The following is a 279999-nucleotide window of genomic DNA, read 5'->3' on the forward strand; positions in this document are numbered from 1 at the left end:
AAGCCCACCCGCCAACCCCACCAACGCCGACACCGCCGCCTGCAACCTCAGACGTTGGATCGACAGCTGCGCCAACACTCTCACCCCGATCAAGAAACCCTCCAACAGACCTCCAGGCCTCCAAGCAAGCCTACCGTACACTAGAGTAGAAATGGCAATGCGAACAGACACCTGATAGCTACGCAGCCCACAAGAACGCCATACGCAGACACCATCAGATCCGCCAAGAGGGCCTCCTTCAAGTACCGACTCGACAACAACGCGTTCAACAGCAAAGAGCTTTTCAACATCATGATGGAACCCTCCAACACCAGCTCCAACATCAACGACATCCCACCATCATAGTCGTGTGCGACTCCTTCGCCATCTTCTTCCATCGCAAGATCAAAGACATCCACGACAGCTTCAACAACCTGACCACCCCAACAACCACCAACACCTCAGACCCCACGACCACCACCCACATCGATGCCCTACTCATCTGGACCAACATAAACGATGACAACACCATCAAAATCATGAACACCATACACTCAGGCTCTCCGTCAGACCCATGCCCACACCACATCTTCAACAAAGCTAGTGCCACCATCGCACCCCATCTCCGCAAGGCCATCAATATCTCTTTCGGGACCGTGACCTTCCCAGAGAGCTGGCAGTACGCCGAGATCAACGCCTTTCTGAAGAAACCAAAGGCGGATCCGAGGGACCTCAAGAACTTCCAGCCCATCTCCCTGCTCCCGTTCCCGGTAAAGGTCATCGAGAAGCCCGTCAACAGACAGCTGACCCACTACCTCGAGGAGAACAACATCCTGGACCTGTCTCAGTCCGGGTTCCACAGCAACCACAGTACCGAGACTGTCCTCCTTGCCTCCACCGATGACAACATCAAAACCGCGGCCCTCATCCTCTTGGACCTATCAGCCGCATTCAACGCGGTCTGCCTCCGCACCCTATGGACACACCTCGACAAAGCAGGGATCAGAGACAACGCTCTGGAATAAACCACCTCTTTCCTCTCCAGTGGAACCTAGGGTGTCCGCCTCCCCCTTTCCGTTCCAAAGCATCCGAGATCATATGCGGCGTACCCCAAGGATCATCCCTCAGCCTGACAATGTTCAATGTCTACATGGTACCGCTCACCCACGTCGCCCGACTGCACGACCTCAACATCGTCTCCTACGCCGACGACACCCAGCTGATCCTCTCCCTCACTGCCAAAACCGACCCCCAGGAAGGAATGTAAGCCGTCGCCGAGTGGGTGAAGAACAGCTGTCTGAAGCTGAACTCAGACAAGACAGAGGTCCTCAACCTTGGCTCCACCCCCTCAGCCTGAGACGACTCCTGGTGGCCGTCCACACTGGGAGCAGCACCAACACCCACCGACCACGCAGTCGATATGGGGTTTATCCTCGACTCAACACTCTCCATGACTGTTAGAAATGGGATTTCTGGTTCTAAGGCTGGCGCCAAAACCAGACAGAGACCACCACTCTACTCACATTCACGCTGCACACATCATCGCGCAGCATTTAATCACACGAGTCGGCACATACCAAACTCGAGCCTGCACTCCCCACACATCAGGAACTAACATGGACACATACATTTCCCATGCTTTCCAATGGGAGGGCAGACCATTCTCACACACGCACTCAGAGAGCACACGCACTTTACACTGCGCCACAGTTCTAAAGTGCGCATAGACCAGAAATCACTATACTTATTTCAGAGTTCAAATGCAAAAAGTTAATGGGTGAACCTGCCAGAAGGGCCAAGTACAACAATGACCAAGCAAATCAATGCCGTCTCGTCATCCTGCTTCAACACCCTCCGCAAGATCTACAGGTGGATCCCCACCGAAACAAGAAAAACGTCACCCAGGCCCTCGTCAGCAGCAGATGGACTACGGAAACGCCCTCTACGGTGGAGCCTCGGCCAAACTCCTGAAATGACTGCAACGCATACAGAGCGCATCCGTTCGCCTGATCCTCAACATCACACGCCACAGCCACATCACACCACACCTGAGAGACCTGCACTGGCTTCCCGTCAACAAGAGGATCACCTTCAAGTTCCTCACTCATGCACACAAGGCACTCTAAAACACTGGACCGGCATTCCTCAACAGACGACTCACCTTCTACACCCCCAACTGACAGCTCCGCTCGCCGACCTTGCCCTCGCCACCGTACCCCGCATCCGAAGAGCGACCACCCGCAGCAGATCGTTGTCTCAGCTCGCCACCAAGACCTGGAACACCCTCCCCATCCTCCTACAACAGACGCAGGACCTACTAACCTCCAGGAGGCTTCTGAAGACCTGACTATTCGAGCAGTAGGGGAGCCAGCACAGACTTTGTAAGGCCGGAGAGAGGTGATCTTAATAAACACAACTCTTTGATAAACACAACTCTTTGTTTAGTAAGGAGCCAGCGAAGACTTAACAAAACTCTTTCTTTAGAAGGGAGCCAGTGCAGACTAAACACAACTCTTTGTTTAGAATGGAGCCAGTGCAGTCTAACCACAACTATTTTTTTAGTAGGAGGCCAGTGCAGACTAAACCCAACTCTTTGTTTAGTGAGGAGCCAGCAAAGACTTTGTAAGGCCAGAGAGGGGTGATCGTAATAAACACCACTCTTTGTTTAGTAAGGAGACAGCGCAGACTAAACACAACTCTTTGTTTAGTAAGGAGCCAGCACAGATTTTGTAAGGCCAGAGAGAGGTGATCTTAATAAACACAACTCTTTGTTTAGTAAGGAGCCAGTCCAAATTAAAACACAACTCTTTGTTTAGTAGGGTGTTCCGATGCCGACCAGTCCAACACCGCAGGAGTGAAGAACGTCCCAATCCTCTACCCTCGCCGTGACCCCCAACACCCGCGATCAAAACGGGTGGTAGAGAACACGACACCGGGAGAAGGTGGGTAACAAAACAAGGGAACCCAAGGTCTTGGGGAACACAGCTCGTCTTCTCTGGCTTCTTGGCAGCTGACAACTTGACTCAGACGAGACCGCCCATTAAACAAACGGGAGTGGCCTGAAACGAAACAGGATTTCTTCCACCGCAATCGTATTGGTTGTTTCTTGTGTAACCGCAGACCAACCACGCCCCCTCGGGAAACACCGAGAATGTCAAAGGGGGTGGAATACACAATCATAAGACAAAAAGGGACAGGGGAAAAAAGGCATCAAGGGAATTCGAAAGACACCTAAAAGACCCCTGGAATCTAAAAAGAACACAAAGGTAGCACAAAAAATGGCCGTTATTCAGCTCCTTCATGAAACCACCCAAACAACGTACAACAAGATGGTTTGGATACAAAAAAGGGGTAAATAACGGGACGCTAGAACTCTTAGGAAACGCAATCCCAGAACGTCACCGAAGATCAAAAACAGGTCCCCAATAAGGGTTCAGTAATGCCCAATGGATTAAGAAACAGGGTCATAGGGAAAAAAGGGGATCAACACCCAGCACTTGAAAAGACCGCTGGAACAGAGCTCGAAGGAAAGGGAACAAGGTAGAACAACAGGAACAGGAAACACACGGCAAGGGACCATAGTAGAAACTAAGCACCTTTTTTCTGTTGGCAGCCCCCTTTTAAAGCGAGCCCTAGGGAGCATCCATAAATTCGCATATGCACTTGGCACTTTAAGCTAAAACCAATGAACGGGGAACTAGACAGAAGGCACCAGGCCCCCCTGAACCCCAACAGTACCCCCCCCCCCCCCGAAAGCCTTCCTACTGGCCTAGGTTTCCCAGGGTGCAGGCGATGAAACAGATGAACCAACCGGGCAGCACGCACCCTACTCGCCGGAACCCAAGAACGGTCCTCTGGGGGATAACCCTTCCAATCAATAAGGTAATACAGCCGTCCCTTCATCCGCTTGGAATCCAATACAATTTTAACCTCGTACTCCACGTTATCATCAATCAAAACAGGAGGAGGAGGTGGCAACTCTTGAGAAGTGATGACATACGGTTTCAACAAAGAGGTATGAAAGACAGGATGAATACTATACTCAGCTGGTAAAGTCAACCTAATCGCAACTGGATTCACCACATTCTGGACAGGAAAGGGACCCACAAACCGAGGCTGTAACTTTCTTGGACCCGGCAACTTCAGATTCTTCGTTGCTAGCCAAACCCTATCCCCAACTGCATACAGAGGAGCTGTCCGTCTATGCCTGTCTGCCTGTACCTTCATGGCCTTCTTGGACTCAATTAGTTGCTGTTGGGCTTTCTTCCAGATTTCAATCAAACCCCTACTCAGGGAATCCACAGCTGGCACCCTCTCAGATGGCTGAATAGGAATTGTCTTGGGATGGAACCCCACCGAACAATAAAACGGTGACATGCCTAGAGCTGAGTGCATGCTGTTATTATATGCGAACTCAGCCACAGGAAGGGCTTGTACCCAACTGCCCGTCAGTGACGTTAGCAAACAGTGCAAATACTGCTCCATAGTTTGATTGGTGTGTTCTGTTTGCCCATCGCTTTGTGGATGGTAACCTGTTGACAAACGTACCTCCATCTTTAATGACCGACACAGGGCAGTCCAAAAATGTGAAACAAACTGTGCCCCTCTATCTGAAACGATGGTAGTAGGCACCCCATGCAATCGGATCACTTGGGCCATAAACACATCAGCCAATTCTCTGGACGTAGGTAACCCTGGCAAGGGAACGAAGTGTGCCGTTTTAGTGAATAGATCCACTACAACTAAAATGGCCGTAAACCCTAAATCGAACGGCAAATCGGTCACAAAGTCTATACTGACCGTATGCCAGGGGGAGGGAGGCACTGGCAAAGGGTGCAACAACCCAGAAGGAGACATGTGCGAGGACTTACTAACAGCACACACCGGGCAAGAGGCCAGAAATACCTGTGCATCATGGGCCAGAGACTTCCACCGAAACCAACGCATACACAGCTCTTTGGTCTTATTGACCCCAGGATGCCCAACCAAGGACGATGAATGACAATATATAAGAACCAGTGTACGCAACTCAGGGGGGCACAATCAACTTCTTTGCCTGATACAATAAGCCATCCTTTAACGTAAACCCAGGTTCCGACAGCCACGGAGCCAGATCCAACTGTTTCATTTCATCCTGCACTTTAATCATAAAGTCATCTATGGAGGCACAATCAACGATCTTATCACTGGGGATCATAAAACGAGACTCCTCTGCCCTCCCACCCTGTAAAGGATCCGCATAAATCCGAGATAATGCATCAGATTTCCCCTGTTGAGCAGCTGGCCTATACGTGATGGTAAAATCGTATTCATTAAAAAATAGCACCCATCTCATTTGTCTGGGAGTCAAAGACCTGGCGGACTGGAAGAACTCCAAGTTCTTATGATCCGTATAGATAGTAATGGGGTGACGAGCCCCCCAAAGGTAATGGCGCCATTCCTCAAAAGACAGCTTTATGTCCAATAGCTCCCTCTCGGCTACCGTATAATTCTGCTCAGCCGGCAGTAGTTTCCTTGAAAAGAACGCAATTGGATGCATCAACCCAGATTCACTGTCACGCCCCCAACTGCTAGCTGGGACGCATCCGCCTCTACATAAAACGGAAGGGCAGGATCAGGATGCATTAACACAGGAGCAGATGTAAAAAGCCCGATTAAACTTTCCAAAGCCAACTGTGCTGCAGGCGTCCAATCAAACACCACTCCCTTCTTCAACAATGAAGTCATAGGCGAAACAATATCAGAGAAATGACTGATAAAACGCCTGTAGAAGTTGGCGAAACCAAGTAGCACCTGTATATCCTTAACACATGTGGGTATGGGCCAGTTGACAATAGCTTCAATCTTCCGGGGATCCATCTTAATACCATCCGCAGAAATCAAGAATCCCAAAATCTCAACATGTGTCGCACCAAATGTGCATTTATCCAGCTTGACAAATAAACGGTGTTCCAACAACTTAGACAAAACCTGCAAAACATGAGCATCATGTTCCTCAAAGGACTGGGAAAAAACCAAAATATCATCTATGTAAACAATCACACTGATATCCAAAAACTCACGCAAAACCTCATTTATAAAAAACTGAAAAGCGGCAGGGGGGTTACACAAACCAAAAGGCATAACACAATACTCAAACAAACCAAACTTTGTACGGAACGCCGTTTTCCATTCGTCGCCCTCTCGGACGCGAACGAGATGGTAAGCACCTCTTAAATCAAGCTTTGTGAACACCTTTTTTTTTTTTTTTTGCGTAAGACCTTTATTAACATTAAGCAGAATACACAGCATGAGCCTACAACCCTGAGGCCGGCTCGCCACTTCACCATGTTAGATCAGTACAATCATGGATAAATATGTAGTGCCTCATGTGGACGATAGATAGAACCATCCGGTATTCTCCAGTCAGGGCACGCATTGTACAATCGACATGAGTCTTACATTTTGTAATTTTATCAACCGAACTCTAACTTCCCCAACATAAGACCTCTCATTGCTCTCATTTACATCCTATACAGTGAGCTAAGCAGTTTTCCATAATTCCCTCCAAGTAGTCTGTAGGGGCCATAACCTCACGGCAGTCATTCACCTCACAGCGTCACCCGCACATCACCTAATCCTCCCCATTCTCCTGTAAGGAATTCAGATAGTCCGTCAAAAAGCACCACACATCCTTAGGCCTAGATTTAACAGGCAAGTCCTCCTCATACGTTTGTAGTTTATCCCTACAAGTAGACATGCTATGCATCCACGCCTTTGCAGTCGGTACCTTACGGCTGTGCCAGCATTGTGCCACCTGTCTTTTGGCTAACAGGAGTGCGATAGCACAGAATTTGCGCTTCAGCGCTCTGAATTGGGGCATAATACCGAGCAGGCAAATCTGTGGTGTGCAGTGCACCTCGTCTTCCAACATGACCGATAACGCGGCAGTGACCTCCTCCCAGTAACTCGCTACACGCTCACACTTCCATGCTAAATGTACAAAGTCCGCCCCATCTCTGTTGCAGCGCTTACATTTGTCTTCCTCTTGAAGCCCATATCTGCGCATTTTCACCGGTGTGTAATAGCTTTGGTGGATGAACTTGAAATGGATAATCCTCAGATTCCCGTTTGGTGTCAGTATCTGTGTCAGTGCGCATGAACTGTACCATTCTACCTCTGTCAGTGGAGCATCCAGTAGTGCATCCCATCTTTCCTTGGCTTTAAGTGTATGGCCTGCTATGTCCGATTGTGCAGCAGTGTAAAGTTTGGATACCAGGTGAGACAGATCACTCGTGGTGATCAGCATTTGTAATGGCGCTAGTGTTTCCGGCTCCTCCGGGAATGAAGGGTAATGTCCTTTCAATGCCCTTGTCAATCTGTAATATGTGAAGCGGAACATAAGAGTCTGATTTTGTATATAATCCAAATTATCAAGTTCTATAAAAGTGCCTCCCTGAAATACGTCGCTCATTTTGTCGATCCCAGCTCTGGACAGTAGCGACATCCCCACTTTCTCGCTAGTGACTGATAAAGCCTGATGGTGCTGTAGCGGCATGTTCGGTGCATATAATGGGGTCTTGTGGGCCAATTGTCCTAGTTTATTCCATGCCTTGATCGTGGTGTCTACCGTGTTGATGTCTTTTGAATGGAGCGGGGGTCTAGTGTGTGACAATATCGCCGATAGGGGGACTGGATGGGCATCTCCCTCCTCAATGGCCACGTGTGTAACATAGGGGACCTCATGGTACCAGTACGCTGCGTACTGTGCCTGGGCACAGAGGTAATATAGGAGAAAATCGGGCACCCCGAAACCGCCCTTTGCTACCGGGAGCGTTAGGGTCTGTAGTTCAATGCGAGCCTGTTTACCCGCCCAGATCAAGGTTAGTACTAGTGATTTTATGCGCCTAAAGACCTCCCGTGTTGGTGTGATGGGAATGTTGTTAAAAAGATATAACAACTTAGGCAAGATGTTCATTTTGACGATCGCTATTCGATCAGCTATGGATAATGGCAGGTGTATCCAGCGATGGACTTTATCTTCCAGTTTGGTGACAACCACTCCATAATTCGCACGCATGACTTCGTCTGGGTCCCTATGGAACATGACACCTAGGTAGCGTATAGGGTCCCGCTGCCACTCTAGTGGATAATCTAGTGCAAAGGAATCAGTGGAATCGGTGAGGGGTATTAGTGAGGACTTGGACCAGTTTATCGCCAACCCCGAGTGGCCCCCAAATCGGATGTATTCCCTGAGGAGCGGGTTTAGATGTGTTTCTGGATCGCGAACATAAAGCAACATGTCGTCCGCGTAGAGTGATATGTGCAGTGGTCTGGACACAAATTGCAACGCCGACTCCCTGTAATTTTGACGCACTATGCACGCCAGTGGCTCCAACGCCAGTGCGAAGAGCAGTGGTGACAGGGGGCAACCCTGTCTTGTTCCCCGACCAATGTCAAATGGGGCCGATACGTACCCATTTATCCGGACCCTCGCACACGGTTTGGTGTACAACAAGGAAATCCACTGAACAAATCTTTTAGGAAAACCCATCCTATTAAGGACGGTCAACATGTAACGCCATTCGATTGAATCAAACGCTTTGGCGGCGTCGAGTAGTACAGCCACAGCTTTAACCGAGGGGTTTAGATAGTGCGCTAGAGCAAACAGGGACCTTGTGTTATGTGAGGTGGATCTTGTGGGGACGAACCCCGCTTGGTCCGGGAGCACTAGGCGAGTCATCAGGGGGGACAATCTGACAGCTAGCAACTTTGCAAGTATTTTTGAGTCCACATTTATTAGGGATAGGGGCCTGTAGGAGTCGCAATTGTCCGGGTCTTTGGCCGGTTTGAGGAGTGCAATGATCATAGCTTCCCGCAGAGTGGGGGGGAGCAGCGAACCCTCAAAGGAGGTGCCATACATGTCCACCAAATATGGGGCAATGATATCCACAAATTTCTTGTAAAATTCGGACGTGTATCCATCCGGGCCTGGCGCCTTACCATTTGGGAGCGATGCGATCACTTCAGTGACCTCCTCCACCGTGATCGGCCGAGCCAGATATTCCCGATGGGCATCTGACAGCCAGCCAATCGCCACATCATGGAGGTATTCGTAAGTTTCTTCCGCTGTAGCTGTTGGTTGAGATTGGTATAGTGTGCTGTAAGAGTCTGCAAAACATTTGACTATGTCTGCCGAGTGCGTTTGTACTACACCCGCCCCTGATTTGACCCGAAGGATAGCCGAATGCCCCCGCCCGTCACATATTTTCCACGCCAGTACACGCCCTGGCCTACCCCCTTCTCCAAAAGCCCTGGCTGTGTGTTTGCGATCTAGATATTTGATTTCTGACGCCAGGAAGTCGGCATGTTCTGTGTGTAAGTCTCGCAGTTGGGGTAATAACAGTATGTCCTGTGTGTTTTCATATTGCAGTTCAAGATCCCTCATCTGGCTTTCGCAGCGGCGGATCTGGCTCCTGATGTCTTTGAGTACACCTATGGTAGTGCTAATGCAGACGCCCCTTATCGTGGCCTTAAAGGCTTCCCAGAGTAGACATGGGTCGTCCGTAGTTTGAGAGTTATTAGCGAAGTAGTCCTTGATCGCCTTAGTCAGGGTGTCGACATATATAGGGTCCGTGAGGGCCTGGGAATTAAATCGCCAGTGAAAGGGGGGGGCGTGTAGTGCGGAATGTCCAGCTGTAATAGAACCGGATTGTGGTCCGACAATGTGCGTGGGAGCACCTTTACCGTACGTGCCCATAGTGCAGCATCCCTGGACCCTAGCCAGTAGTCCAGTCTGGACCAACTATTGTGTGATGCTGTGATGTGAGTAGCGCCAGGATCGTCAGTGTGTTGTAGTCTCCAGATATCTGCTAACGCTAGATCGCTCATCATGTGGTCTATCATAAGCCTCGCCTGCTTGTGTTGTTCCACTGATTGGGAAGACCGGTCCAGCCCGTCCCGCAGTGTTACGTTCCAGTCCCCCCCACATAAAATGTGTGTGCCAGTGTGGTTCTGCAAGTGTCCCCAGATTTCCCGATAAAAGTCAGGTGCATCAATGTTCGGGCCATATATGTTGAGGAGTGTTATGTGTTGCCCCCTAAGCTTGCCGGACACTAGCACGTATCTGCCAGCTGGGTCTTGTGTCACATGTCTCTCTTCGAAGTGTACCCCTTTCTTGACCAAGATGAGCACCCCCCGGGAATAGGAAGAATATGAGGCTCTGTAGGACGATCCCGCCCATTTCGACCCCAATGTAGCGTGAGTATGCGGTGCCAGGTGCGATTCCTGCAGGAATGCAATGTCAATATTCCATCTGGTGAGACTGGCAAACACTTGCCTGATTTTCTGTGGGCGTGAGAACCCCCGTATATTCCATGTAAGGACGTTTAGTCCGTTCCTGCTATCAGTTCTAGAGCCTGGCGTACCCATTTGAGACAGTACCATTCATTCCTAAACACGCAAGCAGTCCGCCCCGATCCCGACCCCATCCAGCTCCATGATCACCACCTGCACACACAAGCCCCAGCAGGGCCAACATGTAGAATGTACTGGTTTGCAATACCTTCGGCCTTAGTAAACAGTTAAGCATCCCCCCTCCCCAAGTCCCTCCCACTCCAGCAACCCCAACCTGCCGAAGCCTCATCCTCACAGAGCACAACTCCCTCAACAGTGTAACCAACAACTTAGTGCTCATAGCAAAACTTGTGTAGGGTTGTACCCTCATGGAGGACCGCTAGTGGCACAGCACTTCACCCGATATACAGGTGCAGGCGACATTAACTTGAATCAAACTGAAACGCAAAATATGTGTCCATTAATCCACAAGCCCACATTCCCAGTCCCACCCCCGCGCTGGATGCAGGCAGTGAAGCAGACCCAGAGAAAACATAACCCCATTCCACAATGCACAGAAGCGTAGGGGGGGGGGGCATTCCCATTCAATGCAGTGAATCCCATTCCCCGCACTTAATAATTGTCCGGCCACACCCAATCTGGACCTCAGCAGCCTGTGCGGTCACGACACCTCCATTAGTGCACATCACGTAATGTGGGACGGAGCACGACGTCCACTGCTCCGCGACTCTCTAGGTTGTCCCCCTTCCAGTTCTGAGGGCTTGCGAGCACAGGGTACACAAAAAGACCCGCCCCAGTGCCCTCATGAGCGGCAGGAGCAGTCACAACATGGCCGTTGTCTCTGAAATCCCATGAGGAAGGCCTGGTAGCTTAGTACGGACATGAGTGCTTGCGATAGGTCAGGGCAGGATAGGGCTACAGTCACAGTATTTCAGCCGCTCCCCACCCCTTCACCGCCCAATGCACAAATCAAAGATAAAACGCCAGCAGCTCACCTCAAGTAGTTTCTCATCAACAAACCTTGCATAGCCAGCCGAAAGTGGCAGTGCAGCAGTACCTCGCGGTAATTCGTGCAGAAGTCTCTACCGCTGTGTGAAGTTTGAGTGTTCCAGGCGCCTCAGTCTGAGTCTCTGTTCTGGTCTCGTCTGGCTTCCGACCTCGCCTCTTGCTGTATTTTCTTGACAAGTTCGAGGGCCGCCTTAGGTGTTGGTAGCACTATCGTCTGCTCCTTCCACACCACACGGAGCCGGGCAGGATACAACATGGAATACCCAACGTTTAATTCTCGCAGCTTGGCCTTCACCGCGGTGTATTCTCTACGTGCTTGCTGAACAGCAACCGTGTGATCGGGGTAGAATTCCAGAGTGTTGCCCTGGTGAATGATTTTGCCCTTCTCCCTTGCAAGCCTGAGGATCACGTCTCTGTCCCTGTAATTTAGGATCCTTGCTACTATCGGTCGGGGCGTAGCGCCTGGTGGTGGTTTGGGGCCTAGCGATCTATGGGCCCGTTCCACAATGAAGATCTGCGATAAGGCCTCCGCTCCAAAGATGTCCCTACAGAGCCCTTCGACATACTGTTCCATGCGGCCTGTGTTGGTGGATTCTGGCAGGCCCGCTATTCGCACGTTGTTGCGCCTCGAGCGCGCTTCCAAATCCTCCTCCTTTGCTTTTATTACCTCCAGGATGCGCTCCATTCCCGCGCATTTGGAGGTGGACGTGCGCGCCTCATCTTCGACCGCCGAAATCCTGGTTTCGGCTTCATCCAGTCGTTCGCCGTGCTTTTCTTGTCGGGCAGCCATGCCATCCATCCTGCACGTTAGATTGTCCAACTTCCCGTTTATGTCCTGTAGATTTGACTGAATCGCCAGCAGGATCTTCTCCATGTTGGTAGACGGTGGCGAGGCCGAAGACCCGCCGGCCTCCGTTGCGTCATCCACTGGCTTAGTCCCCTTCCTATTATCAAAGGAGAGTTTTGGCTGCTGTTTGTCTGGCTTGCCCATGGTGGCGGGCGGTGAAGGCACCTTACTCAACTGGGGTCTAGTCGCCCTCGTTACTCTGGTCGACGTCGCCGTGTTTCCGTTTTGGTGGTAGTCAGCAGATGCACTCGATGGCTAGGTCGTTCCCAAGGTGGCTCTCTCTGGTTGCAGTACTCCAGCAGGGCTATGGAAGCGACGTGCACTGGCCAGTGCCGCAGCGGTGAGAGACGAGGGAGATGGTCGCCTACGTGCCTGTGTGGATAGGGCGCCTCGCTGTTAGTCCATCCGGAGCCTCTGCCCCTTTGTTGCGTGGTTCCCTGCCCCCGATGTCTGTTCGCTCCCTAGCCCCCTGCGTCTTGACCTCCGAATCAGCGGACGTCAGAAGGCCTCCAATGCGCTGTGCCCAGATGTTATGCGCGCGGTAGTGTGCCCAGTCCTACTACCCGCCGGTCCGCCGTTAGGGCACCTCGTTATACGAGCAGGAGCCCGCCTGCGTTAGTGCTGCGAAATCGCCGTACCGGGAGGGGGTGCCGCCATCTTGTCAGGCAACCCAGTCGATGTGGAAGCGGACACCGCCGCTAAAGCACAGGCCTGCAGCGGTGTGGACGTGCTCTCTGGCCCTGGCGGTCCGTGAGCAAGGATGGGTGCTGATGTTGGGTTAAGCGGTCTGCCTGCTACCGCTCGTGCGTTGCTCGCGACATACCTCCGGTCGGCCGCCGGCCATCTTGTCAGGCAGTCCGGTGCGGGTTACAGCGACCTCGGTTTTTCTCCGCGATGCAGGGGGAGCGGCCGCCTCCGCAAACATCCAACTGTGCTCCGCATCTTCCTGCACCCGATCGTGGTCGCGCAGGGTGGGTTGGTGGGGCTTTAGTGGCAATGAATCACATCGTGTGATATCGCCCTGCGGAGCTGCAGTTCAGGCAGCCATTCCGCTGTGCGCCCCCTAGCACCTCCAAGCTTTGTGAACACCTTGGCATGTCGCAGCTGATCTAACAACACCGGTATGAGAGGTAATAGGTACTTGTTCTTTATTGTGACTTTATTCAACGCTCTGTAGTCCACGCAAGAGCGAAGATCACCCTCCTTCATCGGTATAAAAAATATGGAGGATGATACAGGCGAAGAAGAAGGTCGGATAAACCCATTCTTTAACATCTCATCCAAATATTGCCGTAGATGTTTCTCCTCCGCCTCCGACAACGCAGAAACCCGACTACAGGGCAATATGGCCCAGGAACCAAATCAATACGGCAATCAAAAGCCCTGTATGGTGGCAAAACACACGCCTGATCCTTATCAAACACCTCCTTGTTGTATGCCACAAACGAAGGAGGCAAACTGTTCTGAACGCAACCACTCGCTGCACAAGACAACGGAGACACCCAATCAGTCGCCTCACAATAACAGTGAAGAAGGCAATACTCCGAATCGAGCGTGACCAACCTCCGCGCCCAATCAATTCTGGGATTATGGGCCTGTAACCAGGGTACCCCGAGTACCACCCCAAAAGCTAGTGCGGCTATCAGATCGAAACAGACTGTCTCAGAATGCCCATTATCGAATGTCATCAACAGAGGTTCGGTTTGTTGAACCATCGACCCAGAGATTTGCTCTGTGCCGTCAATAGCCCTCACAGGTTCAGGTTGTTTTTTCATCACACACGGAACCATCAACTTCTCGGCCAACCCGATATCCATAAAGTTCCCTGTGGCCCCACAATCTAATAACACCGACAAGGAAGCTCTACCAGCAGATGAATAAGCGAAGCAAGCCGACACCGTGAAATGATGCAGGACTTTTTGAACTGCCCCTTGTACATCATATGGATTACAATATTTACTCTCAAGGACAGAAGGCCTCTCACACCCCCTTCCCACGAAAGCCACATCCTTATTCACCGGTATCCGGGATGGTTTCACTGGACACTCTCGAGCGAAGTGTCCACCCCTCCCACAATACAAACACAACTGCAACAACCGCCTCCGCTCCTTCTCCTCCTTGGATAAGGGACCCCGCACCCCACCCAATGGCATAGGTTCGTGATCGGTCTTCACACCCCCATGTTCAGATGTTTCTCTCTTGGTTACAGTTGTCTTTGGGGGTTGAAACCGGATCTTTTCCCCTTTTCTTTCACTCATTCGATGGTTGAGTTTTACAACCAAATCAATTAACTCAACACAATCTTCGGGGGGGTCTACAACCTGTGAGACAATTTCTTTAAAGTCCTCCCACAAGCCCTGATAAAATAAAGAGGTTCTCTTTGCCATGGGCAATTGTGTCTCTGCTACTAAGCGATTAAAGGTAGCCACATAACCCAGAAGATCCTGCTTACCCTGCCGTAGCTTAAACAATTCAACATCGCTTGCCTGCATGAACGCATGCTTAGCAAACAGACTATGCATCTGGAGCTTGAAGGCCGGAAAACTACTTAACACAGCGTCATTGTTTTCGACTAAGGGGACCGCCCAACCAGCAGCAGTACCCGAAAGATATGAAATCACAAACGCTACCTTAGTAGTATCGTCAGGAAAAGCGGTTGGTCGACACATGAAGTGCAAATGGCACTGGTTCATAAAGATAGCATATCTGCTACTGTCCCCGGAAAACCTCTCTGGAGCTGCTAGAGGCACCGGCACAGGAGTGTTCACTGTAACAGACAAAGGAGTAGGAGACCCACTCTGCCCCCCTCTCCTTTCATATTTAAATGTGGCTGGTTGAATCAAGGGGGGCCTAGTCTTTACTGAGTGATCCCTCCCTCTTCTCTTGGTGCTTTCCTCAATCATTCTTCACTCAGGCGGCGTATTAATTCGTGGGCTTGGTTTTCTGTTCCGATGCCGACCAGCCCAACACCGCAGGAGTGAAGAACGTCCCAATCCTCTACCCTCGCCGTGACCCCCAACACCCGCGATCAAAACGGGTGGCGGAGAACACGACACTGGGAGAAGGTGGGTAACAAAACAAGGGAACCCAAGGTCTTGGGGAACACAGCTCGTCTTCTCTGGCTTCTTGGCAGCTGACAACTTGACTCAGACGAGACCGCCCAGTAAACAAACAGGAGTGGCCTGATACGAAACAGGATTTCTTCCACCGCAATCGTATTGGTTGTTTCTTGCGTAACCCCAGACCAACCACGCACCCTCGGGAAACACCAAGAATCTCAAAGGGGGTGGAATACACAATCATAAGACAAAAAGGGACAGGGGAAAAAAGGCACCATGGGAATTCGAAAGACACCTAAAAAAAACCTGGAATCTAAAAAGAACACGAAGGTAGCACAAAAAACGGCCGTTATTCAGCTCCTTCGTGAAACCACCCAAACAACGTACAAGATGGTTTGGATACAAAAAAGGGGTAAATAACACGACGCTAGAACTCTTAGGAAACGCAGCCGCGAATCCCGGAACATCACCGAAGATCAAAAACAGGTCCCCAATAAGGGTTCAGTAATGCCCAATGGATTAAGAAACAGGGTAATAGGGAAAAAAGGGGATCAACACCCAGCACTTGAAAAGACCGCTGGAACAGAGCTCGAAGGAAAGGGAACAAGGTAGAACAACAGGAACAGGAAACACACGGCAAGGGACCATAGTAGAAACCAAGCACCTGTTTCCTGTTGGCAGCCCCCTTTTAAAGCGAGCCCTAGGGAGCATCCATAAATTTGCATATGCACTTGGCACTTTAAGCTAAAACCAATGAATGGGGAACTAGACAGAAGGCACCAGTCCCCCCTGAACCCCAACATAGGGATCCAGCACAGACTTAGTAAGGCCAGATTGAGGTGCTCCTAATAAACAGAACTCATTGTTTAGTAAGGACCCAGTACAGACTTGTTAGGCTGGAGAGAGAAGCTCTTAACAAACAAAACTCTTTCTTTAGTAGGGAGCCAGCAGAGACTTTGTAAGGCCGGAGAGAGGTAATCCTAATAAACAAAACTCTTTATTTCGTAGGGGGCCAGTGCAATGCAAAAGCTAAGTAAATCTAACACAGTCTCTGGAGTCCCTGATGCTGTATCTAGGCAAGGAGACCACCTCCCCAAGTGTAACTGGGCAACAGCCACCGTCGTCCTTGCTGCCAATGGATTGCCTAAGCATGTAATCACTGGTTGATATTGGTACTGCACAGATCTACAGATTCAGCGAAACCTATGTACTGTGCAGGAAGACAGCACAATGTTCAGCAGAAGCAACTACCTGAACCCTCACACAGAAGACAGCATTCACCACTACATTACAGGTGAAGACTAAGACATTCAAAGCACCACTCACCTATAGGAGAGAGAAACTTCACTTGGGAGACAGCCACCCCTGCAAAGGAAGAAAGAGACACAGGCACAGCAAGGGTAAAAAGAGAGATAGAAACAGATGTAAGAGACAGACAAGGAGACAGACAGAGGAGGGAGAGAAATACAGAGAGACAGGGAGGGGATAGCTAGAGAGAGGCCTGCAGGGAGAGAAAGAGAGAGAGGGACAGGGACCGAGAGAGACAGAGGAGCGAGACAGGACAGGGATTGAAAGAGGCCTAAAGGGAAAGACACAGAGAAAGTGAGAGCTGCAGCTTGGTGCATTAATAGTCCACTTTTGCTCTTAGAAACCAACTACCCCTCCAATCACACATTGACTGTGCCTGGGGCCCAGGTTAGAGCGCTGCTCCCTTTCTTCTAGGGTTGTAGTATATTACAGACATACACACATTACAGAGAGAGAGTGAGAGGAAAAGGTATTCCCCCAAAGTTGAAGCAGAGACTGAGCTGGATTAATTAATAGAGTTGGGTGAACCTCTGAACGCTCGAGCCAGGCTCCAGGCTCGAGCCAGATGCCTGGCTCTGGTTCGGCTCGAGGCTCTATTCGAACGTTGACTCCAAACTGAGTCGAGCTTTCAGTGAACACTAGTGGGTTTCGAGGGCTAACGGGTAATGAGTAAAACTCAATAGTTGAAAATTAATTAATATATCATGAATTTATTCACTACTTTTGTATCAATAGGTATTCTTCACAGGCCAACACGTGTTTCACGACAACATGTCGCTTCATCAGGCCCATGTAATATATGTTTAACAATTGCTGTTTAATTACACACTGCAAAAAAACAAAAAAATGCACATTTGCAACAAGACTACATATTCGATATTAATAATGATCATTTCCATGAGGGACACTTTAAAAGGAAAATAGAAATAGAAAAGAAGAAACGGAATGGAAAAAGATAAAAGACAAATATTTAAAATATATACATGTAATGAAGGGGAAATGAAATTAAATAACCAACTCCTACAGAAACAAAAATGATTCAACAAATTTCATAATAATGACTTAAACCAATAAACTTCACAGGAGCTTTGGTGATCGTGAAAAGATTACGTGAAAGAGAGAGCTTTTGGATTTTTAAACTCCAAGCTTACATGTTAGGTTCCAATAAAGAAGAATTACAGGGTATATTATCAACAACTAGCGATATTTATCGCTAAATGAGCTTAGCGAAAAAATTTTTATCGCTGCACATTGCCGGATTTTATCGCAGAAATATGGTCCTATTAGCAACATTTATCTCCAATGCGATAAAATATCCGGCGATAGCAGCAAAATGCGTGAATATTGCCTGAAATACAGTGATATTCACGCATTATCGCTAATAGGGACTTAACCTGAATATCCACCTCCCGTTGGATATACAGGCTAAGAAGTGGTCTGAGCAGGATTTGGTTTTGGCGATATTTAAGCTTAGCGCAAATTTTTTCATCGCTACGCCTGCGTTGATAATAGGCGATAGGGATGTTAGCGACAGCTTTCAGTCGCTAACAGGTTAGGTACGCCTACTTTGCATGTCATTAGCGATAAATATCGCAAACATGCAAACGATTAAATTATCGCCACTTTGCGGCCGAAAACGGCCGCTAAAGCGGGAATAATCTCATTTCGTCCCCCTTGATAATATGCCCCTACGTTATTTAATATGATGCTTTACCATATCATTTTCCCTTCTGTATCCTTGTGATCAGCTACTTTAACAAGTGGAATGATCATTGTATAGTGACTTAATGTACACTCTAACATGTCAAATTGCTAGAATGAGAAACATCTGTTAATATCTATTAATTAGTTTTCGACTATTTAGTTTTAGTCATTAACTATTAGACTTCAAAACCAGTCAGTGTCGGCTTAAAATTCTGACATGACTGGAGGTTGTTGTCCTGTAAATCCTTGTGAGGTCTGTGTCAAACCGTTTAGACAGCTTCTGTTGCCCCACCCTTCGATTTTGGTAGCAAACAAGCTTTCAGTGAGGCGACGTGGCGTAGTGTCTGCAGCTGCCAATGGTGTACCATGGGTGTTTTACTTTTGGCGTGACTCCCAGTCTTGATATAGCACTCTGTGAATTCTGGAAAATCTCTCTGTGTTGAAAAAAAATGAAACATATTCTGTGTCAGTTGTGAAGCACTCGTGTCTTGGGCAAGGTTTGGGCTATGCAAAACTGAGCAAAATAACATATGGATTTCGCCTGTTAACTAGGCTCTAATATCATCATCCATCAATTTATAACAAAGTATTAACTTTTGATGGCAGAAAGAGATACCCAACTAATGGCCAAATTGCACAGTGTGAAATTGGAAAATCTAGGCTCAATTGCGGCTTCCCTTCTTGACCAACTTGTGTGATCCTAGCCACATACTTTATTCCACCAAGCCACCTTTTTGTTCATTATTACATATGAATGAGAGCACCATCAAATATGTGAGTTCAGGATGTATGCTGTATGAAAACTTATTTTGCTTTTAATAGCCTATAATGTTGCTCCAGTGCTAACAAGAATCTAGGCATCATTTAAGGTGTATATAGAGGTCGAAGTGGGCGGTATTGGATGGGCACGGTGTACCCATACTTTTTTGATTTATGAAAAACCGTTCCCCTACTTTTTGTAAAAAGACAACTGACGGTTAATTCGGATAGCCTAAATGCTTCAGCTAAAGTGTCATTCAGTGAGTCTCCTATACTGTGAAACTAAAGCAGGGCAAACAGCTAAACCAGCCTTCCGTCCAAGGTGCCTGATTGCCTGAAAGAAATGCAAATCTGTGCAACAAGTTAATTCTGCAAACGTAAATGCTTATCAGCAAATGAAAAGGATGCTTGGGAGTGGTACTGGCTTCAATTGATCAAATCACTTCAAGCTTTGTGATGACAAAGATTTACTATTTTTGAGTGGTGCAAAGAGTTAACAGCAGAGCTGTGAAGTGTGTGCTTTTAATATAATTGTATCTATATTGGCTTACTACCCCATACATAGGGACAGTTATGAAAAAACACTTGCATTACGTATAGTCTGGGTATTACTAAAATCTATATTTTTGAAGCATCATTTTATCTTTAATCTTTTTGCACATTTTGTAGCAGTCTATCCTATTCTGTGTGCAATGCAAGTTAAAAATAATAACTTATATATTTACAGTGCTTTCTGTCACAGGCTGTGACCTCGTAACACCAAAAATACAGGTCATTATTCTCACTGTACCAGCCAAGATTTAATTCTGTGACTCTTTGGTTACACACCACCGTGCATTGACTAGTAGTAGAGGTTTCATAATGTTCTTTAGTGTATTTCCACAGAGTAACAGCTGTTTTATTTATTTTTCACTTAAGCTGCATCTTATTTTATAGGTAGCTACCTGACCGTGAAAGACCCACAAAAGTACAAAATATTTTGTTATTTTTATCTACACCTTTGACCCTGCCCCACGCTCACTGACCCCTCCCCATTGCATGCAGCATCATAGTACACATACTTTTTTAATGCACTTCGACCGCTGGGTGTACATGAAAACTGACTTGCCTCTTACTTCACCAGTATGCATGGTATGATGGTTTCACAAATCATGTAGAAAAACTCTCACTTTTAATTAATACTTTTCAAATAATCTTTTCTAATCTGAAGAGCTTCTTCATGTTAATGAAATATACTTAAGTACATTTTGAACCCATCCTATTATATTCTAACATGTTTGTTGCTTAATTTAGTTATCCTTGGGGCATATTATCAACGGCCAGCGATAATTATCGCTGGCCATGCTTAGCGATAAATTTGTTATCGCAGGCTATCTCTGGAATTTATAGCTCATTATAAACAACGCGTTTCTCCAGGGCGAAAAAAATTACAGAGATAGTGAGGTTATCGCCGTTTTGCAGGGAACATTGCTGATTTTCCAGCGATGTTCCCTGCATAAAGGCGACAACCTTGCTGATACGACCCTGTGATCGTATCAGCATAATCCAGCCCCAATGTTAAGTATAGGTAAGTAAGGATTTTAGCAGACGTTATTTTCGCCAAAATCTAACCTGTGCTAAAATCTTGTGTGCTGCCTTGTAAATATTGCGATGTAAACATAAGCGATATTTGCAAGGTAGTCCACCCGGGGTACGCCCAGTGACGCCCACTTTGCATTTCATTAGAGATGCAGAGGGAAGCATTGGGAAAAAGGGTGCTAACATGCGATTATGCATGTTAGCACCCTCTTGTAAATAGGGCAATAGTTTTATCTCCGCTTTTATATTACAAAAGATATTTGTAAATATGCCCCCAAATATTTCCAAGGCTCGGCTCGTGTACGGGCTGTTAGAGCCAGTCTTCTCGTGGCTCGGCTCTGGCTGGGCTCCCTGTAATTTGTTTTCTCGTCCACCTCTATTAAAGTTGGTTACATTGTGGTACTAAAAGGAAAGTCCTGTAGATGGCGCCATTGGATAAGGTGGCGAGCGGTAGGCAGTGTTTGTGATCTCTTTTGCTTTCAAACTCTTACCCCGTGCCCCAGCAGTAACACAAACATGGCGTGCGGGCGCTGCTGAGCGGCTGCTAAACACCTGTCCAGACCTCTCTGTGATTACTGCAGGTGGGATGAGCTCAGTGGGAGACTGATGATTGACTGAGAGTAGCTGCAGGGGCTCGGGATGTTACCAGCACTGACCTACAGGAGCCAGCCTCCTCCCAAGGCCTGGCGAGGCGCAAACTGTAGCGCTTTGACGATGGTCACTATTGTGTGAGGCACTCTGCGCACAAAGGGTTGGCTCTGGCTCGGCTCTGGGGCCCGTTGGATGAGCGGCGAGCCACGGATGAGCCAGGCTCTGCCCTTTCTCACCCTCCACATGAAACTTTGATTGAAAAAAAAGACAAAGAAAACAGCATCCTGCGTAGGAGAGCTGATGACGTCACATAGTAGGAGTATGAAGGAAACGTGAAATGTGTTTTTAATTCTTACACAGACCTTGAAGTTTTAATAAAACGCAAACAAGACGTTGCAGTGAAGCTAGGAGACACGGTGGGCCCTTGGATGGCTCGGAGCGTGCTTAGGCTGCTAAGGGGACCCGGGACCCGCGCTCATCCATTCACTGCGGCTCCAGCACCTCGACTGGTGAACGCGAGTCCCCTGCGTGTCACAGGGAGGGGTGCACGAAACAGGGAGAGGAGCAGACCACAGAGTGACTTGTAGGTCAGGAGGCCAGGCAGAAGTCCGAGAGTAGGTGCAGGCCAGAGAGAGGGGTGCAGGCCAGAGAGAGGGGTGCAGACCAGAGAGAGAGGCGCAGGCCAGAGAGAGGGGTGCAGACCAGAGAGAGTGGTGCAGGCCAGAGAGCGGTGCAGGCCAGAGAGAGCGGTGTAGGCCAGAGAGAGCGGTGCAGACCAGAGAGAGGGGTGCAGGCCAGAGAGAGCGGTGTAGGCCAGAGAGAGCGGTGCAGGCCAGAGAGAGCGGTGCAGACCAGAGAGAGGGGTGCAGACCAGAGGGAAAGGTGCAGGCCAGAGAGAGCGGTGCAGACCAGAGAGAGGGGTGCAGACCAGAGGGAAAGGTGCAGGCCAGAGAGAGCGGTGCAGACCAGAGAGAGGGGTGCAGACCAGAGGGAAAGGTGCAGGCCAGAGAGAGCGGTGCAGACCAGAGAGAGGGGTGCAGACCAGAGGGAAAGGTGCAGGCCAGAGAGAGAGGCGCAGACCAGAGAGAGGGGTGCAGACCAGAGAGAGGGGTGCAGACCAGAGGGAAAGGTGCAGGCCAGAGAGAGCGGTGCAGACCAGAGAGAGGGGTGCAGACCAGAGGGAAAGGTGCAGGCCAGAGAGAGAGGCGCAGACCAGAGAGCGGTGCAGGTCTGAGAGCGAGGTTCAGGTTAGAGAGAGAGGCGCAGGTCAGAGAGAGAGGTACAGAGACCGAGGTGCAGGCCTGAGAGCGAGGTGCAGGCCAGAGAGAGCAGTGCAGACCAGAGAGATCAGGTGCAGGCCAGAGAGAGCAGTGCAGACCAGAGAGATCAGGTGCAGGCCAGAGAGAGGGGTGCAGGCCAGAGAGAGAGGTGCAGGCCAGAGAGAGAGGTGCAGGCCAGAGAGAGAGGTGCAGACCAGAGAGAGAGGTGCAGGCCAGAGAGAGAGGCGCAGGCCAGAGAGAGAAGTGCAGGCCAGAGAGAGAGGCACAGGCCAGAGAGAGGGGTGCAGACCAGAGAGAGAGGTGCAGGCCAGAGAGGGAGGTGCAGGTTAGAGAGAGAGGCGAGGGCCAGAGAGAGGGGTGCAGACCAGAGAGAGAGGTGCAGGCCAGAGAGAGAGGTGCAGGCCAGAGAGAGGGAGGTGCAGGTTAGAGAGAGAGGTGCAGGTTAGAGAGAGAGGTGCAGACCAGAGAGAGCAGGTGCAGGCCAGAGAGAGAGGCGCACACCAGAGAGAGAGGTGCAGGTTAGAGAGAGAGGTGCAGACCAGAGAGAGCGGGTGCAGACCAGAGAGCAAGGTGCAGACCAGAGAGAGAGTTGCAGGCCAGAGAGCGAGTTGCAGACCAGAGAGAGCGGTGCAGGCCAGAGAGAGCGGTGCAGACCAGAGAGAGGGGTGCAGACCAGAGGGAAAGGTGCAGGCCAGAGAGAGCGGTGCAGACCAGAGAGAGGGGTGCAGACCAGAGGGAAAGGTGCAGGCCAGAGAGAGAGGCGCAGACCAGAGAGCGGTGCAGGTCTGAGAGCGAGGTTCAGGTTAGAGAGAGAGGCGCAGGTCAGAGAGAGAGGTACAGAGACCGAGGTGCAGGCCTGAGAGCGAGGTGCAGGCCAGAGAGAGCAGTGCAGACCAGAGAGATCAGGTGCAGGCCAGAGAGAGCAGTGCAGACCAGAGAGATCAGGTGCAGGCCAGAGAGAGGGGTGCAGGCCAGAGAGAGAGGTGCAGGCCAGAGAGAGAGGTGCAGGCCAGAGAGAGAGGTGCAGACCAGAGAGAGAGGTGCAGGCCAGAGAGAGAGGCGCAGGCCAGAGAGAGAAGTGCAGGCCAGAGAGAGAGGCACAGGCCAGAGAGAGGGGTGCAGACCAGAGAGAGAGGTGCAGGCCAGAGAGGGAGGTGCAGGTTAGAGAGAGAGGCGAGGGCCAGAGAGAGGGGTGCAGACCAGAGAGAGAGGTGCAGGCCAGAGAGAGAGGTGCAGGCCAGAGAGAGGGAGGTGCAGGTTAGAGAGAGAGGTGCAGGTTAGAGAGAGAGGTGCAGACCAGAGAGAGCAGGTGCAGGCCAGAGAGAGAGGCGCACACCAGAGAGAGAGGTGCAGGTTAGAGAGAGAGGTGCAGACCAGAGAGAGCGGGTGCAGACCAGAGAGCAAGGTGCAGACCAGAGAGAGAGTTGCAGGCCAGAGAGCGAGTTGCAGACCAGAGAGAGCGGTGCAGGCCAGAGAGAGAGGTACAGGCCATAAAGTGAGTTGCAGACCAGAGAGAGCGGTGCAGGCCAGAGTGCGAGGTACCGGTTAGAGAGAGAGGCGCAGGCCAGAGAGAGAGGTACATGCCAGAGAGAGGGGTGCAGGCCAGAGAGAGAGGTGCAGGCCAGAGAGCGAGGTGCAGGTTAGAGAGAGAGGTGCAGGTCAGAGAGCGAGGTGCAGGTCAGAGAGCGAGGTGCAGACCAGAGAGTGAGGTGCAGGCCAGAGAGAGCGGTGCAGGACAGAGAGAGGGGTGCAGGGCAGAGACAGGGGTGCAGACCAGAGAGAGAGTTGCAGGTTAGAGAGAGAGGTGCAGACCAGAGACAGCAGGTGCATGCCAGAGAGAGAGTCGCAGGCCAGAGAGAGGGGTGCAGACCAGAGAGAGCGGTGCAGGCCAGAGAGCGAGGTGCAGACCAGAGAGAGCGGAGGAGTCAAGAGAGCAGGTGCAGGTTAGAGAGAGGGGTGCAGACCAGAGAGCAGGCGCAGTCCAGAGAGCGAGGTGCAGAGAGCGAGGTGCAGGCCAAAGAGAGCGGTGCAGGCCAAAGAGAGCGGTGCAGGCCAGAGAGCGAGGTGCAGGCCAGAGAGAGAGGTGCAGGCCAGAGAGAGAGGCGCAGGCCAGAGAGAGGGGTGCAGACCAGAGAGAGAGGTGCAGGCCAGAGAGCGAGGTGCAGAGAGCGAGGTGCAGGCCAAAGAGAGCGGTGCAGGCCAAAGAGAGCGACGCAGGCCAGAGATCGAGGTGCAGGCCAGAGAGAGAGGTGCAGACCAGAGAGCGAGGTGCAGAACAGAGAGCGAGGTGTAGAACAGAGAGCGAGGTGCAGGCCAGAGACAGAGGTGCAGGCCAGAGAGAGAGGTGCGGGTTAGAGAGAGAGGTGCAGGTTAGAGCGAGAGGTGCAGGCCAGAGAGTGAGGTGCAGGCCAGAGACAGAGGTGCAGGCCAGAGAGAGAGGTGCGGGTTAGAGAGAGAGGTGCAGGTTAGAGAGAGAGGTGCAGGCCAGAGAGTGAGGTGCAGGCCAGGGAGAGAGGTGCAGGCCAGAGAGAGAGCTGCGGGTTAGAGAGAGAGGTGCAGGTTAGAGAGAGAGGCGCAGGCCAGAGAGCGAGGTGCAGACCAGAGAGAGAGGTGTAGGACAGAGAGCGAGGTGCAGGCCAGAGAGAGAGGTGCAGGCCAGAGAGCGAGTTGCAGACCAGAGAGAGCGGTGCAGGCCAGAGAGAGAGGTACAGGCCATAGAGTGAGGTGCAGACCAGAGAGAGCGTTGCAGGCCAGAGTGCGAGGTGCCGGTTAGAGAGAGAGGCGCAGGCCAGAGAGAGAGGTACAGGCCAGAGAGAGCGGTGCAGGCAAGAGAGAACGGTGCAGGCCAGAGAGCGAGGTGCAGACCAGAGAGAGCGGTGCAGGCCAGAGAGAGGTGGTTTCATGAAAACCAGAGGAGGCTGATGAGATGGCATAGTGAAAACCAAAGGAGATTGAGCAGATAGCATACTGAAAACCAAAAGAGACTGATCAGATGGCGTAGTGAAAACCAAAAGCGACTGGTCAGATGGCATAGCGAAAACCAAAGGAGACAGAACAGATGGCATAGTGAAAACCAAAAGAGACTGGTCAGAGGACATATTGTAGGGCCGGGAACACTGAATGCCAAATGCATAGGCCAGGTGGTTCCATGAAAACCAGAGAAGGCTGATGAGATGGCATAGTGAAATTTAAACAGTAAATTCTAAACTAGCGGCTCTAGTAAAGGTTCTTAGTTCCGGCCAGGGTAAGATGGCACAATGGACGTTAGTGCTTACCGTGAAGGCAGGGTGTTTACAGAGGTTAGATGGATGAGGCGGTGATGGTCAGGAGGCTCTAAGACTGACATGTCAGAGTTACAGCATGGAGCTGCACACGAGCACACACAGTGTTTCCCTCACTATTTCACAGCGCTTCTGATGGGTATTTTTCACTCCTTGCCTCTGTGTATATTACTATAACCACATCACACAAGCACCAGGACTCAGATGTGAGGCATTCAGACCTAAACACAGAGCACAGCTCAGCAGCTGAGACGCTCAGGTGTTCCTGGCAGCACGCCCTGGCCTGCCCTCCCTCCCACCTCCCTACGAGCACACCTGGGAGGGAGGCACAGCTCTACGGGGCAGACATCACTTCACCCTGGCAGCCTCGGTGTGAGGGCTGCAGGTCTAATCTCTGGAGAGAAGACCTGCGCCCTAGCAGACTTCATCCCTGGGAGTCTGCGTCGGAGTCTGTCCTCAAGCACCTTCCATTCTTGGTATTCTTCGTTGGGGTCTGTCCTCAAGCACCCTCCATCCTTGGCACTTGTCGTTGGAGTCTGTCCTCAAGCACCCTCCATCCTTGGCACTTGTCGTTGGAGTCTGTCCTCAAGCACCCTTCATCCTTTGTACCTGTCGTTGGAGCCTGTCCTCAAGCACCCTCCATCCTTTGTACCTGTTGTTGGAGCCTGTCCTCAAGCACTCTCCATCCTTGGCACTTGTTGTTGGAGTCTGACCTCAAGCACCCTCCATCCTTGGCACCTGTCGTTGGAGTCTGTCGTCAAGCACCCTCCATCCTTGGCATCTGTCGTTGGAGTCTGTCCTCAAGCACCCTCCATCCTTTGTACCTGTCGTTGGAGCCTGTCCTCAAGCACCCTCCATCCTTTGTACCTGTCGTTGGAGCCTGTCCTCAAGCACCCTCCATCCTTGGCACTTGTTGTTGGAGTCTGTCCTCAAGCACCCTCCATCCTTGGCACTTGTCGTTGGAGCTTGTCCTCAAGCACCCTCCATCCTTGGCACTTGTTGTTGGAGTCTGTCCTCAAGCACCCTTCATCCTTGATACCTGTCGTTGGATTCTTTCCTCAAGCACCCTCCATCCTTGGTACCTGTCGTTGGATTCTTTCCTCAAGCACCCTCCATCCTTTGTACCTGTCGTTGGAGCCTGTCCTCAAGCACCCTCCATCCTTGGCACTTGTTGTTGGAGTCTGTCCTCAAGCACCCTCCATCCTTGGCACTTGTCGTTGGAGCTTGTCCTCAAGCACCCTCCATCCTTGGCACTTGTTGTTGGAGTCTGTCCTCAAGCACCCTCCATCCTTGGTACCTGTCGTTGGAGCCTGTCCTCAAGCACCCTCCATCCTTTGTACCTGTCGTTGGAGCCTGTCCTCAAGCACCCTCCATCCTTGGCACTTGTTGTTGGAGTCTGACCTCAAGCACCCTCCATCCTTGGCACCTGTCGTTGGAGTCTGTCCTCAAGCACCCTCCATCCTTGACATTTGTCGTTGGAGTCTGTCGTCAAGCACCCTCCATCCTTGGCACCTGTCGTTGGAGTCTGTCCTCAAGCACCCTCCATCCTTTGTACCTGTCGTTGGAGCCTGTCCTCAAGCACCCTCCATCCTTTGTACCTGTCGTTGGAGCCTGTCCTCAAGCACCCTCCATCCTTGGCACTTGTTGTTGGAGTCTGTCCTCAAGCACCCTCCATCCTTGGCACTTGTCGTTGGAGCTTGTCCTCAAGCACCCTCCATCCTTGGCACTTGTTGTTGGAGTCTGTCCTCAAGCACCCTCCATCCTTGGTACCTGTCGTTGGAGTCTGTCCTCAAGCACCCTCCAAGTTTGTCTTCCAGGAGGGTGTGCAGGGCAGGGCAGGACCATCCATCACCAAGGGCGTCTGGTGCATCTGTTCTTCAGAGGGATCCAAGATCCAAAGCCATCAGTCCCGGGTGGTTTTTGAAGAGGATCCGCGCTTCCTGATCAACGTGCTGTGTGTCTGGTCTTTTACCAGCTCTTGGCTGCGGTGTCTTCCATCGGTGAAGTCCCGGACATTGTTAAGTCATCAGAAGGGTCAGCACTCCTCCAGTGCTAGCCTTGACGCAAGGGTTTGCAGCACGTCTCCAAAGAGATCCATTCCTGGTCCCTCCTTCAGGATAGTCAAAGAGTGGAGGTCCTCCTCGACATCTGGTCTCCATCGAGGGCTAGTGCTCGGGATGTCTGGAGAGGTTCAGTGCTCCTAGTCTCCTTCGAGGGCTAGTGCTCGGGGTGTCTGGAGAGGTTCGGTGCTCCGAGTCTCCATCGAGGGCCAGTGCACGTCGTGTCTGGAGAGGTTTGGTGCTCCTAGTCTCCATCGAGGGCCAGTCCACGTGGTGTCTGGAGAGGTTTGGTGCTCCTGTTCTTCATTAAGGGCGAGTGCTCCCAGGCTTCTAGACGGGCCAGGGTGCTTCATCTGCAGCGAGGGTGGAGCTCCTGACACTGCTTCCACCACAGGCATGCACATCTACCCCCTGAACCTCACTCTGGTCCTCTTCATGGTCATCGCCTGGACGTGGGTGAGTACTTGAGCGCACTGTGGGATACTTGTAAGGTGGGGTCAATTTCCAAGGCATTCTTTCTATTCACCTGAGAGCACGAGGTGTTCTGGGAGGTAGCTAATGCTGGCCATTCAACCAACCCTAACTCCGCTCTAGAGGAAAGTCTGGACACTGGGTTCTGAGCTTTAGGAAGTTCTTCCTCAGACACCTGAACGCTGGGTTCTGAGCTTTAGGAAGCTATTTATGTCACAACTCAGTGCCAGGTTCTGAGCTTTAGAAAGTTCTTCATCAGACTCCTCAACACTGATGAGTACCAGAATTAGAACGTTTCGAATCAGAACACCAGTGCCTGATATTAGAAAGTTCTTCACGTTACACCTCAGGGCCGGGTTCTCAGCTTTAGAAAGTTTCTCATTTGGCACAAGAACAAAGGGATCGAACATTATAAAATTCAACACAAGGTCTTGGGCCTGAGACACCTACAAGCTGGGTTCTGAGCTTTAGAAAACTCTTCACTACACTTCAGCACAGTCATCTGAGCTTTAGAACATTTGTGCTTTTGTAAAGTGAATGTTTACCAACAACACCACTAAATAACAGGGTCCATTTTATACAAAGTGCCCCAGGGGGCACAACAGGCATTTGCGCCTCCTTTGCTAGCCGCTGGGGTACTTTAGTATTACAGAAGGGGCTGCAAACACTTGTGTAGCCCTTTCTGTTAACTCCGGCACACATATAGCACCTGCGCTTTCATCAGAGGGTGTTCCCTCATTTGTATACGGGCATGGCACTATGCAAATGAAGGAATCGCTTTGCCTCTGCGCCTGCGCTGAATCATAGACAGGGGCGCAAAGTTAAACAAGCTGTCAGGAGACACACCATCAGTGTGCCCCGACCCCCCTGATGGCAGGCCTCTGGAGGGGGGAAGAGGATCCCCTGATCCCCCAGACATCCCCGTCACTGCACCCGGCTGCAAGGGAAGCTCTAATCCCCATAAAAGTGCAGGCGGTCGGGTCGCTACCTGCACTGTGAAAACACAGAGCGACTGCTTCAAAGCCGCTCTGTATTTCACTTGAATGGCTGCCCCCAGGGCAGGGCAGCACAAGTTTGTAGCTGCCCTGGGGGCAGCGCATTCGATTTAATACACTGTCCTTGTTAGCGCCTAGAGCGCCTTATGAAAGGTACACGCTGCGCAACAGGGAAAATGTGCCACATTTTATAATAGGGCCCAGGTGTTGTACAAGGCACCTGAGGTTATTAACAGTGATCCACACTATTGGAGGGGCATAAGGTGTGTCAGCTGATCACTCCATGACAGGTTCTCTAAATTAGCTGTGACGTAGCGTGTTTTCGTCGTTGGATACATCACTGAACCGCACGCTGCACTCTGGCACGTATTTACGTCGTGACCACGCAGCGTGCGTTAGTGGCGGCCAGGCCAACCCAACCCGATGGGGGGGGGGGGGGGGGAAATAGGTGCAGGCGGGGGTGAGGAGGAAAAAAATGAATACATTAAAAAAAACGTACCTTTTCCCTGCAGCCTCCAAAGCCGACCGACGGCTGCCACAGCCTCAGAGCTCTGGTAAGGCAGATGCTTCATAGCCAGTCCTGGTGCTGTTCTCCGGATATGTCTAAGTGGCCTGCTCTGCCCCTCAGACACTGCCTGTGCCATTTCTCCAACCCAGCTATAAGCACAGCCGGGTTGGAGAAACAGAATTGCGCATGGTATGTTAGGCTGGCCTAGGACGGACGGCCAAACATACATGCGCCTGTCATGGCCCGGCCCGGCCTCGCCCTGCAGCCATGTCGGAATCAGTCAAGGAAACATAAAATGATATTGTTTCATTATAATTTTATTTTTCTGTGGCTGACTCTGGCGAGTAGGGTGACACTCCTCCGTCATTACAGAGGAGCTGCCCTGTATCAGAGTTGCTCAGCGTTTGCAGGAGAAAGAGCCTTTTGGGGGTTCATATGTCACCCGTTTTTTGCAGCATCCGTAGTGAAATTAACCCCAGAGAGCTTGCAGTAGTTTGCCTGGGCTAAATTGGCTATAACCCATAAGAATACTAGTGTTGCCTTTTCCGGGCCCTCTGACCTCCACAGCCGGTTTCACTGTGACCTCTGAACCCGCACGGTGCCTTCTAACCTCCACATAGCCTCTGAATAGTTATTGGCCTAGATTGTGCTCTGATCTCTGTGCTCTCTAACTAGCACACGCGCCTCAGAACTCCCACTGTCATTTAGTGTAACCTTTGACCTTTAATGTGATCTCTGACCTATACGTGTCCTCTGAACTCCCACCGGCCATCACCTTAGGGTGACCAACTGACATTGGTGCAAATTCAGGACGGTGAGTGTAAAAATTCAGGACAAAGGGTCAAAATTCAGGACACAAATTCAGGACAGGAGGTCAAAATTCAGGACAAAACTTCAGGACAATTGGATAAGTTTTACAGACACATCAGAGGTCGCGCAATTGTATATAAGTAAGCCCAGCCATATCTAGACATATTCAGCCATTTGCAAACCTATCCATCATGTATCCTTCCATCTTTCATTTCACTCATCCATCCTTTCACTCATCCATCCATTAGCCATCTATCCGCCCTTTCACCCTATCCATCTGTACACTCAGACATTCACTCTTCTACCCATCCATCCATTCACTCATCCATCCAGCGATTTACCCTTTCACCTTTCCAGCCATCCTTTCACCTACTCATCCATCCACCCAGTCACTGATCCTTCCACCCATCAACCCTTTCAGTCATCCATCATCCTCCCTTTCTCTCTCCATCGAATCTTTCACACTTAGCAATCCTTCCTTCCATTCATCCATCCATCCACCCACCCTTCCTTCCTTCCATCCATCCATCCATCCATCCACTCACCCACCCACCCATCCATCTACTCATCCGCTCATGAATCCATCCATTGACCCTATCACTCATTCATCCTTTCTCTCATCCATTTATCCTTTCACTCCTTCACTGGTCTATTCATCATTTTGTCCATCTACCTTCCCTTTCACTCACTCATCCATCCTTACATCCACCCTTTCACTCATCCGTCCATCCATTTGCCCTTGCACTTATCAATTCATCAATCCATCCATCCATCATTTCACTCATCCATCCACCCACTCACTCATCATCCACATTTTCACTCATCCATCCTTTAACTCATCCATCCACCCTTTTACCCATCCAGCTACCCTTCCACCCATACATCCAGCTATTTCCGTTTTCTCTCTTCCATCCTTCCACTCACTCATCAATCAATCCATCCCCTCCCATTATCCATCTATTCAATCTTTCATTCATCCATTCCCCCTTTCACTAATTCATCCAGCCATCCCTTCACTTACTCACTCGCCCACCTTTTCATATTAATTTTGAGCTGAGCCTTTTTGAGAAGAGGCCCATTAAGAACTTCACCCTCGCTGCAGGAGACATTCCAGGACTGGGACAGAAGCCACCCAGGGCAGAGACAGAATCCACTACAGGAGGGGACAGGAGCCATCACAGGCGGAGGGGGGAGGGGGGGGGCAGGAGCCACCACATGGGAGGACAAGAGCCATCACTGGAGGGGGAACAGGATACGCCAGGGTGGACACAGGGGTGGGTATGCAGGATTCTAGTATCATCTTAGTCTCTTCCAGGGTGGGGGAGGGCTCCTTACCCCCTCCTAGATGAGACAACGAGAAGACAGGCTCTGTTTCCAAAATGTTAGTTTTGCCCCCCTCCCCCCACACTGATGTACAGTACTGAAAGGAGATACTCCAAGATAACTGATTTAACTGATTGTCCTCCATACTTTGTTAATCAGTGTGAGTGTGATTGTGCCATTTCTCTATTTTATTACAATATAGACTGCATGTTTGATCGAGGTTTGTTTACAATTTAGAGACAGTAATTAAGCTCTGAAGTGAACCACGTGCTGCCTCGGTGTAATCAGGGCTGGTTCTAGGATATTTGGAACCCTGGGCAGAAAGGGAATGTCTCACACCAATTAAAAATACAAGATGCATTCAGTGCTGTTGCATCTGAATACATGCCCCTGCTCCGAAGCTGCCGCCCCTCCCTCTGTCACCTTCAAGCACCTCTTAACAGCTCATCAAGGGCTGAAGGTGTGAGGGTTGCCATCCCGCTGTGCCTCGCCAATGCTGATGGGTATCTGAGCCTTTGTACTGCCTCGGAGTCTGTTACACCCGACCTCAGCAGCATCGCAGTCAAGAAGGGAGGTGGGGGCCAGCTGTGTCGGTTGTGCGACCAGTTAAAATTACGGACAAATGGCGTCCGTTAAACAATCCTTCACGGACAACGGACAGACGGCCGAAATTACAGACTGTCTGTGAAATTTACGGACGGTTGGTCACCCTACATCACCTCCGTATATTCTCTTGATACATGTAAGCGTTCACTGTGCCCTCTGACCTCGACTGTGCCCTCTGAACACCCACTACCCTCGTACAGTGCCCAGTATTAAACTTCCATATTGTACTTCGGCGAGGCGAGACGCGAGAGCCGTTCTGGTTTCTAAGCTGTTTTGAGAGTGCCTGATAGACACGGGGTGTCCCATCGCTAGGGGTGGGTATGCCGCTCTCTTGTTCATTGGCCGGTTCCTGTGCCAGTGTAACCACTCTTTAGGGCCAGCCGGCCAGCACCAACCTTTGATCCCGGGGTGGGCCGCCAAGCGGGGCATTCTTGCGTTGAAACCGCCACAAGTGTTTCTTCGGCAAACACGCCTGCTGGTTCTACTGTCTCCCTGTAGGAGAACCTTTACCTAGAGGTCAGTAGAAAGAACCATGAGATGGCACCCTGAGGTGTGCCACGAGCGGAAGAGAAGCATGCCGCCCCATCAGCTCCTGCTAGGGTGACCAACTGGCATTGGTGCAAATTCAGGATGGTGAGTGTGAAAATTCAGGACAAAGGGTCGAAATTCAGGGCTCAAATTCAGGACATGAGGTCAAAATTCAGGACAATTGGATACGTTTTACAGACACATCAGAGGTCGCGCAATAGTATAGAAGTAAGCCCAGCCATATCCAAACATATTCAACAATTTGCAAACCTATCCATCATTTATCCTTCCATCTATCATTTCACTCAACCATCCCCTCATCCATCCTTCCACTCATCTATCCATTATCCATCCATCCGCCCTTTCACCCTATCCATCTGTACTCTCATCCATCCACCCACTCATCCACCCTTCCACTCTATCAGTCATCCATCCATCCATCCTCCCTTTCTCTCTCCATCGACCCTTTCACTTAGCAATCCTTCCTTCCATCCATCCACCCACCATCTACTCATCCACTCATGAATCCATCCATTGACCCTATCACTCATCCATCCTTTCTCTCATCCATTTATCCTTTCACCCCTTCACTTATTTATTCATCCTTTTGTCCATCTACCCTCCCTTTCACTCACTCATCCATCCTTGCATCCACCCTTTTACTCATTCGTCCACCCATTCACCCTTGCATTTATCAATTCATCAATCCATCCATCATTTCACTTATCCATCCACCCACTCACTCACCATCCACCTTTTCACTCATCCATCCTTTCACTCATCCATCCACCCTTTTACCCATCCAGCTACCCTTCCACCCATACAACCAGCCATTTACCTTTTCTCTCTTCCATTCTTCCACTCACTCATCAATCCATCCATCCTCTCTCATTATCCATCTATTCAATCTTTCATTCATCCATTCACCCTTTCACTAATTCATCCAGCCATCCACTCATCCCTTCACTTACTCACTCGCCTACCTTTTCATATTAATTGTGAGCTGAGCCTTTTTGACAAGAGGCCCATCAAGAACTACACCCTCACTGCAGGAGCCATTCCAGAACTGGGACAGAAGCCACCCAGGGCAGAGGCAGGATCCACCACAGGGGGGGACAGGAGCCATCACTGGGGGGAGGGTGGGGCAGGAGCCATCACAGGAGGGGGGACAGGATCCACCAGGGTGGGCACAGGGGTGGGCATGCAGTATTCTAGTATAATCATGGTCTCTTCCAGGGTGGGGTAGGGCTCCTCACCCCCTCCTGGACAAAACAACGAGAAGACAGGCTCTTTCCAAAATGTTAGTTTTGCCACCCCCCACTGTGATGTACAGTACTGAAAGGAGATACTCCAAGAGAACTGATTTAACTGATTGTCCTCCATACTTTGTTAATCAGTGTGTGTGCGATTGTGTCATTTCTTAATTTTATTACATTAAGACTGCATGTTTGAAGAATCGAGGTTTGTTTACAATTTAGTGACAGTATTTAAGCTCTGTGAAGAGAACCAGTGCTGCACAGTGTAATCAGGGCCGGTTCCAGGATGTTTGGGGCCCTGGGCAGAAATGTAATGTGTGAAGCCCTCCTAAATTGCAGAGACATGGCGCATTCAGGGCTGTTTGCATCTGAATAGATGCCCCTCCTCTTGAAGCTGCAGCCCCTCCCTCAGTCACCTTCAAGCACCTCTTAACAGCTCATCAAGGGCTGGAGGTGTGAGGGTTGCCATCCCGCTGTGCCTCTCCAATGCTACGGGGTATCTGAGCTTTGCATCAGAGTCAAGAAGGAAGGAGGGTGGAAGCTGTGCCGGCTTTAGGGTAGTGCGACCGGTGCCCGGGGTTAAAATTACGGACAAGTGGCGTCCGTTAAAGAATCCTTCACGGACAACGGACAGACGGCCGAAATTACGGACTGTCCGTGAAATTTACGGACGGTTGGTCACCCTAGCTCCTGTACCCTCTCTCCTGGCTGAAGCCACAAGTAAAGGCATTTCGTGGTGGCTCTTCAGAGACCCCCTCTGGGTTCGTGAGAGGAGGGAGTAGGGGTAAGGGAGGGGGCAGGAGCACTCGGTGCATTGCATACTCCTGCCTCTGACGGCAAGCAGTCAGATCTGAAAGGCATGGCGTGGACTCTGTGCCAACATCCGAGACTTGTGGACCCACCACATCTCTATGATCCAGTGAGGGGCCGTGACCTACTCAGAGCTCCCCTCCCCCCGCGTTTTCCTTCAGCTGTAAGGCACGAGCGAAGAACCTACTAAACAGTGGCTTGTACTCACAATGGGCGTGTTCATCATTGCCTACTAGGTAGGGTTACCTCCAGGAAGCTGTGCGTGCAGTCACCAGTGTCCGAAGTCACAAGGTGCTGCAGAGTTTGTGGATTATATCGGATGGGGGTAAGTACTCCACCTAGTGGACACTCGACTGCCTCTGGGTTCCATAAGCCACTGCCAGCCTGGCACTAATCCTGGGCGGTGAGCTCTGCTATGTTCGCGGAGTTTGTGGAGTTTTCTGCACTGCGCGTTATGTATAGCTCACGGAGTTCCGAAAAAACCAGCGGAGCAGAGTTTTTTTCCTCGCTCACGCTTGTTAACATCCAGTTGGCGAGCACAAGCGAGGAATATACACCTTACGGCAAGATTTTTCCTTGCTCCGCTCGTCAATGTCAAGGTGTCGAGTGAGAGCGAGGAAAATCAACCTCCCAGTGAGATTTATCAATGCAGGCAGTCGATTTCTCAATGCAAGTGGTTGTGTGTGCTTGCGACCACTCACGTTGAGAAACCTTCCGCTTGCATTGAGAAAGCTGCCGCACGGGTAGAAAATCTACCCAAGCAGCAGAACGGAAGCAGCGCCTTCTTGTGCTGCTAATGATGCCGTTAGCTATGATTTTCCAGCGTGGGACAAACACCCGGCATTGAAAATCACTGTGAACTGCATGACCCTAATGCACTCCGCCGCTTGCCGAACTCCACGTAGCACGGCATACTTTTTTTGTCCCTTCGCGGAGTTCCGCTATCCAGAACTCTGCGACCTCCACCCAAGCTTACCAGCCCAGGAAATGCACCCACTCCAGGCACATGAGGTGCTGGGTGGGTGAGATGACTGAAGGCCGACCACCCGAACCACAGGACCAGACCAGACCAGAACTAAGAAAGGGAAATTTTTCCCAAGTACTGGGCACGTGGGTCTGAGTTTAAGAAGTATTTTAGGGCATTCATTTTAGGAAGAACTGTTTGTAATGGCAGTGGCACAAAGTATTAAACAAAGAGTATGCAGTTCCTAATATTGACTAAAGGTAAAACACCACTAGTGTACGCTCTTGCAAGTGAGGTTGGTGAAATATTTAAATTTAGGAGCAAGCACCCTCAACTAACGAACTCCGTGGCATGCTTCATCATCAGGCAGCTTCTCATTGGAGGCCCTTAGATCAGGGGAGGCTCCTCCACTAGGGCGGTGGAGCGTCGTCCCACTGCTTCCTCGCAGTGTGAGAAGCAGAAACATAAAAGGGTAATCACTTTTAGTTATTACTCTTTTATGTTTGGTTGCAGGCTCGTGGGTGAGCAGGGCTGCTCTGTGAGCAGGGCAGGGGAGGAGTGGTGTGCTCACTCCTGAGTGTGCAAAGCCTGTTTGGTTGGCCTTCTGGGGCCGCCAAACCTGTCATGCGCACTCTGCCCTTCTCCATGCAGGCTGCAATGCAGCCTGCGTGGAGAACAAGGCCTCCACATAAGCCCCTGGCTGGGTGGTGTCCTGACCAATAACAACGCAGCTTGCAGTGTTGTGATTAGCTTTGGGGAGGGAGCCTGACTGCCTGCTTCATGTTCCTTTATTAAACTAAACCCCCTGCATGCCACCTGCCCACCAGCTAGCCATGCCGGCCACGACTGCCTTAGGTCCTTTTAATATTATACCCACTTTCACTCCAGTCTACGCCATACTTACACCTTCATCACAGGCTTCAAATGTTAAACCTATCAAAAGAACTCTGGCAAAGAGCCCCCTTGGGGGCCCTTTGGGCAATCGAGCGCTGGCCCACTGAGGAGCTTCCCGATGATGAAGCATGCCACAGAGCTCGTTGGGTGAGGGCTCTTGGTCCCAAATTTAAATATTCCTCCGACTTCACTTCCATGAGGGTGCACTAGAAGTGTTTTTTCCTTAGTTCATATTAGAAACTACAAACCCTTTGTTTAATTGTCATATACATAGGAGCATGTGTGCTGGACTTGAACTGCTCTCCGTCACTCTCCTGCTAATGGTGCAAAGTATCCATTACCTACCACATAAGGTATACACAACAAATTTGCGTCCTTTTCTTCCAACATCATGAGGATTCGAAAGGTACCCAGGGTTTGTGGATTCCCCTGAAGGGGACTCAGAAATTAGCCAAAATAGAGCAAAGTTTTGTTTTGTTTTGGAAAAATGGGAAAAATGGCTACAGATGAAAGCGTCTGCTTTTTTCCTGCAAATGGTATAAAAAAAGGGGTTGTGGTGCTGAAATCGCCATCGTCCCATCTTTCAGGGACAAGCCGACTTTTGTCAGAAAACCACATTTTTTACACAGTTTTGGCATTTTTCTGGGACATAGCCTATTTTTGCTATTTTTTGTGAATATAGGAAAAATTGAAAATTAGTTGAAAAAAGCATCCATGTGTGCCAACGTTCTCACCTGCAACTTCTTCAAATTATGAGAGCTGTTTCAAAGCAATATACTGTTACTTCCGCTGGACTTTCTGGTTGTGGAGATATATAGGACTTGTAGGTACACCAAAAACCCGACTAACCCTGAGGCAATAACTGAGCAGCGTCTTGCAATGTTTTTTTATTATGTACCGGGTATAGACCAATTCATTTGGTAAAATATATACATGGAAAAATCGGTATGAAAGACACCCATGTATTTCTGAAATAGGAACAAAATATAGAGCTTAGAAACAGTAGATATTTGCACATTTTCAAAATTGTGAGTACCCATATTAGCATGAGAATTATAGGTCATTTTTCAAAAGGACTTCTTTTTTACACATGGTCTTTCATTTAGAAGGCAGAAATCCATCGAAAGTCAAAAGGTAATAACAGTTGCTCTACAATTCTGTATTACCCTAGGTCTCCTGATAAAAAGGGTACCTCACTGTGTGGGTAGGCCTAGTGCCCGTGACAGAAACGGCTCAAAACGCAACGTGGACACACTTTTATTTTTACTGTGAAAACGGACACTTTTTTTGCAAAGTGCCTAGCTGTAGATTTTGAACCCTAGCTCTGCCAGCACCTAGGGACACCTAGCAAACCTATACATTTTTGAAAACTAGACACCCAGGGAAATCCAGGATGGGGTGACTTGACTGGCTCTCACCAGGTTCTGTTACCCTGAATCCCTTGCAAACCTAAAAATGTATACAAACAAACACATTTTCCTCACATTTCTGTGACGGAAAGATCTGCAATCTACGTGGATCCACACATTTTCACACACCCACGTCCCCCAAAGTCTTCCGAGAAAAATGGTACCTCACTTGTGTGGGTAGGCCTAGTGCCCGCGACAGGAAACGGCCCAAAACGCAACATGGACACACCACATTTTTAGAGTGAAAACTGACCCTTTTTTTCCAAAGTGCCTAGCTGTAGATTTTGAACCCTAGCTCTGCCGGCACCTGGGGAAACCTAGCAAACCTATACATTTTTGAAAACTAGACACCCAGAGAAATCCAGGATGGGGTGACTTGACTGGTTCTCACCAGGTTCTGTTACCCAGAATCCCTTGCAAACCTAAAAATGTGTCCAAAAAAACACATTTTCCTCACATTTCTGTGGTGGAATGTTCGGGAATCTGCGTGGATACACAAATTTCCACCCACCCCGCGTTCCCCAAAGTCTTCAGAGAAAAATGGTACCTCACTGTGTGGGTAGGCCTAGTGCCTGCGACAGTAAACGACCCAAAACGCAACGTGGACACACCACATTTTGAAAGTGAAAATTGACCCTTTTTTTCCAAAGTGCCTAGCTGTAGATTTTAAACCCTATCTCTGCCAGCACCTAGGGAAATGTTGGACAGGCCACGTGAAGGGCTTGCCTCCTCCCCACATGACAGGACCCGGGCCCCGGTCCTCCAGATGTTACCCACAAAAGCAACCCGCACCCCGTCCCATGCGGGACTCCTGCCGCGGACCTCCCTGTATCATGGGGCCGAATTCCTTCCCGCTCCCTCGGCCGGCCCGGCCGCCATCTTGGACCCTGCACCACGAGGCCGCGTGGCCTCAGATCGACCCTAACCCTGGGCCTGGCCAGGCCCCGACATCCCGGCACCACCATCCACCCAGGAGGTGAACGGCCCACTTGGCAGGTTAATGGGAGAAAGAAGTATCGATGGCTCTCCCCCGCCAGGTGCCGATCGCGCCCAGCTCCCCCGGGCGCTGGCTCCACCCCCCTGCTGGGTGTCTGGACTCCCTCATCCCGGACCTCCCGACCACCAAGTGCGAGGGTCCGGACATCAAAGGGCACCAGACCTATAACTGGGGCAGCTCCAGAGCAGGAAGGCAGTTGTATCCTGGAGTCGAGAGACGCAGTGAAGAACTCATCCTTGACGGACTACTGGCGCTGCCGTAGTCCTGCCTTGCGAACTATCGTCCTGCTTGCTGGCGCTGCCGCAACCTTTCTGCAACCTTCCTCGTCGTCGGGACCTGCTGGCGTGGCCGCGGACCGTTTGTAACCACCACCTTCATCGGGACCTGCTGGCTCCGCCGCGGACCGTCGCTACCTTCCACCATCCCGGGACCTGCTGGCTCCGCCGCGGCCCGATCATCTAGAACGCCGAGCTCGAGGATTGTGAGCTATTCCATCTACTAGATTGGTAACAAGACTGTCCCGCTACCCTTTTCCCAATCAAGAGACTAGAACCGAGGGGACCCCTGAGTCCAGACCTCCTTGTACCATTCCACCGTACTTAAAGAATTGCTTATAAAGAACGTTGAACCTTATCCTTGTGTGGTGTACATCTGTGGGGGGGAAGTTACTCGTCTGTACGATCGTTGGAGACGGCTCTCCCCGGAGACCTCTCCCCTTATTCTCGGCCGACCCTCCCGGTCCGTCTAACAGGAAACCTAGCAAACCTATACATTTTTTAGAACTAGCCACCCAGGGAAATCCAGGATGGGGTGACTTGACTGGCTCTCACCAGGTTCTGTTACCCAGATTCCCTTGCAAACCTAAAAATGTGTCCAAAAAAAAAAAAAAAAATTTCCTCACATTTCTGTGGTGGAAAGTTCTGGAATCTGCGTGGATCCACAAATTTCCGCCCACCACGCATTCCCCAAAGTCTTCTGAGAAAAATAGTACCTCACTTGTGTGAGTAGGCCTAGTGCCCGCGACAGGAAATGGCCCAAAACGAATCGTGGACACACCACATTTTCAGGGTGAAAACAAACCCTTTTTTTGCAAAGTGCCTAGCTGTAGATTTTGAACCCTAGCTCTGCCGGCATCTAGGAAACCTATCAAACCTATACATTTTTGAAAACTCGACACCCAGGGAAATCCAGGATGGGGTGATTGATGTGCTCTCACCTGGTTCTGTTACCCATAATCAATCAATCAATCAATCAATCAATCAGAGCATTTATATAGCGCACTACTCACCCGGAGGGTCTCAAGGCGCTTGGGGAGGGGGGGTCCGCTACTGCTCGAACAGCCAGGTCTTGAGCTTTTTCCTGAAGGGGAGGTGGTCCTGGGTCAGGCGGAGGTGGGTCGGGAGGGAGTTCCAAGTCTTGGCGGCCAGGTAGGAGAAGGACCTTCCTCCTGTGGTGGCTCTTCGGATGCGGGGGACGGCGGCGAAGGCGTGGCTGGTTGAGCGAAGCTGGCGTGTGGGATTGTAGAAGTTGAGGCGGCTGTTGAGGTATCCAGGGCCTCGGTTGTGCAAGGCTTTGTGTGCGTGGGTGAGGAGCCGGAAGGTGATTCTCTTGTTGACCGGGAGCCAGTGCAGGTCTCTCAGGTGTCCGGAGATGTGGCTGTGTCGGGGGATGTCGAGGATGAGTCTTGCTGAAGCGTTCTGGATCCGCTGGAGTCTCTTCTGGAGTTTGGCAGTGGTTCTGGCATAGAGGGTGTTGCCGTAGTCCAGTCGGCTGGTGACGAGGGCCTGGGTGACCGTCTTCCTGGTCTCGGTGGGGATCTTTCGTAGCATGCGCAGGATGTTGAAGCACGACGAGGAGACGGCGTTGACTTGTCTGGTCATGGAGAGTGAGGAGTCCAGGATGAAGCCCAGGTTGCGTGTGTGGTCTGTTGGTTTGGGTGCGCTGCCCAGGGCGGGGGGCCACCAGGAGTCGTCCCAGGCGGAGGGCGAGGAGCCCAGGATGAGGACTTCCGTCTTGTCTGAGTTCAGTTTCAGGCGGCTGTTCATCATCCACTCGGCTACGTCTTTCATCCCTTCGTGCAGGTTGGCTCTGGCGGTGGCGGGGTCGTTGGTGAGGGAGAGGATCAGCTGGGTGTCGTCGGGGTAGGAGATGATGTTGAGGTTGTGTTGGCGTGCGATGGCTGCGAGGGGGCTCATGTAGACAATGAAGAGGGTGGGGCTGAGCGAGGAGCCCTGAGGAACGCCGCAGATGACTTCGGTGGCTTTTGATCTGAACGGGGGGAGGCGGACCCTCTGTGTCCTTCCGGCGAGGAAGGAGGTGATCCAATCTAGTGCCTTCTCCTGGATTCCGACGTTGCAGAGGCGTTGTACTAGGGTGCGGTGGCAGACAGTGTCGAAAGCCGCGGAGAGGTCCAGGAGGATGAGGGCCGCTGTTTCTCCGTTGTCGAGCAGGGCTCTGATGTCATCGGTGGCTGCGATGAGGGCGGTCTCGGTGCTGTGGTTGGCCCGGAAGCCAGACTGCGAGAGGTCGAGGGATCCGTTCGACCTATAAATCTGTCCAAAAAACACATTTTCCTCACATTTCTGTGGTGGAAAGTTCTGGAATGTGCGTGGATCGACAACATACCACCCACCCCGCATTCCCCAAAGTCTTCAGAGAAAAATTGTACCTGTGGGTAGGCCGAGTGCCCACAACATGAAACGGACCAAAACACAACGTGGACACACCACATTTTCAGAGTGAAAAGTGACCCTTTTTTGCAAAGTGCCCACCTGTAGATTTTGAACCCTAGCTCTGCCGGCACCTAGGGAAACCTAGCAAAACTAGGTCGTTTTCTGACAAAGTTTTGCACTGCATAAGGTTGGTGTGGGTGAAGTAAGATCTTTCCCATGTGTGCCTACTACTGATGTCATTTTAACACGGTTGGGCCCAATACTGATAATTATATTTCCAAATGTGAGGTAACAAGACTTTGAAGCAATACTTTTATTTCTCCTTTCTTTTCCTACTTTGCATGTGTGCTGCACTGTACAGCACACATACAAAGTGGGAAAAGTTTTACAGTGTGTCTAGGCATAGTATTTTGTACTGGACGGGTTCCCATCCAGTACAAAATCTCTGCTAGGCTCATGCATACACACTTGCACTATGGTGCAAGGGTGTGTGCATGGAGGTCGCACTCGCAGCCTGATTGCGCACCGGTACTAAGGAGAGGGAGGAGCACTGGCGTAACGAAAATTGAGGGGGCCTCCCTGCACGGTACCCAGAAGGGCCCCCTCCAGGCTCAATCAGGAGCTCTCCGGTCAGAGTGTCGTGCCGAGGGGGCCCCCTGGAGCTTGGGGCCCACCGCACCGCGGGGGCCTGTGTTACGCCCCTGGGGAGGAGAGGAATATATGAAAATACAACGCTAACGTTTTCCACGCATGGCATTACCACGCGAATTTTACTTCGCATGCGTCTTTACCACGCAGCATTTTCCAACGCACGATTATACACCACAAAATTTACGTTACATAACCTCTTACGTCCTGTACATAATGATACTGATAGGCTGAAAAAAAATAATTTCCAAACTGCCGAACAAAGCAAAATATCGATGTTTATAACAAACCAATACTACAGATTACCTTTCTTTTTTAATTTTTTAATTTACAATGCACTTTAATTATATTTTTTTATGTATAAACATTGTATCCTTATCTCACCTCTCCACCCCTTTCACCAGCTGCCCTTCACGGAAACGAGCGTCAAAACACGTTTTGAAAAATAGAGATTGGACTACTATAATGACGTACACGCCACGTCGCTGGGGAGGCTCTTTTCTTGATCGTCAGAGGCACTTAATATCATTTTTTTTCTCAGTTTTCTTCTTTTTTTTTTCAATCCGCTTGTTTTTTTTTGGGGGGGGGAGACCCCCCCAGCCTCTCCAAGCCCCCTTTTTTTATAGTTCCATTTTCTTGATGATTAACACGCAGGACGAAAGAACGAAGACTGGAAGGAAAGAACGTTGCGTGGTAAAGACGGTCGTGGAATGCACCCACGTTGAAAAGACGTTTGCGTGGTAAGTGAACTGTAGTAAACGTCACGTGTGGTAAAGATTTTGTAGTAAATGATGTTTCCCGGAGGAGAGTGCCAGATCTCGGTAGATATGGTGCTTTCCTCCTCTCCCCCTGTAATGCAACTATGATTGCTGCACTGCGTTGTGTGACAGGGTCGTACATCTGTCCCTCAGCGTCTGTTTTTACCACAACGTGGGCCTAGGGTCCCATTGCTTTAAAATTGCAGATTTTGTCAAAATGAAAGATTACACATTTCTGGAACAGTGCGCCTGATTCTTACTTGGGAGAGGGACCCAAAAGGTTGCTGCCTAGCAGTAGGTTAAGGAATCTGCTGCAGAGATCTGAGTGTAACCAGCAGGTCTTAGGTCTTAGGTCTTAGGTCTCATCATCCGTGGGGGAAACTCATTCTGAGTTAGATAAAAAGTGGGCTATTGAGTTGGGCGACCCTAACATCCTATATTTAAAATCAAATGAGGAATTTAGTCTATGGTATGACTTATACAAATGATCAATAGTACATTTTAAAGGCCCAGTGGGAGGTCCAGTCACCTTCATCTCTGTCTTTCTCTTCACAGGCCCAGAAGAGTGCCAGAAACAAGCACCCAGAAGCCTCTGTTGAAGGGGCTCCTAGCTGCCACTGCAAGTGTGTCCTGTGGCGACTAGACGTGCAAGCCTGCAAGAGCAGGGCCTTCCACGCCAACAGCTCGTATTCCATGGACGCCTCAGCCACCGAGCCCCACTGCCGCTGTGACTGCCAGCTGGGCAAGTCCGTTGCCAGCTTCTGTGACCGCCTCTGGAAGGCCGAGAAGATGGTGACCAGCGCTCCTGACATGTCCAAGGTAAAGAGCCGGAAATAGTGGCGGGAAGCAGAGCCAGGTTACTGCTAACGACACCTCTGATATGGGGAGACACATCTACTCAAACCACGTTATGCCCCCTCTTCAGAAGCCCAGGTCAGGACATTCTTACAGCTCATGTTGTGTTGTATTGTACTGTGAATGAATGAATGAATGAATGAATGAACGACAGGATTTATAAAGCGCAGGGCTACTTATCAGTGTCCTGGCTGTACTTTAGTGGTCGTGTGATGCCTCTTATCCCTGACGAGGCTCTGGGGGCACATCTGGGTCATCAGGTAAAAGGATACTTGTTTTAGTGTGAATGGTAGGTAGAGTGTGCATTTATAGTGAGGCCTGCCTGGGAGCAAATTTGTTTGCAACACTAAAGCATGGAGTAAAGCAGAGAGATGTCACACAGAGAGTCGCAAACAGATGCTTACCATCTTTTGGGTAGTTGGATAAAAGGCTGCCCTTATTTTTTGGCCTATTGGATAAACTGTGGGTGTGTGGCAGTTTTGATGCTTCGTAAATGCACTTACGCATGAAGTGCATCCCAGGGCTTTAAGTGGGATGAAAAAACTGGGTGGTCTCTCAAAGGGGAGTGGCCAATGTAATTAAGGGCGTGGCTTAAAAACACCCAAGCTAAAAATCTGTGCTTAGCATAGTGTGCCGCCCGCTGTTTCTGTCATTGCATCTAGATATATGATACAACTAACATCATGACTAGAACATGTCAGGACTATTGTCTTTGTCAATGGGTGTTAGTTTCATAAGATAATTAAGCAGCAACTATGGCTTGTATATAATATTTAAAAAGTTTCCACTTAAAGCCCTGGTAACACCACACCAATGTTGCTGCTCCTGAGTTTCAAAAAGAGAAGGTAAATCCAGAGAGAAAATGACTCTCTATAAAGGATTCCTCCACAACACTCCCCTAGCATGACGTCATGCCGTAACTTCTCACTAGTGAGAATGGAGCAGTGTGAGCAGCGCACATGGATATGCCTGCTGTCTGCGGTCATTGCAGTCAGGAAAAGGGGACTGCCTGTGCCAGGGCACATAACAGAGCCCGATAGAGACCCGTTTCGAGGCCCTCTTAAAAAACTTTTGGTGCTCAGACCCAGTGAGACCTGGCCCACTTAAAGCCCTGGTGCATCCTCTGAACACACCTGTGGATGATAAGGTTATCTATTTGGGAGCAGCCAGGTCTCTTTTGGTCTCTTCTGGTCTCTTCTGCCCTCCTGAATTCAATGTGGTCATGGAGCATCCTTATTCTTGCTGAAAGTTATGTTGTGTAGCACAATAATCACCCGAGAGGGTATCCAGGCACCTAAATCCAGTGATTCCACATCTGTGCTGCCTGTACAGAGAGGGAGGTTCAAACAACATGGATTTTCCTAAGGGGAGGGATGGTCAGGAGCATGACCGGCTGGAACAAATGGCGATCAAGGTGGATTCCATGCCTTTCTCACTGGACAAAATTTTGTTTGATGGTCCAGAGAGGATGATTTTTTCTTCAATGAAGGCTGAGATGTCATTGAAGTCTTTGAGTTAGCCAACTCCGGAACAGTCTGTTGGAGATAAGTCGAAAGAAGAGTGGTTATGCTAGTTCTAAGCCTTGTTGCGTTTGATGTCAGAGGTCTTGACAAAAGGTTTGTTGATGATGATTTTAGTTCTTTAGACAGGAGAAATGGAGGGAAATGTGTTCTTGAATATCTATGGTGATCTCTAGGTGGCTTTGATGGGTTCCACAAACTTGTTGGCAGAGTGCCTTGGCGAAATGTAGGCTTGGTAGCTGTCTATGCTGCATAGCTTCCCACATTGCTGGTTCTTGAGTGATGGGGGTTAAGGCGGTAATTTACAGTCTGATTTGCTCCTGGGGTGCTTCTCCAAGCTCTTGGAACTAGTGCTGCCTCTTCAGTTTCTTGGTGACAGTTGTAGAAAATGTGCCTTTTTTGCATGGTCGACCTGGATTATTCACCTCTTATTCACCTCTATCTGAACACATTTGTTGCTGGTAACAGAACTTTGTGCACTATGACACAACTATTCAGTGCCACTGTGTGTGTACACTGGGGCAAAAATAGTATTTGATCAAATTAGTTTCACCAGGATGTATGACGTGACAACGCATACTGTTACCACGCATACCTTTACAACGCGGTATTTACAACGAATACCGTTACAACGCATAGCACTTAGAGGTGCTGGATAGTGGTAAGTATAATTTTATATTCCAACTCCAGTCCCCGTGGACACTAGGGAAGGTATTGGATATAAAATTATACTTATTCCCTATCCTAGAGCGCCCCCCAGCGCAATGCGTTGTAATGGTATGCGTGGTAATGCCTGCGTTCTAATGGTAGTGCGTTGAAAAAATCCCGTTGTAAACGTTGTCTACTGTTTCACCCATTTGGTACATGTATCTTTCCTTTCAAGCCATGGTAGATAGCACAGACAATGCACAAATGGCATGGGAGTTAAATTCATATGTGGCTGCAGTGTATATTTACTGCACCTTCAAATATGACAAATGTGTATGCCTGCCAGGAGTGCCACTATTCTATGACTGAACTGCTGTGTGAAGGTCCTGTAGTAATACATGGTAAGGATGCCATGTAGATAGCCCTATTTGTATATATTAGTAAGTAATTCCTAAAATATATATTGTAAAACCACAATGCAGGGTGTCTCCAAAAAAAAGTGGCACCCTATATATTTAAGAAGTGCGCCCTCACTGTGGCCGATGTCCTAACAACTATTTTACTATTTAGGTTCTACTACATTTTCTATAAGTCAGGCATAGGAGTGATTCGAATACCTAATTCTATATCTTCGCCTGGGAAAATGCTAGCAATTTAATTCAAAACTATTTCCAACTAAATTTTCAAAATCTGATTTATGATGAAGCCAGAACTTTTTATAACCTAAGTGAAAAAGTAACGTTTTAAAAAAATTTACTATAGTCTACATAAAGAAGAACTGCCTTAAAACCAGTTCTACCACTGACCACACCCCAGAGCTGAGATATACATCCTTGGGTGGTAGAGTTGACAGCTTTGGTAAGATGACAATAACCTCACTCTGAGGCTAGGAAGGTCAGGGTGGTGTTAACTGCTGACCACTTAACAGGGATTAGCTGTCTGGGAGTGGACAGGAATGTGTGGCTGAACAAAGGACCTTAGTGCTATCTCAATTAGCTTGGAGATGTCAGGGAGGGCTTCTCCTTTTCATTCCCAGAGCCCTTCGATACAGCTAGACTCCTGTCATAGTGGAGGGGGGAGAACCAGAGTGGACATTGTCAGGTGGGAGCAGAGCTCATCTAAATAGTGGCATAGCTAAAGAGCTGAAGTAAGGCCTGCCTATGGCAGAAGGATTTTACCATGTTGAAAATGGGACTCGTGTGTTATTTTTAGCAAAGCAAAGAGGAATTACTGCATAGGGAGGTGGGGCTGTGAGAAAATAGTTAGGATTAGGTGAAGGAATTTCTCCTATCCGTGGCTATTGCTGAGGATAAAAATGGTAACTCAACCACCACCTTCTCAGAACACTCCCGGAACGACTACACCTGAAGAAGAAGATCCTGTGGGTAAAACAAATACTCCTGACTTGTGCTGCAAAAAGAGGATTCACTCAAGGATTCTAGGCTCTTGCTGACACCCAGGGACTGTAACTAATCTTAAAAGGTTTAGTGGTTGACCTTCTGTTTGCCCTCTTTAGTCACTATGACGGTTCTCCCCAGGGCAGCCCTGAAGGGTGCAGGGCGGTTTAGTAGGCTGAAGGCTGGGCTGGTACATATGGATGTTCTTGGCCCAAGTAGTGGAGAGCCACCCACACAGGGGGTTTCCCCAGCCTTGGAGTTTGGCTCTTCCCAGGAGAATACTCATTGGATGTTGCTGATTCTCTTTTCTCATTCCACAGGCCGGGGTCAGGTACCTGCATCAGGTAGGGAAAACAGTATCCAGATCTAGAGAGGGTATTGAAAAACTGATTGAAGGTTTCTGACTCAGGTAGGCCCAGCCGCGAGTCCCGGCCAACTTTTGCAGCAGATTCTTTCAGTACTTTTTTACCTGGAAAAGGGAACCAGGACATAATTGTACCGCAACCAGAAGGAAGGTTCTTGATACAACTTAATCTATTTCTTACTTCCCTTGCCCACCTTCTTTCACTGCCTTGAATCTCGTCCTAGCAGAGTTTAGAGACCTTTATCACTTCATCATCCTGAGAGTCTATTAAAATATCCTAAAGCCCGGGTTAATACCAACAAATTCCAAGAGGTAAAATGTAACTCCCTCCTTATGCCCTGAACCATGGTACCAGGTGGAAGCGACAAAAGTGTTCTGAGAACTGCCCCTTCTAATTGTTCCCACTCGGAGGAGGAATCAAGGGAAAATACCTCTCTGCCATACAAGCCCTGGGGAGGTATTTTCCCTCGTAGGCCCTCAATAAAGGATTATGAAACAACCCTCCATATTTCCAATTAAATCTACACAAGCAGCTGGCCTGCAGCAACAACTTCTGCTTAATAGAATCCCAGTGTGTGTTCCAAATTAAATTCCTCCCAAATGTCAAACCTAAATATTTATAATAATCAACTAACTCCACCTCCCGGGTGTTTAAATGCCAGCTGATTTTTTTTTACTCTATTATCAAAGACCAACACCTTGGTCTTCTCTAGAATAATGTGAAGTTGGTTCTGCTGGCTATATGTTTCAAAGGCATTTACTTTCCTCTGCAGACCAATTGGGGTGCAATCTAACTGTACCAGATCGTATGCATAAAGCAGACAGGCAATGTACTATTTCCCAACTTTAGGGGAAAAGGACTTTGTGTGAGATGTAAAAGTAGGGAGGTCTGTTAAAAATAAACAAAAATGCAGGGGTTCTAAAACGCACCCCTGCCAAAGGTCATTCTTAATGGAGGTTCTCTGGGACAGCCAGCCCAATTTATCGACCTCCACCTGAGCCCAATTGGCGGAGTGTAGGGATTGTAATACACTAAAGAGGTTCGGAGGAAGCTCCCATGTGGCAAGTTTTTTCCATAGGGTGTCCCTGTCCACTGAATCAAAGGCTGACCTGAAGCCAACAAAACAACAACACAGCATTTTATTCACTTCTAGAGCATTCTGAGTGATGGCCCATAGCGGGAAGAAATGATCTATGGTGGAATGGCCCTCCCGAAAACCTCATGCTCAATTGGGATTAGCTTGGATTCGAATGCCCAGTCTTCCAACTTACATAGAATAATTTTTGAGAACACCTTCACATGGAATATCCAAAAGGCTAATCAGCCTATAATGTGTAGGATCTGAACTATTCCCTTTTTTAAAGATAGGTTTTACTATTGACCCTTTCCACAAAGGATGCCTGTTGAGCCAATCCAACTGAACAAGAGGGAATATACTGTTGCCCACTAATCACAATTTGATTTAATTATTACTGCTGGAATTTTGTCTGAACCGGTGGCCCTTGGGAGCTTTATTCTGTCAATAACTGTTCTTACCTCCGTTATTGAAAACAAAGAGAGGGGAGCTTTTTTAGGTCTCGCTGATGTTAGCAGCGCATAGCGCTGCTCCAGCGAAAGACCTATTGTTGTGGGTTTGCCGGGAATGGCCGACAGGGGGTGGTTACGTGCATTACCTCAGCGATTTGACCGCGAGGACGCGCTTCTGCTGGCGGGCTGACTCTCCTGGGTGCTCGCGCTCACACACACATGCGCGCTAACACACACGCGTTTACACACACACGCGTTTACACACACACGCGCACACACACACACGTTCACACACACACACACGCGTGCACACACACACACACGCACACACACACACACTGCATACACACACGCGCACACCCCCCCAACCTGCTCACGCGCACACACACACAGTCACACGCGCGCATCCACACACTCGAAGTGCCCATCTCCTGTCTCGCAAGCCTGATGCACAAAAAAACAGTGTTTACACGTCCCCCTACTCACTGGGCTGACTCAGGACTCCCCCGCTGCTCTCCAGGCCGGTCTTTCCTCCTCAGGTGTGCAGGGTCAGCGGCTCAGGCTCTGCAGCAGGCGGGGCTCTCCATGAGCACAGGAGCCCCGCAGGTTCACACGCTCAGTCCCAGGAGCGCGGGGTAGGCTCCCGTCTGCTGCTTCCTGTCTTCTTGAGGCCCCGCCCCCGTCCCAACATAGGTTGCCTGGCTTCCTAGCTGGTGATTAACTCAAGACGATGGCAGACGACGGTGCGGTGCACTTCCCCCAGGGAACTGCACTGCAGAGCAAATGGCTGCCTAAGAACATCGCTCTGTCGGATCGGAGACTAAGAACAGCAGTCCAGAAAGAGCCTCGTAAGGAAAAGGGATCAAAAAGGAAGTTCAATGCATCGGAACAGCAGCAGCAACCGATGGCACTGAAACAAAGACACCAAAAGCAAGTACTGGATGGAAAATCAAGATACATACGGAGAGTGCTTGGTAGAGCGGCAAGATGGCGATCAAGACAAGCAGAATCGAAAGTGAAACCGCAACACGGAGGGATAAAGGTGCAATAACATGTGACACTGCCAGCACCAGCAAGTACCGATAAACTGTGCCTAACCCTAATAACAACGAGTTGGACAACATATGCTGACACTGATGAGCAGCTGCAAGCGAGAAGGTCACGGCGTCAGCGACGGTCTAGCGTTGGGATAGAGGCTGCCGGCTCCCCCGATTTGGTCTGGCAAACCCCCAAAATCATGCATGGGTAATTACGTGATACAGACCAAAGGAAGGAGCGTGAAGCGGCTGGGGGAGCACGAAGGTTTCTGGTGCGTTGGGAGGCACAGGGAGATTCAGTGAACTGAAAGCATCACCGTGCGCTGGTAAGCAAAGAGCTAAGAAAAGAAGCTGTGAGGGATGGGAGGTGTTGTGGAGGGCACTAGCAGATTAAGTAAACTGAATGCAGAGTTGTGCGCTGGCAAGTAGCGAGGAGAGGGCTAAAGAAAAAGTAGCGCTAGAGGAGGCATGGTGTGTTCTGTGTATGGATGGTAGCGGTTTGTTAGCCTTTCTATGGCCAGAGATTGCCACTGCTCTTTAGAACTGTGAGCTGGCTGGTGCCACATTGAATAAATAGGGTGTAGGGAGCAGCGAGCCCCCAACTGCACCCCTGGGCCTGGCTCGTTGCTCACTGCTGTGTACACCTGCCTCTTGCCACGTAACAGCTGGGAACCGGGCTCCGGGGCTGCACCGCAGGGGACATCGTGGACCAAGCAGCGGAGAGCCCCCGGCCGGAACAAGCGCATAATTGTTGAAAAAGCCCTCCCACCAGCTGCTGCATGTGAGGGCACCCGCTCTGGTCTTCCTTTACCCGCCAGAGGCGTGCGGTTAAAAGTCGAGGCTAGCCTGTGATCAATAGTTGCTCCTGAGCTTCGGGGAGAGCACGCGAGCAGGCCCCAGTATCGGCAGAGGGCAGGAGCAAGCGCTCCGGAGTCGGCCCGCCGCGGGAGAGGCGCCAAGGCCGAACGGCGAGGTACTGGCCATCTGTATTTCAGCGACGTGGGCACACACGTGAGCCTCTGGTCGACGGGGGCATAGAAGATAAAGAGAAATAGCACAGAACAGCTGGTGTATACCTGATACATTTTATATATGGACCTGTGATACATGGACACATTTACAAGTTCTAGCGGGTCAACGCAACCTTTCACCCTTCACGTGTGGGTAAGGTGAGGTCCTATAGCTCCAAGAGCCAGGTTGAGGTGAAAGTGCGCTTTAAAAACGTGTCTCAGTGTCGTGTATGTATATTATAGTGTTACAACTGAAGTTCGCCCTGTCCTTAACCTAGGGTATCTGTTTACACGTTCTGCATGCATTCTGTGACATAGCGTTGGATGGTGCAGCAGGTGCAGTGACACCAAGGCACAAAGATATCAGATAGTGTACCCCAATAATGGCTGGATTTTAGTACCTGAATGGGGGCATTTTCTGTGCTTGCATTGAGACAAGTGCCACACCTACAATCCCACCGTATGGAGCACCTTAAGTGGCACAGTTGAGTATCCAGAAAACACATCTGTTCTCCCCTAGGGTGCCCCCTCTGTGCTACAGCTTCTTGGCTGGGTTTGGTGCCTTCTCCAAAGACCGCTTACAGTATCCACCCCCCGTTGTGAGGGAGCGGACTGTCAGAGACTCGGTTGCCTCGCTCCCGCCTCACAGCAGAGCAAAGCCCGGGAGCCCGTTTTATGCCTCCCTACATGAGGACTGGATGTCAGCGGCTCGCCCTGACCGTGTCTGCTGCGGCTGCGGAGGGAATGTACCATGGGGATAGTAGAAGCACCATGTCCCTCTGCCACCAGAGTGAGGAAACGTACAAGATCACATGTCACATGAGCGATGTTCTTGCGGGAAACGGACTGTCCTAATCCTAGCCAAAGGCTTAGCTATCATTCACAAGAAGGTGTGAGGTACTGTGATGATCTGCGAAGCACCATATTACTGTACCGCAATGTTCCTAAAAGCGAGTCACACCAAACAAGCACGTTGGCTTTTAAAATACAACACAGTGTGTTTCTGTCTTCCAGGCAGAATACCACACAAATACATGATAAAAATGCTATCTCCCTTACTCTATCTATCGCCCTCACTCTATCTATCTATCGCCCTCACTCTATCTGTCTATCGCCCTCACTTTATCTATCGATCACCCTCACTCAATCTATCTATCGCCCTCACTCAATCTATCGCCCTCAGTCTATCTATCGCTCTCAGTCTATCTATCGCTCTCAGTCTATCTATCGCCCTCTCTCTATCTATCTATCGCCCTCACTCTATCTATCACCCTCACTCTATCTATCTATCGCCCTCAATCTATCTATCTATCGCCCTCTCTCTATCTATCTATCGCCCTCACTCTATCTATCTATTGCCCTCTATCTATCGCCCTCTATCACCCTCACTCTATCTAGCTCTCTATCGCCCTCACTCTATCTATCTATCGCCATCACTCTATCTATCGCCCTCTATCTATCTATCGCCCTCACTCTATCTATCTATCTATCGCACTCATGCTATCTATCACCATCACTCTATCTATCTGTCTATCTATCGCCCTCACTCTATCTATTGCCCTCCCTCTATCTATCTGTCGCCCTCCCTCTATCTATCGCCCTCACTCTATCTGTCTATCTATCACACTCACGCTATCTATCACCATCACTCTATCTATCTGTCTATCTATCACCCTCACTCTATCTATTGCCCTCCCTCTATCTATCTATCGCCCTCCCTCTATCTATCTATCGCCCTCCCTCTATCTATCTATCGCACTCACTCGATCTATCTATCGCACTCACTCTATCTATCTATCGTGTCGCCACAGCATTACTCAGCACCACCACAGCATCCCTCAGGGGCACCACAACATCACTATGCGCTACCACAGCATCACTGAAAGCTACAGCATAACTCGTTGCCACCACAGCATCACTCGACGCCACCACAACATCGCTCGTCGCCACCACAACATCAATCTGTGCAACCATTCAACAACAGCTGGTTCAAATATCTTCTCTCAATGTTTTAAGCTTTATTACAAATGTCTCAAAAAGATGTTAATATTTCACTTCTGTTCTTGGATTTTCCTCACAATAAAATACACTGAACATAATCTTCACAAGTTATTTACAAAAGTTTAAGCTATTGCCATTATAAATTACAATAACTTTTATTTAAGTATTAATTATTGAAAACAATTAAAAGCCATTGTTATTTGTAATATCAATACATCTAAGTCACGTAAATACAACACATATTGCATTACATATGCTATAGGTGTCACATTTGTGAAAGTTAAAACTGTTGCCTTGTAAGTAAAAAAGCTATTAATTTCGCTATTTTCAAAACCAACACATGAATAAAAAATGTCATTTACAATACCAATAGCTCAAACGTTCCTAATGCGAGACCTATTGCATTGCAAATGCTTGTTTTATCAAGAGTTCCCTAGGGTCTGGATCACAGGTCTTTAAACTGTGGGGGACAGCTTCCCAGGGGGGGCAGCAAAGGCCTCGGCAAGCACATGTAAATGAAGACGCCTGGAAGTGCAGCAATGTTTATTTGCTGCATTTCCAGGCTGTCTTCATTTACTACGAAGCCCTCAGAGTGCCGTGGGGCCAGAGGTCAGTGGGTGTTCTGCTGGGGGCTCGGCTGGGCAGTGTCTGGAGTCTTATTGAGACTCCAGCACACCCAGTGTTTCACAGGTCTTTAAAGACCTTTTGCATACCTTTGGAAACTGGTTACTGAGGCTTATTTTTTTATCTTTTTCCAGTACCCCCTTGGCCCCGACTCTGCCTATTTGTAATTTGACTTTCTGTCTGTTTCTTTTATTTTCAGTCATGAAACATTCAAGCAGCACTAGAACACATTTATAAGTGCTTTATATTTGCTTTTAGAAGTACACACAGATAAGTGCTGAAAATAGGTGACTGTTTATTATTGTACCATCTGCAACATCAAAATAATGAGCTGGCAACCCTAATTATAATACTGGAAGTTTGTTGCATGATCAGCACATTATTTATTTCCTTCCCCCTCGATTCCCTGATTAATTCCATAATAGCAAGAAGCGTAACTTATATCTGAAACTCTACGCCAATAACATGCAGATTAACTTCAAGTGTCTGGGAATTCACCCTGCATTCAGACAACTCACTCCTCATTCTCATCCTTCACTTTCACACTCACCCTGCGCTCACAGCGCATAGTTATGGTTTTCCCGCATTTGGCACATAATCCGTTGTCTGCTGCATAATTTGCAGATGAAAAATGCAGCAACACATGTTACCTCACAGTGGAAAGCCCTTTCTAAAGGTTGACTGGTCACCTTTCTTTTGCTTATTGCTATAAGTGGGTGTTAATCTGGTACTTATGAGGGGCAATAAAGGCCAGGACAATGTTAACAAGTGTAAAAATACCAAAAAAGTACAGTAATGCTATCACAAAATATGCAGCATAATTCGCCTTTGCTTGCTGCAGAATTTAGTCAACCATGCTGCATAATTTGGCCTTCTCCTGCCGCATAATTCCAATGGCCCAGTGTTAGAAATGGGGGTCTCTAGTTGGCAGAGGTAGGCACCACTGTCCAAATTGGGACCCTTGCTTCTAGTCAGGGTAAGGAGGAAACCCTCTGAGATAACCCCTGCTCACCCTCTAGGTAGCTTGGCACGAGCAGTCAAGGCTAATCAGAAGGCAATGTGTAAAGTATTTGTACCAATACTCACAGTAACACAGTGAAAACACCACAAACTGACTCCACAACAGTTTAGAAAAATAAAGGTATTTAATCTAAACTACACAAGACCAAAATGACAAAAATCCAACATACACAGTTCAAGAATATGGTTTTAAAAGAGTTCTTAAGGTTGCGATAAAAGTTCTTTAGGTTGAGATAAAGTAATCCACAGTTGCGTGAAAAGTTCACAGTTGCGTCACGTTTCAGACACAGTACCTTTAGTTGCGACAAAATTCCTAAAGCAGAAGCTGGTGCGGTGGAAAACAAGCGATGCTTTGCTCCTGAGACCCTGGGGAGGCGTTTGCGACAGCCCCGCTGCAGCAGCGGGCGTGTTGCGACGAATACGGTCTGTATGGGGAGGAAGGCCACTTGTATGGATTCCGGTGCGTAGGTTCCGTAGGAAGTTTGTTCTCGCAAAGGCACGATGCGACGATCTTTGGAGTTGCGATGATCTCCGGGGTGACAATGCGCGGACCAACGGTGATCTTCTCTCTCGCAGCTCCTCGATGAGATGGCTTCGGCGATGACTCTCGCAGCAACGTGATGTGGTCCGCAAGCAGGCGGTGCGGCGATCTCACCCAGCGACGACAGGCTCTGTGACGACACTCGCAGTGATGTTAGACTTCCCGCACCGATCGGGTGCGTCCCGCAAATGAAGGATGCGTCGGCTCTGACAGCGGCAACAGGCGCTGCGACGATCTCGACCTTCGTAGCGGCAGGAATTTCCTCGTACTGTCGGGGATGCGCTCCGCAGCGAGCGATGCAATAACTTTTCTGTAGAAAAGTCTCTCAAATCTTAGTTTCCAGCTTCCCAGCACAGGTACGACTTCCAGAGGCACCACACATGGGCCACGCACTCCAGGAAGGACAGAACTCTCTCAGTAGAGCTCAGGGGAAGCTGGGGGTGAAGTCCTTTTGTTCCTGGGACTTCAGAACAGGGAGCCAGCTCTTCTTCTGGCCCTTGGAGATTCCTTCAAGCAAGGGGACACAGCACAAAGCAAAGTCGATCCCCTCTCCTTGGCAACAAAGCAACTGCAGGTCAGCCCTGGCAACACATCAGGGCAGTCTTCCTTCTTCAGTCTTCCAGCTTGATCCTTGGCAGAGGTTCCTTCTTGATTCCAGGATGATCTAATTTTCTGTTGTCCTGTACTTATACCCCTAAAAGTCTTTGGGGCATATTATCAAGAAAGGGCCTTACATTATCGCAGCTTTTATCGGCAGGAAACTGCCGATAAAGCGGCGATAATGGGCTTGATAATATGCTCTATGAATTCCAATCGCAGCCCATGTTAAATGTGAAGACATCTAACATGGGCTTCGATTGAAATTCCATAGAGCATATTATCAAGCCCATTATCGCCGCTTTATCGGCAGTTTCCTGCCGATTAAAGCGGCTATAATGTAACGCCCTTTCTTGATAATATGCCCCTTTGTTCTCTTTGTGCAAGTGGGCCCTGAGTCCGGTCTGAACCAGTTCTGGGTGTTTCTTGAGCACTTTGTTTTCCTGGCTTCTCCTTTCCTTTCAGAGTGAGGGGCAGGGTGATCAGCCACCCAGCAGTAGGTGGAGCCAGCATCGTGGAAGGCAGGCACAGCCCTATTCAGGCCCAGGTGCTATCTCCTCCCACCACTCAAGTTACAAATGCAGTCATTCAGCCTAGGGCTGACTCAGCCAGCCTACTGGGGAATCCCCAGCCCCTGTCACTCTCAAACCAGACAGGCAATACACAAACAGGCCAAGGCACACAGAAAGGTCAGACAGGAGAACAGCAACTTTCTAAACGTGCTGTTCTCAAACACAGGATTTAAAACCAACCTTTCCTAAAAGATGTGTTATTAAATTCTGAGTTCAGGGATACTAGACTCGTATGTCCTATCTTGTTCCTATGGGAAGAAATGCTGGTAGCCACTGTAGCCAGCATCCCCCATGTTAACCTATGGAGCAAGATAGCCTTACAATAGTGAAAAACGAAAATGGCCGTAATTCACTACCAGAGCATGTCCCCTGCACCAGTACAAGCTCTACCTTTCACATACACTGCACCCTGCCCAGGGGGGTACCTTGGGCCTTCCATAGGGGTGTGACCAATGTGCACAAAAAGGAAAGGTTTAGTCCTGGTCAGTGGGGACACTGACCAGGATGACATGGCAGTTCACAGACTGCACACAGGCACTGCAGTGGCAGGCCTGAGACACCATTTTTGGGCTACTCTTGTGGTTGGCACAATCAGTGCTGCAGGCCCACTAGGGGCATTTGTCATCACCAGCCCTGGCACACCCAGTGCACTTTACTAGGGACATCTTGGTGATACAAATATGCCAATCATGTATATCCAATCATTATAACAATTTACACAGAGAACATATGCACTTTAGCACTGATCAGCAGTGGTAAAGTGCGCAGAGTCCTATTGCCTATATCCACGGGTCAGGAAAAATAAGGGAGGAAGAATCAAAAAGTTTGAGGATGACCCTGCCTGTGGCAGAAAGCACTGTGAATATGTAAGTCATTATTTTAAAACAGTATTTACCTACTCTAAGCTAGGCTGCTGCAAAATGATGCAGTGATTGAGATAAAACAAGTTCTTACAAAACATACTTTTCAGTAATAAGTAATCAAACTGTATCTAATGCAGACATTTTTGTAAGTGTCTCCACTATTCCAGATCCCAGCTGATAACTCCTTTACATTACATCTTAAAAAGAATAGATCTTTGACATCATAAAGCTTTAAGCAGATCCACTGGAATTATTCAGCAGAAGAGGACAACATTATAAGGCAAATTTGACTAAATTATGCAGCAAGAAAATGTAAATTATGCGACACAATGCACCACATTTAGTGGTTAGCATTACTTCCTTATTTTGTCATTTTAACTCGCGGTAACACTGACAGGGGAAAATATTTCACCTCATTAGTACCAGTGTAGCACCCAAATACAGCAGTAAGCAACTACAAGATTATCGGCCAATCTTTGCAAAGGGCTTTATGTAACTTTTGTTCCATTTGAGCTAGAATCAAGTTTTTTTGTTGAATCTGCAGATTATGTAGCAAATGCAGTAATCTGATAATTATGTGGAAAATGCTGCTGCTGCAGAAACTCATAATTGCATGGTTTCTTTTTAACTTTCTGCACTACCACCACACACTTCGATTTCAGGCAGAGGCATCTCAAAATCAGTATTAACCATTCAGGGGCAGTTTTTGTGTGAAAACTGAGTCCATGGGGTGGCAGGTAGAAGGCCAGCAGGGTTGTATTCAGATCCCTAATCCTCTCGATCCCTGGGGCCTCACAGTAATCTAGGAGACAGAGAAAAGGAGCAAGATTCATAGATACTATCAAAGAGAAGGCCCAGAATAGGGAGCACTGTATGCAGACTCGTTTTTATGTTTACAAATGGCCAGAAACTGCTTCCTCAGAGAGATACCCCAAAGAAGGGGACAATATAAGTGTTTTTGTTTTTTTAAAAGGGACATTCTTTAGTGCTGCCAAATGTGTAAGTGTCCACTGCTGGTTATCATAAAGGAGCAAATGCAGTAGGACTGGGGCCGAGGGATTTGGGGGGCCCACTGCATCACAATTATGACTGTCTACCTTTAAAAAAAGTGGCATCAGAGCTTATTGTCCTTTCAAGCATTAGGACAGAGGTGATGATCCATCATGGTGGGGAAGAGGTAAAATAGGCAGAGGAGATAACTTGCTACTCAGGACTGCAGTTATCATTAGCGCTCCCCAATCCTGAGGAAATGGAAAATCTTCATTCTCAGGGGCCTTACTAATATCAATAAAGAACTTGGCACAGAAGCTGAAATATGAAAAAGACATCTTTATTAAACTTAATTAAGTGAGGCTACGTCACCCAGCTGCCTTAGCAATTGAATGAGGCAGTCTGAGGAATACAGAGAACAGAGGCCTTTTATATGTTTAGGGTTACATGATTCAGCACAAAAGTAAGGGGTAGTCCTAGCTTTTGCAAGCATGCAAAAAACCCAACATTCCTTCTTACACAATGCTTGACAAACCCATAATAGAACACCACAACCCATATCGTAAACAGGTCATAAAAAGAAGAAACAGAAACAGATGAGAGGTAGGATAAGGGGTGTGTATGTGTATACCAAACTTTACAATCTCCTGTGTTCTGATCCTTAATCTTGATCAGCTACTGGGCAAGAAACGGGTCTAACAAGGTGAGCTTCAGGCAACAGGGTCAGTTCACTCAGGTCATCCAGCAGTCAGCTAAAGTCATCAGCCTATGTGAGGGCAACTACAAAATGGCTGCCATGCACAAAATGGAACCCATGTTCAGAACGAAATCTTCAAATACACAGTGAATCCATCGGTGTAACATGATGAAAACACTCATACTTGCTGAACTCACTGTTTACGGTTTGCTGTTACCAAAATTGTAGCAGAACCACGACCTTTATGACCCAGGTTCAGAATTCACGGAACCTCAGACCCTCCTTTTGCCCTTACATAGGCAATAACCTAAACTTGCGTCAATCTGAATCCAGGTCTATATTCATCAGATCATCAAGATGTTGCTGGAGCATAATCCTATTCCTTAGTAACTCTCTCGGGACACGTCTCCTTACACACGTAGTAGCACAAAGGCCACATATGGCAGGACCAAATAGGGAATACCTCTATCTGTAGTAGGTGGCATAAGACTGCACACCCAACAATTAGTGATGTTCACTACTAACTGTTGTTGATGCAGAAGCTGTACAAAGGAATTATTAGTAAACTCTGATCTCCTAACCAGTTCATGTTCTGGTAAAATATGGAAAGAATGCCAAGGAGTAATAGAAGGAAGAGACACAGGTTGGGAGGTGGGTACAGAAGTCAATTGAGTAGAAAAAAACAATCCCACCCATAAAAGAAAACGTCATGTTTAAAAAACACTAGAAAACATGTTATTAAGAACATATAGACAACAGGGGAAAGTAGTGACCACTATTACAAACGAAACTATAATCTTTCACAACCCCAAGCAGAAAGCAAATCCCAAAACTATCTAGCAACATTTCTAGGGCTCCTATGCATTTCAGTAATTTTTGTATGTTCAGGTGAAACAGTGGTGACCCTCATTAATGCTCTGAGGTGAAAAGGGGATACTCTTCTACAGAGAATGGACTTTATTCTGCTTTTACTTAACAGAATTCTACTTTAAAACAATGCCAGCCAAACAATAAGTATCAGTCTCCTAACACCTAGTCTATACAATCACTCGGAAACCTCTTGTGAAAAACAACTATGCCCAGAGTCCGTTCAAAAAGCCTCTCTGGCAGGCTTCTATTGTCCATCAAATCTTCTTTTATTGTTTTCTTCCACATGGGCCTCTTCATTCAAGCCTTTCATGATCCGTTGGAGTGCCCTCCTGGCAAACACTCATAGCTCATTCAAAAGTCTCAATGTCTCAAGGCAGTGCACCAGCATCTCTTCTTTGCGGCAGGCACTACAGGTAGTGTGCTCTCCATTGATCAAGGGCACAGGTCATCTCGTGCAGACCCGGGACCATTCTCAGGCTCCAACACTCATACACAATCCCACCTGCTTCCCGAAGGCCAAGACTAAGTGGCTTCAGCCGCGTGCTGCCTCATGTCTGGGATGCGGGGTTGGTTATTTACCATCCAGGTGTATAGGACAATTGCGGTGAACTGGAGGGTGAGGTGACGGAGTCTGCAGAGTGTGTTATCCATTGATCCAACCCTGCACACCTTCAGACGGGCTCTCAAGTTCAAGTTCAATTTATTTATGATTTTGGAACTCAAATGAGATCTACATAAAAAGAAACACAAAAGATAAAACATACATTTTTGAACAATAGAATAAGATATACAAATATACATAATCTTATAAAACGTCAGATAAAATCACTGATGATAATCATAACATCCTTTAGAAATTTTAATATATATCTAAAAAACATTTTAAAAAGTTAAAAATCCTGTCGCAAAACATTTCATTAGGAGGATTATAAATGGCATCTATAAATGCGGTGGCAGACAAAATGGATAGTTGCAGGCAGATTGGCCTCATCCACTTACAGGCTCTCAAGACTGACTGGAGCTGCCCTAACTCCCCCCCCCCACAGCTCCTTGAAACTTCATAGGTGAGTAGCCCGCTTTACCAACCCCTGATTGATTGATTGATTGATTGACCTGCTTGGGTACCAGTGGCACTGCATTAGGGTGATGAGTGCGTATGTGTGCAAGAGCGTTCTGTACGGACTGTGCTGGTTACCTGTTGCACCGTAGAGCGGTGCAGGGTGAGTGTGTGGGAGTTATAGTGTGTGGACTGCCTGTGAACCACAACACTGGCCGGCGGTGCCGCGGTATACGTTGATTTGGTGCTAAGATCACAACATATCTGACATTGGGTTTTTCTGTGTGGCTGCCACCTACAGTGCTTTTAAAGAGTGTTCTTGTTGCATGTATGTACATATTTGTGATATTGTTGTAACCTGGAGTGTGCCATATAAATGTGTGGGACTGTATCATCAGGAATGCCAGGGTAGGCCTGGGATGGGCAGCGTGTTCCACTACATAAGGGTGATCCCTCTGTTGGGGGGGGGGGGGGTTTATTAGGAAATGTCCTCAAGTGTATACTGTTGATATCATAATCATACGAGTGGGCCTAGTACTGCTAGTAATAATTCCAAATGTATTTTATGATCGAACGTACCTGATGTTCATGTTTGCTGTTGAAAATACTTTATTCAATTTTGTTTTTTTAAATCATAAAAGCGTACAAAAAAAAGACAGTCATTAAAAATAGATATGTACATTCAAGAACAACGTAACTTCAAATACAAAAGACATATCCCCAACCTCAAAGTTCAGTGGTGTGACATGTTATTCAAGGGGTTTATCCCTATCAGGAGTAAAGGTATACGGAATTGTCCCTTAAGGTGAGTAGACTCAAGAGTTGCGACAGTGGTACAATGGATCAAATCTGTTGGAAACAGAGAAACTAATACCACTGGGTGCCTGGACTCCCCCACCCAGCGAATGGTGGTAGGCTATTGTTGGTCCTAACCGGGGGATATTTGGCATACAGGGATAAAAGTCAAGTAGATCCCAAATATGTATTGGGCCATCCCCTTCTTGGGGCGGGCAAGATCTTAAGTATGGAGCGATGTTCCGGTTCCTGAATCTAACCAGTACCAAGTCCCCAGAAATGTTTTTTGGTAGTGAGCCCAACCAGCCCACCCTTTTCACACTCAAGATTCCGCCATCTTTGTCCGGTGGTAGGGGTCTATTTCTTCCCATCCAGAATATGACTTTGTTCAATAGGTCCTGCTGACTTTCAGCTTTTCCCATCGCAAGTGCTGGTACTCCTGAGAGGACGGACACATATGGCGCGGCTTCTGGCGGGAGGTGTATGTGTGGTAGTTTGCGTACTGTTTTAACCTCTAAGGGCCTTGATAAAGCAGATTTGAAGGGAGCTTTGGAAGTGGTTGAATCTGGGATTTTAGGAGATTGTAAAGTGGCTTGAACGCTTTTGTGGTTGGGAGTTGGCTTAGCTGTTGGGATAGTAGTAGATGGCTGGGGTCCGTTCGATGTTACTGAATTATTGATGGGTTTCAGGATAGCCGTGATTTTATTCTCTAGACCCGAAAGCCTTTACCCTATGGCGTTGATTTTTTCTGCTAGTGGGGAAATTATGTTTTTAACAAGTTGTTCAATCTGAGTCAGTAGGGGAATCTGGGAATAAGATATCGGTTCATCCAGTTTGGCATCAGTCTCCATGGTGATAGGGAGATTATTAACAGACAGTGCAAGGCTTACAGGTGGTTTATGGGATTTGGATTGATTCCCTTCGGCATTGACCTCATCATGCTTTGTTTTGTCTGGTAATTGCCGTGAGAGTACTGAGGATTGTGTGTTAACTTTGTTCAATAAAAAGGGGGATTTCTGTGTACTGCCTTTAGTACTTGTAGTACAGGGGCCTTTGGCGAAAGAGGGTGATTCCACGCTGACATACTTTGTTTTGCATAGACTGTTTAGTTCATCCCACAGGGACAGGATATGCACTCTTGGGGAGAATAGTGGAGGGGATAGCGTACTAGATGGAGAATAACAAGGACAATTTATGTCTATCACATGAACAGTAGGCAGTGAGCTTGTGCTAATCGTTTGGTGCTTTTGCACCACTTGACCTGGCCACCCCTGCGCAGCTGGACTTGATTCCCCCTTACAGGACATGATCAGAGTAGAGATTGTAGTATTACAGAATTAGTCAATTAAATGTGTGTACACTCTACCTCCTTTAGCAGAAGTGACAAGGGGGGAGGCCTTCCAAGGCGCAAGAGGTGTTGGGGGATGTAGTCCCCGATCTGCCGCCTCGCCGCGTCCGTGCAAAGCGGCAAGCAGCAGGGAGCCTGGGGAATGCTGCAGCAGGGCAGCGCTGAGGCTGCAAAGATCCGGTGCCCAGCTAGGATGACCCTCCCAGGTCAGTGACGGCGTCTGCCCAAAGTCCCCCGCTCCCCCGGGGCTCGCGCTGTCCTTTAGCGCACCTCCGGGGGCGGGACAGGAAGCACGCCTTCCAAGGCGCAAGAGGTGTTGGGGGATGTAGTCCCCGATCTGCCGCCTCGCCGCGTCTGTGCAAAGCGGCAGGCAGCAGGGAGCCTGGGGAATGCTGCAGCAGGGCAGCGCTGAGGCTGCAAAGATCCGGTGCCCTGCTAGGATGACCCTCCCAGGTCAGTGACGGCGTCTGCCCAAAGTCCCCCGCTCCCCCGGGGCTCGCGCTGTCCTTTAGCGCACCTCCGGGGGCGGGACAAGAAGCACGCCTTCCAAGGCGCAAGAGGTGTTGGGGGATGTAGTCCCCGATCTGCCGCCTTGCCGCATCTGTGCAAAGCGGCAGGCAGCAGGGAGCCTGGGGAATGCTGCAGCAGGGCAGCACTGAGGCTGCAAAGATCCGGTGCCCTGCTAGGATGACCCTCCCAGGTCAGTGACGGCGTCTTGCCCAAAGTCCCCCGCTCCCCCGGGGCTCGAGCTGTCCTTTAGCGCACCTCCGGGGGCGGGACAGGAAGCACGCCTTCCAAGGCGCAAGAGGTGTTGGGGGATGTAGTCCCCGATCTGCCGCCTCGCCGCGTCCGTGCAAAGCGGCAGGCAGCAGGGAGCCTGGGGAATGCTGCAGCAGGGCAGCACTGAGGCTGCAAAGATCTGGTGCCCTGCTAGGATGACCCTCCCAGGTCAGTGACGGCATCTGCCCAAAGTCCCCCGCCATGTTTTAAAGATTGAATATGTGTGTTTGATACAAGTGTTTTCACAGACATCTTGTGTGAAGCATCTTTTGTGATCCTCAGTGAATTTATTGCGACTGTCTGTTGCGCCTTTGCTCTACACGTTGCCTCTGGATTAAGCCTGACTGCTCAGTGCCAAGCTACCCGAGGAGGAGCACAGGTTGTAACGCATGTGTAATCACCCACCCTTGACGGAGCGGTAGTTTCTGCCTGGCTGGGGGCATCCCTTCAGCCAACCAGAAAGTGCTGGTTCCAACACCCCATCAAGAAGATCTGGCTTCCTAAGCCACCAATGGAATGGATACCACAAAGGCAGCGGAACCTTTACCCACTCAAAGATGTAGCTTCCCAAAGCCATCAAATAAGAGAGTACGGAGTCCATCTAGGAGTGCCACCACCCACTGGCAGGCCCTGCTACTGGAAAATCTGAAAACATAGGAGTCTTTAGGGTTCCTTTATAGTACCGTGCATGAGGAACCTTGAAATCAGGACATTCCTGCAGCTCACACCTGGCCTCCCCATACAGCCAACACCAGGACCCCTCCTAAAGTTTACACCAGAAGAGCGGTAAAGCTACCCCTGAAAATCCAAATGAATTTATTCCCACTGCTCAAATGAAATCAGTCATGAACCCCGTCTATGCGATATAAGTCAAGACTGGGACACTTCTTGCTGCTCATACTAGATCAGGACATTCCCTCCAGCTCACACTAGACCAGGCAACTCCCTGCAAGTCAGACCGGAGCGGGATATTTATGATTCCCCAGCTCACATCTATTCAGAACTTGCTGCAGCTCACAAAAGATCAGGACATTCCCTAAAGATCACACCAAGGCAGTTGCAAAGCTCCTTTGTTAATATCTCAGATACGGGCATTCACTACAGCTCAACCTGGTCCCACAGCTCACATGGGGGCTCCCTCAGGATATTCCTGGTCCCACAGCTCACACGGGGGCTGCCTCGGGATATTCCTGGTCCCACAGCTCACACGGGGGCTCCCTGGGGATATTCCTGGTCCCACAGCTCACACGGGGGCTCCCTCGGGATATTCCTGGTCCCACAGCTCACACGGGGGCTCCCTGGGGATATTCCTGGTCCCAGGGGATATTCCTGGTCCCACAGCTCACACGGGGGCTCCCTGGGGATATTCCTGGTCCCAGGGGATATTCCTGGTCCCACAGCTCACACTGGGGCTCCCTGGGGATATTCCTGGTCCCAGGGGATATTCCTGGTCCCACACACACGGGGGCTCCCTGGGGATATTCCTGGTCCCAGGGGATATTCCTGGTCCCACAGCTCACACGGGGGCTCCCTGGGGATATTCCTGGTCCCAGGGGATATTCCTGGTCCCACAGCTCACACGGGGGCTCCTTGGGGATATTCCTGGTCCCAGGGGATATTCCTGGTCCCACAGCTCACACGGGGGCTCCCTGGGGATATTCCTGGTCCCAGGGGATATTCCTGGTCCCACAGCTCACACGGGGGCTCCCTGGGGATATTCCTGGTCCCAGGGGATATTCCTGGTCCCACAGCTCACACGGGGGCTCCTTGGGGATATTCCTGGTCCCAGGGGATATTCCTGGTCCCACAGCTCACACGGGGGCTCCTTGGGGATATTCCTGGTCCCAGGGGATATTCCTGGTCCCACAGCTCACACGGGGGCTCCCTGGGGATATTCCTGGTCCCAGGGGATATTCCTGGTCCCACAGCTCACACGGGGGCTCCCTGGGGATATTCCTGGTCCCAGGGGATATTCCTGGTCCCACAGCTCACACGGGGGCTCCCTGGGGATATTCCTGGTCCCAGGGGATATTCCTGGTCCCACAGCTCACACGGGGGCTCCTTGGGGATATTCCTGGTCCCACAGCTCACACGGGGGCTCCCTCTGGATATTCCTGGTCCCACAGCTCACACGGGGGCTCCCTGGGGATATTCCTGGTCCCACAGCTCACACGGGGGCTCCCTGGGGATATTCCTGGTCCCAGGGGATATTCCTGGTCCCACAGCTCACACTGGGGCTCCCTGGGGATATTCCTGGTCCCACAGCTCACACGGGGGCTCCCTCGGGATATTCCTGGTCCCACAGCTCACACGGGGGCTCCCTGGGGATATTTCTGCAGCTCCGCTGTGCAGTCTAACCCTGTTGCCTGTCCTCTGTCCCTCAGATCACCACGCTAGCTGATGGCCTGTCTGCATCTGTGCACAGCTTGGACCTCAGGAAGCTGAACTCGAACCTGCATCGCATCCAGACCCAGATGAAGGCGCTGGAGCAGGTGAGTGACAGGGCATTGGTGGGTAGGGCTCTCCTGTTTAAAGGGGTCTTATAGGGTAATATGCATGGTACAGAATGCAAGAAAGAGGGTGGCAAGGCAGGGCCCTTGGTGTGCAAGGACAAGGAATAGAGTTTTACTGTAGAGTGCATGGTGTAGTAGGGTGTGACCGGGCAGGAAGCCGCAAGTAGAACACGTGGTGTAGCGAGGAGAGACGGGATAGAGCTTCTACTGCAGAAGGACAGGGCAGGCTAGGGGTGACTGGCTGTAAGCTTGTCCGCTTGTCGCTTCCCTATGGAGACAATTTTTTGGCCAGGCCTTCAAGAAAACAGCTGTCCCTGAGACCTGTCGGGGCCTCTCTGAGGCACCAGCGCCGCACCAGCGCCTCACTGTCCTGATCACAGGGCCCCCCTTTCATCACCCTCAGTCACCCCACCCCCTCACCCACCCTCCCGGCGCGCCCTCAGCCCGGGCCTGCCTCTCCAGCCTTAGCGTGCGAGCAGAAGCCCGCATCCTCTCTGCCGAGGCGCTGAGTGAGATCACATGGGAAGGAAGGCGGGGCGCCCTGGGGCTTGGAGCAGAGATGCCAAGCACGCGACCCCTCCGCCTCCGGGCTCTGCTTGAGTCCCATCGGCAGAGCTGCGCGGGAGTCCATGTACTGGAATACCGGCGAATGGAGCCGGGCACTCTTCAGGTGTATTTTAGTTTTTTTTTCCAGACTTTATAAGCACTCTAGCTTAAGATCACATCCTCTCCCTTAGGAGGAGAGCTGTGCGTGGGGGTACAGAACTGGAGGCGGTGCTGCAGGAAGGGAGGGAGCCACGCAGAGTGCAGCGGGTGAAATGACATCAGAGGCAACAGATGTGGGGGGCACTGCTCCCCAAGTATGACTTATCAATGACATCAAAACAGGGGAAGGGTCACCCATTTGGTGCACTTGCTAAAGTACCTTGGACAGAAGAGGATTCAGGTGCATTGGCAGAGCTGCGTGTAGGTCTTGGGACTGGAATACTAGAGGATGCTCCTGGCACCTGAGAGGTATGTCACCTGCATGGAGGTGCAGGACAAGCTGGAGGTGCATTGGAAGAGCTGTGTCTAGGTCTCTGGAATGGAATACTAAAGGATGCTACCAGCACCTGAGAGGCACATCACCAAAAGGAGGTGCAGGACAAGCTGAAGGTGCATTGGCAGAGCGTAGACTAGAGGTACATCACATACATGATGGTGCAGGACATGCATGAGGTAAATTGAGAGAGCTGTGTCTAGGTCTTAGGACTGGAGTACTAGAGGATGCTACCAGCACGTGAGAGGTACATCACCTACATCGAGGCGCAGGACAAATTGAAGGTGCATTGGCAGAGCTGTGTCTACGTCTCGGGACTGGAGTAGTAGAGGATGCTACTGGCACCTGAGAGGCACATCACTGGGTGAGCTACATGGAGGTGCAGGACAGGCTTGAGTTGCATTGACAGAGCTGCGTGTAAGTTCTATTGAAGTAGCAGTGGCTGGTGCAGGTCACTATTAAAGTGTGGTCAATAGGAGTGCAGAGCCGAAAGAGCAGGGAGTGCTGCAGGTCAGGAATGTAGGGTGGTAGAAGAGTCTTAGTGTAAACAACCAAAGAACATCAACAGTGGACTCAAAGGACCGCACAGTTCGCCCAAAGTTCCCATCAGTTGTGTCCCCGTGCACTTCTTTTCCAGTACGTTGGGTACCACTGCCCAGCAGAAAACGAATCAATTTGTAAGCGGAATGGCGCACCCGCAAATATGGTAGTCCACAAGTTCTCTGTTTTTTCCAAAGTATCTTTATTCTTTCTTTAATTTATAAAAGCATTTTACCATACATAAGAATATCCAGTCAACCCGTTTAGTTCAAACAGGTTTTTGAACTTCCTCAGGGCTCAAATGTATCCATATTCTTTATACTCCCAGGGTGATGAACATGGCTTTTATAGAGGTGATACATATCAAGGTATCATCTGGGAGACACTATTCCCCAGCACCTTTTTTGATCTCCACACTGAGAGTATAAAGAATGTGTCTACATTTAAGCCCTGATGAAGTTCAAACACCTCTTTAAACAAAACGTGTTGGCTGGATATTCTTATGCATGGAAACATGTTTTTATAAATTAAAGGAAGAATAAAGATACTTTGGAATAAAACTGAGAACTTGTGGACTACCATATTTCCATTCTACTTATAAATCGGTAGAAGAGTCTTGTTTGGGTCCCGTGCCTGAAATAGCAAGCTGTGGCAAAGGGTAGGATTGGTTTGTATTGTCGGAGCTGTGTGTCCGTCAGCACTTGATGTGTTGTGTATTGGAGGAGCAGTTTCAGCTGTAATTGTACAGCTGTAGACGATTAGGTTGCAGCTAAGTTTGCCATAGCGGAACAGAGCCAGTTCATTCTGGGAGTCATTGTTAGAAATGGGGATCTCTAGTTGGCAGGTTTGTACCCTGTCCAAGTAGAGAACCTTCCTTCTAGTCAGGATAAGGGAGTTACACTTCTAAAATAACCCCTGCTCACCCACTATCTAGCTTGAAACGAGCAGCCAGACCTCTCTCAGAGGCAATGTGTAAAGCGTTGGCATATAACACACAGTAAGACAGTGAAAACACTACAAAATGACATCTCACCAACATACAGCAATTAAGATATGAATATTGTAAGAATCAATTTAAAAGACAGTTCCTTCAAGTCAATATCTCTGTTCAAAGCTATCATAGGGTCAAGAACAACCAAATCCAACAGTTCAGGATGACTGTGAGGTAATGGGCCAGCTACAGTGTTGGGAAGACCCGCAAACAGTACCTTGGAAATACAGGGCGTCGTGGACTGTGCAATGATTTCTGAAGAGGCCGAGGAATCAGCAGACTTTTGTTTGGAGGTCAGTGCAGGAGTCATCAGGCCCTCCACAAATTTCCTGATTGATTGATTGATTGAAGTCACACACATTGCAGATCAAACTCCGTGACGCTGAAGTCAGGAGCACTGGCATCGATGGCATCAGGGCTGCAATGCAAAAGGGGACAAATCGACATGTGGTGCAAATAGGTCACGGTGCAGGCAGCGGCACGGTGACGGCATCCGTCATCATCGGAGAGACCAAGGCTGCAGTATGAAGCAGGGCGATGTCATGTGCGGTGTCCACAGCGCACGGTGCAGCGGCATCATCATCGCTGAAGCGCTGTCGTCGGTAGACCCAAGGTTGCGATGCAAAGCCGGGTGATGCTTTGTGCAGGGTCCACAGGTTGCTGTGCAAGCAGAGCTATCGGTTGACGAGGCTGGAGTCGATGACACTGACGTCTGTGGACCAGGGCTGCGGTGTGGGATAGAGCAATGCTTCTTGAACCTCATAAGCAGTATTCACAGGCCACGGTGCAGGCAGCAGCATTGATGTTGGTGCGGAGTGTCGTCGTTGGTGAGACCAGGACAGTGGTGTGAAGTGAGGTGCCCACAGGACACGATGCTAGCAGCGGCGTCGTTGATGGCTTCATGTGGCAGTGGTAGGGAGACTAGGGTTGCGTTGTGAAACGGTGCAATGCTCCGGGTGGTGCCTTCAGGGCACGGAGCTGGCAGTGGCATCGTGGACAGGGTCATAGTTGTTTTTCTTCTGTTGCAGTACAAAACACACAGGGCCAAATGTATCAACATTGAATTTTGTGAGTCCATAATAGTTAATTTCGCTATTATGGAATAGCAAAATGCAATGTATGTAGATTTTGAAAAAAAAATTGCTATTTCTACATATTCCTTAATAGCGAATCGGAAATTGTGATTCACTATTGAGGAATGCCTTCCCATTCATTCCTATGGGCCTAGAGGTCCATAGGAATGAATCGGAAGACATTTGCAATTTGTGATTACCAAATTGGTAATCGCAAATTGCAAATGCAATCACAAGGATGATAGGGGGCCAAAAGGCCACCCTGCTGCTCCCCAAAAAGGTAAGTGTGCACATGTGGCACATATATATGCCCTATGGGCATGTGTGTGTGCCACGTGGCACTTTGAAAAATGCAAACATTCGGGTTTTTCTAGGAATTTGCAAATTACCACCAACTTGACGTTGGTGGTAATTTGGGATTCCTTAAAGCAAGGTCGCAATTTTCACCTGCTTTCTGCATTGCATGTAGGGAATCGCAAATTGCGATTCCCTAAATGCATTCGCAAAATAGGTAATCGCAAAAATTGTGATTCCCTATTTTTCAAATGCCTTTTGGGATGATACATCCCAAAAGGCTTTTTACTGTTCGCAAATGGTAAAAGGCTTGATACATCTAGCCCACGGTTCCTAGTGCTGTTGGCAGATGAACCTGAAGTCTTTGATGTTCCTGAGATTTCTAACAGGAGACAAGCTCAACTTCAAGTCCTTGGAGAAACTCGGGAGATAAGTTGCAGAAGTTCAGCCCAGACCTTTCACAGCCCAAGACAGAAGCAGCCACTGCAGGTCAACTCAGCAGAGCACACAACAAAGTGGTAGTTCCTCCTGACAGCTTTTCCAGATCTTCTTCTTGGCAGATTCCTTAGTCCAAACAAGTTCTAAAGTTCTGGAGTCAGGGCCTAATACTTATATTAGTTTTTAGGTCTCGTGCCTAGCGTTGTAGTGCGCAGTATTTTCCTTGCAGTGAGAGACCTCATGTAGGGGGCTTGAAAACAGCCCTAGGAATCGCACACTCTGGTGCGTGTGCTTTTCCTTTTGGGCCACGCCATTGGGCTTTGCATGCGTCTTTTAATGAAAGACAGCACGCATTTGGCCAAAGGCGGGTGCTTTGCTCCGCCTATGGCCTATTGGTGTCTGTTACGCGCACCGCTGGCATGTGGTTTCAATTATCGTGCCCAGACACGGGCATGATAATTGAGACAACATGTCTCGCTGTGGCGCACCACTCGCAGGCGTGCCTTTAGATGTTTTGATGTAGTGGAAGCCTAATTGTTTTCGTAAAGACGTTTAAATAATTTTTATAGTGGATATTATTTTTGTTTTATTCACAGTAGCATTTGATTTTTAGTGAATTAAAACATTCAGCAACTTTTTTCCATTTTGAGTCTGTTTTTCACAAAACCCGTTTATGCCTTTGCAGCGAACACAATGTAATATTTTGACCATGTAGGCGATTACCATACAAGGATTTCCAGCACGGGTATTCGCCTGTGGTTCAGCAGTATTTGTCCTTCATCAATGTCTCTAGCTACTAACGTTTGCTTAGGACGCGGTGTGCTCGTAGCCATAGAAACAAAGTCACAATTCAGCTTGTCATTCTCACGCGGGATGTCATTTGCATGACGTGATTCAGCAGAGAAGGCGTGGTCGCACAGTAAACACTGGCCCTGGAAAGAGCTGGAAGGCTTTCTGAGTGTGGATATTTAAGTTTACGCGAGCTATGACTCAGAAGCACAGGTGGATGGAAAAATATTGCTGGCGCGGCTGTTTCGGGCAGTGCATGCCTGAAAGAAGAACGAAGACTTTCAGTACCCGAAGGAGAGCAGTTTCCAGGTGACCCAGACTAGACATTAATCGCAACCTCACTGTGTACTGGTAGCCTTTCAAGAACGCGCAGACCAGAAGACTCCTGAGGCAGCTGGACCACCACACAGCTGTTTTTGGAGCGAGTTATAGGCAGAGGTGAGCTTCTTCATAGAGTTTATATGAACGTTGTTGAGCTGAGCTTTTTTTTCGCACGTGTTATTTATTTTCTTTTCTGTCTGCCGTATTTTTCGCCACTTGCCGAATAAGACAATTAATGTGTATGTGCTCAGGGCACAGGTTAATGTTTGAATGTTATGAGGATGCTGGGTTTACATCCTACCCTTAGAGCACTACATACAATTCTATTTATAAACTTAGGGGCACTTAGTCTTGTGCGCATGATTACTCCGTTTGCCACCCTTAGCTTAGCTGGTTATCATGAAAATCTGTAGTGGTTTGGCTCACTTGTCCTTTGGACACCCCAGTTTTTGGCTTAGACTCAACCTTTTAATATTGTGGTTGCTCAGTGCATTCAAGACTATTTACATTGAGAAATATTTTCTACTGTTACTCCTAGTTCTGCTGCATACTTTCATAAATTGTGAACCTTAGTGCTAAGTGCAATTTTACCCTAAGGATACTTGTCTTTTGTGTTGTATAGTTAACATAGATTTCCGTTTTTTAGTCTCTCCTTCTAACACCACCATTTTTAGGTCTTGCTTATGCAACGCTTCCACTGTATCTTACAGGCATGCTGTATTCAGGTATGGACTTGAGCCTGCGCCCATTTTCCACACATCTTATCAATTGGCTCCAGCTACTTCCCTTTCGAAATGGTTACTTTTGATTTGTGAATAGCTTTAGGAGTCCCTCCTAAGTACCGCCTTTTCTCCTTTTGTAGCCTCCCACGAGGACTGGCCCTTTTACGTCTGTTGTTATGTGCTCTACCGATTGTCTCATGTTATCACTTCATTGCAAAAAAAATAAAATTGCAATCCAATTGGTCTTGCATCACTGAAAGTTTGAGCTATTGGTGTTGCAAATAATAATGCAACGTCAATAGCTCAAACTTTCAGTAATGCGAGACCTATTGCATTTCAAATGCTTGTTGTCTTTGAAGTCCAGCCACACTACAGGGGTGGGAGACAGCATTGTGAAAGGCAAACACAGCCCTATTCAGGTGTCAGTCACTACTCCTCCCACCACTCTAGCCCAGGAAGATCCACCAGGATATGCAGGCTCACCTCAGCTCCCTTTGTGTGGGTGTCTAGAGTGAATGCACAAACATCCCCTGTCAGGCTAAACCAGACGTGGATTGCATAGGCAGGCACAGAATGGTTAAGCAAGAAAATGCCAACTTTCAAGTGACATTTTCAAACACACAATTTAAAAACCATCTTTACTAAAAGGTGTATTTTTAAATTATGAGTACCAACATCCCAAACTCCAACTTTCTATCATCTTCCAGTGGGAATCGGCACTGGAAAGGGGTTTCCAGCCAGTCCTCAATTTAACTCAGGATAGCCGTTCAATACTGAAAAACGAAGCGCATATTATTTCAATACCAGGTTATGTAAAGACACACCACTACATATCCTGCCTTTTAAGTACACTGCACCCTGCCCATGGGGCTGCCTTGGGCCTACCTTAGGGGTGACGTATATGCAATAAAAGGGAATGGTGAGGCATGGCAAGTGGGTGTAGGTTAAAACTGCGCGCATATACACTGCAGTGGCCGGTCTGAGACACATTTGAAAAGCTACTTGTGTGGGTCGCACGTCAGTGGTACAGGCCCACTAGTACCATTTGATTTACAGGTCCAGGGTACGGGAAACAGCGTTTACAACGATGCTGTTACCACGCAGGTAGGTAAAAACTTGGTCGTTACAACGTCCGCGTTGTTACCACGCGTGGCTTTACATCGCAAGTGTTTTCTACGACTTGCGCTAGGTGGCATGCAACACCAGGGAATGTGTTGGATTTTAAGACCACCACATTCCCTGCTGTTGCGCTAACTGGCGTAGGAATAGTAATTTATACTATTCCTAAGTCCAGCGCGCCATCTGGCGCAAGTCATAAATGTAAATGTATGTAAATGTATTGCGATTTATATAGCGCACGTATCACCCGAAGGCATCAAGGCGCTTGCCTTGGGAACCCATCCTGGCTTTTCCCTGTGAGATAGCCCCTACTGGGCACCCCCAAGGTGAAATCCAGGCATCCCGCAGCGGGTGGGCTGCCGTAGTGGAGATTAAGCAACTATTGCCCAGAGTTGCAGCGTGGGACCCCATGATTAGAATCGGCACCGAGGCGAGAATTATCGAGTCCGTGGACATTTTGGGCTCAGGACCTTGCCGCGTCGGGAATTGAACCCTGGTCCCATGCCAGACCTCTGCATCAGGGTCTGCCGCTCTAATCAGTGAGCCACACTCCTCCACTAGAGTCGTAGAATCGACTTGCGATGTAAAGCCATGCGTGGTAACAATGCGGTTGTTGTAATGACCGCGTTGTAACCTACAGCGTGGTAATTGGTGTAGTAATGTCATACATTCCCAGGATAGACCTGTGCTCAATACTAGGGACATACTAATAAATCAAATAAGCCAATAATGGAAATACCAATCAATAACACACTTTGCAGAGGGAACACTGGCACTTTAGCCCTGATTAGCAGTGGTAAAGTGCTCTGAGACAACAAACCAGCAAAAGCAAAGTCCAGCATATCATCAAAAACAGGAGGTCAAAAAGCAACAAGACAGGGGAAACACATGAAAAGACGCCAGGTCTAACAGCTATACAGGATCGACTTGTGGCTCTCACCCAGAAACATATATGCCAACAGACCCGATCCAGGTGGGAGACGCACAATTTTTTAAGCCAAAACAGGCTTTACTGTAGGTGTTTCCACACTAGAATATCAACTGCCTCAATGTAAGTCAAAGGAGGAAAAATCATTTGCCTCGATTTTTTTTCAAAATCTCTCTCTTACCACGTTCCAAACGTTGGCATGTATGAAGAAATGACGGCGCCGCCAACGCCCTTTGCATGGAAATGCCTTCGCTGCCAAATCAGCACACCTGTAACTTCAATTACTCACTTTTATCTCTGTGCACTATGCTGAAGTTCCACCATTTGCCCCTTGGCCTGGCGACAGTATCATCCTAAGGTGTTTGGGGGCTTCAGTACGACATATTTTGGGGACCCCTTCTATGGAACAAATTTCATTTTTGCTATCCATTTCCTGATAATTCATACTCTCCATTGTAGGAGAGTAGGGTCTGCAATCCTATGATCACCCAGATTTTTTGCTTTTGTTTCACTGGTTTACGACTTTCTCTGGCTGTGGGCCTGCCAATCAGACCCACAGCCTAGCTGTTCTCTCGCTAAATTGACATGTGTACCTTAGGTGCATTACCCAATTGGAACTGGGCCACCTTGTCAGACCCTGTAACTCAGGGCATCGGTGTACCCAGGGCCTACCGGGGGCTGAAGCATGTATTATGCCACCCCTGGATGGCCATCTAAATCTAACAGAACTGGCTGCACGACAGCTGGGGCAAGGTGGTGTACTCGCCCTTTGCTTTAGATATAGTATACCTATATCTAACCCTAAAATGGACACCCGAATTCCTATCAGTCACTCCTATGGCAGGCCTTGACAATCCTGAAGGCAGAGTGCGTGGAATTGTGTGAATTGGCGCTCTGGCATGAGCCGAGCCCGGTTGCAGCTTGCGGAACCAAGACCCAATGGCTGTTCCATGATAACGCGTACCATATATCACTAACTTCGGTATCGCGATCGTTATCAAGACATGTCGAGTAAGGTGTCATACGAATCGGGATACTGACCCCTCACCAATGCTGGCGACGGGGTTAGCATTCCACCCTTCTAGAGGGACACGACATGTACGTAACTGTGAACCCCGGTTAAAGTTAACTGAAGCCTCAGCTCCACAAAATGGATGCTGCCACCACAGACACGAGTCTGACCTCCTGCTGCTGGGAGTCCTTCCAGCGAGGAGAGCTTGGACAAAGGGTTTCCTGTCCGGGGCGGTGCTCGCACCATCCCAGACAGGGTTTTGTGTATCCTGGGTAGGCAGGGCTTTACAGGAAGGTGACTGCTGAGTGGCACCCCGGTGCTCACTACGCATCTGCCGGCGAGAACCAGTTCCAGGGGCACCCCAGCCCCTGACCTGGGGAAAGTCCGGCATGGGAGAGGGGTGTAACTACCCCCCTTTCTGGTCCCACCCCTAGGGCAGGACCTAGTCGCGTACCCACCTCTTTCTTTAGGATAAAGGCAGGAGCGGGGACCCTTCCAAATTAGATCATCTTTGAATCAAGAACTACTTTCTTTGAAAGGAACTCTCGACTTCTTCTCAAGATTTCTCCCTTGTGGCTAAGGAGTAGTCACCCTGCATCCGCAGGCACCATCTAAGAATTCTGCGGTTTGCTGCACGTCCTTCCTCAGGAATCCGACTGCCCAGCTCGACGAGAACCGGCTTCCCTGGCACCTCTGACCTCTACCCACATCGTCAGTTCAGCTGAGATCCGTGGGTGCGACGAGACCTCGAGGGACCGGCCATCTTCAAAACCTGCATGACTTCTTAACCAGCACGACCGCCGAGGGATCCTCTGGTGAGTGCTTTGGGGTCCGAGAAGCCCCGACCCTGAGCAGCTCCAGCACCGAAGTTCAGCCTCCCTGCATCTCCACGATCTGCGTGGGGCCCTTCTGCTCTTTGCTGCTCATCCCGTTGTCTGGCTACTAGCCCGCTGGCTTGTTGCCTTCCCGACTACGCCCGACAACAACGCTGCTGGTCTGGTTGCTCCAGACTGGCCCTTGCTCTCTTCTGAAAGAGGAGCACCCCGGACCCTCCTGGTCCATTCAAGACGCCATTCTAGGCCCACCACGTGGCCCTGAATTTGCCAAGGCTTGTTGCCCCAATCCTGGGCCCAGCGACGCCGACAGCATCAACCTTCGTGGGACAGCTCGCAACTCCATCCAGGTCGCCGACAACGCCTCCTGGTCCGTGAGACTGCCGAGCCTAGCGTCGCCCACTCACCTAGTCGAGGTGACGATCATCCGGTGCCCTCCTGGTACCCTCTGACTACTGGCTAGTAGTTACGAACTTGGTCCCCTCAGCGAGGACTCCCGACGTCTGTAAAGACTTGTGCAGCCGCAGCCCCTGGGCTAGGTAACTTCGGCATTTCGGTGCCCGCATAGCCTCATTATCTAAGGGTCCCGAGTCCTGGTCGCTTCCGACTTACCTTATCGGGTTCGCCCGAGAACACTAACTTTTCGTGCCCCTCAGGCATTTGTGTAGATTGTGCACTTGAAGTATTTTCTTAAGAGTTTTGTTGTGTGCTTAGTACCCTGTCCTCATAAAGAGTACAGGGCTGTTGTGATTCTAATAAATATACTGTTTATTTTCATAACACTTGTGTGGTGTCCTTTCACTTGGTGTTCAAGGGGTATGTGATGGTATAACAGCTGGCTTAACACGCCCTCTAGAGTTTAGCCCGAAGACTGCTCGTATCCACGCTACCAGGATAGCTGGTCTAAGGTTGACTTACAACCAATCACCATAAGGGTCGTTTGGACTGATGCATAGTGATCACTAGAATAGTGAGCACTGCATATCAGGCCAACTTCTCACATTGGTGAGCAGCGGTGGGATTTGAGCTTGCTGTTGTTTTACCACGCGTATCCTAAGAATATCTTGTGAAAGATCGCATAAGTACTGCAGGTACATATAACTTAGCTTAGAATACTCTGAGTTCTACTGAACCAGCTGTTGTAGCTCCTCAAGGCTTAGCACACCTTGGCTGCAACTCTTAGCAAGGGATCAGTAGGTAAACATATAGTGTAGGTAGGTGCATCACTTACACCACACTAGAAGCAGTATGTCAGACAAAGGAGGAAACTCTGAGTCTCCCCTTGTGTCAGTCGACCCTCCACAGGTCATGGACATCCCCTCAGAGGAGAGTGTACGAAGCTAAAGTGCGGGAAGTCAATCTGAGGATCGAAAGGGAAGAACTTGCCCTGGCCAAAGAGAGACTCGCCTTTGCTAGAGAGCAGGAATTGAGTGGGAAAAACCCCACTGGTGGCAGCATTCCCCCACGGGAAAACAGGAGTTTAGACACTAGACACCTGAGTAAGATAGTGCCCCCCTTTAAGCAAGGGGATGATATCCACAAATGGATTACTGCTTTGGAGAGGGCCTGCACTGTACAGTGCGTCCCCCAAAGTCAGTGGGCAGCTATCTTGTGGCTCTCCTTTGAAGGTAAAGGTAGAGATAAGCTCCTCACTACTAGAGCTGAGGACGCTAACGATTACCAGGTCCTGAAGAACACACTGATTGATGGGTTCGGCCTAACCACTGAGCAGTACAGGTTGCTGTTCAGGAATACCCAGAAAACTCAGTCTCAGGACTGGTCTGATTTTGTCGATTGTGCCACTAAGGCTTTGGAGGGCTGGTTGCTGGGCAGTAAGGTTACTGATTACACAGGATTGTATAATTTGATCATGCGAGAACAGATTTTAAACAATTGTCAGAACGAGTTGTTGCATCAGCACCTTGTCGACTCGGATCTGACCTCTCCCCAAGAATTGGGAAAGAAGGCAGACAGATGGGTCAGAACAAGGGTTAAGCAAAACCAGGGCCAGAACCAGGGTGGTCAGAAGAAAGCAGACCAGAAGGGTAAAGATTCTAAGGGTGAACAAAATGACCAGAAGTCTTCGACAGGTCCCCAACAACCCAAAGAGGGGGGGGGTCAGGCTTCCCAGAAAAAGAAGAATCAAGAAGGCCAATCGAAAAGGTGGTGCCAATACTGTAAAAGTAAAACTCACTGGTTTAGTGAGTGCACCAAGAAAGGAGGGCCGACTCCTGCTACTGCAGCCCCTAAGGCACCTGTGCCCCCTAGTACAGCCAGCAGTAGTAGTGCACCTCCCAAGGGACTAGTTAGGTTAACCGTGGGTTCTGAGGTGTGTGACAACTTAGTTGGCACACTCACTCAGGCTGTCCTTGTCTGTACAGGGGATGTGGATATGTCCCCTGATGTCAGTCCCAATACTTTGGGCAAATACCGACAGACGCCTTTAATAAATGGAAGAATGGCTCAGGCCTATAGGGACACTTGTGCCAGTGTCACCATGGTGACACCTAACTTTGTGGACCCTGGACAGATCATGCCAGGTACAGATTTCCTGGTGACCAATGCCAGCAACGTCACTACCAGTCATAGTATGGCGATTGTTGCTTTCTCCTGGGGAGGGGTAAATGGCCAGAAAAAGGTTGTTGTTAGTTCAGACCTCCCAGTGGATTGTTTGTTGGGCAATGATTTGGAGTCATCGCAATGGTCAGAAGTGGAGCAGAGGACTCACATGGAGATGTTAGGCTTGCCAGCACATGTGCTTGCTGTGACTAGGTCACAGGTCAGACGATGCCCCACTGAACCGGTGCTGGATCCTGGAGCAACGGACCAGACACCTCCCAAGAAGAAGAGCAGTCGGGTTAAGGCAGCGCCTTCCCCCTTGCCCCAGGTCGAGGATCAGGTCTCAGAGGAGGCTGACCTCCAGGAATTGCGGGAAACTGAACCTAAAGAACTCTAACTTGATCAAGTTGAGTTTCTGGGCTCAGGGGGACCCTCACGAGCAGACCTGGGGAAGGACCAGTTCGACTGCCCTTCCCTTGAACCCCTCAGTTAGCAGGCTGCTGCTGAGGCTGCTGGGAACGCCACAGGTACCCACAAGTTATACTGGGAGGATGGACTCCTGTACACTGAGGCAAGAGACCCCAAGCCTGGCATGACCAGGAGGCTGGTTATCCCCTTGTCTCAGTGTGGTTTCCTTCTTACCTTGGCCCACGAGATTCCCTTAGCAGGACACTTATGCCAGACGAAGACGTGGGACAGGCTTGTCTCACACTTTCACTGGCATCACATGAACGAGGATACCAAGGAGTTTTGTCGCTCCTGTGTCACTTGCCAAGCCAGTGGTAAGTCAGGTGGCACAACAAAGGCCCCCCTTATACCAATGCCTGTGGTGGGGGTGCCCTTTGAAAGAGTGGGGATTGACATTGTCGGTCCAATTGAACCCCAAACAGCATCAGGGCACAAGTTTATACTGGTGGTAGTGGATCATGCCACCAGGTATCCTGAAGCTATTCCCCTTAGGACCACTACAGCACCTGTTGTGGCAAGAGCCCTAGTTGGAGTGTTCTCCAGAGTGGGCTTCCTTAAGGAGGTCGTCTCTGACAGAGGTGCAAACTTCATGTCGAGCTACTTGACTGCTATGTGGAAGGAATGTGGTGTCAACTACAAGTTCACTACACCCTATCATCCACAATGCAATGGGCTTGTTGAAAGGTTCAACAGGACCCTAAAAGGGATGATTCATGGAATACCTGAAAAGCTCCGGCGTAGATGGGACGTCCTGATTCCCTGCCTTTTATTCGCTTATAGAGAAGTCCCACAGAAGGGGGTTGGCTACAGCCCTTTTGAACTTTTGTACGGGCATCCTGTAAGAGGACCCCTGTGTTTGGTGAAGGAAGGATGGGAGAGACCTCTCAAAAAGCCTGCAACCAACATAGTGGACTATGTCCTTGGTCTCCGCTCGCGGATGGCTGAGTACATGGAAAAAGCATCTGAAAACCTTAAGGCCAGCCAAGAACTCCAAAAAGCTTGGCATGACCAAAAGGCTGTCCTGACTGTTTACCAGCCTGGACAGAAGGTGTGGGTGTTGGAGCCAGTGGCCCCAGCAGCACTCAAAGACAAATGGTCTGGGCCCCACACGATTCTTGAGCAAAAGGGAGAGGTCACCTACCTGGTGGACCTTGGAACTCCCCGGAGCCCCCACTAGGGTGCTCCATGTTAACCGGCTCAAAGCATATGTCGACAGGAAGGACATGAGCTTGCTCATGGCCATAGATGAGGGACAGGAGGAAGAGAGTGACCCTCTCCCAGACCTGCTCACTCAGAATCCTGATGATGGATCAGTGGACGGTGTTGTCTTTTGTGGCAGCCTCTCTGAACATCAACAGAAGGATTGTAAACAGGTTCTGCAATCCTTCCGGCATATGTTCTCTCTAACACCCAGTCAGACCAATTGGTGTACCCATGAGGTTGACACTGGTGACAGCTTGCCCGTCAAGAGTAAAATCTACAGGCAGCCCGATCACGTTAGAGACTGCATCAAAACTGAAGTGCAGAAAATGTTGGAGTTGGGAGTCATTGAACCCTCGGATAGCCCTTGGGCTAGTCCCGTAGTTCTAGTGCCGAAGCCTCACACCCCGGGTGGTAAGAAAGAGATGAGGTTCTGCGTAGACTACAGGGATCTCAATGCAGTCACTAAGACTGACGCCCACCCAATACCAAGGGCAGACGAGCTTATAGATAGATTGGCTTGAATGAATGAATGAATGAGGGGTTTCTTGTAACGCGCACACTTAGCCCCGTGGGCGTCAAGGCGCCTAGATCAAATACAGAAGCTTACATCCTACCTGGTCCTATTTTATCATAAGTAGGCCTTCTTAAAGAAATAGGTTTTTAGAGCCTTTTTGAAAGACTCGATGGAGGGGAGAGTTTTTATTTCCGTGGGGATGGAGTTCCACAGCTGCGGAGCGACGACGGAAAAGGCTCTGGCTCCCCATCTGACAAGTTTAACACGGGGGACAACTAGGTGACAAAGTCCCGCAGAGCGAAGGCTTCTTGTGGGGACGTAACGCGAAAGAAGGGAACCAATGGCACTAGTAGGACCATCCATCAATGCTCTGTGGGTAAGACAGAGGATTTTGAAGGCGATTCTGTGCTGTACCGGAAGCCAATGAAGCTCCTTCCTGGCTGAGGTGGCAGAGGAGACTTTAGGAAGATCCAGTACAAAACGCGCTGCAGAGTTCTGAAGAATCTGCAGACGGTGGATCAGCCCTTTGTTGGCTTCCATATACAGAGAGTTGCAGTAATCCAGTCTCGAGCCTACCAGGGCGACTGCAACCTGTTTACGCGCCTGGGGGAGAGGTACCCACGGATTTTATTGAGTACCCGGATCACACCACAGCAAGTGGCCACGGTCCTGTTAACTTGCAGGGACATAGGGCCAGATGCATCAAGCATCCATTTTGCGATTCCTTATTAGCGAAAAATAAGGAATCGCTAATAAGGAATAGCAAAATGGAATGCATCATGCAATCACACAAAAAATAGCGATTCCTTAATTGCAACTCGCAAATTGCGAGTCGCAATTAATGAATACCTCCCCATTCATTCCTATGGGCCTAGAGGCCCATAGGAATGAATGGGAAGACAATCTCAATTTGCGAATCGCAATTAGCGATTCGCAAATTGAGATTGCGAGTTCAAGGGTGCAGGGGTGTCCAAAGGACACCCTGTTACACCCCTGAATGTGATCTGTGCACATATGTTGCGCACACACATGCCCTTAGGGCATGTGTGTGCGCAACATGAAACTTTGAAAAATGCACAAAAGTGCATTTTTCAAAGTTTTTGCAAATTACCATGAAGTTGTACTTCGTGGTAATTTGCGTGCCCTATTAGCGAATTCGCTATTTTTGTTACTTTCATGCATTGCATTTAAGGAATCTCAATTTGAGATTCCTTAAATGCAAACAATCGCAATTTAGCGAATTCTCTAATTGCGATTTTTGCATTTGGGATGATGCATCCCAAATGCAAAAATTGCACTTGCAAAGGGCCAGATTCTTAGAATCTGGCCCTTTTGCGAGCGCATTTCGCTTGATGCATCTGGCCCATAGAGAGGGAGGTGTCAAATACCACTCCAAGATTTCTGGCAGATAGGGAGGGAGTGGGGCAGGTGCCAAGGGAAGTGGGCCACCACTCGCTCGACCACAGATTTTGGTTCTTCCCAAAGATCAACACCTTCTGCCAACTACTTAAGTACGTTTGACCTGACAGCTGGGTATTGGCAAACCAGGTTAGCTGAGGACGCCAAGCCCAAGACAGCATTTTCTACCCCTGGTGGGCATTATCAATTTGTGGTAATGCCCTTTGGTTTGAAGAATGCACCTGCCACCTTCCAAAGGTTGGTGAATCACGTCCTCACTGGGCTGGATGACTTCTGTGCAGCGTATCTTGACGATATTGCTGTCTTTAGCTCCACCTGGGAGGATCACCTGGTCCACCTGAGGAAAGTGTTAGAGGCTCTGCAAGCAGCAGGTCTCACTATCAAGGCCACCAAGTGCCAGATAGGGAAGACACAGGTTGTATACTTGGGCCACCTTGTAGGTGGAGGCCAAGTTCAACCACTGGAGAGCAAAATACAGTCAATCAGGGACTGGGCTCCTCCAACCACCCAGACTCAGGTTCGAGCTTTCTTGGGCCTGAGTGGTTACTACCGAAAGTTTGTCAGAAATTATGGATCGATTGTGACTCCACTTAATGAACTGACAAGTAAGAAAATGCAAAAAAAGGTTCAGTGGACAGCAGGCTGTCAAAAAGCATTCAATGACCTAAAACAGGCCATGTGCACAGCACCTATCCTCAAGAGTCCAGACTACTCCAAACCATTCATTGTCCAAACAGATGCTTCTGAGTTGGGTGTGGGAGCTGTTCTATCTCAACTGAATTTTGATGGTTATGACCAGCCCATTGCTTTTATAAGCAGACGGCTGACCCACAGAGAGAAAAATTGGTCAGCTATTGAGAGGGAGGCCTTTGCTGTGGTTTGGGCCCTGAAGAAACTGAGGCCATACTTGTTTGGCACTCATTTCAAGATTCAGACCGACCATAAGCCCCTCTTATGGCTAAATCAGATGAAGGGTGAAAACCCCAAACTGCTTAGGTGGTCCATTTCCCTACAGGGGATGGACTTCACAGTGGAGCATAGACCTGGCACTGATCATGGCAATGCAGATGGGCTCTCCAGGAATTTCCACTTAGAACAAGAAGACTCACCTGGTCAAGGTTAGTTTATTGTCCCAACGTTTGGGGGGGGGGGGGGAGGGGTCATGTAGGAGAGTAGGGTCTGCAATCCTATGATCACCCAGATTTTTTGCTTTTGTTACACTGGTTTACGACTTTCTCTGGCTGTGGGCCTGCCAATCAGACCCACAGCCTAGCTGTTCTCTCGCTAAATTGACATGTGTACCTTAGGTGCATTACCCAATTGGAACTGGGCCACCTTGTCAGACCCTGTAACTCAGGGCATCGGTGTACCCAGGGCCTACCGGGGGCTGAAGCATGTATTATGCCACCCCTGGATGGCCATCTAAATCTGACACAACTGGCTGCACGACAGCTGGGGCAAGGTGGTGTACTCGCCCTTTGCTTTAGATATAGTATACCTATATCTAACCCTAAAATGGACACCCGAATCCCTATCAGTCACTCCTATGGCAGGCCTTGACAATCCTGAAGGCAGAATGCGTGGAATTGTGTGAATTGGCGCTCTGGCATGAGCCGAGCCCGGTTGCAGCTTGCGGAACCAAGACCCAATGGCTGTTCCATGATAACGCGTACCATATATCACTAACTTCGGTATCGCGTTATCAAGACATGTCGAGTAAGGTGTCATACGAATCGGGATACTGACCCCTCACCAATGCTGGCGACGGGATTAGCATTCCACCCTTCTAGAGGGACACGACATGTACGTAACTGTGAACCCCGGTTAAAGTTAACTGAAGCCTCAGCTCCACAAAATGGATGCTGCCACCACAGACACGAGTCTGACCTCCTGCTGCTGGGAGTCCTTCCAGCGAGGAGAGCTTGGACAAAGGGTTTCCTGTCCGGGGCGGTGCTCGCACCATCCCAGACAGGGTTTTGTGTATCCTGGGTAGGCAGGGCTTTACAGGAAGGTGACTGCGGAGTGGCACCCCGGTGCTCACTACGCATCTGCCGGCTAGAACCAGTTCCAGGGGCACCCCAGCCCCTGACCTGGGGAAAGTCCGGCATGGGAGAGGGGTGTAACCACCCCCTTTCTGGTCCCACCCCTAGGGCAGGACCTAGTCGCGTACCCACCCCTTTCTTTAGGATAAAGGCAGGAGCGGGGACCCTTCCAAAGTAGATCATCTTTGAATCAAGAACTACTTTCTACGAAAGGAACTCTCGACTTCTTCTCAAGATTTCTCCCTTGTGGCTAAGGAGTAGTCACCCTGCATCCGCAGGCACCATCTAAGAACTCTGCGGTTTGCTGCACGTCCTTCCTCAGGAATCCGACTGCCCAGCTCGACGAGAACCGGCTTCCCTGGCACCTCTGACCTCTACCCACATCGTCAGTTCAGCTGAGATCCGTGGGTGCGACGAGACCTCGAGGGACCGGCCATCTTCAAAACCTGCACGACTTCTTAACCAGCACGACCGCCGAGGGATCCTCTGGTGAGTGCTTTGGGGTCCGAGAAGCCCCGACCCTGAGCAGCTCCAGCACCGAAGTTCAGCCTCCCTGCATCTCCACGATCTGCGTGGGGCCCTTCTGCTCTTTGCTGCTCATCCCGTTGTCTGGCTACTAGCACGCTGGCTTGTGGCCTTCCCGACTACGCCCGACAACAACGCTGCTGGTCTGGTTGCTCCAGACTGGCCCTTGCTCTCTTCTGAAAGAGGAGCACCCCGGACCCTCCTGGTCCATTCAAGCCGCCATTCTAGGCCCACCACGTGGCCCTGGATTTGCCAAGGCTTGTTGCCCCAATCCTGGGCCCAGCGACGCCGACAGCATCAACCTTCGTGGGACAGCTCGCACCTCCATCCGGGTCGCCGACAACGCCTCCTGGTCCGTGAGACTGCCGAGCCTAGCGTCGCCCACTCACCTAGTCGAGGTGACGACATCCGGTGCCCTCCTGGTACCCTCTGACTACTGGCTAGTAGTTACGAACTTGGTCCCCTCTGCTTTCAGGTGTCATCTATCTCTGATCCAGGCTTGGATCTCTACGAACTATCTCCACTGGTCGCCGGCCAGCAACTCCTTCCTTCCGGCTCCTGGTTCGTCAGCGAGGACTCCCGACGTCTGTAAAGACTTGTGCAGCCGCAGCCCCTGGGCTAGGTAACTTCGGCATTTCGGTGCCCGCATAGCCTCATTATCTAAGGGTCCCGAGTCCTGGTCGCTTCCGACTTACCTTATCGGGTTCGCCCGAGAACACTAACTTTTCGTGCCCCTCGGGCATTTGTGTAGATTGTGCACTTGAAGTATTTTCTTAAGAGTTTTGTTGTGTGCTTAGTACCCTGTCCTCATAAAGAGTACAGGGCTGTTGTGATTCTAATAAATATACTGTTTATTTTCATAACACTTGTGTGGTGTCCTTTCACTTGGTGTTCAAGGGGTATGTGATGGTATAACAGCTGGCTTAACACGCCCTCTAGAGTTTAGCCCGAAGACTGCTCGTATCCACGCTACTAGGATAGCTGGTCTAAGGTTGACTTACAACCAATCACCATAAGGGTCGTTTGGACTGATGCATAGTGATCACTAGAATAGTGAGCACTGCATATCAGGCCAACTTCTCACATCCATGATGCCCAAACAATAATGGAGTGTCTTCCCCAGCCCTGTAGCATGCAGATGAAGTGCATCACAAAGGGAGCTGTAGTTAAACACTTCTATATTCCTCAGAATTCTCTCACTCATACACTGCACATTACAGCACACTCTTTATTGACCACATAGTGACACCTCCCCACCTATTAGGCATTTTCTGTCTAGAGTCCGCCCCTGAACCACAAGGATCCTAGTGCATATAGTCTCAATATGCTACATCTCCTCCTTTGTTTAATAAAAAGTGGCAAACAGCATTGAACATCACATCTTTTCAATTAGTCGACGAATCGCTTGCACTCGTCCGCCATCTCGAGTGATCTCAGATGATCGAGATCCACCCTGATCCGGCAACGGTGATTTAGGCTCAGGTGCTTGAACAGGATCTGCTGTGTTTCAGAACTCAACAAATGCCAGGGGAGGTGCTTGAAATGTGATGTGATCCGAGTGATAGTCTGACCTGGACGATGTGCTGTCACCGTATGTCTTTTACATGCCACAACCTGTAAAGGATCAGCGGCAAAAGGAGTGCCCATTTTTCGTTTTTGTCTCTGTTTAACCTGTATACAGTCTCCTTAATCAAAAACTGTTTCCTGGGCATAACGACGGTGGTCGGCATAGGTCTTCATTTTCCTTTTCTGAGTCGTGTCAGTGTCTCGAACCTGGTTGGTGCTCATTGATCAATCCGAGGTTCATTAAGGCAATTTTGTTCTGATGGCTCTCCTAAATAGCAAGGTGGCTGGACTCGCACCAGTTGTGTAGTGAGTCGTTGATTGATAGGCACAGAGGGCCTGACACAAGGCTCAGTTCAGTTTGATTCCTTCCTTGGTTATTGAAGGACTCTATAGAGGGTGCACATGAATCATTCGACTACACTGTTGGCTTGGGGCCAGAGGGGTGTACTCTTTTGGTGTAGACGTTGAGTCGAACAAGGAATTCTTTGAACTCTCTGCTATTAAAGGGCGGCTGCTGTCAGATTTGAGAACTTTGGGGATGCCCCATATTGCTAAGATGTCATCAAGTTGTTCTATAACTTTGTCATGAGTTGTTATAGACAGGTGTTCCACTGAAGGAAAACGCGAATATTCGTTGATGACTACCATGAGGTGATGTCCATTTCCTACAGGCCCAAAGAAGTCAACACCAAACCTCTCCCAAGCATGAGCAGGACGGTCAGACATTGTCACCAGGTGCTGTGTAACCTTACGAAATAAACAATTGCAAACGTGGCACGCCTTTAGTTTTTTCTTGACTCGCTCATCTAGCCCAGGGCCCCATACCCGATCCCATAAGGCTCTTTTGGTGGCTACAGTACAACCGTGTCTTTCATGTGTGTCTTTGTTTTTCAGGTATGACACTTCTCAAGCCTTTTAGGATCACACCCTCTTGGGTGACTGATAGCTCATCCTGTACATTTGTGAATTTTTTAATTCAACATCATCTCCATGATTGCATAGCAATAATTTATTTGATGACGATCATGTCTGTATCAGTGTCGGTGGCAGTAATAATTTGTTCCACTGACAGAGCCGCTGGTGTAATGGACCTCACAATGAAGTTGAGATATGCTTCACCTGTCTTGGATGTTGAACTGTCACAATGTAGCAGCACCCATGAAAAGTAATCTGCTGGGGTTTGATCTTGCTCCGGTTTCTGCATAATCTCATAGTCATATTCTTGAGATCTTAACCCCCCACCTCTCAACGTGAGGGGGAATTTTGGCCTGTAATGCCTGGTGGTCTGTGACAACAGAAAATCATTTTCTGTGGAGGAACACATGAAAATGTCACAGGCTCACACCACTGCCAGGCTCTCCTCTGGCTGAGAATTCGCACATTCTGTCTCAGATAGCTTCCAAATGTCAGCAGTGGTGGCAAAACTGAGCAAACAGGCAGTCAACAAAGTCCCTTGTAGAACGTAAATGGTGGCTAGAAACAATGTCTTATTGTTCCCCATTGTCACTGTGAACGACCCGAAGGCTTTGCAGTGGTTCAGATGCGGCCCAAGTGTATATGTTCATGCCAGATGGAATGAGGCAAGGCTTGGGGAGAGGATGTACGCTAACCACTAGTGCGGTCAGCCTCAAATCTGGGGAACTGGGTTCGAGTCTTGGCAAAGATGCTCAACATCCTGTGGTTCTGGGCAAATCACTTAATCTCCCTGTGCCTATCAAAAATGAATGAGTCCTTGTGTAACGCAACTGCTGCTCATAGAAAGCACTCTGATAACTGATACCTTCAAGTCAATTTCACGCTATATAAAACTCCAACTAAAATGTGAGACAAGATGTTAAACTTTTCCAAGGGCACAATATTAATTGACGCTCAACTGGGAAAGTTATTGGGTGATTGTTCACCTTCAATGTGAGTTTGGGACACTGTCCCAAAGAAGTCTGTTGTTTTGTTTGGTGCTTTTTTTTTGACTTGTGATCTTCTGTACATGCAGCTTGTCTAACATGTGCACGCTGGTTGTTAGTTGATACCATTAGGGCACACTCATCTTCTTCATCGGCACTTGATAGTGATGTTGAAGAACCTTTGTACGCCGAGCTTGACGACAATAGATTTTGCCTAATCTCCACTTGTCGTAGTTGATGTTGTCTTTGGATTTTGTGGGCGTGGCAAAAGAACCAATGGAATGTTCTTTCATCCATCTTCTCTTTCCGTTGTGACGACATGATTTTTCTTTGTCTTAGCATATAGTTATGAAATTATTTTCTTCTCACAACCTTTACAGACCTGTCTAACAGCTGGACATTCACCTTCATGAGGAAACGAGTATCCACATTGAAACCACAATTTCTAAATCTTCAAAGTTGTTGACTTACATTCATCATGTTTCTGTATGTGCTTGCTTTTCAGAGTCGGGGCTGATTCACTGTAAGCTGTTCCTTCTTTCATGTCAGCAGCATGTCTGCCTGCTCGTTCTTTGGCTCTCACAGTCATCAGCATTTTCTCCAGACTGTGCATTTCTCTCAACATGCATCTTCTAAACGAGTCTGAAAGACAGCCGTTGATGATTCTGAGGCAGATGGCTTCCTCAGCGACAAAGTCACAGAATTTGCATTGTTTGATGAGTGTGTCAAATATTTCAACAAACTCATCCATTGTTTTTCCAACCTGTTGCCATGCTTGGCTGAAGATATACCTTTTGTAGTCAATGTTTGGCATTGGATTGAACTTGGCTTCTAATTCTTCTTTTATTTTTTGGTACAATTTTACATCTGTCTGTGAGATTTTCTTTAGCACTTCTTTTACTCCATCGCATGCAACATTTTTCAAGTATTTGATCATCTTCTTCTGATCTTATTCTAGTGTATCTGTGAAGCTATCAAATTTTCAATCAATGCTGCCCAACTTGCACCCATGTTCTGCTTCTTAGAAGTGTCGAAAGGCGGTAGTAGCCTCAGGAACATGGTTGTGTTATAATTTGCGCTCTCTTTTTGCCCCATCGAGAGCACATGCTGTTCGGACAACTTTCGCGGTACCCGGCTGCAGTCACAACCTTTGTGCTTGCACTTTGTTCACCACACCTGTTCGAGGTCATAGAATGCTTCACTTCTCTATGATGATGAGTACATTCTCTGTTTCTCTTACCTCGTTGTTGCTGCCATTATCTTTTTGCTTTGTTTGAGTAACTGCTCCGTATTCCTGGTGTAGCACAGCATCTCAGTCGACTGGTTCACTGGCGGTTTGGTGGGCATTTTAAATGTGCTCTTCTGCAGGGCCTTCGACTCCTTCTACGGCCATGTTTGGGGTGGAGTAGCGGTTTGACTCCACTTGTGCCAATCGTAGACTGCTTGCATTGATTTGGGGCACACGTTGCACGCACAAGCAGTTTGCTGTAACGTTGCAAACTCTCAGGGAGAGCAGTCTCATTTTCTTCTGGGCATGCATCCCCATCAGCAGATGTAGCATCTTCCCAAAGCCATGGAGCATGCAAATGAATTAGGCCACACAGGAGCTGTAGTTTATTCCTCAGCATACACTCAGGCACTGCACATTACATCATACTCTTTATTGGCCACACCCTGACACCTCTCGACCTATTACGCAGTTCCTGTCTAGAGTCCTACCCCAGAACCACGAGGGTCCATGGGGCATATTTGCAAGAGAGTGGCAGAGCACGGGTTAGCTCCAAAACTTCTAATTCTGCTCTTCGTAACTTTAGAAACGTAGGGATGCGCCGTATTTACAATAATACTGCAATAATACTGCACACTCATGCATTTCTCCTTGCGCTGGTGCTAAATTCCGCTGCCTAGTGGCAAGGCAGGCCCCCTTACACCATAGAGCAAGGGTGCCTGCATTGAGGGAACGATTGTTTATGTGTAGGAAGGTGTCCCTTCCTGCGCATAAACAATCAATAATGGTGATTTGTAACTCCTATATGTGCTACATTGTACAGCTCCCATAGAAGTTGCAAATCGTCTTTTTTTTTAATGATTGTTTATGTGCAGGAAGGGATACCTTCCTTCACATAAACATTCAAGGAAATTTGCCATTTCTATGTGAGCTGCACAATGGAGCTCACATAGAAACAACAAAAACTAGGAGAAATGAAGCATTTCTCCTCATTTCGCCATGTTAAGACCAGGTTTTCCCTGGTCTTAATTTTGGTGCTGCCTCCTGTTTACGCCACCCTTGTAAATAGGGGGAAGCGTCAAAATGAATGGGTGTGGTTGCATATGTTCGGCATGCATTGTTCAAACTCAGGGTTCTTTTTTGTGTATACTCAGCATACACCTACAAGCAAATGCAATCCACATAGAACTTAACACCAAAGACAAAGTGCTACTAAATTCATGTCAGGGAATGTGAGGGGCCTCAATAATCACAGATAGATTCACAAAGCAGTTGTCTACTTACAACCGCATCAAGTCGACGTGGCTATACTATAAGAGACCCACGTGTCCCCAGACACAGGGTTGTTGTCACTGCATAGATGGAGAGGCACATGTATAGCGGCGGGGTTTACATCACACACCAGAGGGGTGATGATCTGGGCACGCAGAAATTCCGGATTGCACATACAAGCGTTAGAAGTGGATATGTCATCGCTAAATGCCGGAAAGATAATTTCTACCTATTATTAGTGGGAGTATATGGGCTTAATAATGACGACCCTCAATTCTATCATACTCTACACAACAAAGTTTCACAATACACCGACATGCCACAACTTTGGGGGGGGGGATTTTAATTGTATACAAAACCCAGACCTGGACAGATCAAAGGGTCCCCCTAGATGCCCATGCAGGGCTGCTAGAGTGTGATTTAGGAGATTGTGGCAGCGGAGGAGCTGGTGAATGTATGGCGTAGCCGCTCACCCGATGGCAGGGAATCTACACACTACTCATCCATGTATGATACCCACACCAGGATAGATTACTGGTATGCCACGAGGGAGCTGTTATCCCAAATAGATGACTGAATGCACCTGGCGCGCACGCTCTCTGACCATTCTCCCGTAGTGCTGAAGATGTCTACCAGCAACATACAGCTTAGGGTGTCTAATTGGCGATTCCCTCAATACTCACCCCTGTACCCCATCTTCAGGGAAGAGCTAGGGCAAGCAATAGACAAGTTTTTCCCCACCTATGTTGGAAGCGTCCCAAAAATGTGCACCATATGGGAAACATTTAAGGTCTACATTGAAGGCATGGCCATCGCGAAACACGCAGGGGTGCTAAAGTTCATTAGAACACGACTGGAAAAGGTGAAGGCCAAGCTAAAAAGCCTTGAACGGCACTTCCAGGAAACTAGCAACCCGAAATTACTATCACAAATCAGACTGCAAATAGACAAATTCAATGACTTGGCGGCTGACGAGGTTAAACATTTAGAGAAATACGCTACTGTGAGGGTTTACGCCGAAGGACACAGACCTAGCTCAGTATTGGCTAAATGAACACATCCCCCAAGAACCGAGAACGAGATAGCTAAAATTTACAATGACAATGGAGACTTAGTGAGCACTACACCGAAAATAATGGAGGCCTGTCTTTAAAAAGGATTAAAAACTATTCCAATAACGAATACACCACACGTGCACCCAATGCTGCAGAATAAGATGAGGAATATCTTTCTCATATTGCAATGAAGTGGCTTGACAACTCGGATAGGGAGAGGTTGTTGGCCTCTCTTTGACACAAGGAGCTAGTGGCAGCCCTAAAAGATATGCTCAATCACAAGGTCCCTGGATTGGATGGCCTGACTGTGGCATTTTAAAAAGCATATCAAGATTGATTAGCACCCTATTTGATGAGCCTATTCGTAGAAATGGCCAGGGATGGCCTTATGCCTCCCTCTATGCGTGAAGCCACTCATCACTCTCCTTAAACCCGGGAAGCAATCGGAGCATTGCTCATCTTACAGGCCTCTGTCAGAATTTAACACTGACGCCAAACTATACGCCAACATTTTATCCAACAGGCTGGCACCCTTGCTGCCTAAGTTGGTGGGGCAAGAGCCGACTAGTTTTGTGCTGGGCCACTCGCTCGCCTGCAATCTGAGAACCTTATTTGGCACCATTGCACGTATTGACCCACAGATTCGAGCTGCAGCCCTGTTTATTGATATAGAAAAGGTCTTCGACTCCGTGAAGTGGCTGTTCTCCAAAGAATGGGGGTAGAGGAAGTTTTCTTGCAGCTAGTACAAGTATTATACACTGCTCCCTCCGCGCGTGTCGGCGTTAATGGGCAAATCTCATCACAATATCAATAACAAGAGGCACTAGGCAGGGGTGCCCACTTTCCCCTCTATTGTATGCTCTGGTGGTGGAGCCACTTGCCTGCGCCATGCATGAGTGCATGCATAACCTCGTCATTGCGGCATATGCAGATGACCTTGCTCTACATTCGCAAACCTGAACAGAATCTAAACCCCATGCTCCAAGAAGTCACACTGTTAGGTCAACACTCTGGTATGAAAATCAACTGGCAAGTCTTTGATGTTTCCACTTACTAGTGCGACTACCCCCACGCAGTCAGATCATCCCATAGAATGGACTACAGAACTGGTATGTTATCTGGGGATATAAGTGCACACTGACCCTGAAGTTATAATCCGCGAAAACTATGGGCGCGCAATACAGAAACTGAAAGAGTCCATCGACAAATGGATTAGACTCCCTGTATCTTTTATAAGCCGAGTGGCCTTAATGAAAATGATAGTGCTTTCCCGCTTTCTATTTCTGTTCACTAACATCCCAATAACACTGCCCAGATTATTCTTCCAGACTCTTCGTGCATTACTGATATGCCTTGCGTGGGCTGGGAATCAGCCCGGATCAAATGGGATACATCAATAAAACCCTATGCAGAGGGCGGTCTCAACGCCCCAGATTTAGAAGGGTATTACAGGGCGGCACAGGTACTACACTCATGGATTCATGGTCCCCCAGACATACAACAACTATACATTGAACGGAACTCGGTCAGTCCCAATCTAATGCCAAGAGAGCTTGTTAGTGGAGGGCGTGGGACAGCCAGTGTTATAGATTTGACTGGATGCACAAGAACCCAAATGAAGAATATGGCAGTTTCTCAGCACATTACTCTTAGGTACTCACCACTATAGCCCATAGAATAGTGTGACTGGTCTTCCCATGAGTGATGATAGAGCAGGACTCTAATCTCTACACAAGCAACAGATTGAGCGTACGGGGGGCTTCTTTCATGAGGGGGTGGTAAAAACGTGGGAGCGAATCTTAGCACAAACTCGGCACACAATGACGCTGGACACAAATCACTATTACAGGGCTCGGCAGGCGCTCCGTGCCATACTGGGGGATGATATGGCAGAGCCATCGGAGATGAAGACATTGACATACCTGGTAAAGGCTAACTCCTCACAGCGTGGTATCACAATGCTATACACACTTAGCAGGGCTGACGGCCACTCTGCCACACACAAAAAACAGATGGACTGGCAGGAGGACTTAGGCATAGAGATCACAGATGCACAGTGAGCAATTTGTTGTCAAACACCAAATCCATATCACAAGATGGATGCCATAGACTGATACATTTTAAATATCTACATGGAGCATATTAAACGCCTCTCTGTTTACATCAATATGGGTCGATAGATGATGACAAATGCCCAAGATGCAGGGCCGGGGCGCTGGTTTCATTCACCTGGCCTGGGAGTGCCCCGCAATACGCGAGTTCTGGAGGAAGGTATTACTAGCCTTAATGCAGATGTTGGAGCTCTTGATCCCTAAAACCCCCCTGGTCTCATTTTTAGGCTACGATGGGGATATTCAGAAATCAGGGTGAAAATTGGCAGCCATAGGGCTCTTACTGGTGAAATATAGAATAGCTATGCGCTGGATGCGTCGCCTGCTACCAAAATTGTCTGAAAGGTACACAGATTTGTTAATGTTAATGTTAACTGGTATTTATGTAGCGCCTAATCACCGGCAGGTCTCTTAGCGTTTAGAGGAGAGTGGCCAGAAACTACTAAACGGTGTCATAAACAGTGCATGGACAGGAAACTAGACCGTATTCAGGGCCTCTCTGAACAGAAGCATTTTAAGCTGTTTTCTGAACAGGAGGAAAGCAGGTTCCTTTCGGAGGTGCTCAGTAACTGATCAGATAACTGCTTCCATAGCTGTGGGACCAGGAAGGAGAAGGCTCTGCCCCCTTTGATGCGGTATTGTATCGTGGGAGGGACAGACGGCAGGCCTTGGAAGACCGCAATGTACGGCCTGGGACATAGCTCTTGAGACGTTCTTTAATGTAGGTTGGAGCTTGGCCATAGATTGCTTTGTGGGCAATGCAGAGGCCTTTGAATTTTGATCTCTGCCTAATGCGGAGCCAGTGCAACTTGCACAGCAGCGGGGTGGCATGAGACCTTCTTGGAAGCCTAAAGATCAGCCTGGCCATGTAGTTCAATACCACCTTTAGTCTGTTAATACGTTTCTGTGAAAGGCCGATATATAAGGCATTGCCATAGTCCAACCTCGAGACCATAGTGGCTGACACTGTCATCTGTAGTGAGGTAGTAGAAAGAAGGGGGGCAAGTTTCCGCAACTGCCGTATCAGGCCTGTGCAAGTACCAACCACTGAGGTGACCTGGTTGGCCATGGAGAGCTTGGAGTCAACCTTTATACTGAGGCTTTTCATGACCTGCACAGGTATGGGGGTGGCACCTAGCTCTTGGGGCCAGAAATGGTAATTCCAATGGTTGCTTTTGGTGAGGATACCAAGGACTTCTGTCTTATCTGGGTTGATTTTCAGTGAATTTGCTGTCATCCAATTCACTGTAAATCTTAGAATGTTTTGTGCTAGATCCTGTGCATGGGAGGAGTTGTCAATACGGAGGATGAGTTGTGTATCATCTGCGTAGTTGAAAACTCTACAACCCAAGTTGGCTAGGGCCGCTACCAGCGGCTGCAAATATATGTTAAAGAGAAGTGGGGACAGGGCATAGCCTTGAGGAACGCCGCAAATAAGAATGCCTTTGTCCGATACCAGCTCGCCCAGCTGAATTCCACTACAATGTCCTAACTCCAAAACGGTGCAGACCTAAAGATATATGGGGCCCGTATCGGATCTACATGGCACAAGATAGTGCAGAAGAAGTAGATCAGGAGGGTCATGACAGAACCTGGATGGGCTGAAAATATCTATGCGGGAGGATGAAGTTATATGGATTATCACAGCCCTGGAATAGCACAGAATAGTAAAGAACACAAGTGTTGACATGAGACATTGACATTGTATTGTAAATAATGCATTGTTAGTGTGGTACCTGTGTTCGTAAATACATTGTCGCTAATATATATTGAAATGCTCGTCTGATTGTACGCAAAGTAAAACTCAATAAATAAAGTAAAACATTTTTTTATGGGTGTTGGTGCAAAATACCCACTGCAACACCCATTGCCCACCCCTTTCACACTAAGTGTATCAGGAAAAGGGGCCTTCTTTACAAGGCGGAGTTAAGCCATGTTAAGTGGTTTAATGCCACCTTGTAATGAGGGGAAGGCCCTATCGCCACAGGACAGCCATAAAAAAGTGACGTTCTTGTGGGGGTAAGAGCCCCCCTAGTGTGTAGAGTCTCAATATGCTACAAATACAAAATTATATGTTAGACCTTAGCAGGGTCATGTAACAGTTGAAATATATCTTGCCCAGGATCCCAAAAATCCATAAGATGACACTGGAAAGAGAGGCTGAGTTAGAGTAGAGGTAGGCAGAGGGAGAATGTTTATAGAGAGAGAAATAGTGATAGATCAAATTGAAGGAACGTTCACTTTCACAGGGGGCCCTTGAAAGGTGGGGTCTCTGGGCGATTGCCCAAGTTGACCATGCCTTAAAATGTCAAAGATGTTCACTGACACCTCTTCCGTACATGTACCTATCTCACCTCTGACACAATTCCTGAGAAAGCTCTGCTGAAATCTCTATTCGGGCCTTGTATAGCCATCTCCAGCCCTGTGCCATGCTCATGGGTCCCCAAGGCCCTACATACCTGTACTTCAGCTATAACTAAACAGCTGCATCCAGGGCTGGATGGAGGATGTTTTTAGGGGTCCTGGACCCAATATGTTTTGTGCAGACGCCTGGCTGCCAGAGCTGAACTTTGTAGGGCTGAAGATGTCACAGCCCATGGTCATGATCTCCTCAACCCAGCAAAGTGCCTCAAGGTACTCCCCCTCATGATGAGGGGTAGTGTCACTGATAACCTTGGACCTTGGCACTACAGTTTTTTTTGTGTTCAAATCGTTTTTATTAAAGAATAACATAGAAGTGAAAAAAGGCAGGAGTGCATCAATGATACATACAATCATATTATTACATTGCCGGTGTCAAAAAATTTGCAGTAGGAAACAATAGGAAAGAAGGAAACAACAAATAATAATAATAATAATAATAATAATAATAATAATAATAATAATAATAATAGTAATAGTAAAATATAAATAATAAATAAGCACAAAAATTGTCAATGATCAATGAATAAATCAAATTAGCACATTGTAGATTCAGAGCCACACCTCCGTATCGGCGCACATAGAAGATGCATACAATTGGTGGAAAGACAGATTTCCGTTCCGTATATCTATGCGAGGAGACAGCATCATGATGGTGTAAGTGTGGCTCAATTAACAGTCAGTGTTCCAAGTTATGCAGTGTATAAGCAACCGCCTTGTTGTGTATATTATGTCAGGGATATAGCCTATGAAACTACAGTGTAGCTCGGTGACCAGTGCAAGCCCTCACTGTTAGAGTATAGTAGTGTGTAAGACAACTATAGAGTAGTAATATACTGATTGTGATCTAAGTGTGTCCCGTCTCCGGGTGACTGCTCTCCGGTATTTCAGGTGTCTAGTGATTATGTAAGCAGACTACGGGGGGTCAAAGGATAGGGAGGCTGCATCTAAGGAGGACCAAAGTTTCGTATTGGTAACTTGCCATGGAGAAGAATGTAAAGCGGGGTTGTCAACTCCTCTGATACAGGATAGCCATTCCTTCCAGGCAGTGAAAGAGACCTCTGCAGCCGTCTTCCAGTGACAGAGGACCACCTTGCACGCCAGGGTTAGCAGTAGGTCAAGGAGTTGGCGATCATGGTCTCTGATCAGCATTGGGTCAATGGCCCCCAGAATAATGTATATGAATTCCCTTCTAGGTGTGATGCCAAATATGTGTTCAATGTAGTCAAAAACACTGGACCAGTACTTGTTTAGCATGGGGCAGTTAAATAGCATGTGTGGCAGATCACCGTCAGCTAGGGAACAGTTCCAACACGTGGGGGTATCTCTTAGGTTAAGTTTAAACAATCTTTGTGGGGTCCAGAACGCCCTGTTAAGTATCATGTATTTCGTTTGTGAGAGGATTGGTGAAACTTCGTGTGTAAGCGCCGAAGCGTGGATCCTGTCCCAGTCAGTAGTTATACCAGTATTGTTCGGCTCTGCTTCCCATTTAAGTTCGTTCCGTCTCATTGATTTACTTGGCATCGGCGCAAGCAGTTTGTATACTTTTGAGACAAAATGACCTGAAGATTGCAGGTGTGGAAGTGTCGACTCTAACCAGGGTGCTGATATTATGAATGAACGTGTGGACAAAACTGACTTTAGTTTTAGGAATGAGTAGAAGTCGATTGGGTGAAGGGAATGTTTAGCTTGGATCGTTGCGAAGGGCAATGGCATGTGCCCTTCATAAAGATCCGAAATCACATTGATTCCTTTATCTGACCAGTGGTCCCAGGAAAGGAGCGATCCATTAATCTTGATAAGTGGGTTATGCCATAGGGTTGCGATAGCCGACTTCTTTATCTGCAGGCCAGATTTATGTGTGTGGTCCAGTCTCAGGAGGGCTCTTTTGGTGTTAAGCATTATGTACTTAGAGTGTGTGAGGTGTGATAGGTCCATTGTGAGTATCGCGGCGAGTGGTGCCTTGCCTATTATAGATTTTTCTATATTGATCCACAACGGCGTGTACTCAGGGTCTTTGGCGAACCAGGAAGCTCCTTGCTTACACAGGAAAGCGGTTTGATAGTTCCTAAAATTGGGTAAGCCTAGACTGCCTTTAAGTTTCGGAAGTTGTAGTTTTTTCATAGAGATTCTGGGCTTCTTCCCTTTCCATAGGAAGCTAGTAAATAATGTATCTATTTTTTGCAGGAAGTCCTCAGTGAATGTCATGGGGAGCATGCTCGCCATATAATTAATTAAGGGGGTGACCATCATCTTTAATGTCTCCGCTCTACCCCACCATGACAAGAATTTCGGGGACCACCCTTCCAGTAGTTTTTGTACTTTTTTGAGAGTACATCTTCGTTAATTTTTAGTGTGATAATTAGGTCTCTCTCAAACTCCAAGCCCAGGTATTTAAAGCTCTTTGGTTGCCAGGAAAGCCCAGAATCTCCTAGAATATTTTTATCACTCATGTTGTTCAGCAATTTCACCTCAGTTTTATCTTTGTTCAGGGAGTATCCCGACACACAAGAGAACTCCTCAATCGTGGAATGCATGGCCGGTATAGCTCTTCCCGCCTGCTCACTCAGAACCAAAACATCATCGGCATAGGCCGTGAGTTTGATATTGCACTCCTTAAACTGAATTCCTGGAATGTCTGCATTCTCTCGTATATGGTATAGAAAGGGTTCGATTGCCAGGAGGAATAAGGAAGGGGACAAGGGGCATCCCTGTCTAGTCCCTTGTTCAAGTTTAAAAGGGGAGGAAAAAGCTCCACCAGCTCTCACTCTAGCAGTGGGGCAGGCATACAATGCCATTACCAATTTAGTAAACAGAGGGCCCAGTTCGAATTTATGTAGAACTGCTTCCAGGTATGTCCAGTCCACTTTGTCAAACGCTTTTTCAGCGTCGAGTGTAATCGCTGCGGTGGGTGTGGAAAGGAGCTTCGCTTTTTCAAGCACGTGAGCTAGAATTCTGGTATTGTCGCTTGACAATCTATTTTTCAAAAAGCCAGCTTACGATGGGTGGATTAGCGACGGTAGTACCTTCTGGATGCGTCTCGCTAGGATTGAGGCCAAGAGCTTACAATCCAAGTTTATTAACGAAATTGGCCTGTAGTTTTTAGGAAGTTTAGAGTCCTTCCCCTCCTTGGGTATCACGGCAATTACTGCCTCAGCCATTGTACCTTTTACCTCTCCCGTTAGACTAATCTCCTGGAATACGTCCAAAAGTGGTGTCGTAAGGGTTTGAGCAAAGCTTTTATAAAATTGTGCTGTAAATCCGTCTGGGTCGGGGGCCTTCCCGCTCTTAAGAGACTTGATCGCAGCAGCGACTTCTGTCTCAGATATGGGTTCGTTTAAGGATTCTTGTTCTGAGGGCGTAAGTGTTGGTAGTGCACATTTAGAGAGGTATGTCTCCACTTTTTCTTTCCCCACATTCACATTCTTAGTGTATAATTTCCCATAGAAATCTTTGAATAGGTTTGCAATTTTATTGGGGTCAGAATTGGGGGTGCCCTTATCGTCCAGTAAGGAAGTAATGGTGTTTTTTTTCATTTTAAATTTAAGATAGGCTGCTAACCTCTTCCCTGCTTTATTAGATTCGCAAACTTTGAACCGTTTTCTCCTATCCAACCAGACTCCTGCCTTCTCACTCATTAGTTTATTATAGCTATATTTTAGATTGGACAAATCAGTCAGTAATTTGGTACTTCTACTGGCTAGATAATCGTGTTGGAGTTTTGAGATGTCTTCTTCTAATTTTAAGAGGGCGGCATTACGGTTTTTGTTTATTGCGGATGATATTTTTATGATGAGCCCCCTTATGGTGGTCTTTAGTGCTTCCCAACGGATTAAGTCTGAGGTGTCCCCTTTTTTATTAAATATTAAGAATTCTTTGAGGGCGTTTTCTATAGTTTCTTTGTATTTCACACAAACGCCATCCAGCGCGGGGACACGCCGGGATGGCGTCACCAAGCGCTTTACAAGCCCCTTTATTATTATTATTATTATTATTATTTAGTATGGTATCATTGAGTCGCCACATCGACTGACGGGTTGTCGGCTTGATATTAGATAACGTGAGTGAAATGCAAGAGTGATCAGAGACGAGCCGTGGTGCAATGTCCGAGTCTTCTATTCTGGCCACCGCGTTCCTGGTTATGAATATGTAGTCAATTCTTGAAAACGAGTCGTGAGGTGGGGAGTAGAAAGAGTAATCTCTGCCGTCAGGGTGTTGTAGAAGCCATGTGTCTACCATGTGGAATCAATAACTTAGCTTTGTAAATTCCTTGTGGGCCTTGCCTGGGCGGAAGGTGCACTTAGAGTCCCTATCTAGCGCAGGGTCAAACGGAAGGTTAAAATCTCCTGCTAGAATATGAACTGCAGAGTCTGGGACGGTGTCAATCTGTTTCGTCAGTTCTAGCCAGAAGGAAGGGCCATGTGTGTTGGGTGCGTATATCGTTGTAATGTAGAATTCAGTGTCATCCTTAAGTAATTTCACTGAGGCCCATCTACCCTTCGTGTCCATGGAAGAGGAAACTACTTCCACATTCGCTTTCTTAGCAAATAACGTCACTACCCCATTTTTCTTAGAGATGGCTCCCAAGCCTACCACTTCAGTATAGAACTTGTTACGTAGGGTGTGAAAGTGTTTTGCCTCCAGCTTTGTTTCTTTCAATAGGGCTATATCTCCTCGTTGTCTACGTAGGTAATCAAGTACCTTTTGACGTTTAATCGGTTGGTTTAAGCCCTTAACATTCAGAGAGAGTAATTTAAGGTTAGCTATGGTTGTCGTCCCTATCGGGGTGTCAATAATAGGAGGCATCAGCAAACAATCTTGAGACATTCTAAGGTACTACATTGAGCTGTATTAGTAGTAAGGAACTTGTCCCAGGCTAGGCTCCGGTGGAGCAGCATCACCCAGGAGACAATGTTGGTAAGAGCAAGAGGCACACTGGCCACAAGGCTATCATGAGATATAGTCGACTGCAAGACAGGATGTAAGTACAGAAAAACAAGGCAAAAGAATACACAGAATAAAAAAATTGAAAAAACGATCTCCCCCCTTACCCCTGCAAAGCTCCCTCCACCCTCCTCCCCTACCCACAACCCACCCCTCCCTCCCCAATAGTGGAAAAGGAACATGGCGACTCGGGAACGACGACCGCGAGGCCGCCTGCAAGCAGCCTGCTCAACATCATTAATTACATGAGCTGCAAAACACCTCTTAGAGCAAGAGTGAAACGAATATGCAGGCAACGATGTGTAACATTGAACTTCATCATAGGCTATAGCATGAAACGATACTATACGAGTAGAGGCCACAAGTACAGCAGACAAAAGAATAACAAGTGTAACAGGTTCCAGGTGAACTATATCATATGCCGAAGCATAACTGTGGCGACCTACCAGGCGCCATTTCTAGTCAATGTAGCTAACAGGTCAAAGATACATCATGGACCACACGAGTGATTGCTGAGAAAAACCTAGCTTGGACCATATTAGTAGTTATTGCTGAAGACCAAGTGATCTAGGTAAACGGAACATAATGAGCACATTGCGGAGCGGAGGCTTCAAAATTCAGATTAGGGTACACAGAGTTCAGATTAGTCACAGTGGGCCACAGTGGGCTATAAGGAGCCAAGGAACATGAGCCTACCAGTATCGGATATTCAAAAGTCATCCATGACCGGATGCAGCGGCACTCATTTGGGTCGAAGGGGATACTTCCAGGCTGCCGTCCCCTTGGGTAAAGAGCTGGTGTCATAGCTTTTGTGGATCAGAGAACACATGAGTTACACCTTGTATTGTTACTTTGAACTTTGTTGGGCCAATAAAGCCATACATGTAACCGAGTGACTTCAGTTTCGGTCTCATTGCAAGGAAGGCTTTCCTGATTTCCATAGTCTCTTTACTGAAGTCTTGTGATATAAAGATTTTGTGGCCTTTCCATAGTACGTGGTTGTGTTTACGGACGAAGGTAAGTATCTGCTCCGTGTGTTGATATCTTAGTGACTTGCACACTATCGCTCTCTGGCCTTTCTGATCCTTAGTGATTCGCCCCGGTACCCTATGCGCCCTATCGAACTCCAGCGGTTGAGTGAATGTTAGATTAGTAGCCTGAGTAAACCATTGCTCAAGGAAGGGTATACATGAACCATGGGATTCTTCCGATTTTTCTGGTATTCCAAAAATTCTCAGGTTCCCTCTCCTATTTCTATCCTCCAATTCCGCAACCTTCCTCACGAGATGCTCCGAGCACAGGGAGAGGTTCTTGATGGCTCCACAGGTTTTATTTTCAGAGTCTTCCAGTTTACTTATTCTGCTCTCGGATTCCGTCATCCTTGAGTTGATGTCTTTTATATCCTGCCGCACCGCAACAACCTCCTCCTTGGTAGATTTGCCAAATCTCTGACCTCTTCCAGCCTGCTTAGGATAGTGCTGAAAAACAATGGGAGAGGTAGGGAAGTATAAGAACACTCTCTTAATCCCCAGTTATATATCAATAAACAAAAAAAGAGAGGTTCATGTCTCTCATAAGCCACTTGGATGGAGCCACCAGATTCAAGATACTCGCACCCTATTTGGGTTTGAAGGAAAGCCCTCACACACTGACCTAGTCAGTGTCATGCTTCATCATCGGGCCCCACCGAAGAGACCTAGTGCCTCTTCGGTGTGCTGCGACGCCAGAAGACTGCGGAGCTGGTATTGTGTAACGGGAGTGTTGTGAGGATAAATAGACTTAAACTTAAAAGTGTCTAAAGGGTATCTAAAAAAAGTTTATTAGTGATCCCTAGGACACAGATACAAAGGTACTATGTGTCTGAATTGTAAAAGCCAAGGTAATGGTTGGTTTAATTCAGATATAATATTAAATTAGTAGGTCTCTTCGGTGGGGCCCGATGATGAAGCATGACACTGACTAGGTCAGTGTGTGAGGGCTTTCCTTCAAACCCAAATAGGGTGCGAGTATCTTGAATCTGGTGGCTCCATCCAAGTGGCTTATGAGAGACATGAACCTCTCTTTTTTTGTTTATTGCTTAGGATAGTGGCCATTGCTTCTGCTAATTCTTTTTTCCCTTTGACTGGCGTCGGTGGATCAGATTTCAGACGCTTAGAAGTTTTGCCATTATCTTTGTTCCCCATTCTTAACTTGCTTGTTGGGGTTTGCTGGGTTTGCTGGGTAATTGTTAATGACTGGTATCCGAATGGTGACTCAGAGAGTATGTTCTTCTTCCGGGACAGCTGAATAGAACCCACTAACAGCGTGCGGTACAGAGCAGACAGACAGCATTCGTTACAGAGCAGAGTTTATAGTGAGCAATTCACAGCGTGGGGTCCACAAGCCCAGCGTTAAGTTTGGGTAATGCTGTACCGGTGTAAGGCAGCACAAATGATATTTAAACCTCCTTATTTAGGAAATTGTATGCAGTGTAGATCGTGTTGCTGACGGAAGGACGTCTGTACTAAAGCTACACAGGATGTAAAGTCTCACATTAACCCAAAGCTGTGGGAGCTGCCATTTTCTATTGCATGTGGGGAGACTCTCTGTTAATGGCTACACAGCCAGCATAAATAGCGAGTAGATGAGGCAAGTGCACTGATCACATTCACATATTCTGGTCTCAGTTCATCAAATTCATATGATCAAACAGGTTTCTGCATTGAGGATAATTCATCTGCCATTAGTGGGCAGTTATAGACGCTTGAAGTCACTTAGTTTGTCAGAGCATTGAGAGCAACCTTGCAACACCATTCAGTTACTGCGCACGAACAGGATCATCAAATGTAGTATGGATTCCATCAAAACACTCTGAACCCATTAGTACAGGCACAGATTTTCAGAGCAGCCAAGCAGCGTTCATTCCAGTAAGCTCAGGGTGGCTCGAGCGTAAAAGTAAATGCTCCGGCAAACCGCCATTTCAAACGGTTGCTTCCCGCTTCCCGCTTCGCTTCATTCACATTTGGGCATTTTCTCAATCGCTCACCAGCACCATTACTCACGATCCGGCCGTTGCAGCGTTGTCCTCTGGGGCCAAGCGTCGTATTAATCAGGCATTTCGCGTGTAGCGAGGCGGTGGGTCCGGAGCTTCGGAGCTCCAGGGTGCCTCGTGGATGCGGCCGGCTACAAGCTCCGTCGCAGTCTGCGATCTCCGGCGGTCGGGCAGAGAGTCGATTTCTTCCGTTTCCCTCGAACGGATTCGGCTGAAATTCACTTCATCGCTGGCTCTGGGCTTCCGATGGCTAAGTGCCCGTTTTGGTCCGGAATGAGGTCAGTATGCAGCTCTTTTTGGTGAAAGATCGCGGCTGCCTGGAGGAGGACAGAAACTACGCCGCCATTTCTCCGGCGTCCAAGCCACGCCCTTGGCACTACAGTTTTAAGCTCTGAAGTGCCCAGAGCAAAGTGTCAATCACTGATGTCTCGTCACAGAGTAGGGTGGGGCCTGCAACTCTCGGTGATCCCATCCCTCTCAGTGACAAGTACAGACTGCTGCCTCCTCTCATTGGCTGGCCTAAGGAAACCTCAGAATCATTATTGACAACAAGCTGGACATGTCTGACAAGGTCAACGCAGTTGCCATGTCATGCTTCTACACAGTAAGGATGCTGAGAAAGACATTCAAGTTGCTACCTAACAACCAACACCAGGAAAACCATCAGACAAGCCCTCATCACCGGCAGCCAGGGCTACGGGATCACCCTCTATGGAGGTATCACCAACCCACTCACAAAATACTTCACACCATCCAGAACACAGCACCCAGACTGGTCTTCAACTTACCACTCCAGTCCCACATCACAGCACACCTGGGAGAACTTCACTGGCTCCCAATACATAACTACACATTTCAAACTTCTCACCCACTTATACAAAGTACAACACAGGCTCAGCCTACCTGAACAGCTGTGTACAGTTCCACCTACCCTCTAGACACCTTTGCTCAGCCAGACTCTCACTAGCACACTTCCAACAAAAATACACAAAAGCAGAGCAGGAGGTTGTGCCTTCTCAGACATTGCTCCTAAAGCATGGAATGCCCTCCCACTCAACATTAGAGCCCCCTCCTCCTACCTTCTTGATTTCTGCAAGAAGCTGAAGACCTAGCTCTTCCAGTAGCCCCTCAAGGATAATCTCTTTTTTTTTGCGAAGCGCTCTTTGTAACCACCAGCACTGGTGGCACCCGGTGTGACAATGTTTGTTGGCACCTCTCCTTCCGTGGTGGAGATGGTAACTACCTCCACCACGGATTCCAGGAGGGGGGGCGGCGGAGGAGGCCACCCGAATTTTGGGGCGGTGGCTCGCCCCCGTTCAACCATGCGTTTGCAGCAGGCGGCAATTGCGAGAATATCGGCAGCACCCCCCTGCTCTTACGGCTGGCGCAGGTGGCAAAAGCAGAGTCCGCCACAGGCGGCAAAGTAGCTAGCTACACTACTGATGGATTCCCTCACCACCACCATTTAACAGAGCCCCTCAATTCTTCATAACCACTCTCTTTCAGATGTATTTAATTGGTTATATAGCGTCACTCATACCCGTGTAGTGTGTCAGAGTACTTTGCTTCATACAAACATTATTCAGAGACAATCAATCATACGTGTGTAAATCAGCGTATAGGAAGGGTTACCAAGGACTATAAGGTGTTGGAGAGGCGTGTCATCCGTTCTGGTACTCAGTGTAGTTTACGAGTGCTTGGTCTGGAGAAGCACAAGCAATGGAATTGAAAACGGAACATTTTAAAAAGAATTGATTTATACCCAAACTAGCAGCCCGTCCCGGCGTTGCCCGGGGGCAGAAGGGGGCTGGGGGCTGCTTTTAAAGTATTAGTGTAGTCCCGGCCGGAAGCCCGCCCCCCCCCACCCTCCCGCCCGCCCCGACATTGCTTGCACCGCTGCCCTCCCGCCTGCCTCCCGCCCGCCTCCAGCCCGCCCCGGCGTTGCCCGGGGGCAGAAGGGGGCTGGGGGCTGCAATTTGAAAGTTTCTTTAGTCCCGGCCGGGCCCCCCGCCCGCCTCCCGCCTCCCGCCTCCCTCCTTACCTAAGTCGCGCTCGTACGCCCGCCTCCCGCCTTCCTCCTTACCTCAGTCGCGCTCGTACTTAGCCCCCACGCCAGCCCCGACATTGCCCCTCTCGCCTTACCTGAGCCGCCGCGCCACTCGTCACTCCTCGCTAGGCCACTAACTCTGCAATGTAATCTAAGATTTTGCCACTTTCACTTATAGGTGTGTTAGATCAAAATGATGGGGCTCATATATAATTTGGTGGGTCTTCTGCCAGGCTGTCAGATTTACAGAGGCCATGACTTCTGCTGCCCTCTCAGAAGACCTCCCACCATACTTCGAGATGAGGACGGGTCCTGACTGCCTTCAGCGGAGTCACCACTTTGGTGGCTCCATTGAAGGTAGGCCAGTGCGGCCGCATGATGCGCCAGCATCTCCCATGCTCTTCGATTAGGCCGTGGGCGGCAGATGCATTGGCTGCCACGGGCGGCCTAATGCCTGGCTATGCCACTGTGTTCTTTCTGCCTTAAGTGAAGCTGCCTCTGCGACGGCACCACTGAAGCAAAGTGAGCACCTTGCTTAATGCTGTGGCTTAATGCTTTTGCTCTCTTTCAAGAATAAATCGCCAAAGCGAGAGCGTATTTTTGGGGTTACTAAAAAAGTATTTGTTGCAATGTAATAATCGGGCCACTCTCTCTGGTTATATTGCATTTTAGCATGATGTTTCTATCTGTTTCAAACTAACCGTGTGTCCAAAAGCTGCTTTTAAAACATATATTTAGATTCTAGAACGAGGACATGAAATGTATTTGCCTCTGACCTTTAGCAAAAAAGATCACATGGACTCCTTCCAATGAAATCGGAAATCTAACACTTACAGGCTTTAGCCATCCCAGGTTGACATTTTTAATCCACAAAATTGGAAACGAAAGCTTTCATATTTATTTTCAAAAGACCATTTTCAAAAGTTAACATATAAGACGGAATATGTAATTCAGAGTTCGTTTTTAAACTGTTGTCTTTCCCTTCTGCACTAATTGATTTGCTTTTTGTTTTAAACCCTGTTGCATTGAAATAACGGGCTTAAAGGTATAAAAAGCAACAGGCGTAAAGATAATGTAAAAGAAAGCAATACGCATGCAGAGTTTAGGCGGGTGTTCCAGGTCTGAAGGGGAAAGCTCGAGAAGTGTCAGGTATGTCGTCAATTAGCTAGCGCGCTTTGTGTTCTGGCAGTGCTGGGGGAGTTGAACGTTTTAATGAAACCGTGTGCTTTGTTTTCTGCCTGACTGACTGGTTGATTACCCCTGCCCCATTCATGCTCGAGGTCTGTGCCTTGCATTTAAAGAGAAAGTGGATGCAGCAGGCCGACAAAATGTTCTTTAAAAAAAAAATATGCGGTGTTCTTTAAAGACAAATGCGACTGCACTGCACTCGTCACTCCTCGCCGCACGTCGGCCCTCGTCCCCGCTCCTCCCCGCGCGTCATCACGTAGGTGTAGGTCGCGGTCAGCGCTACCTCGCGGCCGGCGCTTGTTTTCGGGGACTACTTTTTTTTTAAACTTTATTTTTTTAATTTACGTTTATTTTTTATTTTTTGCAGCCTATGTCCGTCTACACACCCTGTGGTTTACAACAATGTATTGGGTGTGTGGATTGGCACTGTGGTTCCTGAGTTTACCTTGCCAAAAGGTGCAAGTTCTCTCTTTACAATAGTAGTATAGATATAGATGAACCCTTTATGCAACATTAATCGATGCTCTAATATATACTTTACAGTGTGCATGTAGTACTCTGATGACAGCTAATAATTCACTTTTCTATATTAGGATTTTAACTTATAAACTGCAAGTAACAAAAAGATGTCTCTGACTTACGTAACCTACGTAACCCACTGACTTATTAACATTATATGCATTTTGTGATCTGCATGGTACATGTTCTTTGCAGCAGGCACATTCTCCTTCTGTGCTATTTTCTGATCAGTCAAAACCTCAACTAGACAAAAATTCGATCTCTCTCCATGGAAAAACATTAATTGCCGGAGGTATCTTGTAATTTTTATTGTTGCTTGAAAATTGCAGGAGCAAGGAACACGGCAGCAGGTGCTTTTAGAACCAAAATAAACATGCAAACACGGCACACCCTGAAGTCGGCAGCCAGTGCGGTGGCACCAGTCCCGCCACCTTAGACCTGGCTCTGGTAACCACTCAAATGTCCTCGCATATAGCTGGTTTTGTAGTGGGCTGCTGCAGAGTCTTTTGCCTCGTGAGCTAACAGCCACCTCCTTCCGTCAGACTGGCAGATTCACTTCCGCATGCAAATCAGTCACAGAAACATTTATCAAGCCCAGCTCTTAGTCCTGGCTCTAGCAGAGAGAATGGTAATCCAAGGGGATTCCACTAATACTTTCTGATGGATACTTCTAACTGCAGATTCTCCACCTTAGAATCCCCAGATGCAAGACTATTTTGACATTTTTGTAGCAGTGCTACGTTGTGCCTCTAGGTGGCGATGTGTTGCTCCGTGCTGGTTCTATACCAACCCAGAAGAGATGGAGTGGAACCACACGTGAATGCCACCCTACGCGCTGACGTCAGTTTCTTTTTTTCATGCCTTCCAAAACATATCTGGAGCTCTGCCTCTGCCTTTGTCTGTTTTCTGACAAATCCAAAACTTTTCCGCAGTGTGCTATGTCAAAGTCAATGTCCCAACGCAAGCATAAGAAAACAGGGTGGGACCACTTCCTGTCACGTTGGCTCCAAATATAGGGTGTCAGGGTATCAAGATGTCAGTCACACTCCATCAAAGTCAGCGGTTACAGAACCAATTTCTCAGTTGGTTCCAACACGCCCTGAGTTTCCTGGGCTCAGTAGAAGCACAGGGGCCTCCAGTCGAGTAACTATCAGTGGTTTCCTCCTCTGTGCCATCTGTCCCCTCTGGAATTATTACTGGTCCCAGAACGACTCTGGTATAGTCTTCCACCCCAGTCCCAACATCCATGCCAGCTCCCTCCACCCCAAAGCTGGTGTGTACACCATTGGCACCAGTGGATGATCCAGATCAGACACCCATATCAGATCCCAAACCAACATCGGCTCACGCTCAAGAGGTGTTGTGCAATGAGATTACAAAAGTGCAACCTGTTGTCGTACAGCCGTACTCTGATCCTGTGCCTTTGACACCTCCCAGCATCAGCAGAGGAACCATTCTATTTTTGACCCTGTGCCAGAGCAGGGTGCACATCAGGATATTGATGAAGATGATGATGAGGTGGATGACATGCTGCCCCTTGATTAAACTGATAATGCCTTCGACCTTGATTTATTTATTTATTTATTTATTTATTTATTTATTAAACGTTTTGTATAGCGCTAGCTGGACCCGAAGGTATCAGAGCGCTTCACATCATGCACAAGAGTATGCCTTATCAGCGATGGAAGATTGATATCTGGAACACTCAAAGGGCTTTCAAATAACAAAATACATACAGATCATAGTGATTACACAAGATGGTGGTAATATGAGCATCTCTTACAGTGCAGGTGGCTTCCAGGAAGAGGGCTTTGAGTAAAGTCTTGAATTTTGGGAAGGGGGCGGTCATTCTGATGTGAGGGGGGATTGCGTTCCAAATCCTGGGAGCATTGCCTGCAAAGCATTTGCTTAAAGTTTTGCGTTTCTGCGGTTTCAATGGAATGAGGAGAAGTGAGTTGGAACTTCTGAGGGTCCTGGACTGGCCAGCCCTTTTGAGTTTGGCAGCCAAGAATTCCGGTTTGCCTGTGTGGATTTACAAAACACCTGTGCGCTTGACACCTCCCCTGAGACAGAGCTTTTCTCTCCACAGAAGAAAGTGCCTCATTTGCCGTGGTGGTTGTGGGGTGGGGTCAGGGGTGGCAGCTGAGGTACTAGCTGCCATCCACTGAAACCAAAACCAATGTTAGTTATGGAAATTCTACTGTCTTAGATGGCAACTTCTGAGCCCTTGCACCCATTTAATGATGGCCTCTCAAATATTCAATTGGCAACATGGTTGAAACCATGTTTATCTCCACATGTAAGCAGACAGGTGGCTAGATGTTGTAGACCAGCGCCTTGTCATCGTGATTCTATCACCAACCCCCACGCTCTAGAGAGCCTTATTGTACAGGCCTCGACCAGAATGGTAAACACTAAATCAAATCATCTGGACAGAGAATCCAAGAGGATTGATGGCTTTGACAAGTATATATTTTCCTCTGCCAGTTTGACACTGTGATCCATAAACACAGTGTCTATTGGGCTAATAAAGCAATACCAAAGGCGGTGATGGACGGGGCGTTTAAGCAAATCAAACACCCACCCCCAGTCAACTGATGTGGGTTTAATCCATCATCATTCTTTAGCTCACTCCACCACTAATAGCTAATAGCCAGCAAGATCTTGCCAGCTGTCCCAGTGGGCAGGACACAACCAAGTATGTTTTCTGTGCCACTATATACCACAGATTGCATTTTCAGGGCAGTCAGTACCAGTGTTGTCCTTCGTAGACATGCCTGGATGAGGTCCACCAGGTTCTCCGGCAATGTACAGACTTCCCCAATGGACATGTCCTTTGATGGGTCGTGGTTGTTCTTACAGAAGGCATTCTCCACTTAGGAACGCTGTAAGAATAGCAGAAATGGGCTGGGTAATGCCTGCCACAGTCAAGAACTTGATTGTATCTGTCGATACTGGTACAGGCCAACCCTTCTCACCAACAATAGGGGGAGGGGTGTAGTAACTCCATAATGCACATTACATATGCATGTTTGAATATTTGCAAATGGTGTATGCCAAGGAATGTATTTCACGTTCATGTTCTGTTAACTGTTAATGCAAACAAAAAAAGGATAGCTGAGGTACAGCATACTCTTTGATGCTGTTGACCCTTTCAGAACAATTTCTGCACCAGCTGTGAACATTAAAGAACTATACTAGAGGGTTGGCGTATAGACAGAGCCAGCCCTCCTAGCCAGTGATGCAGCAGACAGTGCAGTCCTTTTGAGACCATGGATCTGGCAAACATGTGGGCCAACAGTGGCACCCAACCTCCATCTCCTCTCTACTTGCTACAATGTCCAGCAAACAACTTTAGTGTCCCCAAAGCGGCACATGACCAAAAAATGGGGAGCAGGTTTTTTGACTCCATTTCTGTTTTGGCGATCCAGTGCATCCTAAAGATGGTTTTGAAAATCGTGCGAACAGGCTAAGGGACCCCTTTTCTCTTCTCCCAACCCAATGTTCCCTATCACTAGAAATAATTTCACCAGAGCATCTGCCCATCTTGCTGGTATGCCACTTGCTCTCCAAATACACCATGAGAGTGTACTGAACTCAGGGAAAGATAGGGTTCTTATTGATATTTCTAATCCCAAAAATGAACAACAGCCTCAGGCCTATCTTATTCCTCTGGCCCTTGAATACCTTCCTGCGAAAGACAAATTCATAATGCTCACATTGTCTCTGTTCCTATCTGGCCGCTTGGGTCCCAAGAGACTAGAAGGTGTTCTTGGAGTAGCAGGGCACGTATTTTTATATAACCATCCTGCAGTCCCGTAGGGGTTATCTGTGGTTCACGTTGCCATGTTCCCCTTTGCCTCACCAGCGTCCCTTGTGTGATCCAATGAGCCAAAGACCAACCTGATTCTTACACAGAGGTTTCTATTAATTGGGGCGTCCATGGAGGCTTCTTGAACTCTTGGTGTTGAACGTCCTCCCAGTCAACTACCCCAAGTGGCACACGTGAGCCCACAATGGAATCTGAAATGCAAGTGGGCCCAACATCAAGGCCACCTTTCCGAGATACACTATCCAGTTCTCGTTAGGGACAGCTCAATACCTTCTGTGTTGACTGACCAATCACAATTTGTCCTGTGGCAGGCCATGCTCCCTTCTCACCTAGAGCTGAAAGTGGTAACAGACGCATCACTACTTGTTTGGGGGAGGTGGAGATCAGAGGGCTCTGGTCTCCAGTCTTGGGCTAGGTCTACATCAACTTACTGGAGCTACAGGCCATTTTTCTGGCCCTGAAAGCCTTCCTTCCTTACATCCATCTAGGGAATGCTGGTACAGGTTCTCATGAACAACACCATTGCCATGTAGAAACAAACATCTGGTGGCTAGGCCGAATGTCTACACATCTATCTATAGTCATTGGCAATAGTCAAAACATGTATTTGCACTGTATGTACACTTCGTGATGGTGTCGTGCTTCATACCCAGCCACCTTTGGTGCAATTTTGGCCACACTTTGAGAACAAAGTGTGTGCCCAATATCAAAAACACAGATTGCCAATTCCAGTCCACACAGATCAAGATGTTCCACAAAGTTTTTTTTACTCCTAAAGCAGTTTTCCACACGATGTTGTCCAACAATGCCACAGCTGACACATGTTTCGTCCACCTGGACTATTTTCAAGACTATAGGTATGGTAATATATCCAAAGTAGATTTGAGGTCTCTCATAAAACCTATTGTTTGCAAAGCGTGGGCAAAGAGTTCCATCTATCTGGGACATCACAAGTTCGATCGCCCCATTGCTGGGCTGATTAGGAAATAGGCCGCAAAGATTTATTGTGTCTGCTTCCGTAGTTTTGAAATATAACAAGGGACGGCACCACCCTGATAAGCTTACAGGTCTGTGGGCTTTCCGGTCCGTGTCTTGAGAACCAAGACCATTGGAAAGGACGCTTCACGTGTTCAGTTCTGCAAAACCTTTTTGTCTGTGCCCACTCCAGCGACCCCTACCCTAAGAAGGTATTGCTTTGATATCCTAAGGTGAGAAATATGTGGCTAAAAGTATCCGTCGAATGAATAAGTTACTTACCTACGATATTGCTCTTTCTGCTGGATACTTTATCTAACTGCCGCTTTCTCTCTACCTTCCCCATTTTGTGGAGTTAAATATCTAAAATAATTTAAAGGTAGTGTTTATCACACTGTCACCAACAATTGTTCCTGCTCTTCTTCTAAGGATGTGGACAGTGAAGAGACAAGAAACTAATATCAGCGCACAGGAGTGGGGCTTCTATGAGGCTCTGCTCTGTCGCTTCGGGGTGGTATGGAACCTGCAGGAAGACACATAACACCACCTAGTGTACTCAGAAGCACTGCTACAAACATTCTCTGGATCCAGGATGTCTCCAGGGGGGTGTATCTAAGGGGAGGAGACTGAAGTTAGAGAGAGTATCCACCAGAAATAGCAGTATAGGTAGTAAGTCACTTGTTCTTTTTAACAACCCTAGTGTGTGGTCCTTCTCAGAAAACAAGGCCGATGAGGCATTCAATTATTGTTCCCTGATCCAATCAAGGAGTCTCCTACATTTGTATTCTTGGGTACGCTTTCAATCCTTATTGCATGTTTCCTGCATGTTCACTATTTGATCACTGTATGGGGAGGAGCCTGCTGTCCTCCTCCCATTTTTCTTGGTGTATTTGTGTGCAATCCCCAGAGAGCATTGTTAATTACCAACAGGCCAGAGGGTCCCTGGGGAGGGAGGGCCATCCCAGCAGTTTCTGCAAGGATTAGGGAGGGGGGCTTGGGGAAGCTGGAATGACCAGCACAACAGATACCATCTCAGTTTACATTAAACACAAGGACTCATCGACCCATTCTCTCCCAGTGAAAAAAACGTACTCTCAACACACACACATCCCAGACATGATTGACGCCAAAGGAACCCAGGTAAGGAGACTGTACAGACTTTACCAGGACGGGGCTGGTCAGCAACCCCTCCTAAGGGGATACAGGCTCCTCTGACTGATTTTTGCCGCCACCACTGCCAGCCTACCACATCCTGGGCAGAGAGCAGGGCACCTTGCATGCCCATTGACTTCAGAGCCAAGCTCTAGGGTCAGAGTCTATGTAACATGGAGTCTCTCAGTCGACATGCATGATTGTCATGTTCACTGAGGTAAAAATCACAAAACCTGGATGGGATCAACATGCCAGAGACACATGTTCTCTAGAGCCATTGAGAAGACTCCATCACTACAGTGCTTTTCAAAGTCCAGACTGCGGTCCTGATACAGTAATCGTAAGGTAAGAGTGGACAGATCCCTGCGGCGGGAAATCACTTTGTCTCCAATCTGTTTTTAGGAATAGTGTGGAGGGGTGGATGAGGTTCAGGTAATTTATAGACACTCTGGGAAGCAAGTTTAACAGATATGCAAAAAAAAAAAATTTCAAAAACACAATCTCTCAACAGCAAAGGGTTTAAGATGAGTGTAGCCCTAAATTTTACATATTTCTATTTTTATTTAGATTTTTATGTAGCGTGGACATGGCTAGATGGATGTTAGAGTGCCTGATATAGAGTTTACTTATGTGGTATAATTACTAATTAACAATCATTTAATGCAAAGATAAAGAGTACACGCTGTGGGATTTCAAGAATTGGAGACAGAATAGGGCTCAGAATAAAACCAAGATACATTAGGTTACCGTAGAGATGAAAGTTACACCTATACTTACTTCCAGACAGTACAGTTGCATAATCGGAACTTGTAGTCTCAAAGAAACCCAACATCCCCACTCACCCCCCCCCAACACTCTCTCAGTTATTATCCGTAACATAGTCACTTCTGTCTTAAACATAGCTGCACATGGTCTGTATGCCAAAACACTGATCAATAAAAGAGATGCAGGCCCCATGAAAAATTGCCTTAATGTCCGTCTGCCAGGAGGAGGCCAGGTACAGTACGCCGTCCCATACAGGAGCGATCCAAAGACGATAGGTAGAGCCAGTTCATGATATGTAACGTTAGACATCAACTATGGTTAGACATAAGGGTTAGACATCAACTATGACGTAACAGGTGCCCAAAAGTCCTTAGGGTGGGAGGATCCGGGTAGCTCCTCCTCATACACTTTCAATTGATCCTTACAGTAGACTAGATCCCGGAGCCATTGTTTGATAGTGGGCACTGACCTAGATCCCCAGTGCTGCGCCACTGCTCGCTTTGCAAACAAAGTGGAGATTGCCACAATACGTCTACTAGCTGGTTTCAGCTGTTTTAAATATCCCAGCAAGCACAGCTCAGGCGTACAACTCACTGGTTCCAACACCATATCCGATAGGAAGCGAACCACCGCAGTCCAATAAGCAAACACACCACTGCACACCAAGGAGACATGATAAAAATCTGCATCTGCAGCTCCACACCTCACGCAGTTCGCCGACTCTCTCAGACCCTATTTGTATAATTACATAGGAGAGTAGTAGACCTGATGTAGGTATTTAAAATGTATGATTCTGAGATTATAATTGGCCGTGAGTCGGCCTGTGAGTTGGCAGGACGCCGTCCAGATCTCCGGAGTGATGGGGTGGCCTATCGCAGCCTACCAGCACAGGCATGAGGAGCACCACTCCTGATCCCGTTCCCGCAGCGAGGAATTATATAACTTCATAATTAATCCCTTGCAGTCTTCACCCGATAGTAAGGCCTGTAGTGTACGAAGCGCAGTTGGCTCCTCCTGATAATCAGGATATACTGCGCGAACAGCCTGGCGTACGCGGACATAGGAAAAATTAAACATGAATCCGCGCTCCACGCCATTGTGTGCTTCAGCCAGCGTCTTAAAGCGGCCATCCTTATAGAAATCCCGCACTCTAGTAATGCCCGCAGTTCCTAGCTGTTTCAGGGCAGTGGGTTCACGCGCCGCTGTTATCTCCAGGTGAGATGCTAGTAATGGAGTATAAAGGTAGGGCAGCTGAGCCCTGGCTGCCAGTGCGTGCCAAGCCCAAGTCGTGCACAGTGGAGGTCTTATCTCAATTCTCGGCCCACCTGAACCACCCGATAGGACCATGGCCTGCAGCCAGACAGGCAGGACTGCATCTGCTTCTATGGCCACATGTGGTTGAAAGTGCTTCGGGTAATGCCAGTAGTGTGCGAAGTGCGCCTGCGCACATAAATAATATAATCTTAAGTTTGGAGCCTCAAAGCCCCCCAGTCAAATGGCTGCACTAAAAGATCCCATCGGTAACAAGGCTGTTTCCCTCCTCATACAAACGTCAAAAGAGCTGATTGCAGGGTGCGGAACAAGACTATGTTGAGGCGAATGGGTATATTAACAAAAAAATATAGCAACTTAGGCAAAAAGACCATTTTAACAACTGCTATTCTATCTGCCAAGGTAAGGGGAAGGTGAGACCACCGCTTAGCCTGCTCCGATATGCGGGTGACTGTACCCCCATAGTTCTCATTGACTGCCACTGCGGGGTCACGATGCATCCATACTCCCAGGTACTTCACGGGATCGGAAGTCCAGGACAATGGAAAATCGAGTACAACCTCCTTAGCGTGCTTCGTGAGTGGAAAGACCATCGATTTGGACCAGTTGATTCCAAGTCCCGAAAATCTCTCAAACTGGACATATTCCCTAAGTAGCGGAGACAGAAACACTGATGGTTCTCGGACGTAAAGCAGCATATCGTCCGCATATGAGGAGACAATCAGTGGGCGCTGCCTGAATTGCAACGCAGCGCCTGAATGCTTCTGGCGAAGTTTACATGCCAGCGGCTCTAGCGCTAATAAAAAAAGCATAGGGGACAAGGGGCATCCCTGCCGGGTGCCACGTTCAATAGGGAATAAAGATGACACCTTACCATTCACACTCACCCGTGCAAACGGTCCGTTGTATAGTACCTTTAGCCACTGTGTAAAAAAGGGAGGGAATCCCATCCTACTCAGTACAGTAAACATGTAGGACTAGTGGACTGAGTTGAAAGCTTTTGCTGCGTCTAGCAGCACAGCTACTGCTTGGAAGTCAGGCTCAAAGTAGTGTAATGTGGAAAACAGTGTTTGTAAATTATGCGTCGTGGAGCGTTCCGTCACAAAACCTGATTGGTCCGGCAGGACCAACAGGGGTATCAAAGGCTGGAGTCGTGTGGCGATCATCTTGGAGGGTATTTTCGTATCTATATTAATTATTGACAGTGGACGGTACGACCCACAGTGATTGGGAGGTTTATCAGGTTTTAGCAAGGTGACGAGGAGGGCCTCGCGAAGAGAAGGCGGCAGTACCCCGGTCTCGTAAGCTTCAGCGTAGACTTCTAGTAGTTGCAGGGCTAACACCGCCGCATATGCTTTATAGAACTCGCTCGGCAGGCCATCCAGACCCGCCGCCTTGCAAGTCGGTAGTGACATGATGGCCTCTCTCACATCCTCCTCATCAAAGGGTTGCACTAGGTATTCCCGGTGTCCATTGGACAGCCAACTCAGCACCACATCATCAAGATAGTCATGCGTCTCTTCAGCGGGGGGAGAGTCCCTAGCTGCATATAAATTGGTATAACATTTTTGCACAATATCAGAGAGATCCTCAGCTGAATGCCGGGGCTCACCACTTTCATCCAGCAGTTCTGTGACAGCCTCCTGACGGCGCGGTTCAGCAAGTTTTTGGGCGAGAGATCGACTAGTCCTCCCACCCTCGCCATAATATCGAGCTATCTTACGTCTCGAGCAATGTTGCAGCTCTTGATCAACCGCTTCATTATGTTCGGAGACCAGGTCACGTATTTCCGCCAGCTTAGACGTCGAAGGGTCAAGGTCATACGTGCGCTCCAAATGTGAAATGTCCGCAGCTAGTTTCCTGATTCTACGCCGAATGTCCCTCAAAACCCCTGATTGAGCCCCGATACAGGCACCCCGGATAGTGACCTTGAAGGCCTCCCAAAGAACTCCAGCACTGTCTACAGTGCCCTCATTCTCGATAAAATAATTCCTAATTGCCGCCGCTATGGTCTGTTTAAAAACAGGATCCTGAAACTCCGAGGCAAAAGCCAGTAAGTGGCACTCCGGGATCCGCATCTCCAGTAACACCGGAGAATGATCCAACAATGAGCGGGCTGCATGCAACACCCCCGTTGTCCAAGTACAAACTGTTAGACGGAGACCCGGAGGGTCGGCCGAGCAAGGGGGAGAGGCCTCCTGGCGAGGGCCCTCTCCTTAGATCGTACGGACAAGCAACTACCCCCCCACAGATGGACGCCACACCAAGATAGGTTCTGTACACTTTTATAGGTATTCTTAGGCAGGGTAACTTGACGATACAGCAAGACAAGGATACGATGATCTCGTCAATTCTAGTCTCTGGGGGAAAGGGGGTAGCGGGACAGTCTCAGTACCGGTCCGGTACAGGGGGTAGCTGGGGTATAGCTCTCAATCCTCGAGCTGGAGTGTTCGCAAGTAGGGGCCGCGGCAGCGCCAGCAGGCTTCCGAAGATGGTTTACGCAGAGGAGCCGCGGCAGCGCCAGCAGGCTTTCGAAGATGGTTCACAAGGATGGGCCGCGGCAGCGCCAGCAGGCCTACGAAGATGGTTCACAAAGAGGATGAGCCACGGCAGCGCCAGCAGGCTTTCGAAGATGGTTCACGAAGAGGACGAGCCGCGGTAGCGCCAGCAGGCTTTCGAAGATGGTTCACGAAGAGGATGAGCCACGGCAGCGCCAGCAGGCTTTCGAAGATGGTTCACAAAGAGGGGCCGCGGCAGCGCCAGCAGGCCTCCAAGGATGAGTTCGTCTAGGTGTCTCTCGACTCCAGGATACAACTGCCTTCCTGCTCTGGAGCTACCCCAGTTATAGGTCTGGCGCCCTTTGATGTCCGGACCCTCGCACTTGGAGGTCGGGGGGTCCGGGATGAGGGAGTCCAGACACCCAGCAGGGGGGTTGAGCCAGCGCCCAGGGAGGCTGGGGGCGATCGAAACCAGGCGGATGGGAGCCATCGACACTCCCTCTTCCATTGACTCGCCAAGTGGTCTCTTTACCCCCTTGGTGGATGGTGGTGCCTCGATGTCGGGGCCTGGCTGGGCCTGAGGCGGAGGTCGACCCAAGGCCACGAGGCCTGGTTGTGGTGGGTCCAAGATGGCGGCTGGGCTGGGGACGGTGGTTCGGGAAGGAACCCGGGCCAGCCGAGAATGTTGTTGTTATGGGCCGGGGCCCCGTCGGGGAAGAGCTGGGGGTTGACCCGGCGGCTGCAGGGGTGGTTCTTGTCCGGGGAACAGGGGTAGTAGTAGTCTGCGACCCGCCATGCGGGTAGGGGTCGGGCCTACCACGAGGCCAAATTGTTTCAATTCCTTGTGTCTGTATTCTTCCAGCCGTTCCATCTGGAATTTTGCGGTTGTTCCAATCTCTTTCATCGACATTGTTGCTGTGCGACGTGGGGCGAGTTACTCTCCGTACGATTATGCGTCGGCTCGGATCCCACCGCTGCCACCAATGTTAGACGGAGACCCGGAGGGTGGGCCGAGCAAGGGGGAGAGGCCTACCACGAGGCCTGTCCAACACAAACCTCCTCCGATACGAGCCAGAGGTCAATACGGGACCAAGAACCATGCGCCGCTGATGCAAACATGCTTTCCTGAGCTGCAGGATGGCGAAGGCACCAGATATCATGCAAATGACCGGCATCTATAAGCCCCAGAAGCGTGTCTGTCGCCCTTTTGGGCCTGACCTCGGCGACTACATGTCTGTCCATACTGGCATCCAACCACAGGTTGAAATCCCCACCCCACACAAGTGCCGCAGGCGGAAACGACAATACTCTGCGCCACACATCCGACTAGAATGAGGGGTCATCAATATTAGGCCCTTAGACATTCACAAGAAGCACACTCTCACCACCCAATCGACCATGCACCATCGCTATCCTTCCACAATCATCCGTCTCAGTACGAAGCACTGTAAATGGAACCCCCTTCTTCACAAAAATCAACACTCCCCTGGCATACGATGAATAGGAAGAGGATACCCTCACACCCGTCCAGCGCACACCTATTTTATTGGCCGATTCATTCATCAGGTGTGTCTCCTGCAACAGGGCCACATGCACTCCCATTCGGTCAAGGCTCGCAAACACCAACCTCATTTTTTTGGGCGTGTTAAGGCCACGGATATTCCAGGTAACAAACTTAAGAGCGTTAATCATGACAGGATAATGACAGCAACAGTGACATGGCAATAGATCTCATATCGTCAAATAGCATACAGCGACTATATCTAGACGGTCCGATTTCATGACTGGAAGAAAGCCAAAAACATTTCTCAAGCCCCAACTCACAATCCCCCAACCCTCACCCACTTCAGCACCCCAACCATGATAAAGCCATCCCAGCACCCAACGCAACCCCCACCCTAGTGAAATAGAATTGGGGCACTCCCATAAGTCAGGGGGCACAGAGGCATGACCCTCCCGACCGAGCAAATCAATGAGGAAAAATGCATTACATGTCCAAGGACAATGTATTGAAACTCAATAGTGTCAGATGCCTCCATAGGAGCATACAGGGAACCCAAAACTGTTTGAGCAGGACCCTACATAAAATGACAGTAAGGCCCATCACAATCCCATAATAGGAGCCCTATGTTAAAGTGGACAGTAACAGTAGTGAGCAGGTATCTGTTAACTGAACTAGTCAAAGCTCACATTGGGTGTAGCGCACATGTGATCAGAAGCTACCTCTAAAACCATAAACAGGCTATGCACCCATTACCCCATATGCAGTGATCAAAAAACAAGAACATAATCTCAACATCTAGTAACACAGTGAAACCAAGCAGTTACTAGTCGTCCTCTTCAAGTGCCACCATAGAGTCTTGCTTCCTACGCTTCAGGGAGATAGCGTGTTCCATTCAATTCAATTCAATTCAATTCAATTCAATTAATTTATATAGCGCGCTACATACCCAGAGGGTCTCAAGGCGCTTGGGGAAGGGTGGGCAGTTACTTGTCGAATATCCAGGTTTTAAGTTGCTTTCTGAATGCTAGGTGGTTCTGAGTGAGGCGAAGGTGAATGGGAAGTGAGTTCCAGGTTTTAGCCGCCAGGTAGGAGAAGGATCTTCCTCCCATGGTGGTTTTGTTGATGCGAGGTACAGCAGCCAGGGCTTGGTTGGAGGAGCGTAGCTGGCGGGAGGGGGAGTAGAAGGAGAGTCGTGTGTTGAGGCATTCGGGTCCAAGTTCGTAAAGTGCTTTGTGTGCGTGGGTTAGGAGGCGGAATGTTATCCTCTTATTGACGGGGAGCCAGTGGAGGTTTTTCAGGTGACCAGAAATATGGTCATTACGCGGGATGTCTAGTATGAGTCTGGCTGAAGCGTTCTGGATGCGTTGGAGTTTATTCTGAAGTTTTGCGGTGGTACCGGCGTATTGGGTGTTTCCGTAGTCCAGTCGGCTTGTAACCAGTGCATGGGTGACCGTTTTTCTAGTTTCGGTGGGGATCCAGCGAAATGTTTTTTTGAGCATGCGAAGAATGTTGAAGCAAGATGAAGAAACGGCGTTGACTTGTCTGGTCATCGAAAGTGAGGAGTCCAGGATGACGCCCAGGTTCCGTGCGTGGTCCGTCGGGATGGGTGCTTTTCCAAGGGACTCTGGCCACCAAGAGTCGTCCCAAGCAGAGGGGGAGGTACCTAAGATAAGGACTTCTGTTTTGTCGGAATTCAGTTTCAGACGGCTGTGCTTCATCCACTCGGCTACTTCTTTCATTCCTTCATGTAGGTTGGTTTTGGCGGTGTTAGGGTCTTTGGTGAGTGAGAGGATCAGTTGAGTGTCATCAGCGTAGGATATGATGTTGAGGTTGTGTTGGTGTGCGATGGCCGCGAGGGGGCTCATGTATACGTTGAAGAGGGTGGGACTGAGTGAGGATCCTTGTGGCACGCCGCAAATGACTTCAGAGGCCTCTGACTTGAATGGTGGGAGGCGGACTCTCTGTGTTCTTCCGGTAAGGAACGAGGTGATCCATTCCAGTGCTTTTCATTGGATTCCGATGTTTCTGAGGCGTTGTAGGAGGGTGCTATGACAGACTGTGTCGAAGGCTGCGGAGAGGTCGAGGAGGATGAGGGCAACTGTGTCTCCATTGTCCAGTAGAGTTCGAATGTCGTCTGTTGCTGCGATGAGTGCGGTCTCAGTGCTGTGTTTGGCTCGGAAGCCGGACTGTGAGGAGTCGAGAGATTTGTTGGTTTCGAGGAAGGCGGCGAGCTGGTTGTTGACAGCTTTCTCGATAACTTTGGCCGGGAATGGAAGGAGCGAGATGGGGCGGTAGTTTTTGAGTTCGGTGGGGTCCGCTGTGGGTTTTTTCAGAAGGGCGCTGAGTTCGGCGTGTTTCCAGCTTTCCGGGAAGGTGGCGGAGTTGAGGGAGCAGTTGATGACGTCTCGGAGGTGTGGTGCTATGATGGAATCTGCTTTGTTGAAGATGTGGTGAGGGCATGGGTCTGTGGGGGATCCTGAATGGATGGAGTTCATCAGGCGGATGGTGTCCTCAGTGGAGATTGGGTTCCAGTCATTAAGGATGTTCAAGGGGGGTGAAGGTACGGCAGAAGGTTGGGTGGGTTGGTCTCCGGGTTGGTTGACGAAGCTGTTGTGGATGTCTGCGATTTTGTCGTGGAAGAACGAAGCTAGGGAGTCGCAGAGGGCTTGAGAGGGAGTGATGTCGTTGGAGTTGGCAGAGGGGTCGGTAAATTCTTTGACGATGTTGAATAATTCCTTGCTGTTGTGGGCGTTGTTGTCTAGTCGTTCTTTGAATGCGGCTTTCTTGGCAGTTCGGATCAGTTGGTGGTGTATGCGGGTGGCGTTTTTGAAGGCGTCTCTGGTGCTGGTGTTTGGGTCTTTTTTCCATGTTTTCTCAAGGGAGCGACAGAGTTTCTTGGATTTCTTAAGATCATCGTTGAACCAGGGGGCGTTTTTGCAGCCTAGTTTGGTTTGACGTTTTTTCAAAGGTGCTAGGTTGTCGGCGCTGTTGGTTAGCCATTGAGTGAGGTTAATGGCTGCTTGGTTAGGGTTCGAAGAGTGGGCAGGGGGGATTTGAAGAAGCGATGAGGAGATCTGGTCGATGGTGATTTTGTTCCAGTTTCTTCTCAGAGTAGGTTGAGGGTGGTTGTGGGTTGTGGTCTTTTTGTAGATAAAGTGGACGCAGCTGTGGTCCGTCCAGTGGAGAGCTGTGGTGTGACTGAAGGAGATATGTTTGCTGGAAGTGAAGATAGGGTCGAGTGTGTGACCTGCGTAGTGAGTGGGGGTATTAACAAGTTGTTTGAGTCCGAGGTTGGCGAGATTGTCCAGAAGGGTGGTGGTGTTGCTGTCGTTGCTTTTTTCCAGATGAAAATTGAGGTCTCCCAATAGAATGTAGTCCTCGGAGGGGAGGGCGTGAGGGGTGATAAAGTCAGTGATGTCATCATTAAATTGTGCACGGGGTCCTGGAGGCCGGTAGAGGAGGGTGCCTCTGAGTGTGGTCTTGGGGTCGGTGTGGATCTGGAAGTGAAGGTGTTCGGCGCTAGCGAGGTTGACGTCGGAGCTGGTTGAGATGCGGATGGAATCTTTATGGACGATGGCGATGCCTCCTCCTGTTTGGATGGTGCGGTCCTTACGGATGATCTTATAGCCTTCTGGGATGGCAATGGTGATGTCTGGGGCTGAGGAGGCGTTCATCCATGTTTCTGTTAGAAAGGCGACGTCCGGAGAAATGGTGTCTAGTAGATTCCAGAGGTCAATGGCGTGTCTGTGGACCGAGCGGGTGTTGAGCAGGATGCACTTCAGGTGGTTGGTGTCAGGTGTCTGTTTGGTGTTAGTGGATGAGGAGTTGGTCTTGGTGCCGTCAAACTTGCAGGAGTTGCATGTGAAGGGTCCATGGGTGTGTCCAGGGGCGGCTTGGGCGCAGTTGGGAAGTCGACCGGGGTTAAGGGCTAAGAGGGTGGAGGTGGCGTATGTAATGCGGGTGAGGTGGATGGGACGGGGGCCAGGGGATCTTGCGCTGGGCGCGGGCTTAGCGCGGACGGGCGCAGACGGGCTTACCTTTGGCGCACCTTCGGCGTGACCGCTGCGCGTGACCGCTGCACGTGACCGCTGCGCGAGAAGACATTAGACATATGTGGATAGAAGAGGGGGCGGAGCGAGGGGTTCTCACATGGGAGGCGGGGGCGGGGTGTAGGGACTGGCTCAACACAAAATGGAGACGTAAACAAAGATAAGCAGTACGATATTGGGGCACAGTCGGAGTGACGCTTTTGGAATGGGCAGTGGTAATCAGGCGAGTCAGGCAATAATGCAGTACCAGGCAGCAACAGGCAATGCGAGCAAATGCGAGGGAATTAAAGCAGTGGGCGGTAAAGCGCTACGATCGCAGGCAGCAATCAGCAGTGTAGTGCTACGATACCAGGCAGCAGTGGTCAGAATGGTGCTACGATGTCAGGCAGCAGATCCCAGGCAGCAGAGAGCACGCAGTAAGTCTGGAGGATCAGGGAGCCTTAGGAGCGACGCCCGCTTCCGAGGAAGGTAGGGTTTCGGGGAGGTAAAGATCTTATTCTCTCCCACCGCACCTATGCGAAGTCGGGCGGGATAGAGCATGGCATCGGGAACTTCCTCATTTTGCAGAAATTGCTTCACAGCGCTAAACTCCCGCCGGGCAGCCTGGGCAGCAACTGTGAAGTCAGGGAAGAAGGCCAAAGTGTTACCCTGATCCGAAATTGTGCCCTTCTCCCTAGCCATGCGCAAGATGGCATCACGGTCCCTGTAATTTAAAACAGAGCTATGATAGGTCGGGGGGCTAGCTCCCGGGACAGGGCGTGCCGCTAGGGAGCGATGAGCTCTTTCCACAATGAACATACTGGACAGTTGTTCTGTGCCAAAGATGTCTGTAATGAGGTGTTCTACATAGGTCTCTATCTTCCCCACGTTTGTAGATTCCGGAATCCCGTTAATGCGAATATTGTTGCGCCGGGATCGTGCTTCTAAATCCTCATTTTTAGCTTGAATGAGGGATAGCACCTTGTCCATGTTTAAGGTTTTGTCGGACACTGTGGACAGCCCATCCTCCGCCGCCGAGACCCGTTGCTCCATCTCCCCCATTCGGGCATTCTGTTTCTCTAATTCAGATGACATGTGGTCCAGCCTATGGTTCACCGCCGTCATCGCACCTTCTATTGACTGTAACGTGCGTTGCATTGCCACCAATGTGGCCTCGAGTGAGGGGGGGCCATCTGTGTGCACATCTGCCTTCTGAGTTCAAGGCCGCCTTCTGTGGAGTCTATGGGGCCCTGCGGGACTCAAAAGTTAGTCGTGACTGGTTCTTGACTGACCGCCCCATACTAGGGAGTGTAAGGTGGCGTGCGCAGTTTGGTGCGAAGAAAAACAGATATTGGAGCCCCACAGCCAATAGCACCCTAAGTGGTCAAGCTCCCAGAGGGGCCCAGGAAGAAGCCAACTCCAATGCCTGTTTCCTAGTACCCAGCGATGGTCCAAGGCAGGCACCCCCCCCCAAGGGACACCCCACCGCTCAAGTCAACAGGCCAGCCCCACAGGCTTCGGGCGACACGGAGATTGCAGTGCCACAGTGTCCCCCAGCTACCAGTTCTGTGATCCCATACAGCTGCTCCAAAATATAACACCCAGGGACAATTGGCGCACAATCAGGTGTGCCCCACAGCTAAAAACTCTGCATGTACTTTCAAATTGCTCAGATATGCACTACCGGGCCCAGATCACAAGGTCTCCATATGTTCCATAGGGCAAGGTGGCACAGCAGCATCAACGTGACAGGCAATCTTATTGAGGAGTCAGCGCACCACTTCAACAAGGCCCCAGTGAAATCTCCTGTAGTAGGCCCCACACAATGCTCTCTCCTCAGGGACAACTACTGTATACACTATGTGGGCCCCACAGAGGAGTACGCAGGCAAGTACAAAGACGGCCGCTAACGTCACTGCAGGCAGTCTCTTCACACTCCCGGCCCACACGAAGGCCGTGCACCGAGTGCAGCACTCCCACCAGGCGCCCCCCCCAACCAGGCCCCGCGGCGGCAGCAGCTCGCAGGATACAGCGAGCACCGGGACCCGAACCCGCCTCCGCGACCAGGGCCTCAGTCGCGCCATGGCCCAAATCACCGCCACCAGCGCCGATGGGCGCCGGTCAGTCAGGACACTCCAGCGAGGGCTCACTACCACGGGATGCTTCTGCAGACCCCAGGGCCGTCCACACTCCAGGCGCTCCGAGGGTCTAGGCCCGTAGGCCGCACCGCCACTCGCCGCCGCTGGGCCTCCTCTTCCCCGGTACCGGGCTCAGGTGGTGACACAGCATGGGCAAGCACTCTCCTCCAGCGCAGCTCCCCACACAGTACAGGGGCGCGCAGGAGTATGATGCAGGCGGCAGGCTCTCCGGCACCAGGCAGTCTACAGCTCCATGGCGGCTGCCATGTTGTAGCAGATCAGCCTCAGTGCCATGCACACAGCAGTGCCCAGCAAGGACTCCAGCACCACCAAGGAACGCCGCAGGCAAGTGGAAGGCAGCTCCGATTAGTAACCAGTCCAGAGACAACGCGATGCAATGGATATTTGGCGGATTGTGGCTCGGTCAGGCCATCTTGCCGTGCACCCTCTAGCGCACCCCTACACCTATACTTTTGGCGTCTGTATTTGTTATTATGTTGGAGCAAATGAGACCTTCATGCGGTGAGCAACAGTTACAGGAGCAGATGGTTTTTCAGGTGGTTTTTGAAAGATACGAAAGATGGTTCATGTCTGACACTTTAGGGCCTGTCATTCCACATCTTCACCCCAAACCTGAAAGTAAGTGTAAAAGAGGAGTGCACTTTGCATGCCCATTTATTTATTTATATTTTATTTATTTAATGAATTTATAAGGCGCAATAGCTACCCAAAAAGGGTTTCCCGGTGCCTGGATGGAACTGGAAGCAGAAGAGAGAAAATAAGAAGGAGTTACTGATTAAATAACCAGGGGGCATATTACCAACAACTAGCGATAATTATCGCTATGTTGGTTTAGCGGCGATATTTTTATCGCCGAGCTGCGGCGATTTTTATCGCTTAGGAACCTTGCTATTATAAAGGTTTATCTCCTAAGCGATAAAAATCGGCCGCAATGCATGAATATCGCTGAAAAGTCTGCGATATTCATGCAATACCGAGCTAATGCTCTTAGCCATGTTATCCACCTACCATTGGATAACATGGCTAAGAACTGCTCAGGGGCAGGTGTTAGCTTTTGGAGATAATCGCGCTTAGCGCGAATATCTCCAAAAGTTGGTAATAGGAGATAGCAATGTTAGCGACTGTTTCCAGTCGCTAACATCTTGGCACGCCCACTTTGCATGTCATTAGTGATAAATTTCACTGACATGCAAAGCGGGGCCCAAGAAGGTCGCTATCTCCTACTAGCTGTCGCTAACTGGTGTTAGCGACAGCTAGGTAATAGGGAGATAATTTAATCTCTGCTTTCTTGGCTTTTAAAGCCAAAAAAGCGGAGATAAACCCCCTTGATAATATGCCCCCAGGTCTTCAAAGATCTGCGAAAACAGGGATAACTGGTTTCTTTACGGATGGCGAGAGGGAGAGCATTCCAAAGGACTGGACCAAGATAAGAAAAGGATCGACCACCCATCCTAGCAAGTTTTCCAAGAGAAGAGGAGCGGAGATGGCGGCTAGGGACATATGAGCAAGCCAGAGAATTCAGGTATTGAGGTGCTGAGCCCCATTTGATCTTAAACATGTAGCTCAGGGCTTTGAATTTTATGCGATTTTCCACCCTGAGACAATGTAAGTCACGGAGATAGCCGGAGATGGGTGTAATTCTGGGAACTTTGCATAGAAGTCTTGCTGCAGCGTTCTGCACCAGCTGCAGTCTACGGGTCACAGCCTTGTTTGCACCCAGAAAAAGAACATTCTCGTAATCCAGTTTGTGAGGTGATAAGGGCATGGACCACAGTTTTCTGGGTGGTCTTAGGTAGCATCCAAAGGATCTTCCTAAGTCTTCCTAAGTCATTTTAAGATGATAAAACAAATGGCTGTGACCTTGATTGCTTGATGATGCATGGATAAGGAGTCATCAATATGGATGCCCAGGTTACGGACATGGCTGGAAGGCTGTGGAAGTGCTCCCATCTCGTCAGGCCGGTGTAATCGGCCCCCGAGACCCTTCTCCTTACCAAGGATTAAAACCTCGGTTTTATCACCGTTAAGTTTCAAGAAGTTCTGGTTCATCCATATTGCAATTCGCCTGAGACCCAACTGACGACAGGATTTGGAGCCAGGGTCAGAACGAGAAAGTGAAAAGATGATCTGAGAGTCATCAGCGTAGGTAAAGAGGGTCAAACCGGCCTGTTCAGCAATGTCAGCTAGAGGCCTGACATATATGTTAAAAAGCATGGGGGTGGTGGATGGATATTGGATCTATCTATAGCAGAGAAAATCTGAAATGTACGGCCATCCAAAAAAGAGACAATCCAGTCCAAGGCCGAGCCACAAATGCCAGAGGACCTCAGTGTGTTGACTAATATGTGATGGGAGATAGTGTTCAACGCTGCACTGAGGTCTAATGATATGAGTGCGACGGTATCTCCAGCATCCATGTGATGGCGAAGCCTCTCTGTGACCCCCAGCAAAGTGGTTTCGGTGGAAAATCCAGTTCTGAACCCAGATTGAGAAGGATGAAGGATTTTGTTAGTCTCAAAAAACTGGGCAAGATGAAAATGGATATGCCTTTCAAAGATTTTAGAGAAGACAGGCAAGAGGGAAATCGGATGGTAATTAATAAGGACGGCAGGGTCAGCAGTAGGTTTCTTAAGAAGAGGAGTTACCATAGCGTGTTTCCAAAGTGGAGGAACTTTGAACTCCAGTAGGGAAGAGTTTAATGCTTACAAGATGACCTGCATATGGGAACAGTCAAGTTGCTTAAGAATAGAGATTGGCAGTGGGTCATTAGGGGAACCGGACTTAACTTTATTTAAAATAAGAGTAAGAGAGTCCGAATTAAGAAGGGGCCACAAATCTAAAACAAGCATTTGCAATGCAATAGGTCTCGCATTTACTTGAGTTTGAGCTATTGGCATTGTAAATGCCAATGCCTTTTTTATGTTTTGGTTTTTAAAACAGATAAATAAAAAGCATTGTCATTTATAATGCCAATAGCTTAAACTAGCGTAAATGCAAAACCTATTGCATTGCAAATGCTTGTTCTCTCCTGCACACACAAAACATTAGTCCTCATATTGATGGCCAAGGACAGCTTTAGCACTGGTGGGGCACAATTGGGTTGCAACTGAAGGCAGTGTGAGTTTCTCTCAGTGGGGCAGAAAGGTGTTCAGTGGGGGATGGGATGTGGCACTCTGCCGATGACAGAAACTGCAAGGCTCTGAGACAAATGGGTTGTGATAGCACTTTTAAGCATATTTGGGACATTCTGCAAATGGCAAAGTTTTCAGATGAATGTATAGTGTTGACCAATAACAACCGAGCGCATGTGTGCAGTGTCACCTTAAATAAATGTGGAAAAATACTAGCTGTACCGTCGTATTTTGCTTGTGGCAAAAATAAATGTGTATACAGAAAAAATGTCCCAAAAATAAATATGGATAAATACAGACGGAAATGGCAAAAAAAGAAATACCATAAAACCGGGAGCCCAATTTATAATGCTACTTTAATAGATGGCACAATGAGTGCTACTGCCTACTAGTAGCATTTAATTTACAGGCCCTGGGTACAGGCAGTACCATTTAATAGGGACTTACAAGTACAATAAATGTATCATTTACTGTGACTTTCTAAGTAAAAGTGCCAATGAGGTGTATATCAATCTTGTCATGTTTAAGGGAGGGAGCACAAGCATCTTACCACCAGTGCACAGAGTCCTAAAGCGAAAAAAACATGTTAGCAAAAGTAGGGGAGTGAATGTGAAAGGTCTAAGGGAGTACCATGTCAGGTCTAACACTCACTATACCACATATTGTGACAGACTTGTCTCTCAGTTTATCCTACTGTAGGTTACATTACTAAGAGGGTTTAAATGTACACTATGTGATCAATAAAAAGTGAAAGCAGCCTGTTAAAAAAGTATTTCTCCACCTACCTGCTGGGACTAGAGGTGGTTCAATCAGCACCATGCGTAGAAGGGCTGGAAATGCTATTTGGACTGGAGTATGCTTCTATTACTGATGGTAAAGATCATCACTTCAATTCAGTAATCCTTGTTTCAGCATTTACTTAATTTCAGGTTGCAACCGGACAGTAGGGTCCTGCTTCGGCCTCCTTCTAAATCAAAACCACCCCACACCAGGAGGTTTAATTGTCACACTTGAGTTATTCTTAAATAAGAATAGTGAAATCACTCCTGAGTTATCGATTACAAGGTCCTAGTCTAAAAACCTGTTGTCTCCAGATGATCTGCTTGAAAGCTGCCATAGAAATTGAAGTTAGGCCAAATACCAAATGCAGCTATGAGCAGGACTTTGCATACCTTGACTAAGGAAGCAGCTATGCCTCTCTCTTATTCTGACCGAGCACCTCCACATGAGTCAGAGCACATGCCAAAGATGTAGCCGTCGTAAGGCAACAATTAAGTCATGAAAAACAGTTTGACCTCTTTCTCTGCTACATTAAAATTGACAAAAAAATAACGAATTTGATCTAGTCTGAGAAAAAAGAAGGTGGCAAATTAGTCTCCTGATTAATACGAACAGTCAATGTCACATTAACAACGAAAGCCGGCCTACCTAATGACTGACCTACTTATTAAGACACACGTGTAAATAGGCCCTCAAATAAGGGAGTCCAGTTTATTTGATGCATAATGGGGTTGATGAAGAATAGAAAAATACATTCACTAAATGTGTTTTAAAGAATGTTCAGTCTAGGGAAGAGGGAATCTTGGAAGTAGTTGAGAAAAAAAGATCCTTTATGTGGTAAGAAACCTTCACTGAGGATAGGAAATGCGGATTTCTCTGAGGAGGCATTCTGCCAATCTCTCAGGGTAAACAAATCAACACAGGATACCTGGAATGCTCCTGTTATGGACCACTGTAATCAGTGGTGTGACGAATCTTGAGGGCACCCCCCTGCAGGGTGGGTGGAGGGGCCCCCTCCCGACTCAGTATGGAGCTCTCCGGCTGAAGTGCGTGCTGAAGGGGCCCCCCGCACCACTGGGGCTGTGGGGGCCTGTGTTATGCACCTGACTGTAATGTGAAATAAGACAGCTAATCCCATGTCAAATTTCTCCTGTAGCTAATGAAGCACTGTGAATGCCTTGCAGTCCTATGAATGGAACATCCTTGTGTGAAACCAAGTCTGACTTGAGGAGCAGTGACTACCATAAGATCTAAAGATTGAGCTGAGAACAGAGGTAGCTAGGTCAGGAGAAAGACTACTTATCTACTCTGTTGACATCCATACTGGTAGATGTAAATCCTCAAAGCTCTACAAGGCGAGGAGAGAAAAGGAAAATAGACTGTGGTCCATTTGGAGCGTCCAAACTAGAGCCAAGGACAGCTTGTAAAACCAGGGAACCCATTTTATCCTCAGCGAGCTAAAAAAAACTACCACAGCCTAAGCGGCGATGTTCCTCTAATTATGAGCCAAACCGCCTGGAAATGAGGGGAAATAGCAAAGCATATAGGAGCGGGCTGCCCAGTTCCAACTCTTCTAAAGGAAATGGGAAGAAGTGAGGCAGTAACACATTCTGCTGACTGGCATAGAAGTCCCAGTGGGAGAGACAGAATTACCTGGATGAAGGAAAGATCCTGCCTAACCTCTCTGATGTGAAAGGGGGAGATGGACATCAAGTGGACCTTCGTTGAGAATGATCCCTCTCAAAAAGTAAAACCAGCCGTAGAAGCTAAATGGAGTGATGTGTGTCACTGCTTTCAGTCCACATTGCCATTGCACATTCTTGGCGACAGTGCCACCTACAATGAAGAGGGAAGGACATTAATGAGCACTCTCAACATCAGGACCCTCTTACTGTGGCTCACAGAAAATAACACTTGAGGATGCACCAAATGGGGGCACTTATTTAGGGGGTTTTGGGGCAACCTAACATGTAAGTCACCGCAATCAATGCCCTGTTTTTTGCTTATGGACTAACCAAGCTTAGCCAGGGCTTCTTCATGATCACTTGCGCATGACAGGGGTAAGATTGCGCTTTCATTGCGGATTTGCCGAGTGGGCTGGCACACCCACCAGGGGTCAGGCTCAGTCCCGCAGCCCACTTATCACACTGCTCTGAACCCCATTTTTCTCCAAGCATAATCGATCCCGATATAATACCACTCTTTCTCTCATGAATCACTGATTGCTGCACAAAAGATATATGTTGTTTAAAATGGCAGTGCACGGACTGTGCAAGGAAGAAACAGTGTGAGCAAATTTGTAAACCCGTTGAAAAAAGGCAACCAAGGACAGAAAAAACAGGACAGTGAGAAAGCAAAAGGCAGTATTCAAGAAGACGAGCAACTAAATTAGCAGTAACACGACTGGCAGTGTGAGGTACCAATAACAGTGTGAGGAGATGTTTGAGATTGTGAGAAGCATCTTTGGGATAAAAGCAGCTGCGTAGATAGTCACATAATTGTCATACTAATCTATACTACTATTATAAAGAGAGAACTTGCACCTTTTGGCAAGGTAAACTCAGGAACCACAGTGCCAATCCACACACCCAAGACATTGTTGTAAACCACAGGGTGTGTAGACGGACATAGGCTGCAAAAAATAAAAAATAAACGTAAATTAAAAAAATAAAGTTTAAAAAAAAAGTAGTCCCCGAAAACAAGCGCCGGCCGCGAGGTAGCGCTGACCGCGACCTACACCTACGTGATGACGCGCGGGGAGGAGCGGGGACGAGGGCCGACGTGCGGCGAGGAGTGACGAGTGCAGTGCAGTCGCATTTGTCTTTAAAGAACACCGCATATTTTTTTTTTAAAGAACATTTTGTCGGCCTGCTGCATCCACTTTCTCTTTAAATGCAAGGCACAGACCTCGAGCATGAATGGGGCAGGGGTAATCAACCAGTCAGTCAGGCAGAAAACAAAGCACACGGTTTCATTAAAACGTTCAACTCCCCCAGCACTGCCAGAACACAAAGCGCGCTAGCTAATTGACGACATACCTGACACTTCTCGAGCTTTCCCCTTCAGACCTGGAACACCCGCCTAAACTCTGCATGCGTATTGCTTTCTTTTACATTATCTTTACGCCTGTTGCTTTTTATACCTTTAAGCCCGTTATTTCAATGCAACAGGGTTTAAAACAAAAAGCAAATCAATTAGTGCAGAAGGGAAAGACAACAGTTTAAAAACGAACTCTGAATTACATATTCCGTCTTATATGTTAACTTTTGAAAATGGTCTTTTGAAAATAAATATGAAAGCTTTCGTTTCCAATTTTGTGGATTAAAAATGTCAACCTGGGATGGCTAAAGCCTGTAAGTGTTAGATTTCCGATTTCATTGGAAGGAGTCCATGTGATCTTTTTTGCTAAAGGTCAGAGGCAAATACATTTCATGTCCTCGTTCTAGAATCTAAATATATGTTTTAAAAGCAGCTTTTGGACACACGGTTAGTTTGAAACAGATAGAAACATCATGCTAAAATGCAATATAACCAGAGAGAGTGGCCCGATTATTACATTGCAACAAATACTTTTTTAGTAACCCCAAAAATACGCTCTCGCTTTGGCGATTTATTCTTGAAAGAGAGCAAAAGCATTAAGCCACAGCATTAAGCAAGGTGCTCACTTTGCTTCAGTGGTGCCGTCGCAGAGGCAGCTTCACTTAAGGCAGAAAGAACACAGTGGCGTAGCCAGGCATTAGGCCGCCCGTGGCAGCCAATGCATCTGCCGCCCACGGCCTAATCGAAGAGCATGGGAGATGCTGGCGCATCATGCGGCCGCACTGGCCTACCTTCAATGGAGCCACCAAAGTGGTGACTCCACTGAAGGCAGTCAGGACCCGTCCTCATCTCGAAGTATGGTGGGAGGTCTTCTGAGAGGGCAGCAGAAGTCATGGCCTCTGTAAATCTGACAGCCTGGCAGAAGACCCACCAAATTATATATGAGCCCCATCATTTTGATCTAACACACCTATAAGTGAAAGTGGCAAAATCTTAGATTACATTGCAGAGTTAGTGGCCTAGCGAGGAGTGACGAGTGGCGCGGCGGCTCAGGTAAGGCGAGAGGGGCAATGTCGGGGCTGGCGTGGGGGCTAAGTACGAGCGCGACTGAGGTAAGGAGGAAGGCGGGAGGCGGGCGTACGAGTGCGACTTAGGTAAGGAGGGAGGCGGGAGGCGGGAGGCGGGCGGGGGGCCCGGCCGGGACTAAAGAAATTTTCAAATTGCAGCCCCCAGCCCCCTTCTGCCCCCGGGCAACGCCGGGGCGGGCTGGAGGCGGGCGGGAGGCAGGCGGGAGGGCAGCGGTGCAAGCAATGTCGGGGCGGGCGGGAGGGTGGGGGGGGCGGGCTTCCGGCCGGGACTACACTAATACTTTAAAAGCAGCCCCCAGCCCCCTTCTGCCCCCGGGCAACGCCGGGACGGGCTGCTAGTATCAAATAAAAGAATACCGCTTGGGTATGAATTTTGGTTGGCAATGAAGTTTTTTTCAATCCTGAAAAAGACCGACGCATCCATCCAGTCAATATTAATATCCATATACTGTATGCAAAAGGGAGAGAAATACAGACACATCACCCACCCCCCAGTGACTTTCGAACGTGTTGCTAGGTAACCGGGTTTACAAGTCAGGTTTCAGGACCTTTAGTAAGTCACCATTAAATGACTGGGCCTTTTGCATAAATTGAGAGCATATCTGAGTCTATTCTCCAAAACCGCTGGATCGGTTTTCAGAACGATGCTAGCACAAACCCCGTGCACATGGCTCTGAGGTTCGGGTGCATGAAATGATACATGTTTAAATGTGCTTCTATTGCACGCTCTGCTCTGTACATAGAGGCGAGTGATGATCTCCGTTCACAACACACTCTTGCCCAATTGCACAACCTAAGCTCGGCAACTGGACAAGCCATTTTACCTTATTAAGTACAAATAGAACAAGCACTGTGGGAGAGAGGTCGGCGGCAGTGAAGGTGCCTGCGAGAGGCTCATGTGGCGTCGCAAAAGTGAAAGCATGGGGGAGCGCGAGAACAGACGCTGCTGACGCCGCCGTACACGCTCACAGCTCATGCCAGCCGCAAACGCGCACTCACAAGGACAAATCTGACACTGAAAAAGCACGGCTCCGTCTCGTGTGCACATATTCAAGTAAGTAAAGAGGTATACTAAAGTATACAAGAGGTCTCGAATGCTCGACCTAAAAAGGGGGGTTAGTGCTCTGTAGCGAGTTCTGAATGTGATGTGACAGCAGTCAAACTAGGAGAAGGTAGTATAAGGTTAGTGGTTGTCAAATTTGGTTTCAAGGGTATGGTTAAAGGAGAGTTGGCAATTTCAAGATAGATCTTCTCAATTTTTTTGTGTAAAGAATTGGGCAAGATCTTCACACTGCTTTTTGTTTAATGGCGCGGGGTTACCTATAATTGACTTCAGAGTCAAGCTGTAGGGTCTGAAGTCTCCAGTTGGAGATTGTTGGTGCTGTGAAGGTGTTTCTGTATGCCTGATGTTTTCCTTCCTGCACAAAAACAATCATCCCCTCAATGCAGGCACCCGTGCAAAGGTGCCTGCGTTGATGCACAGCAGCCTATTGTACGCCGGGGCAGGGGAAAAGGACAGGAATGTGCCTATCTAATAGAGATATTGTGCATTCCTGCCCCATTCTTTCACCGTAGGGCAGCGCACTAGGAAGGCCTGCTGCGCTACCCTACACTAAAACCTCATAAATGAGGCCCTAAATCTTTTTCCACTTTGTATGTGTGTTGTACAGTGCAGCACACATGAAAAGTCGGAAAATAAAATAAAATCATTTCTCCGTGATAGCGCCTGGTTGACGTGGGAGCTATTCTTTATGCAAAACATGGTCTCCTTTTTTAAGTAAGTAGGGTTTCACATTAGAAACCTTTGGTGGTTGAATGGAAACGGCCATGCACCACACATGAAACACCCCCTTGGTGCTAAGTAAGCCAAATTCTACTTTCAAGTAATTTACCAGTGCAAAACTTGTTTTGCGCTCGAAAGTAAATTAGTCTAAAAGATTTTACGTCAATTTTGTGTTGCAAACGCGATACTAAATCTTAGTAAATATATCCCTGAAAATGTATCTATTAGAACTCTGCACAGTACACAGCTAATGCACATAAACCAAACTCTAGTGGTTCCTAAACTAAACAAAGCAATTTTTGCAGGAGCACACTGGTTGTAACCCATTGGAGTCTGGAGCCCTGGACTGTGGACGCAGGGCGAGCGCTCTGACAATGGGAAGCCTGGAGGTCACTGTCTACCAGAAAAGTCAGATTAGCCATGCATTGCAGTAGATGCAGCATGTTCTTGTAAATGTTTCTGCAATTGTTATTTCCTTCTAGGGTTTGAAGAGAGACCCAGGTATAGACACCTTGCTTTTAAAGAAGAGCCTGACCAGCCTGCAGCGGCACTCTGACGCTATGCATGGCTACGCGGACACCATGAAGGCGCTTTCCAAGGAAGTGTTCAAGCTCAACCTCCTCCTGAAACAAAATGGGGCGCATGGACCACAGAAACCAATCAAGGTAGGTGGTACAGTCTGGCATATTTTGGTTCAATGCATCTCTCTTTTTGTGCCCCTGCTACACATTTGTAAAGTTTTGATTGAAGTTTGCTTTGATGAAGGCTTTGGAAGTTGGAGAGTAGAGACTACTACAAAAATATGAGTAATCGTGTGTTTGTTTTGCAAATGTTACAGACTGAAGGCCTACTTTACAATTAGGCTGCACCACCAGAACGTCACTTTTTGCAACGCTTTGGTGGCGCAGGGGACTGCTCTATATTTACCAGGCAGCACTAAGCCACTTTGCATTGCTGAATGCGGCATTGTAAATATTGTTCCTTTAAACACAATTTTATGCATTAAAGGGATGTGCAATGAGTGTTGCTGGGGGCGTTCCCAGCAACATCCATGGCTTTTTGACACTGCCCCAGATTTACCAAGAATCGTATATCTGAGGCAGCACCAAAAGCTTACTCAGGGAGGCGCAACGATGAGAAATACCTTCCTACGTTTTCCCTTTCCTATGTGTGCTGCTTTCTGCAGAATGCATAGAAAGATGAAAAAGCCTCTTATGATTGTTTTTATGCAGGAAGGGGTTCCTTCCTGCACAAAAACAATCATCCCCGCAACGCAGACACCCTTGTACCATTGCACAAAGGTGCCTGCGTTGGCGCATGGCAACCCATTGTGCACTAGCGTAGATGACAAGGACAGGAATGCACTTAACAAAGAAGGGAGGTAGAGTACAAAGTAGGATTCCTACTCCACGGGCACTGATACATAAACAAGGAGAATCCTACTACCAGTTGGAAGGAAAAAGTGAAGGAAGGGGGGAACACTCAGTGTTGTGTAAAATACCCCTCACACACCAACAGGCCCCTTGGTGTCATGCTTCATCATCGGGGTCTTCGCACCCCGCTAAGGGGATGCGGCACGCTACGACCTACGACTACGCGGGAGCGTTGACAAATCAGACTATGTGTGGTGTGTGTTGAGTGCAAGTGAAGGGATTGGATGTGAGTGGGAAGTGTAGTGAGAAAATTAAAAAGTACCTGGCTAGTGGGTAAAAAGAAAAACTTTATTCCGTACCCCTGGCTGGTGCTATTAAAAAAAGTGCAAAAGGGCGAGGTTTTGTGTCTTAATTAGGGACAGAACCTCTGGTGTGCGTCGACATGTTTCGGTACAGGTGTACCTTCTTCAGGACGGGGCACAACTCCCAACCCTACTCACGTTTTTCTAAAGAAATAGGATTTTGTTCTAATTTTTCTAAAAAGTGATTACACTCATTAAAGACGGCTACAATGTGCCTACAGCGGTTCTCTGGAACATGTAATTACATGTCCTGAAAAAAAGAAAAAACCATTAGGTTTGGTTACCATATAGGGTTGGCTCAGACAGGTGCAGTCACCTGGAGCCCCAAACAGTTGATTTAACCTGTAAAGGAAAACAGACATACAAAACACACAACACACAGACACATTTAGGACAAACTTAGGATTCTGTGTTTTTAGACATACTTATGGTATGAGTTGGCTAATGCCTCATGAGCAAGTCCTGAACATCAAGGTAGGTAGGTGGATCCACAATCTATAAGGATAGAGGAGTGGATTCAGTGTTGTTGTTTCTACTCACTTTTTGACTCTGTAATACACCTACAGAGGTCGGACTCTGTTTAGCAAATACTCACGAAATCCGCCTATATTGGCCTCCTTCTACCACCCTGTGCTGCTCCGCCGTAAATGGAGTACGGACGAGCTTGGTGGTATATAAAGGGAGATAAGGTGAGTTCCCATTGGTTAATTAGCGGAAATGGCAAATGACCATATAAGGGCGATACCCGTGTTGCCGCCTCCTCCATGCATGTGATTTAGTCACATGTAACATGGAAACCTCCATTATTTGTTAATTACCGGGTTTTGTATGCCCAAATATGGATTTTCCGCTTGCCAGCCACTCACTTGCCGATACTTTCGCTCACGCTGGAGGAGCGCCCGTGTGATGCAGCCGCCGCTGTCTCCCGTTCGCGCATGTGCACTGCCGGGTCTCCGGTATTCTATTGCGCATGCGCAAAGGTCGGATGTCGACCGCGCATGCGCGTTGGTGTTTGCGCTAGTCATCAATGGTGCTTCTTCGCCCGAATATATCCTCATTGTTCGTTTTGTTGTTTGTTGTTTACAAAGTAGAATTGTAACTAAATAAATCGATAAGGGCTTTTGGTTCTAGTAGGTCTATTCGTTGTTTCAAAAAGTTTCAGTGCCATATCATTGGAGTGAGATAAATACTCTGATGTGGTTGACACTATAATACATGTTATTTATACAGGAGGTAATACATGTATTTGCCCTGACTACAGGAGTGGTTCCCCGATTTGCGCTTGTTATTACTCTTGTTTTTCGGGGGTGTTTAGGAGATTTGGCTCCACGGTATGTCATCATTGAGTCCAGTGACATGAGTTGCCAGGCGGAACACCCAACGTTGTTCCTTTTGGAACAGGCCTGATTCAGAGGGTAATCGCTCAATGACGGTCCAGCGTAGATCGTTGACGCAGTGTTGGTGTGACAAGAAATGTGATGCCATCTTGGTTGTTGTTTTTTTGCAGCGTATATTACTTTTGTGTTCCCCTATCCTTATTTTGACGGGGCGGGTGGTCATGCCTATATATTCTAGTCCGCAAGGGCAGTTTATTAGGTAAATCACATTCCTCGTATTGCAGTTGGTAAAGTGGCGCTGCTCCCATGTTGTGCCATTTCTGAAGGTTAGGTTTTTGCTTTTCTGGGTTTGATGACAACAACTGCAATCCCCACACGGGAAATGACCCTGTACACCAGTTACATTGAGTCTCTCCATCTGGTTTTCCCGTGGTCTGGTATGGACCACGATGTCCTTTATGTTTTTGCCCCTCCGATGTGCATGCATCGGTTTCTCAAAACTCAAGTCTCCACAATTCAATATGCCCCAGTGCTTATTAATGACCTTCGACACCTGGTTTGATATGGTGGAGTAAGTTGTTACACAGATCGGCCTCTTATTTGCTTCTTTTCCTTGGAGATTTTCTTCTATGAGTGCCTCCCTGTGATTGTTTTTTGCGCGCTTCATCGCTTTCTCGATGGTTCTGGTGGGATATTGCCTTTGTACAAGTTTAGTTTTTAGATCTTTCGCTTGTCGGTTGAATTCACTCAACTCTGTGCAGTTTCTCCGGAGTCTAAGAAATTGCCCATAGGGCAGATTTTCCCTTAGATGTCTAGGGTGGAAACTGTCGTAACGTAGCAGACAGTTTCTGGAGGTCGGCTTGAAGTGTGTAGTGCTTTTTAGCCTTCCGTCCTCACTGTAGATGTTTAGATCTAGAAAGACCATCGACGTATTTGAAACGGTGCTGGTGAATTTTAGATATTCGTTCTGGTTATTTAGCCAGGTTACAAAATTCATGGCGCTGTTGACATCACCGTTCCAGATGATCAAAATGTCATCGATGTATCGTTTCCAGATGCCAATCTGGGAACGATAAGGGTTACTTTCATGTAGGATCTTTTGTTCCTCTAGATGGTAGACGTATAGTCCTGCTAAGCTTGGAGCAAAAGTACTTCCCATGCTCGTTCCATGGGTTTGTAGGTATAGTGTCTCCTTATACTGAAAAAAATTGTCTTTCAGGGCCATGGTGATACACTCTAGGACAAGATTTCTCGGTGTTTGGTATTTCCAAGTTTTGCTGAAGAGTACTTCTTCGATGATCTCTAGTGTCTCTTCATGGGGCAGGCTTGTGTATAAGCTCTCCACGTCCAAGCTTATCAAAAGCTGCGTGGTTGGATCAAAGGTTGTATCTTCCAGCAGTTGTAGTACCGATTTGGTGTCCTTCAGGTACGTATTTGTTGCTTGTACCATCGGTCTAAGAAAGGCGTCTGAGAATTTTGATAGGGGTTCCAGGATGGATCCAATTCCAGAGACTATTGGTCTTCCAGGTGGGTTGTCAATGTTCTTATGTATCTTGGGGATACAATAAAAGTATGGTATCCTAGGGGTGGGTTGTTGCAGGAATTCAGCTTCCTTCTTGCTGATCCAGTTGTGGGCTAGTCCTTCCTCCACCATACCTCCAATCCGAATTCTTAGTCGTTCTGTTGGATCACTCTCCAATATTTTATAGTTCAGTTCGTCAGACAACAGACGTTGGCATTCTCTGTCATACTTCTCAAGGGATTGTAGTACTATTGCTCCCCCCTTGTCAGCTGGTTTGATGACTAGCTCGCTGTTGGCCGTTAATTCTCGAAGTGCTCGCTGTTCTTCTCCACTGGTGTTGTAGAAGACATTCCTCCCTTGTGTGTTCAGCTTGTTGACCTCTGTTATCACCGCCTTCTCGAAGGTTAGAATCTCTACGGGGATGCCTGAATCGGGAGGGGTGAAGGTTGATTTCAGCCTCAGACCCGTGTCTGTCTTTTCTTCTGGTAAAGGTTTGTCCTTGAAAAAAGCCTGTAGTTTCAGTTTCCTGAAAAAGTCTTGTAATTCTACATTGAGTTTGAAAACATCAGGTTTTTGAGTGGGTACGTATCCCAATCCTTTGTTTAGGATATTTTTCCGCATCGCTGTCAATGTGATGGGTGTGAGGTTTACCACTAGGTCCCCCTCTTGCTGGTTGACGGTTGATTGGGTAGTGATCCCGTCATGCTCCGGGTTGTCCGGGCGTTGGGCTGCTCCTGGTCTTCCCACACTACATTGTTCCCTTTCCGGTTCTTCCCTCGTGCGTTCTGGCGCGCCCCTAAAAAAGGCTGCTGTTGCCCTCCATACGGTTGTTGTTGCCCATAATAACCATCATTGTATTCCTGGTTCCACATTGGTCCAAACTGGAAGGGGTTGAATTGTGGTGGACCCATGAACTGTTGGAAATGGTTCGGTGGTTGGTATCCCCGCCATCCTCTTTGTCTAGGGTACTGTTGGCGTCTCTGTCGCCATCCTCCCCTGCGTTGTCTGTTCCCTTTGTTTCCACTCGAATTGGAACCTGACGAGCCAGTGTCTGAAGTTTCACTGTCTGTGTCGCTGTAGTTGTTTTTTGAAACATAATCCACTTTTGTGTAAGGATACGCACTCTCAGGAGTAAACTTTGCCACATCTTTGGTCAATTTGTTAGTTTTGCTCTGTTTTAGGTTGAACTCGAAGTCGGTCATTTGTTGATTTAACTCCTCGAGTCTCGTTTTCAGATCCTCGGTTGACATATATGTCTTCAATTGGATCTCAATTTTATTTATTTCGATTTTGAGTTCTTGTGTAATCCTGGCAGCTGTTTTTATTATGAGGACTAACCAATCTCTCGAGCAGTGCCAAGAGATTAGTGACCACTCCTTCTTGAAAATCATGTCGTGTTGAAAAATTAATGGTTCGTTTTTCACAATCAGGCCAGGGGGTGCCATTTTGTTACGTAAGTACTGGGTCATGAACAGCCCATGCAATGCTGCTTTTATTTGGTTACGCCTGAGGTTCAGCAGTTCATTCCAATCGTTAGTTTGCGGGCCTGTATCATGATTGCACAAGCCCTCAAATAGATTGCCGTCTGCTAGAATTTTATCGATCTCGTCCTCTGCAAAAGTTAGGCCATGTTCGTCTTCCATTATGGGTGGACCGCTGGCTTCTTTTTTATACCTAAGTGTGTGTCTTTTAATGTGTGTGTTATGTGGTATGTCTGTAGGGAAAACTCCCGCAGCTGCACGCTGCCTATAGACTATACTTAACAAAGAAGGGAGGTAGAGTACAAAGTAGGATTCCTACTCCACGGGCACTGATACATAAACAAGGAGAATCCTACTACCAGTTGGAAGGAAAAAGTGAAGGAAGAGGGGAACACTCAGTGTTGTGTAAAATACCCCTCACACACCAACAGGCCCCTTGGTGTCATGCTTCATCATCGGGGTCTTCGCACCCCGCTAAGGGGATGCGGCACGCTACGACCTACGACTACGCGGGAGCGTTGACAAATCAGACTATGTGTGGTGTGTGTTGAGTGCAAGTGAAGGGATTGGATGTGAGTGGGAAGTGTAGTGAGAAAATTAAAAAGTACCTGGCTAGTGGGTAAAAAGAAAAACTTTATTCCGTACCCCTGGCTGGTGCTATTAAAAAAAGTGCAAAAGGGCGAGGTTTTGTGTCTTAATTAGGGACAGAACCTCTGGTGTGCGTCGACATGTTTCGGTACAGGTGTACCTTCTTCAGGACGGGGCACAACTCCCAACCCTACTCACGTTTTTCTAAAGAAATAGGATTTTGTTCTAATTTTTCTAAAAAGTGATTACACTCATTAAAGACGGCTACAATGTGCCTACAGCGGTTCTCTGGAACATGTAATTACATGTCCTGAAAAAAAGAAAAAACCATTAGGATTGGTTACCATATAGGGTTGGCTCAGACAGGTGCAGTCACCTGGAGCCCCAAACAGTTGATTTAACCTGTAAAGGAAAACAGACATACAAAACACACAACACACAGACACATTTAGGACAAACTTAGGATTCTGTGTTTTTAGACATACTTATGGTATGAGTTGGCTAATGCCTCATGAGCAAGTCCTGAACATCAAGGTAGGTAGGTGGATCCACAATCTATAAGGATAGAGGAGTGGATTCAGTGTTGTTGTTTCTACTCACTTTTTGACTCTGTAATACACCTACAGAGGTCGGACTCTGTTTAGCAAATACTCACGAAATCCGCCTATATTGGCCTCCTTCTACCACCCTGTGCTGCTCCGCCGTAAATGGAGTACGGACGAGCTTGGTGGTATATAAAGGGAGATAAGGTGAGTTCCCATTGGTTAATTAGCGGAAATGGCAAATGACCATATAAGGGCGATACCCGTGTTGCCGCCTCCTCCATGCATGTGATTTAGTCACATGTAACATGGAAACCTCCATTATTTGTTAATTACCGGGTTTTGTATGCCCAAATATGGATTTTCCGCTTGCCAGCCACTCACTTGCCGATACTTTCGCTCACGCTGGAGGAGCGCCCGTGTGATGCAGCCGCCGCTGTCTCCCGTTCGCGCATGTGCACTGCCGGGTCTCCGGTATTCTATTGCGCATGCGCAAAGGTCGGATGTCGACCGCGCATGCGCGTTGGTGTTTGCGCTAGTCATCAATGGTGCTTCTTCGCCCGAATATATCCTCATTGTTCGTTTTGTTGTTTGTTGTTTACAAAGTAGAATTGTAACTAAATAAATCGATAAGGGCTTTTGGTTCTAGTAGGTCTATTCGTTGTTTCAAAAAGTTTCAGTGCCATATCATTGGAGTGAGATAAATACTCTGATGTGGTTGACACTATAATACATGTTATTTATACAGGAGGTAATACATGTATTTGCCCTGACTACAGGAGTGGTTCCCCGATTTGCGCTTGTTATTACTCTTGTTTTTCGGGGGTGTTTAGGAGATTTGGCTCCACGGTATGTCATCATTGAGTCCAGTGACATGAGTTGCCAGGCAGAACACCCAACGTTGTTCCTTTTGGAACAGGCCTGATTCAGAGGGTAATCGCTCAATGACGGTCCATCGTAGATCGTTGACGCAGTGTTGGTGTGACAAGAAATGTGATGCCATCTTGGTTGTTGTTTTTTTGCAGCGTATATTACTTTTGTGTTCCCCTATCCTTATTTTGACGGGGCGGGTGGTCATGCCTATATATTCTAGTCCGCAAGGGCAGTTTATTAGGTAAATCACATTCCTCGTATTGCAGTTGGTAAAGTGGCGCTGCTCCCATGTTGTGCCATTTCTGAAGGTTAGGTTTTTGCTTTTCTGGGTTTGATGACAACAACTGCAATCCCCACACGGGAAATGACCCTGTACACCAGTTACATTGAGTCTCTCCATCTGGTTTTCCCGTGGTCTGGTATGGACCACGATGTCCTTTATGTTTTTGCCCCTCCGATGTGCATGCATCGGTTTCTCAAAACTCAAGTCTCCACAATTCAATATGCCCCAGTGCTTATTAATGACCTTCGACACCTGGTTTGATATGGTGGAGTAAGTTGTTACACAGATCGGCCTCTTATTTGCTTCTTTTCCTTGGAGATTTTCTTCTATGAGTGCCTCCCTGTGATTGTTTTTTGCGCGCTTCATCGCTTTCTCGATGGTTCTGGTGGGATATTGCCTTTGTACAAGTTTAGTTTTTAGATCTTTCGCTTGTCGGTTGAATTCACTCAACTCTGTGCAGTTTCTCCGGAGTCTAAGAAATTGCCCATAGGGCAGATTTTCCCTTAGATGTCTAGGGTGGAAACTGCCGTAACGTAGCAGACAGTTTCTGGAGGTCGGCTTGAAGTGTGTAGTGCTTTTTAGCCTTCCGTCCTCACTGTAGATGTTTAGATCTAGAAAGACCATCGACGTATTTGAAACGGTGCTGGTGAATTTTAGATATTCGTTCTGGTTATTTAGCCAGGTTACAAAATTCATGGCGCTGTTGACATCACCGTTCCAGATGATCAAAATGTCATCGATGTATCGTTTCCAGATGCCAATCTGGGAACGATAAGGGTTACTTTCATGTAGGATCTTTTGTTCCTCTAGATGGTAGACGTATAGTCCTGCTAAGCTTGGAGCAAAAGTACTTCCCATGCTCGTTCCATGGGTTTGTAGGTATAGTGTCTCCTTATACTGAAAAAAATTGTCTTTCAGGGCCATGGTGATACACTCTAGGACAAGATTTCTCGGTGTTTGGTATTTCCAAGTTTTGCTGAAGAGTACTTCTTCGATGATCTCTAGTGTCTCTTCATGGGGCAGGCTTGTGTATAAGCTCTCCACGTCCAAGCTTATCAAAAGCTGCGTGGTTGGATCAAAGGTTGTATCTTCCAGCAGTTGTAGTACCGATTTGGTGTCCTTCAGGTACGTATTTGTTGCTTGTACCATCGGTCTAAGAAAGGCGTCTGAGAATTTTGATAGGGGTTCCAGGATGGATCCAATTCCAGAGACTATTGGTCTTCCAGGTGGGTTGTCAATGTTCTTATGTATCTTGGGGATACAATAAAAGTATGGTATCCTAGGGGTGGGTTGTTGCAGGAATTCAGCTTCCTTCTTGCTGATCCAGTTGTGGGCTAGTCCTTCCTCCACCATACCTCCAATCCGAATTCTTAGTCGTTCTGTTGGATCACTCTCCAATATTTTATAGTTCCGTTCGTCAGACAACAGACGTTGGCATTCTCTGTCATACTTCTCAAGGGATTGTAGTACTATTGCTCCCCCCTTGTCAGCTGGTTTGATGACTAGCTCGCTGTTGGCCGTTAATTCTCGAAGTGCTCGCTGTTCTTCTCCACTGGTGTTGTAGAAGACATTCCTCCCTTGTGTGTTCAGCTTTGAAGGACTGGGTTCTTTGGACCCAGCGGTGCCAGGGCACAACACCTGAAACCTTCGTGGGTAACCTGCTCCGGCGTACAAGTCACAGAGACACGGGACACTTCCTTCGGCGTCAAAGAGTCAAGGTTTATTTACTGCAGGGAACACAGAAGTCACAGGAAGTACATCGAGTGTAGTTCGGGGAGACTGCTTCAAATTGTATTTGTGGATCGCTCCTTTTATACAGTTTTTACCCATAGGATAACATGATACACAATAGTTTACAACCTGGTTCCCACAAGTCGCTCTCAGAGGGGTCGCTTAGATCACTTTGAAACACACAAGATCCGGAACATAAGTGCGGAAACATTTGGCGATTCCCAACTGTAAAAACCCATCTTCCCACCATTAGCAAATTCCAATCAGCAGTAAAGTAGATCGAAATAGGAACGAAGACAGGTGCAGAGGAAGACGGAGACAGTAGGGAGATCGGAAAGGGTGTAAAAGGGGAGTGTCAAGAAGCACGAGATACAGGCATCAAAGGGACGTGCCTAATGAGATGCACGACTGAGACAATAAGCCCGTGCGGCAAGATGAGCCTCGAGCGGCGCCATCTGCCTTATAGTAGCAACCCCCTCGTCATAAAGACACTTTCAAAGGACATGTGTCTTCCGCCATATCTTGGGAGTCCCAGGGTCGCGAAGCGGACAGCGTCCGTTCGCTGACTACTTGAGGGCAAGAGACAAAATGGATGCCGTATCTAAGATGGAACCCGTGGGTACAGATGACAAACCCACATAACAAACGAACGGTTTAAGTTAGCACAGCGAAACTGCGCACACTTACAAAACTCGTCATTTGCGGTTCATAGATACTAGACTCGACCATATTCGTGCGAGTTAAAAACACCACTTACAATCGTCACGGAACCTCAGACGCTCCTTTTGCCCTCATGTAGGCAAGCACTAGTCGGAATCATATTTGATATTCATCAGACCATCAAGATGTCGTTGTAGCATAGCTCTGTCCAACCGAGTCCCCTTGGTAACAGATGGTTGTCTCATACACGTTGTAGCACAGAGGCCACATAAGGCAGGACCACACTGCACACAAAGGCAACACGTGAACAGGAACACTACCACAACCCCGATGATCGTCAGAATCTTCCAACCCCAAGTCGACATCAGGCCCCAAAACCAACCGAGTAGCGTCCAATCCCCTACATCCACGTGTATGGATTCGGAGATCTTGTGCAACTTCGAGATGGCTTGATAGACAGTAGGAGCATTATCTGGAATGAAAATGCAACAGCTCGAATGGATCACTTTACATACCCCACCGCGATCTGCTAAGACAACATCTAAAACCATACGGTTTTGTAATGTCATAAGTCTCTCCGCCTGAAGTTCTGTGGTGATATTACCAAGGGCACTGGCAGTAATGTTAGCTGTCGATTCTACCACTCGAGTCAAATGTCTCAGGTTCCTACTATTAACCATAGGTCCCCAAAACGGGAGGAAACCCTTGAAAAAGTCTCCTGCCTCTTGACCGGCAGTATCCTCTTCGCTAATTACGCCTCGTACAACTCTAGTCTTATGATAATCGGCATCTACAGTAAACGTCGGAGGCAACAGATTTGCAACAAAACATGAGCCCATGAAGTCTGCGGGCAACCATGTATATGCACGATCATGACAGATGAAGTACGTACCCTTGGCAGCCAGAAGCACAGGGATCGGGGACATTGACAGAACGTAACTTTCAGTGCAAGCACTTACTCCAAGTGAGGCTTGCGAACCACGACCCACAAGACAAAGATTACCAGTGTGGGGTACGACCCATATTGGAGGCGAGCTTTTAAGCTGCTTTTCATTAGTGAACGTACTATATTCCCCTCTATCCGGTGCCCTATAGGCTTGTACCTCTGCCTTAGGGATGAGAAAAGCATCATAGATCTCATCTTCCAAATCCTGTATTATCATCGATACCACCCACTGCCACGAGGTAGGACCCGGTTTGGGGGAACGTTCTGGAGAGGGGTGGAAACCTAGTGCGCTTCGAAGCATTGTTTGGAATGCTCGAGCTGACCCTTGGGAACTATACGGTAACACCAGATATGGAATTCCCTTACCCGTAGTATGTGGCATCAACCCACACACCCAACAATTAGTAGTGTTAACCACTAACTGATGCTGATGGAGGAGCTGGATAAAGGAATTGTTGCGGAATTCTACACGTCTAGCCTGTTCGTGTTCTGGTAACATATAAAAGGAATGAGGAGAAGCAGTAGAAGTAATGTTAGGGTAAGGAGTAGGAGTAGGGGTAGGAAGTAAGAAGTAAGACATAGTGTAATACACCCCACCCGCCAAGAATGCAGAAGCAGTTAAAAACAAAACAAACAACTGGGATACAAAACATTTCGTACGACTAAGTTTCTGCAGCTTGACTCTATATGCCTGAGCTCCTTCCAAATCATTCAGCTTCGAAAATGCCATTTCCCTACGACCGTCCGCAACGTTTCTTGACGCACTTCGTTCTGTGCAGCAATAGTCAATCCCCAGGAGTTCCTAGGAACCGACGGTCTTTAACCTAGTGTCAAGACCTACTGTCCAGAAGGAAGTACGCGCGCGGCCCTACGGCCCTCAATACACAATATGTATATATTAGCACAATAATTCAGCTGTGGAAGGAAAAAGATACAAGGAAGAAGCTTGATATATATACAAAACAATTTTCAATGATACGATTGTTCAAAGTTGATCATGGGAAACGAAGATATTGCAGTTATCAATTTCAGCAAAGCAAGCAAATTTTTATTTGTCCTTAGTGTGAGATCGCAAAGAATATCGATGTTTCCCGGGACGTGTCTGCACGTCGAACAAAGGATCTGTCGAAGAGACAGCGTCCTGCTGATCAGTTCGTTGGTCTGGTCTTGAGTCTCTTGCTGACAAATGTTCAACAGTGGCTTTCTGCTGCGCTGAGGGTTCTTCAACAAGCTGTGCGTCGCTAAAAGGTACAAACGCCGGCAATGTTTCTGTTTCTGTTGACGCAATGCCTTTCCTTACCCACGGGTCTGCCGACAAAGGAATAGGGACTCGCTTACAATGGGTAGCATGTACCCAATTTTTCCGCCCCTCAAGACGAACGGCAGTCCTCGTGGCCAGGAGCACCTGGTAAGGTCCGGTGAAGCGAGGGTCCAGATTGTTTTTTCGTGAAAAATTTCGGGTAACCACCCAATCTCCGGGCTGGAGCCGGTGGCCTGGACCCTCCGTCTGCGTCGGCAAGGCGTCGTAAACCTGTTGATGAATTAACCTCAGTTTAGCAGTCAAGTCATGTAAGTAATCAATCAACATCGGAAACTCAAGATCAGAGAATATTCCTGGCCTAGGAACCCCCCACACATTCGCAGGACGGCCGAACACTATTTCATAGGGACTGAGCCCTATTCGGGAGTGTACAGTCGCCCTAGTTGACAGTAATGCTAGAGGCAAAGCATCAGGCCACGAAAGTCCAGTCGTAGCTTGAATCTTCGCTAATTTTAGTTTAAGGGTGCCATTGTACCCTTCAACCAATCCAGCTGACTGGGGATGATTGGCGCTATGGAATTTCTGATTTATTCCAAGGCCCTTACACACACTCTTCATCACACTTCCAACAAACTCACTTCCGTTATCTGACCACACGACTCTAGGCATTCCATACCGAGGAAAGTATTCCTTCAGTAGGATTTTCGCAGTAGACAAAGCAGTATTGTCTTTGAGGGGATAGGCCTCGATCCATCGGGAGAATGCGCAAACCACAACCAAAACGTATTTCAGGTTATTGCATCGCTCCATATGGATGAAGTCCAATTGGATCACCTCAAAGGGATACAAAGGAGGAGCAAAACTGCCAGGGGGAGTTGGGGTTCCTTTGCCAGGATTGTACATTATACACACCATACAATTCTTCACCAAACGTTCAGCACACTTAGTAATTCCATCATTCTTCCACACATCAGCCAACAACTTGCAAATACCTTTCGCGCTAATATGTGCTAACCCATGTGCCATTTGCACAACGGCCAGTACATACGCATCAGGCAACATCCATCTTTTCTGATCTGACAAATCAATCCAGCAACCATTCACATCCAACCTTCCCGTACTTTCTCTCCACTTCATCTTTTCAGTGTCGGTGGCCTCATTCTGAATTGCTTTCACACTCTCTATAGTATTCTCACACATACTTGATTCTGTAGGCCACCTAACCGAATTCGTCACATACATTCGAGTGCTAAGGTTCCGGGCAGTCTCCTTAGCAATCTCATCTGCAAACGCATTACCACGACCAACATCATCCGTCACTTTACGATGCGCACTACATTTAACAATTGCAACTTGAGCAGGCAAAGTCAATGCATCCAAAAGATCGTTCACAAGCTGGCCATGCTGTATTTTCGTGCCATGTGACGTCAAGAAACCACGTTCTCGCCACAATCGTCCGAAACTATGCGCTACACCGAAAGCATACTGACTATCGGTGTACACATTCACACGTTTACCTTTTGCTAATACACATGCTCTAGTAAGAGCGATCAGCTCTGCAGCTTGGGCAGAATTCTGACTCAATCTCGCAGTCTCAACAACAGTATTCAATGTCACCACAGCATAAGCAGTAGTCACATCACCATTCGGCAATTTAAAACATGACCCATCCACATACAGGATGCCATCCGGGTCTTCCAATGGGGTGTTTTTAAGGTCCACACGACCTTTTGTTTCCTCCTCTGTCCGCAAGTAACAGTCATGTTCTGTTACTGCATCTGACTCTGCACTAATTGGTAACAAAGTTGCCGGATTTAGGACATTACAACGTTTTATCTGAATGTGGCTTGCCAAGAGCGTCAATTCGTACCCAGATAACCTCGCACTCGTCAAGTGCTGAGTTTTCGTACGGTTCAAAAGAGTATCGACTGCATGCGGAACCATCACCGTAAGCATATTATCCATGACCAATCCTGCTGATTGTCGGATGGAGACCGCAGCTGCCGCAGTTGCTCTCAAACAACTCGGCAATGCTCTAGCTACTGGGTCTAAGGTCGAGGAAAAATATGCACATGGACGTTGCTTACCACCAAAAGGTTGCGTTAAGACGCTTAAAGCACAACCTTCCCTCTCGTGAACATATAACGTGAACGGTTTACTGTAATCAGGGGTACCTAACACAGGAGCCGAACACAATGAATCACGTAATTCAGAAAAACTTTTCTGACATTCTTCCGTCCATGGTAAAGGAGTCGAAACATCCTTGCACGTAAGAGCCACCAATGGTTTCGCCAGCAATGAAAAATTAGGAATCCACTGCCTGCAGTACGATGTGATACCTAGAAAGGCACGCACATCTCTTTGGGTTTGTGGCACAGCCATGCGCGCAATCGCTGCAATTCTCTCTGGGGTCAATCTCCTTCCCTCCTTTGACAATAAGTGACCTAGGTAGGTTACTTCTTGACAACAATATTGGAGTTTAGAAGGTGACACCTTGTGGTTTAACTCACAGAGATGTTGCAGCAACGACACTGTAGCAATTTTGCAAATGTCCTGAGTATCAGCAGCCACCAATAAGTCGTCGACGTATTGGATTAAAGCCGCACCAACCGGCAACCTAAACGCATCTAGTTGACCCTTCAAAGCTTGACTGTAAATCGATGGACTTTCACAGTAGCCCTGAGGAGCGCGTTTGAACCGGAAGCTACGTCCACCAAGAGAGAAACCGAAAAGGTCCCTGCTCTCTTCGGCAATCGGGATGCTGAAAAACGCATTTTTCAAATCAATCACCGAAAACCATGAAGCTGTAGCTGGAATCAGAGTCAGTAGCGCCGTAATGTCAGGCACAACAGGGAATTGAGGAACCACAATTTTATTTACCTCCCGTAAATCGATAACAAAACGATAAACAGGCGGTTTGGTAGGATCAGTACGTTTAAGAATGGGCAGTACAGGACTATTGCACACGTTTCCCCGAGTTTCTTCAATGACATCTTTCTCGATCAAATCATAGATGATCGCTAACAAAGCTCGTTCACCATCAAGGGAGATACGATATTGGGGAATACGTGGCAATCGCACATTCGATTTCAACTGAACAACATAAGGGGAGATATCAAGTAGGCCCACGTCATTTGGACCCGTCGCCCACAAAGATGCAGGAAGAGAACTCAATTCCGGTGGAAGCTTATCGAGGGACAAGTACATGGGAGAGACTACCCTCTCTCCTAACGTAAGCTTTACACCCGCAGGAGAACAATACAAAGTCGCATACAAGCGTTTAAGCAAATCCAGACCCAAAAGATTTTCGCCACAACCAGTAGACAAAATCAATGGAGCTTCGAGCTCACGTGGCCCAATTTTAAGGGGCAAAGGGCGCGAAACTGGATTGCTAACGGGGGCGCCAGAGAATCCAACGGAAACATTTGTTAAGCCAGACAAAGGTGCGCCAGGGAGTTTCGAATGCATGATAGAACTTTTCGCTGCACCAGTGTCCAACAGAAAAGGCTCAACGACGCCCGATGTAGCAACTGCGACGTAAGGCCCTCTCTGATCAACCGGAACTGATACCACTCCCTCTCCTTGTCTTTGGCTGTCCTAGTAATTACTATCGTCAGGTCCCTGATCGACGTAATAATCGTCTACATTGTACTGCGCAGATCGTCCTTGCGATGATCCACGTTGATCGAAACAGTTATTAGAATTTGATGAATGGTCAGAGCGATCATTCTGAGCACCACGACCTCTACCACGTGATGCGTGCTGTGCACCACCACGACCTCCTCTAGACGAATTACCACCACTACGGTCATTTAAAGCAGGACAATTGAATTTAATGTGTCCCTCCTGTCTACAATAAGCACATTGATTGTACCCTAATGAAGATCTCTGAAAAGATGAATCATTACGCGGCTGCGATTGATTCGATTGCGACTGCGATCTATTCTGCTGAGGCGCATTCTGATTAGAACGCGGCGGATATGCTTGTTGTAACAACACTTTAGTTTTCAGCTCTTTCGTCTTTTTATCGGCACGGTCATTTTCCTCTTTTTCTCTATTTTCGTAATATTGTGCCGTAGCCAATATCTGAGCTGAGGTAGAAACGGCCCATGAACTTTCTGAATTTTTCAATTTATGGCTCAAGTCGGGCAATAAGTTCGATACGAATTTATCCACAAACAACCTCTGTCCACCCTCAGTACCCATATCCTGCCCACTATGATCGACGAATGTTTCCTCGAACCTCGTAAAGAAGTCTGAAACACTCTCATCTTTCTTCTGCTTACAGGCTGACAACTTGTCCCAATTTACCCTCATAGCTGGCATAAGCGTTTTCATTAATGTAATGATTCGCTGGGGAAGAAGTTCAATCAACTGATCGGGTTTAGTAGCAGCCACTTGTCCAGCGTCTGCCGCTGTAATGGCAGCCCAATCACCACCTAATTCATTTGCGTGATCTTGGTGACGAATCTTGGCCCATACCGGTTGCGGTACGACATTGCCAAACAACATGTCGATATCGGCCAGATTCATTATCGTAGCGTCTACGAGCTGCGATAATTCCTTATAATACCCAGCAGGATTTTTGCGAGGATCAGGCAAAGTTTGTTTCACCTGAAGCACTTCCGATCGTTTCCAAGGGAGGTGTATCCACACTCTCTGGAAATGTGCTGGTATTGGAGCATTAGCATTAGTATTATCAGCGGGTACCCAAACTGGCGGAACTTCACGCATAGGATATTGGCCAGACCCATCTCGTTGTTCAATGTCCTCAACGAACAATGCATGAGGAATAGGAGCGGGACGAAGAGATAGCAACCGCTCAATAGCACGTCGGACATTAGTGTCGACTATCAGTCCAGTTGCGAACTGAAGCCGGAGTTCAGACAGGGCGGTCAGCACCTCGTCAGGCGCATTGGCCGCTATCTGATCATGTAAGAACTTGCACATTTCATCAAACACATATCTCTGAGTAGGTATGTTGAATTGATCAAACGTTTCGAGGACAACACGAGGTGGATTTCTAACAGGGTTTATCATCCAACCCATCGCCATATTGTATAGCGCAACACGTTCTCTATTACCAGGAAGCTGGCTACGTCTCTGTGGACCATCAGAACCTGCAGACCCAAAAACAGGTCCGAGCGACTGAAAGAAGTTTGTCGCAAGGGGAGAATCACGATTACGAGTAGAGGGAGAAGAGTAAGACACAGGACTAACAAGAGAAGGAGTAGAGACGTTAGCAGCAACAGGGGTTAACAACACAGGAGCAGTAGCGTGAGCAGTAGCGGGAACAGGAGTATGTGGGAGCGGAGGAGCAGTAGGAATAGAAATAGGCAAAAGAGCAGGAACAGTCGGAAGAGCAGGTGCAGGTTGAGGAACTGGTGGAGGAATTACAGGTGGAAGAACAGGTACGGCAGGGACCACAGGAGCTGCGGTACCCTGTACGTACGGAGGTGGCGACTTCATAAGATAGGACATTAAAGAATCCTCAACTGCCTCTTCCTTCTTATCCGACTCCGTAGGCAAAACAGGATAGCATTTGTCTATGGACATACGCTGTAATCTCTCAAACACTTCCTTATCCTTATCCTCCTTATCACGCTGAAACTGCTCAGCTTTCTTCACTATAGTAGCAACAGTATCTCGCTGACTACGTTTATTTTGTCTGATCTCTTTCTGTCGGGCTTCTTTGCGCCAGAACCGAAAGGCATCAAACATGGCCGGCCTTGATTTACGTTCGAACAACTTTATTTCCAAATTATCTAAGATCGACGCTTCGAAGCTACCGTGAGGTGGCCAACGAAGATCGCCGTCTTTCTTTGTATATTTGATCCAATAATCGTTAAAAGCAATCGGGCCTAGCCCATGTTTGCTATATAAGTCATATGTAGGAGTTCCAACCGGAGGTATCGGACACGAGTCCTCCAGCAGGGAATCCGCACCACAAGGTCTAAAGCAACTGAACAAAGTACTGCGACCAGGCATCTTGCACACTAGCCGAGTTTCACAAACTTCAAGGGTTACGGGATTTCGGGATTTACCAAGTCCCAGCAAAGAACTAAACCCTCGGTCTTTGGCGGCTGCAGTCGTCAAACAAATACAACAACAACAAAGTACGCTAGCAAAGTGTCACCGACAAAAACACTCACACAGCGTGTACAACAAAGACACCCGCTAAAGTGTCTACAACAAAAACACTCGCTAAAGTGTTTACAACAAAGACACTCGCTAAAGTGTCTACAACCAAGAACTCTGGGAGCGACCCACAAATACTTAACTCAAAGATCAATGGCGTCCTCAGGAAGGCCCGTCAATCGTCTCGCTATACCAAGGTCTACGCCAGGCGCCAAAACAGGTCTACAGTCAGGGTAGCAGTCCGTCGCAGCCGTTAGGAGGCGGGAATCTTCGCGGGAAAAGTCTTCGGGCCACTTATTTCGACAACAGGATCGATGAAGCGGGGTGCACCTTCCCTCGGAGATTTCACACGAAGTTCCTCACGATCGTCGGGCTTGGACCGGTACCACTGATGCAGCCCCACGTTGGGCGCCAACTGAAGGACTGGGTTCTTTGGACCCAGCGGTGCCAGGGCACAACACCTGAAACCTTCGTGGGTAACCTGCTCCGGCGTACAAGTCACAGAGACACGGGACACTTCCTTCGGCGTCAAAGAGTCAAGGTTTATTTACTGCAGGGAACACAGAAGTCACAGGAAGTACATCGAGTGTAGTTCGGGGAGACTGCTTCAAATTGTATTTGTGGATCGCTCCTTTTATACAGTTTTTACCCATAGGATAACATGATACACAATAGTTTACAACCTGGTTCCCACAAGTCGCTCTCAGAGGGGTCGCTTAGATCACTTTGAAACACACAAGATCCGGAACATAAGTGCGGAAACATTTGGCGATTCCCAACTGTAAAAACCCATCTTCCCACCATTAGCAAATTCCAATCAGCAGTAAAGTAGATCGAAATAGGAACGAAGACAGGTGCAGAGGAAGACGGAGACAGTAGGGAGATCGGAAAGGGTGTAAAAGGGGAGTGTCAAGAAGCACGAGATACAGGCATCAAAGGGACGTGCCTAATGAGATGCACGACTGAGACAATAAGCCCGTGCGGCAAGATGAGCCTCGAGCGGCGCCATCTGCCTTATAGTAGCAACCCCCTCGTCATAAAGACACTTTCAAAGGACATGTGTCTTCCGCCATATCTTGGGAGTCCCAGGGTCGCGAAGCGGACAGCGTCCGTTCGCTGACTACTTGAGGGCAAGAGACAAAATGGATGCCGTATCTAAGATGGAACCCGTGGGTACAGATGACAAACCCACATAACAAACGAACGGTTTAAGTTAGCACAGCGAAACTGCGCACACTTACAAAACTCGTCATTTGCGGTTCATAGATACTAGACTCGACCATATTCGTGCGAGTTAAAAACACCACTTACAATCGTCACGGAACCTCAGCTTGTTGACCTCTGTTATCACCGCCTTCTCGAAGGTTAGAATCTCTACGGGGATGCCTGAATCGGGAGGGGTGAAGGTTGATTTCAGCCTCAGACCCGTGTCTGTCTTTTCTTCTGGTAAAGGTTTGTCCTTGAAAAAAGCCTGTAGTTTCAGTTTCCTGAAAAAGTCTTGTAATTCTACATTGAGTTTGAAAACATCAGGTTTTTGAGTGGGTACGTATCCCAATCCTTTGTTTAGGATATTTTTCTGCATCGCTGTCAATGTGATGGGTGTGAGGTTTACCACTAGGTCCCCCTCTTGCTGGTTGACGGTTGATTGGGTAGTGATCCCGTCATGCTCCGGGTTGTCCGGGCGTTGGGCTGCTCCTGGTCTTCCCACACTACATTGTTCCCTTTCCGGTTCTTCCCTCGTGCGTTCTGGCGCGCCCCTAAAAAAGGCTGCTGTTGCCCTCCATACGGTTGTTGTTGCCCGTAATAACCATCATTGTATTCCTGGTTCCACATTGGTCCAAACTGGAAGGGGTTGAATTGTGGTGGACCCATGAACTGTTGGAAATGGTTCGGTGGTTGGTATCCCCGCCATCCTCTTTGTCTAGGGTACTGTTGGCGTCTCTGTCGCCATCCTCCCCTGCGTTGTCTGTTCCCTTTGTTTCCACTCGAATTGGAACCTGACGAGCCAGTGTCTGAAGTTTCACTGTCTGTGTCGCTGTAGTTGTTTTTTGAAACATAATCCACTTTTGTGTAAGGATACGCACTCTCAGGAGTAAACTTTGCCACATCTTTGGTCAATTTGTTAGTTTTGCTCTGTTTTAGGTTGAACTCGAAGTCGGTCATTTGTTGATTTAACTCCTCGAGTCTCGTTTTCAGATCCTCGGTTGACATATATGTCTTCAATTGGATCTCAATTTTATTTATTTCGATTTTGAGTTCTTGTGTAATCCTGGCAGCTGTTTTTATTATGAGGACTAACCAATCTCTCGAGCAGTGCCAAGAGATTAGTGACCACTCCTTCTTGAAAATCATGTCGTGTTGAAAAATTAATGGTTCGTTTTTCACAATCAGGCCAGGGGGTGCCATTTTGTTACGTAAGTACTGGGTCATGAACAGCCCATGCAATACTCCATTTACGGCGGAGCAGCACAGGGTGGTAGAAGGAGGCCAATATAGGCGGATTTCGTGAGTATTTGCTAAACAGAGTCCGACCTCTGTAGGTGTATTACAGAGTCAAAAAGTGAGTAGAAACAACAACGCTGAATCCACTCCTCTATCCTTATAGATTGTGGATCCACCTACCTACCTTGATGTTCAGGACTTGCTCATGAGGCATTAGCCAACTCATACCATAAGTATGTCTAAAAACACAGAATCCTAAGTTTGTCCTAAATGTGTCTGTGTGTTGTGTGTTTTGTATGTCTGTTTTCCTTTACAGGTTAAATCAACTGTTTGGGGCTCCAGGTGACTGCACCTGTCTGAGCCAACCCTATATGGTAACCAAACCTAATGGTTTTTTCTTTTTTTCAGGACATGTAATTACATGTTCCAGAGAACCGCTGTAGGCACATTGTAGCCGTCTTTAATGAGTGTAATCACTTTTTAGAAAAATTAGAACAAAATCCTATTTCTTTAGAAAAACGTGAGTAGGGTTGGGAGTTGTGCCCCGTCCTGAAGAAGGTACACCTGTACCGAAACATGTCGACGCACACCAGAGGTTCTGTCCCTAATTAAGACACAAAACCTCGCCCTTTTGCACTTTTTTTAATAGCACCAGCCAGGGGTACGGAATAAAGTTTTTCTTTTTACCCACTAGCCAGGTACTTTTTAATTTTCTCACTACACTTCCCACTCACATCCAATCCCTTCACTTGCACTCAACACACACCACACATAGTCTGATTTGTCAACGCTCCCGCGTAGTCGTAGGTCGTAGCGTGCCGCATCCCCTTAGCGGGGTGCGAAGACCCCGATGATGAAGCATGACACCAAGGGGCCTGTTGGTGTGTGAGGGGTATTTTACACAACACTGAGTGTTCCCCCCTTCCTTCACTTTTTCCTTCCAACTGGTAGTAGGATTCTCCTTGTTTATGTATCAGTGCCCGTGGAGTAGGAATCCTACTTTGTACTCTACCTCCCTTCTTTGTTAAGTATAGTCTATAGGCAGCGCGCAGCTGCGGGAGTTTTCCCTACAGACATACCACATAACACACACATTAAAAGACACACACTTAGGTATAAAAAAGAAGCCAGCGGTCCACCCATAATGGAAGACGAACATGGCCTAACTTTTGCAGAGGACGAGATCGATAAAATTCTAGCAGACGGCAATCTATTTGAGGGCTTGTGCAATCATGATACAGGCCAGCAAACTAACGATTGGAATGAACTGCTGAACCTCAGGCGTAACCAAATAAAAGCAGCATTGCATGGGCTGTTCATGACCCAGTACTTACGTAACAAAATGGCACCCCCTGGCCTGATTGTGAAAAACGAACCATTAATTTTTCAACACGACATGATTTTCAAGAAGGAGTGGTCACTAATCTCTTGGCACTGCTCGAGAGATTGGTTAGTCCTCATAATAAAAACAGCTGCCAGGATTACACAAGAACTCAAAATCGAAATAAATAAAATTGAGATCCAATTGAAGACATATATGTCAACCGAGGATCTGAAAACGAGACTCGAGGAGTTAAATCAACAAATGACCGACTTCGAGTTCAACCTAAAACAGAGCAAAACTAACAAATTGACCAAAGATGTGGCAAAGTTTACTCCTGAGAGTGCGTATCCTTACACAAAAGTGGATTATGTTTCAAAAAACAACTACAGCGACACAGACAGTGAAACTTCAGACACTGGCTCGTCAGGTTCCAATTCGAGTGGAAACAAAGGGAACAGACAACGCAGGGGAGGATGGCGACAGAGACGCCAACAGTACCCTAGACAAAGAGGATGGCGGGGATACCAACCACCGAACCATTTCCAACAGTTCATGGGTCCACCACAATTCAACCCCTTCCAGTTTAGACCAATGTGGAACCAGGAATACAATGATGGTTATTACGGGCAACAACAACCGTATGGAGGGCAACAGCAGCCTTTTTTAGGGGCGCGCCAGAACGCACGAGGGAAGAACCGGAAAGGGAACAATGTAGTGTGGGAAGACCAGGAGCAGCCCAACGCCCGGACAACCCGGAGCATGACGGGATCACTACCTAATCAACCGTCAACCAGCAAGAGGGGGACCTAGTGGTAAACCTCACACCCATCACATTGACAGCGATGCAGAAAAATATCCTAAACAAAGGATTGGGATACGTACCCACTCAAAAACCTGATGTTTTCAAACTCAATGTAGAATTACAAGACTTTTTCAGAAAACTGAAACTACAGGCTTTTTTCAAGGACAAACCTTTACCAGAAGAAAAGACAGACACGGGTCTGAGGCTGAAATCAACCTTCACCCCTCCCGATTCAGGCATCCCCGTAGAGATTCTAACCTTCGAGAAGGCGGTGATAACAGAGGTCAACAAGCTGAACACACAAGGGAGGAATGTCTTCTACAACACCAGTGGAGAAGAACAGCGAGCACTTCGAGAATTAACGGCCAACAGCGAGCTAGTCATCAAACCAGCTGACAAGGGGGGAGCAATAGTACTACAATCCCTTGAGAAGTATGACAGAGAATGCCAACATCTGTTGTCTGACGAACGGAACTATAAAATATTGGAGAGTGATCCAACAGAACGACTAAGAATTCGGATTGGAGGTATGGTGGAGGAAGGACTAGCCCACAACTGGATCAGCAAGAAGGAAGCTGAATTCCTGCAACAACCCACCCCTAGGATACCATACTTTTATTGTATCCCCAAGATACATAAGAACATTGACAACCCACCTGGAAGACCAATAGTCTCTGGAATTGGATCCATCCTGGAACCCCTATCAAAATTCTCAGACGCCTTTCTTAGACCGATGGTACAAGCAACAAATACGTACCTGAAGGACACCAAATCGGTACTACAACTGCTGGAAGATACAACCTTTGATCCAACCACGCAGCTTTTGATAAGCTTGGACGTGGAGAGCTTATACACAAGCCTGCCCCATGAAGAGACACTAGAGATCATCGAAGAAGTACTCTTCAGCAAAACTTGGAAATACCAAACACCGAGAAATCTTGTCCTAGAGTGTATCACCATGGCCCTGAAAGACAATTTTTTTCAGTATAAGGAGACACTATACCTACAAACCCATGGAACGAGCATGGGAAGTACTTTTGCTCCAAGCTTAGCAGGACTATACGTCTACCATCTAGAGGAACAAAAGATCCTACATGAAAGTAACCCTTATCGTTCCCAGATTGGCATCTGGAAACGATACATCGATGACATTTTGATCATCTGGAACGGTGATGTCAACAGCGCCATGAATTTTGTAACCTGGCTAAATAACCAGAACGAATATCTAAAATTCACCAGCACCGTTTCAAATACGTCGATGGTCTTTCTAGATCTAAACATCTACAGTGAGGACGGAAGGCTAAAAAGCACTACACACTTCAAGCCGACCTCCAGAAACTGTCTGCTACGTTACGACAGTTTCCACCCTAGACATCTAAGGGAAAATCTGCCCTATGGGCAATTTCTTAGACTCCGGAGAAACTGCACAGAGTTGAGTGAATTCAACCGACAAGCGAAAGATCTAAAAACTAAACTTGTACAAAGGCAATATCCCACCAGAACCATCGAGAAAGCGATGAAGCGCGCAAAAAACAATCACAGGGAGGCACTCATAGAAGAAAATCTCCAAGGAAAAGAAGCAAATAAGAGGCCGATCTGTGTAACAACTTACTCCACCATATCAAACCAGGTGTCGAAGGTCATTAATAAGCACTGGGGCATATTGAATTGTGGAGACTTGAGTTTTGAGAAACCGATGCATGCACATCGGAGGGGCAAAAACATAAAGGACATCGTGGTCCATACCAGACCACGGGAAAACCAGATGGAGAGACTCAATGTAACTGGTGTACAGGGTCATTTCCCGTGTGGGGATTGCAGTTGTTGTCATCAAACCCAGAAAAGCAAAAACCTAACCTTCAGAAATGGCACAGCATGGGAGCAGCGCCACTTTACCAACTGCAATACGAGGAATGTGATTTACCTAATAAACTGCCCTTGCGGACTAGAATATATAGGCATGACCACCCGCCCCGTCAAAATAAGGATAGGGGAACACAAAAGTAATATACGCTGCAAAAAAACAACAACCAAGATGGCATCACATTTCTTGTCACACCAACACTGCGTCAACGATCTACGCTGGACCGTCATTGAGCGATTACCCTCTGAATCAGGCCTGTTCCAAAAGGAACAACTTTGGGTGTTCCGCCTGGCAACTCATGTCACTGGACTCAATGATGACATACCGTGGAGCCAAATCTCCTAAACACCCCCGAAAAACAAGAGTAATAACAAGCGCAAATCGGGGAACCACTCCTGTAGTCAGGGCAAATACATGTATTACCTCCTGTATAAATAACATGTATTATAGTGTCAACCACATCAGAGTATTTATCTCACTCCAATGATATGGCACTGAAACTTTTTGAAACAACGAATAGACCAACTAGAACCAAAAGCCCTTATCGATTTATTTAGTTACAATTCTACTTTGTAAACAACAAACAACAAAACGAACAATGAGGATATATTCGGGCGAAGAAGCACCATTGATGACTAGCGCAAACACCAACGCGCATGCGCGGTCGACATCCGACCTTTGCGCATGCGCAATAGAATACCGGAGACCCGGCAGTGCACATGCGCGAACGGGAGACAGCGGCGGCTGCATCACACGGGCGCTCCTCCAGCGTGAGCGAAAGTATCGGCAAGTGAGTGGCTGGCAAGCGGAAAATCCATATTTGGGCATACAAAACCCGGTAATTAACAAATAATGGAGGTTTCCATGTTACATGTGACTAAATCACATGCATGGAGGAGGCGGCAACACGGGTATCGCCCTTATATGGTCATTTGCCATTTCCGCTAATTAACCAATGGGAACTCACCTTATCTCCCTTTATATACCACCAAGCTCGTCCGTACTCCATTTACGGCGGAGCAGCACAGGGTGGTAGAAGGAGGCCAATATAGGCGGATTTCGTGAGTATTTGCTAAACAGAGTCCGACCTCTGTAGGTGTATTACAGAGTCAAAAATTGAGTAGAAACAACAACACTGAATCCACTCCTCTATCCTTATAGATTGTGGATCCACCTACCTACCTTGATGTTCAGGACTTGCTCATGAGGCATTAGCCAACTCATACCATAAGTATGTCTAAAAACACAGAATCCTAAGTTTGTCCTAAATGTGTCTGTGTGTTGTGTGTTTTGTATGTCTGTTTTCCTTTACAGGTTAAATCAACTGTTTGGGGCTCCAGGTGACTGCACCTGTCTGATCCAACCCTATATGGTAACCAAACCTAATGGTTTTTTCTTTTTTTCAGGACATGTAATTACATGTTCCAGAGAACCGCTGTAGGCACATTGTAGCCGTCTTTAATGAGTGTAATCACTTTTTAGAAAAATTAGAACAAAATCCTATTTCTTTAGAAAAACGTGAGTAGGGTTGGGAGTTGTGCCCCATCCTGAAGAAGGTACACCTGTACCGAAACATGTTGACGCACACCAGAGGTTCTGTCCCTAATTAAGACACAAAACCTCGCCCTTTTGCACTTTTTTTAATAGCACCAGCCAGGGGTACGGAATAAAGTTTTTCTTTTTACCCACTAGCCAGGTACTTTTTAATTTTCTCACTACACTTCCCACTCACATCCAATCCCTTCACTTGCACTCAACACACACCACACATAGTCTGATTTGTCAACGCTCCCGCGTAGTCGTAGGTCGTAGCGTGCCGCATCCCCTTAGCGGGGTGCGAAGACCCCGATGATGAAGCATGACACCAAGGGGCCTGTTGGTGTGTGAGGGGTATTTTACACAACACTGAGTGTTCCCCCCTTCCTTCACTTTTTCCTTCCAACTGGTAGTAGGATTCTCCTTGTTTATGTATCAGTGCCCGTGGAGTAGGAATCCTACTTTGTACTCTACCTCCCTTCTTTGTTAAGTATAGTCTATAGGCAGCGCGCAGCTGCGGGAGTTTTCCCTACAGGCATACCACATAACACACACATTAAAAGACACACACTTAGGTATAAAAAAGAAGCCAGCGGTCCACCCATAATGGAAGACGAACATGGCCTAACTTTTGCAGAGGACGAGATCGATAAAATTCTAGCAGACGGCAATCTATTTGAGGGCTTGTGCAATCATGATACAGGCCCGCAAACTAACGATTGGAATGAACTGCTGAACCTCAGGCGTAACCAAATAAAAGCAGCATTGCATGGGCTGTTCATGACCCAGTACTTACGTAACAAAATGGCACCCCCTGGCCTGATTGTGAAAAACGAACCATTAATTTTTCAACACGACATGATTTTCAAGAAGGAGTGGTCACTAATCTCTTGGCACTGCTCGAGAGATTGGTTAGTCCTCATAATAAAAACAGCTGCCAGGATTACACAAGAACTCAAAATCGAAATAAATAAAATTGAGATCCAATTGAAGACATATATGTCAACCGAGGATCTGAAAACGAGACTCGAGGAGTTAAATCAACAAATGACCGACTTCGAGTTCAACCTAAAACAGAGCAAAACTAACAAATTGACCAAAGATGTGGCAAAGTTTACTCCTGAGAGTGCGTATCCTTACACAAAAGTGGATTATGTTTCAAAAAACAACTACAGCGACACAGACAGTGAAACTTCAGACACTGGCTCGTCAGGTTCCAATTCGAGTGGAAACAAAGGGAACAGACAACGCAGGGGAGGATGGCGACAGAGACGCCAACAGTACCCTAGACAAAGAGGATGGCGGGGATACCAACCACCGAACCATTTCCAACAGTTCATGGGTCCACCACAATTCAACCCCTTCCAGTTTGGACCAATGTGGAACCAGGAATACAATGATGGTTATTACGGGCAACAACAACCGTATGGAGGGCAACAGCAGCCTTTTTTAGGGGCGCGCCAGAACGCACGAGGGAAGAACCGGAAAGGGAACAATGTAGTGTGGGAAGACCAGGAGCAGCCCAACGCCCGGACAACCCGGAGCATGACGGGATCACTACCCAATCAACCGTCAACCAGCAAGAGGGGGACCTAGTGGTAAACCTCACACCCATCACATTGACAGCGATGCAGAAAAATATCCTAAACAAAGGATTGGGATACGTACCCACTCAAAAACCTGATGTTTTCAAACTCAATGTAGAATTACAAGACTTTTTCAGGAAACTGAAACTACAGGCTTTTTTCAAGGACAAACCTTTACCAGAAGAAAAGACAGACACGGGTCTGAGGCTGAAATCAACCTTCACCCCTCCCGATTCAGGCATCCCCGTAGAGATTCTAACCTTCGAGAAGGCGGTGATAACAGAGGTCAACAAGCTGAACACACAAGGGAGGAATGTCTTCTACAACACCAGTGGAGAAGAACAGCGAGCACTTCGAGAATTAACGGCCAACAGCGAGCTAGTCATCAAACCAGCTGACAAGGGGGGAGCAATAGTACTACAATCCCTTGAGAAGTATGACAGAGAATGCCAACGTCTGTTGTCTGACGAACGGAACTATAAAATATTGGAGAGTGATCCAACAGAACGACTAAGAATTCGGATTGGAGGTATGGTGGAGGAAGGACTAGCCCACAACTGGATCAGCAAGAAGGAAGCTGAATTCCTGCAACAACCCACCCCTAGGATACCATACTTTTATTGTATCCCCAAGATACATAAGAACATTGACAACCCACCTGGAAGACCAATAGTCTCTGGAATTGGATCCATCCTGGAACCCCTATCAAAATTCTCAGACGCCTTTCTTAGACCGATGGTACAAGCAACAAATACGTACCTGAAGGACACCAAATCGGTACTACAACTGCTGGAAGATACAACCTTTGATCCAACCACGCAGCTTTTGATAAGCTTGGACGTGGAGAGCTTATACACAAGCCTGCCCCATGAAGAGACACTAGAGATCATCGAAGAAGTACTCTTCAGCAAAACTTGGAAATACCAAACACCGAGAAATCTTGTCCTAGAGTGTATCACCATGGCCCTGAAAGACAATTTTTTTCAGTATAAGGAGACACTATACCTACAAACCCATGGAACGAGCATGGGAAGTACTTTTGCTCCAAGCTTAGCAGGACTATACGTCTACCATCTAGAGGAACAAAAGATCCTACATGAAAGTAACCCTTATCGTTCCCAGATTGGCATCTGGAAACGATACATCGATGACATTTTGATCATCTGGAACGGTGATGTCAACAGCGCCATGAATTTTGTAACCTGGCTAAATAACCAGAACGAATATCTAAAATTCACCAGCACCGTTTCAAATACGTCGATGGTCTTTCTAGATCTAAACATCTACAGTGAGGACGGAAGGCTAAAAAGCACTACACACTTCAAGCCGACCTCCAGAAACTGTCTGCTACGTTAAGACAGTTTCCACCCTAGACATCTAAGGGAAAATCTGCCCTATGGGCAATTTCTTAGACTCCGGAGAAACTGCACAGAGTTGAGTGAATTCAACCGACAAGCGAAAGATCTAAAAACTAAACTTGTACAAAGGCAATATCCCACCAGAACCATCGAGAAAGCGATGAAGCGCGCAAAAAACAATCACAGGGAGGCACTCATAGAAGAAAATCTCCAAGGAAAAGAAGCAAATAAGAGGCCGATCTGTGTAACAACTTACTCCACCATATCAAACCAGGTGTCGAAGGTCATTAATAAGCACTGGGGCATATTGAATTGTGGAGACTTGAGTTTTGAGAAACCGATGCATGCACATCGGAGGGGCAAAAACATAAAGGACATCGTGGTCCATACCAGACCACGGGAAAACCAGATGGAGAGACTCAATGTAACTGGTGTACAGGGTCATTTCCCGTGTGGGGATTGCAGTTGTTGTCATCAAACCCAGAAAAGCAAAAACCTAACCTTCAGAAATGGCACAACATGGGAGCAGCGCCACTTTACCAACTGCAATACGAGGAATGTGATTTACCTAATAAACTGCCCTTGCGGACTAGAATATATAGGCATGACCACCCGCCCCGTCAAAATAAGGATAGGGGAACACAAAAGTAATATACGCTGCAAAAAAACAACAACCAAGATGGCATCACATTTCTTGTCACACCAACACTGCGTCAACGATCTACGCTGGACCCCTATGTGCCCGCTGAAGTACAGTGTTGCACCTCTCTGCTTCCGGATCGCCCTGTAACTCCGCCTGCAATGAAAAAGGAACACATTAAAGCTCCCTCAGGAGCCCCCCACCTAGCTGACATTCTGGGTTAGAGGTAGGGAGGGAAAAGAGTGTCCCGAAGTAGTACTCGCGACGTCCGGAGCGCAAAGAGGCCTAAACAATGGCGAGGGGGAGAGATATACCCCCTCTCCCTGTCTGCCGCCCCGGATGCGCGTCACCGTCCCGCCCACCTCCAGCCGGGCAACGCCTGCCCTGGGGAGGAGTGGCTGACCACAGCAAGGGGCAGGGGCAGCCCTTTGAGACTAAGGGCCCGCCCTCCTGATGGCCACCGGGTGGCCTCGGGCAGCCACAGAAACAGTCTCCATTGATGTGAACCTTCTGAGGGCAAAGTTTCTGACAAGATGGTAACTGCAGAATCTAACATTGAGGCACTTTAGGGGGAGATAACTGCCCTGAAACGGCAGGTGGCCACAGTGTCTACCACAAAGGCTGAACTGGGCAGAAGAGCAGAGGATGCGGAGTGCCGCTCTCGCCGCAGCAATATCAGGGTGCAGGTTCTGGAGGACTGGATCCGGAAGGCCTTGAAACCGAAAGGCATATCAAAAGTATTAATCATTGAAAGAGCGCACAGAGCCCTGGTTCCTCCATCACTGCCGGTCCCAGACCTGTGAATAGGTCTCCTGAGACGCCTGAGAGAATCCCCATTGCGGAAGACGGAACGATGCGGTTGTCTGACCCGGGGTCCTGGGGGTGGATACTATGGAAACATCTGGCGGGGACCCAGCATTGAGGGTGCCAAGCCCTACAGCTGAAATTGTTCCAGACACGGGTATGGACGGAGGAGGGGGCGGTGAAGGCTGAGAGCTGCACAAAAAATAGCATAGAGGGAAAAGCATAGTCGGGTGGGGAGGGGGTATTCTATGAGACGAGATACTGTGTGGTTGAAATATAGGCCATCTGCATCTGCTTTATTGTACATGAGATTTTAGGGCCACAGGAGGGCCCACCTATGACTCAAAGTATTGGTGGGGTTACATAGAAATAGATTTAATCCGCAAAGATGTAAGCAATAAAGGGAGATATAGGGGGGATTCAGGAGGGGAGAGAGCCTGTTAGGAAGTGTTGCTCCTTATTTATTATTGGTCCATTTTGGACCAGCAGGGATGTTGTGTCAGTCTTCACACAGCAGTGGGTACGCTTCCGTAGAGGTATGTTGTTACTATGGTTGTCTGTGGGAGGGGAGGGGACATGGGAGTTCTATGTTACTCAGTTGCATTGAGCTGGTTTATGGGTTGTTATTGAAGGGAAGTAGTCATCTTTTTGCAAGGGGTTGTTTAGGGCAGACAGATCATGCTACGGATAATAATGGAGATCTCTAACAAATATAAGCTCACTACTTGGAACGTTCTGGGACCTAGCACTGCAAAATAGCAGTACAGGGTGCTTTCACTCCTCAAACGACATAACACCTGTATAACATGTCTCCAGGAGACACATTTTACGAATGCTAGAGCAGCAAAACTTGCCAAAAAATGGAGAGGGCAGACATATCATGCCACTTACTCATCCTTCTATAGTGGGGTCTCAATATGGGTTGCCCCGGGAGTTCCCTTTGCACTGAAGTATATGAAGGCATACATACTGGTACAGGGCAAGTTAGATGGACAGGAGATAACAATCCTGAACTCCTATGGCCCCAATATAGATGATGCGGTCTTCTATACCAACTTGAGAGATATAATGTCCCCTGCAGAGGGGGTAAATGCATTTTGGGTGGGAGACTTTAATTGTGTGATAGACGGGGGACTAAATCACCTCCCCTCCCCCCTCACTGACAATTGACTAAACCAAGAATGACGGGTAGCTTGTCAGAAGTGATGTTACAACTGGGGTTTGGAGATGTTTGGTGTGACACACACCTCGGGAAATGGGAATACACCTGTTACTCGGCCACGCACGGAACATATAGTAGACTAGATAGGGTCTTGGCCCCACACCAGACAGCACTGAAAATACAAGAGACTACACACCTGGCAAGATATTTGTCAGATCACGCGCCAGTGACATGTGAGTTTCAATGGGGGAGGAGGCTCTGAACCCTCTATTCTTGGAGATTCCCCTCAGAGACTATCGCGAAAGCCCAGGGGGGACTACATTGAACTGAATTAGACCACAGTGGGAAGCTGAGCGGTAGAGTGGGAAGTCCTTAAAACGGTCCAGAGGGGCAGATGTGTGAGCCTCACATGTGGAGTGGGACACACCCTTCAGGAGACATTCCTCAGAAAGGAACGTGACTTGGCATCTCTACAGGGGGAGCGAAACGGAAATACTGAGACAAGTTATGGATGCACAAGACAGGTTAGAGAAATACACACTAACATCGTACCGTCAGCTACTACACAAGCAGGGCGGCAAATCAGGACAGCCAGGCCTGGATCCTTAGCCGGGCTGAACTGGCCATAGCGGGCACTGGGTATTTCACCGGTGGGCAGCCAGGGTGGGGCCGGTTTTGGAACCCTGAGGGCCGTTTTTGGTACCGGGGGCTGGTCTTGCAGCATAGCTGCAATATCAGCCCCCTGTAACAAAAGCCGGTGAAACCGGCCCTGGCAAGCAGCTCCCCCCCCCCCTCGGGGCGAAACCGAGCTGGTTGCGATGGCCGGTTTCGGTTCCCAGTCGGCCATGATCCTTAGGCGGAAGTCACCTTGCACGGAGGTGCTCTACCTCGTGAACCCCACAGGAGGTGAGGCTCGCACCCAGAAGAGCGATATAGTGAAGGTGTTCAGGGGGAATCTCAAGCAGACCTATGCCAACTCGGGAGAACCCACCCAAGAGCAGCTAGATGAGTACCTGGGAGATCTGTTGGACCCACAATTGAGCGAGGAAGGGAGACAAGCTCTGGACGAACTACTGACAGTGGATGAGATACAATATGCTATTAAATCTCTCACATCCAGGAAGGCGCAGGGTAGGACAGGTTCCCTATGGAGTTTTATCAAGCATTCACAACATGGGTGGCCTCTTGCCTGTTTGAAGTGTATACAGAGGCACTGGGAAAAAAACGCTCTCCTACCATCATTTCTTCAGGGCATCATGGCAATTATCTCAAAACCACGGGCGAGCTTTCCGATCTGGCCTCCTATCGCCCAGTCACGATGATAAACCTAAATATGAAAATTCTGTGCAAGACTTTGGTCCAGAGACTGGAACCAGAGATGGGCAGACTAGTCAACACAGACCAATGTGGGTTCATACCTGGTAGGAATACCACAATGAATATCAGGCGGCTCATGCATGTCATCTATGAGGTGGAGAACAGTGATCAGGAATACAACACAGTAAATTGGTGTTACCTTCAGGCGGTTCTATGGAGAAAGGGGTTTGGACCCTGATTCCGGTCGTAGGTGGGCCTGCTCTTTTCCGAGCCTTCTGCCAGAGTCCGGCTGAGGAGACTGATATTGGCACCCTTTGAGATCCATAGGGTCACCAGGCAGGGGTGCCCATTATCGCCTTTACTATTTGCACTGGTGCTGGAACCCTTGGCCATCAGAATTAGGAGGGGTATGGGGCACTATGGGATACAGATCAGTGAGAGGGCGCATCTGGTATCCTTATACGCCGATGACACTTTATTTTATCTGATGGTGCCAGCAGTTTCTCCCCCATGCCTGTTGCGATACTTTGATGCTTTTAGTGACATCTCCAGACTACGAATCAAAATGACCAAATCCTTGATATTTTCACTGGGTGCCCTGCATTGTCGAGACCATGCTGCGCTTACCCCTATGCACTTGCACTGGGAGACAGATCAATTCTGATACTTGGGAGTCATGGTCACTCATACCGCACAGAAATGGAAGCAGTGTAATATAGATCTGGTGGTAGAGTGGTTGGTTCGTCCATCACCTTCTGGAACACGCTTCCCTTGTCCTACATATAGGACATACAGCAGTGGCTAAAATGGTGTTCCTGCCGAGATGTCTTTACGCACTTAAGTATTCACCGGATACACTATTGAGGTTGGTGTTTAATAGACTTCACTCCCTGCTATTAAAATTGGTATGTAGGGATGGCAGCAACAAGGTGAGCCGAGAGACACTGCAGCTGCCAATGGAGGAGGGGGACTTGGTGCTACCCAACATGGAATTGTATTATATAGCATCGTAGCTACAACATGCAGCACTTTGGCTGACCAAAGAGAATAATTGGGAGAAAGATCTCCTGGCAAGCAATGCGAGAGAAAAAAGCCCACCCGAGCTAGTGCATGGAGGTGAGAGGGGACACAGAGTAGTCCTTTACTTGATTAGACACATAGCTACATTATGGGAAAGAGCAGTTAGGGTTGTCCTGAGACGGGCCCCCTTTGCAAGAGAGTTTCTGTTCTGGGACCTCCTAGCATTCCTTCGCCTGGCATCAGCGGTGGATGTCACCGGTTGGAAAGATGGGTGATGTATGATATTATCAGACCTTTTTCCCAAACGACATACTGATTACTTTCGTGGCGGCACCGGAAAACTTTGGGGTGTGAAAGGGACAATTCCTTCTCTATGCTTGCATTGCTAACATAGTCCGGGAAATTTGACCCAGGTGCCCGTAAGCCCCTGAATCCTTGGCCCTGTTCAAGGCACTCTTGGAACATGGAGGGGGTAAGACACTTTCAATTTTTTTTTCAATTTCAATTTCAAGCTTTATTCGACTATTAGAAACAATCACAAAAGCGTACAATAAAACACAATACAAACATTATAATAAAACAATAGCTCAGAAATGAAAAATTTCGGAAGATTTAAAACACCAGACTTTTCCTATGAGAAATGGCTTTGAGTAAAAAAGTGGCAGTAAAAAAACAGGTGTCTGCAGAGTCAAGTGCAAATAATAATTCCATGGCTTGGGTAATAGTATACACTGATAATCTTAAAAACATAGGTCTGAGATAGAGACGGCGAAGATGCATATAGAGTGGACAAATAAGCATGAAGTGCCGAGTACTTTGCCTAGTCTGACCATCACAAGGACAGGGGGAATGGCTAGGAAGTTTCATCTCAGGGAAGGCAACTAAATTATGTACTATACCAAGTCTGAGACGTGTCAGAACAAACTGATGGGACTGCTTGGTTATGAATTTTAAGTACATAGGCATGCCCTTTCCTTCAGGTTTAGTGGTGTGATAAAATACATAGGTAGACATGGTAGTACACTTTACCCTATGCATATCAGACTTAGTTTGGATGAAAACATCTTTAAGTTCCTTTTTCGATACAGTAACGGCACAATAGGGATCCTTAATGATGTCAAAATTAAATACCTTGCCATAAGTATAAGAGACATAGCTTAGCCAGGGAATCTTAAGGACTTTGTCCAACTTCAAACAATCGGTGATAATCTTCCTAGAAAAAGTAGTCTCTTCTTTAGCCCATATTGACCTCCATACCATGAGGGGTCTTAATCCCATAAGATCAGTCAGATAATTTAAACAGACTTCGCTATGGCACAGTACAGTAGGTGCCGAGGGAGGTAGGCAAAGCAATCTTCTAAGGAACCCATTCTCGGTATTTTGCAGTGTCCTATGCTGACTATAGCCCCAAATACCAGAGCCGTACAGAGCAATAGACGCACATCTATGCCTGTAAATGTCTACCATATCAGGTATACGGCGGCTTCCTAGCTTTGCAGCGAATCGAAAAATACCAGATGAGCTTTTGGCCATTCCACCATTAACATTTGAGATCTCCTGGGGCCATGTCCCCTTGTTGTTAAAGGTAACACCGAGGTAGCAGAACCTATCCACTACCTCAATATTAAGATTGTTAAAATGGAACGGCATAACAGACTTCATCCGTTTACCACAGGCCATAATAAAGGTCTTGGTGTTATTTATTTTCAATTTCCTCGCATTAATAAAATCATAAAAAGTATTCATAAGTTTCTGTAGCCCATTTGGAGTACGCGAAAGAAGCACCGTATCGTCGGCATAAAGCAGAACTGGTACGGGAAGTCCACCGACTTGAGGGGAATCCGCCTGGACCTTTTTGAGTTCAGATTCAATGGAATTGATAAAGAGGGAAAATAGCAGGGGGGCCAGTACACAGCCCTGCCTTATGCCTGACTTAACCCTGATTTTCTCAGTACATTCACCCGACGGACCAAAACGTATCTGGGCCGACAGCTTATTATAGAGACGAGCCAGAAAGTGAATGATTGCCGAGGGGGCGCCCATGGCCAATAGAGTGCACCACAAGAGTTCATGGTCCACAAGGTCAAAGTCGCTCGAGAGATCGGCAAAACAGAGAAATAGGGACCCTTGTTTCGCTCTCGTATATTTCCCTATAAGGAGGTCAAGGTTAAGGCACTGCTCCGTAGTCCCTAAGCCTTTGCGAAAACCAAATTGGGATTCAGCCATGATATTATTTTCTTCAACCCACTCATCAAGCCTTATAAGGAGAACCCTACTCATAATCTTCAGGGAGGAATCAAGAAGGGAGATAGGGCGATAGTTCTTTGCCTCGCCTCTATCTCCCTTCTTGTAAATAGGTAGAATTAGGGATTCACTCCAAGTAGGAGGGGTGTTCTCCAGGACTGATGCATTAAACACCTGGGTCAGGAGTGGGCACCAAAGACTGGGGTTAGATTTGTACAGATCTACCGGTACCCCATCGGGTCCTGGTGCCTTTCCACCTTTGCTCTGGTTTAGGGAGATAACCACCTCTGATAGGGTAATATCCAAAGGTATCCTAGTGTCAGACATCGGGATAGTAGGACCGTCAGAGTCTACCCCGGGTGGGTTAAAAATACCAGAAAAATGGGAGACCCAATTGGCTTCGCTAACCTGCGCTGACAGTTTGGGAAACTCTTCATTGGCAAGGAAAGGGCTGTTAACCGTAGACCAAAACAGCCTACTGTCCCGTAGTACCGATGCTTGGTTCAGGGCATCCCAGGCAAGTTCCCTGAGTTCCTGCTTCCTACGTACAAGATTACTTCTATAGGTAAGCCTAAGTAATTTGACGGCCTCCCTATCTCTCGGGAGTTTTGTTAAGGCCAACTTGAGTTCCCGCAGGGATTGAGTACATAGGCTATCAAACCAGCCCACGTTTTGGTTCCTAATTCGGGCTTTAGTAATGGTAAGGCACCTTTTTACAGCATCACCGAGTGCCACAAAATTAGTTATAATGCACCCGTTAGGGGCCTCAGGATTAAGGCAACTATAAATTTCAGCGAACCCCTCTTTAATAATTCTAGCTTGCAATTTTTCGGAGTTATCCAAATTCCACTTTATACGGAAACCATTCTGTCTACATGGGGTAACATCTTCTAATACCAAATAATCATTCTTAGCACTAGGCCCCCATGCAGAAATAAGCATGGTGATTGCTTGGTGATCACTACCTCCAAGATCAGTAACGACGGGAACCGTACAATGAGGAGTAAAATGCGTAGAAACCAGTAAGTGATCAATGGCAGAAGACGAGCTGGATCCTACAAAAGTTGGAACAGGCTTACCATCTAGGGCCGGGGAGTGGATCATAAGATCCAGGTTCAGCACGAGGGAATTAAAGGAGTCACCATGGGGAGAATGTACAAAATGTGCTCTGTTTTCCCCGTTGTCTCCATCAAATCCACAAATTCTAGTAAAGGAATTTGGGCAAGTACGGAGGTTAAAATCCCCACCCCAAATGATGTCAATTGGTTTGCTGACATCGTTTCGTAAGTTCCTCAAAATAGGACCCAGCTCCTCTGCCACCGAGGTATCTGAGGCATTAAACAGATTGTTATAGTGGTTGACCACCACTAGAACATGGCCCTTAGGATGTTCTAGTATTAAAATTTGGGAGTGGTGTCCCACAGGGAGGTAGGAAATCAAACGTAGTGGAAGTTTGACTGATGTAAAAATCACTAACCCCCCTTTAGCCCTACCCATACCTGTCCTTATTGCCTGGTTGTTATAAGATACAAACCCATCGAGTTCAATATCAGCAGTTGCCCAGGTCTCTTGTAAGCATAAAATATCAAAGTCTGAGAGGATCTCTTTCCACCCCAGAGAGGCCGATTGCCTACTCCACCCTGCAACATTCCAGGTAACAAACTTCAGCCCAGGGGAACTGGTGGGGGGTTGAATAGGCACTGGTACCGTGGTGATTAAAGCATTATTGACAGGTAGAGGGTCCAATAATACTGGGTAAGCCACGGGGATTATCGGGGCAGTTTGGGACATTGCAAGATCTTGAATGGAAATAGGGCTACTGTCGGGCAATACCGTAGGCTCTTTATCAGAAGAAATAGTGGGGTCGACAGCAGTGGGCAGTCAATCAACACCATTAAGGCCACTCAGACAATTAAAACGATTATAATTATGAAAGGGTGTCATAGGTGGTTGAAAAACAGGTTGGGCTGGGTACCCACAAAATCTACCCCTCCGATCAACCCTTGTCCATTTGTCCTGGGCTTGATCACGATGCATTTGTACAGGGGGGAAGAAAAAAGATACAGGCAGGGTCCGGATGGTGGATTCAGATGATCTATTCGACCCGAGCAGATGTAATGAACAGTCCTTGGGTCTCTAAAGCTCACCAAAATACAGTCCCCTACTATTGACTTCCTGGTCTTGCCCAGCCAGGGTACCCTCCTTACCATCACAATTTCATTATTAAAATATGCAGGAAGAGGTCTATTCCAGTTCAACCATTTAATTACTTGACTTTTTAGTGAGAAAAAATTCTCACCTTCCCCCATCTCCAGGGGAGGAACCCCGGCCATAACTACCATAAGATCGTTAGCTTCGGGGGGAAGGTCGGGTCTCCGAACTCTAGGGGCAGGTTTCTCTGGTAAAGGGGGTGGAATACCGTCACCATTTACAGCCCAATTGGGATTTATAACAGGGGGAGTAATACCTGCTGGTAGTAGTGGGGGAATGATAGTTTTACTATGGCATGGAGGAACTGGTTTGGCCATGAGGGGTTGCAAAATAGGGGTGGCAGAGGTCACCACAGTTGGTCCTGAAATAGCTGGAGGAGGTTGTGAGGTGGGGGGTAGGGTGGGAGGGGACATAGTCTCAGGGGGTCTTCCAAGGGTATTGACCTGCGAATTCAAACTACTTAATGTAGCCTCAAGAATAGTTAGACGGATCTCCACTCTCTTAATACTCTCGGTGATAGGCTGCAGCAGAGATCTGAGTAAGAATTCTAGGTTCCCCTGGGGGACAACTGGGGGTAGTAAAGTAGGCAGGCTATTTATAAGGAGAGGAACAGTACCCGTATCTTCATTAGACTTACCGGGAACAGGAACAGACTTAGTAGGTTTTCCAAAATCGGAATGGGAAAGTTTGGATTTACCCTTACCTGCCCTCGACTTCCTTCTACGCTTATTAGGGGGAGGGCCGTGCAGCTCGGCCACAGTAACTAATTTGGGCTTAGCTTTCCTTGATTTAGAGATAAGGGTAGGTTGGGATATAAGATCAATAGCCGTACAACAGAGGCTAGGGGAAGGGGTGGGCATCGGTGCCTGACTGGGACTAACAGTACATTCCCTCAACAAAAGAGGGACTCCTTCCTGTGAAAGAGATTCCTCACTAACAATCAGCGATGAGCCACCGTCTACAATATCTACCAGGGGTCTACGTTTCAGATTTTCAATAGAGCGTCGGCGCTCAACCCTGCGTTCTGCAAGGGCAGTATCCAAATCTCCCTCTTCCTCCGCCAAAGAGCGTGAAAAATATGTATCCAGGGTTCTAATCTTGGACCCCCCCAGCTTCACTATGGATTTGTCCAGAGCTGGTGAAGACATGATAGGTAAATGGAATGTCTTGGACAACAAGGGCTAAGTAGAAACCAGTTCCAAAAAACAAATGAACAGGAAAGTAAGCCCGGCCCGGCCTAATCTGGCCTATGAGGGCCTAAGAGGGTCCGCCCTTAGTCCGGGCTTTGTCCCGGGTGATGTCCCGCACACGCGTCCCGCTGACGCGTATTGACTTCAGGTCTTAAGCCAAATGAGGATAGAGGGGGCGGAGTCACGGGAAGAGGCGGCAGGTGTGCTGGCTGGAACACGCACAGCCTGCTGGCCCTCGCAGTCCCGTTCTCTTAGAGAGCAGCTCCCCTCGTGATTTACAATGCCCAGCGGGGCTCCTGGCACACGGATGCAATGCCCTACGGGGCTCCTGGCAGCAGCAGCAAACAAAGGATCCAAGAGCTCCTCCACGAGCGGCACCCGCGAAGCGGGGGCCGTGAGGAGTTTTGAAGCAGTCAGGCAGGGGGCGGAGTCACGGGAAGAGGCGGCAGGTGTGCTGGCTGGAACACGCACAGCCTGCTGGCCCTCGCAGTCCCGTTCTCTTAGAGAGCAGCTCCCCTCGTGATTTACAATGCCCAGCGGGGCTCCTGGCACATGGATGCAATGCCCTATGGGGCTCCTGGCAGCAGCAGCAAACAAAGGATCCAAGAGCTCCTCCACGAGCGGCTTCCGCGAAGCGGGGGCCGCGAGGAGTTTTCAAGCAGTCAGGCAGGGGGCGGAGTCACGGGAAGAGGCGGCAGGTGTGCTGGCTGGAACACGCACAGCCTGCTGGCCCTCGCAGTCCCGTTCTCTTAGAGAGCAGCTCCCCTCGTGATTTACAATGCCCAGCGGGGCTCCTGGCACACGGATGCAATGCCCTACGGGGCTCCTGGCAGCAGCAGCAAACAAAGGATCCAAGAGCTCCTCCACGAGAGACACTTGATATCCTACTTAAATAACACCGTGATTATGGATATTCCCAGAATGGAGTCACCAGAGTAGCCTGGGAGGAGGATTTAGGTACGCCGATAGCAGACACAGGATGGAAGGAGGCCTGCACACGGGTGAACAAGGGCTCATGTAATGCACGGTTTCAACTGGTTCACTTTAGTTACTTGCACCGCACATACGTCACCCCGGTTTTTCTGCACTGCATAGAAACTACAAAACCGGACATGTGTCCCAGATGTCAAACCACCTCAGCAATCTTTCTACAATTAACTTGGTATTGTCCAATGGTTTATACCTACTGGAGCCAAGTAGTTGAAATACAACAGAACATAGGAGGTGTGACACTAAAGCTAGAACCCACCACATGTTTGCTGGGGATACACAAACAGGGTATGGGTGGGAAAATGCATTGGAGATTCATACAACTGGCACTATTGTTGGCAGAAGGACAAGTGGCCATAGTGTGGATGGGCACCACAGGTCCCAATGAGCAAAGATGGGGGAAAGAGGTGAAAGACTGGTCAGTCGCTGAGGAAGTCAGGTTATGGGATGTAGGGCAGATTAAAATGCAGAAGAGAATCTGGCGACATGGAGGGGGGCCATTGCGGATTTCGAGGCTGATCTGATGGACTCTGGATCCAATTAGGGTAGGAGTACCAAGCCCTAGAGAGGACTCAGGAATAAGAATATAGGTACTAGCAATATTTCCCGTACGGAATACAGAGCCTGTATAACGAGGGGTCTCGGGATGAGGTGGCTTCTCTGACAACTGCGTGGGAAGGGGTGGGAAGGCTACAAAGTTTGTTCTTTCACAAACATTGTAATGCATAACAATATGGATGTAATTCAACAACTGTGAAATGGAAAAAATAAACACAAAATGCTCGAGTGACCAAATTAAGTTGTTATCTAGCGATAATTTGAGTACACTGAGTTATAATTTATTGATTATGCTGAGAAATGATTGAGTTCCTGATTTAGAGTTTGGCGAATGAGTACCTCTAAATTCTGGTATCGTAGCGCTTTGTTGATCTCTGCTGCCATCACCAATTGAAATCGTATTGAATTATCAGCATCTGTGCTCCGCTCGCATTAATTGTCGCTGCTTGTAATTTGCCTGAGTGATATCTATAGCGCTTTCATTGCATAGCCCACATCGCGCCTGTGTGACCTCGTAGCGCTTTTTGTGTAAGCTCGCATTGCTTGTTAATTGTAATTGTGCCTGATTGTGCCGGTGCCGATGCCGGTGCCCACATCTGTGCAATATCCTTATCTGTGCCCCAATCTCGTCCTGCTTCGACTTTGGTTGGCTGCCATTTTGTTGTTGTTGTTTTGTTGCCTCCCAGCCCGCCTCTCCACCCCGCTCCCGCCTCCCAGCTGACCCTCCTCGCTCCGCCCCCCCACTATCCACTTATGACAGTCACACTTACGCGCAGCGTTCACGCGCTGCGGACGCGCCCCATGCGCGCCGAAGGTGCGCCAAAGGGAAGCCTGTCTACGCCCGTCCGCGCCTGGACCGCGCCCAGCGACATACCCCCTGGTCCCTGCAAAAACCACTCCACCCGCATATTGTACGACGCCGCTACCCTCTCTGCACTTAACCCCGGCCGCCTCCCAACCTGCCACCATGCCGCCCCAGGACACACCCATGGACCCTTCACCTGCCACTCCTGCAAGTTTGACTGCACCAAGACCCACATCAAATCCACTAACTCCAAACAGAACTCCGACATTAACCACCTGAAGTGCATCCTGCTCAACACCCGGTCGGTCCACAGACACGCCATTGACCTTTGGAAACCTACTCGACACCACATCGCCAGACGTCGCCTTTCTTACAGAAACCTGGATGAACGCCTCATCAGCGCCCGACATCGCCTTAGCCATCCCAGACGGCTACAAGATCATCCGAAGAGACCGCATCAATCAAACAGGAGGAGGCATCGCCATCGTCCATAAGAACACCATCCGCATCACGACCAGTTCTGACGATACCCTCGCAAACACCGAATACCTTCACTTCCAGATCCACACCGACCCCAAGACCACACTCAGAGGCACCCTCATCTACAGACCACCTGGACCCCGCACACAATTCAGCGAAGACATCACTGACTTCATCAGCCCACACACCCAATGTTCTAGATTGACACTGTTGAAATGTTTTCCCCTCGCCATGTTAAAATGTTCTTCAGTTACAGTGTGGAAATGTTTTCCATTTACTCTGTTGAAATGTTTTCAATTGGCTGAACGTGTTGAAATACACTTCAGCGACCATGATGAAATGTTTTCCATTTATTGTGTTAAAATGTTTTTCCGTTGCTGTGTTGAGGTGATTGAAATTGACCATGCTGAAATGTTTTCCAGGTACTGCATTAAAATATTCTTCTGTGACCCTGTTGAATTGTTCTACAGAGACCGACCTTGTTGATATGTACTCTAGTCACTGCGTTGAAATGTTCTCCATTTACTTAATGTGTTGAAATGTTGTAAAGTGACCGCAATGATATTTTCTCTAGTTACTGTGTTGAAATGTTCTCCAGTTACTTAATGTGTTGACAAGTTCTAAAATGGTTGTGTTGAAATGATGTAAAGTAACCATTTTGAAACGTTTTCCAGTGACTAGGTTGAAATGTTCCCCTTTGGCTGTGACCGTGTCGAAAGGTTTTTTGCAGTGACTGTGTTAGAATGTTCCATAAACAGCATGTTAAAATATTCTCTAGTGACTGTTGAAATGTTCTCCAATAACTGTGTTGATACGTTCTCCAGTCACTGTGCTGAAATGTTAGAAAGTGACCGCTTGGAAAGGTTCGAAAGTGACCGTCTTGAAATGTTTTCCAGTAACTTACTGTGTTGAAAAGTTCAAGTGACCATCTTGAAATGTTCTAAAGTGATCATGTTGAAATATTCTTCACTAATTTACTGTGTGTAAATGTTCTAAAGTGATCATGTTGAAATGTTTAAAAGTGAACTTTATGAAAAGGTCGAAAGTGACTGTAATGAAATGTTCTCCAGTGACTTACTGTGTTGAAATATTCTAGTGGCATCTTGAAATGTTCTCCAGTAACTTACTGTGTTGAAATGTTCAAAAGTGATTGTGTTGAAATGTTCTAAAGTGAACTTATTCAAATGTTCTAAAGTAACTTGTTGAAATGTTGTCTAGTGACTTACTGTGTTGAAATGTTCTAGTGACCATCTTGAAATGTTCTCCAGGAACTTACTGTGTTGAAATGTTCAAAAGTGATTGTGTTGAAATGTTCTAAAGTGAACTTATTGAAATGATCGAAAGTGACTGTGTTGAAATGTTCTCCAGTGACTTACTGTGTTGAAATATTCTAGTGATCATCTTGAAATGTTCTAAAGTGAACTTATTGAAATGATCGAAAGTGACTGTGTTGAAATGTTTTCCAGTGACTTACTGTGTTGAAATGTTCAAGTGACCAACTTGAAATGTTCTAAAGTGATCATGTTGAAATGTTCTCGAGTAACTTACTGTGTTGAAATGTTCTCAAGTGATCATGTTGACATTTCCTCCCGTAACTTACTGTGTGGAAATGGTCTAAAGTTACTATGTTGAAATGTTCTCTAGTGACTTACTGTGCTGAAATGTTCTTAAGCGACCATGTTGAAATGAAATGTTCTCTAGTAATTTACTGTGCTGAAATGTTCTCAAGTGGCCATGTTGAAATGGTCTAAAGTGAACGTATTGAAATGTTCTCCAATTACTTAGTTAAAATCATCTTGAGTGAATGTGTTGTAATTTCTCCTATAGCCATGTTTAAATAGTCTCCAATAGCTAGTGGCCATTCTGAAATGTGCTCCAGTGGTCTTATTGAAAAGCTTTTCAAAGGCCAATGGAGGTATTGAAATAGGCTTCTGTATTTGAGTTGTGATCTAGTGGCTAAATTGATTACTTTGGAGTGCTATGTGGAAAAAGCCACATGCTCAAACCCACTTTGATCAAGTGTGCAGGTGTATTTGGATCAATTCTATAGAAAGCTAGGAGAGCAGTACAGCCTGTCAAAATATTTTAAAATGTTTTAAAATGTACTTGTACATGTGTATATATATATATATGTGAGCAAGGGTGGATGCCCGAAACGCGTCAGATTGTTTGCTTCGGCTCTAAATAAAACCTGTGCCTGAAACAAGTTATTGGATCTGCGTGGTTTCCTGGGTCGCTGCGGTCGGAGCCTGGGAGGTTACACTTGCTTGATATATATATATATATATATATATATATATATACTAGCAGCCCGTCCCGGCGTTGCCCGGGGGCAGAAGGGGGCTGGGGGCTGCTTTTAAAGTATTAGTGTAGTCCCGGCCGGAAGCCCGCCCCCCCCACCCTCCCGCCCGCCCCTACATTGCTCGCACCGTTGCCCTTCCGCCTGCCTCCCGCCCGCCTCCAGCCCGCCCCGGCGTTGCCCGGGGGCAGAAGGGGGCTGGGGGCTGCAATTTGAAAATTTCTTTAGTCCCGGCTGGGCCCCCCGCCCGCCTCCCGCCTCCCGCCTCCCTCCTTACCTAAGTCGCGCTCGTACGCCCGCCTCCCGCCTTCCTCCTTACCTCAGTCGCCGTCGTACTTAGCCCCCACGCCAGCCCCGACATTGCCCCTCTCGCCTTACCTGAGCCGCCGCGCCACTCGTCACTGCTCGCTAGGCCACTAACTCTGCAATGTAATCTAAGATTTTGCCACTTTCACTTATAGGTGTGTTAGATCAAAATGATGGGGCTCATATATAATTTGGTGGGTCTTCTGCCAGGCTGTCAGATTTACAGAGGCCATGACTTCTGCTGCCCTCTTAGAAGACCTCCCACCATACTTCGAGATGAGGACGGGTCCTGACTGCCTTCAGCGGAGTCACCACTTTGGTGGCTCCATTGAAGGTAGGCCAGTGCGGCCGCATGATGCGCCAGCATCTCCCATGCTCTTCGATTAGGCCGTGGGCGGCAGATGCATTGGCTGCCACGGGCGGCCTAATGCCTGGCTATGCCACTGTGTTCTTTCTGCCTTAAGTGAAGCTGCCTCTGCGATGGCACCACTGAAGCAAAGTGAGCACCTTGCTTAATGCTGTGGCTTAATGCTTTTGCTCTCTTTCAAGAATAAATCGCCAAAGCGAGAGCGTATTTTTGGGGTTACTAAAAAAGTATTTGTTGCAATGTAATAATCGGGCCACTCTCTCTGGTTATATTGCATTTTAGCATGATGTTTCTATCTGTTTCAAACTAACTGTGTGTCCAAAAGCTGCTTTTAAAACATATATTTAGATTCTAGAACGAGGACATGAAATGTATTTGCCTCTGACCTTTAGCAAAAAAGATCACATGGACTCCTTCCAATGAAATCGGAAATCTAACACTTACAGGCTTTAGCCATCCCAGGTTGACATTTTTAATCCACAAAATTGGAAACGAAAGCTTTCATATTTATTTTCAAAAGACCATTTTCAAAAGTTAACATATAAGACGGAATATGTAATTCAGAGTTCGTTTTTAAACTGTTGTCTTTCCCTTCTGCACTAATTGATTTGCTTTTTGTTTTAAACCCTGTTGCATTGAAATAACGGGCTTAAAGGTATAAAAAGCAACAGGCGTAAAGATAATGTAAAAGAAAGCAATACGCATGCAGAGTTTAGGCGGGTGTTCCAGGTCTGAAGGGGAAAGCTCGAGAAGTGTCAGGTATGTCGTCAATTAGCTAGCGCGCTTTGTGTTCTGGCAGTGCTGGGGGAGTTGAACGTTTTAATGAAACCGTGTGCTTTGTTTTCTGCCTGACTGACTGGTTGATTACCCCTGCCCCATTCATGCTCGAGGTCTGTGCCTTGCATTTAAAGAGAAAGTGGATGCAGCAGGCCGACAAAATGTTCTTTAAAAAAAAAATATGCGGTGTTCTTTAAAGACAAATGCGACTGCACTGCACTCGTCACTCCTCGCCGCACGTCGGCCCTCGTCCCCGCTCCTCCCCGCGCGTCATCACGTAGGTGTAGGTCGCGGTCAGCGCTACCTCGCGGCCGGCGCTTGTTTTCGGGGACTACTTTTTTTTTAAACTTTATTTTTTTAATTTACGTTTATTTTTTATTTTTTGCAGCCTATGTCCGTCTACACACCCTGTGGTTTACAACAATGTATTGGGTGTGTGGATTGGCACTGTGGTTCCTGAGTTTACCTTGCCAAAAGGTGCAAGTTCTCTCTTTATAATAGTAGTATAGATATATATATATATATATATATATATATATATATATATATATATATAGATATATATATATATCTATATATATATATATATAGATATATATATATATATAGATATAGATATATATATATATATATATATATATCTATATCTATATATATATATATATCTATATCTATATATATATATATATATATATATATCTATATATATATATATATATATATATATATATATATATATATATATATATAGATATATATATATATATATATATATATATATATATATATATAGATATATATATATATATATATATATATATATATATATATATATATATATATATATATATATATATATAGTGAAGTAGTGTGGCTCACTGGTTAGAGGCGGCAGACCCAAGAGCAGAGGACGGCCCGGGACCAGGGTTCGATTCCCGACGCGGCAGGTTTCTGGACCAGGGTCAGCGGACTCGATAATTCTCTCGCCTCGGTGCCCACTCTGATCAGCGATCACACTCGGCAACTCTGGGCACTAGCTTGCCTCATTTTCGGCCCCACCAGACTGCCGGGGATGCCTGGTCTCACCCTGGAGATACCCATTAAGGGACCATCTCTCAGGGAAGCCAGGAAGGGTTTCGCAGCGGTCGAAGCGCGGAGGTACCCCTTCGGGAGTGATTCCTGCGCTATATAAGCACACAATTAATTAATTAATTAATATATATATATATATATATATATATATATATATATAATAGATCCCCCAGATCCGGTACCCATTTATCAAAATGCTTGTTTGCATCTCCTGTAAGGAAATCTGTGTGTAAGCTATGGAGCCTAATTATCCAGGTGCTGTTCCCTTTAAATTGTGTGTTCTACCATTGGGTCTTTCGGGTGATGTTCCTGACTTTTGGTCCGATATTCAGTTGGAGCCATAAGTGACCACTGAGGGGATGTTGAGTGCTGACTTTTTCTGTACTTCAATAATCTCCACTGTTTACTTAGTGTTTACTTTGTGTTTAGTGTTTGTTCCTCCCGTTTTTCGTCCATTCCAACATGATTTGGCGATGATCTATTTTGGGTGCTTGAGGCCACAGAGTGAAAAGTTAGCACATCCCATGCCTACTCCTCAGTCTGGTGTGACTTAATGTATTAGAGGAAAATAATTTAGCCTCGGGTCAAGCTGCAGCTCAACAGCACTCAGTTGTAGTGTGGAGGGTCTCATATTCTGAAAATGCATGACAGCAGAAAGAAAGAGACTCTGAGCCTGCAAGCACAGTGGTGGAAGCAGGAAGGTAGGGTCTTTTAAAAGATGCACACATCAGGCACACTGGTACAAAGGCTAACACAAAGTCTTTATGATGACTTCCTCTGTTGGCTCTGCTCCTCCTCCTTATTTACCTGATTGGTGGCTATAATATACCTACCCGATTGGTGATTTTACGGGTTGCCACATCCCCTCTTGATCACATAGTTATAAATGCACATTTTGGACACTTCAGTGAATTTCTCATGCTTGTGTTTTACAACAGGTTTTTTGTGATTCATACATTAAGTTAACATAATTTATATATTTACAGTGAGTGGCTTGTATAGGAAGAGCTGTGCATTTTCTTTTTTCCTACACAAAACTACTGAAAATTGGTGTAGGCCACAAGTAATCAGAGAGGGAGGCAGTTTAAGCAGAATGCAAATTTACCAACATAATTTTGAATGGTCCCAGTATGAAATGGAACCTGTGATATAAGCTATTCAACAGCTGTTTAATAGCCATAGGTGGGTCTAGATGCAAGTCTAAGTAGATGAAAGGCAATGTTACATAATTGTCTAGGCTCTGAAGAGCAGAGAATATTTGATCACCTGCCTGAGATGATTCCAACTCCTTCAGCTACGTGTGATGTATTTATGGAAGTGATGAAGACACTAGAAAATCACTTCAAGGATAATCTTAGCATAATCAACAAAAGCATGAACCAATTGGCAGTTTTCTTTTGCAGAGTTAGGAATGTTTGTCTTTCCATGTCAGTTTTATACACTAGAGAGATCAACTGGTAGTCAACTGCTATGATGGCAAAACACAAGAAAGAGTATTGTGTTGTGGTAAACTGACTCTTTATGAACCATTTGAGATTGCCAGAGGCATTGAACGTTCTGTGTTAGCTTCAAATGAACTAGCTAAATCCATGTACAACCAATGGGGAGATTAAGCCAGTAATTACAATATTTTTCAAAGTCAAGACCACTATGTACTCAGCAAGCAATAGTAAAAGACAAGAGTTAACTGTGGGAAATTGCAATGGGGCATGTTAGATGTGGGAAAGACATGCATGAAATGCAGAGAATGACATTTTTACAATAGTGAATGTAGCCAAGGGAGCCTACACTATTTTAGAAAGGCAAGACGAGGGAATTTTTAGTATGTTTTTATAGCTCGACACAGAGCATCTCATTTGTCTCGTAGAGATGTTCCGTACTCAATTTACTTCTGTGCATGAGCTTGTGGAAGTGCACAGAATTATATTTGAGGACAGGCTATGAACTGTGGAGGGATTTGTATGCAAGATTTTTTCTAAAACCTAATATCATTCCTATTGTGCACAACGTGTGTGATGTTACATTAAGTATTAGAGGCCAATTGCAAGAGAATTTGGAGAAACATTGTGCAGAAACTGTGATAGAACCTGTGGAATCCTGACAGTGGGAGTCCCCTAATGTTTTTATTGCCTTGGCAAATTTTATTTTTTTAATTTATATTTTGAACTTATTAAAAAACTAGTGTATCCCTTAATGTTGTGGCAAAAAAGAAGACAGGTGAAGTGAGGTTGGTTGTAGACCTCAGTTCCCTAAACAAAAACATTTTCCTGTATTGTCTTCCCCTCCCGTAAATTCAGGAAATATTAACATACTTAGAGGAGTCAAAGGTGTTTTCAGCTATAGACTTTAGAGCAACATATCATCAGGTAGTACTCAGTGAAGACTCCAGGGAGTTGACGACTTTTAACAATCCTTTTGGGGCCTTAAGGTTCTCCCTGATGCCATTTGGTTGAGCATTGGTGTCATCCATATTTCAAAACCTAATGGATCAACCTTTGGTAGGTATTAAAGGGGTTCAGGGTTATATTATGAAACTGTTCACAACATTTTTGGGGTTTTGGAAGAGTATGAGCAAATACAGTGAGAAGAGAGAAGTGCCACTTTTTATTGGACAATGTAGAAACTATTTGGACATTATTTTTCAGGGCAGGGGATTAAACCAAAGAAAGACCTATTAGAAACGACAAGGAGGGGGCCAGACCCTACTTATAAAAACGGTTATGATAAATTTTGGGGTTATGCAAATATTTTTCCTGTTTCTCTGATAATTTTGCACACAGAATCTTTAAGAACGTTATTAAGAAAAGGGATGAAGAATGTATGGGGAATAGATTACATTGAGTTTTTGAAAAGATGAAAAAGTTGATTATTGAAGCACCAGGGATGATGCTTGATATATTGTTACAGTTAATGCCAGTGGAATAGAATTGAGAGCAGAATTGAGTCAAGAAATTGGTGCTAAGGAAAATACAGAGGAGTTCTTCTCAAGATGTTTGTCAAGTGCGAAGCACAACTACAGTATAATTGAGAAGAAAGTGCTAGTATTTGGTTTGGGCAATCTATCATTATATGACTTATTTATGGGGAATATAGGTTGTGTTGATCAACCATGATTGGTTTACCTGTTAAGTGAGAACTGCCTTGGCAAACCGAGTCCAAGACTTGTCAGGTTGTTGTCCAAAATGCTGTCTAATTTCAGGGTGAAACTAAAGGAAAGAACTTGAGGACTGACTTTTCTAGACACTCACTGAATGGGACCTTGAGTGAATCATCTAGTAATGAGATGTGTGCTTTGTTGGTATGCTGGGTGGTGTGTTTGCTTCAGTGTACGTAATACCTCACGACCAGTGGCAAAAGGAGTATGAAAATGAGGAGTGCTTGTTATTTATTAAAGGCTTCCTTATGCATGGGTAGCCAAGGGAGGGTTGTATAGAGAGGGAGTTGATGAGCTTGTCAAAAGTGTGTGAGGAGTTAAGTGTTGAAGGAGGAATGGTTGTCAGAGCCAAGAAGTTGGTTCCTTCAGTTGGGTTCAGGTAATGATTGAACAGATTTGCCAATTCAGATAATTTGGGGTTAGTTGGTATGAAAAAAGACCCAGGGGCACATTTACAAAGAATTGGTTTAGGGCAGCACCGCAAGTTATTTTGCTGCGCTGCCCTACTCAAATTCGAACGGACAGGAATGCACCATTTTTACAATATACTGTGCATTCCTGCCGTTTCAGGCAGCGCCGGCCCACAAATATCAACCGTGCACCAACGCAGGCACCAAGGTGCAAGGGTATCTATGTTGTTGGCACAATTGTTTTTGTGCAGGAAGGGGCACCTTCCAGCACAAAAACAATCACAAGAGAGGCTTTCCTCGTTCTATGTGTGCTGCAGAATGCAGCACATGTGCAAAGAGTTAAAAATGAGAAGAAATGTAAACATTTCTCCTTATTGCACCTACTTTAGGGAGGTGCAAGGTTTTGGCGCTGTCCCAGGTTTACAAAATGTTTTAAATCTGGGGCAGTGTCAAATTCCATGGGTGTTGAGTTGAAACACCCACACAACACCCATGGAATGACTCTTTCTCACATAGCAAGGCAAGGCAGCGACTTGCGCTGCCCTGCCTTACTCCATATCTACAAGGCCCTAAAAAGCCTTACGTGTCTTGTAGATATGGCTAAGCACTGTGCACCACTGCAACATCACAAAAAGTGATGCTCCAGTGGTGTACAGGGCTTGTAAATATGAACCTGAGATTGTATTACTGGTGGCCTGGAATGGACACCAAAGTAGACACCTTGGTAACGTCATGTAAAGCAGCAGCAATAAAGAATAGAATAGGTCGCATTGCACTCACAATAGCTGTTTATGCTAGTCACAGTTTCTGATTTGTCCCTGGGAGAAGCTGGGAATAGATATCATAGGGCCAGTGTATCAGTTAATAGATGAGTTGTGATACATGTTGGTTGTTGTGGATTACCAATAAGTGTGTGCAAATTCATGAGAAATTCATCCATTGTGTTGAAGTTTTTGCGTCTGATTATTCATAGTGAGGGTTCCCCAAAGGTGTTAGTCACCGATAATGGGGTGCAATTTAATTCCCACAAAATGGAGTCATTTTCTCAATTGTTGAAAATCAGATATTTTACCATAGTATTGTCTAGTCCCCAGGGAAAATGTATGCTTGAACAAGTGAATTGCATACTGAAAGAAGCCATACAGTTGGATTTGGATTCATGATTGGATGTAAGTGATGTTGGAATGAAAATGTTTTCGCTGCCTTTGTTTGTGCATTGTTCTATGTAAGTTAGAATTCGGGGGACCATTTTGTGGTTGGCCTCCATTTTGAACCATGATTGAAACTAATGTCTGTCTCTCTGAAGAACGGTTTCTGATGAGTTTAATTTCTTCAAGGTCTTGCTCTGCTAATGAATACATGTTCTTATAAATGAATACCTTTCCATCTAGATAGAGGCCTTCTCCCACCAGTCTAGTGGTGGGCACGAACAAAGTGACCTTGGGTAGGAGATAGTGTGTGCCCGTCCTCAGAGTCGAAACCTATCCTACTGTACTTCTTTGTTTAGCTGCATCTGCCTGGAAAATTCCATTCTGGGCGTGCCTTCATTGGTTCTGAATTGTACATAATGTATCATCATGTTTGCTGACGCCAGTCCCTTTCTGCAGAACTCCTAGAGAGTAGGCAGACTGGGCTCCGCTAGGGTGTATCTGAATAAACATATATTGGTTTGTATTCTCTACTGTCTGACCGACTCTTCATTTGGTATGGAAGGCTGAGAGGTGGTCGTGAGTGACCCAGGTGACCCTAAACAGGCCACTTCCTTCAGTGAGGCTGTGTTTGATCAGTTGTGCAATTATCATAAAATTCCACATTCAACCACAGGGGTTACTCCTTTCTTGATGTGGTGTGAAAGTAACTCAGTATGCAAACCATCCCACAGATGGGTATTCCAGAAAACATGAGTTGAGGAGTGTTGTTCTGATGCAAGGGATGCAAAGAGTAAAGTAGGCTATGACATGCGCTGCTTCATAGTGTGAAACAGATGGGTTTTGCAGTAGGTGATATGGTGAAGGTGAGGTGGCCTATATGTGCTAGGAAAGGATCCTCTAAATTCTGTTCCAACACAAGACACAACTATTGTGTAAGTATCCAAGCATGGTGTAAAAGTTGCCAATGGCAAATGGTAGAGTAAGAGAAGTGTGTCAAGAGTTCAGGGTGCATGTTCAGTTAGGGATGATGTGCAGCATTTTTGAACTACCAATGAGAGTGATTCCCCAAGATCTTGCTCAGGGGGTGATTTACAGAATACAGGTTGTTTTGGAAGTGGTAGACTGTTGGATTTTTCCATGGACATTGCTGTTCCTAGTGCATGAGGTGTTGTGGATGGAATGGTTCCTGGAGAGTGTCTCCCGGCAGATGGGTCATTGGTCACAAACGGAATGTTTGGTCTTTTGGGTCTGCTGGTTGATGGCTTGTCTCTCATGAACATTGGTGCTAAGAGGAATGTCTGTGAACCAAACTATATGGAGCACTTTATTGTGTATTAATTATGCTATACCGTGGATGTGTGGTATGGGCTATGGCTGGGTTACCTTGTTATCATGTGCTGTATGTCTTTAGGTTGGATGTTCTACCATGTCATCTTTCAGGGAACATTCCAGACTCTTAAGCCCAGTTTCAAAAAAGGCACAAAACGCAGCACAGAAGCCAAACTTTCTGTGCTGCGTTGCGTTGCGTTACAGGGAGGGAGCAGAGAGCACCATATCTACAGAGATACAGCACTCTCCTCCCCTCTCATTAGTGCTGATTTCAGCTGCTGCGCGCCAGGCATACACCGTTAGCGCCATAGTGCTATGGTGCTTGCCTGAGTCTACCATAGGTTTTTTACAGGAAGGGTACCCTTCGTGTTCAAAATACTATGCCTAGACACATTTTAGAACTCCTCATACTTTGCATGTGTGCTGCACAGTGCAGCACTCATGCAAAGTTCGAAAAATGTTTTTCCTTTCAACGCCTCATTTCAAATGGTGTTAACTTTTGGTGCTAATCCCGGTCTACTATTGTTAGTAGATAGGATGTTGCGTCAAACGGCATGAGTGGTTGCATGGGAATGCCCATGCTTCACCCATGTTACCCCCCTTGGCACTCAGTAATGCAAAGCAGTGCTTCACGCTGCTCTGCGTTACTTTCAGGGTACTTTGCAGCGCAAAACAAGTTTGCAGTGGAAAGTAAATTAGGTAAAAAGCATTTTGTGCTGTGGCGCTAACCCCACGCAAAATGTTAGAAAATCTACCCCTTGGTTCGTTAATCAGTTAGAGTCTGAAGTGACCGCTGAGCGGTCGGATGTCGTGTGCTGCCCTTCCACTGTTCTTGAACAAATTTTACTGTTTGCTTACTGTTTGGTCATCCAACGCAACACTCTAGTAGTGTCAGAACAGAAAAGAGCGACACATACTGATTAGGAGTGCAAGATATTGTCACCTGGGGGTCAGTAGGTATGGGAGGGTGTCATCCAAGTGCTTTTTAACATGGCCTTCTCCTCTTTTGTGCAGAGGCAGAGTGGGCCACAGGTCAAGGGTCACCCAACGGTTGTTGAGGTCGCAACAGGAGCAACAGTATTGACTACTATGGGCAATGGGTCAGGTAAGGAATCTTCCATTCTTACCAGACTATCTGCAAACCATACACACGCGTCTTCCCTACAAAAAAATACCATTACAGACTCATGACCTTTGCATTAACTGACTCCAAGCTCAGATCTCCCCAGTTAGGCAGCCTGAACGGTACCTGGCTTACTGATACCAAGCTGAGCTGCCAGTACTACAGACTCATGGGTCCTACACTCACTGACCCTAATCCATGGTCTCCAGAACTACAGACTCACGGATCCTACACTCACTGACCCTAATCCATGCTCTCCAGAACTACAGACCCCTGGGTCCTACACTCACTGACCCTAATCAATGCTCTCCAGTACTACAGTCTCATGGGTCCTACACTCGGTGACCTAATAAATGCTCTCCCGTACTACTGACTCATGGGTCCTACACTCACTGACCCTAATCTATTCTCTCCAGTACTACAGGCTCATAGGTCCTACACTCACTGACCCTAATGCATGCTCTTCAAGTGCTAGAGACGCATGGGTCCTACACTCACTGACCCTAATCCATGGTCCTCCAGTGCTAGAGACTCATGGGTCCTACACTCACTGACCCTAATCCATCCTCTTCCAGTGCAAGAGACTCATTGCTCCTACACACACTGACCCTAATCCATGCTCCACAGTACTACAGACCCCTGGGTCCTACACTCACTGACCCTAATCAATGCTCTCCAGTACTACAGTCTCATGGGTCCTACACTCACTGACCTAATAAATGCTCTCCCGTACTACTGACTCATGGGTCCTACACTCACTGACCCTAATCTATGCTCTCCAGTACTACAGACTCATGGGTCCTACACTCACTGACCCTAATGCATGCTCTTCCAGTGCTAGAACCTCATGGGTCCTACACTCACTGACCCTAATCCATGCTCTTCCAGTGCAAGAGACTCATTGCTCCTACACACACTGACCCTAATCCATGCTCCACAGCACTACAGACTCATGGGTCCTACACTCACTGACCCTAATCCATGCTCTTCCAGTGCCAGAGACTCATGGGTCCTACACTCACTGATTCTAATCCATGCTCTCCCAGTACTACAGACTCATGGGTCCTACACTCACTGATTCTAATCCATGCTCTCCCAGTACTACAGACTCATGGGTTCTACACTCACTGACACTAATCCATGCTCTCCCAATAATATTGACTCATAGACCACACATTCACTGACACCTGAGTGAGCTCTCCCTGTATTACAGACAGATGGGTACCACAGTCACTGTCCCTACACCATACTCTCCCAGCACTCTATTCTCATGGACCACTCACTTACTGACAACAAGCACACTCTTCAGGTATTACAGTCTCACAAATCTCACACTCACTGAGACCCACCCAAGGTTTCCTAATATTAAGGTCACATGGGTCTCACAATCACATTCTGCAAGCAAGGTGCCCAATAACTGCAGTCATGGGATCCCACTCTCACTGAGGCCCATCTGAGGGAAACAACCTTTACAACGCAACTTTTACAAGGCACTACCATTACAACAAAACTTTTACAACGCAACATCCATTACAACGCATGCCATTACAACGCAACCCTTACAACGCATGACACTACAACGCATACCACTACAACCATGTCATTACAATGCAGTCATTACAACGCATACCATTACAACGCATAGCATTACAACACATAGTACCCTTACACTATCCAACACTTACCCTACTGTTGCATCCCCTGGAGTTAGAATAGTAATTTTTACCCCTACCATACCCAGCACTTACCCTACTGTTGCACCCTCTGGAGTTAGAATAGTAATTGTTACCCCTACACTATCCAACACTTACCCTACTATTGCACCCCCTGGAGTTAGAATAGTAATTTTTACCCCTACACTATCCAACACTTACCCTACTGTTGCACCCTCTGGAGTTAGAATAGTAATTGTTACCCCTACACTATCCAACACTTACCCTACTATTGCACCCCCTGGAGTTAGAATAGTAATTTTTACCCCTACACTATCCAACACTTACCCTACTGTTGCACCCTCTGGAGTTAGAATAGTAATTGTTACCCCTACACTATCCAACACTTACCCTACTATTGCACCCCCTGGAATTAGAATAGTAATTTTTACCCCTACACTGTCCAACACTTACCCTATTGTTGCACCCCCTGGAGTTAGAATAGTAATTTTTACCCCTACACTGTCCAACACTTACCCTACTATTGCACCCCCTGGAGTTAGAATAGTAATTTTTACCCCTACACTGTCCAACACTTACCCTATTGTTGCACCCCCTGGAGTTAGAATAGTAATTTTTACCCCTACACTATCCAATACTTACCTTACATGCAATGTAATGTTATGCGTTGTAATGGTATGCGTTGTAAAGGTAGTATGCGATGTATTGGAATGCGTTGTAAAGGTAATTTTTTAGAAATTCGTTGTAATGGAATGCGTTGTAATGGATGTTGCGTTATAAAAAATGCGTTGTAAAGGTATGCGTTGTAAAAGTATGCGTTGTAACGTCATACATCCCCCATATGAGCATTCCCATCACTAGAGTTTGGAAGACCAATACACTGTGCAATTAACGCGATTTTACCTGCTTTGACAGAAACCTTCACGACCCCAGCTAGTACAACTCTCATGCCTAACACCCATCCAGGGGCAAGAAAAAATAAAAGTACCATCTACATGACAAGGACTCTTGGCGGAGAAAATGAGGGCACAGAACAATCCAGCAAGGGTAAGTAAACCTTCCGGACATATGTAAGAGTCTGCCATCGTGACTGTTTTTAAAGGTGAGTGATTGCTCCATGAGAAACTTTAGACTGCTAATAACTCTTCCAGTGTACAAAGAATATGTACAATATTTGACAAACTTCAGTTTCTGTCAACTGCAAGTTCTTGCTTTGAATTTTTTGTAGATTGTTCAAGCAGTGGTAAAGTTATCCAAATGTAGCATTTCCCACTTAAAACCTACAGAAAAATCAAACTTTGCATGAAGGTAGCAATGTACTCCGAAGAGTGTTTTGGGTTATAGGTAACGCGGTTCAGTTGCTTAGGAGATATTTGTGTTACAGCAAGGTGTTTGCAGGCTTTGAATGGTTAATCTATATAGTAAGTGGAAAAAGAGTGGAATTGTTGGATTCCTAATAACTTTCAAGCCATTTGTAGAATCTGGGTGCAATTTGGCATACGTCAAGTCTGGCAGGAGGAGTAAGGTTATTGGAAGTCTGCCAAAAGAGCATTTGACATTTTAGTGAACTTTGGAGTCTTTTGAACACTACTACAGCAACAATACCCATATAGATTTAAAAATAAAGTTTGGCATGCAGATGTAACTTTAACAGGAAACATTTTGTATCATTTAGGTATAGATTATTTTAGTAAATTTTAGATACCTGCATTACAGAAGGTAATAGGCGAGCTTTAAAGAGTTAGCTGTTGCATTTTTGGAGCTTTACATTTGTGAACAGTTTGTGAACTGAACAATTCCTGAATTACATTTGAACTGTAAATTAATCTAATTGGCTGAGGTAACTTTTTTCTATTAGTCAGCAAACTGCCTGAATCAGGTTAGGTGTGACAAAGTGAACATTTGGGGCTATGTACTATTATGTGATGCCAGCTGTTCATGGTCCAGCCTGTAAAGAGTCCTTACGATTAATATCTTGGGGAGTCTTATGGGGGCAAGAGAATGATGAAGTTACCTTTATGTTATGTTATTAAATTATGGCTATTCTATTTTTCTTAGTCTGGAGGTTCTTATCTTAACCATTAGCAACAGCCTACCTCTAACATTTCAGTAATAAGCAAACAATTCATACAGTGACCCCTGTTTTAGGTCTGGATTCACAGCACAGCTGTCACCAGACGTAATGTGATAAACCTAAAAAAAGAGGTTTCAGGAGTACCACAGAAGGGTTTAGGCCCCTCCTACATGTTGGTAGCCTGATGTACATGTTTTGATTGGGCAGTACCGCCTGAGATTATACACTGGACATTTTAAAGCTGTTACAGTGTCTTACATAACTAGATAGTTTAGAGGGCTTGTGTTTTTAGGTCGAGCATAGACAGCGTATGCGCGGTCTCTTCGAGACATGCTGTAATCAGTCGATGGGCTTAGAGCCCGCCCAAGGCTTTTGATTGGTAACTTGGATTGTCATTTAAAAAGTCTTCCTTTATAGTAGCTAATCTTTCATTTTAGTCCATCCTTCTGTTTGTTCTGAATACCCAGAGAGCAACTCCTAACCACTGTTAAGATTCCATCAGTGTCTTTAAGTGCTTGTTGCTTTGAACTATTTTTCTTTTTTCCCTGCTTTTGTTTGTTGAATGACATGTTATGACATGTTATGTTCGCAGCTCCTCCTTGCTTTGTTCCAAAATGTATCAGACCCCTGTTAGTGCTGTTGCTGTTTCTCCATCAAAGCGAAAGTGCTGCTTAGGTTGATGAAGGGTTGCATGAGGTTTTCTCTACTTCTGCTCCCTTGACTGTGTCCAGGCGCCTTTCCTTCTTCTCGTTGCCCAGGGGCTTGGTGTAACGTGCGGTGTAACTCTTAAGCGGCCCATGAAGTTTAAGCCCCTGCTTAGTCCACAGTTAATCTCGGCGCTGCACAGGCCCCCAGGGGGAAACTCCCCTCAGTGGTTCAGTCTTCTGTCTCACTGCAAGGAGCTGCCTCTGGGAACACTACCTCCTCTGCTGTTCGTAGAGGAGCGGCGCCTAACCCCAGATAACTGCAGAGATGGCTCAGGCGGGGCAGCACCAGGAAAGTGACAACATGGGGGATATCCCATGCCACTCACATTAACAGAGGTGGTGGGGATACTCATTTTAAAAGCGTTGTTTTCTGGGGTTTTTAAATAAAAATGTAACTAACATGCAATTTCTAGTTAAAATCTCAAAGTTTTGAGTTGATGTTTCAGCCCCCGCTTGTCGTAGTGACGGTCGACAAATTCATTCTGCGCCCGTGGTTTCTGCAATCCTCCACTTGAAAGGTCACAAAAATGGATCCGTCCTTGCGCCTCATAGGAGGCATACAAAGAGCACTTCCCTCCCCACCCTCTCATAGAAGCACTTGAGTCAAATTGGTCTTCACAGTGTGTATTTTTATTAGATTACATTTCTGGCCAATTACTCCATTTACCTCTCTTATTTATTGTAGAAATTCTTTTAAAATACTTTGCTTATAAACATCACAGCATTAAAACAAGCCATCAAATATACGTTGTCATTATATTTACAACCCGCTCCGCACGGGGTCTTTTGCTTTACCTTCGGGCTGTGCCAGCAGGCCACAACCAAGATAGCCTGCTCTCTTTAAGCTGGCCGCCCTCCGGTCAGCAGAGCCGCAGGTAAATAGTCTGCCACCACTTGTGACAAACCACGGCTTCCAGGGTATGGCTAGAGAATCCAGAGCCCCCAGCAGGGCAGCCCCAAATCCCTCGCCAGCCTGGAGCCCCTGATGATTTCCAAGACCTGTTCTGGGGTAAAAAATGGCACCGACCAAAGGAGTCCCTGTCATACCTCTTGCCCAGGACCCCGCTTGACCTAAAATCTTAACCTCAGGGATGGGTGGGTGGGTAACTTCTCTTGCGAGCTCCGACCTTCAGGCAGGCAAGTGGACAAAGAGGGGTGGCCCACTTGGTCACTGGCTTTTCAAGCCTCGCGCCACTTAATTACTTCCGGGTCGTCGGTCTTGTTTATCCCTCTAACTTCCGCTTGTGGATGGTATTCTCTTTCCGGGTCAAGCGACCCGGAAGGGATTCCTACACTCATCCAGGCCCTTTGCTGCCCCTAACGGCGCCACGCCCCCTAGGAGGGGTGGCGCCCGTCATAGGAGGCATACAAAGAGCACTTCCCTCCCCACCCTCTCATAGAAGCACTTGAGTCAAATTGGTCTTTACAGTTTGTATTTTTATTAGATTACATTTCTGGCCAATTACTCCATTGACCTCTCTTATTTATTGTGGAAATTCTTTTAAAATACTTTGCTTATAAAAATCACAGCATTAAAACAAGCCATCAAATATACGTTGTCATTATATTTACAACCCGCTCCGCATGGGGTCTTTTGCTTTACCTTCGGGCTGTGCCAGCAGGCCACAACCAAGATAGCCTGCTCTCTTTAAGCTGACCGCCCTCCGGTCAGCAGAGCCGCAGGTAAATAATCTGCCACCACTTGTGACAAACCACGGCTTCCAGGGTATGGCTAGAGAATCCAGAGCCCCCAGCAGGGCAGCCCCAAATCCCTCGCCAGCCTGGAGCCCCTGATGATTTCCAAGACCTGTTCTGGGGTAAAAAATGGCACCGACCAAAGGAGTCCCTGTCATACCTCTTGCCCAGGACCCCGCCACAGGACGAGGCGCTTACTGGCGGACTCGACCTCCCCCACCATGCTCAACTGCTTCAGTAATGGCTCCTAGAATAGTCTGTATGAACAAATCATTACCTGCTTCGGACAGATGCACCCCATCTGCAGGGTACAATTCTAACCTTGAAGTTTGTATCAGCTTGTGCCTAATGGTCCTAATGCTAGATTCCTGTAGAATCTCCGCTACTGATTGATTCAACCTCTTCACTGACTTATTAACTGCCTTCAGAGGCGCTCCCTGAGCCCACACTAGCCTTGGTATGACCTCTGACTATAACAATATCGCGTTGGGCAACATATTCCTGACTGCCGCCAGCACCGAGAACAAAGATTCTTTAACGCCCCTCCTTCCCGCCGGGATCATGTCGTTACCTCCAGAGTGTAACACTAATAGATCTGGGGTGGGCATGCCTCCGTCCATGGCCCCCCGCAGATCGTTAGGCACGTGCGCTAGGTGTTGTCCACCTATCCCAACCCAATGGTGGATAAATCCTTTCGCCTCCTGCCATCCTTCCTCGCGCAAATTCTTGAAGGCCAACCCCGCCCTGCGGATAAAGGAGTGTCCGCACCATCATATTTGGAGCCTCTGAGGCGAGGTACCTAGGGTAATTGAAGAGGAAAAGACAATCAACACAGGACGGCGGACGACTGGGGCGGCCGGCGGCTACACTCAAACTAGCTGCGGACGGACATAACGCTCGTAGCAAGCTGATTTCCATCGACCTAACCACTTAATAGTTTCCACTGGGAGCCCCAAGCCCGCTGCTGTCGTGGCTGCCCCTATACGGAATGAATGGGAAGTGAAATCGGTTGAGTCTACGCCTAGCTTTATCAAAGCAAGTTTGCATACCTTGGTGAATTGGAATCTGGTGAGGGGCATGCCGTTGCTGTGGATGAGAACTCTGTTATCGACTCCCTGCGGCCTGATACGTAGAAACTCCCTAGCCAGTCTCACCGGGCAATAAGTCATTCCCACCACTGCTCATAATTGGAACCATGCTCCCTTACCTAGAGGGTCTGTCTTAGACCTCCCGACCCTTACTTTCAGCATCCCTTCTAACATAATCAAATCTTCGCACTGTAATCCCTCTTCCCTGTCCGCCTTAGAGGCAGGGAGCAATTCTGAAATCCTAAATGCCCCAAAGAAGACTAATGCATACGCAGCTCTGAATAATTGAGTCTCGTAAGGGGAAAAGCATATCTCGGGCAGTATGTCCAGGATGGCCACTAACCTGCTTACATCAATGGGTCTCCTGCTGCCTTTCGCCTCAGGGGCTAAACGTTCCCAGCCCTTCACCGCTCTCCTCACCCTGGGATCCTTAGTTGGGTCTGCCACCCCTTGTAAACCCGCATAGAATGCGATTGCTGACAATTGTCTTTTCATCATTGCTACTGACCTCCCGCTAGCTTTCTGATGGACTATGAACTCCAGTACGCTCAATGGCGAGTAGCCCTCCACAATCCCGGCCCCCGTTAAGTAATCCTGGTATAACTGCCAAGACCTCTCATACATACTCTTTGTCTTGGGGGCCAGGGACGCCGTTATCAATTCAGGGGCTGTGGGGCACCAAGCTTCCATAGGCCTGATGGGAAGTTCGTCATCTCTCTGTCTGCTTGCGGCCAGTGGGCGCAGAACTCTGCCAACTTAAAACGAGACAAGGCGTCAGCCGCTAAGTTGTCTACCCCTGGAACATGCCTAGCAGTAAAAAATACATTGCGCCGCAAGCATTGCAATATCAATTCCTTCAACAGGCTCAACACCCATGGGCATGTCGCTCTCTGATTATCGATCGCCATCACAACTGACATGCTGTCAGACCAGAATACAATGTGCTTGTTTGCCAACATATCCTCACACAAGTGCAGGGCCACAACGATTGGGAAGAGTTCCAGAAAAGTGATATTCCGAGTCAGACCGCGCCGTGCCCATTCCTCTGGCCAATGCTGCATGCACCACTTGTGACCAAATACCTCCCCGAACCCCACACTGCCTGCCGCATCCGTGAACAATTCTAACTCGGCATTGGAACTACTCGGCATTTGCCACATCACCGAGCCATTAAAATTCTTCAAAAAATCTTTCCAAACGTACAAGTCATTCCTTACTTCAGCTGACAACCTAATGCGATGGTGCTTGACACGAAGCCCAGACATTGCCCTTGCAATGCTCCTGGAGAAGGCCCTGCCCATAGGTATCACTCTTAAAGCGAAGTTCAACTGACCCACGAGCACTTGCAGTTGGTGTAGTGTCACCTTCCGTGACCACAAGCAGGAGTCGATGGCTGCCTTGAAGGCAACCACCTTTGACCTTGGAAGCCTACAGACTCCTTCTCTAGTATCTATTTCGATGCCTAGGAATGATAAGCACGTGGTTGGCCCCTCCGTCTTTTCCGAGGACAGCGGCACGCCCAGTGCTTTTGCGAGGTGCTGGAAGCCCAGTAGGGCCTTCCTGCATGACTGCGATCCCTGGGGGCCCATGAACAGAAAATCGTGTAGGTAGTGTACCACGTCGTAGGATGTAACTGTTGTTAGGACTTGTTGGACTGCCCACTCCAGGAACCTGGCGAATGTTTCGAACACCGCACAAGCGATTGAACGACCCATGGGCATGCAAAGGTCAATGAAATACTCCCCTCTGAAGGTGAAACCTAAAAGCCTGGTATCATCTGGGTGCACTGGCAAGAGTCGAAATGCTGCTTCAATGTCAGATTTAGCCATTAAGGCTCCCCTGCCCAGCGCCTGTAACTTCTGGATTGCAATGTCGAATTTTGTATAACGCACAGTGCATAGATCAGGGTTAAGCTTGTCATTGACAGATAAACCTGGGGGGCTTGACAAATTATGTATCAAACGGAACTTCCCTTCCTCTTTTTTAGGTACTAAACCTAGGGGTGAGCACACCAGGTCTGGATTCGGTGACTGTTAGAATGGACCCGCAACCCTCCCCAGGGCCACTTCTTTCATGATTTTTGTTCTGCCACTTCCATGTTCTGCTGCACTGAGTTTTGGTTGCGCGGGGGAGCTTTGGCGGGAGTAGCAGAGGACGGGATGCGGAAACCAGAGGTAAAGCCATTTTGTAAAAATTGGGCATCTTGCAACTTGTCATATTTGCTAAGGAGGTGTGTCAGCACATGCAGTTTAATGGGTGTTGGCAGATTTTTCGGATGTTTTGGGTGGCCGTCCTTTGGCTGATGCATGGGCCGGCTGCTCCCTTGGCCTCTCTGACTTTTTGAAACATCTGATTTCTGGGTGCGATGGTCCTCCGCAAAAGGAACAACAGTGCTTGTATCTGCACCCTGTACCCCTAGTGCACTCATTCTTATTATACAGCCAGCAGGCCTGTTTCTTATCTCCAGCTCCCCTGTCACCCCGAAAGGACTGATTGTGAGCCGGGTAACTGGTCTTATTTGAGGGCGCAGGCACTGCTGAATAAAATACGGCATGCCACACATTAATTTGCCGTTGGTCCCAAGCTATCCCCAGGTGCACCGCCTTCATTTGGCGAAACTTAGTGTCATATTGCAACCACCCGTTCCCTGGAAACTCAGAGGCCGCCCCGTGAATCAGTGAAATATAGCTAATCAACTGGGGTGCCACTGCGGGGTACCTCTCGGCCATAATGACTGCATAGATAGCAAAACCTGTGATCCAATTCTTTATTGACCATTCTACCCACACCTTCTTGTGTTGGTACTCCCCTTCTTTGCCTACCCTGGTTTTACCCGGGACAACCCCGGCATTAATGAGATCAAATACATCAATATATTCTCCTTTCAGAATCTTCTCTCTGGTTTCCATAGGCACATGCCATGTTATCTCAGCTGAGGGTGATAAGGCCATGGACGCTGATCTGTAAATCAGCGGGCTGTAAGCTAATGCGGGGTGGCCCCCTACTAGCGCCCCTCCCGGCACTTGGGCTGAGATACCTGGTGTTCCTGTGACCGTTGCAGCGGTGTTCCCTGTCGGCCCTTGTGTTGGTGTTGTCAGTACACTTGGTGATTGCCCCATAACCACTGGCCCTAGAAACCCGGGGTAGGCTGCTGTAGGCGCCATTGTGCTAGCTGAGTAATTATTGAGAGATTGCCTGTGTGATGTTGCTGCTAATACACCTGGGGATTGGGCAACTCCCCCAGACTGGACCCACACTTGTGCTATGCCGCTGCTTGGATGTGCGACAACTGGGGGCGTGGCTATCTGCACCAAAGGCCCCTCCGCATTTGCTAGGGGGGCCAAAGCCGGCTGCGAAACATTATTCTGTGTATTGATTCCCCCGCTCGCCCCTGTCGATGGGGTGTTACTGTCTTGCTCAGGAATCGTAACCAAGTCTCTTGTTTCAAGCACCCCTTTCTCACCTGCGGATGCTGCTTGAGAACCCCCGGTTCTGGGACGCTTTCCTCCAGTCGCCTCTTTGAATCTTTCTGGTGTGCGCCGGGCTCGCTTGCCCCGCCCTGTTTCTTCCTGCGCCTCTGTTCCTGCCCCTTCTTTCATGGTCTTTAGCGCCTAGTCGACTCCTTTTTTCTTTGTGAACTCCAGAAGCTCCGTCAACGCCAAGTAATCATCTTTTCTAGCTTGGGCCCCTTTGCCCTTCGCTGCCCGTTTAGGCGGCATTCTGCACTTAATGAAATGGAAAAGTTAGTTCCACACCACAATCATTTATGCTTTGGAATTAGCGCCTAGTTTAACGACTGCATAATTCTTATACGCCACATGCCCCTTTCCCTGCATTTTCATTGTGACCGATATGCCCCTTTTGCACCCCGAGCCCCGAACTGTCCTTTTGAGATTACATGTACGCTAGCCCGCTAGTGTACATCAACAAAAAGGCCCCTTGGGCCCAGTATTTCAATGGGCACGCTGCGATGACACTTGCGCGTGACGATTGTAACTATCGGTTACTGGCATTGGTTTACATAGATATTACCGCTCCCTGCGCTGCTCCCGAAATCTAATGACGACGGCGAATACGCCGTGGCACAGCCCGTGTTCTTTCCAATTGATAAATGCTGCATATCGCGGCAAGAATGTGATGCGGCTTAGAGCGACTACGCTATACGCGACCAATCAACAACCCTTCTGCGAAAGGCCACGTCCGCCGCCCTCATCCGTCTGCACTCGCTGCGCACCCTGTCCTGGCTCATACACGCCCCTGGGGCCTTCCTCCGTGCATCTCCAGACCGCGACATGTTACGGTCACTCACCCTGCAATCGGATGGCTAAGCGCCCACCGGAGCAGCAAAACACATATAGGCAATCTACTGCGCTCTTTGGGAAATACTCACTCGTACGCATGTACCCGCTCTCGCACGCAGTACCACGGTCCACAATCACGCCTACATAGATAAACTAACTAATTTAATCATAACCACAGGCACACTGTGAGGCCCGCTCACCTGCGCTTCAGAGTCAATTGGCTCGACGTCAGCGATGCCGCACACGGCTCCTCCCGCAGTAACTTCTCTTGCGAGCTCCGACCTTCAGGCAGGCAAGTGGAAAAAGAGGGGTTGCCCACTGGCTCGCTGGCTTTTCAAGCCTCGCGCCACTTAATTACTTCCGGGTCGTCGGTCTTGTTTATCCCTCTAACTTCCGCTTGTGGATGGTATTCCCTTTCCAGGTCAAGCGACCCGGGAGGGATTCCTACACTCGTCCAGGCCCTTTGCTGCCCCTACCGGCGCCACGCCCCCTAGGTGGGGTGGCGCCCGTCATTTTAGTAAGTTTGAGTATTTATTTATTGTTTTGTGCGTATGTTTTGCTGGGAAGAAAAGTGAGGGATAGGGGGTGTATTTCTATTTAGCGTGTATCTTTTCCATGTTAGGGTCATGCTATGTTTTTTATTATGCAAAAAACACAGTTGATGGACAGAATGCAGAACAATGTCATACATTCACCCCAGTACAGAGATCTGGGCCTAAATCCATCGTTTTTTGCACTCCACACCACCCCAGTTCTGACATGGCCATATGCAAATCAGTCTGACCCTGTGCCTCATGGGAACAGTCCAGCCGGAACTGCCAAGCCATGCCTTCCCTGGACCGGAAACAAGCTTCCGAGGACCAGTTTCTGGCATTCCAGCCATCTTCAGCCCGGCTTGCTTGAATCCAGTGGTGTGGAGTGCATGGGACTCACGTCTGAGCATACCCATCCCACTCGGGGTGACAAATGCAAAAAACACAGTTGATGGACAGAATGCAGAACAATGTCATACATTCACCCCAGTACAGAGATCTGGGCCAAAATCCATCGTTTTTTTGCACTCCACACCACCCCAGTTCTGACATGGCCATATGCAAATCAGTCTGACCCTGTGCCTCATGGGAACAGTCCAGCCCGAACTGCCAAGCCATGCCTTCCCTGGACCGGAAACAAGCTTCCGAGGACCGGTTTCTGGCATTCCAGCCATCTTCAGCCCAGCTTGCTTGAATCCAGTGGTGTGGAGTGCATGGGACTCACGTCTGAGCATACCCATCCCACTCGGGGTGACAAATACAAAAAACACAGTTGATGGACAGAATGCAGAACAATGTCATACATTCACCCCAGTACAGAGATCTGGGCCTAAATCCATCGTTTTTTTGCACTCCACACCACCCCAGTTTTTTATTATGTCGGAGGATGTTACTGTCTGTCATTTGTCCAGGACATGCTTCTTGTCGACGTGTTAGGGACATGTTCATTGGTGTTTTGTAATGTACGTGCTCTGTAGGTCAGAAACGCATGTCCCAGGCTCCGAGGATTTGTGTGAATCTTGTCTCTTGCTTCCCAGCATACCGAGCGGGAGGAGCTGCAGCGTGCTCAGAGCTCAAGCTGCCCACCACATCGCTGCCATCTTGTTGGAAGCCTGTCTGTTTGGAGGGTGGGGGCAACCTCCTTGAATTACAGCATTGAGTAGGGGTGGAGGATGGGGATCGCAGGAGTAGGCTAGGCAGTCCCTGTCACCTAACACTTTGTTGACCAGAAGGTCCCTGTTGATAGCTGATCTGAAAATAATAGGGCACTGTCGACAGGGGCCTTGTAATACATGACTGCCATGTGGCAGCTGTCTCTCTGAATCCAGAACTTGGCAGCACTTAGGGCCAGATGTAGGAGGCCATTTACCGACCGGTAACAGCCGATTTCGGCCGTTACCGACCGGTAAATGGTCATTTGTGATGTAGGGGCCCTATTTTACTGATTCGGTAAATTTACTGAATCTGTATTTTTACCGATTCGGTACCTTGAAGATGTAGGTGGGACTCTTCTGAGTCCCACAGGCCTTACAGAATCGGTATTTTACCACCCAATCCAATTGGGTGGTAAAATACCTGCATGCACACCTATGCCATGTGACAGACAGACATGCCCTTAGGGCCCCCCTCGTTCCATTTCTAGCAATACTGTAGGGTTGGGTTGGTTATGGTGACATGCCAATGATAAAAGCTAAAGGCCTGATTGTTTATTAAGAACATGTATGATAAAAGAGGTATGCCTGGCAAATTGATTGTGAAAAGCATATGTTAAAGTGAATAAGGGTTTAAGAATAGATTGTTAGTACTCTGAATTAAAGCTTATGGATAGGTTTTTGTAACATGGAATCTCACAGCCTACCTTATTAGTTAAGGGTTGTGATGTTGGCTACCGTCTCAGACAAACCATGGGTATTGATGATTTGCCTGTGACATACTGGCTGGTTAACTAAGCTCTTTAACTATTATGTATAACTCTTTTGCTGAATTACAGTTTTAATTAATTTGTTGTGCATAGTGAGTCTTTTTTGCATTCCTTAAAGCGTGATTGTAGATTTTAAGTTCGGACTTGTATAGTAGTCTGTCTGATTCCTATTTGGACAGTCTCCATTGATGTTCTATATTTTGGCACTTTCTTTTGAGTATTTTGAGTTGTGGTGTGTACCACTTCTCTGTGGAGGGTCTTTGCAATTGCTTGGGTTTTAGTTTAGGGGTCAGTTGATCCAATGTTATTCTAATTTCCATCTCAAAATTAGCTGCTCCCGAGCTCACAGGGAGATCAGCCAGGGTCTTGATATTCGGGTGGGTGAAGTGAGATTGGAACGATGCTTCAGTAACTAGTCTCCAGGCTCGACTTTTCGTCTGTTGGTGTTTGCAGGGTTTGCTTAGTTTAGCGGATAGACCCAGTGTGAATGAAATAAGCAAATGGTCTGTCCATAGTAGTGGTTTAATCTCTTGGATGAGAGTAGCTTCAATATTAGAAAAAAGTAGGTCGAGGGTGTGTCCTGCTGTGTGGGTGGGCCCCTTGATCCACTGCTTGAGTTGGAGGATCTGCATACCGCTCTCCTGTTGAGAGACGGCCGGGTTATCATTTTTTCGAAGTGGACATTGAAGTCCCCTATCACTATATAATTCTTGTACTTCAGGCAAACTGGGAGGAGCTGGGTAAGTAGCCTGGTACTGAGATCGGCTTGGTGACCTGGGGGATTGTAAATCACAGCGCCAGCCAGAATGGTCGTCCTGAAGTGCCTCTTGAACAGGCTGGCAAGTCAGATGGTCTTAAAACATTATTGCTACCCCCCCCCCCCTCCATTTCAGCCTTGCCTATCTTGTTTGACAATTTTGTAGTTGTCCAGTAAATTATTGGCGACGTCTGGGGAGTTGTTATGTAAATGTAAATGTAAATGTATAGGCATTTATATAGCGCACTACTTACCCGGAGGGTCCCAAGGCGCTTCGACCGCTGCGAAACCCTTCCTGGCTTCCCTGAGAGATGGTCCCTTAATGGGTATCTCCAGGGTGAGACCAGGCATCCCCGGCGGTCTGGTGGGGCCGTTAGTGAGGATGAGGCAAGCTAATGCCCAGAGTTGCCGAGTGTGATCGCTGATCAGAGTGGGCACCGAGGCGAGAGAATTATCGAGTCCGCTGACCCTGGTCCAGAAACCTGCCGCGCCGGGAATCGAACCCTGGTCCCGGGCCGTCCTCTGCTCTCGGGTCTGGCGCCTCTAACCAGTGAGCCACACATCATCCAACCAAGTTTCAGTAATGAAAACAAGATCGGGGTTCCTTTCATTGAGAAGGTCCCAGATATCGGTGGAGTGCTTTGTAACTGTTCTTGCATTAGAATAGATGCAAGACAATTTGTGGGGGTCTAGGGCAGCCTGCCTACCTGTCAGGCTTTGCCCTAAACTACACCACTTGCATACAAGGCAGGAAATTGGGCCATACGTGTTACAGGGGTGGAATATGGCACACCGTGTATGATTATTGCCTGTGTTATGTGAGAGTGCTAGCAGTGTGTCTCGCGTGTATCTAAAAGAGGTGTATGGGGCTGGTTTGTCACATGCAGGGGTTCTGGCCCCTAGCCCCGGTAGGCCACGGACGGGCGCAGAAGGGCTTGCCTTAGGCGCGCCTTCGCTGGCACATTGGTTTAATATAGTAGAGATTGCGGGAGCCTGGCTCTGCCCTCCCACAGACCGGATGTACCCAGCAATTGGTCTGCCTGCTTCCTAAAACGCCCTCCACTCAAACGGCACACAGCCGCGGTGGACCAGGGCGGGGAAGTCAGTGACAGTGTAAAAAGAGTAAAAAAGGTATTTTAAAAGAAAGCCTAAAATCGTTTTCTTAAAACCAGTTTGCTAATGTGTTTGGCAGCAGCCTTATCAAAATATCTTTTGACACTGCTCACCATATTCAGTTTACAGTGAGTAGTGCGACCAACATTAATGTGAAGGCGCTGTATGGGGTGCTTTCTCCCAAAAAGAAAAAATACATAATTAAAGAAAGGTTCTGTAGCGCAGCCGCTAAAGTGAAAGCGGACCATGCTGTAAATAAAATAAATAAATAAGCGCACACCCGCTAAAGTGAAAGCACACCGTGCCGTAAATTAAATAAATACATAAGCACAGCCGTTATAATTATAGCGCACTGCGCTGTAAATTAAATAAATACATTACTAATAACAATATAAAAGTGGCCAGAGTGCTGCAAGGCCGTGGGTGGTATAGGGGAAGATCATTAAAGAAAATAGTGCTCACTGACTACATAAAGTAGACCGTGTAACAACACAAGTAAAAAGTCCAGTCCTTATGGGAGGTTACAAATGCAGGCAAGTCAGTACCTAGGAGGGACTATTAAGCCTATTCATGAATGAAAAGCAACGATTTAGAAAGGACAGTGACGGGAGCCAATTGAAAAGATGGGCGGGAAATGGGCGGAGCTTCTATCCCATACCTCAATACAGCATGCCTCGCAGAGCAGCGCTTGCGTTGCCAGCCTCAGCCTAAAAACAGTGAAGAACTAAGCCATATTTACGAACATTGAGTGTTTATGGCACTTGCAATGGTTTTCTAATTCATTTTTTAATTTCTTCCAGTGTTTGGAATCATGGTTCGGATTATGATGTGTGGGCCTTGTGGAAGCTGGTTATGGCTGCAGCCCATGCTGTTCTCTCCCTGTTGGCATCACTTGCCTAGTACATATTCCAGATGTTCCACCCATGTTTGAGTTTTTTTAATGTTACCCTTTTGAATTTGTGCATGGAATGCTGGCAAGATGTTTGAGCTCTTGTACCTCCCATTGTGAAACTCAGAAGCCTGGTTTTAGTCGATCATGGAACCCTAACACCCTTTCCTTGATTTCCATCTAGTTCGTGAGGATGAATGCAGTGGTACTCTCCTGGCTATCGATCCACCCGTCTCACATGGCACTTACCGGAAAGTGGTTGGTGCTTGGATGAAGGATTCACTGTCACAGGAAGAAAAGATCTATATCACTGAGAACCTCTTTGGTAGTAGCTTACTTGAGTTCAGAAACCTGGAGCATCTTAAGCAAGGTAGGAACAGCAGGGTCACAGACATTACATTGAGGAGACAATTGGGTAACATCCTAGTTATCGAAAGATGAAAGTTTCATTTAACATACCCCTCCCTCACGCTTCATTTATAAGTGAATTTTAGCCCCAGCATCCCCATGCTGGTGGACTCCTGCGTAAAGATCAAATCAGATTGTGAGGGGCTGGACACTATGATGGTAGAATCCATTTGCCACTGAGAATGTTCATGGACTGTGAGAGGCTAGTGGTCTTGTCTGGTTCTACCATCTATTGTCTCAAGTCCACTGTAGAGAAGATACCCTTTTATCTGAAGATTGCAGTGAAACTGGCCAGTTTCTGGGCTGTATCACATGGTGACGGGCCAATAACAAATAACTATAGAACTGGTCAAGACAACACTGTAGTGATTAAAGCATTGCCTGTGACCAGGTAGTAAGGTGTGTATTTTAGAGGAAGTAAAATGTTCTGGATTCAAAGGCATGGGCATCCAATGAGCTAGAGTGTCAGATTATTCCCATGGCAAGTGTTTTGGATGTTGTTTTACAGCCTCCTTTGCAAATCAACTGTGTGCCCTTTCAGGATCTTTTTGCTGAGGATGACAGGCTATTCAGGATAAAACACATCAACCTGGAGCACCAGGCACAGCTTGTAAACACCAACAGGGCAGATTTCAGAGTCTTTCCTCAGGTGGGCACAGTCATTGCCCCCTCATATGTCGCAAACCTTTTCAAGTCCTAGTCCTTCTCTAGCTGTGATGGGACAGATGAACCAGAGACATGTATTTGCCTGATGTGGACCTCATTGTCCTATTTCCCAGTTTCAGTTGTTTCTCAGACAGAATGGACTCCTGCATCAATCCCAGATTTTCCTAGACTGGTTCCAAACGGGTTATAGAATGGTACCCGTGTGGCCAGCAAAGCAAGTTCCTGAGGACATACTGTGTTAGTTCAGTTTGAGCTTATTCCTGTGCTATCTTTCCATGAAGACCCAATGGCCATAACCCAGTTAGGTCTATGTCTTTCCGTGTGTAGAGCATTCTCAATGCTGGCACCCAGCCACTAGTATTCTAGGTAAACAGAACTCAGTATACTGCATCTAAAAGTCTGACATACATCTGAATAGCTGGGACTCAATAAAAATTATACCTGATAGAGACTTCTAGCTGCAGATGTCTTACCTATCGCTCCAGAAGGTAGGCGCAGAATTGCACTGTGTCCAGAATGGTCTGATCAAAGGAGGAGTCTTAGAAGGAGTTCAGGTGTGACCTTCAGCATGTTGATAGTGAAACTACAGTGAATACAGGTGGTTTGCCATAGTCTGGAGGTGGGTGCAGTCCCCATTCGTTGAGATAGGGAAAGTTTGGGACTCCTGATCTTTGCAGATGTGCGGAAACCACTGCCATCAACCCGGTGAACAGCCAAAGGGCCACTGGTGAGACTAAATTGGAGCACAGCCAACTAGAAATGCCCCTAACCCCCGCTTCAGGTGAAGCCGATGGGCCTGCATGACAGGGATGTGAAAATGGCCGTCCTGCTGGTTCAGGGGTACCAACCAGTCTCGAGCAAAGACAGGACATGAGCAAGTGTGAGCATCTGGGATTTCTCCTTCCTCAGGAAGGCTGCGAGATGGCAAAGGCTTTTCCAGATCTGTGCTGATGGCTGTAGATTCCTTGTCGACCCTCCATCCTCCACGATCAGCAAATTGAACTTCTCTGCCTACAGAGAACCTGCCATACCATAGCATTGGCACACGAGTCAGAAGACCTTGGTGTGGCTGCGTGCTTCTGGCACTGAAACAGTCACAAAGAAACTGAGGTCAGCGTAATGGGGTAGCGTTTATATAGGCACTGCACACGTTACTTCCAGTGTGATGGCGTGGAAGAAATAAGCCACTAACCTGTAACTGTAGTACTCCAGTATTGAAAACTTTCATAGATTCACATGCTTGAATCATTCCCCGTCGACATGATGGGAGTCCCCGGTACTTAAAATAATAGTAGTATAGACTTAAATAGTCATATTACACTAATAGGTATAGACTAAAGAAGGCCTAGGTCTCTTAGTTTAATAACCTATCATAGTCCTTATTAAAGAAAGGACCAACATTATGCCCCAAACAATTAGCATCACTCACCCTCTAAACACTCCAGAGCGAAGCTCAGAGCCTAATATTTTCATTCACAAGTGCTTTATTCAACCTGTTGAGGCATATAAGGTGAGCTTCCCCCTGTGGAGGAGGGTGGGTCAGATGTGAATCTATAAAAGCTTCCAATACTGGAGACCTACAGTAACAGGTAAGTAACTTATTTCTTACTCCAGTATTAGAACTTTCATAGATTCAGATGCTTGAATCAGATTAGCAAGCAGTTTGGTAGCACATTTACATAGTTTTGAAGCTTAGCAGGAATCTGAATTGTGTAACCTGCCAGCGATTACCAAACAGTATAAAAGACATAACCATAACTGTAACAGTAAACAAAAAACTTCCATCAGCGTTAAAGACAATAACCAAATTACCATATGGAAATGTGATACAGTTGAAAATAGGTTGTAGGGTAGACAGGAGTGGCTCACCTTAATGGAACAGATGTCGAAGTACTGCCTGACCCACTGCTGTGTCATTGAGTACTGTTGAATCTAAGCAGTGGTGTCGGGTGAAAACGTGTCAATTTTTCCACATTGCTGCCCGGCAAATTTGTGGGAGTTACACTCCCGCAAATAAAGCTGTAGATGTTGCCACTGACCTTGTGGAATGGGCTCTGACTCTTGCAGACAGAGGTCTGCCTACTTTTTGATGATAAAATTGCATTGCACTTGCGATCCACCTGGAAATACTCTATTTGGAAGGCGGAAACCTTTCCTTGGTGTACTGTATGCCACAAATAGTTGAGCGGTCTTACGGAAAGATTTTGTCTTATCTAAATAAAACTTTAGACAACGTTTGACATCCAATGAATATAAAGCTCTCCCTGCCAATGTCGTAGGATTTGGAAAGAACGTTTTTAGTACAACCTGTTCACTAAGATGGAAATCGGATGGCACCTTGGGAATGAACTTTGGGTTTGTTCGGAGCAGAACTCCGACTGTCCTAAACTGCAAGAAAGGTTCCTTTACTATAACAGCCTGTATTTCACTGACCCGTCTGGCTGAAGTCAAAGCAAGTAGTAAAGCCAACTTGATTTCCGCAGTGTGAATTGGGCTAAAAGGGGCTTTCTTTGATTGTGAAAGGATCGTGTTCAATTACCAGGCTGGCGGTGGAGGTCTTACAGGCGGAAACGCTCAAAAGAGCCCTTTGAGGAATTCTTTAATTACCCTAGGCGACCATAGAGGTGAAGATGACAATGATCTCCTGTAAGGGGAAATGGCCGCTAAATTAACGTTTATTGAACTGTGCGCCAAACCTGATTTTGCGAGAAGCAGAAGGTAAGTTGTGATCTGTTCTGGAGAGAAAGACAGTGGATGTAAACTCTCCCAATGGAACCAGATGCAGCAACGTTTCCACTTGAGGCGGTACATTTTGTTGGTACTGTCTGCACTCGCTTTAGCTAGAATATCTCGCCATTCACTAGAAATGTTTAAGTGTCAGAACTCATTGTATTCAGGAGCCAAGCTGACAAATGCAGGCTCTTGAGGTCCAGGTGAAGTATCTGCCAGTGGTTCATGGTCAGGAGATCGGGAAAAACTGGAAGGTTGAAGTGTGAGACCTGCGATAATAGAAGCCGTTCCATGTACCAGTGTTGACGTGGCCATGCCAAAGCGATGAGGCTCAGTTTGCATGGTTTGACCTTCATCTTTCTCAGTACTCTTGGGAGAAGAGAAATGGGAGGAAAAGCGTAAGCAAAGAAGACGGACCATGCAATTGAAAAGGCATCCAACCATGACCCCTGTTGAGGATGCCAACTTGCATAGTACCAGCATTGGCAGTTCTGGGTAGTTACGAACAAGTCCAAGTCCGGAGTGCCTCAGCGCATTAATATGTTCCTCAGGGTTTGGTGGTGCAGCTCCCATTCATGACACAATGATGGCAGTCTGCCTAGCGTGTCCGCAGTCTTGTTCTGTCGTCCTGGCACGTGTTCTGCTCTAAGGCAGATACCGTGATTTATGGCTCATTCCCACAACTTTTGGGCTTCCTTGGAGAGATGGTGAGATTTCATGCCACCTTACTTGTTTATATAGTTAATCATCATGGAATTGTACGTTCGGACTAGCACTGATGAATTCTGTATCCTGGGAAGAAACGCCTGGAGGGTTAGATGCATAACTTTCAGCTCTAGAAAATTTATCTGAGATTGAGTTTGAGCTTGATGCCACTTTCTGCTTACTTGAAACTCTTGAAGGTAAGTTCGCCATCCCTCTAAGGACGCATCTGTTGTGATCACTAATGGTGCGGCTTCTTGATGCAAGGACATTCCTACCGATAAATGGTCTGTGTTTAACCACCACTTTAGGGCCTTCCCCATACGTGGAGTTACTCTGAGGATGTCGTCGAAGGAGCCTACCGACTATACCCACTGTTTGTCCAGCTCCTCCTGAAATGGGCGCATCCTGAGACAACAAAACGGGATCAGTGGTATGCATGATGACATCATCCCTTAAAGGGATTTGAAAAATTGGACCAAAGAGACTTTCTTCTTTTGATGGAATTTGCCAGACCGAGAAATCGCCGCTGATGTTCCTCTGCTGGGTATGCTTTTAAGCAGACCGTGTCCTGTTGCGCTCCTAGAAAGACAATCTTTTGTGACGGATTTTAATTGGATTTTTGTTGATTTATAGTCCAACCCAACCTTTTGAGAGCTGTGCCTGCCCTTGTGGACGCTCTCGCTTCTCACTCGGACGGAGCCTTGATGAGCCAGTCGTCCAGATTCAGGAAGACTTGATGTTTCCACTGTCTAAGAAATGATGCAATCGGAGCGAGACACTTTGTAAAAATTCTGGGCGCAGACTTAAGGCCAAATGGGAGCACTCTAAACTGGTAGTGGCATCCGGCTACCACAAATCTCAGGAATTTTCTGTGTTTTTGGTGAAAAAGTACTTGGAAATGGGTGTCTTTGAGGTCCAATGTTGTCATGAAATGGTGTTGGTTCAGGAGCGTCAGTTAGTCTTGCAATGTTATCATTCTGAAAGATTGTTCTTTCAGATACAGATTGAGATTTCGAAGGTCTAAAATTGGTCTCCAATGCTTTAACTTCTTCTTGATTAAGAAGAAACAGAAGTAGAAACCTATGCCCCTGCTTGCGAATGGTACTTTCTCTTTTGCCCCTTTGTTCAGCATGTTTTTTACCTCTTGCTGAAGAGCCCTGAGATGCTTGTGGTGGGAGGCTTGTGGGGGGTTGTAGGCAGTTTTTGGGTGAATTTTAGAGTGTATCCAAATTGAATTAGGTGCAGAACCCACTGGTCTGTAGTAATGGTTCGCCACTGGTGGAGGAAGTTTGAAATGTTGCCTCCCAGGCAGGTAGGATGAGACTGAAATGATTGGCTTGGTGAGCTGAGTTGGAGCCGGAGCCAGAGGTATATCATTGACCGTGGTTAGTATCCTTGCTGGCCCGTGATGTCTTTCTTCTATTTGCTCTGACATAGGATGTCTGAGGTGGTTGTCTTTGCTGGAACTGAGCTCTGTATGACTGTGACATGGAAGAATATGCTGGATAACGGTACTGCTGATATCCTCCTCTATAGGAAGGTTGACCTCTACCCTTTGACCCCAAAAGGGAGCTTTTCTGAACTGCAGCATCCCAAAGACTTGGCAATATGTGTATCTGCCTTGATGGTTTTAAAAGCTTCCTCTACATGGGTGCCAAACCGAGCCTCTCCATCATATGGAAGATCCAATATTTTGTTTTGAACCTCAGGACGAAAAGAGGTGGCTTTAAGCCAGCCCTGTCTTCGTAGAACTGCAGCTCCAGCTAGTTGTCTGAAACCTGTTACAGCCACATCCATCGCTGAGTCTATTATCTTGTTTGAAGTTCTCTCTCCTTAATGCAATTGTTGCCTCCTCTTTAACATCTTCCGACAGTTGATCAATCTAAGAAGCGATGTCAGACCACATCAGATGATCTTAGTGCCGTAAGATCACCAAGGATATTGCGGCTTTTACTGTTAGAGCTGACATTGTCGAGAATCTTTTCCCAATAGAATATAGACATCTGCCCTTTCTATCCAGAGGTGCAGGAAGAGGTACCGAAGGATTTTTTGAGCTGAGTTTTGGCGGCCTGCATCACTACTGGGTCTGGTTTTGGTTGCCCTTTAAGGCACCCTGGGACGTCATCAGTGGTCTTATACTTTTTATCCAGATATGAAAGCACGGCTGGCACAGAGGCTGGGTTTTTCATTACTCTAACACCTTCCTCCCAGATATAATCAATTATGGGAATAGCTCTAACTGACTTATGCTATGGCTCTTTAAAGTCATGTAAGAAGCTGTCCGCTTGCTTGGAAGGCATTGGTATAGCAAACCTTTTGCTGCACACTCCAACAAGTTGTGAAATCCCCCAATATCTTCTGGTGGGGAATCTACCGGAGGAGGTATTGGTGAGGCTGGTGAAAACATCCTGTAGTCTTCCCATTCTCAATCTGTATTCTGGTGCCTGGAGGGGAACAGATTGTGGAGTATTCAGTACTGAAAGCACTGTAGGAGCACTAACCCTTGCTGGCGATATCACCTGAGGAGGAGGAGATATATTGGATGGGTCTGAAGATGGGAAGTGCTGCCTATAGTCCTGCAGCATAAATTGCAAATCAGATAGTAATGCAGATTGTATTGTGACCATTTCTTCATGATACTGCTGATGCTGTTCAGACTGGGTAAAATAGGCTTGACCATAGTATTGCTGGTCATCATCGTCATCGTCATCTGGCTGGCAGATGACGTGCAATTCTGATGGGCTATATGCTTCCCCAAATAGACCTTCTTCTTCTTCCTCCTCTTCTGAATCTCCCTCCTCTAAAAGGTGAGTGGGTAAAAGAGGAGTCATTTTTCTAGGTGACGTGTGTTCAGGCGTAGTTCCGATGTCAGAATTTTTTGGGTCTATCCAGCTTTACAGATATAACCTTCGTAGACGATTGCGTTGACGGCGGTGACTTCTTTTCCACATTTTTTAATGTGCTTGCCATAAGTGATGTCGCTGATTACGATGATTTCGTCGAAGGAGAGGACTTCGTCAACACCATGTGGAATGCTCAACGGTAAATACTTCATCGACGGTGGAGACTTTATTTTTGTAGACAGCAACGTGTACATAGATGGTGGTGCACTCGACAATGACTTCGCCGACTGCTGCTGCGTCGTCAACCTTCTTTCCATCGATGGTGGCGATGTCGAAGATGACCTAGTCGACGCTATTTTCTTCAACGATGTTGTCGATTTTGGCATTGATGACGAGTGTTTCGTCGACGATGTGTCAAACTCCTTGTGTGATGTCAAGGAAATGGTCGATGAAACCGGACCTCGTGTCAACGATGTCAAGGTCGCCGTCCTTGATGTCGACGTGCCAGAAATGCATCCTCTTGTCGTCGACAGAGCTGGGATACTTTTCTTCAATGACTGAAAACTCCTTGATGGGATGTCAGAAGACAGGTGTTTTTGGTTCAGAAACATGGTTGTTCTTTTTTATGAGAACCTTTGCTCTCAGAGGAAGATTCAAAAGAGGACTTCTTGGTGCATTTTTTAGCAGGCTCCTTCTCAGACTGTAATGAATCTCTTGCGCTTTTTACTGAGATTTTTGAAGAGGTGGACGGGTCACTCTCAGAGTCAGACACAGGTCTGATCTAGTTTTCAACATCTGAAGCCAGATGAGAAGACGTCCTTCCCTGTCTCTAAGGGTCTTATTTGAAAAAGTGTGACAAATCTTGCATTCTGACGCCTTATGAGATGGATAAAGGCAGTAAATGCAATTTTTGTGAGGATCAGAGACGTAAAGTCCCTTCTTCAGGCAAGTGGCACATTCTCTGAAGAGAGCCTTCTTAGCATTGTCAGACATAGTCCAGATAGAAAGAAGACTCACCAAAAGTAAGAAACAGGCAGATAAAGTCTTGTTCTAATCAAAAGATCATAAAATTGTACTTTCCTGTAGAAAAAGTCCAAATTCTTCAATCAGATGAGAAAGCTGAATAGAGCTCAGAGGAGACTCCCTAGCACCAAGTGCAGTAAAAAATCAGAGGCTCTGAGCTTCCCGCAGGAGTTATCTAGAGGTTGATTGATGCGGATTGGTTGGGACATACATGTCATCCTTTCTTTAATAAGGACTATGATAGGTTATTAAACTAAGAGGCCTAGGCCTTCTTTAGTCTATATCTATTAGTGTATTATGACTATTATGGTCTACTACTACTATTTTATGTACCGGGGACTCCCATCATGACGACAAGTGAATCTATGAAAGTTCCAATACTGGAGTATCTATTTGGTGCCACATACTGGTGTGCAGAGGTAGTGCTCAATATTTTCAGGTAAGGGCTCTGTGGCTTAATAGAGTCTCTACCAGATAAGGCATTACTAAAGGTAAGTAGCATGTTCTTGAGGATCCCCGGAAGATGGCAAACTGCAGAGTAAGATAATTCTAATTCAGAATCCCTCTGCTGGTGTAAGGCTGCTGTTGTACAGTGGTATATTCCAGCACCAAAAAGGATTTTGGTCTTAACTTTCTACATCATCAATGAGACGGAATACTGCAAAGCACAACAATCAACCGGGAGGGGAGGAGATAGGATGAAGTGAATACTGTCTCATGAATCAATAAAAAAAAAGGCAATCGACGATTACCCACTCAGCATGTCTCATATGTAAACAAATATGTGAACTATTGACTGTGCAAATATTAGATCTAAGTAGTATGCAGATATATTGTCTACAATCGTGGTCTAATAGCTATGTTTTGATGTAAACTAGTAGGTAAATTATTATGTAGTCTAGGAAGTGAGATGTAGTCTAGCAGTTACATGACATAGTCAAATACATATTTTGAGTTGTAATCAAATGGCAGTGTTGAGATGTGGAATTCCGAAGTAAGATGTGATCTGCTGAAAATGTTGATGTATGGGCTAGTGGCTATGTTGAGATGTAGTGTAATAGTTAGATTGGGATGTAGTGTAAAGGCTATGTTGAGATGTTGTTCAGTGGTTAAGTTGCAATCTAGAAGCTAATTCCAAAGCAGTCTACTGACTAGAGATGTGCTCTACTGGATGGGTTAATATACAGTCTGGTCGCTTTTTTAGGATGTTCTTTGTTTGCTAGATTGACATGTTCTCTAGTGGCTTCATTCAATTATTTATTGTAGCTAAAATAAAAGTCAGTCTAAATAGTGCACTGGGTGTGCTCACGTCTGTGTTTTTTGAGATGTGGTCTAGTAGCTGCCCTGCCCAACCTACCTCAGGTTATCTGAGACCCAAAGGAGGCAGAAAAAAGGTGGGTCTCCCTCCCCTAGATCTCCAGACACCTGGAGAAAAGCAGTGGAATGGAAAATGTTGATCTGCCATGACTGAAGGCGAGTTTTGCTTTCACATCAGTACCTGGTGTCTCCACTGCTTCCTGCTGTTGAGTACATTACCTGCCGTCCACTATACTGCAGTGTGAGAGCAGCGCACTTGGTAAGATAGATTCAGGCCAAACCAGAGGCAAGCGGGGGAAGGTGCCAGGCCCCCAGGTAATTTAAAATGTATTGAAAGCACAAATGAGAGAGAATGCCCCATGTAGATGGTGGCAGAGAAATAGGCATTTTATTACAAATGGTAGCAACAGGTGGAGATAATCCAAGGGCAAGGGGGAGGTTGACAAGGCATCAGTTACACATTTAGTGGCAGGATGTGGTTAAGGGGTGTGCTAGGATTGAGGAAATTCTATATATTGTTTGCCCCACCCCCTTCTCCATGGCTCTTACCCCCCTCCTTAGTTGATACATGGAAATCAGCTGAAGGCAGATGATCTATACCATGAAACTATAGTTGGGCCTCTGTCAACAAGGAAGACATTCTGAGTGGCATCATAGACATTTGAACTTCCTTGTGTCTGTGGCCCCACTTGGATTCTCTCTTTGAAAACCATCTCCTTATTGACAGCTGCACATCCACAATTCTATATTGACTATGTATCAGTGAGAGGTAAGGAGCAGGGGGGTCTGAGAAGGAGGAGACAGGCAGCTTGCGCCAATACTGGAAGTCCAGAAGAACAAGTTACTTATCTTTGGTAATGTTCTTTCTTATGGATACTCTGCTTAGCCACAGATTCCTTGCCTTCTGACTATCCCACAGGCATCAGGCTGAATACAGAGAATTTTTCAACAATGCTTGTGCATAGTGGTAGGTTGTGTCCTTCGACTCTGCACTGTCCCCATACTGCCCTGGAATTGATGGAACAGAGCCACATGTAAGTGCCAACCCTGTGTGTGGGCATCCGTTTCTCTACTTTTCACTTTCTGTGTCCTCAGATACAGATCACAAAGCAATTGTTGGTGACAGTATGCTTCCCTCAAACTCTTAACCTTTTTAGATGTCAAACAGGGGCCAAGTCTAAGAATTGTAATTCTCGAGGGCGGGGAGGAACCAGTAAAAGCATTACTGAAGGTAAGTAACTTGCTCTTCTGATGGATACCTATAAGCAGAGTCCTCACCTTTGGAATAAACACCAAGGCTCCCAAAGATGGAAGGCCTGTAGAGTTGACTCAAACATAAACATTCCTCAGAAATGAGTGGAGGAAGTATCCTTCCTGTCAGACCTGGATTTCAAGTAGTGTTTCATGAATGCATGTACCAATGCCCATTTCCCTGGCTGGTCGATATCAAGGACAGCCACCTCTCATACCAACGCTGTTGTAGTGGAGGTTTCCTTAGTAGAATGGACACTCAGACACTCTGGGAGCTGTTTCTTGACCAGTGCATAGCAGAACTTAATGGAAAGGACTATTCACTTCAAAAGGCTTCTCTTCCCCACAGTCATCCCTTTCTTTGCTCCAGAAAACCCCACAGAAAGCTGATCGTCCACTTGATGGGCCTTGTTACAGTCAATATCAAAAGTCAAAGGGGCAGATTTATGAGGCCCTTGCGCCACGTTTACGCCGCTGTTGCGTCACGCAAGGCGGCGTAAACGTGGCGCATCCCTACGAACGATTTACAACGTGACGCATCTAGGCAGATGCGTCACGTTGTAAAGCCCTGCGCCGCTTGTGGGCGTTCCGGCGCAGGGTGGGTGTTCCGGGGCAGGTGCGCCTCGCAAAAGTGGCTGAGTGAAATCTATAAGATTTCACTCAGTCACTTTTAGGCCAATGCTGCGTCAAAACCCTGCGCCTGCTTGAAGCAGGCGTAAGGCTTGACGCAGCATTGGTCAGATAAGGCACCCCCGAGCCTTGCTGGAGCTGCGTCGCGCTTGCGACACAACTCCAGCAATGCGTCACTTATACGGCACAGATGCGTGACGCATCTGTGCCGTATTTGCCCCATGGTGCGCCGCATCATAAATGCGGCGCACCATGGGTGGCGCAGCAGTGGCGCACTGTGGCGCATGTTAACTGGCGCATCCCTCAGGATGCGCCAGTTAACATATATCTGCCCCAAAGTGCTTATGGGATCAACTCCTCTTTTGAGGGGTGAGGGGAAGCAGAGATAGCTGATAATGATTGGCTGCCCAACATAGAAAGGAGTCACAGCCTTGGGTAGAAAGGACCCTCAAGTCGTCACCACCAATTTGTCTGGGAAGAAGGTGGTGTATATCAAGGAATTGTGAGCATTCAAGGATAGCACATGGGCAGTTGTTCCAGCCTTTATCACCCAAAGTTGTAATGCACCCCTACGTCTGCATGTCAGTCAGTAGTTCAATTGGAAGTGCAAGCAACAAGGGGGAGAGGAGGCACTCATATTGAGTCTCTCCAATTCAGTGCATACTGAGACCACTCGTCTCATGCGTATCTGGGCCCGTGGGCTGGTGTTTAACAATTTAATCCATGTAATATATTAGCTTCCCATACCTGCTCGTCGGAGGACCCCCCACATGCTCAACATGTAACAGTCATCTGCCCTTAAATGTGGTGCATTAATCTATCCGGATGTATTCGCCCTTTGCAATGTGCTTTCCAGCGAGAACAGGTCTTTTCCAAGTGCATTTTCATACCATCTGCAGGGCCACTGGAATTATGCGATTGCGCCGCTGCTGCATTTTTTGCCAAATCTGCTGCATAAGGTGCAGATTTTAGCAGAATAAATTAGGCCCTCATTTACAAGAGGTCTGCGCCACCAGAGCATCACTTCTAATGATGATCCGGTGATGCATGCCTCACTATCATATCCATGAGGCGACGCGTAGCCACCCTGCATGGCTTTGCATAGCCTCATAGATATGCAGCAAGGCAGCGCAAAGCGCTACAGTGCCTTACTCTGTATCAAGGAGACATTCCATGGGCAGTGCTGTGAGTGTTCCAACTCAACACCCACGGGTTTTTACACTGCGCTAGATTTACAACATCACGTAAACCTGGGGCAGAGCCCAATACGTACGCCTCCCTTGAGCAGGCTTAACCAGGAGAAATGTTTACATTTCTTCTCGTTTTTCCTATTTCCATGTGAGAAAACCCCCTCTTGTGACTGTTTTTTTTGCAGGAAGGTGCCCCTACTGGCACAAAAATGCCAACAACGCAGACACCCTAGCACCATGGTGCAAGGGAGCCTGCCTACGCGCTAGGCACCAAATTGTGGGCCGGTTCTAGCTGAAAGGACCAGAATGCACCATATTTCGTAAATACGGTGCATTCCTGCCCTTTCAATTAGGTGCTGGGCAGCACAGCAAAAAGGCTTGCGGCGCTGCCCCAGGCCAAATTATTGTAAATCAGGACCCCAGTTTCTTCTTCAAATTATTTAAAAAAAAGTTACTCAAAACACAGTAAAACGTATTGCTGTGCATTGTAAGGCTCTTTGCAAAGTCTGACTGGTCCCCTCGGTTGCTTATTTCTATATATGTATGTTAAACTGGTACTAATAAGATGTAACTAATGCCCAGACAGTGTTAACAAGTGTAAACATGACTAAATAATGAAGTAATACTTTATAATACAATGTGTCTTATTATGCCACATAAGTTGCCTTTTCTCATAGCATAATTTACTCAACCCTGCCACATAAATTGTCCCTCCCCTGCCACATTATTCCAGTGGCCCTGACCATATGTTTCAGAGATCAATTCACCCCTGATCACCACTTTCATAGCTTCCCATTTCTTCCCATGCTCTATTTCTAGTGGTACCCCGATTAGTCAAAATATTGTATGAACCTTTCCTGTAACCATTGGGAGAAAATCACATGAGTGACCGCCTCCACCCGTAGTCAACACAGTGGGAGACTCAGTGCCTCCCTTCTACAGTCATACCTTACAAGGTTTTCTACCATTGCATTTTGTAACTGTGTTGGGGTGGCAACAAGAAACCATTCAGTCTACTATGCATTCAGATGGCAGGTATATAGCATAAAAATGTTCTATCCTCTGAGTACAAGAAGCGCCAGATGTCCAATAAGAACGCTACTTCTTTCAGTCAAGTGGTCAAGACCGGTTTAGTGTTTTGTCTGGGAGGGTGTTGTTCTACTGCTCCATCAATCACACAGTTTAAATCCCCACCCAGAAGGCCTCAGCCTGTATATACAGAGCTGTAATTTTAAGTATGTTCCTGAAAAATCCCTATCATTCAGTGATTATAAATTACTGTTGCATATATCTTGGGCCCCCCTAGCACCCATTATTATGTGATATCTACCCTCCAGATTAATAGAAGTGTCTTTTTGATTGAAGGGGATACCAGGCGCTATTCACGTTCGGATCCCCTGGCAAAGCCAGAGTAAGATGTATGCAGAGCTGGCCACTCCATTCTTTACACGTTTTTGCAATGTAATCGCCATATATATATATATATGTGTTTCCTACGATATTACAATACTCACTGCATATCGCTTTAGGTAGGCATGAACTCTACATATTATTTTATATTTACAAGTCATTTGACACTTTATACATCCAGCCAACTACACTTGATCTTGGGTGCCAATGGTGTACACACAAGTCCAGGCGGGGCACCTAGTTGGAATGTGTGTGTGCAAACTAAAAACAAACACACCCACAACATTCAAACTCCACAATTTGCTCTTCCTCCTCAAGGCAGGGGCTAACAGTACTAATGCAGTCACTCTAACTGGCAGTTGCCGCCAATCTGATCTGGTAGCCCATGGTCACACGGCAAAGAACCTCACTCGATTTCCCGAGGCCACTCTCCCATCAAGGGTAGGTGCCCGGATTCTGAGACATAAAATGACTCAGCCTCTCCTCACCTCAGTCATGGTATTATTCCCATCCTCATATGTATATCAATACATTTCTCCATCGTCTTGCACTTAGGAGTGGTTCAACACACAAAATTAAGGGGAGAGTGGTTCCTCTCCGTTGCCGTTCTCCCACTCATGCAACCTATCACACACAACAATAGGAAATGGAGGTTGTCACACCAAAAGGTATACCTCCAATCAAAAAGCACACAAAGAGCCTTATTACGAGTTTGGCGGTCCATTGGACCGCCAAACATGTAGTGGCGGCCAGCCGCCGTATTACGACTACGGCATTGGGCCGCCCCAGGACCGCTTCTACTACCGGGATTCTGGATCCTGTGGCAGTGGCGCAGCAGTCAGAAGCCACAGCATTCCATGAAAAGTGTGGCAGTGAGAAAACTTAGGGGGCCCTACATGGTGTGCTCCCTTGTTTGTATGCACTCTCTTTTCCTGTATGACATTGGACGTCACAGTCCACACCGTGCAGGAACACGCTTTGCTGCTCCCATTGGAGTGCCTTTCTAAGGCTCACATACAAGCCTTTTTAAAGGCACCGCAGAGGGACCAACAAAGCAGTCCCGCCCAACCTGGGTTTCAGTTGGAAACTAGCAGGTGGTCTCAGTACAGATTTGGCGGTGTGGCAGCAGGGCACTGGCATTGTTGGCCGCTGTCACACCACCAAATTCACAACAAGGCTCAAATATTACCCTCACCCACTAATTGTGGCATGCTTCATCATTGGGCATCCTACAACATCCCTGACCTTGTGTAAGCAACCCCTACCCAATGGGGGTGACACAGGCACACGCACCTTCCCTCTGCAGTACAGTGAGTAGGTGCCCAGGTTTCTACGGTCATGCGGAGAGAGTTGGGAAAGACTAGGAGGAAAAACTGAAACGATTTGGGGATAATTCCCCTAAGAAGGCCAAGGTTCAACACTGAACAAATGCAAGTTTGAAAGAGATGAAGTTGATTACCTGGGGAACCATATATCCAAGTGTGGCGTTACCCCAAAATTTTATTATTAAGAGCAATTGAGGAAGCTCAGCCACCCACTATATCAGAGACCAGCTAAGATCTTTTTTCGGTGTGGCTGAAGTCTACTATAAATGTGTTCTACACTTTGCCAGTAAAACTGAACCGTTAAGACAGTAATTGAAGAAAGGTATTACTTGTGTATGGAGTGATGAGTGTCAGAATGCGTTTGATGGCATACGTGCAAACATCATTTCTGCTAAGCTATTGAAGTTACTGAATTGTAAAGGATGCTTCTGATAGTAATATTGAGGCCATCAACTGTGGATTGGGAGTCGTGTTGTGGCAACCGAGAAAGGATGGTAGGGAAGAACTGGTAGCTTTTGCGTTACGTGCATTAAGGGGTCAAAACATACTTACTCCACTATTCAAAAAGAAGCATTTGCCTTAGGGTGGTGAACGCAGTTTTTTCGAACATGTATGTGGGGAGTGCCTTTTTTTCTATGGACTAATCATAAACCCTTAATTGACTTGTATAGTACCAAAGGGGCTTCTAAGGCCACACCCAGGATTGCCAAATGGCTGTAACGTCTACAGGAGTTTAATTATAGAATTGCGTATGAAGAAGGAAAGAAGAATGTGGTTGCTGACTTTTTATCTAGGTTGCCTTTCCAGTCTATTGACAATTGTATTGAGGAGGATGAGGATAAAGTCTGTGTGACATCTTAGATATGTGATGTGATGTGTGGGGTGTTGCAAGAGGATGGGTGGAGGTGTTAGACTTGTGAAACAATGTTGTGCTTAAGTAGGTCATGTCATGGGTGACATAAGGTGTCGCAATGCCAAACTTGTGGACCGCGACGCTGTACTCTATTTTTATGTGACTTCAGAACTTACACGTATCATTGGTTTGCTGTGTAGGTTAGAGCAATTGATCATACAAAGGTATTAGAGTTAGCTCATGCAGGGTGCATTGGGATTTGTGCAATGAAACACAGAGTATGCAGGATTTCTGGTGGACTGGTGTGTATACAGCTATTGAAGGTTTTGTAATGGGTTATGGCCCCTGTGTGGTGTTCGACAAAACCCAGGTGACATCACCATCTCCTGTTAGCTCAGTGGAGGCGCCATCTGCACCGTGGTCCAAATTGGTATCGGCTATTACAGGTCCCATCAGAGTCTTGGGTGAGCATTCCAAATTCGCCATTGTCCTATTTGACTATATGTGTAAGTGGCCCGAGGCTAATTTCCTTAACACTGTGACCACATCATCAGTGATTCAATTCCTTCAAAAGGTGTTCATGAGGGAAGGGGTTCCTGATGAACTGGTGACAGACAATGGCACTCAGTACGTGTCAATGGAAATGAAAGAAATTTTGGATCATACCCCTAGTATTAAACACATCAGGAACTCTCTTTACCAACCTCGAAGCAATGGTTTAGTGGAATGCTTCAAGCACATTGAAGTAACAGTTACAACTTGCTTTGTTCAACTAATTGGCTTGGAAACCATGGTGATGAATATGTTGTGGGCATATAGAAGCACGCCTAATGTTTTTACCGGGGTTTCCCCATTTGTGCTGTTGAGGAGACATGTTCCAAGGTCTTAACTTAATAGGGAATGGATGAATAGACGTTCAGTGGACACGTTAAAATTGTCGCATGTTTGATGTCAGAAAAGAAGTGCAGAAGAAATAGCAAGAGGTTTCTGAATGAGTGAATGAGCGGAGTCCGGTTATTTGTGACTGGGTGAGAATTAATAAACCAGGTTAAGTTATCAAAGGTGAATCTAAATTCTCTGATCCTGTCCAGTTTGTTAGAGTATTACCAAGTGTGGTGCAATCTAGAGATGGCAAGACGTGGAATAAAGATCGGCTGGGTGTGATTCCATGTGGATACTGGTGTCTCAATATAGGACTAAAGGAAAGCCCTATGGCACACGTGCAGGGGCAGTTAGGTGCATGCCTGACCGTTTCACAGATTATATTGTTGGTTGAATGAGAGTTATGATAAATTTATGGTTCGAGGCATGTGGGCTGCTGAATTCATATCTGTGCATAGACCGCCACCTAGTGTTGGGTCCGGATGATTGCACATTGTTGTCCTGGAAGAGTCTTCGAAGTATCACGAGATAGGTGGCTCCTCCCCTGGACTACAGTGCGCATGGGCATCGCCTCCATCCCCAGATTGTTTTTTTCCGCCATTGGGTTCGGATGTGTTTCGGTTCCCTCTGTCGGAACCGATAGTTGTTCAACTTCTACTCGAGACCAAAAGGTCTTTAGGCTGGGCGTCGGTATAGTTGCGTACGGGTTTCTTTCTGACTCTCAGCTCCTATCTCTTGCTGCCCTTCCACGTGCCTTCGGCGCGGACGGGCCTACACTACACCCTTTGCTATGGAGCGGACTCCATTCAAAAAGTGTCCGCTGTGTCACTCCAAATATTCACACCTCGACGTGCACCCTGTGTGCAATACCTGCTTGTCGCCGGATCACCGCGAAGACACCTGCATGGCGTGTTCGAAGTTCCGAAGCAAGAAGACTTTAAAGATTCGCCGGGCCAATCGGCTCCAGGCTCAATTGTCGGCTTCGGCGCCCCCACCAGATGACATTTTCCAGGAATCTGTCGAGGGAGAAGACGACGTGCGAGAGTCGGACTCTGGCCCCGCGTCCGAGGAGGAAAACTACGACGCGGGTGAGGCGGACTTTGACGAAGTCTCCGACGAGGTAGGGGACGACGATCAGGCTTGTGCCACGATGGGAGATAGCTCAGAGGAGGAGCATCCCTAATCAGACTCAGGGGTTATTCCCCTTCATACGGCCCAGGTCGAGGGATCGCCTTCGGGCCTTACCCAAGATCTACCTATCAGTCCTACGTCCCCGCCTCCGGGCCCGGTCACGGACATTTCTAAGCCATCACTTATGTTGAAGAAAACAAAAGTGAAACCAACTGGTCACGCACCCTCGGATGCGAAACCGAAACTGAAAGTTGCGTTGGTAAAGAAGGTTCTGGAGGCGTCAACTTCCAAGAAAACCAAAATGGCCGACTTGAAGAGCCACGCCAAGATGGCCGACCCGAAGCCCTCGGGGTCGACGCCAAAGGCGAAGGCCTCCGACGCGACCGCGTCGGCGCCGAAAGGGGTCGGGGACCCGAAGACGGTTTCGAAGAAGCGTCAGGGCGACAACGCGCCTAGGCATGGGGCGTCGGCCCCGAAGAAGAAGCCTACCGGCGATCAGGCTCTCGAAGATGAGGGGTCGCTCGAGCAGGTGCAACCCTCGGCAACCTTTACAAAGAAAGTGGGGGAATCCTTACAGCGGATCCGAAAGCCCACGGTGGTTCCCGATCAGGACACTGTAGTGCCTACGCTCACGCCTAAGCCTACTAAAGAGAAAACGCCTATTCGTTTCACCCTTCCACCCAAGTCGGCGCCGAAGGCCTTCGCGCCGAAACAGGGCGGACATTCAGGGGAGGTGTTAACGCCGAAAGCTGCCTTGGTGGTGTCGAAGCTTCGGCTCCAACCGCTTGCGGTAGAAGAACGTCGTGAGGTCATTATCGACGCCAACACCGGGAAACTGTCGCTCCTCAAACGAAAGATCACGTTGGAGCCGGCGTTGGAACCTTTTAAGATCCCGCTCAAGAATAAAAAGTACTCTGCGGACTCTTCGGCTCTGGTGGAACCTGTGTCCCCACAGGCCTTGGAACACTCGCCGACACATTCCCCCGCGGCCGATGCGGACGAGGAAGATGCCGAGTACAACTATCCTGCGTACTCGGATCCGGAGGAGGAGCATGTGCCTTGGGCCGCAGGAGGCGACACAGAAGACCCGCAGTCGGGTCAGGACACTCAACTTTTCGCCGCCAAGACGTCCCCGACAGAGGACTCGGCGGCCTTCAATGCTTTGATAGAGAGAGCTGCGGCGAACCACGATGTCGAGCTGCACTCGGACCCCGTGGATGCGGACTTCTTATTCGACACCTTCTCGGTAGCCGAAAAGCAAGTCAAAACGCTACCGATGCTTAAAGGGGTGCTTAAACATGCACCGGAGGTTTTCAAAGAGCCCACCCGGGCACGGGTGGTCAACCCTCGCATCGACAGGAAATATAAGGCGGCACCCACGGATCCCACTTATATCAAGGGACACTTTCCATTGGACTCCTTGGTTGTTTCCAACGCTCGGAAAAGGGCAAATTCTCAGACTACTGGTGACGCTCCTCCCCCAGACAAAGAGTCCAAGATCTTTGAGGCCTCGGGCAAACGCATTGCTGCACAGGCAGCTAACATCTGGAGAATATTTAACACCCAAGCCCTGCTTGCACGTTATGATAGGGCCCATTATGACACATTAGAGGCCATTCTGCAACACTTGCCTGACCAATACAAGGAGGCAGGAGAGATGCTCATTCAGGAGGGTAAACTCATTACAAATGCATCCATCAAATGTGCTCTAGACGTGGCAGATACAGCCTCTAGAGCCATCAATACAAGTGTGTTACTTAGACGTCATGCCTGGCTTCGAATTTCGGGGTTCAAGCCCGACATCCAAACCACCATTTTAGGTCAAACAGTGAATCCTGACCATCTGTTTGGCCCTGAGGTGGATGCCTCACTAGAAAAAATGAAAAAGGATACCGAAACTGCAAAGTCAATGGGGGCTTTACAGAGTCAGCAGTTTCGGGGTGGTTCCTTTCGCCGTTCAAATTCAAAAGGCACCTCCCGGGGACAGGCATCCCAGTCCGCACAATACTACAAGGGTAACACCCAGCCCTCGTATAACAACAAGGGTAGAGGTGGTTACAGAGGCAATAATATCAAAGGCAGGGGACGTGGAAACAATGGCTCCAGGTCCACCACCACCAACAAGCAGTGACGTCTTGTCACTGCCCCCGACCATGCAACACCGGTTGGGGGGAGACTTCAGCAGTTCCTGCCGGCGTGGAAGAACATCACCACGGACAGGTGGGTGAGGTCCCTTATCCAGTACGGGTACTGTCTAGAGCTTACTTCCATTCCACCAGACATACCCCCAAAAAGCCGTCCTATGTCAGACGAGCATTTGACCTTGTTGCAGCAGGAGGTTCTAGTTATGCTGCAAAAAGGGGCAATAGAGCTCGTTCCATTGCGAGAGCGGGGAACAGGGGTTTACTCCCTCTATTTCCTAATTCCCAAGAAGGACGGATCCCTCAGACCTATCCTGGACCTCAGGCCCCTAAACTGGTACATACTCTCGGAGCACTTCCATATGCTCACGTTGCAGCAAGTGCTTCCCCTGCTTCAGCAGGGGGATTTTCTGGCTACACTGGATCTGAAAGATGCCTATTTTCATATCCCCCTACATCCTTCCCACAGGAAGTATCTCAGATTCACGCTCTTAGACCAGCATTACCAGTTCAAGGTCCTGCCGTTCGGTGTCACCACGGCACCAAGGGTATTTACGAAGTGCCTAGCGACTGTGGCGGCGCATCTCCGTCGCCAAAACGTCCACGTCTTTCCTTACCTGGACGACTGGCTCATTCAGGCAAGGACGGAACAGCAGTGCGTAGACCATGTGTCACGCACCATTCATCTCCTGCACGATCTGGGTTTCTCACTGAACTACCCCAAGTCCCATCTCCAGCCCGCCCACGTGCGACAGTATCTGGGCGCGACAATCAACACTCTGGCGGCCACTGCGCAGCCAAATTCAGTGAGAATCGCCAGTATCCAGGCGCTGATCCAACGGTTCAGACCCCAACACTCGCTTCCAGCGAAGGTGTTCATGCAGTTGATAGGCATGATGGCCTCCTGCATCTCCATTGTCCCCCACGCGAGACTACATATGCGTCCGCTTCAGGAGTGCCTAGCACGTCAGTGGACTCAGGCTCATGGGCAACTGACAGACCTAGTGTTGGTGAGCGGTCGGGCATACAACTCTCTGCATTGGTGGAATCCACAAAACCTTTGCAAAGGCCGACCATTCCAAGAGCCTGTCCCACAGATTATCCTGACGACGGACGCCTCTCTCCAGGGATGGGGAGCGCATGTACTCCATTACACTGTGCAGGGACTATGGACACTACAGCAGAGGAAGATGCACATCAATGTGTTGGAACTGATGGCAACCTTCATGGCCTTAAAGGCGTTCAAAGTACATCTGTGCAACAAGGTCGTGTTGATCCGGACGGACAACATGACGGCCATGTACTACATCCAGAAACAGGGGGGCACACACTCTCCACAGCTGTCTCATCTGGCTCAGAGCATGTGGAAGTGGGCCATTCAGAGGAACATCTTCCTCATGGCAGAGCACCTCCCGGGCAAGGACAATCAGATGGCGGACCTCCTCAGCAGGCACAGCCATCAGATGCACGAGTGGGAGATACATCCATCGGTACTCCAACCGTACTTCCAAATGTGGGGTCATCCAGAGATAGACCTGTTCGCCACAAAGGAGAACGCAAAATGCCAAAGCTTCGCCGCCAGGTTCCCACACCCCCAATCACAGGGCAATGCGATGTGGATGAACTGGTCAGGCAGATTTGCGTACGCTTTTCCCCTAGCACCTCTGATACCGCTGGTGGCACGCAAGCTCAGGCAACACTCGATGACGCTCATCCTGGTTGCTCCAACGTGGGCTCGCCAACCATGGTACACCACGTTTCTGGAACTCTCCGTGGTACCGCATCAAAGGCTTCATCTCACTCCCAGCCTTCTGACGCAGAGCCATGGCGACATTCAGCACCCAGATCCGCAACAGCTCAACCTGGCGATCTGGCTCCTGAAGTCCTAGAGTTTGGCTACCTCAATCTTCCTCCCGATTGCATGGACATCATTCGGGAGGCAAGGAAGCCCACTACTAGAGCTTGTTATGCGGCTAAATGGAAGAGGTTTGTCATCTACTGTGTGAACCACGACATTGACCCGCTAGATGCTTCCATTCAAAACATCATCTGTTACCTTTTTCACCTGTATCGATGTAATCTAGCGTACTCTTCCATCCGCATTCACCTGTCTGCTATGGCAGCATACCTCCAAAATAGGCAGCACCTGTCACTCTTTAAGGTCCCTGCTATCAAGGCCTTTCTGGAAGGACTCAAAAGGGTCATTCCACCAAGGACTCCACCAGCTCCGGAATGGAACCTCAACGTGGTTCTTACAAGGCTGATGGGTCCTCCTTTTGAGCCACTGCACTCTTGTGAGCTTCAGTTTCTGACTTGGAAGGTGGCTTTCTTAGTAGCAATTACATCGCTACGGAGGGTTAGTGAGTTGCAGGCACTCACCATCCAAGAACCTTTTTTCCAAGTACATGCTAACAGGGTGGTGCTCCGCACTAACCCTAAATTCTTACCCAATGTAGTCTCACAATTCCACATTAACCAAACAATTGAATTGCCGGTGTTTTTCCAAAACCCAGAGACGCTGGCGGAGCGCATGCTCCACACCCTTGATGTGAAAAGGGCCTTGATGTACTATGTGGACAGGACTAAAGATTTCCGCAAAACCAAACAACTTTTTGTTGCTTTTGCCACACAACACAAGGGAAACGCTATCTCCAAGGCGGGGATTGCTAGATGGATAGTAAAGTGCATTCAGATCTGCTACGCTAAAGCTAAGCGCACTCTCACTATCCCACCGAGGGCCCACTCCACTAGGAAGTTAGGGGCCTCTATGGCTTTCCTAGGTAACATTCCCTTAGAAGATATCTGTAGAGCAGCCACATGGTCTACCACACATACTTTCACTAAGCACTACTGTGTAGACGTGCATTCCAAACAGCAGGCAGCTGTTGGTCAGGCTGTTCTAAAAACGCTTTTTCAGACTGCTGCAGCTGGCACGGGCGGCCGCCGTTAATGGAGGGACTGCTATGTATTCTATGCACAGATATGAATTCAGCAGCCCACATGCCTCGAACTGCAAATGCTACTTACCAGTATGCATCTGTTCTTGGCATGTAGGGCTGCTGACATTCATATCGCCCGCCCTCCTCCCCGGCGCCTGTAGCAGCTGCAGTATTTATTCATGCAAACACATATGCTCATAGCATGGTCATCACTCACATTCTTCACTCCATCTCTGCCAATGGCTAAAAACAATCTGGGGATGGAGGCGATGCCCATGCGCACTGTAGTCCAGGGGAGGAGCCACCTATCTCGTGATACTTCGAAGACTCTTCCAGGACAACAATGTGCAATCATCCGGACCCAACACTAGGTGGCGGTCTATGCACAGATATGAATGTCAGCAGCCCTACATGCCAAGAACAGATGCATACTGGTAAGTAGCATTTGCATTCTCTAGTTTGGCATTTTAGTTCACTATTTTTGTGTTTTCTTTCCCCTTTATGTTTTTTTAAATTTTTAGATGTGGTCATTCATTTGATACCCATTCCAATGTATATTTTGCCTTCCTTGTGTAGAGTTATTTGATGTATATGAAAAACCATGTTATGTTCATCTTTCTTTATTAAAGGGAGAGTCTATGTGGGGTTTAGTGTCATGTCAGGATTGGAACTGTAAATAGGTTCTGATGTCAGAACTCAACTTCCGCTACCTGGATCTCCCCGAGCAGCTCACCGCACAGAGCAGTGTCAGAACTAATACCACAGACTCCCGCTGCTTTTACTTAGGACACATCCGTCCTCAGTACCCATGCTGTTACCCTCCGTCCAGCAGGGATCTGTTATCCTCTACTCGTACCTGCATCATTCTCCACCCATCGCAGCCGGGTTGGAATTATCACGGAACTGCGATCTATCTTCCTACACTAGAACCAGACAGCTCTGAAGAGTCACATCATGCACACGGTGTGACGAAACACGCGTTGGCTGATTCATGTCAAATGTACTGATCAAGATTGACCTATAAATCGTATCATCACGCAAAATTGGACTTTGATCTTTTTGTCTTTTGTTCTCAAGAACACTGTCTTAATTGTTGAGTTCTGACATCAGAACCCATTTACTCTGAAACGTGTGCACAGGATTTGAACGTATCTGTTTGGTGTAGGCTTCTCCCACACTTAGGCAGGGGTTGTTTTGCTGTCCGGGTTTGTTGCCCCTGACCTGCTTGCACCGTGTAACTTTGATCCAGAGAATCTGACTCAGAATTGCACATGCTTGAGCGCCAGATCTTCCTGTCCATTAATCCAAACCCATCCTCTTTACTTATAGGATTGGAACTGTGCCATAGAACATGGTGTGGGGTAGAATGTTGAGGGTGGCAGTAGGGGTAGAGCAGGAGGATGATGACCAGTGGCTGTGTCACTGTATACTTGATCAATGAACCTGCTTGCCAAAGGGATCCTTGTTGGTGGCGCCCTCTCTTCGTTTCAATATGCCAGCGTGATTGTTGGAAAATCTGAAGCTTACACCCTCCAAGCCCCCCCCCCCCATCATACTTGCCAAGCTATGCCGTGGTCGGAGATCCCCCATCCTTTTCTGGGAAACCAATGAATCTCAGAGCTCTGTCACTCACCCGAAGATTATCTGTTGCTTACCCCACCCTTCAACATCCTGCTCAACTTTTTATATGTTGTTTTTGATGTTCAACCCATGGAGCTGTTTCGTTGCTCCCTTCCTGCTCAGCGCTATGTTGCTCAGCGCTATGTTGCTCAGCACACTCCACTCTTCACTAGTGCTCACAGTTGCATGACAGCATTGAGGGGCATATTATCAAGAACGGCGTTAAAAATTATCGCCGATATAGCGGAAATAAACTGCCACTAAAACGGCTTGATAATATGCCTTTTGGAATTCCAATAGAAGTCCATGTTCTGGTGTGAACATGGGCTGTTTGAATTCTCCAGGGCATATTATCAAGCCCATTATCGCCGCTTTAGCTGCAGTTTTCTGCCGCTAAACCAGATATAATTTTAACACCATTCTTGATAATATGCCCCTCAGTTTCTTGCCTCGACTTCCTCCACTGTTGCCTCCGCCCCAACCCGTATTTTTTGTAATCTGCATTTTTTTACTTTTTTGCGAGGCATGAAAGCTGCAATTTGGTACAGAGCACTGGCCATTGACCTATTGAATCTACTAGACACCATCTCTCCGGACGTCGCCTTCCTTACTGAAACATGGATGAACGCCTCCTCCGCCCCAGACATCACCATTGCCATCCCAGAAGATTATAAGATCATACGCAAGGACCGTACCGGCCACACAGGAGGAGGAACTGCTATCGTCCATAAGAAATCCATCCAAATCTCAACCAGCTCTGACATCAACCTCGCCAACTCTGAACACCTTCACTTCCAGATCCACATCGACCCCAACACCACACTCGGAGGCACCCTCCTTTACAGGCCTCCAGGACCCCGCGCACAATTTAGTGAGGACATCACGGACTTCATCACTCCACACGCGCTCCCCTCCAAAGATTACATCCTTCTAGGAGACCTCAACTTTCACCTTGAAAAGAACAACGACCGCAACTCCACCACCCTGCTGGACAACCTCGCCATCCTCGGACTTAAACAACTGGTCACTTCCCCCACCCACATCCCAGGTCACACTCTCGACCCTATCTTCACCTCCAGCAATCATGTCTCCTTCAGCCACACCACGAATCTCCTTTGGACTGACCACAGCTGCGTTCACTTTACCTACAACAAGCCCAAACCCAACAACCACCCCCAACCAACTCTGCAAAGAAACTGGAACAAAATCACCATCGACCAGATCTCCTCATCGCTTCTTCTAAACCCCCCAGCCCACTCCTCAAACCCCGACCAAGCCGCTACCAACCTCACCCTATGGCTATCCAACAGCGCCGACATCCTAGCACCACTGAAAAAACGACAAAGCAAACTTGGCAGCAAGAAGGCCTCATGGTTCAACGATGATCTTAAGAAATCCAAGAAACTCTGCCGCTCCCTTGAGAAGGCCTGGAAAAAAGACCCAACCACCAGCACCAAGGACGCCTTCAAAAACGCCACCCGCATACACCATCAACTGATCCGAAAGGCCAAGAAAACCGCCTTCAAGGAACGACTAGATAACAACGCCCACAACAGCAAGGAACTTTTCAACATCGTCAAGGAATTTACCAATCCCTCGGCCAACTCTAACGACATCACCCCCTCTCAAGCCCTCTGCGACTCCCTAGCCTCATTCTTCCACAACAAAATTGCAGACATCCACAACAGCTTCGACAACCAACCCGGAGACCAACCCACCCAACCATCTGCTGGACCTTCACCCCCCTCTAACATCCTTAATGACTGGAACACAATCTCCACTGAGGACACCATCCGCCTGATGAACTCCATCCACTCAGGATCCCCCACAGACCCATGCCCTCACCACATCTTCAACAAAGCAGACTCCATCATAGCACCACACCTCCGAGACGTCATCAACTGCTCCTTCAAATCCGCCACCTTCCCGGAAAGCTGGAAACACGCTGAACTCTGCGCCCTTCTGAAAAAACCCACAGCGGACCCCACCGAACTCAAAAATTACCGCCCCATCTCGCTCCTTCCATTCCCGGCCAAAGTCATCGAGAAAGCTGTCAACAACCAGCTCGCCGCCTTCCTCGAAGCCAACAAATCCCTTGACTCCTCACAGTCCGGCTTCCGAGCAAAACACAGCACTGAGACCGCCCTCATCGCAGCAACAGACGACATTCAAACTCTACTGGACAATGGAGACACAGTCGCCCTCATCCTCCTCGACCTCTCCGCAGCCTTTGACACAGTCTGCCATAGCACCCTTCTACAGCGCCTCAGAAACATCGGAATCCAAGGAAAAGCACTAGAATGGATCACCTCGTTCCTCACCGGAAGAACCCAGAAAGTCCGCCTCCCACCATTCAAGTCAGAGGCCACTGAAGTCATCTGCGGCGTACCACAAGGATCTTCACTCAGCCCCACCCTTTTCAACGTATACATGAGCCCCCTCGCGGCCATCGCCCGTCAACACAACCTCAACATCATCTCCTACGCGGATGACACTCAACTGATCCTATCACTCACCAATGACCCTAGCACCGCCAAAACTAACCTACACGAAGGAATGAAAGAAGTAGCCGAATGGATGAAACACAGCCGTCTGAAACTGAACTCTGATAAAACAGAAGTCCTCATCTTAGGTACCTCCCCCTCCGCATGGGACGACTCTTGGTGGCCAGAAGCCCTTGGAAAAGCACCCATCCCGACAGACCATGCACGGAACCTGGGCGTCATCCTGGATTCCTCACTTTCAATGAACAGACAAGTCAACGCCGTCTCCTCATCCTGCTTCAACATTCTTCGCATGCTCAAAAAAACATTTCGTTGGATCCCCACCGAAACTAGGAAAACGGTCACCCACGCTCTGGTCACGAGCCGACTGGACTATGGAAACATCCTCTACGCCGGGACTACCACTAAACTCCAGAAAAAACTCCAACGAATCCAAAACGCCTCAGCCAGGCTCATATTAGATATCCCGCGTAAAGAACATATCTCCGGTCACCTGAAAAACCTCCACTGGCTTCCCGTCAATAAGAGGATCACTTTCCGGCTCCTAACCCACGCACACAAAGCACTCTACGAAATCGGACCAGAATGCCTCAACACACGACTGTCCTTCTACACCCCCTCCCGCCAGCTTCGATCTTCCAACCAAGCCCTTGTCACTGTACCTCGCATCAACAAGACCACCATGGGAGGTAGATCCTTCTCCTACCTTGCAGCTAAAACCTGGAACGCACTTCCCACTTCCCTTCGCCTTACCCAGAACCACCTAGCATTCAGAAAGCAACTTAAAACGTGGATATTTGACAAGTAACTCCCCACCCCTCCTTAAGCGCCTTGAGACCCTCTGGGTATGTAGTGCGCTATATAAATCCTTTGACTTGACTTGACTTGACTTCCCAAATCTATTACATTTATTCTATTGAATCTAATACATTTGCCCTTTCGCACATCTATTACATTTATGACTCCAAAATGGACTTCCACCGTCTTGGAATGGTAAATTAAAAGTACAAATAAATGGATACTGCAGCCCGTGACACATAAGTGGCCATGCATGGGGATGGAGGTATTCCTACCTCATCATGCTGGGCAAAGACATTTTACCTTTTTTTGATTTGATGATGCTGTTTAGCATTGGGTCTCGCAGAGAGACCTAATGCAACTAAACCACAAAACTGACTTTTTACGATGAGGATTTCCAACAGTTCACGTGAATCACGTGACCACAAGCTCCTCGTGCACGAGCTTGCATTCGATCATCAAAGGTAGTCCAATCTCCCTCACACTAGCTTCTCCCAGCAGGCAGCCCAACCCCCTCGCTCTCCATATGGTCGCTCAAGTTGCAGGCAGCCCACCCCCTCCCTCTAATCTGACATCTGCCCCGAGCCTTCTGCCTATCAGCCTCCCTCCCACCTCCCCCCTAGTTGCTTTAATTTTCACGGCCTCTAGGCCGTGAGCTACTTCAAAGAGATCCGCTCCGCAGCTAATCAGCCTGCCCACCCCCCCCTACATCTGACAGAACAATGCAAACGTGTCCTCCAGAACTTGTTTTTAAATCTGTGCTTTTCGGCCACCCCCTCTCCCCCCGCCACAACAATGCAGAGAGCTTGTTAATCTCACTGGTGAAGTGCTTTCGCTCAGAAAACTCTCTTCTAGGTGGAATTTGCAAAGTCCGGCTGTATCTTGCCTGCTCCTGGGGCTGTTCTAGAGCTGTGTCTGCTGGCTTGCCGTTGGTGAAGTGGTGCTGCCAGCCACACCTGAATGTGGAGCAGACATCCTTAGAAACACCACACGCGCTACACTGCACACCACCCTTTCCTCCACCCAAAGCGCACGCTTGCAGTGACAAGCTCTGCCACACAAGCACACCCCTCCCTTGGAGGGCACACTGAGCCCACCCCTACTCCAAGCCTCAGCCGCACACCAGGATGTCTGTCACTCCTGGCGCGTCACTGCAGCCAGAGTACAGCGCCAACGCATGACAAAGCAGGGCATCAAACCGCTTGGGTGGAAGAGTGTATGGTTGTGATGTGGCTGCCTCCTTCACCCAAGCCTGCCCAAGGGTGGCACGCAATCACCCATAAAAGCGCCTCGATGCATTGCCAGGGGTGGAAAGCGCTATATAAATGCAAACTCCGCTATAACAATTATTTCCCAGTTGAACCCGTGGTCTCAGAGCGCGCCCATTCCGGTACAAAACCATCCAATCTGACGTCACTTCAGGTTTGTTTCCATGCCTCAGACGTCGCTTCATTTGAGGTCATTTGTAAGGCGCTAACCTGTCTCCCCCTTCACTTAGGCACTCTGCCTTCAAGCCGTAAACATCTCTTTGTACACATTTAGGGCTTTTGCTCCTGCTAAGAAGGCCCATAAATAAATAATTAAACATACATTTGTTCCTGCTCGGCTTGTTTTCAGTTAATGCAGAGACCACTTTCCCACAAGAAACGCTAGCAGCCCCCCCCCGTGCAGGAAGTCGGCCTTCAATGGTGTGCGGCGCGAGCCCAACAAAAGGCGCTGCTCAGGAGAGCAGGGATTGGTTAAAACCGCTCTCATCGTGAAGGCTCGCAGCTGCACGAGTGACTCCGGATTTCATCACCCTGGAGGGAGTGAAAGGAGGGACAGGGGAATATGGGAGCCGGGAGCTTTTATTGAATGACATGGTGGAAATGCTTTATGATAGAAACGTTTTATTTACAAAACTTTCCGTTCTAGATTTAACTAATCTTTCCCCCAACAATATTCTGAGACAAGATGAAAGAGCTTTGTAAACCCTGTCCTTAAAAAATCCTTCAATAGTTTTCAACACTTTGTTCTCTACAAATATTTTTTTGACCAAAACACGTATTAAAAACGTTTGTTGTTAAGCTTGCTTAATGTATGCCATAGAGCCAAATCACGGCAGCAATGCATCCCCTACATACGGACGTCTTTTCAAATTATGGATGAAGTAGTCTTGCAGACTCTGAAATGCAGGTCGACCGAAAGATCTGCCTCCTGAGACACTGATGCTCATTAGCATGAAAGTGACTTTATAAAACACGCCTGACTATAGGTTTCGGCTTCATGTGCCAGTGCACCTTGTCCCTACCCCTATCTTTAGCACAGCGGTAACAGATCCAGCCACTCTAGTTTTACTTACCAACTCCTGGCTTCCCTTTCAGTTGGCCACTTGCACGAAATCACGGAAGTGCAAGGTCCATTTTGCTGTTTCAACACTCACTGGAAAACTAGATATTTCTGGACGTGGGCAGCTCTTCACTAATTTTCAATAAGGCAACCTTTATACACGATTTTCTTCATCCCTTCTGGCCTAATTTAGGTACCCAGATAGTCCACCCAGTTATACACCTTTGACTGATGTTAATTGGATATCTACTTTACTGTGTCTCCCCTTCTACCGTAGCCTTCCTACTGTCTCATTGATCAGCGGGAGAATTTTCTCTGCTGTTCCATCGTGACCTCCACTGCTTAGTCACAACTGCTGAACTTAGGTAACTCTAATGTCACCCTCATTTTATGAGACCTGCTCTATCCCAGGACTCCTTTTGATTACACGCTCTTGCTTTTACCCCATAGACCAGCATCTTCATTTGAACCACAATGCGACATCTAAAGCTGCACCACACCGAAGTGAGACTGTGTCTCTAAATTAAAAGTGAGTCTATAGTCCATGATAAAAAAAAACTATCTCTAGTTATCGATTATACCCCCTCACTTAATACTGACTAGCATACCACTACACCCAGCAATTTAGTCAGCTTTTTCCGCTCTAGCTAGTCATATTCCATCAACTGGTATGGTGTAACATATTTGGGATATTAGAGAAAGTCACATTATGTTTTAATTGATCCTGTATCTAGCTAAAAAACGAGGTCTGTAGTCCCATTTGGCTACATATAAAGCATCATTACTTTGGGACTAGTTTGTGCCTTTCTGCCCTCTGCATCACCACATCATCACTCAGCGCTACCCCAGCATCACTCAGCACCACCACAGCACCACCCAGCACTGCCACAGCACCACTCAGCACCACCACAACATCACTCAGCAGCACTACTCAGCACCACCACATTATCACTCAGCACCACCACCTTATCACTTAGCACCACCACATTATCACTCAGCACCACCACATTATCACAATGCACCACCACAGCATCATTCAGCACCACCACAGCACCACTCAGCACCACCACAGCACCACTCAGCACCACCACATTATCACTCAGCACCACCACATTATCACTCAGCACCACCACATTATCCCTCAGCACCACCACAGCACCACTCAGAACCACCACAGCACCACTCAGCACCACCACAGCACCACTCAGCACCACCACAGCACCACTCAGCACCACCACAGCTCCACTCAGCACCACCACAGCACCACTCAGCACCACCACAGCACCACTCAGTACCACCACAGCATCACTCAGCACCACCACAGCACCACCACAGCACCACTCACCACCACCACAGCATTACTCACCACCACAGCATCACTCAGCGTAACCACGGCATCACTCAGCGCAACCACAGCATCACTCAGCGCAACCACCGCATCACTCAGCGCAACCACAGCATCACTCAGCGCAACCACAGCATCACTCAGCGCAACCACAGCATCACTCAGCGCAACCACAACATTACTCAGCGTAACCACAGCATCACTCAGCGTAGCCACAGCATCACTCAGCACCACCACAGCATCACTGGTTCAAATATGTTCTCTCAATGTTTCAAGCTTTATTACAAATGTCACAAAAAGATGTTATTATTTCACTTCCGTTCTTGGATTTTCGTCACAATAAAATACACTGAACATAATCTTCACAAAAGTTATTTACAAAAGTTTAAGCTATTGCCATTATAAATTACAATCACTTTTATTTAAGTATTGATTACTTAAAAAAATTAAAAGCCATTGTTATTTCTAATATAAATACATCTAAGTCACGTAAATACAAAACATGTTGCATTACAAATGCTATGGGTGTCACATTTGTGAAAGTTAGAACAATTGCATTGTAGTTGACAAAGCTATTAATTTAGCTATTTTCAAAAACAACACATAAATAAAAAAATTGTCATTTACAAGACCAATAGCTCAAGCTTTCCTAATGCGAGACCTATTGCATTGCAAATGCTTGTTTTTCTTTTTGCCAATGCTGTTCAGCATCACCACAAGCATTGGCAGAGGCAAAAGGTTGGATTATGCCTTTCGCATGGGAGACTGATTGTCGTTGACATTACTTGTTTATTTTGAATTCAAGATTATACCACCTTTAATAATAACTACAAAATTGTGGTAATGGTTTCTAAATTTTGGGTTTATGGGCATGGCTTTCAAGATATTAGCGTTTTTTGCAAAGATTTGTTTCGTCACCACTTTATGGTATATTTGACGATCCTAGTGTGGCTGTAGATTTTTTAACAAAAATATAATTATGAAAGTTAGACAAAAATAGAAATTTGCAGTTGAAAGCTAAAGTAATGAAATTTTAACGAGGTACATTTTTTTCTAATTCTGACTGTTAACATAACTTTGAGCTGGTCAATAATTCCAAATAAGAGCCAAATTTTGTTTTCTCTTGTCTAAACAGGTCGACGCAGCCAGTCTTATGCTCTGCCTTGCAGCTGGATTGGAGCTGGTCACCTGGTGTACAACGGCTCATTCTACTTCAATGAGGCCTTCACACGCACCATCCAACGGTACGACCTCCACCAGCGCTCCGTTGCTGCCTGGAGCACTTTGGACGACTTGGTCACCCAGCCTACTGCCCCACTTGTGTGGAGGGGCTATTCAGACGTCACCTTTGCCGCAGACCAGGGTGGACTTTGGATCATCTACCACTCCAATGATTTTGCTTACCAAAATGAGGAATCAGTCGTGTTAGCCAAGCTTGACCCGGAAGAACTCCTAATTCGAAAGGAGAGTAGCTGGAGGACTCGTCTACATCGAGGATCATATGGCTTATACTTCCTGATCTGTGGGGTTCTGTATACAGTGAATGCACAGGTCGGCAATGACGAACTTGTGTACTATGCGTTTGATACCCACACAGCTTCCCACACAAACCCTGGGCTATTGTTTCCCGGAGAAATGTCTTTGCTCACTCATCTGACTTATGACCCAATGGCTGAGCTACTTGGTGCCTGGGCTAATGGCACTTTGGTCACATACAGCCTACACTTGTCCTTTTGACTGGAAATAGTCTGCAGCACTTTGACATGGATGGCCAATGCTGAATCATTGGATCCACAACATGGAAAGCATATTTTGTGCCTCTGTGTAATGTACACGTAAGTTTCTTTATTTGATTGTCAACATAGCACGCTACGGCGCGCTCATGTTTTAGCACCCGCTCAGTGTTCCATCATTGTGCACGCACTTTTGAAGAGAATGTTTCTCTTCAAAAGTGCGTCCCTCGAGTCAATCCTGTACACAGTTGATGTTTAGTGGTTTGTGTCAGTTGTTCCCTGGACTCGACTTGAACAGGCTGCGCTCCTGTGATCTGCTGTGCATTACTTAAATAAAGTATTTCTTAATACTTTCACCGTCTGCTTCCTGTTACTTCGCTCTTCACATATTGGCGACAAGCATCTCGGCAACTCCGGCGATTTTACCAGCATTTCACCATTTTTGCGCATCCTCCTCAAATACCTTCATTTTTGTGTGCACCGCGCTAACCTCGATCTTGATCTGCTACTACATTCCTGGAAACCTCGTCATCCTGTGGCACTGCGCTGAGCCGTGAGACATTTCTTCTCTTTTCACAGTTTTGGGATACCAGCGTTTGATTCGTCTAGCGGCCAACTACGCGTATGACATCGTCTTCACAACGTCATTACGCTCACGCCCAGACAGCCAGGTTTATTCACTCGTCTCTATGACAACGCTTTAACGAGTGATTTTTAAGTTGATTTTCTTCAACCAGTGACCCTCAAGTTGCTTTTAAACAGCGCGCACACCTAATTCAAAAGGTATTTGTTTTATATTTACAAGAGAAAAGACTTTCTGCATTTTTAAAAAAAAGTATTTACTTTATATTTACAAGTTAAAAGACTTTCTGCATTTCGTTTTAACTACATGTTTTATACTGTTATTACTATTTCACAAGAAATTTAAAAGCTTCCTGTTTTAATTACTTTATCATGGCCACTAATCAACAAATTGTTTATTTGAACCATTTTTTACCCAATCCTGGTAAACCTAAAGAGTCATGGAAGTTGTGGTTCATAAGTTTTGAAAATTACTTAGTGGCCATTGGAGCAGATGAATACTCTGCAAAAAGGAAGCTGGCCATTTTATATAGCCATTTGGGTACTGCAGGAAAAGAAATTTTCAACAATCTTCCATTGTCTGTACCTCCATCAGGAGATGGAGAAGGATGGAATGTTTTCACAGATGCAGTTTTAAGATTGAATAAAAAATTTATTGATCAGCCAAGTGTTATGATGGAGCGTTTCAACTTCATGAAAAGGAAACAACATCAAGATGAGTCTGTGGAAGACTTCATCTCTGTTTTAAGAAATTTGGCTGCGGAATGCAATTTTGGAGCATATCTAGATACTGTTTTAAGAGACCAGTTTGTCTACAACTGCTATCACAAAAAAATTCAGGAAAGGATTTTAAGTTGTCGTGACCCCACGTTAAATGAAGTGTTGGATATGGCCAAAAGTGTAGAAAGGTCGATTGTTTCTTCCAGATGCATCACCGATGGAAATTCTCTTCAACAGGAAAAGGATGTACAAATTAATGCTGTTCTTCAAAAAAACTCATCATTTAAACCTTTTCAAAAGAAATTTAATTCTTATTGCTTTAGATGTGGATCAAAAAGTCACCTTAGTAACAGCCCCACATGTCCTGCGTTGGGTAAAAAATGTACTTTTTGTAGCAAAATTGGCCACTTTAATATTGTTTGCAGAAACAGGAAAGGTGTTAGAATCAATAACCTTTCTTCTGTTGAAGACCCTAATGTAAATGTTTCCAATGTTGAAATGTCTTTCTTGCATTCTCCATTTGATGATCTTCACATTAACTCTATTCAAAATGTTGATTCTAACCTGTCTATTCCTGAAAGGAAAATTCTCTCCATTGATTTAGTTGAGCTTGATCTAGACACTACACTTGTCAAAGACCCCACTTGCTGTGTAATTTTTGATGGTGTAAAATTAGACATGATGGCAGATTCAGGAGCACCTGTTACCATCATCTCTAATACCTTATTTGATGAAATCTGGAGCAAGAATGTAACTTTATCTCCTCTTGACATCATTCCCAAAGCCTATAATAAGAAACGTATTGACATGTTAGGATATTTTATTTCAAGAATTGAATGTTTAGGTAGGTTTACTACTACGAAAGTATACATTGCCATTGATGGGAAACTTATTGTTGGATGGCAAGATTTGGCTAGAATGGGTTTGAAATTGGTTCCTGGTTCTGACACACCAGTCCATATCAATGAAACCTCAATTTTTAATGTAATTCATGAAGAAAACTTGGAGATTCAGAATTTAATATCTGAATTTCCAGAGGTTTTCAAAGATTCCGTGGGCTACATCAAAGATTTTGAGCATCTGATCAGATTGAAACCCAATGCCATTCCTGTCTGCCATAAACTGAGGAATGTTCCTTTGAATGTAAGAGATGACCTTAAAAAAGTTCTAGACAACTTGGTTTCAGAAGGCATTATTGTCCCCACCAATTCTTCTTTATGGGTTAGTCCTATTGTTGTCGTTAAGAAAAAGGATTCCTCTATTAGTTTATGTGCGGATTTGCGCTCCCTTAATCAAAACATCCTTGTGGATTGCCATCCCTTACCTAAAATTCAAGAATTGTTGACAGGTATTTCGGAATCAAAAATGTTCTCACTTTTGGACCTCAAGAGTGCGTACCATCAGATTCCTCTCTCGAGGTCCTCCTCTGAGTTAACAACCTTCATAACCCCTTTCGGGGCATTCAAATATCTCAGACTCCCTTTTGGTTTGGCTTCTGCCGCCAGTGTCTTCCAAAAATTTATGGACACAATTTTGCATGACATCCCAAATGTACAAGCCTATCAGGATGATGTCCTGATTCATTCAAAAAATAGATCAGAGCATCTTAAAGTGTTAAGGAAAGTTTTGTCTCGCTTTCAGGAAGTTGGCATAACTCTGGGTGTTAAGAAATGCATATTCATGGTAAAAGAACTTGACTACTTGGGCCATAGTATTTCTGCATATGGTATTAAACCAAAGATTTGTTTGACCAAAGCTATTTCCAATGTTGCTGTCCCTAAAGATAAGGATGCCCTAAGGTCATTTCTTGGACTTGCTGAGTACTATTCACGCTTCATCCAAAATTATTCTCAGTTTGTCCAACCTCTCCGCACCTTACTCAAAAAAGATATCAAATTCATTTGGTCTGAAGAAGCTAACAAGGCTTTTGACACTGTTAAAAAGGTTATTGTTGAAGCACCTGCACTATCATCATTTAATCCAAGTTTAGAATGTACCATTGCTGTTGACGCAAGTCAAAAGGGTTTAGGTGCAGTGTTAACTCAAAGAGACTCTTGTAGGGAGAATACTATAGGTTTTGCGTCAAGAGCCTTAAATGTAGCTGAGTCTCACTATAGCACTATTGAAAGAGAAGCCCTTGCCTGTTCCTGGGCAATTGAGAAATTTAAAACATTTATATGGGGCTCTCACTTTATTCTCCTCAGTGATCACAAGCCCTTACTTCATCTTCTCAATGGTAATGGTACAGGCAAGGCTTCTTCTAGATTAGTTCGTATTTTGTCTAAGCTACATGAGTACAATTTCACCATTAGACACATTTCAGGTGGCAATAATTTGCGAGCTGATGCCCTTTCAAGACTTACTTTACTTGAAAATGATGTTGATGATGATTCCGTTGATGACGTTGAGTGTGTTGTAGCATCCATAGAAGAGTTGGTCCTTTCACCTTTTTGTATATCAGAGACTGAATGGAAGCATAGTTGCTCTGAGGATTCAGTTCTTCTCAATGTTAAAAATCTAATTGTTTCTGGGTGGCCAAGAATTCGCTCTCTCCCTGCGTCCTTGAAAGTCTTTGCTCAAGTGTCTGGTGAACTTTCCATTGCTAATGATGTCATTTTTAGGGGTGATTTATGTGTTCCTCCTTTGGGTATTAGAAAAAAACTTTTTGACTTTGCTCATCAGGGACACCTTGGTGTTGGCAGCACCTCAAGGAAATTGAAGGAACACTTTTGGTGGCCTGGTTTAGATGGTGATGTTGCTAACTGGATTGGTTCTTGTTCTACTTGTCTGGTTTCGGACAAGCACTGGAAGACACCCCTTTCACCGTTGCATACAGTTCCTTTTCCTGCTGAAGCTTGGCAAAAGCTAGCTATTGATTTCTCTGGTCCTTGGGAGGTTTTACCTAGTAATAAACGTTTTATTGTGTCACTAGTTGACTATCATTCTAAGTGGTGCGTTTTTGACTTCTCAGACTCTCCCACTTCTGTTGCTGCCATTGATTTTCTCAGTAAAGTTTTTCTCTCTGAGGGTCCCCCTAGAGAGCTGGTCAGTGACAATGGCTCTCATTTTTGTTCATCCTCGTTTGAGTCATTCCTCAAGTCTTATGATATCAAACATCTTAAAGTGGCATTATACTCTCCTTCTTCCAATGGACTAGTTGAGAGAATGAATAGGTTTTTCAAGGAGGGAGTACAGACCGCTGTGTCTTCTAGTCTAGATGTAGAAAAATTCCTTAGGGGCAAATTATGGTCTTATTTGGTTACCCCTCATAGTACAACTGGTGTTTCCCCTTTCAGACTCCTGAGGAAGAGAAATCCTAATGGGAACATTTGCCCTTCTTGGTTAAAAGATTTGAAAACTAAGGACAACTCTTGTTTAGCTTGTCTTGACAAAGAAATTGTCAAAGTAAATGTTGCTTCTAAGCAATTATCCCAAGAAAGAAATTTTAATTCAAAGTTTCTTTCTCCTATTCAGCCCTTCCATGTTGGAGACTGGGTCATGATTAAATTTAATAACAAGGTTAAGAAAGGTCTTTCGACCTTCTCCTTACCTACACAGGTCCTTAAAGTATCTAAGGGATCTCTTTTTCTTGATGGAAGGGGGTGGTGGAGTAAGCGTGTCATTGTCAGACTCACTCCTGAACAAGCAAGGAAAATTTCCACTACCAAATATGTAAATGAATCGTCCTCTTGTTCCTTTTTCCCTTTAGGTACCACCTCTGATGAAGACACACTTGCTAATAATTGTTCTTCTTCTCGAATTTGTGTATGTAAATGTAAATGTATAGGCATTTATATAGCGCACTACTTACCCGTAGGGTCCCAAGGCGCTTCGACCGCTGCGAAACCCTTCCTGGCTTCCCTGAGAGATGGTCCCTTAATGGGTATCTCCAGGGTGAGACCAGGCATCCCCGGCGGTCTGGTGGGGCCGTTAGTGAAGATGAGGCAAGCTAATGCCCAGAGTTGCCGAGTGTGATCGCTGATCAGAGTGGGCACCGAGGCGAGAGAATTATCGAGTCCGCTGACCCTGGTCCAGAAACCTGTCGCGTCGGGAATCGAACCCTGGTCCCGGGCCGTCCTCTGCTCTCGGGTCTGCTGCCTCTAACCAGTGAGCCACACTACTTCACCTCCACACTAATTTCACTTCCTAATTCAAACTTTGTTTCAGATTCTCAGATTGAAGAAACAACATGTGATGCTGCTGATGACCCTCATGTTGTTGCAACTTCTTCTTCTCTTGTTTCCTCTGACAGGTCTCACAGGAATTGTTCTCTCCCAGCTCGTTTTAAAGATTATTTTCTTTCTTAAATATTGACTTTTTTATTGTCATTTTGTTTTCTTTTATTTATGTAAATAGGGAGAAGATGTAATGTACACGTAAGTTTCTTTATTTGATTGTCAACATAGCACGCTACGGCGCGCTCATGTTTTAGCACCCGCTCAGTGTTCCATCATTGTGCACGCACTTTTGAAGAGAATGTTTCTCTTCAAAAGTGCGTCCCTCGAGTCAATCCTGTACACAGTTGATGTTTAGTGGTTTGTGTCAGTTGTTCCCTGGACTCGACTTGAACAGGCTGCGCTCCTGTGATCTGCTGTGCATTACTTAAATAAAGTATTTCTTAATACTTTCACCGTCTGCTTCCTGTTACTTCGCTCTTCACACTCTGCTTGGCATACGATCGACTGTCTGAAAAGTCAAGATGACAAGATATTCTGCAGAGAACAGTTTTAATAATTCAGTCTATGGAAAGGCATCTGTGCTTTGAGCTCAGGCTTGTGACAAATCATACAGATTCAGCCATTCATGATCCCAAAAGCTGATCACCGTCGTAGACATTATGATTAAACAAATGTCAGCCTGATCCCTTGATATAAGACAATAAAAGTCCACTTTCTGCATGTGTTACACTTCCCTTTGAATGTATCTTGGTAATTAGTGTTGGCTAATAGCTTCCAATCTTAAAAATAAGTTTGGGTCCTCATTTAATGCCTGCTGCTCTCTAGAGGATGCTTAAAAGAGAAGGATACCATCCGTAGACGTATTAACAAGAGGGCTCCTCCTTTGACTGCCCACCTTGGAATTCTTCATGCTTTGACGTCTTTCCTATTGTACAAGGTCAAAACAATATATTTTTGTAAGTCAAGAGGGCTGAAGGTTGCCTTTCAATGACCTCAACAACTAGGGGTGGGCGAAGAATTCCGCTCCGCCTGCAGAGCTGCACCCACTCTGGGCAGAGCGACATGGTGTGGGGTGTTTTCTCTCGCCCATCTCACCAACGTTAAGTTGGCGAGGAAGAAGAATCACGCCCTACACCTCCTCCCAGCAAGATTTCTCAACACGGGCAGTCGTAGAAGGTCGCGACCGCTCACCTTGAGAAATTTGCCACTCACGTTGAGGAAGCTGCCTCTCACGTTGAGAAATCTGCCGCTCACGTTGAGAAATCTGCCGCTCATGTTGAGGAAGCTGCCGCTCGAGTAGAATATCTATTCTAGTGGTAGAAAGAAGCAGCGGCCTCTGGAGTGGCGCGTAGTGATATGATATAGTTTTTGTAAAGCGCGGCTTACACTCCAAGGAGCATCTTGGCGCTAGTGGTGAGAGTGTCATTGGAAAAAGAAGAAGGGAAAGTGCTGACAGAAAGAACTAAGGAGAGTTAGGTTAGATTAGTTTTAGCACTAACGTGTCAGGCGCATTAAAAATCCAGGTTTTGAGGGCCTTGCGAAATAGGATTTCAGAGGGGATCTGACGCATCTGGGAGGGGAGTTTGTTCCAGGCTCTAGCTCCCAGAAAACCTAGCGATTTGCCACCTTTGGTTGCGAGCCTGAATCTAGGGACCACCAGTAGGTTCAGGTTGGAAGACCTGAGTGATCGAGAGGGGGTGTATTTTCCAAACCTTTGGGACAGGTAGGAGGGACCCGACTGGTGGTAGGCTCTGAAGGTGATGAGCAGGATGAGCGTAGTGCCGTTCATGCTGATTTAATAGTGTGGGACAAACTCCCAGCACTAACAATCAGAGCAAGCAATGCAACTTACCACACTCCACCACTCACGGAACTCCGCAGAGCATGGTGTTTTTTTTTTTTTTGCCACTTCACAAAGTTTTGTGGAGCAGAACTCCACCCAGTCCTATCAACAACATGGAGGTGTTCTGACAGGCCCTGATTTGGAATATCTGACGGTACCACACTTCACACACTCGGGATGTCACAGTTTCCTTCTAGGCAAACCTTGTAGTTTAATTGGTTTGTGTATGTCAAACAGTTTATCCTTAACACCAAAGTTTACCTACCTAAGACCTTGCCCTTTATCCCATTAATTGACTGCCATTTTCTCATTGGCAGTTTAAGAACATTAGTTTCTTCATTCAAGATAAAGCCATAAGAATGCCAAGGTTCAAGCATTAGAAAAGTCATCCACCTTAAAGCTTAAGGAACTCGTGCCATCAGTGGCAGCATACACGCAGCAGGTACATTTTTTTTATGCTAATCTTTTCTTCTTGAGTGCTGGGGTCACCACTACCCTGGTGCTGAGTTACCAAAGAAGCCACAGAATAGGCAGCTTTTGATTTCCTCATGAGACAGGAAGGTTTCAAGACCCATTTGAGGCACAAGAGGAACTTCAGTATGCTTCAAAGTGCAGCTACATATTGTTGCACAGTTTGACTACATAAACCGAGATGATTCATTCACCCAACCCAGCTTTATTTTTGTTTGCGGAATCATCAGTTTGCACATTGCTGATGATTTTGGTGATCTAAGTGAAGAGAAGGACTGCATTTGCAATAAGTCAGCTCTGAGCCTCCTACAAAGTAAGTGTGATGCACGGTGCACAGTGCTTTAGAGTCTACATGGGATGGGACATGCGGCCAGAGCAAGGTTCTCAGCCCCACGATTACAGGATTAAAGCATGTAAGACCTATCAGCTGCAGCGGCAGTCAGAGAAGTCTGCGGTCTTCGGCTTAGACAGTTGGAGGTGGATATGCATGGCAGCGGTGAAGAATACCCAAAAGAAGAACTGCTTGGACTGACAGCTACATTCTAAATTGAAGAATGTGCTTCATCCCCCAATATGTAACATGTATAAAGATTAACCAGCTAGGTGACTTCACCAAGACACAGGCAGACAGTGAGTATTCTGTCACACAGGCTTTCTTGAGACCTCACGAAAATGGTTAGAACTGGTTTTAAGGATAGAAGGGCTTTTCTCCATAGATTGCATTACTCAGTACTCACCGAAAGATTCCAGTTAGTGGAGCACATTTCACCACTCCTCTGCTTCTCCTTCAAGGGCTTGCAGACAAAGTTTTCCTCATCTGACAATATTCAAGAGGCTGCAAGCCACTAGCAGAGAACCCTTCAATTCCATCCATTCTGCCTGGTACAACCAAAGGTTTATTCCAGGATCTACAGACAGATGGAAAGGTATGGAAGGGCTGAATACTTTGAACTACACTGGTTTCTATGTTGCGCTAAGAGCCTTGAATGTGGAAAAATATGTGCATCAAGCGAACTAAAACAGTGGGGTGTCACCTTGTTTGCTGTCCTAACTTCCTCCTTGAAAATACAGTCGCAACACCTTCAGGGCCCTACCCCCTCCTTGTCTGGGTAGAAGGATTGGTGTGAAACAGGCCTCGGAAGAAAGACAAAATGTGACCAGTTGCTGGACATACAGTTTAAAATGGAAGTAATGCTGCTCTCAAACTCTACTGGGCCTATGTAACACCTGTCTAGTGTGAACCCTCTGCCAGTACAACCCATGACCCTCCCACCCCACCTGCGACAGCAGCAGAGATGAATTCTTGGAAGGAACAGAGATCCCTCATAAGGAGGACATAAACAATCAAATATCCATCGAAATTCAATGAAATATATGTATGATGTCCCAATGAAAAAATGTCCAATATTTATTAATGAAAAATAAAGAACATAGCAGTGGGAAAACAAACACAAGATAGATCAATGGAAGCTTCCGAACTCAGGCATATACACGTGACAAAATAGAAACACATTGGTTAAGTCACAACCTGCTAGTACCAATGCTCATACAAAAAATTCATAATTATAGCAATTGAGTCAAGGTACATTAGTTGATGATGTTTCGATCCCTAGTGAAATATTAGGATCATCATCAGGACATAAGAAGTTATGCCTGAGGCAGTAATAGAGTTACAATAATTGTAACCCTATGCCAGAGCGATATAAATAAAAGTAGTCTTGCAAAAAATGGAGCGGTTTGTCAAAGCTAGGCATACTTAGAGACTGAAGGCATCTCATAAAACGGAGGAAAGCACAAGTAAAAAGAAGCATTGGCAAAGTATATTGGTTTTATCTACGTGAGCTTTTGGCTTTGACAGTGTCTTTTAGCCATGTTGTACAGTGGAGTGAAGTAGAGCGCTTGAAGTGCTTTAAAGTAGTTTGGAGTGGCATGAGTAGAGTCAAGTGGCTTAGAGTGGAGTGGACTGGCGCAGGGAGGTGTAGACCGCAGCGCTGTAGAGTGGATTGGCATAAAGTTGAGTAGAGTGGCCTGGAGCGGGTTAAACTAGAGTTGAGCGGCATGGCATAGAGTGGGGTAGAGTAGAGTGGTGTAGCGTGGCATATAGTAGGGTAAAGTGGCATTGTGTTGAGGGGGGTAGACTGGCGTAGAGTGGCGTGGAGCAGTGGAGCGTAGAGTGCAGTGGCAGAGAGTAAAGGGCAGTGGAGTAGAGTGGAGTATAAGGTACGTTGTCGGTTGTATGTCATGCCTCTGTTTAGTTGGCTTTAGAGCATGGTTGTGTTAATATTGAGACAGGGTCAGGCCGCACAGGGGATAAAGGATTGAGCTTCCCTTTGCAGTCTGTCTTTGGATATTAAAAGTGCTCATAGTCTGACAGGAAGAGCACATTTGATTCACATTCCTGCCTAAAGCCTGTCACCAGGTGTTAGACCAAGTAAGGTTAGAACTTTAGTGTAAGAGTTGTGGTTATTCCCTTAAATTTCAGCCGAGTACAGTCGGAGTAACTCAATCTCTACAACTCAGCACATGGCAATATTTTTCTCCATTAATATTACAGATCCTTAGCTAAACAAAGTTGAAATACATGATTTCCTGGAAAAGCATCAACCTGATGCCGTCTTCCACGCAGAAAAGTGGCTAACACATAATTCTTCTCCCAATCTTCTTTAAGCTGTTCCGAAGGGTTTTCCTGTTGTGAGAATGGATAGGCAAGGACAAAAAGGAGGGGGATCACGATAATCTTTAAGCAAGCAATACAGTGTACCCTTTCCGAACTGTGTATTGAAGGCAGTGAAGCTGCCCTTTTCTCAGTGGCTTTGACCGACAAATGCATATCAGGTAGTATGATCTATTGGCCTCCAGACTCTGCCTGCAAGTTTATTTCACGTTTAGCAGATGTGGTGTTTCCCTTGTTTCTGCGGTATTCCCACTTTATTGTTGTGGATAGACCTCAATTCAGCACTATGAAGATGTCACGTGCTCAACAGCAAAGTCAATGTCAGTGATTATTGATGGGATGCAGAGGGTTCAGGGTGTGACCACTTTCAAAGGCAACTTCGTATAAAGACCACCAGGACCACAAACTGCCACAGCAAAGCCACCGCTCATTCCATCACCCTGCTCGCCATCGAATCTGAACGCTAAATCTTCCTGGGAGACCTCAACTTCCAACTGCAGGACACAGCTGACACAAGCTCCACCGACTTCCTAGAAAGGCTGGACAACATTGGAATCAAGCAGCTAGTCACGGACCCCCACACAAAGCAGGACACATGCTGAACACCATCTTCACGCCCAGCAACAGAATCAAATAGTGCCATACCTCGGAACTCACCTGGTCGGACCATTCCATTGCTGAACCTGCCCACACCTCTCCCAATGGACACAGTACCCCCTTTTGCAGCTGATCAAAGGTCACCCAGCAAGAACAGACTGACGCCATCACCATCTACGTTAATCAGGCAGTAGAGAACTTCCACGACTTGATCACCAGTGCTGCCAACCAAGTAACCCCCACCAGACCAGCCAAAATACTGAGACTCTCAAAAAAAGGCAACAGGTGCACCCCAGAACTCTGCACGCCAAAACACAGGTGCAAACAGCTTGAAAGAAGATGGAGCACCAGACTGTAACAAAACAAAAAGAGGCTGTAACCCGCCTGATTGACACATGCACCAACCAAGCTACGGAACTCTTTACCATCGTCAGGGAGTTCACCTGCCCGTCAGCCACGCACAATTCTATCCCCACATCACAGAAACTCTGCAACGCCCTAGCCAAACACTTCCACAAGAAGCTACCATCTATAAAAACTTTGACTCCCAACCCTCCAACCTTCTCAGCCACCGACCAACCACCACCGCCGACCACACATTCTCTGCATGGGAACAACTCACCACACCGAACACTACTACTCTGATGAACATCATCCACTCTGGAGCACCCCGCACCCACCAACTCTTCAACCTCAACCTCAGAAAAGAAAAAATCAGTCACCAACTCACTGCCATCTCAATGCCTCAATAACCACGGCCACCTTCTGCAATGCGTGGAAACACGCCGAGGTCAGACCACTGCTCAAGAAACCCTCGTCAGACCCAGTGAGCTCCAGAACTACCGGCCCATCTAGCTAATCTTGTTCCCTGCCAAATTCCTGGAGAATGCCATCAACCTCCAACTCACCGAACACCTGGAAAGAAACAACCTACTGGACCTCTCACAATCTGGCTTCAGAACCAACCACAGCACCGAGAGAGCTCTGATCACTGCAACAGGCGACATTCGCACCCTACTCGACCGACAAAGGAAAATCAGCTGCCATGTTCCAACTTGACCTCTCCGCAGCTTTCGAAACCATCTCCCACCACACACTCATTGAGCAATTACACCAGATTAGCATCCAGATGACACGCTCAGATGGATGCCATCCTTCCTATCTTGAAGCACTCAGAAAGTCAAACTACCTCCCTTCACATCGCAAGGCAAGCACAACGTATGCAGTGTTCCCAAAGGCTCATTCCTCAGCCCAACACTATTCAACGTCTACATGTCACCACTCGCAGGCATCGTCAGATCGTACACCTTCTACATCATCTCCTACTCCGTCGACACTCAGCTCATCCTATCATTCTCGGCCGACCCCACCACGACAAAGACATACTTACACAACTGTATGAAAAGCGCTTCAGCCTGGATGCGGGAAGACTACCTCAACCTCAACACATACAAGACGTACGTCCTCATCTTCGGCAAACACACCGTCCCCTGGAATGACTCCTGGTGGTCCTCAGAACTTGGTCCCACCCCCATGCCAAAAGACCACGCCCGCAACCTCTGCATCCTCCTCAACAGCGAGCTATCCATGAAACAACAATTCAATGCTGTCTCCTCAGCCTGCTTCTACATGCTCCACAAGATCTTCACGTGACCACCCATCAGCACCAGGAAGACGGTTATGCAGGCCTTCATCACCAGCCGATTAGACTACAGCAACGCACTCTATGCAGGCACCACCTCAAACCTCATGCCAAGACTTCAATTGATCCGGAATACAGCGACCAGACTGATCCCTAACCTGCCCCAGGGAACCCATATTACCCAGCACCTGAAGGACCTCCACTGGCTTCCAGCCTTCAAAAGATGCCAACTCAAGCTCCTGACCCACACCTACAAAGCCCTCAATGTTCAAGGACCCGCCTACATGAACCACCGCCTGCATTTCCACCGACCACACAGGAACCTCTGCTCTGCACAGAACCTCTGATCTGCGCACTTAACAGAGATCCCTCACATACGGTGTACCGCACCGGAGGAAGATCCTTTTACCATCTCACCACCAAAGACTGGAGCACCATTCCCCTGAACCTCCGCACTGCACCCTCTCTCAACGACTTCAGAAAGGGGTTCAAGACCGACTTTTGGAATGAGACCAGCAGCAAGCGCCTGGATACCCTTGCAGGTGACAAGCAGTGATATACAAATATGACTTGATTGATTTACCTCCTCCACAGACAGATTGGGGCATATTCTCAACCTCAAAAATAACAGTTGATGGACAGAATGCAGAACAATGTCATACATTCACCCCAGTACAGAGATCTGGGCCTAAATCCATCGTTTTTTTGCACTCCACACCACCCCCAGGTCAGACATGGCCATATGCAAATCAGCCTTGACCCTGTGCCTCATGGGAACAGTTCAGCCCGCACTGCCACGCCATGCCTTTCCTGGACCGGAATCAAGCATCCTAGGACCGGTTTCTGGCTATCAGCCGTCTTCAGCCAGGATAGCTTGACCCCAGAGGTATGGAGAGCATGGGACTCACGTCTGAGCATACCCATCCCACTCGGGGTGACAAATGCAAAAATAACAGTTGATGGACAGAATTCAGAACAATGTCATACATTCACCCCAGTACAGAGATCTGGGCCTAAATCCATCGTTTTTTTGCACTCCACACCACCCCATTTCAGACATGGCCATATGCAAATCAGCCTTGACCCTGTGCCTCATGGGAACAGTCCAGCCCGAACTGCCACGCCATGCCTTTCCTGGACCGGAATCAAGCATCCTAGGACCGGTTTCTGGCTATCAGCCGTATTCAGCCAGGATAGCTTGACTCCAGTGGTGTGGAGAGCATGGGAATCACTTCTGAGCATACCCATCCCACTCGGGGTGACAAATGCAAAAATAACAGTTGATGGACAGAATGCAGAACAATCTCATACATTCGCCCCAGTACAGAGATCAACCCTATCTTCCCTAATTTGCCTGGTCAAGACAACCGAACACTCCATACCTCTTATTTGATCTGATCATATGGCCATTCCTTTTTCAGTTTCTTATGAGAAGGTGCCCACTAGCAAAACCTCAACCTCATTAATGCAGGTGAGGAGGTGGGCTGAAGTTACTACCCCTAAATTCTGTGCTTCTCTGGGCAACAGTCAGCCTGTAGAAAAGCAGATTTTCTCTAGTTATCATCAATCACTGCTTTGGCGTTAATCGCCTCTGATCTACTCGATTATTAGATTAATCAAATAAAGAAGCAGGCGCTGGAAATCTGGAAAGCGATGAACAGGTTTATTTCTCCGCAGTAGAACACGTCCATTCGGACAAACGAAATGTCTTCTCGAGGTGCTCTAACTGTACCTCTGTGGCATAGCCTTTTATATACAATCTTGACTGTTTATTGTAGGGTAACACGTTCCTGACAGTGGTTCATAACATCCCCGGAATCCCTGCTTCCAACTTGTTCCCACACATACCCAACAGCAAATGTCCCCCACCCCGGTCCCAGCAGGTGATTGTTATCACTCAGATTGGCATGCCGGCAGGGTCTGAAGTATGTGGAATCGGTCAGATCTAAGGGGGTTGTGTCATTGATTAATTTCGACTCCTTTGATGGGGAGCGGGTTTCTACTGTACGGGGGTAATAAACTGTAACCGCAGGGGTGAGTTATTGCCTGGGACCGGATCGAACAGCCAGGTGCAGGGGAGGAGGTTATCAATGGGCCTGTTCGTACGAGGGGGATGAAAGGACATGGGCGTTAGGCACGGGAAGTGGCTCTGGGGCTGGGTCACGCTGAGGATGCTTTATGACTCTGGGGGTTGGCAGAGCGCAGGGATGACTGCGAGGTCAGGGTGACGCGCTGGTGATCAGCAAAGCACTAAATGGCCGCGGTATCTAAAATGGGTGCCATTTACGTGCATACGATGGCTCTTGTTAGGCAAGATGGCACTGGCAATGTTCACGTCTGTCGATTATATTTCAACAAGCCCACTCTGGACAGTCAGGTAGAGTGGACGCACAAGTGGTTAACTGGGTTAATGGAGTGCTAGATAGATGACCCATTAGAGAATCAGATTTTCCGTAGATCAAAGTCATCAGCTGGTTGGTTCAATGAGGATTTGCTGGCTTTAAAGAAGAAGTGAAAGTGTCTCGAGAGCAGGTGGCGCAGAGACACCTAAGAGGCATATAAGAGGGATTATGTGGCTGCACTAACTATTTGCCACATCCATATTAAGACAGCCTGCCGTGAATTCAATACAAGTCAAATTTAATTGACCCAAGGCTCGTCCCATCAAATCTTTGCAGGAATGAAGTCACACATCTCTCTCTCTCTCTCTCGTTTCAGCATCTTTAGCACCCTCTTAAGAGGGTTGCAATGTTCTGGCCCGATTCCTTATGGAAAAAGTGTCCATAATATATATGTCTTTTCCTGAAACAGTTAGAGATGCTCCGTGCTTGAGCTCTTGGTTCAATTGCTCAGAGGATAGTTCTAAGCTATTGAACATCAGGCCCTTGAGTCTGAGGAGATGCCCTGCAGTAAAATCTGGGTCACTCTTGGACCCAGATGCTCCATCTATTCTGGAAAGAGGAGTGGAAGTAATTTTACCTTTAGTAGGTGAACTGATTAATGGATCCCTAGCCTCCGGTCAGGTTCCTGGGCAATGGAAGTATGCTATGGTGGTCCTGCTATTTAAAACAAAATATTTTAGGGTCCCGCTAGGCAGGAGAATTTCCATCCAAAATCAATTCTCCCTTTTTTTCTAAAATCACTGAAATATTTGTGAAGAGACAGTGCACAGCTTTCATAGAGAGTCGTTACGTATTAAATGTGACGCAATCAGGCTTTCGTCCATCACACAGTATTGAGTCAGCCTTCTTGCTGGCGACAGTTGTTTGGCAAGATTTTGGATGCAGGTAATTCGGCTGCATTGCTATTATTAGATCTAAGCACTGCATTCGATACTGCATCCCATAATACCTTGCTGGAGAGACTCTGGAACTGTGGAGTAGGCAACAAAAAGCATTGAGCTGGGTTGCTTCCATTTTGCAGGGGTGTACGTTTCAGGTAGCTCAAATGCCGTACCAGGCTAAGGTGTTTCCAGTGAACCATAGGGTACTGCAGGGTTAATCTCTTAGCTCCTTATGCAACAAGCATTAGAAATGCAATAGGTCTCGCAGCATTAGAGTTAGTGCATTTAGAATTGTTTATGGGTTTTTTTGTAAATCTTTAGCATGAGGTTGAGGGTGAGTGAGGGTGAGGGGTTGAGGGTGAGTGAGGGTGAGGCTGAGGGGTTGAGGGTGAGGGTGAGTGAGGGTGAGTGAGGCGTTGAGGGTGAGGGGTTGAGGGTGAGTGAGGGTGAGGGGTTGAGGGTGGGTGAGGGTTTGAGGGTGAGTGAGGGTGAGGGGTTGAGGGTGAGTGAGGGTGAGGGTGAGTGAGGGTGAGGGTGAGTTATGGTGAGTGAGGGTGTGTGAGTGAGGGTGAGTGGGGGTGAGTGAGGGATTGAGGGTGAGGGATTGAGGGTGAGGGATTGAGGGTGAGGGGTTGAGGGTGAGTGAGGGTGAGTGAGGGTGGGTGAGTGAGGGTGAGGGTGAGTGAGGGTGAGGGTGAGTGAGGGTGAGGGTGAGTGAGGGTGTGTGAGTGAGGGTGAGTGGGGGTGAGTGAGGGATTGAGGGTGAGGGATTGAGGGTGAGGGATTGAGGTTGAGGGTGAGTGAGGGTGAGTGAGGGTGGGTGAGTGTGAGTGAGGGTGAGTGAGAGTGAGGGTGAGTGAGAGTGAGGGTGAGTGAGGGTGAGTGAGAGTGAGGGTGAGTGAGGGTGAGTGAGAGTGAGGGTGAGTGAGAGTGAGGGTGAGTGAGAGTGAGGGTGAGTGAGAGTGAGGGTGAGTGAGGGTGAGTGAGGGTGAGTGAGGGTGAGTGAGAGTGAGTGAGGGTGAGGGTGAGGGTGTGGGTGCTCCATTGGGCTCCCTCCCAAGTAAAGTCTGTCTTGAATGCAGGTAGCATGGGCTCATTACCGGCGGGTTCAGACAACTCAACAAAACTGTTCATTAAATAACAGTGTACAAGCTTAGTGGCTACTAAGCTTTATTGCATTCTCACAACCCTTGGCATCGGGCTGGTACAACCGACTGTAATCCAACCGTCATCACAACTGCTCAACATTCCAATAAGAATACAAACACTTTTTACTGCATCTAAACCACCTTCAAACAAGGATTCTGTTATGTGCACCAGGATAACCAATGCACTCTAATAGCAGAGAAGTAAGGCAGGAAACGAAATTTACATCAAGTGAAACACAACCCCAACCTTCTGTCCCATTGTAAAGGTTTTGTTGTCACCAAGTCAGTCGAGGCTATTATTGGTATTTGAAACCAGTGGTTCGTAATGAAGCAACCTTGTGATAAATTTGAGTCAATCGTGCTGTGGTGTTAGAGCAAGATTTAGTGAATGGGTTGACTTCACTGCATTTGAAGCCTTGCAAGTGGAATGCATACTACTGCCACAGACAAACATTTTAAACGACGAGAGTTGATTCATGTTCTTGCTGTTTTGGTGCATGAAATGCTCACGTGTTTAATTCATTGCTGGGGACGTAGTCTCTGAATGTTCATGGAGCACACGTGTATGTAGTGAGAAGGAAACATCGTATGGGTCGGAAAATCCTACTTAACTTTATTTTGTAGTACTAGTAACAGGCGCACCAGTTTTGTTGTAGTGGCAGAACACAAATTTACAGGCCGTGTTTAAATCTGCAGTACATAGCCTGCAAAACGTAATTGCGGATTTGCATAACATTGATTAAGTTGCTAAGTGACTCTGGGTATTGCCTTCGGATGTGGGCACAGTCCGTTTAGTACTAGAACTGTTTGCCTTTATTGGAGCATTTGGTCAGTGATTGAACACATTTTAGATTTTAATCCATCTGCAGCACCTTGCAAGCCCTTGTATCCTGCTCTATTTTTAAAGGGCGCCATTACATAGGATGAGCAATGCGCTTTTTGTCAAATCTGAATGTTGCAGCACAAAATAATTCCATAGTTGCCACTACTTACATGGCCGAAACGCGCATGGCACTGCAGCATTTGGCTGGTACGGCTTTATTTTAATTGAATGTATGTTCAGACCATACATTTGTTCCTTGCATAGTCTGCATGTCCAAGATGAGGCGTGCGTAGTTTCTACTAGGCCTCGCAGGTTAGAGCTCAATCTTGTTCTAGAATGTCTCAGACTCTTTGGAACGCTGAGGGAGGGGCGGAAGAGCCACGTCACGCGCTTGCCTGCACAAGGACCGCCACGTGCCCACACTCGAGACATTCACTTGCTAACGCGCGCAGCTGTGATCTTGTCCCGTGCCTGTAGACTGCGCACGCGCCGAGACGAAAAGATGAGCGCATGGGCGTCTCAGCGGCGCGAGGCCCGAAGGCCCTCTGCGGGGAACAGTGACGGAGGGTATCAGGAGTGGAAGGGGCTATGTGGCCTGCTGCAGTGCTGGCAGCGGAAGCAGGTAGGGATTGGTTGCGGTAATGTACCGTGACTAGAAATGCGACACGGCCCAATTGACACCAGAGTAACTGGATTTATATTGCTGAATACGGAAGACTCCCAGGGTTCAAAAAAGTGGTTGGCTTTCCGTCAGTTGTTAGACTAAATGTGCAAAACGGATCCTTAATTAGCAAGAACCTTGGTCTCCGACCTGATGGCCAATGCCTTATTGTTAACTGTTTCCGACTGATGTAAATAGACTGACTCGCTACACCCTGCCTTCGACGAACACTGCCTCCAGACTAGGCAAGTTTTTAGGGTCTACGTACTAACGAGACGTTTGCCAAGAAAAAAAATTAAACTCGTGAAAGGTTAAAACAGGAGGGAAGAGAGGGGAGGGGGGAGGAGAGCGAAAGGATCGGAGACACGGCGGGTAAAATAAACAAGACGGACGGACGGAAGACAGGGGAGGGGGGAGGAGAAATGCGACACGGAGGGAAGGGGAGGGGGCGGAGCGGGGGCGGAGAGGGGAGAGGTAAACAAACACGGACGTGCACGCGCCCGTGACTTTTAAGGTCAATGCGCATGCGCATAAGCTTAATGCGCATGCGCATTGACCTTAAAAGTCACGGGCACTGCAAGGAATCGCCACGATTCCTTGCAGTTAGATAAAGAGTTGATGAGCCCCTATAGTCTCGCTTGCTCGATGCGCATGCGCATCGACAGGCGAGACCTAAAAAGACTACCACTAGACCTATATTCCTTTTATGTAGGCTGACCACAGCTCCATTGGGCTATCCACAATTGTGACAAGAGAGACTTACAATCTTTGGGCCTCATTTATGAAAAGTGACGCATCGCTGCGTGAAAACAGCGATGCGTCACTTTTCACTGCGCCCTCCATGCGACACCAATGATGCGTCATATTTAGAGTATGACGCATCATGGTGCAAGGAGTTACAGATACGTCAGTATTTCTGACGTATATGTATGGTGCAAAAGTGACGCATTGCTGGAGTGTGTCACAAATGTGACGCAACTCCAACAATGTATCCAGTGGCGCAGTGAAATCTTATAGATTTCACTGCGTCACTTCTATGACCCTTTCTTGCGTCAGAACGCCCCCCCTGCATACATTATACCTGGCGTAGGTATAATGTAGGACAGGGGTTTACAAAGTGACGCATCTACCTAGATGCGTCACTTTGTAAATATGGTGCAACAAGGCCCATTTGGGACGCTGCTGGTGAGTCACAAAAAGTGACGCATCAGCTGCGTAAAAGTGATGCACGGCCTCATAAATGAGGCCCTATGTTTTTTTTTTATTTTTATCATTTGTATCAAAACAGATCACATTTTTAAAAAGTCTTTTTAACATTTTCAAACTTATTTTAGAAAAGAATTAAGTGATTCTAACAATTTCACCAGTAACTAGCTAATATGGTAGTGTTTGCGTACTATGTTTGTAGTATGGGAAACCATTTGGTTTGTTAGGAAGGCCATCATCCACAGCCTAGTTGGTGGCATGCTTCATCATTGGGCCCCACCCGAGGCACCAAGTGCGCCTCAGGTGTGCTGCGACGCCAGGCTACTGCGGACACCCGTACCTTATTCGTTCACTTTTAGGCACAAGGCGCCCTGCCACGATACATGTGGTTTAACAATTTGCATGTTTTAAACAATATGTGTTCTTTCTGTTTGTCCTGTCCTTCCTTTTCCTTACAGGTATGAACTGAGAGGAAACACCTCTCACACATAGAGCACCTTAGCGTGTGCCACACATTCAGGGTACTGAATCATATATATCCCTGTAAATACACCCACACATAAAAGGTCCCGATGAAAGCCAGTTTTAATAGAAGGCCTGGCTGAAACTAGTCGACCAAACTGGACGTGGGAGACCATAAGTCTACCCCTACACGTCCTTAGCCTTTGTTTTTATTTTCTGCCTGGGGCCCACCAATAAACTTACTGCTTTGGGACCCCAAGGACAGCATTTTAAACCTCACGCAGAACCTCACGCAGCACATCAGCACAGCACACTCACGTTCCAAAAACTTGCTCCTCAGTAGCCTGGCGTCGCAGCACACCTGATGCGAACTCGGTGCCTCGGGTGGGGCCCGATGATGAAGCATGCCACCAACTAGGCTGGTGGGTGAGGGCGTTCCTAACAAACCAAATGGTTTCCCATACTAAACACATAGTACGCAAACACTACCCTAATAGCTAGTTCTTGATGTTTACTCATTTAACCCCAGGGGAAACGAACTAGCTGTTCTAGTTCCTCTCTCTCTTTTTGATTGCAAGATAAAAATTTCATCAGCCATCATATATAATTCTTTTCTATGAACACTGTTATCAATATTATTTCATTGCACTTGCACATCCCCTGATAGTTAAACACACTTACATACTAACTTTCACGCCAGCAACCATTCTCATTCTCTCATCAAACCATACTATACCCTACCAAGATCACATACACTTCAAAGATCACAAAGGAGACAGATGCACAACAAACTCCATGACAATGTTGTGGGTTGGGTATCAAACATCCAGGTTAACGCACGTTTCGGTGGGTATCATTTCATTAGGACCACCTTCTTCAGGACCACATAATACTGAAAAATGTATACAAGCGAGTGTTGAGGGAATAAAGTAAAAATGTAGAATTATTAGTTTTCCGCATCAAGAGAAGACCTAACGACAGATCCTGATTACTGTTGTCTTCATATCACACTCAATAAAGAGTATTGACACATGCTATTGTTCTGTTAAAGCGTGTCTGTTAAAGCATGTCTCCAAAAGCGCTTGAATATTGCTGTTAATTTTGCCTTTTAGGAATGGGCTGATTAAAGGTCCTCGTACCTAGATAGCCAGAATTATTTAAAATACCCCTCAAGTATGTGTAGTACTGTGATAATAAAGGCTTCAGGGTTACCTGTAGTTGATGAGAGAATGAGAATAGTTGCTGGCGTGAAAGTTAGTATGTAAGTGTGTTTAACTATCAGGGAATGTGCAAGTGCAATGAAATGGAATTGATAATAGTGTTCATAGAAAATAATTATATATGATGAAATTGTTAGACAGGACTTACAAAAAAGTTTTTTCTAAACAAAATGTATGTACATTTCAAAAAGACTTTAAAAATGTTATCCGTTTTGATACAAATTATTTTGAAATAAAATAAAAAAAAGATATAAATCCCAAAAAAAGACAAACATTGTAAGTCTCTCATGTCACGATTGTGGATAGCCCAACAGAGCTGTGGTCAGCCTACATAAAAGGAATATAGGTCTAGTGGGAGTCTCTTTGCATATGTGTGATTATTGTTTCCCCCTTTCTCCCAGACCTGAAAGCAATTTATAGGGGGCACCCTTCTTTGATGTTTCATCTCTTAGCCCTACATTCTTTGATGTGTACATGCAACTGCTCACTGAGATCAATGAACGCTATGGGTTTGCCATCATCTGATATGCGGCTGACACGCAGCTTATCACGCGGTCACAAAACTCTTCCAACATGCCCTCATCTGCCTCGCAGAAGTTGCAAAATGGATGGACTGGAATTGCCTTAAGGTCACTGCTGGAAAGACTGAGGTGCTGAATCTAGGCATGCAAATCAATATTTGGTCTACGGCTTGGTGACCTGTGGAATTGGGTCCACTATCTGAACCTAAAGCTAAGGTTAAGAACCTGGGCATTTGGTTGGATAGTAAGCTGCTTTTTGACAGCCTAATTACTGCAGTGGTGGGAAAATGCTTTGGAATTCTGAAAATGATAAGAAAGATTCTCTATCTCTTGTCAAAGTCAGCTAGAAAAACAGTGGTTCAGATTTGATTGTATAGAGGCTCAATTACTGTAACATGCTATACCTGGGGGTCATACAGGGCCGGATCAAGAAACTCCAAAAGTACAGGATGCTACGGCACATCTTCTTCTGAATCTTCCTAGGTGTGCATCGATGGGGTATGCACTCAAGAAGCTGCACTGCCTGCCAGTTAAGCATAGGTCCTCTTTTAAAGCCTTGTTCTATAATCACAAAGCACTTACAAAAACAAGGACCACAAGACCTCCAATCTATGATCAGGCCATATATACAAGCCAGAAATTTAAGCCCGGTGGGGGTTAGACTGGTTTCCGTACCGAATATCAATAGATCGCGCTTAGGTAAATGCTCCCTTGGCTACTTGACAAAAACTATGGAACTATATGTCGATTTGTCAAATTCAGTCAGAGCGTGCTTTTAGCGAGCAACTCAAAATATGGTTCTTCAAGGCTGGGAGCAAGGGAAGCTCATTGTTGCATCTAGAACTATGTAGACCTGTACCTAGCGCTGGGATACCTCATTGAGGTAGCTATGCGCTTTATAAAACTCACTATTATTATTATTAGTCACATCTGATGCCGATTGGATACGCTTTGTCTGAGAAGTCCTAGTTTTCTTCTTAAGACTAACTACGGTCTGTGGAACCATGGAATATAACGTTTCCCTTAGTTTATCATTTCTTTGCCGAGGCTGGCTGTCTCCATCTTTTGAGATACCAGTGACAACAAAGCACCATTATATGCCTGAGGCATCTGGAATGCTACAGGAGTCATGTGGTGTGGGCACCTTTTCTTGCTAGTTTCCCTTGGTGCTCACATCTTTAGATCTACCTGCAGGCTTGTCGCATCATCCTTTGACAGCCAGCAGAATCTGCTCTGTGGCCAGGGAAGGGTGGAAATATTTCAAGGTCTAAGTGATCTGTCAACATGGTTAGTGGGGGATATCCAAGAAGTTCTGTGGAGGAATTTATATTATAAATCAGAGAAGTTGGGGTTTCCAGGGATAAAGACCACCCTTTTTGCACCATCATGATTTATGAAGTAGAGGTGCGAGTGATGTCGGATTCTGGTGCTCGTTAAATATTAATAGGAGAAGAATATCTTGATAAATTTCCCGGACATAAATTGAGTGAGTCTGACATCAAACTTGGGGCCTATGGGAACAAACCGATTGAGTTGTTGGGATACTATGAGGGTTCCTTGGAATTCCAAGGTGTTAAAACTAATTCCAAAATTTACATCGCCAAGGATGGATTCTGTTTGCTGGGGTGGCTGCAACAAAGAGTTTCGCTAATTAAATTAGATTCCAATCATCACAATCAGGTGTTAGGAGCATTAGCTAATGTAAACCTGCTATGTAATATTGTTTGGTAGAAAACATTTCCAAGTGTGTTAAAAAATTATTTGGGATTACTCAAAGTATTTGTCCACAAAATGTTGTTGAAGGAAGGAGTATGTGCCAAGGTGCACAAACCAAAGAGGGGTATATTCTCAAGAACGTGTGATAACCATCGCTAAAGTTACTTAACGCAACCTTCAACATCGCAGTCCGTTGCTGGAAATTTACGCCGTGTTAACCAGGTATTCACAACACAGCGATACCATGCGATAGTCGCTAGATTACGCGTCAAATGGGCACTTTAAAATCAATGCCACGCTGCAAAAATGCAAAACGCAAACACAAAAAAAAGCTGCAATGAGGCCAAACACGATACAAAAATCAGTGAAAACCAGCCACAGGCCTGCAATTCACATGCATCAGGCGGTAACAATCCCCATATAAGTAGGAAAAAAACAGACAAACAAATGCCAAACAACAGCCAGAACCATGGATGTTGCCGGACAAAGTACAGAGGAGAACCAGAACCCCACAAGCCCCCCGGAGGACCTGCCTGGGACCTCGGGGTCAGGGAAGGCCAAGGAGAAGAAGAGTAGAAAGAAGCACTTCTGTCCGCAGGAAAACAGGATCCTGATAACGGAGGTGGTCGAACACCATCAACAACTGTTTGTCACCTCCACTGTGTCATTGGCAACAAAAAATGGACTATGGCAGGCCATCGTGGACAAGGTGAATGCTATGGGAGTGCTGAAGAGGACAACGGACGCGGTCAAGAGGCGCTGGAATGATGTCAAGCAAAAAACCAAGCAGAAACTTGCAAACAACCGCAAGGCAGCAAGCAGACTGGAGTTGGCAGTGCTGCGCCACAGTAGGAGCTCGACGACATGGAGGAAATGGTGTCCACAGTCATCAGTGGGGAGACGGTGGCTGTAGTCGGGGGACCTGACACTGCTCAACCGGACCGGACACAACAGCACCAGGGTGAGTGACGACCAGAGACTGAGGGGACGAGGGGGTATGGGCACAATGGCACACATGCATAATTCAGCTGAGCACATCGGTGGAAAAACCATGCCCCAGACCCCAACTCCCACCAAGAGAACAATGTACCCAAGCATGCTACATTTCAGCACTGTATAAGCACAGAAATCAGAGGCACACCGCATGTAAGAGATAAGGGGCAGCCAAAGCAGAGCTGCAGGGGCGACTGCCACAAAATGCGGCCCACACACATCACATGCAGAGCTCATCAAGATTGACAACAAAGTGGCACAAACCGCAACACTTTCACCACAGAAGAGAGGATGCAAGTGGTGCCGACTGGGTGTAGACACTGGTCATTCACAAGTGGCATTGCAGGGAAATGTGAGTTGATAATGTACAGGTACAAACACACAGCCGTGATGGCGTCGAAATGTCCACTGTCCCGCAGAAAATGGGTAGCCCCTCCGAAACAGCCACAATGTACACAGTCATGCAGTCTGTACTTAAACATGTACAATGCGACAACACACATGTGGACACATTGTTAAACTGCATTTCCCCTTCACATTGAAGAGGTGCAATCACCACCTCCTGCATAGCAGCCCCAACCTCTCTTCTCTGATGACGAAGAGGACCACAACACCTTTGACTCCGATGCCCTCCGAGAGTTCATTGACAGTCTCAGCCGCCCGCCTCCAGGAGCAGGGCAGCCCAGCTGCAACAAGGAGAACCCACCCCCTGCACAGACTACACAGTAGGCAGCACCCACCACCACGGCTGCCTCCCAGGACCCCCACGAAGAGCACATGGCCTTCCAATGCTGTGTGTTGGGATGCCAGGAGCAGCTGGCTCAACAGGTGCGGGTGGGCTTCGACCGCATGGCAGACAAACTAGATGCCAATTGTAGACACGGCTTTTTGGAGACCCCCCCCAACTAGGAGAGTCAAAGCCAGTGGTGCAGGGAACACCTAGAATCTACGGGTTCTTCTTGCTTAAATCATACATTACCAAAGAGACCAGGACAACCAGCCGTGGAGGGAAGTAAGTTATTTATTAGCTCGAGCTAAGGACAGGGTCCCAGAATGGTACAAAGACAATTCTACGGAGACCTCTGCTTCAATCCGCAGCACACACATACTTATAGCGCTAGCCACGCCCATTTGCACAATACACAGTTCCACATTTTGATAAGTTCCTCATCTGACAAGTTCTTCGTCAGTCTTGTGGTGCAATCGTGGCCAGGGGACATCTGTCTCTGATTGCACAATGTCCACAGTCTCGTTCTCCCTTGCTCAATGGTGTGGTCACAGGGTGCAGCCTCGTGCTTCCTTGATCAGATGGTGTTGTCACGGGGCACAGCCTCGTGCTTCCTTGACCAGATGGTGTGGTCACGGGGCACAGGAGTTGTGACAGGCTGAGTTACCAACAATGGACAGGATGTAGCTGAGTCTTTGACACAACTGGGGGGCTGAGGCACACAGGCAGCTTCTCAGAATCGGCTCAACCACAAGGAGCTGGGAGGGTTGTGCAAGTTTCAACAGGGACGTGGAAAACAGTTCTTCACCAGGTTGCAGAGAGCATGGCAACACAAAATGGAGTTGTGTGGGTCATTTTAAAATACAGTTCAACACATACGTGGGTGTCTAAATCCCATCAGGCACCACTCACAGTCCCTAATGGACACCCACAGTCCGCTCCATACCCTCCAACGAACCATGGCTGATGTCACCAGAGACCTGACTGTGCGACATGAACGACTGTCTAGTCAGGGTGGCTCCAGCTCGCTCGCCCAGGAGTTGGAACTCATGCAGAGGCTCATGGAGAACATGAAGCGGGCCAATGGTGCGAGAGCGGCTGCCATGGCTGCACACCAGAGCGAGGTAGCTGGGTTCCACAACGATCTCAAAACCATCCTCATGGCATTGCTGCCACAAGGCCTGGCGCAGATGCATGCTGCTGCTACCACCACCACCACCACATCCACATCTCCGCCCCCTGAAGTGTCAGTGCCACACGGTGCGGCAGACATTCTACCTCCTGCCCTGGTGGTGTCATTGCCACACAGTGCTGGAGAATGGCCAGCACCACCCACATGCTGGGCACATGCAACAGCAGAGGACGAAGATGCAGATGAAATCTCCTTACTGGTCCGGAGGAAACTAACATTCACCTCCATATGGCCGGTTTCAGCTTGGTTCTGCCCTCTGCATCATCACCTTCCACTGTCCCCCGATACACTCTGCGGCACTCACCTTGGACCTCAACATGGACTGCCATATTCTATTTGTTCGTCAATGAAACAGCTATCAGACTGCGGACTGAACTCTTCCTCTTCCATTGGACTTCTCATTCCCTGAGGACTCTGGATGGCCCTCCACGGACCAACCTTTGAAAGTGGGCTTTGCATAGCCCTGTACTGCTCCAGATGCAAGACTCCACTGAATGTGCACTAAACATTCTGAATCACACAGATGTGTCATCTCTATAGTCTTTCAAGAGTGGTAGTATGGATGAATGTAAGTAAATGAGAATTTGCCTAGCCTTGGTGCTGGTAAGTTCCAATTCTATTAAGGACTCGGAGGCGAGGATTATGCCATACTTTCTTCACTTTATTTCCACAGCAGCAAGAAAAAACACATAAAAAACTACTTTTCCCATGAACACTTGGAAAAAACTGGAACTCAAAACATAAGTCCTTTGTCAGTCTTTGTAACCCTTGCAGCTCGTATCATACTCCTCTGCTGCCTCCTCTTCCTCTTTCTTCGCGCGAAGCCCATGTTCCGGAATTCTCACGCATCCTGTTTGGAACCATAATTTCCTGAAAAAAAACACATCATCAGATTCCGAAGATCTCTTCAGAGCATCTCAGGTAAAAAATATCAAACACATTGCAGCAACATAAAGGTTAAGAGCACAATATTCCCATGAAAGATTTACTTGCATTGCATACGGGGAGGGTCCACTTCTTGGAAGTCATTGGGGGGGATAATCCTCGCCTCCGAGTTCTTAATAGAATTGGAACTTACCAGCACCAGGGCTAGGCAAATTCTCATTCTATGACAGGACCGGAGGCTTTGGATTATGCCAGTTCAAAGCTTGTCGACCACCAGCCGAGCTACTTCCAACACTGGCTTAAAATAGAACCTCTTGAACGTTGAATCCTAGGACCAATCGGCCGCTCTCATCAGATCTTCCAGCCGAGCCCCAAGGGCAAATGCTTTAGAGGCCATAGCACCTCGCGCTGAATGAGCGCCGAACTGTTTGGTATCAATCCCCGCCTCCTGCATCACCCAACGCACCCATCTGGCGATCGTAGGGGAAGAAACAGCCTTGTACGGTTTACGTAGGGCAATGAGAAGTTGTCGTTCGCCCGAAGGGCGAGTATCATCAGTCTTATCCTCATAGGCACGGAGGCACTGTACCACACACAGTTTAGGGGAGTCTGGAAAAGCTGGGTATGAAATAACCCGTGTAAGGGTCTTGGTTCGTCTTGTTATCGTAAAGGACACCCCATCAGGGAAAAAAACTCTAGCCGTGATGTCAAGAGCTCGTACATCCGAGACTCGCCTGCAGGACACCAGGCACAACAACATGGCTAGCTTAGCCGTAAGCTCTTTACGGGAAAGAAACCTATTTGGTTGCCACGAAAGAAACAAATTCAAAACCTTGTTCACGTCCCACAGGACGGAGTAACGTGGCTCAGGTGGCAGCAAGAGATGGATCCCCCACAACAATCTGCACACCAAAGGGTGATCCCCCACCGGGGAACCCTGCACCAAATCAGGGCCAGCTGAGACCGCGGAACGGAAAGCATTGATGGATCGATAGGCCAAGCCCTTTTTCCGCCAGATCTGCAAGGAAGTTAAGGACCTGCACTACATCTGCCCCCACAGGATCGAGACTCCGTCGCATACACCAGTACGCCACCAAAGCCATGCCGATCGGTATCTCTTGGTTGTGCTATCTGCCCAAGCCTTGGTGAGCAAGACCTCTGCTTTTCCCGAAAGGCCAAGGACGCCGGAGATCCTCCAAGCCATCAGCCTCAACGATCCTTCCTGAACCAACCGGTGGGGAGTCCCTTCCGAACTGAGCAGAATGTGAGGAGAGAGGGGGAGTAGGATTGGAAAATCCCAAGAAAGTTCCAGAAGAACCGTAAACCAAACCTGAGACCTTCACCAAGGCGTGATCAACACTACCTCTTCCAACTGGCGACGCAGGAGCGCCGACACTCGCGTTATCATTGAAAACGGAGGAAACGCGTAACCCTTCTCGTTCGACCAATCCTGGAGGAACGCGTCCGTTGCTTCCGCCAACGGGTCTGGACGCCAACTGAAGTACCTCGGAAGCTGGAAGTCTAGGCGCGACGCAAACAGGTCCACCGTGAAGGGACCCCACTTGTCCGCCAACCGAGCAAAGACCTGAGAATCCAACTTCCAGACGGTGGAATCCAGTAGGTGCCGGGAGTGCCAATCTGCCACCTCGTTCTGCCGGCCCGGCAAGTACTACGCCATGACAGACACCTGATGGTCCAGGCAGAAGTGCCAAAAATCCCGTGCGAGGTCCGCCAGCATCTTGGATCTGGTCCAACCCAGATGATTGATATAGCGGACCGCAGACATGTTGTCCATGCGCAACAGGACACACGATTTCACTCTGTCCCTTGCCCAACATTGGACTGCAAAGGATCCCACGAGCAATTCCAAACAATTGATATGCAAAGATTTCTCCTGGGCCGACCAGGCGCCACCCGTGGAAAAATCGCCGCATCTGGCCCCCCAGCCTGACCGACTGGTGTCGGACTCAATGACTATATCCGGGGCCGACCCAAAAATGCACGGCTGTTCCAGGCTTCCATGTGCAACAGCCACCACTGCATTTCGCCTCTCACCTCCTCCGAAAGGGGAATGAGCTGAGAGTATGTCAGGCCCCTCCGAAGGTGGTACGTCTTCAGACGCTGCATCGCCCGATAATGGAGGGGGCCCGCAAAAATGGCCTGGATTGAGGACGACAGGAGGCCCACTAAACACGCCAAGTGTCGTAGAGATATGAGCGGCCTTGCCAGGGAGTGTCGCAGCTCGTGTCTGATCTTCGACATCTTCTTGGCTGGAAGGCTCAACGTGGCCAACACGAGTCTATGTTGAACCCCTAGGTGGCACACTGGACGGGAACCAGAAGCGACTTCTCCTCGTTGATAACAAAACCCAGACCTTGAAGCAGGTTGACTGCCACCTGCAACTGGGACACCAACCGTTTTGGACATTGATCCATGAACAACATGTCGTCCAGGTACACAATCATTCTGACACCCCGAGCCCTCAAGCCCTCCACTGCCGGTGTAACACCTTTGTGAAGCACCACGGTGCCGAAGAGAGCCCGAAAGGCAACGTGGTGAACTCGTAGACTTGACTCTCCCACCTGAACTGGAGGAATCAACGGTGGGGAGGGAAAACCGGGACTGCCAAATAGGCGTCTGTTAAGTCTAGCCTGACCATCCAGTCGGATTGCCGTAAGACATCTCGCAAGAGGTGAATGCCCTCCATTTTGAAATGGCGGTACACCAACCACTCGTTGAAGTCTTTTAAATTTATGACCGGGCGACGGCCGCCATCGACCTTGTCGACCAAAAAGAGGTTGCTGATTAACCCCCCGGGATGCTCTTGCGCGCAACAGATCGCCCCTTTGTGGAGGAGGGCGGAAACCTCTGCGCGCACTAAGTCTGCATCGCGCTGCGAGAAAGTAATGGGGCGAGGACGCTGTAGCTGACGTGGACGACCAAGAAACTCCATCTGAAAGCCCTGGACCGTCTGCAGCACCCAAGCATCGCTTGTTAGAGAAACCCAGGGTGGAAAAACTGCGCCAAGCACCCCCCTACCCGCAAACTCGCTGAGGGCAGCACACTCACCTCTTCCAGCACTCTGCTGCTGGCCTCTCTGGCCTCCCCGGCCGCGGAATCGCTGTCCCCTTGTGGGGTAGAAATTGTTGAAGCGGTCATTTGACTGAAACTGACCGCGGACGGAGCCTTGCCCCCGATCAGAGCTGTTGCCACGGCCGAATGAGCGGCCCCTGCCAAGTCCGGCCCGGTCAAAAACCCGAGGGGCAAAGACCTTCTTTATATTTGACTGAGCCCTGTCTAAAGAGGTAAAGGTAGCCACAAATTTGTCAAGCTCCTTGATGAACGGGTCTCCGAAGAGGCCGCCCTGCGCCACCGCGCCAGCCTCAGACGAGGCGAGGTCACCCAACTTGGGATCTATCTTAATCAAGAGTGACCTCTGTCTCTCGGTAGAGAGCGCGCAGTTTGCATTCCCCAGAAAAACAATGGCTCGCTGTGCCCAATTCGAAAGGACCTCAGGGGATATGATGTCCCCTGTCACCTTGGCCTCCTCAGCCATTTCAAGAATCTTAGTCATGAGACCAATCGCGTCCAGCAACTTGTCTTGGCAGGTGCGCCATGACCTGTCTATGCCCTTTCGAGGGTCCTTAACAAACTTGGCTAAAAATGTTGCCATTTTGGGATCTATAGCCGGGGTCAACGCCACCTTACCCTCTAAGGTGGGGCGAGGACACTCCGCCCTAAGGCAACTGCGGGCATCCTTATCCACAGGCTTACGCAACCGGTTAGCCACATAGAGAGCCACCTTCTCCCCGGGAACCCACTCCGAAGAGCGGGGATGGACAATATCGTCCGGGTCTAACATGTCTGAAGGGGCAGAAGAGGTAGGCGCCTGCGACGGAAGCCACGAGCTGGAGGAACAAGCCTCCTCCTCCGTGTCAGGCGAATCTCCATCCTCCTGCGGGTCTGGGGACATCGTCGGAGTAGGATGAGGAAGGTCAGCTGGAGGCACAGAAGCAAGTTGGGGATCCTCATGCTCTGTAAAGGCACGCTTAACCCTTGCGAACTCCTCAGAATCTACCCCCTTGGTACACTGTTTCTTAGGGGGTGGAGGGGGAGGTGACGGGACCGGGGCTGGTGTCATAGCCGGACCTGGCGCTGGAATCAGGGCCGCAAGCTTTGCGTAGGCCTCATCCATACGCGCCATGATCCGCTGCTCTAGGGGAACTATCGCCTGGTCAACCGCCCTGTAAATACTGTCATCAACAGCCTGATAGAAATCGTCATCCCAGGGGACATAGTTTAGAGGTTCCTCCTCGGGGTATCCGCCTTGGTCCCCCTACATAATGAGTTAAGTTAGGCTCTGCAGGAACCCAAAAAAAGGCGCAAGAATTGCACAGGGCCGTCACCGGCACCGACTTTAGACTAGGAGGGAGTCTAGGAAATGTGGGGGCCCCAACAGAGCACACAATTTTAGGGGGAGCCAACCCCAGGGGACGCCAAACACCCTTTTAGATATATAGGGCACCACCCGGACAAAAGCGTCCCACAGCACTACTTATGTGGAATTGGTGCCAAAATTACGACCCCGCAGGGAGTTCAAATTAAAGCATACAACCCACACAGGGCGTAAAACCAATACACAGTGAAGTTTGCGACCCCCAGGGGTGTTAATCCGGGTGGTAAGGGCAAAAACGGCAACCTCCTGTGGTAAACACGGGCAAAAACGCTGTAAAACGCGACTTTCTATCGTCTATCTGAAATTGCACCCCCTAGCGGTGGGAGGACCACACAGCATTGACTCTGGGCTCTAAATCGCGTTAGGATCGCGCTAAGCGACCCGCGATTTGCAGGGGACTCTGTATGGGCAGAAAACGCTAGCGCTAGCCAGGCAGGACAAAAAACACACCTCAACCAGCCCCCAAACCCAGGAGAGAGAGAAAAAAAGGCACTTAACTTGATGCTGAGCAGCGAAGAAAGAGGAAGAGGAGGCAGCAGAGGAGCATGATGGGAGCTGCAAGGGTTACAAAGACTGACAAAGGACTTATATTTTGAGTTCCTGTTTTTCCCAAGTGTTCATAGGAAAAGTAGTTTTTATGTGTTTTTTCTTTCTGCTGTGGAAATAAAGTGAAGAAAGTATGGCATAATCCGAAGCCTCCGGTCCTGTCATAGAATTCCTCTTACGTCCATGTGGCTCATGTCGTTGGGCTTGGGTCACAGGGTGACACATTGACAATTGTCGTTTGGGTTGCGCCAACGCAACAACAGTAACACACGCATTTGTTACTTCCTTGTCCAGCCCCGTACGTAACCACACACAGAGTCCCAGGGTCATTGTTCAAACCCTTACGCTGAACTGGCACAGGTCAGGCCAGCCCACTACGCTTACACTCCAGGAAGGGGGGACAAAAACGCCACATGTGCCAGGACTCCCCTGTAGTGATCTGCTGCTTACAGGTCTAGTTGTCAGCATGCCACAGCCACTCCCTCATGGCTGGTTTACACCCACTCCACACCCATCCAGCACGCTTGTCATAGCACATGAGACCCTGCCAATAAAAAAGGCCGGGCGCACATGCACTACGCCATTTCCAACCTCTCTCTGGGTGTATCTGGGTGGTGTGCATGTAGGCATGGGGCCCAGGGGCCTGTGACATTACATTCCGTAGGCCCGGAGGTGACATGATTGTGTCCACACCATGATACCCAATCATAGAGGGTCCATGGTGTGCCTCTGCCGGCCGCAGTGTATCCGGAGGCACCGAATACACTGCGGCCGGCACAGGCACACCGCCATGGGATGGTGACTTTCGATGCACTGAGGTAGGGGCACCTTAAGTGCTGAGCAGTGTGCAGCCTGCGATGATGCCCCATCCCTGGGGTCTGGACGGCTTAGGTTTTGTGTGCCCTGCTGGACCACAGTGTAGGCCTGAGCCAGCAGACAGCGTGGGCTTACCACCACGTGGCGTCACCTCCTGGATCACAGAGTTCGTGGCACCTAAGAGGCTGAGCGGGTGTGCAGCCTGCAATGATGCCGAGTGCACTGGTATGTCCTCTTCCACGGAGAAATCAAGACCCAGCACCAAATGTGAAACCTGAGGGCCCACGGAGCGGAGCTGCATGATGTGGAGGGTGCCATGTCCATTGGGCTTCCACTAGCACATGGTGGGCCCTCATTTCCACACGCCGGGGACGGAAGGTGAGGTGCAGCAGCCTGGGTGCGCAGGAGCGAACAGGCGATGATGTCGCGTGCAATTACATGTACTTTCCCATTCAGGTATCTGGACTCTGTTTCAGATGACGGGTCTGTCTCAGATGTGGGACCTGGTGAACTGCACTTCATACCGGCACATGGTTGGAGACACACCAGTGGCAGCAAGTGAGCAGTTTGGCCTGGGTGCATAGTGTCTGCACTCTCTCTCTCTGTCCCTCTCTTCTTTTCTCTATCTCCCTCTCCCCCTCTCTCTCCATTTATCTCTCTTTCCCACTTTCTGTCCATCTATTTCTCTCTCTCTCTCTCTCTCCCCCTTTCTGTCCGTCTTTCTCTCTCTCCCCCTCTCTGTCCGTCTTTCTCTCACTCCCTCTCCTCCGCTTTCTCTCTCCTTTGCTCTCTCTCTGCCCTTTGATGTGCGCAAGACACACCTTCTCATCATGATTTTTGTCTTGCAGGCTGTGACCTACGGATTGTCCCGAGGGGTGCCGCCATGTGTCTTCATTTCTGTTCTGTGTTTATTTTAATAAATTATTATTTGTTGCTTCGAAGGTGAATGTGTGATGTTCATTTTTGTGACAACACATACAAGTCACCAGATATGATTGTGCGACATCATGCGAGTTATTTGGTATATGGATCCGTGTGGTTGATGTGACATATCTTTGTCTGGGGGAGTGGGGGTTCCCAGAGGGGGCCCGGGGGTTGGGGTCCTGGGGTTGATGGCGGTGGGTGTTGTTGCCCTCTTGGGGCTTCGAAATGCATGTTCTGTGTTTCCATGGCATCTGTTGATCTTCAGGTGTGGCTCTGGGCTGTATCTTTAGTCTCCCCCTTTTTCCCAATCAGTTTTATTTTCTCTCTCCCTCTCCTGCTGTTCTCTCTTCTCCTTGGGGTACTCTCTCTCTCTCTCTCTCTCCTTTTTTCCATCTCCCTATGCAAGGAGGTGTGTTGTAATCTCCAACCAATGGTACAATCCGTACCCCCCTCCCTCCCCTCTGTCTCAGTTGCTTCCCTCCTGTCACTGTTTGCCAACATTCCACAGTGCCCTCCAGCTGACAGGATCCTGTGGTGGTGTGAAGACGAATGAAGAGGAGTTCTCTATATACCTACATTTTGTCTTCATTATAACAATAATCCACTGTTGTTTGCGATGTATCACTCCATGCACACGACATTCAATCTCTCACTACTTCAGTGAGAAGGCACACATTTGCCACAAGCCATTCACCCCTCACCATCACCTTCCTGGTTATCCATGGGTAACCTCGATAGATAATCAGCCACTACATTTTTCCTGCCCCGGAACATTCTCTGTTCTATAAGAAAATTCCAACATTCTTAGAACCCAACACAAATTTCTGGATGAAGCTTGTCTAGTGCTTTTATTGTTGAAAGCATCCACCAAAGGATGATGGTCAGTGCGACTCAGAACGCCAGTTCCCAACACAATTAAAAAAAAATGATTCACACCCCACCAACACGCCAAAGCTTCTTGCTTAATCGTGGAAAATGTTCCTATTGCGCTCCTCAATGGTCTTGAGCAATCAGCAATAGACACTTCCTTACCAATTCTAAGTTGCAACAATACCACAACCAGTCCCATAGCACTAGCATCGGTGCACACAATGGTCTTACCAGCCGTGTCAAAAGATTTAAGAGCCGGAGCAGTTGCCATATCCTTCTTCAGTTGCACAAATTCCGTCTCACACACTGTACACCACTCAATCTGGGTATTTTTCAACATTAACTTGTGTATGTTTTCTGTTTTGTCAGCAAGCATATGAAGGAATCATGAATAATATTCAGCCAATCCTAAAAATTATCTCACCTGATCCTTGTCCTGTGGCAACGCAGCATCTGCAGTGGCCTTTACTAACTCTAGTTTTGGAAGTAACCCTCTCCCCACAACCCCCCTGTGCGCAACCCCCCCTACCCACGTGATCCCCCGTGCTCGACCCCCCTGCCCCGTGTGACTCCCCCTGCATGGCCTCCCTGCCCCCGTGTGGCCTCCCTGCCCCTGTGTGACTCCCCCTCTGCCCGCCCCCAGCAACCTCTTGCTCCACCCCCCCTGCAACCCCCTGCCCTCTATTGGAGACAGTGGAGGTTTGCGGGTTTGGTGAATTTTTTTTTTCCTCATTCGCCTCTTTAGAGAGAATATACTCTCATCTTCTTGCAAACTTAAATGGAGTGTCCTAATCCCATGTGCTAGAAATAAGAAGTTACATGAAAATTTGGAGATCACAGTCTATTCCGCCCTCGGATTTTACATCCTTCTTCAATATTTTACTTCTTTTCACTATCTACCGACTCCGAGCCAGGAGGGGAGGCGAATACCAGTTGAGGCAGAGAACGCTTAATCATCGGACGTCTGTTTTGTATTCTAGTAAATAAAGTGAGCAACCCAGTAAACCTTTGGGGGCTGGGTAAAAAAGTAATAGAATGGGTAAAATGGCCTCCAAAGGAGTTTGTTTTCAGAAATGTATTTGATTGTATAAATGTATTTAGTACAGGTAACTTAATTGTCCTGAATAAAGTTAGTTTCAATGAATCAAATCAAATCACATAGAGATTAATCTACCAAAACACGACAATACTTCACATTAAAACAATACTTAACATAAAGACAATAACCAGTAGACATATGTATAAGCAAAAGAGTAGATTTTATCAAAGTTGGATTTTGAAGGGAAAAATACAATGAACAAAAATGTGCAGCACAGAAATACAGGGCAGGTATCATAAAATTAATCAGACTCTCTGTATAATCTGTGTGAAGCTTATCCAAAATACAGATGTAAAACAAATTTTTCTTTTCGGATAAAGCTGTGGGTCGACGTTTCGGTCTCTATGGTTAACTTGCTGAGACCATCATCAGGACAATACAGATAAATATTGTAACTCCCCAAGGCGAGAATCACTACAGGTATCTTTTAGGCTTTAAATTTTGTACTTCAGTGGTAGTAGTTATTCAATCTTAATTCAGTGACCACCCTTTTTGCAAGGGCTCAGGTAATGCTTGTCGGGTACTCTTTAGGCTCCAAAGTCTCAAAAAGTGAGAGAATTAATGCTCTCCTTTAATCTTAGCGCACAGCAATGCAGTCGC

The 279999-nt window shown here is 47.5% G+C and overlaps 1 protein-coding gene across 1 annotated transcript; it reads left to right on the forward strand.

The window, feature by feature from the left end:
* Positions 1-15504: 15504 nt before the first annotated feature.
* LOC147717753 (olfactomedin-like protein 2A) lies at positions 15505-243226 on the forward strand. The gene is made up of 8 exons (XM_086919879.1): positions 15505-15558; positions 43994-44257; positions 66937-67044; positions 137666-137848; positions 192513-192603; positions 195210-195341; positions 209557-209742; positions 242547-243226. Exons 1-8 carry the CDS (start codon positions 15505-15507, stop codon positions 243146-243148), a joined length of 1620 nt encoding a protein of 539 aa, XP_086776005.1. The 3' UTR covers positions 243149-243226.
* Positions 243227-279999: the final 36773 nt, after the last annotated feature.

This window comes from Lissotriton vulgaris, chromosome 5, assembly GCF_964263255.1.
Source record: "Lissotriton vulgaris chromosome 5, aLisVul1.2, whole genome shotgun sequence".
In the NCBI taxonomy this organism is placed as follows: domain Eukaryota; kingdom Metazoa; phylum Chordata; class Amphibia; order Caudata; family Salamandridae; genus Lissotriton; species Lissotriton vulgaris.

Excerpts from the sequence above, each read along its gene's own strand:
- LOC147717753 (XM_086919879.1), top strand. The coding sequence starts at position 15,505 with ATGGGAATTCGAAAGACACCTAAAAAAAACCTGGAATCTAAAAAGAAC. Across the intron at positions 15,559-43,993 it reads AATCTAAAAAGAACACGAAG|GCCCAGAAGAGTGCCAGAAA; the intron begins GTAGCACAAAAA and ends TTCTCTTCACAG. Across the intron at positions 195,342-209,556 it reads CACAGAACAATCCAGCAAGG|TTCGTGAGGATGAATGCAGT; the intron begins GTAAGTAAACCT and ends ATTTCCATCTAG.